Genomic DNA, 251,812 nt, shown 5'->3' on the forward strand with positions numbered 1-251,812 from the left:
CACACAGGACACTAACAGCGATCTCCTGGGTGTTTGACCCATCCATCCACACCACCTTCCTCTATAGGAGGACTTACGTTACCTGACATCCTCCTTTCCTCCCATCTACAGCCACTTGAGGCTGCAGCCTAACAATAAACATAAATATGGATTGTAATGAGCTGCTTGCACAGACGACTTATTGGTCCGTTTTGCTGGTGAGGACGCACCGACAATATATTAAAGTAACACAGGTAAAGCCCATATTTTTCCACCTCAGCGACACTGGAGGCCTCTTGATACAAGGAGCACAAGACATTATTAACCTACAAGAATCCAAAGGTTAATCACTGTATACTCTAATATGTCATTTAAACTAGTGTTGAGAACAGTGAGGCTGATGTGTATGGATTCACGTGATTTTCAATATTTGTGATACTGCAGCAACATAAATATCAACAACACCATAATTTCTAAGGTTTTTTTTGCACATACCACATTAAGACGGTGAATAATATCCATCAGCAATGACAATGTGTCAGCTGAGAATTGAGCGAGTGCCGTTCTCTCTGTATTTAGTGTCATTCTCAGCGAGCTAACACCACATGATTTGTTCAAAAGGATTTCTCACACTTTCATTTGTTGTCATATTTTGTCCCTCATTTCAACACAGCACCCTCTGCAGGTTATCAAATATCATACGACTGCTTGCCAGTATGAAATATCTGCAGTCTAGCTGGGTTTCTATTTGTCTATTTGTTTGAACATTAATCTGTGTATGTTCACACCGGTCCAGCCTCCAATATGTCTAAACTATGTTAAGTGTATATGAGCGGGCGAAGGGTGTGTCTCAATAAGTCATTCATGGTCAAAACAAGTCAGAACCACTCATAACAATCACTTCTTCTCACTCACTCATTGTTGCCTCTGAGCAGACGTCGCCCAGTCAATCTGAACTGGAGTCCATGGGTGAGAACCAACTGGGAGCCCTCCATCGCAGCTGCAGCTATTTGTTGTCTGCGAGACATAGAGGAGAGGTCAGAGGTCAAATAAGTTCACAGGAACTCGGGCCTTTCACATGTTAATGCTTCAGAGCAGCACAAGAAAACACAGAGAGGTGATTGTAACGTCGACGGGCTGTTGTTTGTTTAAATGTGTCACAATCGAACGTTTGATGGACACATCTACTTGACTGGTGGATGTGAGGGACTTTGGGCTGTCAAACGTTCAAAATTGGGGATGTCCTTGAAAATGACATGAAAACATGGACATGAGCAAACATAAATGGGACGGGAGAGGAAATGATGAACCAACTGAACCGAGATGTCACCAGAGGCCACCAGAGCAGCGGCGGAGTCCGAATGTGTTTTTGGACTAAATTATTGATCTGGAAGCTGAATGTGCTGCAGTTTATACAGCCGTGACAAGTAATGTACTGTGGTTATGTACAGTTTTACAGGTACTTGTACTAGATTATTTATATTTTGTGCTACTTCCAGTCCCCTAAAGTTCAGAGATATTCTCCTTTTTACTCCACTACATGTAGTACATTTATCTGGCAGCTGGAGCTGCTAGTTATTTCACAAATGAAAGTTTTACATGTAGACTTATTTTATAAAGTAAGATACTTAACGTGTAAAATAGCAAATATATTTTGCAGATAATACATTTCATCATCTTTCACTGAAGTGAAAAGAACTTGCTGTATTTGTACATTATGGTACTACAACTGCAAGTCCTACTTTTCCTCATATCTTTTATTGTGTTATTGTTGCCTCATAACATTAGTTTTACACTGATTAAGGAGCAATTTATTTCCAATTTCCACTTGACAATGTTGAAAACGCACTAGTCTATATGAAAGAGTGTGAGCATGTGAGCAGTTTCCTCATGTTAGATAAGTGGATTTCGACTAGTGACTGAAGACTGTAGAGCACTCAAGATACAGCGAGGCTGTAATGCTAAGACATCGCAGTGTCCTGCTTTGGGGACCATGTCCTCACAGCATCTGGCCAGGACCCCACCTCGCTCTGCCATCATTTCCTGTCAGATCTTCACTGTCCTCATCATAAACGCTTAAAACGAAACATCTCATCAGAAACCATGAAAATATCACACAAATGGTCCATTTCTTTTTTTCGCCCCCATCGCCATAACCATAATTTATCACCTCAACACTGAAGAGGGGTTTAGAGGTGGAATCTGTGTGTGTGGGGACATTACACACACACACGCACATGCACACACACATGCGCCTTGGATGGTTAAGCATCGGTCAGCGTGGAGGAGCAGCTGTGAGAAGGAGAAACATGGACGACACCAACATTCAACAATAACGCTCAGGAGTTCTGCCCACATGATCCCATCACAGCGATTGGAACAGAGGCTGAATATCGAAAAGGAGGTAATTCCCATGCAGTCATTTTCATTATTTTTGATGGTACAACTTCAGCTCAGAGCGCCCCCAGCTGGAGTTCTCCAGCAGTGCAGGGACTGCGGGTCTGACAGCAGCATCACGACACTGAACTCTTCCTCAAATCACTGATTTTCAGACTGAGGCTGATTTCTTGTCCTATTTTTTAGTTATTTTTTTATAAGGAATTGATTATGATTCTGATGCTTTGCCTGAGAGATTAAAAGAAAAGCCGCAGATCTCAGAAATCAAAATGCAAGGAGTTTAAATGTATTTTTTGACAGCTGACTTGATCTTTGCCTTACTAAGAACCTGTTAAAAATGCATTTAGCAGTATTTTAATAGTAACTACAACAGTAATGATAAGAAATTCTGCTTTATCTTGCTGTCTATTTTCATTATGTATAAAAACAGTGGTTTCCAACGTGCAGTCAGGGTAAATCTGAGGGTTAATGAAACAATTAAAGAGATGAGAAGAAGAAAAACATTTCTGCTTCAAAATGAAGCTTATCTTTCAGATTTTTCTTTTCTTTTTTGTGAAATAACACAGTTTTATCCTTTCATGCCTTTAAAATATTTACATCAAAACATCTAAAAAGCTGAAATGTTCTTCGTCGTCTTGCTTTCAGCTCATAAACGCATCCAAGTCGTCGCTGCGTTTGAACATTGCTCCTCAATGATCGTTTCTGAAGTAAGAAAACTCTTCAGCGAGTCCCACATTTTGTTTCCCATGCAGGCTGTGTCATCCATATTGCCTCTCCATGGGTCCAAATTATAACCCATTTTGTCTCTCTGTTTTCACACGGCTGCCTGTCAATCAGTCCTCCCACCCCCAGTGCAAATTGGTGCAGTGTGAAAACAGCCACTCCCTGTGCCCTGTGGGTCTAATTGGCTCGGATTAAAGAAGCCATTATATCAGTGGAGCTGATCTGAAAGCTGAGCTGCTGACTGAAGGCAGCCCACACTTTTTTATCACGCTGAGAAACTGATACAGCTGCTGCAGCTTCCACACACACTCACTCTTCACACACACAGCACCACCAGCGTGTGTGCGAGTGTGCGAAACTGACGCAATGATCTGTATTTAGACTTACAATGGACTTCACAATAACGTGAGAAAGTTGGTACTGTGAGATGAGCTTTATTCAGCAGAACGAGCCAATAGGAGGGGAGAATGAAATGACCAGTTACCTGGTCACTGCAGACTGCGCTGATTAATCAATTCAGTTGAACGTCTTCACTGTAAGCTGTTATTTTAGTGCATAAGAGGAAGAAAAAGAAGAAGAAAGCTGCAGACAGTTTCAGGTGTCTGAGACATAATTAAAAGCAAGAAATCATAAGTTGGTTTACTTTTGAGCATTTTTATAAAATAAAGGATCTAGAGCCAGACCAATCAATCAGCTAATATTAGCCTATCATAGATATATCACACTGACATGTACGATGGCTGATCAATGACAAGAAACTGCATTACAGAAACGCCAACATTATGTTTAAGGCATTGGAAAAAGACAGTTTCATGTCCCATCCAGTCAATATTCTTTAAAAACAAATGTACTTATCTATCAAAAGCACTTGGTGTGTGTGTGTGTGTGCGTGCGTGTGTGTGTGTGTGTGTGTGTGTGTGTGTGTGTGTGTGTGTGTATGTGTGTTTATGGAACAATAAATATATCAGCTTATATATCATCATTTGATTTTTCTAACTATAAAAAAATCAATATCATCCTTCTATCGGTCAAGCTGTGGCATATGTTGAAAAAATATTAATTAGATACAGCAAATAAAAATATGGAGAAGCAAAAGACGTTTCAAAACACCAACAACAAAGAATTAATGAGGTTTACAATGTAAGTATTACGAGTACTCAGCATATGATGTTAGAAATGAGAACATATGAGAGACTGTGAACACTATATTAGTCTGTTGTCTACATGTTTGTTTTTGTGGAGAAGGTAGTGAACACGTACTGTAGCTTCATTGTTCATAAAGCTCATTTGGACATTTTTCTAAGCAAAGCAGCAGCTTCTCCAGCGACGTTCCTCATAAATTTCTAAACGATTCTGAAAAATGATCAGAACGAGCAGCTGTGCAGTAAAACCTGAGAGGGTCCTGCTGTAACACGTGTCCTCCCTGAAGTTTTGCAGTAAAGTTCACATTTATTACTTTCAAATATTAATAGATCTGCATTTCAAAATATAGATTATTACATCTTGTAAAAATGTAAAAAATGAGTGAGGAAATTGAAGATGAGATCTTTGTGAGCGGAACGAAACTTTAGCTTACGATCTTTATGCTAAAGCTTTGAATTTATCAGGGACTTCTGCTTGAATTCATAAAGCTCAGCTACGCGCACACGCACACACACACACACTCTTTCCTTGAGTATAAGCCTGCATATTGTAGTAGTAAAACCACAGTACGAAGGCGACGTCGCTCAGACCCCAAAAAACACCAAAGGCTCTGCATTTTTCCAAACTGGAAGTGGAGCGAGAGAAGCCACAAAGGTTGTTTGTATCCCAGTGAGCAGTGATGGTGGGGTGAAGGGTTGTGGGTAAAGCTTGCTGCTGAGGTTCCCAGCCAACTTGGCACGCCTTTTCAACCTCTCCTCACCCTTCTGTCTTTTCAATGCGCGGACTAACAGATCTCCTGAAGTCCTGCACTGTTGTCCAATTATCGCTGAGATGTTCATTGGAAAATCTGTTTCCTCCTCTGTTTCCCGTCGTCTCACACCGACTGAAACTGAGCGACACTCACAAATGTGTAAAAATAAAGAGAATTTCACTGAATTGTTTTGGAAAACAGCATTTTGATAAATCTAAAAGTTTTTTTTTAATGTTTCTTTGTCAATGAATAGGGCAACAAGCTACTGAAACCATTACTCAATCAATTAATTAGTTGATCAGGAGAAAATTAATTGGCAATAATTTTGCTAAATTCATAATTTAGAGTATATATCAAGCTAAAAGGTCAAATATTCTATGGTTACAGCTTCTTAAATATGAAACTTGCTGCTGATTTTCTATGTTTTGTATCATTTTTAATTGATATGGATTTTTGACCATTGTTCAAATAAAAAATGATAAATTTTGACTGTTTTCCAACATTTAATGGGAAAAAAAAGTGTCTCACTAATTAGACTAACTGAAAATAAGAACGATCAATAGCTCCACACCTAGACTCAATCAATTGAGAAATATATGCTAAATGCTATAATATAATCTACAAATCTAATAATCTATCAATAATGACAAAATCCATTAGTTGCTGCTTAGCAACACACCTAAAATAATAACAGCCCCCTCCTTTTCTTTCCCTGCACCTCTCTCCCCCCCTTGCAGTTCATACCAGCGGTCATTTTTGGGTGTCAAGGACCCTGCACTTGGGGCTTTGGGAGGTGGGCCCTCAATTAGCGAGCCACGTGTCCTGAGGAAGAAAGAGGAACTCTATGAGGAGTCCTTAACGACTGGCCTCTGTTCACTCTGCTCTGACCCCGTGACCTCGGGGTCACAGGCCACAATACACTCCCATCTGGAGCTGTGTTATCAGTTCTATGACGAAAGGGACGGACAGCCACCCTCTGCATTCAGGCCGAGCTGCTTGGCACTATTGAAGGCCTGAGAACGGCAGTCCAGCTCCTACAGAGACACCTCTCTGAACATCCGCCCAGCCTGTGAATTGGACTTCGCCCTCTGATCAGGTCCGATGATGTGGATCTGTGTTCTTTGAATTGAGCTGGACCAGAAGGACAGCGCACCAGGGGAGCTGCCTGGAGCAACTATAATCCTGTATTTTTGGCCACTGAGCAGCACTAATGTGAATCTGTTTGGAGGTAAATGCCTTGCTCAGTGGCACGTTTGCTGGGAAGGAAAACTGCTTCCCATTTACATTCTTATGAAGCTGCTCCAATATGTTTGTGCATTCTGCATAAAGACAAAACTACTGATGATGAAAGAGTTTGTTCCAGAAGCTTTTGATGATGATGATGATGATGATGCCAAACTTCCTATAAAAGAATTGCAATATTACACTAAACCAGTGGTGGAAAGTAACGAAGTACATTTACATAAGTATTATACGTAAGTACAAATTCAATGAATTTTACTTTTCTGTTATACTTTCTACTCCACTCCCTTTATTTGATAAGTTTAGTTTGCTAATTTGTTGATATATTATGTATTATTTAAAGTGAAAAATATCTAAAAATAAATGATGATGCATTATTTTAAGTTAAGATAATGAGTGGTATTTATAAGATACTTAGCAGTATCATGTAGTAGTCATGTAGTCACATTGATGTACCAGTAATTATAATCCAATAATGAAACACACATTATTCTGAATTGAACTGCATAATGAGTATTTCTACTTTTGACACTTTGAAGTATATTTTTGATGTTAATACTTTTCTACTTTTAGTTGTAACAGTGTATTTCTTCACTGCTACCTCTAAAACACACGAGTACTTCTTCCCCCACTGCACTAAACATGTTGAAGTTTCAGGGTTAATAATGCAGCTGATGTGAATCAGAGGGGGTGTCTTCAAATAACTTGTTTAGTCTGACTTGTCAACCAAAATGGACAATTTGCAATAATGTACAACAGATAACAGCAGTGACTGTTGGCCATTTCTGCTTATTTCTAAAAGATTAAACAAAAATGACTGCTGATTATTTCACTTAAGATGAATTGATTAATCACTGAAGCGCAAGTTGGGCCACAGCTTACTTGAAAGGTTTACATAGGCTACACATGGCAAGAGACATGCATCAAATCCACATTTCTGGTTTGGAATTTAAATCCACATTTCTGGTTTGGAATTAATGTAAATGTAAATGATAGATGACAAAATAACATCGTTCTGCAGCCTAGAGGTAATGTTTTATGGTCATCTGCATGCGGTCATTTAGACAAGTCTGTAACTATTACAGTGCATAGCTGTCTGAAGTCTGTACAGAGGATGCTGTAAGGCTGCTAATCCACAGTTTATCTCTCTGTTTACAAAACACAGAATAAAAGCCCATTCAAGTGCAGCAAGTGAGTGGACATATTTCCTGAAAGGATGATGGTGTGACGTGTACGAAGGTGTTGACCACTTTTATAATAATGTGATTTAATTTAACACATCAACACACGAAGACAGCAGGAAGAACTGAACAGAAACACTGAAATTATTGTTACTAATCAGTCATTCCCGGTAGCAGCTTTGCTTATTTCAGCCTCTCCATTGTTAACCTGCTAACGGTCAAAATATTTCCTATGGGCTCAGCTGTGATATCAAACACTCATTGTTACCGGACATCTTGCCAGCTCCAGCAAATCATGGCTCAACGACGCCACCTGGTGGCTTAATCGCTGTGGCTGCTGATATCACACAGGGCACGCAGAAAGCTGTTAAGTGCTGCTGTTAATCACAACCAAGCCTCTGTTAGATGCTGACCGGCTTGTTTGCGGAATAAAATGATCGATTTGATGTGAGAGAGCGTCGTTTTCCTCCAAAAACAGCCTCAAGCTTTGTACGCTTTAAGCTAGTTCCGTTACCTGCGGCAGGTATGTTAGCTAGCTGACGTTAGCACACACGAACATGTCCGCAGGTTCTGCTCTTCATTACTGAGGACTCCACGGGACTTTTGATAACTTCAGCTGCGACAGACACACTTGTCTAAAACCTGAATTAGTTTACTTACAGCTTCTTCTCGCTTTCTCTCAACTTTTCCTCAATATTCCGCCGGAGTGACGAAACCGTGACGCAACATTTTTGCTGCTTATAGATAGGTGCAGGCGCACACGCGCATAGTCACGTGGGTCACCTGATCTTTAGTTGTGTTTTGGTTAGTGTTGGGAGGCCGTAAATTTATATCGCAGTCAGAAAATCTTTATTAAACGAGGCCTCCACCGCGTCTCCCTCATATTAATCACTTTGTATTAACCTTTACTATTATTTTGTGCAATTAGTAAATGTAAAACAGCTCACTGACATTTGTTTTTCATTGTTTAGAAGAACAAAGTTGTTCATAATCTGTCCTGTCTTTGAATGGGATAAGGAGTTAACACTTTTTCTGTTAACTTATAGACCAAACTTTTACTAAAAGTAAAAGTCTGTGGGTCACCAGCATCCGTTAATGTGAAATGAAGCCCACACACAGTGCTGAGGGTAAAATAAGAGAACAATTTATTCTTGGTTCTGTTCTACAAAACTTTATTACAACATAAAGCTGACGAACAAAACTGCGTCTGCTGGAAATAAAAGGTTTCTTTCAGAAAAATGCGGACAGCAATCACAAGTGTGAAAACTAATATATGTACAGTATTCAATGACTATTTGTTAAGATTGACTTGTGCTTTGGAGTTGTCAGATTCTTTGAAAAAGTTTTTCTATTCCTACATCACACGAACAACAAAAATCTCTGTCGGACACAAAGGTTTTGAAGATATTAGCACCATTTTATAAAAAAGAACCACAAAAAGGACAGTTCTTCACTGTAATTCAGATCTGGAGCTGATAAAGTAATTTAGAGCTCACACATTTACTGTATTTCTTTCTATTGAAAAGGACTAATCAGCTAATCACTAACTTTTTTCACACTCACTACACTAAACTCTTAAAATCTCATGACCAAAGTCCAGTGGAAAATATTGTAAAGGACATCAAAAAATAGGATCAACTCCCTCGAAAGCAAAGACAGCCTGTCTGTGCACTCAGGCTCCTTGGCTGAGGGGAAAACTTTGTGTCTCTATGCATCTGTGGTTCATTTTGACCTGTTTGTTCATTGGTAAAAAGCATTTCATTCTTGCCACCCAGTCAAGTTACAACAGCAGAATGTAAGAGAGGAAGACAAAGAAAGCATGGCTGACTTTTAAAACTTGATGTCCCAGTACTGCGGTGTCTCTTTAGTGGCTTCAAACTCGTCTTCAGCGGCGGCAAAGTTGCTGTTGGTCAGTGATGTCACTTCAGGGTGCTGGGTCGGACCTCCGCCCTCTGAAAGGTCATTCAAAAGCAACGTTCAAGAGTGTAAGAATAACCTCATGAAAAGACCAAAACCAAAAACAAGCTTTTTTATGATCACTGTATCAGTTCATATCTGACAGGAAGAACACTTTACGAGAAGAATTTACTGAATGTTTTTAAGAAATAAAAATTTGTTTACAAGGGTTTTGATAATCTCTTATCTTACCAGGGATGCACAGGATCTGGGGCCTCTCCCACCTGCCTCCAGACAGACACCTGAGCAGAGGACTTAGTCTCTGCTGGAAACCCTGAGCACAGTGATAACGCACAACTGCATTGGTCTCGTATCTCAGTCGAACTTTTCCAAAAATGGAGGTGTTTCGGACCTTGGGTGGTGGACCACAGGAAGCTGTTGGAGGAGTGGAGACATAAATCCACATGAGGGAGTTGAACGCATTAATGAGGAGCTCTAAATGTATACTTCCTGTTACTCACAGGTGCCTTTCTTGCAGGTGTATGCAAGGTGATAGTTGCAGGGTACGTCACTCCAGCGTCCATCGTCATGCCACACCATCACTACACAGTCTTCACCAGATAGAAAATAGCTGTCTGGCTGTCCTCTGTACCAATTCTCATACAGCTGTATTAATGGAGGGAGGAGACGAAGGTGAATAGTTTTGGGTTTTTTTTCCAACTATGAGAATAATAACCATAACATGGAGAATAACCTGTGTCCATATTAATAATATTGTTCTTTCCACATACATCCCTGTTTTTCCTTTGTTTGTTTAATCCATACAAAATAACGACTACCTTTGGGCAGAGCCAGGCTAGCTGTTCCCCCCATTTACAGCCTCTTTGCTATGCTAAGCTAACCAGCTGCTGGCAGTAGCATCATGTTTAACCAGGAGAGTGGTATCAATCATGTTATCTAACTCTCAGCAAGAAAGTAAATAAACCCATTTCCCAAAATGTTTGACTATTCCTTTAACATTAGGTTATTAACAAAAGACTCAGGGATCATATATAATACAAAATAAATAAATTTTTTGGACAGTCTCCTTTTTCCAACAATATTTCTCTAATCTGAAAACCTAAAAGCGCTGTGTGGATTTGTTTTCTATAAACTCATCCACACTCCCTTTGCCTCACCAGCGGGTTTCCATCAGACCAGCGGAAGTCATCCTCAATGGTCTTATCATTCAAACCGGTCCACTGGTATTCTTTGTAGTTGCCTGGTGAGGACAGTAAGCCATTACATTCAGTCTTCATGGGGCAATAAATAAATCACTTTAAACCATGACGGTCTGAACGTACTGTTGATGTAATTCTGCTCCTCAGGGGTCATGATGGACACCAGATGAGCTCCCTGCATGCGACAGTGCTGCTCTGCGACCTCCCAGCTCAGACGCTGGCCGAAGTGTCGGTAGCAGAAACCGTGGAACTTATCCCAACCCGGCTCACATTGCTCCACGTCTGAAAACATCACAGAGGAGCACACAGGACCACCAAGAGTCTTTGGATGTCTCAATAAGTTTTTATGCTGCAGATGTAACTGTGTGAATTCCCTTTATTGAGGCCTACTTCTATGAAACAGCTGCCAGCTTCCCAGCTTGTCTGACAGACAGCAGTTTTGATTTCAAACCAGACGAGAGCTCACCGGTCTGACAGAAGTTTCCTCCATATGTTGGCAAACAGAGACATTTAATCTGCCCGTCTCGGTCAGTGCAGGTGCCTCCATTGAGACAGGGGTCGTCCACACAGGCATCTGAAACAAAACAGAGGGGCCACTTCAGATTATTTTGCTGATGAAACCACATGAGAACACAGGCCTCAGTTTGTGTATGTCATTATTTAAGTATTTCAAGTACAAATGTCAGGATAAAAATGGATTTCCTGCATCAAAATGATTTTTGAAATAGAGATTATTGTTGCAATTGTGCATGTATGCCAGTGAATTATACACATTTACAAAGGTAGATAAAGGTAAAAATTGTGGCACATTACAGAGAATATCTTCAGTTTAAAGGACATGTTGAAGCATCAGGATCCACGTGAGCCAACAGATGGCAGCAGAGGACAAACTTCAGAGTCACATGAGGTCAGACTCCTCAGGTCTGTCTTCTCTGGTGAAACTCTGACACTTCTGAGTTGTTTCCAGACTTTCTTTCATTCTGTCTTGTTGCACTCTTCACTAAAAAATATACTATGTACTTTTCAAATGAAAAATGGCAATTGCATTGTGTGGCTGGGTCATACAGGTTCAAAAAGGCTTACAGGGACAGGTCATCTAAAACACAATATCCAGGTTCCAGTTTGACCTGTAGAAGTTTGGAGCCACACACTGAAGCTAAATGTGCCCAAACATTATAACACACCTTATTGTCATCCGATTTGATATGTCAGGCGTATTTTGGAAGCTGCAAGTACACAATAGTGCATATTGATGTAGACGCTGGCACTCACCCTGTAATTCACACAGGCTACTCCATCACTCAAATAACTCCTGTACATTTGTTTCACACTTGCATCTCTTCTTCCTCCGCTCACACAGGACCATTACTCACAATTTTTTTAACTATGTTGAGGAAAAAACTTTAGAATTTTTCAAGGAGTTCATAAACCATTTCAAGGAGTTATTGTGAGACATCAGTCAGTGAGACAGCTCAACTAATTGTTAATTTCCCATCACACATTTGCAGTAGATTGAAGGCTCTTGTTACTGCAACTTTATGCTGTCAAACTCTTGTATGGATAACACTGTACAAGAGAAATATCTTGTTGCTGCTGGCTGAAGGTCCCCGTCAAAAGGTAGCCCAGCTGTTTAAAGTCCTGAAGAAAAGGAGCAGCTGGAGTTCCAGTTTATTTTCTAAATTTGTAAAATAGGGCAAAATGGAGGCATATGTGTCCAAACTGAAATTAAACATTTTACAAGTGGATTCGGTTTATTTGTTTCCTTTGACACCCCATAAACAAGAAGTATGTGGTGTCTGTCATTATGCTTCACACTCACATACCTCTCTTCTCAGAGATCTCTCTTTTGTCAGAGTGTGTGTATGGAAGGTAATAACTGCTTTGCACAAGTCAAATGAGAATCATATGTGCTAAAAGTACAACCATCATTCAGTTTTGCTAAAAGATAGACAAGTGGGACTAAGTATGAAAAAATTAAGCCTTGTGCTGCGACCAAGGATGGCATCTCTATAATAACCAAGGGTTGTTTTTTTTCCCCTTTTTGTCAAGTTTGTTACAAGGACCTTGGTTCAATTCTCAGCACTTCCTGCAAAAAGTCTGCATGATTTCTTGTGTTTGTGTAGTTTTCTTCAAACAGCACATAACAATAAATTACCAACAGGTGATAAAATGACGGCAGTAATTTGAATTGCTGAGTGAGAGGTGACCTTCCCACTGTCATCTCGCTTTTGTTCTATAAGAAAGCCAAATTAAGGTTCAGTGGAGGTGCTGAAAAACAAATGAAAAGCAAAAGCATCAGCACACTTCAATCTGTGCGATATTCATGTATCGAGGCAAGATTTCAGACACTTAAAAATGGTCTCTGTCTGAAAGCTTGTCTCAATAAATGAATATTTCAGACTGAAGGGTGTCATTGCTTTTCTAATTAGCATAAAACCGATTAAAAATATTGCCTCTGCTGTCCTCTGTTTGTTAATAGACTTTATTTGAAGAAGCTCTGTCAGGTTTCTAGGTACCATATCCTCAATGTCAATGCAAATGGTGAGTGAAGCAGTTGCACAGGCAGCATCAATTTGTTTTGTTTGTTTTGTGATGCAGTGCACTTGAGATCATTTGAACGAATCTGTAAATATGAATGGAGCCACATGCAGGGCCTCCCTGTGCTGTTAAATAAATATAATTAGCCTGTTTTCTTTCTTTAAAATATGAAAGTTGCATCTGCCCACTGTGTTGAAAGGCAGTTCCCTGTTTACAGTGGCAACAACTTTTAATGATGCTCACATTTATGCCAATTCTACAGAAACCATTTTTAAAGTTCTTTGCATAATAGAAGGTTGTGAGTCATAACTTTTCATGTTTTGTTTTTTTTTCTTAACTTTCCTTGGCAGAAATAGGCTTCCATACAAAGCACAGCTCTGCCATTTTTAGCAGTAGGACCTAACCGCTGAGGGAACACAATAAAGACTGAAGGAAAACAAGTGAACAGACTTGTCAACTGACGGTGAGATGAGAAACAAACAAACAAACAAAAATAGATTAGTGATTTTATCAGTCTTACACCTAAAAACACAAAACTGTACACATCTTGGAAGATCATGATCGAACAACAGAACATGATTTGAGTATGAAACATTAATGACCATAAAGGTTATTTAAAAACATACTGCTAAACACTACCACTCACAACAAATCGACACCAAACAATGTTTGTGCTTCTAAACATAATAACACTCTGTGTTTCTGCTACTAGACTGTCTAAAACAGCAATAGAAGTCTAAGAATCTGTGGAAGGAGAACAGTTTTAACACTTCAGATATATAGCATTATTGCTGCTGCACTTGACAGAGAAGTTGCACTCGACGTAATGGTGGTTACATTCCAGATAAGGATCAAGTCCCTTTATCAAGTTACTTTCAGATTACTGCAACAGACACTTAGCAAGAAGAGAGTGGTGGTGAAGAGAAAAATATGCATTTATCTGGTGCAGAGATGTATTATCTGTGAATTAAATCCACTGATCAAGATAGTGAGAAAAGGTTTACCAATGCAATGACCATCACTCTTGCAGAAAATCAACCACTGAAACACTCATTCAGAAACATACCAGTATATTACAGTACTTCACAGAAGTCAATCTTTGGATGGGGAAGAAAACATCATGCACAACAAGACTGGACTGTTGACAAATGTCAAATGGGAGCTGTCCCAGTGTGAGTATCTCGAAGGGGAGGTGGTCACAAGGAGACAAGTGAGGAGCGTTTTAAGGTGAAGCGGGAGGAGTCAGAAGGGTGAGTGGACTGTCTGAGACAAAAAGTGAAACAAACGTGGGAAGTCGTTTGAAAAGGAGGGGAGGTGCTTTACAGAAAATGGAGTAAAGGTAGGTTTGGGCAGAGGACAGACCAGGGATTTTAGTGCATCATTGCGTCGAGTAGCAAGAGGAGGACGGTTAGACTGATGAAAGTGGCTTTAACATTACCTGAAGCTTTCCCTGTACCGCCTACAGCTGCCCTCTCATTGGGCAAGATAAGCAGGGTGGGCGGCTGGGTGAGACTAAACTCAACATCCACCAGACCTTGATCCACTGGTGGTATGAATGCTGTCACCTTCTTGGGCTCAGCTGTTTTGTGGAAAACCTTCGGTGCAGAGGTGGTCGGGCTCCAGTTGCGTCTGAACCAGTGGGTGGTGGTGGTGATGGCGGTGGTAGTTGTCTTCATGGTAGCAGCAGTGGGTTTTGTACTCGAGGAGGAATCTGGAGATGCTGAGGAGGTGATGGTGGAAGTTTTTCTGCTGTACTCTAGATCATTCAGAGACTCTTGGGGTCCAGGTGTGCTGGTTAGCAGAGCCCAGCTAGATGTTTGCAAATCAAGAGGAAAGACAGTAAAGTCCTCCTCAGAGGTTGGGGCAATGTTGGATTCTTCTCCAAGGGTCGGGGCAACATTAGCTTCTTCTCCAAGGGTTGGGGCAACGTTTGCTTCCACTTCAAGGGTTGGGGCAACGTTTGCTTCTTCTACAAGGGTCGGGGCAGCATTAGCTTCTTCTCCAAGGGTTGGGGCGATGCTACCTTGGTCCTCAAGGGTTGGAGCAACATTAGCTTGTTCTTTGAGGGTAAGGGTTGGAGCAATATCAGCTTCATCCTCAGAAGCAAGGGTTGGGGCAACATTAACTTCTTCAAGAGTTGGAGCAATGTTAGCTTCTTCTTCATGAGCAAGGGTGGGGGCAACAGTAACTTCATCTTCCAGTGAAAAGGAAACCTCAGCTTTCTCTTGAAGAGTGGGGGAAACTTTAATTTCTTCTTCAGGAGTTGGGCTAACTGTAACTTCCTCTTCAAGAGTGAGGTTAACTTTATTTTCCTCCTCACTAATTTGGCTAACTTTAACATCCTGTTCAACGGTTGGAGCAACTTCAACGTCTTCTCCAAGGGTTTCAGTAACTGTACCAGCTTCATGTCCACTTGCCTCTTCATACCCAGTGGTTGCAGTGTCCAAATACACTCTGTAACCTGATGTTCGATACCGTGCTGTGGTGGGATCAGTAGGCAACTGAGTGGTGTTCAACCCCTCTGGAGACTCAGTGGTAGCTAAGCTTACTCCAGAAATTAGGTCGTCTTCAGACTTTGTCGGGTACAGCTGTCTTTCTTCACTTTCCATAGTAACTGTGTCTTCAATTTCTAAGCTTGTACTTCCCTCCTGTCTAGAAATGGAAGACTCCCACAACTGTGATGCTGTGGAGAGGATATCCAAGCCCAGTCTGTCAGAGTGCTGTGACACAGATGAGACAGTCAGATCAGGGAGTGCAGTCTGAGACTCAGCAGGAGCACTGCTAGCTGAAGCAGAGGGTGACGGGTGAGTGGAGAAGCTGGAAGTGGAAGACTCTGATTTGGACATGACGCCAACTGCTTCCACATCAGGGTCCCTCTCTAGAAAAGAGCACAAAGTGAAAGTGAAAATATGTCAAATCTGTAGATATGAAGCTACAAACAGCAGCTGGATAGCTAATAACATGTTATATCTGGTTTGTTACATGTGTACGACCATACAGACACGAGAATGGTATCAATCTTCTCATCAACCTCTTGGCAAGAATGAGAATAAGGTTGTTTCTCAAAGTCAATTGACTCAATTGACTTCAGGATATTGATGTTTGTTCTTTTGCAAGGCTTAGACATTCAAATAAGGCTTGACATACCTTGAGAAATATCCCCAGAGCCGTCCAGAGGTGTCCAGAGGGAGGTGAGATCCTTGATGGAAGATTCTGTAGTTTGTGCTGGTTGTGTAACAACTTCTTCTTCTTTTGAGGCCTGAGTGGAGACAGACATCTGCACAGGATCTTCGACTGCTGCCTCCTCCAGCTTCACCTCCCTGAAACTCTCCTCTTGAGTATGATTGCTGTCTGTCTCGCTGTAATTGGCCTGCGATCTCTCAAAATTCAGGTTGGTCTCTTGTGTTTCTTTGGAAACCATTGGCCTCTCAGACGGCTGCATATTCTCTTCTGGATTTGTGTCTGTGATTGTCTGGTTATACGTGTGAGGTTCATATGGTGATTGGGGAAACCCTGTGGTACTTTCATGCTCAGACCAGTGAAAGGTGAGGTTCAAGATGTGGTGGGAATCTGTGTCGTTGTAAACACTGGACAGTAATGATGTGTTTTGTTGGGAATTGTAGATATGTGTGGTGTTGACAGTGCTGTTCATCAGTGTTGCAGGATGCTGGGAGTCATAGCTAATTTCTGTAGGAGTTAAAGTGTAATCCACTGCCTGGAGGAGGTCCACTGTAGGTGTGGTGTTGACGGAAGACTCTCTTGTGTGTGATATAACTGTCGGGTGTGTTTCAACCAGGGTTTCCTCAGTGGAACGGTTGGAGAAAAGAGGAAATGATTCGACCACCCTTTGAGCTTTGAGCTCCACCTGTTCTGCATGTTGGTTCAGTTGCAGCTCTTGGTCTGTTTCCATAAGAATAACAACATCTTGCTCAATGTCCTCAGGCTCTGTGGCCATGTAGTCCATGGGAGAGTCGGTTTGAGTATTTCTATTATCTGCAGAGAACAGATAAGTGATTAAAAATGACACTAAGAAATATAAAAAATCTTTTGCTTTCTTTACTGAAAAGAATTTGTCCACCTCCTTACAATCTACATATATCATTTACATTTATCTGAATGTGCATTTTTTCAAACATCTGTTGAAAATGTGTTTTAATCATGTTGTTAAAGAGCACGGTCAAAGCAAGGATCGATTACTGTATGTATCCTTCTCACCTTTACCATACTCACCTTTGAAGCAATAAACATCATGAAGGCTTGATGGCTCTGGGAAGCCAGTTTGGTTGCTGAAGCGGTAGAGGGTTTTGACGCCTGCCTGAGGCCCTCCGCAGCGCTCTCTAGGGGTTATGATGGGATAGCGGACACTGCCATCTGACAGCCAGCCAGGGCTGCAACGGTCCAGACCTTCACTCCATGCAAAGTACAGCTGTGCTGTTGTAGCCAGCTGTGCTCCTGTTGCTCTGCAGTATGACTGTGCTTCATCAAATGTCAACTGCTGTGGGATGGAGTCATGAAACACCTCTCCTATGACATGAAATATTTTCATTAAGTTTCATGATTTCATTTTACCTTATGTACAGTATCCCTTTAAGTGGATCGTAAAAGTGTTGTGATAATATGTAGATAAAGTCTGAGTGATACATTCATGTGACTGACATCATTGGCTAATTTTAGCTTATTGTGGATATTTCTGTACGTGGCATATACAATTCTAACACAAGATGTCATTTAGAAAGACTATTATGTAGATAGTCCACTAGAGGGCACTGATTTAATTTTTTTAACTGTAAAATGTCCTGTTGCACACATTTCTCATATTTCTACAAAAACTGGATTTAAGGTATCCTTAAGTTTTCAATAAATTATGGCTGATATGTTGCTATTGTATATTTTCACCTCTCAAATGCTGATATGAGAATTTGCCTGAAAAATCTTTTGAGCTTTAAAATAGGCATTATTATTCATACCCTCAGTTTGTTCCACATAACAGTAAACATCAAATAGATCATCTGGATCCATTGTCCCATAGTTTCTCACTCCTGGTTGGCCATCCATGTCTCCATAACAACCTTCACGGGGCACTTGAATTGGGTACCTGCAAGTAAGGAAAACAATAAACTCTCTCTCAAAATGAACTTTGTCAACTTGACTTTAAGTTCTAGTGGAGATTCAAATACACGTGGACCTGAATTTGGGGGAAATGTGGACAAAAGGTTGAAAAACAAACATGGAATGTTTAAAGTATGAAAATGTGTGAGCACCATTCAGTTTTAATTTATGTTGGGTGGTGAGATACCTGACAGACTGGTCTGCCAGCCAGCCTGCGTCACACTGCTCATAGCCGTCATAATAAGCCGCCAGCAGCTGGTCAGGAGTGGCGATTTGGGCCCCAATGGCCTCACAAGCCCTCTGGGCCTGAAGGAAGGAGAATGCATAGCGTCCCAAAGTGTCTCTATAGTGGAATACAACCCCTAAAGACACACAAATGCACATAAACATACACAAATAAACACACATTTATATACAGACCATACAAAAAACACTCCAACAGGAAATACAATAAAGGAAATAATAAATATAACTTCATGTGACATATGGTAATATGTTTTCTATGTGTTTCAGACACTCTTGACATCTTTGGCTGGATACTGCTTTCAAATAGTCCTTTAAATGAGGTCACTTTTACGAAACGCCTCCTCAGTTTGTGTAAGATTTAAATGAACACGTAGACTTTGCCCATTAAATGAATCAGATATTTTGGAAGAAATATTCATGTATTCATCACCTTTGACCTTGAGTTGTACGAGGTCGCTGGCGTCCTCCAGGCCCTGCTGCACCTCGCAGCGATAGTGGCCCGAGTCACTGGAGCGTAAATCTCCCAACCACAGTGACAGATCATCAGGGGAGGATGTGTAGTTGAGCCAGGCAGCGCGGTCTCGATATGCTTCGTTTACCTTCACCCTTTGACCCCGTGCCACCAAGATCTGCGTCTCCACCCCACCGGACACCACAGTCCACTTGACTCGTGGTGCAACAGGGGAGGAAGAGGAGGAGGTGGGTGCGGAGGACAAAGATACCAAGCAGGGGATGGAGATGGAGCTGCCCAGTGGGGCAGAAACCGGTCCTGAGTGGGGGATGCTCACCTGGAGCTGCCGGACGTCATCTGCAGAGAAAAATACAAAAAAAAAAAAAAAAAGGGACACAGAGCGTGAAGAACAGAGTGACTCTGTAAAACTGCTGAGAAGTCAAAATCATGGGCTCACTTCTAAACGCACCTTTGTGTTCTTTGCTTATAACTGAAAGTGAATGAATACTGAAAGTGAGGGATAATGGGAACGTGTTGACGTACCAAATGCAGATGGAGTTTGGGTGGGAAAGGCCAGAGTGAGACGGCAGACTGCAATGAGAAGTGGAAGTATTTGGACATGTCTGGAGATAAAGAGGAAAACAGTAAAAATTAAGATTAGATAACATGTGGCACAAATAAAGATTGATAAAGGAATCCTGAAGTCAACTCAAGGGAAGAAAAGAACATAAAAATAACAAATTATTTCTCTTTACCAATTTCAAGCTTCCAATTTCACACATGTTTAACCTCTAATAGGCAGAGCGATTCGGGTGCTGGAAGTCATGTATTGTGTTGGTTCACCTTGTCAGGAGACATGCTCCGCTGATCCCACCAGAATGATTTACTATAATACACCTGCACACCTTTGTGTTACCTTGGATTAAGAGATAGACTCAAGGTTAGTAATGTTCTATTTTTAAGTCCTTTCTTGTTAGCATTTGATATAATAACCATGTTAGTTTATCATGTAATCATGCTAACAAATGCTAATTATCTCTAAGGGAAACTTGTCAAATTTCATGGAAATCCACTCAATAGTTTTAGATTTTTCACTCGAAACCCCGAATCTTGACCTCATAGTGGTGCTAAAGGAAAGTCAAAGGATCACCAAAGTTATTAAATTCATCCTCTGGGGACCAAAAACATCTGTTAAAAAATAAATAAGTAAATAAAATCATGGCAATCGATCCATAAATAAATGTTGAGATATTAAAGGCTAGACTGAAAAATTAAAATAAAGATTATACCTGCAATGTCCATACTGGGTAAAGACAGAAGCATTAGAATTATAGTAAGAGGTGTTTTATATTTAGTCCCTCTCACTGATATAAATGGGGTGGAAAATGTCATTTATTCTATTAGTATAATTAAAAAGGAATAATGCTCATTGATCAAAAGAAAAAAAGTAGCCAAAATTAGTCTACAGGTCTAATTTTCAGATGTGAAAAAGGGATGCTTAAATTAGAATAAACTGAGACATCATACAAATTAATATCAAAAACACCTTTCAGAATAATGCAATTAAATGCAACAGCACCAGACTAGATGAATATAAGCTTCATAAAGGAAGGGCTTATTGCAGGACTGTTGTATTAGACTTCATTAGTTATTGCACTTCATACACTGGTGACTGAGTATATATATCACACATTTGGAGAAAATCATTGTAATCTGTTAACTTTGTTGGAAAGGTTCTTGGCTGTGTAGACATCATAACTTTGGAGCAGAATTTCTGTGTGAAACACTAAAACACAAGTCTCATAAGTTACTGAAAAACGTAACTCAACACTCGACTATGAAGCATAAAAAAGCAACTTCTCTGGTTTTCAAAGGGAAGCTGGGAGCACAGACTCCTGACCACAAGCCATTCATCACCTCCGGGAGCTAATGACATGGCGTCTCAGCCCAGCAGCATCCTGCCAGCTCTCCGTCACCAGTCTGGCCCTGTTATTAACCCAGCAGGCATGGCAGGACGCTCGCAGTGACCTCACACAACCTCCTGAGACGACCATGATAAAGCTGCAAATGTTCGTTCATTATTAAAGAGCAGCGCTCCGGCTCCAAATTACTTTTCAGGGTTGATAGAGTCAAAGGTGCCTTTAGAATTCAGACATGTGCCACAGTCTTAATGCTGACATTAAAGAGTTTCCTCTCACCTGACTGCATCAATGTTTGGACTTTGATAGACTTTACTAGACCTGAAACAATGAGACTGCAAAATTTTACATATAATCTCACAATGTGAAATGGACTGACTAGTGGCTATACTGTATAAATCCAGGTACAACCCCAAACCAATTCTTCATCCACTGAATGAAGGAGCTGAAATGATTTGTCTGTGAATTAGTTAGCAGAATAGCAGTTAGCAAAATACTGGCAGCAATTTTTATGATCAATTCATCAAAAATGCCGAAAATTCACAGGTTCAAGCTTTTGAAATGTGAATATTTGTAGGGTTTCTTGGTGTTTATGATAATTATGATTATGATACTTATAAAGTAAACTGAATATCTGTGTATTTTTCACTGTTGGGTCAAAACAAGTCATACAAAGATGATAACTTGGGCTTTAGGAAATTGGGAGGAGTATTTTCACTATTTCATGACATGTGCAATCAATTTATCAGCAGACTAACTGATAATATCAATGCAGCCCTGAAGGCAGTGGTGGAGAAAGTATTAAGATAATTTCCTTAACTAAAAGAAGGAAAACAACACTATTAAAGTTGAAACTTTTACTTAAGTAAAATTCTGAGAAACTGTACTAAATTACCGCTATATCATTGGATAATTTTATTCATGCATTAACTTATAAGAAGTACTTCGGTCTTGTAGTATAAGTAGTATATTTTAACTCCTTTATATGTACATTTCTTATAAACTGGTCATGTGTTTCATATGGAAAATCTTAATCTGAAAAGTCACTTGTAGCAACAGCAGTGAAATACATGTAGTGGACTAAAAAAAATACAATATTTCCCTCTGAAATGTAGTTTATTTGTGAAGTAGTATAAATGGAAGCAGCTCAAAATTGTACTTAAGTGCAGTGCTTTCTACTGCTGCCTAGAGGGCAAAAAAAGGGATTTTTACGACAGAGAAACTTTTTACAAATAAGTCCAAAAATGTTTGTCTGTTGCAGATGCCTCTGACACAGCATAACTGTACTGTATGTGTCTATGTGTTTTCCTACATTTATGGGGTCCCAACACAAGAAGCCCTGTCATGTTGTGGGGTCTGACATTTTTGTGGGGACCAAAATGTTTGACCCCATAATGTAAATCATTATATTTGAGAATGACGACTTGGGTCAGGTTTAGATTGAGGAATGAACGTAAATGAAATTAATACAAGTCTATGTAATGTCCCCACAAATGATGGAAACAAATGTGTGTGTGTGCCAGCCTCAATCATGTCTGTCATAATGAAGTTTTAATGAACAGACATAAGATGGCAGTATGTGTCACTTGTGCGCCATTCAGTCGTGTAAACATCCATCCATCCACTATCTGTAACCGCTTCTCCTTTGAAGGGTTGCGGCGGAGCTTGAACCAAACCCAGCTGACACTTGGCGAGAGGCGGGGTCCACCCTGAACAGACGTACATATAGAATACATGCGCTCAAGATGGTACAGAATCTAGTACGCAACGGGATCCAAATAAACATTACAAAGGTCGGAGCCACAGAAGTGAGTTGAACAAGCATTGATAAAGCTGACTGTCCTGCATCTGTATATCAAACACATGCATCGTACGAGTCGCCGCAAACACAGCTCACTAACTTGTGTCAAATTAAATGGGCTTCTTTGACGGCAGAATAATTGTTGTTTGTTTCCTCGCCAGCTGGGTGGACTCCACAGAGCTGGTATCACTATTAGTATTCTTGACAAGAAAACGTCTCACAAAAAGCGAGCAGTGGGCCAGGAGGACAGCTGCACACTGTGCTTTCACTTCATACCGACTCCCTTACAAAAGGCCTCGAGGGAAAATTAAAGGACAGGGCACTGGCACACTTGCTTGCTTTTTCTCTTTCCTTTCTCTTGCTCTCTTTTCAAGGATGGAAAAGGAAGTTTTAAACCACTAAGAATCGTTCTGGAGCAGGCTTTGTACAAAAGGGCCGGCCCCATTAAGACACTGCACACTGTCTAAAATGACAGAACTGTTGTGAGAGTGTGCTTATATATGACTTTGTGCATTCAGATTGATGACAGAGGAGAAAATGCTGCTTACTGCTGATTAGTTTGTGAGTTTTTTAGGTCACATTTCTCTTTGGCCTGACTGCCACCAGGCACTCTGCAGTGCTGTTCTTTAATGAGAGGAACAACAAAGACAAATCAAGCTAAAAATCAATGGTGCCCACTACATTTACAGGTCTAGAAACTGCAGCCAGTGCATTATCTATAAGCAGAACTAATCCAGTCCCCTCTCCCACACTACACAGCTGCAGACTATCATGATGGTCATCAGTGGAGAAAAACTTGAGAAATCAAGGTGAAAACAACATTGCCAACTTTAATTTTGAGTGAAAGAAGTAATCAATTAAATTAGATGCTGAGATCCTTGTCAGTGCTGCACTCACAACTAAAGCTTGCTCACCACATCCTGTGGGTGGCCTCTGCAGTACTCTGCATCAAGGTCAATTCAGGAAAACACTCTATACCAACAAGCTGGAAAATGACTGCTGATCCCAGTTTAGTCAGGTCGAACATGCGGAGACACTGGTTTGACTGATGTAAGCTCTGTGCAGCGCTGAGCTGGAGCTGGCTTTGGCACCAATGAGGCCATGATAAAGCAGTCTTTAGATCACCAAATAATAGTTGTCTCTCCAGGGATGGACGGTTTATGAAGCTTGGTTGCGCCGGCTGTTTGGAAGTTCAAACTCAGCCAAGTTATAAGTGTTCACTAAAGGGAGATTTGCACAAGCAGTAAATGCCAAGTGTGACCACTTGTAGCTAACTGAACTCACTGACAAAGCTAATGCTAGCTTGCTAATATATTACCTTTTACAGTGTATGGTTAAAGTGGTAACAGGATATATATGTCAACACATCTGACACAACACTTTATCAAAATGCTGTTTAATTACGAGAATAACAAAGTGTACCTCAAATTACAAAACGTATTGCGACCGAATGGCCAAATAGCTAACATTAGGTTAGCATAATCAGATATTTCCCACTCTAAACTACATGCATAAAACTGGACTTATCGTATAAACATTTATTACAGTATATTGTTTACGCCCATATAATTGTTATATTTGGAAGTACACACTTCACAATGCTACACAGTTACTTCCTGTTTACACACTTGGTTGCTTTTGATTGGACAGCACTACAGATGTTTCCCAGCAACATATTTACACAATATTTAAGTTTTTACTAATATTTATTAAGTTAGTTGATGCAATTCAGTAAGTTTTGGTTTTAATATTAGCAAGCACTTACAAAGAAAGAGACAAGACAGACTGGGTTTTATGAATACAATGTTCAAAAATGGCTCTACAAACACAGCATCTAAAATTTGGGGTAGTCTTTGCAAGCTTGCAGCCACTAAACAAGTAAAAGTAAGACTATCATTTTTGATTTCAATAAGTATTGATCTTAATTTGTCAAATTACAGCATTTATGTCTTCATTCTATCACTACTTTTTATGTACACCAAAGACCAAATCTCAAAAAAATCATCTTTGCTGATGACACCACACTTTAAATCCCTGGGGCAGATGAAAAAGTCACCCATAAAATATTTGCACTCAACACAGGAGATGTGAAACCCCCAACTGAGTGGAAACTGAAGTCCATTCCCCATATAACTGGGAGTGACTCTTCGCAGGATGCTGCCTTTTAAGGACAACAACCTAAACTTTATCTCAGTAAACTATATTAACTTGCAGACTCCACACTGTGTATCTCAGCACCGGCTGTTGTAAGCTCCAGAGTAAAGTCAGTTGCCCCCGTTTGACCTAGCAGGGACTATTCACTAAACACTACTCCTCTGACTCCCTGCACCATCAAACATAACACCTCCACATATCCCTGGAGTTGCATTTACTCAGAGCATTCCCCCCCACCTCCCAAACTACAGCATGCAGACATCTCGAAAAAACGTACTGTCTGTCTCCCAGCAAGATGGCCACTTTGGAAATGCCACCCACCAGACCATTCACCACACCATGTGCCTGGGAGGGAGTCAAAGGCTGTTTCAAACAAACACCTGATCTCAGACCTGACTCAACAAGTCTCTGGAGCGACCACAGCCCATGCCTGCCAGCCTTTACAGACACTCTTCAAACAGATGAAAAAGGGGCTTAAGGACTTTGCACTAACCAAAGACATATATAGATTTGATCTTATATTACTACATCTTGTGTCAACAGACATTGTTTGCCTTCAACCACAAATAAGGGGGCATATGCCATAGCACTGACAGAATGTATTTTAAGATGTGAATTTGATACCCTGTCTTATTTTATGGGATTTTAATGTGCACAGTGTACTATGTGTTCATAGCTTCACATGCTTTTGGTTCATGAATGTCTGAGGTTTTTTGCACAGATCCTCTTAGATCATCTGTTTGAACATTTTTCTGATACTTTCTAGCCTGATGGTCAGATTGAGTTTTCACATTATTCATTTTGAATATTTGAATAGCTGAAATCATGATGAGGGGAACGGTGCAGAAGTCTAGAAGCAGGCTGGATATGAAGCCATCTTTAGTGCACAGTGCAGCTCATCACAGCTTCAGCCACTCTACCTGCTGCCTCTTGATCACCATGATCTCCTGCATGGCAGTCAAACAGGTTTCCCCACTCTTACCACTATGCAACATGTAGCACACCATCCCAGCCAATTAATAAAATGTCGACTGAACTTAATCACTCTATCCAGTGTCAATATTTGGACTAAGGTTATGACTAAAATGTGGGTCTGATCAGTAGAAATTCCATCTGAGCCCCAAGGAGCAGAAAATAAACAGAAGAGGTAATGTGTGCACTTAAGACAAAAAGCAGCTTCTCATGTGTCCTGCAGGGCAAAAAAGGAACAGCATTTTATCTTCAATTCAGCATCCATGCCTTCATCCCAGAATAAATACCATTTAATTTTCAGAAAGGAAGAAGAATGGCAACTTTATAGTTGCCATTGTTTTTCCATTCAGTTTCATGGAAATCTTCACACTCATCTGTATGGGGGAAAACAAACAAACAAAAAAAAAAAAAAAAACAAACAAAAAAAACATTACAACTCTCCACAGTCATTTAAGAATCATGGTGGAAGAAATCTCTTGAGAAACACATCAACCAGCTGCATGAGGCACAGTGGGTGGGTTCATACTGTGCAAGAAAACCAAAAAGAAAAAGCACAAAGGCTTTTACAAAAAAGTTATACTTAACCAAGTGCGTCAGTTCCTCAAAATGACATTTTCTGGGGAGAAAATGAACTAGTGGCCACAATTTCAGGACCTCCTCTGAGGACAGCAACTACCGTAATGCAATTAACTGGTGAAGAGGGTAATTTTCTTAAATGACTCCATAATTTAACATGACATTATAAATTTAAAAGAACTTAACCAAAAACCGCATCATCTGCGTATCATTAACACCACAGCCCAAAACAGAAAACAAGAACCTACCGGGATCTTCTGAGCAGCATTTCAGCTGATGCAGGATGGCTCGACTTCTTGGCTGTAAAAAAAAAAAGTATTTTCCGTCGGCTCCTCTCAGCTTGCTGCTGCAGTGCGACTGTCCTGTTTGAGGGGAAAGCGGCTCTGGATGCTCTGCGCAGGTATGAGGGAGCTGGGACTGCTGTCCGACCGACTCCGAGGGTCGGAGAGAAAGGAGGGAGTTGAGAGAAAGTGAAGCCAGATATGAAATCCTGAACTGCCCACTTTTTCACCCAACAATCGGGATGGAGATGGCGCATGCCTATCAAGGGGGATTGGGAGGGATGACATCTAAAATAACCGATGCTATAGGCTATGAAGTGAAGCCTGCACTCAGGAGATGACCTATATGATTTTTTTTTAAATCATTATTCCTGCAGGGAAACGACAAATGCATTGAGCGTCATTTGGATAAAACAGGGTGAGTTGAGTCAGCGCAGCAGCAAGGCAGAGCAAGCTGCTGATGCTGCTGCAGGTACTGATATTGCAGCACAGTCACAGGATGAGGGAGCTGACAGCAAGTCCTTCACTACATCTTTCAAGTGGACTATTGGTCTCCTTAAATCACCTTGAGGGACTTCGCATGGATCACCATGGGAGCGCTGAGCAGTTTGCAGCATCCTGCAGAGGAGCAGTGACAGACCACAGCTGCAGCTGCTCAGCACTCCTCAGCTTCAGTCTGAAGGGTGTGTTTGGCACGAGCATTTGATTTGAGACCAATAAAGTCACTGCAGCATGTCACAATTAATCAAGTACTGTACTTAAGTACAAATGGTACTTAAGGTAGTTGTAAACCTCTTTACTCGAGTATTTCTATGTTATGACACTTTAAACTTCACTTCACTACATCTCAGAGGGAAATATTGTATTTTTTTACTCCACTGCATTTGTCTGAAGGCTTTACGTCTCAGTTCTTCATCCTTCTTGTTCAGTGAAAACCACTTATCTCCAAATTTGGTGATTTCAAATTAGATGTTTTCTGATAAAACTGAAGGATCAAGCATTCCTTTATGGGATGAGTAAACTCTTCTTCAGATAAATAAACTTATTTTAAACCCCTCTTGGATTAGCTGGAAAATGCATCATCAGAAAGCTGATTTTTCTGAGCTCATGGAAAGTTTTACTTTGAAAGGATGATTTTCACAGGACAGTAATGCTACAAACATATGAATATCTTACAGAATATGATGCATTTCTTTTGAATAAACTACCCAACAGTATATCTACAGCAGCAACATGCAACATACACATTAATGCAGCAATAATATTATTATATCCAAAAACATCATATACAATAGTGAAACAGAGACAGGGACCATTTTGGTGCATAATAAGGACTTTTACTTTTATTTTGCTGATAATACTTATATGCTTTTATTTAAAAATACTGCTTTCACCACTGCAATGTAGTAATTATTAACTGCAGCTGATCCAGAAAAAGCCATCTGTCCCCAAAAAAAGGTCACAAAGATATTTATTTACCAACATGAAAGCAGCTTCAAAGCAGCATAAAAATAGGAATGCTGCACATTATCTTTTCAGCTGTTGGTAATTGCTAGTTTTGAAGATTGGTGAATGAGCTAACAAGCTCAAAGGGTTTATATAAATGCTGTTGAATTTGTGGTCGTGTCCACAGCCGGATTAACCTCAGAGGCCCTCAGCAAAATGAGCTGTGGCCCCTTTGACCAAACCTCTGCCACCCCAACCTCATTTTTTCTCTGTGCAGTTGCATCCTCTCGTCTTCAAGTAAACAAACTGAACACTACTTAGTAATGTGTACCATGTAAAGGCTCAGAGTTGCTCAAAATGGCTAAAGTTGAAGGCAGGATGAAGAGCCTGGTGTCACAGAGCAGACAAGACTTGATTATTGTTCAACAGGGGGTAATGATGCTTTTAAGCAGTCTCTCCTGGAGGACATTAATGGTGTTGCACTCATTTGTACAAATAAAAAGTGACAGAAGTTGTTAGAAGAACGAAAAAGAGAAATCCTGTTGCTGTCTCACCTCCACACACCTGGCAAAGTGCTGCAGGAGGTGAGCTGTTCAGACACTTTGTTTGAAGCATGCTGACACCTTTACCCTTTTGGTTGGGGCTGTGGAGCAGGTGCCCGCTTCGCCCAGTCAGACAGACTGAATGGAGCTTTGTAGTGGTCGTCCTGCGGCTTGGCAACAGCAGTTGATGCATCACACCTGAGGAATCTGACACCCAGGTAGCAGCAGGACTGTCTGGGAAGGAAATGTCAAAGCTCAGAGAGCAGACAAAGATCAGAGGTGTGACTCGGTCCAGCTTCGTGTTCCAGATTGGACGGACTGTCAGTGTGGCCCAGATTGATTTGAGTGCAGTCAGCAGAAATGCTCGCTTTAAGACGTCATCCCCTCTGCTGTCATCCGTCATCAACAGCAGGAGGGCAGAATGAAAAGCAAGGCCGTCCTTAAAACTGAAATTTCATTGATAGAAGAGGAGAGGCTGTCTTCAGCAGCCTCCATCAGCCTCATGGGTGCTGTTCCACTGCTGCTGCTGGCATCTGACCTTTGACCTAACTGGACAATTGGACAAACAAGACAATATCCGGCTGATGAAAATCTTGTGATAAGATTGAAATGCACCCCATTTCCCAGAAGCCCCAGACCTTTGTGGGTTAAATGTAAACTTAATAGAAGTTTTTGTTTACAGCTCTAATTTTAGGAGAAAATGATTTTAGAAGTGAGTTTTCAGGACAAGCGGCAAACTCCAGGGCTGTGAAATGAAGCTGGTGTGGAAGTGCCAAAAACTGCAGTTCCTTTAATGGCCACTTGAGGCTGGCTGCAAAATCAAATCATCCCATAGTCCCCCACAATAAAATGCCCAACTTTACAGCAGAAATAAACATGTGTACAGCCTGGTACAAAAAAACAGTCCCTGTCATTGACAACTGTGGTGGCTAATGCTAGCAAACTTTAGATGGCTATTTCTGTGTAGAGCACATTTCTGAGTCTCTACATGTGCACAACATTTTAGTTCAGTCAGCTCCTCTATGAAACCTTTCAAGCAACTGATTTTAGAATGATAAGGAAAGGAAAGGCGGCACGGTGGTACAGCAGGTAGTGCTCTTGCCTCACAGCAAGAAGGTCTCTGGTTCGATCCCTGGGTCGAAGGGCCTTTCTGTGTGAAGCTTGCATGTTCTTCCAGTGCATGTGTGGGTTCTCTCCGGGCACTCCGGCTTCCTCCACATGCTCATTAGGTTAATTGGTGACTCTAAAATTGTCCTTAGGTGTGAGTGTGAATGGTTGTTCGTCTGTATATGGCGACCGGTTCAGGGTGTACCCTGCCTCTTGCCCGTTGACTGCTGGGATAGATCTAACCCCCGCAACCCCAAAAAGGGATAGTCGGTTATAGACAATGGATAGATGGATGGAAGGAAAGGAAAGGGAACTCAGTGTGCTGTTAAGCTGTAATTACCTCTTGTGGCCACACTGGCCGCTGCTTTAGCCAAAGTTACATTGCTTCACTTAAGACCAACAAGAAGAAGTCTAAGAAAAAGAAGCTGAAAATTTAAACACGTGCAATTTCACAACAAATAGGAAAACCCCATCTACTGATGAAGATCATGTGATATGACCGAAAGCTCCAGAACAACCGCTGAATGGACCCTGTGGTGAGATTTTTTCGCAGGAGATCAGTATATCACAGAAAACCAGTCAGTGTTATACAGTGACAGTTACTTCACACATGTTCTTCCGTACAATTCTGAAGTAGACTACACAAGTATTTCCATTTAATGTTACTTTATGCTTATACTCCATCACATTTTTGATCATCTGACATAAGACTGGCTTAAGTTACTGGTTACTTTGCAAACGAAGTTTATTCTTCATTTATTTTACACATAAAATATAGAAACACTGTATAAAATATGATGCACTACTACAAATTAAAGGCTGTACTGTATGTAACAGTTCAAATTAGCTCTGCCTTGACTGGAATAAAATGCATCTATTCATCAATGATAATATAATAATACATATTATAATACTGAGAGGGACCTTCTGCATAATACTACAGTGTACTTTTACTTTTGCTACTCTACCCTGATAACACATTTTTACCTGTGAAAGATTCTTAATGCATGACTTTGACTTGCAATGGAGTATTTTTCACCTTATTATATGAATACTTATATTCAAATAAAGGATATAATCACTCTCTCCACCACTGATGTCCTAAACTTCATTTCCATAGTGTTTGCAGTGTTAAAAATGGCACTTTTGAAATGTCTTTCACAACAACTTACAAGAAATACTATGTGCTATGCAGAGTATTTTAGCTTTTTTCTGTGAACCATGTGTCTGCAAATGAAGTGAATTAAGTGAACATAAACCCCATAAATCAAGTCTGGATGAGGGAATTTAAGTTCAAAATGAAAAGTCAGAGCATCGTTCTATCTCTCCCTTTCCAGCTCCAAACCATAACATATTGAGGTCATATACAAGACTCCACTGAGAGCGACTAAATTAGACCAAACATAGTTAAACATGCATGCAAGCCATGCCTCAGACCTGCATACAAGCTAACGTTACATTTTCCAGCAGCCTTCAAACAACCAGCCTGTAATTAGACACTATCATTATATTGTAGCTGAGCTTAGATCATCAAGTGAGTCAAGAGCAACACTCAGATTTAGATTTAAAGTGTCTTCAGATGTTCTGGAGATGTGCGAGTGATCACAAGTCCTTCTGTTTCTGTGAAGGAGATTATAATGTGACTAGCAGGGGTGACTTTCTGAAATGTTTATTTCTTTTACAAACAAAATCTGCGCAGCAAACCTGCAACCAGTCCATCATGTGAAGACAGAGGTAGCACCCAAGTGACCACAAGCACTCATTTAAGGCATATTAAGCTGCTTTTAGGGGATGCGACATACTGTAATTTGACTTTTTAAGTTAGCACGCAATAGCAGCTTTGTTAGAGTCTGACACGTGCAGCCTACAACCCCAGGTGGTATTCATTAGTTTACGTGGCTGAGAAGCAAAATGTGACTCAGCTAAAAAACCGAGCCTGCAGTTTATTTTTATGTATTCCTACTTCTGCTTGAGTCATGTTCAGTGGTTGCATTAAACTGGGTTACCAGAGCTGCTGTCAACTTACCACAGAGCAGAAATTACAAGATGGGCATTCTTAAAACTCATTCTAGCCTGCACGGCTTGGGACGGCCATAAAACGCTGCGTGTGTGAGTGGAAAACAAGACAGACAAATGAAGCAATACAAAGGTTCCACTTGACCAGCATTACACTTCACCTTGCTGTCATCCCAGACTGAAATCCATACAACACTTGTGCAATGACAGGAAAGGCGACCAGCCCTTGAATCATTTTTCCTCCCATAAAAGCAAAACCTCAAAACCCTGTTTCCGCTGACTGGCTACTTTTATTCCCTCTTGGATGCAAAGTGGCAAACCGGTTGAGGAGGGACGAGTCTGGGAAAGCTGCTGTATTCATCCAGTCACCGGCCAAACCAACAACTTGCCATGCTTTCTGCATGATGTTACTGCGCTGACCAGAAATTAGGGTTTAGAGAGCCGCTGTGAAAGTTTGACGCAATTATATTATCTATGACACATCACTTTTTGTGTCACTGCCTGGCAACGGAGTTAGTTGCTTCTACAGCTGGAGCACTGGCAGCAAGTAAACTTAGTCTTTTGGTAAATCAATACTGGTGGTTAACCAGCGAGGAAAAAAAGACTTCATACACTTCACAGGCCGCCTGCCTCTTATATCACAGATGAATGTACTGTACAGAAGACTGAGGTTCCCTTTGACAAAGAGAAGTAAAACTGGATATTTATAGCTACAAAGGGCTATTTAAAGATTATTTTAACAAACTGGGGAGGTGGTAAAAGTGAAAAGCATAATTTAATCAAAGCTATAGTCAGGACAATGCTGTGATGAGTGCAAATATATTTAACATTTTATTTCCCTACATGAACATCTAAGTGTCGTTTCAAAGCTTTCTCCAACCTCCCAGGATATAATTCTGGTAGAAAAACCTGAATCCATTCATTACATATTCATATAAGTCAGATATATTCTGTAATTAGAGAATATTGCTGCTCCACAAGTGGTTAAAATATCCAAACTCCCAGCCTGGTTTCACTCTGACATGTCACAGCAGGAAAAGCTCAGGTGTTAATAAAACTAATGAGGGCTGAATTCCATTTAGTTGCCTCGGATCCAGCATCCTGTTATTGTGCATTGCAGCTTCCTGGGACACTTTGAATAGAATAGATCCATTGTTAATGTTACTTTTCCTACTGTGAGAAGTCTGCTGTGAAAAAAACCCACACCTGACAAATTACTGTACCTGTGGTCACATGATCTCATGAACCCCCACTGTACATTTTTGTGAGTAATAAAGCACAACTTTTTGTAGGCTTTTGGTGCTGACACACACAAAAAACAGATTTTAACCTTGGTGTTCTCCCAGCTGAGCATCTTTCCAGGTCACATTAGGTACACTGTTAGTGTTAAAGGTGTTTAAAGATCCACAAAATGTGTCGACCAGCTGTGGAGGGGGTTTGATTCTTCTTCAACAGCTGCAAAAAAATGTCTCTTTACATTTCAATAGGTCCATTTACACAGCAGACATTTTGACTTGTTGTCACTAACATTAACATCTGATCTCATCTTCCACCGCTTATCCGGGGTCAGGTCGTGGGGGCAACAGCTTCAGCAGGGGACCCAAAACTTCCCTTTTCCGGGCCACATTAACCAGCTCTGACTAGGGGATCCTGAGGTGTACAGTTGCAGCCACTTTCTATCTTTTTTAACTTTTTTTTTTTCCATATTATTCATTGATTCTATCAAATTCTTACCAGTTTCATACTATAACAGATTTCCAAAAGCACATCTTTTTAATATGTCATTGTTCCTTTGAATATTCTTAAATTTAAGCTTCATGCAACCCTCACCATTCACTTTGCGGGACGTATGCAGGAGAACTGCATGACTTTTCCCTTAAAAAGATGTAAAAATGACATTTGCTTTGAATGTCTTTCATATCACGCAGATGAACTTATTTGGTCATAAATTCAAGGGTGAGGTCATTACTTGAAACCTGATGCGAAACCCGTCACACATAAGAAGTCAAGCGAGGTGAGTGAGAACTTTGTTGAAACTATCCAGTGTGTGTAGTCTCCTCCCAAGCCATTACCTTCTCCACACTGTTTCCCAGACACGTTGGAAAGAGAGCCTCATTTGTCTAAAGGCTTTGGAGAGCAGCATGTCTGGGCTTCTGTAAAATAATATGACTATTTTCAGCCTCTAATCCAAACAGGCTGCAACGATTACCATTATTAACCCAGCCAATACCAAGAATCATTTTTCCTATCATGCAGACGTTACAGTGCGTATGAAGCATTCTGCAGCGCTAAATGTCGACTGATTTATTATCTCTGGGACAGATGCTGCTGGCTTCTGTGAACTAGCAGCCGCTGCTGTTCTCTTGTTGGCCCTGATACAAGCTAAGCCAAAACTGTCATCTGAACTGAAGCGCTGCTTTAACTGTTTTTTTTTTAAATGTTTCATTTCTGCTCAGTTAAAAAAAATAATAATGTTTTTGGGCCACTTGCGTGCAGCACAACAGGCGGTTCACACTGGCATGACATTGCTTTGAAAGGTGATATGTTAGCATACAGTTGCCTATTCACACATCCAGCAGACACGGAGCAACATTAACAGTCTTTTGGAGACGTGTTTGTGGCCACTTAATGTTTTTAAGAGCAATAACAATAAATCACAAGAACAAAACAATGAGCTGAAAAGAGGTTTAAAAGCTCAGCTGAGCTGAAGTGAACTGCTGTCAGTTTTTCTCTGGGTGTTTGTCACTACAAGGGAGCCCTTTCACATTACATACAGCCACCTGACCCAATGTTCACATACAAATATGGATAAGAGCAGCTTCAAAGTTTAAATTCAGGAAATGAACATGCCTGTGTGACTCTACAAGAGGCCAAAAGACACTTATTTACACTAAAGAGCTTTCTTAACCTATCTTAACTTGTGGTTTAATAGTATTGCTGTTTGATGATATCAAGTTCCTCTACAGGAAACACAACGTTAACCAACAGCCGTGGTTTACATGTGACATTTATTCATACGTACAAAGAAAGGAACATAATACAAATTGACAGAGAATGACTGAAACTGTAAATATCCAGGACACATTGAAGCAGCAGATCTGCTTCACCTCCTCATGTTTTCACAAAGCCATCGTTTCCTTAATAATGTGTATGTTGCACCAGTATTTTACAGTCCATTAGCCTTACTCACGTCATCCTCACAGCCTCTTTTTAGCATGCCCTTCTGCTCGACTCCAACAAAAACGCGGAGCCTCCTGAGGCCACGTGAAAACCGGATGGCACAATGAGGCCTGAGTGTCTCTGACATCTCTGGTTAGTACCAGTAAGACCTCCTGTGCCTCCTGTTCTCCTGAATACCCATTTTCTCCATGACTTCCTCCTCCAGGGTTTTCAGAGACGGCACATAGGTCTTTCCTAGAGCGTCCTCTGGACTGGTGTCTTTGGGGCCATCTGTGAGGACAGAAATAAAAGCTAAGCTCATGCAAAGCTATATACAACTTCAACAGCGTAAGCACAAAAATGCAGGCACCTGTTCTGAGACTTTTTTTTTTCTGTTAGACAAATTTAACAATGTCGACAATTTTAACAATGACTTTGAAACCAGCAAAGGCTTTGTTGGACAGGGACATATCTCAAGTGTCAACACAAAGGAAAACATTGAACATAAAACAGGAGTAATGTCTTGGGCTGCTTGCATTTGTAAAGGTCTGTGCCCTGCGTGTGTCTTTTAGTTTAGAACAAAATGCTTCTTCTTCTGTAAAACAATCCAACCAAATCACTCTGAAACCTGTTTTGGAATTCAAGTGTGCAAAGGGTGGAAAAATGAAAGATGGCTAGTCTGAACTCCTGCAGCCCCAGACAATTTTTGAACCTTTCCAAAGAGGAAAATTCAACATTAAAGCTGGAGTAAGTAAAGATGGAGAAGCCAGCAGTGAAGAGATGAGCAGCTCTTCTAATAAATACATAAATAAACAACTCTCTTAAATGCAACACTCACATAAATGCAAGCAAAATAGGCGTCATAGGCTGAAGCTCTCACAATATATCTGTCTGGCCTTGTAAAGACTCCAGTTATGCACAATGAGTGCATCATTTCATTCAAGCGCAATGACATGTTTGGATGGGTTTATTACAGGCCTGGAACAGTCAGAGCATTTAAATTATTGATCGGGATGTAAAGAGAATTTCAAATAGTCCAAGAGTGTGCACCATTTTCCCTATTTCAGCACTTTTCATCTCGCCCATCTCTATGAGTGTGGCGTATAAAAAACCTATAAACACGTTTGCCTTCAGATGTGGCCTGACGACAAGTAGTACAAACAAGTTTGTTTCAAGCATAGCCCGGGAGTACAATTAAGCTGCAGGGTTGCTCAGCACTGGTAAAACTTCCCATGTGTCTGCTAGTTTAGAAAGAAACGTGTTTCTTCCCCTATAAAACAATCAAACTGCATCACTCAGACACGCATTTTTAGTATGCAAGTCTGCACAGGATGGAAAGATGAACGACAGCCAGTTTTATGTGCTGAATCTTAGGTGCACATGGAATAAACTGGTTACAGAAAAGAATCCACTTCCAGTGAAAACACACACAGGCGCTCACCTTTCCACTGCTCTGGTACGATGCCATCTCGTCGCTCCACGACAGGTTTTGGGATGATTCGACCCGTCCTGAGAGAAACTCTGACTCTCTCGCCCTCCTCTGTGAATTTCCACTCCACCTCAGTGGGCTTCCTGGAAGATCAATATCAGCATGTCAAATCTGGTCTGTTATGAAACCAAAGATCATTTGTATTTATCTTCAGTAAATAACTGAACTCAATTATCCTTTTTAATATTCTGAAGTTAGCTGGATGTTATTACACAGCATTTATCTTAAAGTTATGGGAAAGGAAAACTGGAGGATCATGAAGCGGGGAAGCACAAGCCACTTGTAGCTCCAGATAACAATAATCTAAGATCATATGGAAAAATGCTCAGGACAAATCTTGACTGCTAACCTGTGGTTCAGCTTCTGTTAATAACCTAAGGAGGGAGTGCACATGCATATTAGCCACAACTTTAATCTTGCACTGTAGCCAGGTGTACCGTACCTGTCTGAGGGATCAATGAGGGTGACATCATGGACCAAAATGGGAGCCTCGCTGGCAACATAGGTCCCAGGGTAATCATCAGTTTTTCCAATGTACCTGTAATGCTAAGGCAGAAAACAATTCAATTGCAACCTGACCCCAGACACTGGCGCCATCTGGTGGAGCTACAAAATTAATACAAGTTACACCGGTACAAAATTAAGACCATGAAAATCTCAAAATAAGAAGATTGGTTAAGCCGTCTCTGTGTGTCTAGTTTAGGTGTATGTTGACACAGCAGCACTCTGTTAGAGAAAACAGGTGTGACATACCAACAACAGCTGAAACTGCGTCTAATCTCAGAGAATATCACTTCCTTACCGTGTTCAGTCCCTCCAGAATAACCCAATTTCTGTGTCTGAAGACTTGGATTACTTTTCCTTGCTTTCCTTTGTCCTTTCCTTTGAGAATCTCAACCTGAGAAACATGACAAAGACAGATACATAACTCGAGTTGTACAAACATGTTCTTTTTTTATGAAAGGGGCATCCTCAAAAGGCTTCACAGGCAAGGATGGAGCGAGGGTCACCACTGCAATTCATTTAAGTTTGAGCAGAACATAAAACTATACAAAAGTTAACAAGTGTGAGCTTGGAAATACACTTATTGTGCCAATTCCTCGAAAATAAACAGTTCCTTTCAGAGATTTGTGTAAGCTGTAGGCAGAAGGCTCACAAAATGTTTGACAGCTGGCTAAAATTGCTGGTAGCTTCCTGGAGCAATACACTAAGGTGTTATACATTATTTTATGCACCTTGTACCTCTGATTTCTTAAATTTGAGACTTGGACTGATGTGAAACTTCACAAAACTTGTTACTGGTTACTGAACTTGAGCTACATGCTATTTGACCACCTAAAGACTTGACTGTAAACTACCTCTAGAAGCAACAACATAAAGTTTTGACCTGTTAACATGTAAGAACAGGGCTGGTACATTCACACAGTGAATAAACTTGGTCTCGGCTATATAAAACATAAGGAGGACATAACCAAATGCTTTGTCATTTTAATGGTCGGCATTCAGAGACCTGAATGACTTTAGTTTAGTTTAGTCCCTCACCGTGTCCCCTTTGAACACAGACCAGTCCCGTGCCGCTATCGGCTCCACGAACACCTTTCTCCTCTTCGTCCCCGGAGGATTCAGCCTCTTGGCAGCCGCCGTCCACGGTCTGTTGGTGCCGTAGCGGTAATTTTTGGGTATAACAACCTTGACTGCCATCGCCAGGAAAGTGGTCAGCCTCATTGTGCTGCAGGGACAAAATGAATCGAGGCTTGTTAATTAGCTTGAAAGGTAACCACTCTCCCTTGACAACAGTACAGTGTCTCAACACAAGCTATGCTAACGTTAGCTTGAGGAGAAGCCATCATTAACGTCACACTGGCTAAACATTATCTTTTCAAACACAGATATATCTTAAATAGCACTCATGTTTATATTGTTAAATTAAAAAGCGGTGTTACTACAACAACAAGAGTTAGTAAAATAACTCTGCAGAAAGATCTTACCCTCTGTTGATGTCAATGTCACATGTAACAGCACCAACACAACACAAGTCTCAGCGGGCAGCGCCTCCTAGTGGAAAGGAGGGTAGGATCTGACTGCACGCATGCGCAATGGAGAAACAATGCATCAGAAGTATCAACTGTGACTTAATGTCATATCCTTTCCTGCATTACAGTATTAATGTAGCTTAATGTATTTTATATAAATACAACAGTCTCATATCAGTTCTTGAAATTGTCAGTAAATTCAAATTTCCTGTCAACAAGACAGCAAAGAAGTTAGGTAGTGAGGTCAATTTCTGAACAATTTCATCATATCTGATATTGTGAAGTCCTTAAAATACCAAAGCATGTATGGCTGGATGCCTTCAAAAGATCAATAAAAAGAGCTGCACTGTGTTTCCTTCTTTCCAAAGCTGGAATAATGTCTTTTAAAACACGAGTGGCCGCCCTGACAGTGCTGAGCTTTGATCTAAACCCTGATTGGTTTATGATTAGAATAGAATTTGCTGACAGGAATGATTTAAGTTTATCATTTACTAGAGATTCTAGTATTTTTACATGCATGATCATTTAGAAATAGGCCTACAGGCTTTATTTCTCTTTTTAAGTAGGCATGACATTTCTGCTGAGAACCACTCGACCTATTCTGTATTTCCTTTAAAAGGTGCATGCTTATTAACTACTGAGTTTAAAGACTTAGAAAAATGGTCAAGATCTAAATCATTTCATTTCATCCCGTTACTTCTAATGTTTCAATCTTTCCTCATAAACTGCATTTTTTTTTCTCATTTCTGCTTGTATAATCTGTGATGAATGACCATGGCCGACTCTGTTGATGAGCATGAGTCACTGTTTGACAGCATTGTTTGATAATGAACATTTTTCTTTTACAGTGCAACAGCAATGTGTCATTTGGAACATTATGAGCACAAAACCCTGAAGATGTCACAGTATATTTTGGATGTGAAAATGCACATATTCATTTTATAGCCAATAGTATTTCTAAATGTCTATGGTTGCTATTTTCCTTAAAGATTTTTGGCTATGAAATTACGGAAAAACCAAAAAGCATCCACACAAGCAAACGCTGTATTTGTTTTCTTTTGAAATAAAATGGAAATACATTTTTATCAATAAAGTTTAAACAAAAAGAGATTTTCACGCTCATATGCAATCTAACTATGACATCCTGTTTGGATTTCAGCTGTTTTTGCTGAGCGTGGAGTGAAACTATTCACAAAACTCAACAGAGGCAGAATCAGTGGGTTATCACAAGCCATGCTGAAGTTACTGTGACAAGGCTGAGCTTATTTATAGCAACCATACACCACAAGAGAAAACCTGCAATCCTACATGTAAGCAGTCATTAATCTCGTGAACCAGATGTACCAGCTGCCACAAGGGAACATTTACAAATCGATGCTTTGAAAAAGCTGTCGTCCAGCAGCTTGTGGATATTACAAAAATGTCAAAGGAACATGGATTTAAAACATTCTGTCTCCATCCAAACAACATATTTAAAGAACTCACACTCAACCAAACCCCATGACAAATTCAAAGCTGTCAGGACATGTTACGTAACACCAAAACTAGTTCAGCTATTGCAGCCTAAAGCTCCGAACTGTGCCGCAAGGCCCTCTTGGGAGCAAATTATATGTGACAAGTGCACACATGTACACACACACACACACACAAAGGTGCCATCATTAGTTTCATACATTTGTAACAGTGAAAAATGAGACATGAAATGATTAATTAGGTCTGGTTGGTTTCAAAAGTAGACTTTCCTGCTTCAAACTTCACTTGAGAGCAAGAGATTATGCACAACAGACCTGGTTAAGGAGGTGCTGAATGACTCAAGAGCATTATTTAAATGGCAGACAAGCTGACAAAGATCAGTTTTAAATTCTTCCAACACTGAGGAAGTGGATAATCAATAAGTGATCAGGGTTTACTGAATATAAACATGACAAAAAACAATTTTTGTGTAATGGACATGTTTATTAAATGGACTGGCAACTACAACAGTAAACTAAGCAGCAGATTAAGATGAGTGACAGCTTCCGAAAGTAACAGAGAAAGCTTCGCCAAGAATTACACTTAAATGCCAAACTACACCCTTGGACTCCAGATTTGAGTGGGCAGCTTTGACCATTTTCTAGTTTGAGATCAGCGGTGTGGTGAAGGTGGGTATCGACACAGCGGCCATCAATATTTTGACTTTTAAAAGGTGAGATTTCTGAGGTTCATTGTTCCATTAGCTGTGGGCTCGTGCCAAACACAGGAAAGAACACAGAAGCGATGACAAGGACACCCAAGTAACATGGCGAGCAGGTCGAGCATGTGTGAAAAGCCGAACCTTGAAAATTACCTTTAGTGGAAAATAACAACACCACATTTTGAACATGTCGAAACAAATGTTGAAATTAAACACATCTTTAAAACATCACAACTTTGTTTCACAGCCAAAATAATAAGACCACTGAAGTAGAACAGACTCATATTCCAGTTAAATGGGTTGGGGGAAAGAAAAAAAAAAAAAGATCAGAAACTGAAGTCTCACAGGTGCTTCACTCTGTAGATTCTTCTCATTTCGCTTTTGTGCTGATCGTATGTTGGCATTAACAATGTCAGCGATACATTTCAGAGCTGAGTCATAAACATAATTGGTACAGCCAATTACTGAATGCAATTCACAATTCCATCTCCAGTATCAAGCAGTGGCAGCATTAATGTGAGCAAATTGAGAACTGATACGATCAAGAAATTGAGAGCTGAGCTGATGGATTTGACAGAGGCTGCCAGATCATGTCTGCAGAAAAGAAGTGGTGACAGATCATTTCTACCCCCCCCCCAAAACACACCACAGCTCCACCTCGACTTGGAAAGTTTCAAGTCCGAGCTTTGACACAACAACATTCAGGAATGTCTTTCTGCTTTCAATAGTGCACAATCATCATGAAAAAAGAGTTACAGAGGGGTTTACAAAGTGACTTGTTTCCATCCTAAAGTCGCTCTTTCCGAATGGGCTTCACACACTCAACCTGGAGAAATTTAAGCACATAATTTGGTCACCTGCAATGAAGCGCACACGACACCAAAGCAACAAAACCTGCGCTGCATAAAAACATCATACAGTGAACTAGACAATGATTAACGGGGCAGGAACTGAAAGTGCAACTCATCATGCATCCGATGCTTTAAGATGAGGCGGAGAAGCTAGGTGAAACAAATTGAAGTAAAACATTGTATTTATGAACTAAAGCTGAGGGCATGGGTGAAAAATTTGTTCTTATTCCTGTACAATATCTAAGTTTTAAAACCATCGGATGAGAGTATTTTTCTTTTTTTTTTTTGTGGTTTAAATGTTCTTTTATTTACTATATATTCAGTGTGGACTCCCTCTACACTGAAAAATGTTTTTGACACCTAGCATTCAGTCTTTATAATTATGTAATTGCACTTAGAAATAAAAAATATATACACACCAAAATCCCATTTATAAATGAGCCTCAAAGTGCTCATTTCAATTGTTTGAAATCAGATTAGCAAACTTTTTGTTTCTAGGATATATGATATCCCAAAAGTGGCAAATGAGGATAGGTTTGTCTCTCGATACAAACACTTAGGTTTTTAAAATTCTCCTATTAATTAAACAGCTGAAATCTGGCATCCTGCAGGTAATCATGTTGACGCTTGAATTCCAGAGAAAAGCATCAAAGGTTCTTGGTTTTTTTCGTCTGTGAGTTGATGTTAAGCGCTGTCTGTCACAGGCTGCAGGCAGAACGGTGGAGAGCAATTAGAAGAATGATCACAGACAATTTCTCTGACATGCAACATAAACATACAACAGTCCTCAAGTATCTATCTGTACCATTAGTGCAGAGTATTTTTGAATGGCCCTCTAAGCCCACATCAAGGCCTTGTAATCTCACCTTATCTGCTGTTAGCTGGCCTCCTGCTGGAGCGTTTTCCTGGGCCTCTGCTTTCGACTCGCTCTGTGAGGAGGGAGCAGTTGCCTTGGGTCCAGCCACATCATTGAGCTTGGCCTCTGCATTCGACTTGTTGCCGTCTACTTTAGAGTCACCTTCCGCCTCTGTATCCTTCGGCCGCTTGGGAGATGCCTTTCAAAAGGTCAGTTTGACATGTGTGAGAGATTGTGCAACAATGAACTGACTGCGAAGCTTTTCATTTGTTTGTCTGTTTGTTTTTTTGGCAGGCTCGATGATTAACTCTCACCTCTGTGGACTCCTCTGCTTTTCGTTTAGTTCCTCCCCGCTCGTTCTTCTCGTCGATGACCAGGGCCCCTTCATCCTCATCACTGCTGCCCTCGGCATCTGCTTTCTCCGAACTACCTGTATCCCCTGCTCCTTCAGACGCGTTGTCCTTCTTCGATGACTGTAGGCACAAATGAAAACAAAGTCTTAAATGTTGTATTAGCAGAACAGGTTTCAATTCAATTCAAAGAAAATGTGTTTACATATCAGGTTGAAAAGTTCATCCAGACAACAGAAAGAATGCACTCAAGTTTTTTGGGCTTGGTGGCTGAACGAGCCAGTTTCTACACATACCCACAATGCATAACTGGTCTAAAATACCACGTGATTAGCTGTGTTGCCTGTGAAAATGCAGTTCAGCAGCAGAAGCTGAACTGAAAACAGGAGGTTTTCTGTAGCTGCCACATCTGGCTTCACTTCATTACAGCTATCGCTTATATCTTAATGTACCCTCTGTCATATACCTCCCCCAGGATTTGACCAAAATCTGTTCTTAACTTGCACAGAGCACAAAAATAGAATAGATTTCTCACAGGACAATAAAACACTATCCTAGAGAGACACACACCTCGTAGCCTTCGTGCGTGACAGTGGGGTTGTTCTCGATCTCCCAGAGTCCCTCAGCGAAACCTTTCCGCTTCTTTGCTTTTCCAAACTTCTCCTTATGTTCATCGTACGGGAACAAATCCTTAGCCGCCAGGAATGCCCTGTGGTGGTCATCATGAGAGATATTTACACATTTCAATGATTTTTCTAAGCTGTGCGCATCCATTGACTCAATCACACCTATTTAAATTGTTACTGGCTGCTGGCTCCCATCAGTACCTGGTATTTCGAAAATGGCAGAAATTAGTTCACTTAAGATGCGTCTTTTAGCATCCTCAACTGCTCCAAACTTCTTCCATTATTATGTAAAAAGATTGTCAATATGAACACATGTTACTCACGTCTCATGCGTTCCAAAAAAGAACACCTGGTACTTGTTTGAGGGGGACTTGACGGCTCCTTCAGGTAACTCGTCAATCTGTAAATTAAGAGGACAGCCTCTTAAGAAAGGATGCTGATGAATATGAAAATCCATGGAGCTCCAACATTGTTTTAATATCTTAATAGCGAAACACACAAACACAGGAGCACAAGATCAAATCAACTGAGGTCACTTCTATTCTGACTGATGTTATGAGCTTAAAAAGATCAGAACAGGAACACATATTGGTAGACATTAAAGTTTAATGTGAATGTTTTCCCAAATATTTTTGGATTATTTGAAGTGTTTTCATTGATTTATCTGTTGATTACCTTTGAATCATACAATTACTTGTTTAGTCCATAAATAATACTTAAAAATAGCCAAACACGGTCTCAAGGTAGCGCTCAGTCCAAAAAACAAAAATATTTCATTCAATATGATAAATTAGAGGACAGCAGCAAATCCTCACGTTTGCAGGGTTTGAATCAGAATATATCTGAGTCACTAATTATCGAACTTTATGACCGTTTTCTGTCAACTGCTTCATGAAATAAATTTTCCAACAGTCGGGGTCTTAACGCTAAATTAAGCTTATAGGACTGAACAGTCATGCAACACAATGCAGCACTCTTCACTGCTAATTGAGAGGTATTTTAAATGTATTGCTCAGCGTGATGAGGCACTGCCAGCTACTGTAAAATTCACTTCAATCTGAACTCCTAATGAGCCCACTGAGGACAGGGGTCACTCCACTTTTTGCTTCATTTCTCATGTTCGCTCGGCCAATATTTAGTTGTGTATAATAAGAGAGCACAGCAGGGCACGGCGGCGCAGGAAAGAGCCATTATGATGGCTGAGCATGGCGTCCCTTTGCCTCTGCCAGACAGGCCTTTTGGCATTCCCAGATAGGGCCACTGTGTCAGGGGGTAGGTGGGGCAGGGCCTGCAGCCTGCTGACATGGGTATGGCTGATAAGACTGAGAAAAAGGAGGGAAGAGGCACAGTTCAATACTGGCTCTGCTTATTTTGTCAGATTCATTGTTTTTCTTACTTAAAGGCACTGTTAATAAAGTTGTTGTATGGGTGGAAGCATTGTGTTTTACCAATCGTCTGTAAGACTGGCTGCTAAATCAGAAGCAGAAACAAACTGTCTCCTTTTCAACTGTACAGGCCAGTTGTGGTGGGAGGTTACGTGTTGTTTTGTTTCCACATTTTTCCATTTTAGTTTTTGGCTCTAGTGCAGCATGAAGAGCCAAGCATTTTAGGTTATTTTTATATCAATCTCTTTTCTTCCTATTTTGTATATGCATAACTGTGAGGCTACGTTTTAGAGGGAAACGTAGCATTAATCTAGTTTGTCTTGAAAGTTCACATTTTCTCTCATGCTGGATGATTAGGAAACACTGACGGCAATGTGGACCGGGTAGACATTACGTTATGGGCTTATAATACTGTTTTTATTAGCCTGGACCGAATTCTAACGTAATGGAAGTAATTAAACCTTACGAGGAGAAACGCCGTTAGCTAGCGTTACTTATTGCAACAAGTGTGGGCGGAGGAGCATGTTTACAAAGCACCAAAGCATATGGCTACACCAGCAGCCATGTGTAGTCTGTAATGCAACAGTTAATAAGAGGGGGGAAAAAAACTTAAAAGTTATTCAGCACGTAACTTAGCTAAGTTACAACGTGGCTTCGTGTCTGTCCTCAGACAGTCCGACATTAGCATTGAGCTAACGTTTGCTAGTAGACAAACGTTAACGTCGTGTATGACATGACCGTCAATTTGTAGCCGACGTTGTTACCCAACTGCTATTTTTAACGGTCACGAAAAGATTTGAGTTAACATTAGCCTAACGGGCCCCTGGGACACGAAAGCGGCACATGACAAGCAGCGTTGGTGGCAAAGAGCAGCTAGTAACAACATTCACATTTAGCTAGCCGAGCAGGGCACTGGGGTGTCTGTCTGCACGATGAATCACCCGAAAGAAATTTACTGTATACAGTTGGCTAGCTGTGTGTGGATGCTGGGCTGGGCAACGTTAGCTAACGCAACCGAGCTAAGCTAACTCATGGTAGCTAACGCTAACTACCGTTAGGCCTCGCAGGTAAACAAGTGATAGGAGCAGGCAGCCAAACGGACTGAAATGAATGCCTGACCCAAGGCTGGGAACAAGAGATTTAACGTCGGGTGCTTACCCTCGCAGGCCAGTGTGGATACCCCTTCATTTTAGCAAATACAAGATCTCCAGGTTTGTATTCTCTTTGCCTGTTGGACCTCGGCATGTTTCTTGCAGAAATGGCTTGCTATGTGAAATATATGTGTAATTACAACACCGGAGTAGTTTTAATATGATGCGGTATCCGGATTGGTCAACACCTGCAGCAAACAAGCCAAGCGTCGGTTTGTCATCCAAATTAACCAGGCGCGGAAAACTGGAGCGAAGACGCGGCGGGCGACTTTTTTTTCCGCGGATTCTGTGGACTGTAATTGCGGCCGATGATAACGACGCCGACCTGGGTTATTTGTCAATAACGTTACGATTGCTAAAACGCTGTAACTAGTTGGTTTTGACGTTATCCCACAAGCCACTGGTTCGTCCCCCGAACTGTTTGGGTTTGAAATTGAAACCCGCTTCCCACTTTGCAGACGCGCCCCCAGTACGGTACCTGAAGCTGCACAGTGGCGCCCCTGTTGACCAAAGCCCCATACTGCAGGTAGACTTCACATGTAAACCCTAACAGCACTAATGTCAGGAAAGCAAGCAATAAATATTATTTACGGAGAAACAGGACAATTATTTGACTGAAATAGAAAGTTAGGGTAACAATACACATTTTAAGGAATTTATCTTTAGTCAGCCACATGGCTGGATTAACCTGTTAGGAGACCCAGTGCGAAGGAGAGCCGCTGGGCCTGTAATAACAGCCCGTTTTATCCTCTCTGTGCATTATGTACAGTTTTTCAATGCTTGAATACTACCAAAACTACAAATTTATCAATATGTGGCATGCAAGCACAAAACTGAAATAATAAAAATATTGAAATACAATTTCACACAAGGACTCTCTTCAAGACATCAAGGTCTCTCAGAGGAGCCCACCTTAAGGCCCATATCATGTCAACTAATATTGTGTTTTAGTGGTGCATATTTCCAAACAACATTTCAGTACAACTAGGATAAGCTTGTAGCTTTTAGTTGTCAACTTGCCCACTTGGTCATTCATGTTTGTTAATTAAGCAAATATGCCCATTAGAGTAAAGACCCAGACTAACTGAAAATATGTATAAAACACAAATTCTCTCAGCGGTCTTATTATCTGTCAGTCACTCCCACACACATCACTCCATTATCAGGTAAGGAGGTAAGGTTGTCATTGCCACACATCTATCTGTCAAAAACAGCTTAACTCCCAAAAAACGTGGAAACCCAAACATTAGACCCATGTGATTGTTGGACACCTCGATCCAAAAGCATGGTCATTAATATTCTGCTTTAACAGCCTCTAACAGACTTTGGGAGAAGATTTGGTGGGACACGGCTGCAGGGATTGTGAGGTGGTCTGAAATGTGTTTAAGGGGTGTTTGAAATCAGGGCTCTGTCCATTTCTTCATGGACCTTGATTTGTACATGGGTGTATTGTCATTTTGAAACCAGCAAAGGCTCTCCTCAAACAAAGTTGCAAGCATGCCTTTTATAAAGTATTCGTTGCTGATGTAGCAGGATGATTTTTCCTTAATTGGAACTGATGCACTAGCCATGGATGTCCTAATCCACTAGGGGGCCGCTAAACAAAAATAAAAAAATAAATAAAAAAATTGTTGGCCCCTTACCAGTAGATACAGTGAACCAGGGGCTTTTTGCCCTATGGTGCCTGGACAAAATGTCTAAGCATGTAATTGTAGAATGTAAACTCGTGTTGTTAAATCCCGCGAATTCAGTGTGACAACGGCTCTAAACTGCAAAGTCTGTCTGAATTAGATTTTTTTTTCTTTTTTTTCCCCCAGATACCGTGGATGTCGATACGCACTCGGTCCGTTAGGGGCGCGAATGCCCTGAAGCCGTTCACCACCCGCTAACGAATAAGCGAAGAAGAAAGAGCTGCGCAGAAAGCTGCGCAGTTGTCGTATCTTCAGTCATGAATGATGGAGGCGAATGTTTTGATGGAGTCTAGGGACTAAAAAAAAAAGCTCCGCTATTGAGTCGTGAAACACAGCTGCTTCATCAATCGACGTTGTGTTGCGTGCAGTAACAGGACGGAGACCAGTTTAATTTGACTAAACGAGGAAGGGTCAATAAGCTAATATCATTTGCTGCGGCGGCCTAGCTAACATTAGCTAGCGGGTGAAGTTGGGACAGTCCTTCATTTAATGAGCTCCCTGCAAGGCCCTCCTTTAACCTGTTTTGTTTTTCACGATAGTACAACTCTACCGGGAATTATTTCATTATCTGTGTGGCTATATTGATCCAAGATTATCCTACCTTTAATTGAAGTAAGCTCGTCGGAAAGCGTGAGTACGGCTTCTTGAGACCTAACCAAGGAGAAGTGGTTATCCATGTCCACGAGTTACTGCAGATTAATAATATTTAATAACATCAGCAAACATGTCTTTAGTAGCCTATGGCAGCAGTGATGACAGTGACTCAGAAGAAACCTCGACCTCTGCCGCAACGGAGAGCCGAGTCAGCGCTGGGGGGCTTTTCTCAGTCCTGCCCGCTCCTAAAAAGTCAGGATCGGCAGGAGGGAACTATGGACCAAGCAAGGAGACAAAAGCGAACTTTTCAGCAGGCAACAGCACGTCAAACGATGACCTAGATCCTCAGGCATCTAAAGGAGGCTTATTTTCTAGTCTGCCTAAGCCGAAGAAGCGAACAGAGCCTGTTAAGATCACTGTGCCACTGGTTGAGAGACGGGATGTGAGTTAGATCAACCGTTTGCTTACACATTTTGTTGCTTCTGTGGTGTATAATCAGGTTATAATACATAATTATCCTCTTCTTGTCCATAGTCAGACTCTGATGATGATGAACCAGCAAAGAAGAAACCACAACCTCAGGTGAGAATCTCAGAGTGTGCGACTGCATTCACAGTAACCTCAATTGCTCTCACCATAGGTCATTTTATTCAAGGCACTCAAACCTGTTTTGAGATAAATTACTGTTAAAACAGGGCTTGCTCAGTGTGGAGACCCTACAGATGAGACCTCATCTCTCCCATAATACAGGAGTAACTCTTCTGTCATGTGTGACCTTTTCCTAATCACATTATGCGATTGTGTGCACGTGATATGAGGTTTATTTGTGACAAACAACACTGCTATTGAACTAGCATCCAGAATGTTTTGCATGTTAACACTTATGGTACCCATGAAAACTTTCCCTGAACTCATACTGGCCCTTTCCATCCATATCTCTTGCCTCTTCCAGGGTGCAGGTTCAGGCCTGTCCTCCCTTCTACCACAACCCAAAAACCTGACAGTGAAGGAGATTGACAGACCCCTGATTCCTCATGCACTCACCAAGCGGCAAGAACCCAAAGGACCCAAGCCTGGGATGCCCGCTCAGGGTCTGCTTGGCTCCAGTGCATCCCCTTCTGCTATCAAGGCTGCAGCAAAGTCAGCCGCCCTGCAGCTGGCCAGACAAATAGCCACAGACGACCAGGATAACGAGGAGGACATAACCCCTCAGAACTACTTTTCTCTGGGCGAGAGCTCCCAGCCTCTCCCCTCAGTCATCCCAAGCTTCGACCCTGAACCAGGAGACAGACCCACAGAGCTTCTTCCTTTTTCACCTGCAGATGAGCCGGGTCAGTCAGATGCCCCTCTCGACTTTGGAGGGAGCCATGAAGGAGCTGGTGCTTGGGGAGGTCAATATCCTCAGTATCAACAGCCTGTGACAGGCCCAGAAGCTTTCCCACCGGTAATCATGACTCACGCAGTGACTTTAGATCTAGATGGCTGTAGATTCAGATTACACTATGTTTAACTTTACCTCCGTGATTACATGAACTGGTATTTTAAGGAATAAGTCGAGGCCAATCCATTTCAAAATGCAGTCCACATGTAAAAGCTGGATTATCTTATTAACATCCCAAGTAAGCTAACTATGTGAACTATGGTAATTTAGGGAAAACCAGATGTCTCCCCACACAAATCAAAAACAATAGACAGGAGATAAAAACTGGTGAAAACTGAACATGAATTTTGGTGACATCCCAAATATTTTCTCCTTGGACAGGGATATTATAATGAGCCATACTACCAGGAACCTAACCCCGGACTGGAAGAGGCTGAGGAGCCTGGCCACTCTGCCATGTTTGATGATGAAGCGGTAAGCAGAGTGCAGCTTCTTCTATCTGTATTGTTTTGCTCTGTAACTCCATACTAAATAAAAAGGTTAATTCCTGACATTTTTGCAGTTGCATCATGCTCATCATCCCACAATTTAAATTCAACATGACCCCCAATTGAAAACGTATGAGTCTATGACCTTAAAGCTGGGTTGAAAACGTTGTTTGAGCTTTTTCTTCCTGTTCGTCAGTTCATGCGGCTGCAGGGGAAACGGAACAGGGGCAAAGAGGAGGTGAAGTTTCTGGAGATCAAAGGGGACGACCAGCTGAGTGGCAACCAGCAGTGGATGACCAAGAACATGACGGAAGAGAAGCAGACCCGTCAGTCCTTCAGCAAGGTGAGCTGACGACATCCCTGTGGGGTCTGGCATTGGAGGAGTTGACAGGGTTGGGTGGAAGGTTGTGATAAGGTATATGTTCAGGATTTTGCTCAGCTTCTGAAAAGCAGAAGGATGTTTTGTGCTTTTTGCTCACTATTGATTGACAATCCGTTGAGACTGAGAACGGCTAAAGCCCTCCAGCCATAACATAGAAATATAATATTTCATTGCCTGATTAAACAGGCTGCCTTTCCTCTCAAACATGAACAGACACAGGAAAGGAAGTGGCTTCTGTAATTTGACTCCTGATGTTTCTACTGCAAAAAAGATGGGCTTGATACTTAAAAGGCTGTCATCAAAATGATTTCCTGCAAGTCAAAAAGCACAAAAAGTCAGAGCTCGTTCTGACATGTGAGTTCTGCATTGCATCACATTTCACTTAATGTAATGCATACTTTTCCATTTCTGCAGAAAAAAGGAGAAGGGCCCACAGGGCAACAGCGACGCAAGCATCAGATAACATATCTCATTCATCAGGTGAGTGACCCCAAAGCACAAATTGTAATTATAATGCTTATACTAAAATTTGGCATCTGCTCGTGTCTCTGAGGGATCTTGGGAGACAACTGTGCAGATGTATGTATATCGGGGCCTTTACAGGACAACACCACCTAATAATTCAGAAATATTCTTGTTTCCAACATGGTTCCTCATCTTTCTGTTCTGTGCAGACATTAAGGTGTTGGTACAAAGTCAGCCTGTGCCAAGGCACAGCTAACATTGATTATCCTAAAGATTAAACAATTTGTTAACCCAGAGTTGTTTGTGTTTTCTTCTGTTATTTCTCTGGATGAACAGGGGCTATCTCCCTTAAAGTCGGTGCAGTCCTTCAAACACTCCTTCATAACGCTTTTGACACCAAAGCAGTGCAGGATTTACGGGGTCGGGATTCAGATTTCAGTCAAAATCACTGATGTTGAAACACAAACAGAAAATACTGTGCAAGACTAATAGAACTAAATTCAAAACTTATCATATCATTGAAGGCGATAGAGAGCAGGATGGAGGCATACCAAGAGTCTGCACTCCCGGTGCGACGTGTCTGGACACGTTCAGTTCCAGGTCGTCTTTGGCCACCATGCTTGTTTGTACAGCACAAACCTCAAACCTTATACCTGTGGTTTGTACAGTAAACTGCAAGAAAAGTTAATGACATGCCCACACAAGGCATTCAAACAAGCTGAAGAAGTACCACCAGATTCCACCAAAGCTGGGACACTGTGTAAAACACAATCAAATCAGAATGTGATAACTCGCAGAAAATTTCTGACATATACTCAAGTGAAAACATCACACAGACAAAATATTGAAAGTTTTAGCTCATAAACCTCTTCCATCCATCCATCCATTTTCTATGCCGCTTATCCCTTTTGGGGTCACAGGGGGGCTGGAGCCTATCCCAGCTTCAACGGGCGAGAGGCGGGGTACACCCTGGACCAGTCGCCAGTCAATCGCGGGGCAAAATTCACACTCACACTCACACCTAGGGGAAATTTAGGGTCACAATTAACCTAATGAGCATGTTTTTGTGGCCCGGAGAGAACCCACACATGCACGGGAAGAGCATGCAAACTTCACACAGAAAGGCCCGACCCGGGAATTGAACCGGCGACCTTCTTGCTGTGAGGCACTCTCACTACTTGCTGCACCACCGTGCAGCCTCATAAACCTCTTTATTTTTGTAAATATATGCTATTTGATACCGCAACACAACATCCTCGAAATTGAATGAAAAGAGAATTGGTTCAAAATACCAAAAAAAAAAACCCACTGCTCTTCAAATCAGTGTTTACTGTTTGGAAAGGTATCATCTGTGTGAGACTTAGTCGTGCTGAAGCTGACATGACTTTCCTCGTCCACAGGCAAAGGAACGCGAGTTGGAGCTGAAGAACAGCTGGGCAGAAAACAAGCTAACCCGCCGGCAGACCCAGGCCAAATATGGTTTCTAAATGTCATACTGTGGACTCTTGGGGGCATGTGGATACCCTGCATCAGAAAGTAGAGTAGAGCTCTCCAGATTTTCCTACACAAAGACAAAACTTGTGTTTGGGAAGAAACTACACATACCTTAATACAGATTTTTCCCTCCTGCCCTCCTTCCTGTGTTTGTGTTGCACTGTTAATATTCAGTAGTTCTTTTGGTCAACAGTTTTATAAGGTGTCACTGTACCAAAAATCCAGTCACAGTAAATATAGGCGCTATACCTACATGAGTGTTCTTAAGGCACCTGCAGCCAGTCAGTGGGAGAGATGATGTCATGTGACCCTGAAGTAGCCATTATACACGTTTTCCTTTTGGATTTGTCTGCTTGCTGTTCATGCATCACACACTGATGTATGACTCCTTTTTTTTTGTTTGTTTGGTTTTTTTTTTGTGATTGACGGACGACGCTGCAGAGCGGGTTTGGTTCTCTGGCAGTCATACAAATGTCAGTAAAATGTTGCCGTTGATGGTGAGAAATGAACTGGAGTCATTTGAAAGCTGTGACACATTTATACGGGGAATCGACAACTTTGTGATAAAAAATAAAGATGTTGGGATACATAGAGTGTGGTATCTGATAATAACTCATTAAATTGAGGGTGTAAAAGTTTTCCTTGTTCGTGTTGCTCTTATTTTACCCCTTATTTTCTCATTTTCTGGGTTTTTTTATGTTCTGGTGTTGAAATTCATAAATTGCCAGAGAACCAAACATGCATTTCAGCTTCAGCTGATTCTTCTTCCGCTGCCATCAGGCCAGAGAAACATGTGATTTCCACAGGAAACCGGAACATTACCTCAGTGTAACCTGGCTGCATCCAGCATGCATCTTACCGATTCAGTTTTCTCCTAAATCCCAATGGTGGGTGATTGGCAGTGAGGAAACACATTAAGGTCTTGAAGATACCCTAAAGAGTGAATGCTTTCATGTCAAGTTGGTGTTTTATTTAAGGTGGTTGAGAGGAAGTTGTAACTATTTCTGCTGCTCCAGTGTTAAAATCCTGTCTTCAAAATGAATCAGGACTATCTGCGTGTGCGGTTTGTTCCCTGCCAGCGTGCCAGAATGCTTAAAATACACTGAAGACTTCTGCTAAAGGAAACTGCGATGAACTGTTGAATGCAGTGAAACTAAATACGGCCAGTCTCTGCAGCTTTGGAGAATATTGCAGCTTTATGCTTTTAAATGGCTGCAAGGATTGACCTTGCGTCAGTCTTTCCCTGCAAAACAGCCTTTTAAATGACTTTACATCGAAGCACTGGCATTTATTCACCCTTTCTTTCCGCCTGTAACAAAGCAACAGGAGGTCTACCCTCCAGTATGTTTTTTAGTTTTCCAAGCAGGAAATGGAGCATTATGTGGACTCATGAGCCACGTTGCTTCCACATGGACTACATTTCATTACACATGGGATTTTGCAGAGAGCTTCATATGTAACCTATAGCTGGGTGTGGTGGCGGCTCTGTAGTCGTCCACCATCACATGCACAACCCCCTCTTTCTCAAAACCTAATCTGATTTTTGGCAGAAACGTACCAGCAGTCCAGAGATATCTATTGTTTCCATACTTCATAGTTATGGTACGCAGTGCCCGCAGAGCTTCAGCCAGCCCAAAGCAAGCAGCTGACAGTCTGAATACATATCCTCACACATATCTTAGTGACAGGAAGATGAGCTTCAGAGCTTCAACAGATTCAATGTTTCTTGTGAGAGTTCCAGCTTGCTTTTCTTCTTGTACCTTGACACCTCTGGGACAGTGCAAGGGGTAACATTTCTTTAAGATGAATCAGACGTTCACATCACTCCTTTGTTAATTAGAAGTCTGTCTCCTGGGACAAAAACAAGCACGTTTCTTTCTGAGTTTTAGGCACTGATGCTCCACATTCAGTGACAAGCACGTCTAACGGCATTGTTTGGTTTTTTTTTGCTTACCCTATACTTTTGTTACACGTGTTTTTCTGTTAAAATTTGTGAATAAATCTTTTCCTTTCTGGCTCCGTACCTTTAAATGCAACTGGGTAGTTTTTGGTTAGGACACCACAGCGATGCTGGTTTGGTTACTAAAGGTCAGTTTATCCAACTAAAATGGAAGGATGCACCCTTGAGCTGAATTGAAATGAACATTTTAATAATCAAGCAGACAACAGCTTCTATGCATGTGTAATGTGTATTATAGGTAAACATCCATTTCAGTTCTGCGGTCATGATTTTGAGTCCTTCAGTCTTTTTTGGGGCTATCACTTGGTGGTGCTGTTGTGTCCTGGCTCCACATCAGCAGGCTCTGAAATACCTGCAGCTGCCTGTTTCTGCATTTGTTTTTTCAACTGCTTCTGACAGCTTGCAGACAGGTCCTCGTATGGCACCACGGACACGGGGACGCGAACTGTGTCGATTCCATTAATCTGGGGGATAAAAAATATGAAGAATAAGAAAGTCTTTGGTAGAATAACAGCCTTAATGTCTGGTTAGTGAGCTCTTTAATTATTTTTGGGTATGGGGGACTGACATGAAGAAGTGCTCTTAGTGGAGACAGATGAGCAAAAGACTCGAAGTAATTCTCTACTGAAAATGTTTGCTATTTCTTACATGTGGCTGCTGGATTTCAAGAATAAAAAAACTTCTTGCAACATGCAGTACACATATGTAACACTTTTCTAGTTTGGAATTAATTACTACAAACTAAAAAACATTTCTTACCGTGACTTCACACCAGTAGTCACCCACGTCCTTTACTGACTCAAACGGAAAACTCAGTGCATGAGGCGGCACAACGACTCCCTGTTGAGAAAACATTTTATTTAAGTCAATAGCTTTTTTACTTTTGTGTTCAGCAGAAGCTCAACTTGCTGTCAAACAGGATGTTTCTCATGGTTTAGAGCAGATAACGTCATGCAGGGGAGCAGAAGAGATGAACTCAGACATACCCTCTTCTGAAACTGTCTGCAGATGACCTCTTTAGTGACCTGGAATCCATCCAATGGCATTTGGTTTATCCTCAACTTGGAGCGTTTAAGGAACTCTATGGTCTGTGGAAAACACAGGAAATCAAAACATCGAAGGCTGTTAGTCTGCTGTTCATCTTTCAATCATTGTGGCTAAACCACATTACTTACAGCAAGTTGAGAAGAAAAATCTGGAATAAACATGTTCAGTTGATGAAAACTTACCATCTGTCCGGTGCGGGTCTGGACTCTTTCATCCAGCTTCCCCTCATGCAAAAGCTGTTGGTGAACAAGGTGAAGATGATCAATAGGTACATCTGATACGTGCGGGGAAACAAATAGCAGTATTGAAATGCAATACACACTCGTAACTCCTCAGCAAACATCTGTTTGTGCTCCGGTGATGGATACACTGCGAGGCCTTGGGGCAGCAGCTTGTTTCTGCCGACAGACTTTTTCACAAACACGGTGTCTCCTCGCCCGCCGAGCTCTGCCCGAACAAACACAACGCAAAGACTTGAATACATCTTATGCTTCCTGTGACACTGCCATAGTCTGAGGTGCGTGTGATCTCTTGAGAGTATTGTCGATGCTCACTGGGTACTGTCTGAGTCAGGATGAGCTCCATCTTCTCCTTGGGAAGCTGTTTTGTGTCTTCAACCAGCTTGTAGATTCTGTGTCTCCGAGGGTGAAGCCTGGGCGGCCTGCCTACTTTAGATAAGGGCACCTGCCACCAGCGCTCCACCACAACTGTGTTCTGTGGAAACATCAAGCATGAATTTTTACGCCTGCTGTCACATCAAATGTTGTTATAGAGGTGAACTGTAGCCTTCATGAAGCTTCATGTAAATTGTGTGGATTTCTTTTCTGGTGAGAATGTCATCAAGGGTGGACAGATATGTTTCTATGATCCAGTTCTTTATATACTTTATACTGACCACCACTGCTTTAGCATACATGCCTTTAATGAAAAAAAAAAAAAAAAACTCATGTTGTAGTTTAACACTAATGCACATACTTCTATACACAAATACCCACACCACACATTTATATATACATATGTGTGCGTTGACCCGGTTGTTTCACCGACACTGACATACTTTGGTATTTGTGTTGGTAAATGCAGAGATACTAACCTGAGCAGGAGTCACGAAGAAGCTCCTGACAGCAGGCAGGCTGAGCATGTCCTGAAGGACACGGCGGCCGGAGCTCCACATGTTCATTCAACACCGAAAAACACCACCGTCAACTATTTTACTCTAAATAACTAAAGAAACTCACTGCAGCCTTGGCTTAGGGACCTCCACCATCTATTTATTACTCTATCACGGTCAGCTAACCACAGTAAGCATATTAGCTAACGGCTAACTGGCGTTTGTCGTGTTGTGTGACGTAAAAGGACCCCAGTAGGTCTAATAGTAGTCCCGAAAAAAGCCTGAATTAAAAGAAAATCTCAAAATCTGTATGCAAACTTTGTCACACGACTAACCTAGTCTGGTTTTGAATTGAATCTGTATTTCAATATTATGTTAATATTACTATTATATTATTTTATATATAATATTATTTTCTTTTTGTTTTCTTCTTCATTTGCACTTTTTCGTTGCCCAAAAATATTAAGGATACAAACGCAACATACAGTATATCATAAGATGGATAGAGAGAGAGTCATGTATACATGATTGATTTGTATTTGGGGACATTATATAGACTTACATTCATTTCCTGGACAGTTACCTTAACCATAACCAAAACCACAACTTGTCTAACTCTAACCTTATCCTAACATTAACCTCAGTCTTCATCCTAAAATTTTATGATTTACACTGTGGGAACCTGCATTTTGTCTCCATAAGGGGACACAAACTAATTTTGTAAACATATTTATGTCCCCACAAGGTATACATGGCACACACACACACACACACACACACACACACACACACACACACACACACACACACACACACACACACACACACACACACAGCTGAGTAGAGTATATAAACACAATACCAATAACAATTTATTCTCCATCTCAATACTGTATCAATATTAGCTGCCACGAGACAATTTATCTTCTCTCGGCTCAGACATGAACTGGTTGATTTCAGCAGGTTCAGTTCAGTGGCAGAAACAGTGCGGTGGCTTGATGTGATGTTTCAGCAGGTCTTTGATTTGACTGAACTGGCCTGTGGAGGATTCATGTTGAATTACGCCGGGCAGAGCTGCCTCGCTGCAGCATCTTGTGTGTTGTAATACAAAACCAACACATCAAAATGTTGCACAAACGTTACTTAAGTCTCCAGTGAAGTAAGGCATCTTTCTTCAAACATTTACAGGAAGATTGCAGGAAAGACAAATCTTGCCGAGAGCTTGTGCGAAGCTGCTGTTTGAATACTTTTACCTGTAGCCGCATACAACTTTTAATGTTGTCACAATACCAGAATCTTAAACTTTGATACTATTGTAGCATAAAATATCAATATTATATTGATATAATATTAATAGTAATGGACATTTTCTTCCCTGTAGTTTCATTGGTTCAGTTGAAAATCTGATTGCAATCTGTTTTTTTTAATATATATATATAGTTTTGGTAATAATACTGGTGAATGTATAATTTAACAGAGATCTTATCATTTTAAAAATGTGGTATAAAGCAAGTATCGATACTTTTGCCAACCTCACCTAATGTGCAACTATAAAAACTACAGAAAATAACGAAAATAAACCTCAGCAACAGGAGCAGAATCACTCAAAATTTTAAGATTTGGAGACATTTGGACAACAAAACAAAAAATGAAATCACACATCACCAGCAGTGGATTCTTCACTTATCGCACCATAGAAATTACTGCGGCTGGGTATCAGTCTGCGTCTTGCATTAACAGTCTTACAGCAGGTCAGCAGACTGAAGCAAAAACCGCAGACGAACATCAGAGTCACAGTGACCCACAGCAGAGTGGTGACGATGAAGGCAAACAGGTAGGCCGTCCGGTGGCAGTAACGAGCTATTCCAGGCGTGTAGTTGGGAGGATATACAGGATAAACCCAGGTCGTGCCTACAGGGGAAGATTTCAGTTCAGTTTAGACTTAAAACACACTTCTGTGTACCAATCAGGATTCTGCAGGATTTGAGTCAGAATCTGATGACAGTTGGTGGATTGTTTGGTCACTGTGCAATCTGATCAAACTGTACCCACACAGGTTTTCAGCGTCAAGCTTTTATAGTCTGTTTGTTTTCTCCCACCTGCAATGAACCAGCCCAAAGTTAAGAGGTGCAGAACGACCGTGCAGGCCAAGCTCAGGGTGGAGATACATCCGCCCTCCCAAATGCTCCTGGTGTAGGTCAGAGACAGAGAGAGGACACTGGACGCTCCCAGCACTATCAGGTAGATGGGGATGTTGGGTTGCAATGGGCAACGGCCCAGATGTGTCACCCCTGTGATGCAGGTGTCCAGAATTGGAAAAATGTCAACATTAAAACCTCAAAAACATACTGCTTTCACAAAATATACCAGTGATCAAACTGAAGAAAACCCACCCACGCCAATGGCTGCGATCATAACCATCCACCAAATAATATTCACCACAACTATGAGACAGGAAGAGGGAGAGGGTCAACGATGGTTATAACAGCAAAACATAAAATAAAGTAGTCACAGCGTGATGGAAGAAAGACTACTCACCAGTTGTTGAAATCACCACGGCACTCTGAGGCCTGGACTCCTCCTGTGGACTCGGGTCCATATCTGCAGTAGGCAAAGTAGTCAGGCAAAGTCTTGTCACACTGACACAAACAGGAAGAGGAGCTGCTGCTGCAGCAGTGCCACACTGTACCTGTCCTGCTCTGAATGGACACACTTTGAAGCCTTTTTCTTCCTCCACTATTCACTAAGTGAGTGTTGAAGCATGCATGAGTTGGCCCTAGTCACCTACTAACAAACTCTCTACTTCGCTAACATCCTTTGCCGTTTTGGCAGGATGTTAAGACATATACGCCAAAGCCTTTCAACAACTGTTTCGCAACACCGTGACTAGGAGGAAATATTCTACAAGCTGCTATCTGATACAAACAATCTGCAAGCAAAGTGTGTTTCAAGCCACAAACCAGTCACATGGTGCTCTTCTATTTCCCTTGCAAACCACACTTTTAGACATTTTATGTTTCGCAATTCATTGGACATCATCAATAGATCTGAAAGGGATTGCATGGTGCAGCACGAGGGCTCAATGGATGCAGTCCAGCACAATGGATGCAGTCCAGCACAGAAAAGACTGTGTGCACGACAGAAGGAAGAGCTGTACTATCAGCTCTCATTAGTGTGGTAGTAAACGCACAGTCTGTGCAGTCATCCCACATTTTGTCAGCTAGTATCTTCTGTAGAGCAGGTGGACGGTAAAAACTGAGTGGAAGCGGAAATATATGACTTTCTACTTTCATGCCGCTACATTTCAGAGGGAAATATTGTACTTTTTAGTCCACTTCATTTATCTTTGACGTGTAAAATCGATGGAGTGCCTGTTTAAAGGATTTGAATAAAATGTAAAAGGTAATAGTAAAACATGCAAATACAATAAAACCAAGGTGAAATCAGCTGTCTGCTTTAGCACAGATGTGGTCTTGAAACAGCAGTGTGACAGCTGAAGTGGGTTTGTGATGCAAAGGTTTACACACTTGTTTCCTACCAGGCAGTTGGCCACCACCTCACACACCAGCGAGCCAGAACAGGATGACGGTGCCAGCACAGCTTCACGCCTCTGCAGCAGCACTGCCACCCTGTGACAATGAAACACGACTGCTTACATCCAGTGACGGATGTCACTTAAGTACATTTACTCAAAGAGCTGAACTTAAGAACAACTTTGAGGTACCGTTACTTGAGTATTTCCACTTTATGCTACTTTATTCTTCACTCCACTACATTTTGGAGGACAAATATTGTACTTTTTACCCCCTGACATTTATTTGATGTCTTTAGCTACCAGTTACTTTGCAGATTCAGATTATTCATATTTTACATAAATCAACTAGTCAATTATGATGTATGATTAAAATGATTAAAATGAGCCCCACTTTTACTAGCTGCAACATTAATGAACACAAAAATCATTATAATCCATATTATACTTTTCTGAAATGGTCCATTCTGCACTTAAACTGTTGGTGCTTTAAATATGTTTTGATGCTAATACTGTCGTCATTTACTTAAGATTTTGAATGTAGGACTACAGTAGTACTTCCTCCCCCACTGCTTACATCCGTACCCACTCAAACATAACTGCTGATAGCGATTCAGAGAACAACAAAACCTGGCACTGACTTCTGCAAAGTCAAGAAATATCTGTATCAGCAGTTGGACTGGTGTTCTTTTACCCGGGTGGAGCAGAACATTATTGTTATTCATTCAGCTTATTTTGGCTTTATGACAGTTTCCAAATGACCTGACGATGATGCGTATTCACAAACAGCAACTGAAACGCACGTGAGCAATTTCCAAAGCAGTTTATTTTCAATTTGCCATTTCTGAGTTATCTTTATGTGACATTTTATTTTGCTGCCAGTTTCTTTGTTGAATGACACAATGAGAAGTTTCATCTGAGGTTCATTACAGTTAAGCAGTTTGGACACACTTCACTATTGAATTCGAGCTCAATTTCTCATTGATTGTACAGTTATTGACCAGTCTACTGTTCCCTCTTTAATGTTTGATCAGCCTCTCTCTCAGTGAAGAAATGACGTGTTTCAAACTTGCCTTTCTAGGCTCTGGGTTAAAGGCCTGACTTCTCTTTCTGCGCTCTCTCAGTTTGAAGTCAATGATCATTTGAATAATAGGAGCACTGGGGAAGTCCATGCAAATGATTCCAAGGCGCTGGTTCAGGTCCGTCTTGGCCTTCAGGTAGTCGTACAGTTGTGCGTTGATGCGCCGAGCGATGGATCTGGGGTTCGCAAACACACCCGCTCCGCTGCTGTAGGTGAGGAAAATCTGGGCCGTGTTTCCTGTAGGTGCAGCCTCCAGGTGGTTGTAGACGCTCTTCCATTTGTCCTCCACATTCAGAAGTGTGGGTACCTGCAGAGAACAGCAAATAACTCAAAAGCATTCATTTCAATTCTGAAAATATTTCATAAGGTATTACATGATGCTTTTATGAATTGCTTTCATGAGTTCCTTTTCTACACTGCCTGCTCAACTCAAGTGGAAAAAGTGCCCCATCAGGTCGTACATGGAGGCTGGAGGATGTGATGGTACACCTCAAACTCAAACAGCTAAAGCACACCACAGCAGGCCTGTTCTGCTTTATTTCTCCTTTTTGCTTTGTGCGTGTTTGTTGATTTTTATTCTGAAATTTGATATTTCTATACCCTCCAGTCATCAGCTATGTCCAGGGAACCATAGCGCATCCCCAAGTCTGGCCCAGAAAACTCCTGCAGGATGATGAGTTTCCCTCTGGCCTCTGCCATGGTTGGCACCAGCCGGCTGTGCCACAGCAGGTCCCAGTGAGCGTAGCGATGGATGTAGTCTACCACAGCGCCGTAGATGTCGCCCGTCTCACTGAACTCCTCTTTCAGACGCATCAGCACTGTTTCACTGGGATACTCTCGGAGGAAGTCAGCCACACCCTCCAGCACGTGGCCGAAGTGCGCCCGCTGATATGACACCCCGTGATGGATGGTGAGGTTCCCCTTGACGTGACGGACACGGATGTCTAGGAAGCGGACGCCGGCTCGCAGCTGGGAGGCCAGGCTCCAGGTCTGGCACTCGGCGTACACACCGCCGTATATGGCCATGGTGTTGTGCGTCCCAGGCATGGTGACCTCAGACAGCGGCTGATCATCGGGGATGCTGGCCATCCAGGACGGGTTGAGGAACTCTGGGTTGGGTGTGTCGTCATAGTCGGGTCTCTGAGTGGCACCGTGACTCAAAGCAATGACTCTAAAACACAAGTGAGATTTGTCAGAAGCATCGTTGGTCAGTGTGTGGTCACAGGAGTCTTATCCTTCAGGATGTGGGAGTTTAAAAGCCTTTTGAGACTGTAACTGCCAATAAAGGTGATATAAATACAGTTTTTTATATTTTACTTTTGTTATGTTCTTACATTTTCTTTTCTTTTTTTAAAAAACAATCTTTATTGATTTTTCATATTTTCTATATGTTTGTAAAGATGGAATGTCCAACTTTAAGCAGTCGCATGGTCAGAATTAACAATAGGATGTCTTGATCATGACTAACTTGAAATAATAATGTGACATAAAATCTAAAATGTGAATGCAAATGTTAATATTGTGCATTATTAATCTGAGGCATGCTTTATTCCCAGGTCATTTTTATCCTTTTGTAACGCTTAGTCTGTGTGTTTTCTTTGAGATATTTTCTATATATATTTTATATGTATCTTTTAATGTAATGTGTGTTTCCTTTTATTTATCATGTTTGAATTTCTTGACTTAAGTGACGAGCTGCTGCGTAAAACTGCCTTTTGGATAAAGAAAGTTGTATTCAACTGAAAACAAAAATGCGAATCCAGACAAATAATAATGGCATCATTATGGTACAGTTTCAGTTTACTCACCCGACTAGTACCATCAGTTTAACCGATATCTTCTGCATTTTCATCATGTCTGATCAGCTCTGACGACAGCGTCTATTATCAGCAGAGGAAAAGCGAGAGCGATAATCAAACACGATTTACATCTGTACTGTTGATGATGTTGGATCACTCAGAAGATGCAAAAGCCAATTCTGCATTTGGATGATATGATTTTCCCTCCTCACTCTGCACCTGTTTGCACTGATTGTATAAATCCTTCAAGTACTTTTAAACATTCCAATAATATGGAGTATTTTCCCAATATTTTCACAAGTTATGGGAACAAAACTGATTAGATAGTAAAACTAAATTTCCTCTCAGCTCTAATCGTCTAACATCCATGGGCATATCACTAAGAAAAAAGAAGAAAAAAACACTTTCTCTTTGTGTAAGTATGTCAACCAATACAGAAACCAAACAAACAGTGGAAACAATTCGATCCTGGTCCGGGCTGAGGTTGACCTCAGCTCACCCCTCCGGGCCATTTCAATGGCAGGCTTAAACCTTTCTAATCCCAAAAGTGAACCAAACCATCCACTGCTGCTGTGTCAAACCTGCTGATGTGCTGTTGTGCTGCTGTCGTCTGCTGCGGCCCATACCTGAAACCAGAAGGTGTTCGTCCTCCGTCGACTCCGGGTGACTGGGGACAGAAAGAGGGACAGAGAGAGAGCCGAGTGGAGGGGTCAGAGGCAAAATGACACAGCCAATGTGTCGACCTGGGATGTTATTGTGGGAAATACCATAGAGGAGCAGCTGAGCTCTACGTTACAGAGCAGGGGTGGGAACAGTGTGTGTGTGTGTGTGTGTGTGTGTGTGTGTGTGTGTGTGTGTGTGTGAGGGGTATTCATCTCGACTCGTCCCTCAGTTATTGTGGATCAGAAAAACATCAAAAATCCCCAAATCTAGTCATGGAGGTGGATCAAAAAATCTTTTGAGTTTGTGAGGTGAGTGTGTTTCTTGAGGATGTTTGCCTTGCTATAATATTGCCACAGCACCAAATCTTATTTTAAACATCCATTAAGTGTTGAACAGGCTAAAATTATTTAAAATACAGAACTTATATCTGGTCAGTAGAATGACTACATAATCACTCAGAAAGTCACAGCAACAGTGCATGAACGTCGATTACAGGTGAACGTTTTCCCACAGAGTCTTTTATCAGTGAGCGAAAGCCCCAAAAATAGGCCCACTGTTGACAATAGAAAAGTAAGAATTTCAAGGACAAGAATGTGTGCAGTTTATGTAAAAAAAATGATTAGAGTGAGGTCTTACACAAATGTATTTACATACAGCAGGAAATTTTATTAGAATTAGTCAAGAATTTAGCATTATTTAAGTTTTTGTTCAGCTCATATTGCCAACAGTTTAATTAAATTATATGAGGTGGACAAAATAACAGGAACACGGAGGATGGGTATATTATATTCTGTCCTCAGAAGAGCTTGTGTCCTCTCTGTGACAATGTTATATTAGTAAGTCTTGACAGACTCTGTTGGCTTGGTCATAAAGAACACACACATGTCACACTTGTTCAGATGTTCACAAAAAAAGCTTGTAACACGACCAAGATGTGGTGCATAAATTCTCTTCATTTGGAAACTGAAGGTGTTTGACATGAAGCTGGTGTGCACAAAGTCATTGTCACAAATATGTCCTGTGCTTTGAGGCTTTTTCACCATCATTCAGCGTGGACATCCTGAATCTGTTGCCTTTCAGACAAAGAACAATAAAGTGAGAAAGGTGTGAAACGAGATCACAGTGATCAGCTTGCACTTCAGACTCTGAGGAAGCCACAGCTGCTGTCCAGACATACATATTGTCGCAAGCTGATCAGTGTGCTCCAGTTTCTCTTCTTTCTCTGGTAAAATCCTGTAAGTACTGATGGCAACGCTGACAACCCTCACAGATCAGATCAGCTGCCTGCCAGACATCTACTGGACTGAAAAAATGAAAAGAGCTCCTCTATTGTATGAGTGACATCATTATGACAAATATGTTTGAAACGAATATTTCTGGACAAGCATCCCACAGAATAATTCATCTCAGCACAACTCGTCCTGTCAGAGGACGCAGGCTGAAGGGGTGTGAGGTCCTCAGCTCTGAGGGGTCAGGGAGAGTGTATCTGGGCTGTGTGTGTGTGTGTATGTGTGTGTGTGTGTGTGTGTGTGTGTGTGTGTGTGTGTGTGTGTGTGTGTGTGTGTATAGCACACGGAAAAGTCTGCAGATGTTGTCCACATTTGTCTCATATCACTACGCGGGACGTCAAATATTACGAAACACACTTGTCCTTGTCCTGTTGAATAATATTTGGTTAGCTGTTAATACAGATTATACACCCAGAGTGCAAAGAATAGAAATTCCTGCAGTTTCACCAACTAATCAGGCCAGGTGAATCCAGGTGAAGGCTGGGAACCAATAGCGCATTCCTTGGCTTTTAAAATGCAATGCAAACATTCAGCATTTTTATAAAATATACTGTGAAGCAAATGGAAAAATGTGTTTCTGTGTGTGCTTAAAGCCAATGTTACATTATAAACCATGCTGTTGTCAGTGCCTGAATCAGCAACACTGTTGATCCATTTGTGCATTAATTCATTTGATGATTTGTTCGTGAAGCCTCTCCTGAAGCTGAAATAAAATGGTATTTTAATTTAAGGAGCTTCATCAGCAGGAAGCTGAGGAGGAGGCAGAGTTAGGGTGCAGGAGTATGAACTGTTGTGCGTCATGGTGTAATTCTTTACACGACCACCAGGAGGCACCAAAGTGACACATTATCAAATCCCCAACTAGTACAAAATCTGCTGAAGTTACACAGAAGCACTTCAAACTACCTTTGTGTATGAAATGTACTCTACAAATTAGCTTACCTTTTCTTGCCAGACTCATAGCCCGCAGAGCTGTTACCAGCGATGATAATGATGGACCAAATCTGGAAGAAGTGGACCAAGAGTGTCGAGGGCATCCAGAAGAAGTCCTGCAGATTTAGTGGAAAGAAAAATAGATGTTCACATTGTCAGCTGTTTTCATTGTCACCAATAAATCATAGCATTTACAGTGCTGCTAGAAATTTTGTGAACCCTTCTGACCTAAAATCTGATCAGATCTTCATTCAAGTTCTAAAACTACATGAACAGGACTCGGTTTAATGAGAATGGTGTGTGTGGCAGAATGGCAAAGAGAAAGCCACCACTCTCCAAGAAGAACATCGCTGCCTGTCTAAAGTTTGCTAAACGCCTCAAGGATGAATCAGGAGGATACTGGAAGAATGAAGCATGTTCTCCTTATTTCATTTCCATTTAGTTTTGGTTGTTGTAATTATTGATATCCATCCATCCATTCTCTTCCGCTTATCTGGGGCCGGGTTGCGGGGGGAGCAGTCTGAGCAGGGACGCCCAGACTTCCCTCTCCCTGGACACTTCCTCCAGCTCTTCCGGGGGGATCCCGAGGCGTTCCCAGGCCAGCCAAGTGACATAGTCACCCCAGCGTGTCCTGGGTCTTCCCCGGGGCCTCCTTCCGGTGGGACATGCCTGGAACACCTCCCTAGGGAGGCGTCCAGGGGGCATCCGATAGAGATGCCCGAGCCACCTCAGCTGACTCCTCTCGATGCGGAGGAGCAGCGACTCTACTCTGAGCTCCGCCTGGGTGACAGAGCTCCTCACCCTATCTCTAAGGCAGCGCCCCGCCACCCTGCGCAGGAAACTCATTTCAGCCGCTTGTATCCGGGACCTTGTTCTTTCGGTCATGACCCAAAGTTCATGACCATAGGTGAGGGTAGGAATGTAGATTGACCAGTAAATTGAGAGCTTCGCCTTTTGGCTCAGCTTCTTCTTCACCACGACAGACTGGTACAGCGACCGCATTACTGCAGCCGCTGCACCGATCCGCCTGTCAATCTCACGTTCCATCCTTCCCTCACTCGTGAACAGGATCCCAAGATACTTAAACTCCTCCACTTGAGGCAGGAACTCTCCCCCAACCTGAAGGGAGCAAGCCACCTTTTTCCGGTCGAGAACCATGGCCTCGGACTTGGAGGTGCTGACTCTCATCCCAGCTGCGAACCACCCCAGCGCATGCTGAAGGCCCTGGCTCGAGGTAGCCAACAAGACAACATCATCCGCGAAAAGCAGAGACGAAATCTGCCGGCCCCCGAACCGAACCCCCTCCGGCCCCTGGCTGTGCCTAGAAATTCTGTCCATAAAAATGATGAACAGAACCAGTGACAAAGGGCAGCCCTGCCGGAGTCCAACATGCACCGGAAACAGGTCCGACTCACTGCCGGCAATGCAGACCAAGCTCCTGCTCCGGTTGTACAGGGACTGTACAGCCCTCAACAGAGGGCCTCCAACCCCATACTCCCGGAGCACCTCCCACAGAATGACGCGAGGGACACGGTCGAATGCCTTCTCCAAGTCCACGAAGCACATGTGGACTGGTTGGGCAAACTCCCATGAACCCTCAAGCACCCTGTATTATTGATATTTTAGTTTCAAAAACTATTTCAATGGGTGGACCAGGGGCAAACTGTAAAACTCTTTGTCTGCTGGGGTAGAAAAGTGCACTCCACTCCATTTACCATTTATGTGATTTATAATTTTAGGTTACTTTGTGTTGCATACCAACAAATGTTGATACGCTTTTATACAATCACTATGAAAACTGTCCTTATGAAAACAAAAGTTTCTCCATTGTGTTTCATTACGAAATAACAGCAAATCCATCTGCTTGTCTTGATACCAACTGACATAAGTGAGAAAATATATCTTTTGTAATTTCATATAAACTGACCCTGACCCTGCTCTGTGTGTCACCGCTAAAAGACTTGAAATAAATGATGGAATATTGCCAACATTGTTGTGTTTAAATGTTGTCTGAAATGCACTTCCAGTAATTCTCAGTGATACTGCAGTGATGAAAGACTGAAAGTGATTGTTTCCTGAAGTGAAGTGAAGTGTTTCCTGGTAATAAAGAGATATGTTGTCTTTCACTTCTGTCTGCTGATAACTTCTGTGGTATCTGGTCAGCCATACTGGTTTGAAAGGTGTGTGGACCTGCACTTAAACCAACACAATGATACACTGTCACTCACTGCCTGTGTTATTGCCTGTGGTTGGAGCTTGCAGCCGCAGTGCATCTGAAAGAGCTCCCCTCATCCAATCAACACAGAGCATGCGTGACTCACTTCCTCGTGTATACTTCCATATTTGGCAGAAAGGGGCCGTCCTTATTTGACTAGGGAGGAAAATGGTGGAAAGGAGAGTCAGACGGCTTCAGTAGACAGAGGGATACCAACAGTTTTATCTCTGGTGAGTAAACATCTGTCGTCCCAGTGCATTGTAATCTGTGATGTGAAGGATGTTTAAACTCTGTGTGATAGCTGAGTCAGCTGGGACTGATAAAATGAAAGTACCAGATGGCTGATTCATGGGTGTGTTTGTGTGGCTGGGAATCAGGAAATGAGAGAAACAGGCCTGAAAACAAACAGTAACACATCCTGAGTTACGGTTAAAGGTGCCAAACAGCCACTGGATGTTATCTGAACTAATAAAGATGGTATATGAAAGGTAACCATTTCTTTATTTCCAGTCTTTCTTGTGTTGCTATGAAGACACACCCACTGTTGTCCCTGAGTTATTTTTCCAGCAGGACAACATTGACAGGATGATTAATGCCAAAACTATGAGAAAGATGTATTACTATTGGGTTTGGGTCTGTAGTCTCAGAAACTGTAGCAGATTTCTGACATGTGATCTGTAATACTGCAGTGCTTTATTAAAAACAGTGTTACAAAATTATTTCCTAAAACACAACACTTGCCTCATTTTCAACTAAATGTTTAGTCTTGTAATGTTGTGGAAGAAGAAAAACAAGTTTCCTCTGAGGCTGCAGCAATTAGTTGATTTAATTGTTTGAGTCACATCTCAGGTGTGAATATTCGCTGTTCTCCTCAGTCTTCTATGATATTAAACCAAATATCTTTGGCTTTCAGACTGTTGGTTGGACAAAAAAATCCTCCTCTGCTCACATGTTGAAGCTCTGCAGACAACATGAGCCCTCATTGCGACCTGTTGCAAGTAATACTAGAGAGTAAGATGACACCTTCTACAATATGGCATATGTGCGGCAGCTGGTGACATGTGTGCTGTAGCACCAGCAACCTGAGAGTTAGCCATGAGCTTAATTTTTAGGGTAATGCAAGAAGAAACAACTTTTGAGACCCTCTTGTGACCAACCCCTTTGTTAAAGCTTTCAGACTGTGGTCAGAATCTGAAGCTAAGAACATGCTGCTTTTTTTATCTTTACAGCCTCCACACTCACTGTGTGAACCATAAAGTGGCAGAAGAAAAGCAGCGGCAATGGCTGACGCAGAAAAGATCAAGAAAACTGCAGCCAAGGTGCTGTGCTGCGTGGAGAAAGTGTCCTCCTTCGCCTCCTCCATCGACCCCATCTTTGGCATAGTCTCCTCCCTGGTTGGGGTGGCTCGCAAGGGCCTGATTAATGAGGAAGGCCATGCTCTAGACAAGGACTTCCAGGCGATCAACACCAAACTGGAAAGCATCTCCGAAAAGAACCATCAGTGCCTCAAAAAAATCCGAATAGACGAGGTGAACGAAACCTACGGGCGGTACGAGGAGTACATCAAGCACCAGTACGCTGCCTTCAACAGCATGGTGGCGCAGGTGAAGAAAGATCCAGACAACACCCAGCGGTACATGGAGACCTTTGAGAAGATTTATGAGAGAGACAAGAGTGACCTGAGCCTGGATGTGTACTACCGTGGTGTGATGGGTACCAATTTGCTGTTTGGAAGAACTCTGCTGAAGGTGTACCTGGACAACTGCGACGGCAACCGTGAGATCATGGAGCGCCACTGTTCACACATCGCCCACCTGTTCCACATGGGCCTCATCGCCCTCATGGCCTACACAGCTGTGACAGAGGACGACGAGGACGAGGTGCGGGATAAATGGGCCAAGAGGGTGGAGGACATCCAGAAGAAGATGCAGGAAGTGCTCAGTCAGTGCAAAGACAACTCGTCCTGAACATGGTCCAGCAGAGAGAGGACGTCCTCTGGGTTTGCTGGCAACACTGGGAACAATCTGTACACTCAGCTGTGGACCAATGAAAAAACACAATTTATATTAGAATATATATGCATATCTATATGTATAAATGAAGCCAAATCCATGTTTTGTGCACTTGAGCTGTGCGTAATATTCTTATTGCAGCATTTTAGTTACAGCATCAACATTATATGTTATTTCTTGGTGTGTTATGTTTCGTTTCAAAGAGACTACTATGTGTTTCAGCTGCTTTGTGTTACAGCACATGTCAATATATGCTGAAGTTTTATACAATCTCTTCAATTAAAATGTTAAAATGTACAAATTATTCATTGAATAAGATGTATGTTTGTGAAATCCATTTCACCCACACTAAAACCAACAATTTAAACATAAAAAAGTCAAGTTGTGCCTATGTGTTGTGTGTCTATAGGGGGCATCGCTATGAATTTAAAATGCATTAATACTTCGCATCCATATAACACACAAATATATATGAACACACACCCCTCCTCTGAATATACCTAAACCTAAATCAAATAATACCTGACAAACAGTGAACTTGAACAAAGAAAAACTTGACATCTACAGACTTGAATCCATTCAAACAAACACACACAAACAGGAAACACAAAGGAAAGAACGCCCTGCAGGTGCAATCACATCTTCTTAATGAGCGACTATATATATGCTGCCTTCGTCCCTTTGTTCTATCTTAGACCACAGACACAACCCATATAAAGAAATATATGAAGAAATGAAAGCTGCACTGCATTATCAACTTCTGCTTCATTCATAAGTCTGAAACACATGCCAGCCTGCCCATGAGATATTAAGACTCAATTAGCTAACAAAATAAAAATTTAAAAATTAACATTCATTACCATCCTCTCAAATGTAAGGATTTTCTGCTGTTTATCACTGTAAACTGAATTGAGATTGAGACTGAAAAAGAACCATATTTATATAGCTCGTCTACCTCAAAAGCATTATTGCGGATAGATTAAGATTGCTACAACTCCCATATCTGTCAGGTACAGTAAACACAGCTAGCAGCCGATTAGCTTAGCTTAGCATAAAGACTGCAAACAGAGGGAAACAGCTAGCCTGGCAGTGACAAAGTCTGCTAATGAATACCTCTCAAGCTAACTAATTAAAATGTTACATGTCATTTGCTAAATCCATACAAAAGTTTAAAAATGACAATTTGTTGTATTATGAGGGAGTTATGTATGAGAGTACCGTTAATTCTTGGCTAGTAACTTCCTGGATTCTCAACTGGTTGCCTAGTAACTGCTCCGAGCCAAGAGAATAAAGTACATGTTAGTATAAAACTCCTCTTAAAACAGCAAATTCTCATTTCCCAACTTTAGTTCGTGTACAGAAAAAAATGTGTTATTAGAATTAATGACTTTCAACCATAATGATCCACCTGTTACAATAAGCACATCGCTCCTCCATTTCTCAGTCTTTGTGCTAAGCTAAGCCAGCCAGCTGCTAGCTTTAGCTGCACTTTGCTGCACTGGAGTGATATGAATTAAGAGGAAAAAGAAAAGACTGTTGCCAAAAATTTGTATTTGATCAAATATACCTACCATGTCCCCCTAATTAGCTATATACTATATTGTAGCAGAATTAATTTTAGAAAACAGCTCTTATTTTAATTTAGTAAGCAGATCCAGGTTAGCAATGCTGATACCTAGTGCAGCTAAAAGTTTTTTATGCTGCTGCAGTGAGTCCCCCTGACCGCCAGGGTCCTCTGTTGTCCAAGTGAAGCTGCTGTAATGAAACGTAACGCGACTCCTCTGTTTGTCTCTACAGACCTGTCTTACACAGTCTCTGCCTCAGACCTGCCCCAAGTTAAAGGCCTGCTAAGTTACTACTTTAGCCTGAATATCTGCCCTGGAAGTTTACCTGGAGGGGTCTCCTGGCTGTGGACCCTTACGTTCAACAAAGCGAAAGTCATCGAGAGCTGAGAAAAGCTGCGTTAGGTTCGTCTGGGGAAAAGTCACGTCGCTTGCGGTAAGTTTCAGCCGCTCAACGAGCGGAAAAGCGGTGATGGGGAGTGTAGCATCCCGGCTACAGCTGCTGATTCAGGTCAAAAAGTTGATCGTGTTTTATTGTGGACGAGAATAAGTCAGTGCTTGATAGATCCAGCAGCACGGGGTGTGGACTAAAACATAGTTTATGATATAGTTTGTGTAATAACTGTTTCAATACAAAAGGGTGTTTGGTTTCCGGGGCGGGACCCCCCTCTGAACTCAACAAGTTGATTTCTCCACTGAGAGCTGTTAATGTCTGACAGTTTTATTCGACAGTATTTTGCTTGTTTTCTGTTCGGCTTTGTTGATTTGTGTAATACACACGCAGCCAACCCATGTCTTTGAACAGTAATGCAAACCTGAAGCCTATGTGTTGCAGATACTTGTTCATAAGGCAGGTTTAAAGATGCTGTAAACAATGTCATGCCTTAACACCACAGTCATAAGAAATAACAGGTGTGATCAAAACGCTTCAGTGTCAAGTGTCATAATTGTGTTTTGCATGAAAATATAAATATAATCTGTCATATTTGTGATGTATTACAAATGTAACTCAAACAGTGTGTGGTCTGGTTCTTAAAAGAAATAAGTTAACAACCCATCTGAGGTGAGATCTCTATGAGAAATTACCTATTTGGCCTGATCTAAACCAGGCAGTACATTACTTACAGATGAATGTGATTACCAGTTATCATCTCAGTTGATAGACAAATATTTCTGTCTATAAAATGTCAAAAAAGAAGAGAAACCCTCCCATTTGAGAGGCTGAAACGAGAGAATGTTAAATGGAATATATATATATATCTCAAAATAGTTTCAGATTTTTCTTTTCTTTTCTTCAGCTTTAACCTTGATGTAAAGAGGCCTTATCTGTGTGTTACCTCCAACATTTCTCTTCTGTTTCAGGGATGCCTCTCCACAGCATTTGGCCTTCGTGTAGAATGTTTTGTCGGGACTGAGAAAAAGTCAGCAGTATGGGCAACGAGGACAGCCTCGAGGACGTGTTTGTCGCTGTCATTCGCCCAAAGACTCAAGTCAGCCTGAGCTCAAAGGAGTACAGAGCCAAAGCCTATGAGGTAAATGAGTCTGACACCGTTTCATGGTTGTATGACTACTGTATGGGTTGGACATTAACTGTCTTTACTATCTGTTTTATTTTTATTATGCTTTAAGGGTGCGTGGTTTTACTCTCATTGTCTTTTTTTCCCAGTCAGTTATATTGATATGCAGTAATATACTGAACCAGCAGATCGCCTGCTGGTCTCAATAACAGCCAAAGACAGTTGACCTCCTGTCACGTCCAGTGTTTAACTGCATGTTTCCTCTGGTTCCTGTAAAGATCCTGTTGATTGAGGTGCCTTTGGAGGGGAAGGAGAAGAAAAGAAAGAAGGTTCTCCTGGCGACGAAGATCCAAGCAGGAGGAGACAAATCCAAATCCATATTGGATTACGTTGACGAAACAATCAGACCCATATCCAATAACCAAGGCTTCATAGGTGAGGGTGGGACATTTGTGATATTCACACTGACGGATATTTCTTATCTTATGAAAGAATGAGTTCAAGACATCTTCTTTGTCCTTCCCTCAAATTTATTTTTGGGTGTTTCTGAGCTCTCAGACTGGGAATCTCTGATCTAAACACAATTTTGGCTTTCAGGAAAGCGTGTGGTGCACATGAAGAAATTCCCCCTTGATGGGGACAATGAAGGGAAAGAGGCCTCGCTTTTTGTTGTGCCAGTCAGTGTTAAAGGTGAGCAACAAAGAATCCATCGTAGCAAAATGATGCTTTAGATATTGTAAAACATAGTTTAAGCTGTACATAAGATATTAATAAATCATTCTGAACAGACAACAGCAAGCCTGTCTACAGCGCGGGGAGCCCGAGCTTCTACTGCTTCCAGGACATCATGCGAGTGTGCAGTGAGACCAGCGTTCACTTCTGCTCCATCACCTCCAAGATGCTTCTGGCCTTAGACAAGTGAGGACTCATTTGAGAACGTGGTCTTCTTGAACGGGGCCTTTGGGGAGCTGTAACTTCGCCTCTTTGACCCCCACAGATGGTTAGCCGAGCAGCACACGGTGCCTCACGCCATCCCCGCACTGTTCAGACCAGCGCCTGTGGAGCGGGTGAAGACCAATGTCAGCAACCCGGCCTACAGCAGCGAGGGCAAACTGAGTGACGAGGGTCTGCACATGGGCTACACTGCTCTGGAGATCAAGAGCAAGATGATGTCCCTGGAGAAGGCAGACATGTGCATCCTCAACCCGCTTTACGGCTCTGATCTGCAGTACACCAACAGGGTGAGTCTGCTTTGACCATCAGTTGATACTTGGAAAAATGGGGAACTGATATATTTGTCTAATCCTCCCTTCATCATTCCTACCCTCCCTGCCCTTTGATGCAGGTGGACAAAGTTATCATCAACCCATACTTTGGGCTCGGAGCGCCCGACTACTCCAAGATCCAGATCCCCAAGAGGGAGAAGTGGCAACACGGTCCAAATTGTGTGACAGAAGACAAGTGAGGGATTATTCTTACACAAACCACCATTGTTATTTATTCTTGAGTCTCATTTCAGTTCTTTAGCATTCCCTTTATGTTTCCTGACACCCCTCTAATCTACTTCTTTTGCTTTCCCACCTATATCATGAAGTCTTAATAAGGAAACGATATTGACAAAATTCTCTGCAGGGATCGCCAGTGGGTGGACGACTTCCCCCTCCACCGCAGCGCCTGTGAGGGAGACACAGAGCTGCTCTCTAAGCTTCTGGACAGCGGTTTCTCAGTCAAGCAGCTGGACAGCGACCACTGGGCTCCCATTCACTATGCCTGCTGGTGAGTCTGACACTCATCTCACATATATACACACATGCTGATGATGAGCTGTGGTTAAGCTCTGTTTGGTTCCATCCAGGCACGGTAAAGTCGAGGCGACCAAGCTGTTACTGGAGAAAGGTAACTGTAATCCGAACTTGCTCAACGGCCAGCTCAGCTCTCCTCTGCACTTTGCAGCCAGAGGCGGCCACGCAGAGATCGTGCAGCTCTTGCTGCAGCACCCTGAGATCGACCGGGTATGAAACCTGATGTTTTAACATGGTATTGGTGTCACTACTGCAGCTGCACACGCTACTTTCCATTCAGAACAATGTAGAAACTTTTACATTTGCAAAAGCGTCAAATTAACAGTGAAGCATTAAAAAAGTTAATATAAAACAATGTTCTATTGCAGAGCTGAAGGAAGAGTTAGAGGACAACGTGTGATCATGAACTATTTTTTTATTTTCTTTGCTAAATTGAATCTAACTGCCCCTTTTGCAGTAATACACATGCCAAAAAAAAGATCAAGAGGCCTTCTGCCAATATTGATGCAGTGTGCATCAATAACGTGTTGATAGCTTCACAAATTAATTTATATTTTCATTGTATTAATCTAAACTCAACTTGTGTAGTGACTTCTTTATTTTAGACAAAGCATTTGTGTATAATGATGCACCGTATCACATTTCACACGACAATCATAGTGGTAGACTATGACCATTAAATATTGATACTGACTTTCCCACCACCAGCACATAGAAGACCAGCAGAAGAGATCCCCTCTGCAAGTGTGTGAGGAGAACAAACAGAACGAATGGGAGGAGACAGTGAAGCTTCTGCAGCAAGCCAGCAGCAAACCTGTGAGTCACACATCACACATTCATCGAATGTATTGCAAACACCACAGGAAATAGTTATGAATTTATTATTTAAATCAGTCTCACATATACAAGAGAATTCATGCTGATCTCATGATGCTTCTATTTTACTTGGCTAATCTTTTCTATTTTTTTAGTTATGACATTGCATATATGTGTTTATATTTTTTATAAGCTTCAGTCTTTTCAATGTTTGTAAAGGAACTGTAAGGAGAGGGGGAGTACAAATACAAAACAATACAAGTGCTGGAGGGGAATGTGAAGAAATGTGACTTTTGATTTTAATTGACATATTTCTGTAGCAGTTAAGTCTGGTGGCCACTAGATGGTGCTATCTGCTCAAGTATAGTCTGATGTCCTGAACATTTTTAAAACTTAACTACTTTTTCGTGTCAAAGGGATTAAGCTGCTTCACTTGGCTTTCTTTATGGTATGTATGTGTGTTCCACAGTATGAGAAGGTGCGCATCTACCGCATGGACGGCTCGTATCGCTCTGTGGAGCTGAAGCACGGCAACAACACGACGGTGCAGCAGATCATGGAGGGCATGCGTCTTTCGCAGGAGACCCAGCAGTACTTTACCATCTGGATCTGCTCCGAGAACCTCCGTGAGTTCACTCATGACACACGTGCTTTCATGTGAATTCCTCCTGTGTCCGTAGAACCAAATGTGACCAAACACTATGACCTGATCCGTCAGAGGAGGGACGTTTTAGCGTCAAAGTAACATCTGCGTTGATTTTGTGTGTCAGACCTGCAGCTGAAGCCGTACCACAAGCCCCTGCAGCACCTGCGGATCTGGACGGAGATTGTGACGGACCTGACGGTGCTGGATCCTCAAAGGGAAACACCTCAGCTCTTCCTCCGCAGGGACGTCCGGCTGCCTCTTGAAATTGAGAAAAAGGTAGCTCACTTTGTCTTGTACAAGAACCTATTTGTTTAGAGCGCACATGTTGGTTAGAAAAGTAAGAGACGGACCGTTTGACGGGAAATGTGAGATGGTGATTGATGTGGCTACCTCAGTCCGCTGCTTACTGTAATGTTTTAGGCAGAGGATCCTCTGGCCATCCTCATTCTGTTCGACGAGGCCCGTCACTGCCTCCTGAAAGGCTTCTTCCCAGCTCCAGACAGCAAGCTCATCACACTGGCCAGCCTCCTCCTGCAGATCATCTACGGCAACTATGAGAGCAAGAAGCATAAGCAAGGGTTCCTCAAGTAAGACGCTGTTTCACATCATATGAACAGCATATGAACATTAAATTCAGTTGAAAGCTTTGTTTTTGCAATTAAAATCTTTAATTCTGCTTCAGTTGGTAGAGGAAGCAAAAAGTCTTATTTCTCTGTGTTTTCCTTGCAACAGCGAGGAAAACCTGAAATCAATTGTGCCGATATCCAAGGTGAAAAGCAAAGCGTACCACTGGACCAACAGGATTCTGCATGAATACAAGGTATGCTCCAAGCTTCAGTCTCTAAATGAAATCCCACAGCCCGCTCCGCTGACAGGCTTTTCTCCCCCCCTCTGACAGGCACTGAGCACCAGCGAGGGGGTCAGTAAAGAGATGCACCACCTGCAGCGACTCTTCCTGCAGAACTGCTGGGACATCCCGACCTACGGAGCGGCCTTCTTCACAGGCCAGGTCTACACCAAGGCCAGCGCCAGCAACCACAAAGTCATCCGCGTCTACGTCGGGGTCAACACAAAGGGGCTACACCTCATGAATATGGAGACCAAGGTACCACCGTCAGTTATTCTGTGTTCTACGCTTCAAGCAACACCAAATGTAAAGCTTTCTGAGTTGAGTTTTCACACCCCAGATCTTGCTCAGTTTATCAATAATACATGTGGGTTTTCCTTCTTTGTGTTTTAGTTGAACCTTTAGTGTGATGTCTGCATGCTCTGTATGATCATCTGTTAAATCTCTGCACTCCCAGGTCCTTCTCATCAGCTTAGAGTATGGCACATTCATGTGGCAGCTTGGACACGCTGACCAGTACTTCCAGATACACAGTGGTGACAATAAAATGAACTTCATTGTGCACACTAAACAGGTAATACTTTGTTTTTAAAATCACTTATTTTTGTCTAGAGTTGAATTATAAAATCCAATCGCTAATAATAACAGTAACCAGTCCAGAGTCCATTTATAAAACTGAACATTTTGATGTCAACGCTTCTCAAGGATGACAACTGGAAATGAGTATTGTCAAGTTAGATTATGAATGCTGTCTCTTTTATGCTCTTTATTGCCTTACAGGCTGGCCTTATTGTGAAGCTTTTGATGAAGCTGAGCGGACAGATGACTCCAAATGATAAAGGCGGAACAGACAAATATGCCTACGGCTGAAAAACTGTTGAAGCTGCCAAAGATCCCTGAGCAGGTTGATCTCACTGACTGCAATAAGAGCGGCGTCGGCCTCGTTTTGTACATTGGGCTCACCGATAGCTTTCACACCTTCACACAGTGCATTTTGACTTGTCATATATTTTGATTACATGTAAATATGTTTATTTAATGTTTTGTTTTATTAAACTGGTTTATGTATGAATGAGGGCATGCTGGTGGTTTGTCTTTCGCACTTTGAGCCACATTATCTTTTGTTGAAGTGAATAAAAAATGTTGTTTTTGAGGGATTGATGTTGGATTCAAACACGGCACTTAATCCTCCCTCTCTGCAGTCGCTCCTCCATGCTTGTCTTGTCCGATGTCTGTCACTCTCTCTGAGCGTGCTCAAAGTCATGACATAATTGTAATTGGCTAATCGGGATCCAATCAGTAACCAGCATTATTGAAATCATTCAATTACAGGATATTTATTGGTTTAGAGACAGAAATATGTCATGTCCATTCCGATGGACGTGGGGTTCGAAGAAGCAAGTGAAGTTTTTTTGGTGACATAGAGCAGGGGTTCCCAAACTAACAGTATCCATGCCATGGCCCCCCAGACAGCATTAGCTTCTGGCTGGGGACCCCCTTTGCAAACCCACCAACAATGCTACAAAATATGTAAAGAAAAATCAACTTTTAGAATGATTTTCTTACTTTTACTCACTATTCAATAATTATTACATTTGTTTAGCATAAGCACATTAACGAACATGTTTTCAACACTGTATTATATTCCCACTAAATAATGAACTTTTCAACAAACTGTTGACAGACAAGAACAGAACAAAAGAAATCAAACCTCTCTCAATTGTGTGTGTGTGTTCACTATTCAATAATTATTACATTTGTTTAGCATAAGAATATTATTAACTAATATTATTAACAGGTTTTGCTTCTTTGTTTTTTTTTCTTAACTTCCCTCCAATTTTCTGAGGCCCACCAGGGGGGCCCCGGCCCCGGCCCCGCCCCGGCCCCGGCTCCCACTGACATAGAGGATGCAGCCATGTAAAAAACTGGTTAATGTCACAAACAGACTGAGTATCTGAGTGTCTTTTAATGGCATTAAGAGTGGCTAATATTTGAGTACTAAACAAAATATAATAGAAATACATTCATTTGTGTTCAGTATACAGTAGAAATTCTGCTTATGTTGTGTGACTCATAACGTTATTAATGAACAAAGTTAAATCATTGTTTTTCCAGGTTTAGCATTATGCAAGTATTTTTTTTTTTTTACTTAAAATGTTTTATACACTTACAACATGTCTTAATTTCAAGCCTAACTTGTGCTTTAGTTGAGATGTATGTCAGATTTTCCACCGTGTTAATAGATAATATTTGGGAGTTCAGTGAGTGACATCTCTCACCATTCGCCTCAAACACACCAGACAGCCTGCTAGCTAACTTTCTTCGGTGTCTTGGTCTTCCGGTATGTTTTGTTATCTTAATGAGACACTATAAAGTAAGTTTTTAACCGCACTCGAAAGGGAAAGCAAAGCATTTAAAGCCAAGTGACACAACTTTGAAATAAACGTCCATTAAAAATCCTTACAATCGATGGCGCTGACCATGTCCTGCTGGAGTGACATCATATAGCAAGACATCGGTTCAGGTACCGCTAGCCAATCACAGCGGCGACTGTTTGACAGACACGCGGTTAACAGCCAATAGAGAGCCTCTGTTGGTCAGGCGGGGGCAAGACCAGCGTTGACAGGTAGAGATGCTGGGGAAATATCACCAACGGTCCTGTAACATGAACAGTAGGTGGACTGCAGCCGTCGGAGCTTTGAATGAGAGTCCACTTATTCACTTATTATTTTAATCATTTATTTTGCCACCACAAAGGTGATTTCTTCCACGCTTTAGTGAGCTCGTGAGACGCTTGTTTTGAGAGGGCAGATCCAGCGGAGGAAGGTAAAATGTCGATGCATCTGTATGAAATGAGCAGCAAACTGCTCGGGGACACTGTTGGGAAAGTGAACGACCACCTGACCTCCGTGGTTCTGGCAGCTTCTGTCATAACTCTCTTTCTGGGATATGTTTCCAAGTCGATGCTCAAGTCGTTGTCAGTTGACAACGATCAGGTGAGTTAGATAAGAGCAAAAAACTGAAAGATGATTGTTAATGCTGACAGTTTGTATTTATCTTTTCTGTTTGCATGTCTGTTTTTGCAGAAATACCCTCCTCACATACCCTCCAGCATCCCCTTCCTAGGTCATGCCATTGCATTTGGGAAAAGTCCCATTGAATTTCTTGAAAATGCTTATGAAAAAGTAAGTGTTACATCCGAACTGAAACTATTAGTCCATTGATCTGCAATTGTTTTCATCAATTTCATCAATTGTTTGAGTAATCTTTTGTCAAAAATGCAAAAAAAATCGCTGGTCCTATGATATTGCACTGAAAACATGTTTGTTTCAGACTGTCAACATGGGCTTTGGGACAGAAAAGGAGAAAATAGGAGAGGAATTTGATTGTTATTTATTTTGTCCTGACCTCCATGTGCTGCTTCAACCCACAGTACGGCCCTGTGTTCAGTTTCACCATGGTGGGGAGCACGTTCACCTACCTGCTGGGCAGCGAAGCGGCCATGCTGATGTTCAACAGCAAGAACGAGGACCTGAACGCAGAGGACGTCTACTCCAGACTGACCACGCCAGTGTTTGGCAAAGGAGTAGCCTATGATGTCCCGAACCCTGTGAGTCCACCTTAACTGTGACATCAAACTTATTAACAGATCCACACGGGCGGTCGGTGTGTATTTCAGTTGTATGAAATCAGCTATGATACAGGCTTTCTTTCATATGTTGCAGATATTTCTGGAGCAAAAGAAGATGCTGAAGACCGGTCTGAACATTGCTCGTTTTAAGGAACACGTGAAAATCATCGAGGCAGAGACCATTGAGTATTTTCAAAGATGGGGAGACAGCGGGGAGAGAAGTAAGATCCTTCACAAATCACTTGATTAAAACATGAATAGTCTGTTCCTCCACTTTGTTTTGGTCACTTAAACCCAAAGTTTTATGGAGTAGGCAAAGCTTGTCATGTCAAACTTGTACAGACTTATATTGAGTCCAAAACTTAAACTTAAATGCATGAACTTTTGACTGGTTTCAGACCTGTTTGAGGCTCTGTCTGAGTTGATCATCCTGACGGCAAGCAGCTGCCTGCACGGAAAGGAGATCCGCAGCATGCTGAATGAGCAAGTGGCCCAGCTGTACGCCGACCTGGACGGAGGATTCAGTCACGCTGCCTGGCTCCTGCCCGGCTGGCTGCCCCTGCCCAGCTTCAGGTACTGCGGGAGGAGCTCACGACACATACGTCTGCCACAGGATGAAGCAGACAGTCCCTTAAGATACAAGTCCAAAAATACTGGAACAGTTTTAACACTTTAACACAAATACAATCTTCTTTTTTTGGTTAGGAAAAGGGACAGAGCTCACAGAGAGATCAAGAACATCTTCTTCAAGGTGATTCAGAAGCGCAGGCAGTCTGGAGAGAAAATGGACGACATCCTGCAGACCCTCATCGATGCCACCTACAAGTGAGCCAGCTCCAAAGTGTCCAAAGATATGATCCAGGAAATGCTTTCGGTTCTGAGCTCATGCTGCTGGATCACGTTTGCTCTGTCGTGTTGAATTGGATCATTATCCAGACTTTGTAAGCAAATGTTTGGAAAGATGCAGGATGGTAGATTTTGTCAGTATGTCTCACATCATGACAGCAAGTTGTACTTAATACTTTATTTAAATCTATAACTAAAGGGAACTGAGTTGTGGACCACTGGACATTTAAATGTAATGAGACATGTAAAGACAGTTTATATCATCAGAACTGGTGAAGTGATCCAGTGATCACAACCCTTCACATTTCTAAAAACCACTTTGTTTCCCCCTCAGAGACGGAAGACCCCTGAACGATAACGAGATCGCGGGGATGCTGATTGGCCTCCTGCTGGCGGGTCAGCACACGTCCTCCACCACCAGCGCCTGGATGGGTTTCTTCCTGGCCAGAGACAAAGCTCTGCAGGAGCGCTGCTACGCCGAGCAGAGGGCTGTGTGTGGAGAAGAGCTGCCTCCGCTCGACTTCGATCAGGTAAGGCCCGGCGCAGCGTAGGCCTGCGATGAAATATGACAGAAACAAGCTGTTTCAACAAAATCACACAGTACTCTACTGTACAAAATGGTATCGTGGCATTTGAAGTGAATTAATAAAGTGAGTCACACAAGCAGCTCTACATCACAGCTCTGCCGTACCACTGAATGATAAGACAACAGGAGGGTGCGCCACCTCCTGGTTGTAGAAATGTATACATATATAAACATTTAAATGTGTGGCATGCCCTAAATCAAGATACCGTTTACAAGCTACAAGCTTTATTGATTTTATCCAGTATATGAAGAAGAAAGAGAGGAGGCAGGTTATAGAGATGCATAACTAACATAAGCCTTTGCTGATAAAAAATGGAAACTACCAGAGCTTAAAGCTTAAAGACAAAACAAATAAATGTTACTAAATGTTACAGATATGCTCCATATATTTCCTGCTGCTGGTGAAGGTTTCTCTGGCTGCTTTTCGATGAGAGAAATCTAACTGCTGTTGTCCCGGTTTCGTCCTCAGCTGAAAGATCTCAGCTTGTTGGAGCGCTGTTTGAAGGAGACCCTGCGTCTCCGCCCGCCCATCATGACCATGATGAGGATGGCTCGCTCTCCTCAGGTAAGAACACCTGCCTGCTCCGCTGCATTTGTTCCTGTTCTGTATCATCAGATGTATTCTGTTTTGATTTTTACATTTCATCATCAAAAAATATATTTGTCAGTATTTTGTAGAGACAGTTTTCTTTCTTCCTTATTCCCCCAGACTGCAGGAGGATACACCATCCCTGTGGGCCACCAGGTCTGCGTCTCCCCGACTGTCAACCATCGTCTGCACGACACCTGGAAGGAGAGGACGGAGTTCAAGCCCGACCGCTACCTCAGTGACAACCCTGCCGCTGGGGAGAAGTTTGCCTATGTGCCATTTGGAGCTGGTAAGAAAAATCTGTAATTTTGTAAATACAGTCTCTTGTATGAAAGAAGTTAAGATTTGTGCTCCCTTTAAAGCCAAGAAAAAAAACTGGAAATATATACAACAAAAGGATTTACAAAATTTTTTTACTAAATCAAAACTGGACCTTTGTTGTCTCTTCAGGCCGCCATCGCTGCATCGGCGAGAACTTTGCCTACGTCCAGATCAAAACCATCTGGTCCACTTTACTGCGCATGTACGACTTCGACCTGGTGGACGGCTACTTCCCCACAATCAACTACACCACAATGATCCACACCCCTCACAACCCCGTCATCAGATACAAGAGGAGAAAACAGTGAGTGCGTGACGGAAAACGCTGCAGGGAGCAAAGACGCGAGGAAAACAGTCAAACATCCCGAGCGTTTGAAGTGAAGCTCGAGCTTCCTGGGACTTTTAGATGAATGCACTTTGCTCTGAATGTCAACATTAATACATGAATCTGTGAGACTTGTTTCCAGACATAATTACACTGACTGACTCGGACTGGAACACAGATGCTGATGTTCACAATGTGAATTCTTTAAAGTCGAAATGGTCAGTAATACAGTGCCTTCATGGCAGGGAAACGAGTGATTCATTCATTCATTTTTTGGGGTCCAACAAAGCATTAATTCAGTGGAAAACCAAGCAGAGGCTGTTGTTTCCACACCGTCACAGTGGATGATCCCATTCATGCTTTTTAATGACCTGCACTAATTATGAACACCTGGACCTCATTGAGGAGCTCCAACTGATCTTTTGTTTGAACGGCACACCTGTGAAATGTCTTCTCATCACAGAAAATATTCTTGTCATCACAGCTTTTTTTTGGTTCATGTTGTCCTTTGTGATGTTGGTTCTTCTGTTGTGCAGAAACTCGTTTCCACTCGTGATTCCTTTTCTGTAAAGACGCTTTGAAAGCTCAGCTCCCACACACTGTCAGCCCTGCCAGATTTATTAAGTAACTATGATTCAGCACAGCAGCCTCCATCACCTGCCTGTAAAAACAGTTGAGCAAAGCAAAATAAACTTTCGACGTGTTCTGCCCTCCAAGTTTTTATGTTTCTTTGCAGAAAAGAAGAGATTTTCATCTTCGAGTAAGCAGGTAAACAAAGAATGACAAATGCACAACTCTTTCAAATAATGTAATCCTCTTTATTTCAGTTTTTGACAAAATACCCAGAAAATTCAAAGCTCCTACACTTTACAAAAATACGTTCTCTACAAATGTCCTCTGTAGTCTGTCTGTCCTAAACAAAACACAGTGTAGTGTAGAATATCCAGTAGCAGCCTCCTTAACAATAAACCCAAACATTCTCTACATAACGCTCCACCCATACAACACAAGCATATAAATTAATCACAAGGTCTTAAATTAGCATTAGACAAATATACATGATTGTAGTTCATCCACAACAACGAGGCAGATTCAAATTACAAACATAGCTGTTTTTCAAGTGCCGGCGACAAAAAGCCTGAATACAACATGTCGTACACTAATAAAAAAATGTGTTTTGGTCCACATGGAAAGATACAGTCCACACCAGACTGATAGAAAACAGCAGAGCGCTCAGCACGAGAAAAGGCAACTGAGTTTCTTCAAGCCAAAGTCAACTTGACGGCATCTATCTTCTCAAGCCAAAGTGCAATTGAGCATATGAAGAAGCACCTGTGCAGAAAATAAGAGTTAATCAGTCTGGAAATGACATTATACAGTTAAAAAACACAGTAACTGGAATACTGGGACACTGATTTTGAAGCAACCCACATCCTGATTAAGTGTAGTCGTAGAGATGTACAATGAGTGTGTAGTACAGAACTGGGACACAGTGTACTGAGTGTGTTACCTGATGTCACACTCCCCAGCCTCCTCTGCAGCGCCTCCAGTCTGGAGATGTAGTCGGTGAGCGCTCGGTCGGGGTCGTAGCTCTGCAGGTGGGAACAGGTGAGCGCTCCATGGTCTCCAGCCATGTGATACCTGCACGACAACAGATGTCAACCTTTCACCAACACAACTGACACAGTAGCTCACTCACTATAACATACATATTTTCTTAGATTTTTACATCAATATATGTGATATCAAGGGAGGATGAGGATTTTTTTAGGATTGAATAGACTAATCCAGGTAGACCACTTGCTAATACACACCTATGGTGTGTGGAGGAGACAGCCGATCTGGGAGATTCACGTCCACTCCGCCCCCTGCTGGAGACTCCTCCTCCTCCACCTCCTCTGTCCCTGTACATGTCCACGCTGCCCGGGTGGAGATAAGGTGAGTCTCTGGCCTCTGTACCTGAGAGAGAAGGAGTAAAACTTTAATGAGCATCGCCACTAAATGCAGCATCCAAAAAACACATGATGTATGTTTTGGTTACCTAAAGTCTGTCCTGCTCCATTCTTGTTGATGCTGAAGGAGGTTGTGGAGCTCATCCCCGTCGCCTTGTGCCATCGCTTGACGAGGAAACGCATTCTGAACAGAGCGTGTGTAGGTTTTAGATTCACAGGATGGCATAAACAGTGCATCTGTCATTAACATAACTGCCCAAAACAACACAGAGCTCCATCTTCTTACCTGGAGAGGGCGATAGAGACTCGGACGGCAGAGCGGAAGCGCATCAGCCCCCGTCGGCGCTGACTGAGGGACTCCAGGCTGGACAACGATGGACGGCCACCCATCCTGGAGAGGAGCGATAGCGTGGCTTCCTCGCACTCCTGGAAGCCGCCCAGCAGTAACAGCAGATACTTCTTCTGGTAGATCAGCGCTTTGCGGAAGCTTTCTGACCTCAAATACTTCCCGTAAATCCTCTGGAGGCAAAAGAAAGGAGTAAAATGAGGAGTCTTGCTAAACAGTAGTTGTTACTACAGTTAACTCTTCAGATATGAATTACAGCGACTTATTGGCTGCTTCCAGCTGACCTTCAGTGCAGCATTGTCAGCCTCGGGTCCAGTGATCTCTCGCAGGGTGTCATTCCTGATCTCCCCCCTGAGTCGGGCCACCTGGGCCTGGGCCAGATGTAACGCTTTCTCCAGACAGACCTTCTCTCTTGTCCAAGCCTCCCGCTCCTGGGAAAGCAGCATACCTGATGAGTCTGCCTTGGATACTCCTCTCGTGCTGCTGAACTGCAGGACGAAGTGAAATAATGGAATTCAGTTGCACTCTTCTGCACGCAAACTGAAAACACATCTCGGTACACAGTAAGGTTGATTGTTTGATTTCCTGTCATGTACTCACACTGTCGCCTGATCCCAGTCCAGCCTGGCGGTAGCGTCGGAGCTCTTCCTCCAGGCGGAGCGTGTGGTTCCTCAGGTCGTTCTTCTCCTCAGTCAGACGGCTGACAAAACCTGTCAGCTCTGCGTTCTGCCTCAGCAGCCGCTCCGTCAGAGACTTGGAGGAGCTGGAGGAGCCTCCTGCCAGCAGGGAGACGCTCTGCAGGAAACAGACAGTCACAGCAGTCACAACCATGTGTGGTTCATGTTAGGAGCTCAACAGACAGCAGACATTCAGAAAAATAAACAAACAGCTTTGGCTTGAATTTAGTCCATATTTTGGCTCTTTATGTCATCCATCCAAGTTAAACCATCAAACCAAACCCTTACTGACCTCGGGGATGGAGGGTAGACCTGGGGACTGCTGCAGCATAGTGATGACCTCATCAACATTGGACTGCACCCAGGATAACTCTTCACTGTCGACCTCTGCCGTCAACCTGTGCACAACAGATAGAAATGACAAGCAATCAGTTAATTCCCAGATGGCTATATTAGACGAGTCCTGCATGTCCTTCATGTGATTCACTGTTAGTATAAAAAGACAGATTACATCGCTGTAATTACCTGCCAGTAGTCTTGTTCGCCATGCCACGGATCTTGGAGGAAACGACGTGGAGTTTGCCCAGGATCTTATCGACCGTGCGCCAAGGACCGTGGTGTGGTCCGCTGGTGCGGGCTGTTGGAGAGACCTCCAGGTGGGGTGACGTGCTGGAGCTTGCTGACTGAACATTTCCACTCTTCTGCTGGAGCACCCAGTCTTTGGTGCGGTCCGTGGACTCGCCAAGCCAGGCAGCCTGCAGTTTAGATAATGACAACACAGCGTTCACGCTTCAAATGAAACTAGATGAAATTAAATAAAAACATGTCTAAAAATCGATAAAAAAGTCAGGATTTTTTAAGAGTGTGTGACTGATTGTTGACACTCACAGTGTGGCCATCGGCCTGTGGGGGTCCGCTCCCCTCCATCCCTCCTCTCTGCTCTCTTAACTGGTTCAACCTCTGTTCCAGTCTCTCCTTCTCTTCCTCCAGCCTCTTACGACTCTCCACCTCTCTCTCCAGCTGCTCCTGGGCCTCAGACATTTGTGCTTCCAGCCTCTCCAGCTGGGCCCGAGCCTCCAGCAGCACCTTCTGGTCCCTTCTCGACCTCTGACTCCCCAAAGTCAGCTCCTCCTCTTTTCGTACCACTTCGAGCTTCTGGGCCTCCACCTGACTGAGGAGATGCACCACCTGTGGAAGAAAAATGATGACAAATCCAGATTTAAGACAAAAATGGTTTTACTGATGAGGACAGACGTTAACATTGATAAATGTTTCCGACCTGTGCATGCTTGTCGTCCAGCTCCCTCTGCAGTCTTTCCAGCAGACCCCCTTCCTCCTCCAGGCTCCTCCTATCCTCCTCAACACGCTGCTCATTGGAGGGACCGCTGTCTGAGGAGGCACCCGTCCGGAGCTCCCTCTCCCTCCCCAGTGCAGTGCTCATCTCCATGGCCTTGGCTCGCTCTGTCTCCAGCTGGACCTGGAGCTCCTGGAGGCGTCTGTGGAGGCTCAGGCGCTCCTGTTCGGCCTGCTGGGAGAACTGGGACGAGGCCCGGCGCTCCTGATCCAGCGTCAGGGTCAGCTGGGCCACGTGGCTCTTCTGCTCCTCCAGACTGAGGTGCAGGTCCTTGGAGGACAATGGAAATACATTTGTTTTTAGATTGGCTGGGGTCATTTTTAACCTCAGTAATTACTGCATTCACCGTCTATCTGGAGCTAATTTGAAGGCCTGTCACAGGTTAGGCTTTTAAATTCAGACTGAAAAACTTAAACTCTTAAAAAAGGCTCTTGCTGTACCTCCAGTTCTTCTCGTTTACTCTCCTCATTTCTCCCCGTTCGACACTTCTCCTTCTCCATGGCCCACTGGAGGTCTCTGCTTCTCTTCCTCTCCTCCGTCAGCTGGTCGGTCAGTGTGTCCACCTCAGCAGCCTTCTGCGATACCTCTGCCCTGTTGACAGAGATGTTATTAATGGGATCAGAGGTAACGGATGTTTCTGGTCATAAAGAGCGTTGTTGGGTTTGTTGAACATCATGTCTCACCTGAGTGTGTCCAGCTCTTTCAGGTGTTTGTGCTGAGCCTTGAGCGTCGTTTCCAGCTCCAGTTTAGTCTGGGACAGTTCACCCTTCATCTCCTCCACCAGCAGCCTGCCAGCCTCTGCTGCGCCATCAGCTCCTTCTCCCTCCCTCTGCTCCCTCACACTACATTCACTGCCCAATGACACAGCAGGCTGGCCACCTAAAGGACAACATGATAAGAATAATAATCATAATAAACACAAGCAAGCAAATATGAAAAAGTCTGAATCATCATCAATCACCATCAGCAGAGTGGGAGAAGGTTTCAAGGGAATTTTTAAATTAGTTCACCTTGATGAATGTGCTCCAGCTGACCACGGAGCTGACGAATCTCGGAGATGAGACTGGATCTGTCGGCAGTGTGGAGCGAACCCAACGCCTCTCTGTGCTGAGCGTCCTGCATCAGGATCACAAACAAAAACGGGTTACAGACCACAACACATGATGATCGAAGGGGAGGAAAGACAAGAGAAGGTTGTTCCTGTCCATCAAAAAGCACGACTTTGAAACTGCATCATATCAACCACTGAGTAGAGTTAGTGGCACGACTTAAAAACATCAAATAATAGTTCACACAGGTTTCAATGCCTTCCATAAATCTTTATGAGAAAAGATAAAAAAGCTTGACTTCAAGTGAAAGGAGACTGAAATTTTTGGAAATTCTATTTTGCTATTTTTGTATTTGTTACCATCCTGCTTGTTTGACATTTAATGCTTTTATTGTGAAGCATTTGAAACTTTTGTTCTGAAAATTGGTATAAATAAATCTTTACGCACTTACTTTTGGAGTTACGATAAGAGGAAACCAACTGCTTTGACATATTTTCTAATAAATACTATAACATTTACAGGATTCAGATCAAACCTTATATAAATTAGCTACAGTACATTTAAAATGGCCTTTACTTTCATCTTATGTGTACTGCTGTGATTGCCAGATTACAGATTCAGCTGTTGTTTCTGACCTGTTCAGCCAGTCTGCGCTCCAGCTGATTGAGGTGGATGATGGCATCACTGGTGTCCAGCAGGTCTAACTGGCTGTAGAGGGCGCTCTTCAGCACGCCGCGCTCCCTCATAAACACCTGCCGCACTGCATCCAGCAGCTCCGCACGCCAGTCCACACTGCCTGACGTCTGCAGCAAGTCAGAGACGCAGATAAAGACATGAGCACAGATACAGTGGAAGACTTGTTGAGCTCTGACAAACTTAATGTTCTGTGATGACTTCCTCTACCTGTGTTTGTCTGAGAGTCTGCATCTGGGTGATGAGGCCTTTGAGAGACTCCACGGTTGCCAGTAAGGCCTCCCTTTCCTTAACCCAGCCTTGGACGGTGAACTGGCTGCCCGGCTCGCCTTCAGAGAGAGGAAGCTCTGACAGAGAGAGCACCTGCATGCCCTCCTGGTGCACCTCACGCAGCAACGTCTAAACACAAACACCACACACACAAATGTTGTTGGGTTTACAGTTGTTCTGCTCCAGTTCGGACACTTACAGTAAGCACATGCAAACACATGAAATGCGTAATTTCTCCATGCACCTCACACAGCTAGAACAGACAATTATTTGAAAATACTGTGTCTTGACTAAAGCTTTTAAGGATGTTAAAATACTGTATTATTGTGTATATCAATATTTTCATCACTGTAATTGTTAAAATCCCAGTTTCAGTGCCATATTATCATGTACTGCTGCTAATAATAAGTGGAGGTTGTACCTTGATCCGGTCAGGCAGTGGGTCATCAGTCTCTCTCCTGGCGCCCTCTGGAGTCGTCCTGAACTCCTGCTGCAAGCTCGGGAGGTCAAAACCAGTCCGCTGGCTGTAGTCTGAGCTGCTGTCTGCAAGAGCACAAACATTTTCTTGAAACAAATCACTGAAAATGGTGAAGAACACCAGTGTATATTAAAGTCTTTTAAGTTTTGGAAAGTGTTATGTGTGGAGGGGAAACACAAGTCCCTCTGAACTCTACTGCCACATCAAGTAAGAGCAGAAACACTGAGCTGCCCGCTCTCTCAGGAAGTACTCAGGTTATTTCTATGAATTGTTTGTTAAGCAAAAACCTGAAAAACTCATGAATGCTGCAAAAATACGTAGGAGTGTGTTGTGCTGTACAAACGTGCTGTATCTTACCACTAGTGTAGCCATCTTTGAACTGGGATGTAGGACGGTCTTGTCTTGATGAAGGGGTCTAGAAGAGATTAAACATGGTTCAGATCCTTCTTTTACTGGATAAATCACAATTATAAAGCAACACAAATAATCATTGTACATCCCTAGCATGTATCAAAGACTGTATACAATTAATATGTACTATGAACCATGTAGGATTAATAAGCAGTATATTACATTGTATAGAATTAGCACATAGTCTGGATTTGTTTCCAGGCCTCACCTCTGTAGAGCGCAGCTTGTCAATGACAGCTTTGAGGGCCTTACACTCGTCCTCCAGAGCCTGCGTGTCCCTTCGAAGGCTCTCGCTCTCCGTAATATGCCGAGCCTCCATGTCCAGGATCTCTGCTGCGTGGAGCTCCTGCATCTGTACAATCTTCTCCTGGAACTCTCCGATCACCTCCTCCATCTCATCTTTGGTTGGAGACTTGCTCTCCAGGCCGAGGTCAGACATTTGGGGAGGGTCGGTCTGCGTGAAGGAGTGCGTAACAGCCATGTGTTGCTGCTCAGAGCTGCTGTTCTGCCGAGCGCTGTGAGATTTGTTGGAGGACTGGCTGGAGGTGCTGGAGTTTTTCCTGGAGAGCGCTGGTTTATCTTTGGCACTGCTTCCCTTGCCAGCTGGTTGTTTGCCTCCTTTCCTTTTAGGCTGGGTGGTGGTGGAAGATGAAGCAGAGGACTGAGGCTGAGGAGACGGAGAGGGAGAAGGGGAGGGAGAAGGAGATGGAGGACCAGAGTCTGCGGCCTTCATCAAGGCTGTCCGCACCTCCTGGAGCTCCTCTTTGAGCTTAGAAATGGAGCGCTCACGGGCGTGGAGTTCATCCTGTAGCTTCTCATTTTGCTGTCTATAGCCGCTGAGTTCTTCTTTGGTGGTATCCACATTCTGTGTCACCTCCTGGAGCTCCTCTTTGAGTTCAGAAATGGAGACTTCACGGGCTTGGAGGTCCCGCTGAAGCTTCTCATTATGCTGCCTGTAGCTGTCGAGTTCCTCTTTGGTGGAAGCCGCGTCGTTTCTGACCTCCTGGAGGAGCTCTGCCATGTTGGCTCTGTCTTCTTCCGCTTTTACCTTGAGGATGATTGGGCAGAAGGTCAAATACTATACAAACAACTACGTATCATGAAAGCAACCTACAATCTTATCAGTTTTAGATAAATATAAATACACTTATACTGTACAGCCTATTAAGTACAAGTTAAAACGACTTACTTCAAGTTCTCTTTTAAGGTGAGCAATGGTCATTTCCCGCTCCTTTAAAAACACAATTGTAGGTGATTAAAATGTGTATAAATGAAAACTTACACCAACATTACTACAATGAAATAAGAGTTGACACAAACAGTTTGACATTTTAGGAAAGATGCTTCTCATTTTTTCTGTCTGAACTAACAAAATCCACCTACCAGCATCTCTAAAGCACATTAATGAACACGTTATATCTTGTTTGCTTATCAATACAGAAAAACAAAGGGAAAAAAGTCAAGTTGTGATTGCAGGTTGAACATGCTGTGTAACTTTGGGAGCCTGTGGGAGGTGCTGGTAGGCAGATTTTGTTAACTTTGGTCGGAGCCAGGTTCTTTATGCTAAGCTAAGCTAACCAGCTGCTGGCTCCAGCTACATATTTACCACACAGACTAGAGAGTTCTACCAGTCTTCTCACCCAACTCTCAGCAAAAAAGCAAATATTAAACATATTTCCCAAAATGTTAAACTATTCCTTTAAAATATCAACAAACTCAAATCTCCTTACACCAAAAGTATCAGTTTCAACGTGTAAAAATGACAACTTTTTGATAGAAAAAGACAAATACCACTGAGCTCAGCGCACAAGGCAGAATATGACTGTAAAGATTTTAAATGTCTGTACCTGCAGCAGCTCCTGTAGCTTCTCCAAGCTCTCCCTGCAGCTGTTCAGCTCCTCTTTGATGGCAGATGCCTCACTTCGAGCCTCGGTTAATTCCTCTTGAAGCTCAGACGCTTTGGTCTCCTCACTGCCTCCAGATGACACCTAAAGTGACAAAGTTTAAATATTAAAGAAGAAGAGACTCAGTTTATAATAATGCAAACTGCGTAGGATGAAAACTGAGTTCCTACCTTTTGAAGCTGGTCCTGTAGCTTCTGCATTGCAACTGTTTTTTCCTGGAAATCAAAGCACATGTCAGTCACTCATCAAACATTGGAGACACTGTCAGAAGAAGTACGAGCACTAAGAGGCAGTCACATACTTGGAGCTCCTCCTGGAGTCTGCTGCAGCTCTCCTTGTAGCTGGCCAGCTGCTCTTTGGTGGCCGAGGCCTCGTCTCTGGCCTCCTGCAACTCCTGAAGAACATCTGTCACACCCGGCTGGTCACCAGCAGCGGAGGCCTGATCAGAAGGTCACAAAGATTCAAAAGATAAATATTGTACACAACTCTTTAAGTGTACAAGTATGACTTATTTTTATGTATGAAGCAGTCAGCAGCCAGTTAGCTTAGCATAAAGACGGGAAACAGCTAGCCAGGTTCTGTTCGAAGGTAACAAAATCTCCCTACCAGCATCTCTAAAATGTGTTACATATAACAATCAAAGTGTAAAAACATCAATTTGTGGTGTGATGGATTATATGCCGGACTAGTGATGACTCCTTCATCACTTATAGGTCGAACTCTTACCCCCACAGCCGGCAGTGTCCTCTGGTGTGTCCTGGTCTTCATCTGACTGAGCAGATCCATGAGCACAGACAGCCTCTTCTCGTACTCCAACACCTCCTCCTCAGAGCTGGACAGCAGCTGCTTCTGGAGCTCCTGGTCTTTCTGCATCCCGCTGAGTCCCACCTCCAGCTCCCGAAGCCTCTGGGTCAGATGGACCACCTTCCCTGTGGGAACCTGCCGCGCTTGACCAATTCCACTGAAGTCCATCTGAGGAATACCAAAGTCGCCAAAGTCATAGACGTGTGCCTCAGCATGTCTCTGCTTGTCCTGGTTTTCTTTGGATCCTTGCGACTGCTGCTGCTGGAAGGCCTCCAGCGTGGCCTGATTGACGAGCATGGCAGCCACTTTCTCCCTCAGACTTGTCTCCAGATCGGACACCTTCTGTTGGAGGCCATCCGCTTTGCTTTGCATTTGCTCCACAAGGAGGCGACAGTGTCTTAACTCGCTGTCCTTTTCATCAACCACGTCCTCAAGCTCCCGGATGCGGCAACCCAACTCTTCCACTCTGGATGTTGCGTTCTGCTCTAAAGCTTGTACCTGGGCCTGCATGACTACAAGGCCTGCAGTTTTCTCTCTGAGAGCTTCTTCAAATTGTGCCTCTGAGGCCTCCAGTTTTTCTGTTTCAGCTAAAGCCTCTGCGCTCTCTTTCAAGCGCAAATATGTCTCCAACAGCTTACTGTGCTCTGTTTTGAGCGTATCGAGCTCTTTGGTGGCCTGGTCCATTCTCTGCTTCATTTCATCGTATTCCTCGTTACTCGGCCCCCATACGGAGCTCTCCGGCTCACCCTTGACGTCCTCGTCTTCCTCTGTAGCCTGCTTCTGCTCAATATTGGCCAGTTCCTGCTGAAGTTTTTCTATGACTGCATTCAGTTGGTCAAGCTCTTCCTCATTATTCCTCTTCAGGCGTTCTTGTTCACTGCGTAGGCACTCCACCTGGGACTCCAGGTCTTTAATCAGCTCATCCCTCTCATCCATTTCCTATAGAGAAATATATAGACATTATTCAACAACAACAATATCAGATTTGGGAAGTTCATAGCTTTCCCGCTATTTGGATAAACCTCTGAGTTCCGGTGGTGCTTCAAAAGATCCTTTGAGCCCAAGATAGTTCAGTTTTCACTGGCATCTGTAATTAACGTTTCTGCAGTTGATCAGATTATAAGAACTCTTTGGAGACTCAGAGGTTTATTAAGCCACCTCAAATGAGCAAACGATGATGTCACAACTGACGATGGTGCTGTGGAGCTACTTACCAAACAAAACAAGCAAAAACAACCCAGCAAAAAAACCAACAACAACAAAAAAATGGAGCCAACAAAAACAAAAGTGTACATGAAACCAGAAACCACACACAGTGATGCACTACCACGGAGCTATGCGTATTCGAAATAGACGTTTGCTCTATTTCGTATATGCATATTGCGTTACCTTGTTATCAGAGGCTGTTTCCATGTGTTGGAGCTTAGTGATCTGTTCATTAAGAAGAACTATTTCCCTGTCCTTCTCCTCCATCACCTTCAAAAGTCAGAGATTATAATGTGATGGCTATTAATAAACACGTCACGCGAAAGGTCCACTCAGAGTCAGTCCTGTGGCGGACTACTGTCAAAGAAGAAATGCGCCGGCAGAGTCTTGCATGGCAGAAAAATGGTCAAAAAAAATGTGCAAACTAAAATTAGCAACATAGAGCAAATATCTTACTTCAAAAAGAGCATTTGAACGAAAGCGTTTGCAGTTTGTGAGCAGAAATATAAAAGCTACGTGGACATAATAGCAGAATAAGCATTACGTAAACATTTCCTACAACTGACAGGAGTAGTTTTTCATTGTGTGAATACAACAGACCTTGTGTTGTATTTTTGCAGTTTAAGTACAAGCTCATCTGGCAACGTCCCACTTATCACATTGGTCAACAGTTTTTAAGTCACCAGCAGCCATCTTTTGCTCTTTATTACAACAGTTTGTCAGCAGAAAACATAGATTAGTTGTACAATAACTGAGAACACAGACGTAAAACAAAATATAATATGTGGCCAGCGTCTGTCTGTCTGCATACTCGTTGGTAAAGATACTGTAAAATGCTCTTGAAGCAGGATGGCTGTTTACCTGGAGCATGCTATCCCTGGTTTCTAGGTATTCCTGCTGGCTGCTGATCTCCTTCCTCTGGATCTCCAGCTGCATGTGAAGCTGCTGCACCTCCTCGCTCTTGTTCTCCAGCTCCTCTCTGAACTGCTCCAGCTGCTCTTCCAGGTTACAGATCTGAGGCGACGGGCAAACACTTCAGATGAGACACCACAACACTGTGTAGAATATGCACCTGACTGATACATTTTTACTTTCCCGCAATTAAACATGCAAACCTTCATATCAAAAGGATACTACAGCATGCACACAGACTTTTATTCCCAGTTGGATCATCAGATTGAAATATTGTCCATTTAAATAAATGTGGGGTTTAGAGTGAGTGTGCATAACTCTTTTCATCCATGCCTTGAAAAACCTGAAAGAACAAACTGAGCGGGACACTACCTCTTTCTCTTTCCGCTCCAGAGCTTCTCTCTCTGTCTGTAACTGAGACTCCAGTGTGGACTGTTTCGCCTCTGTGATGGATGCATGCTGCTTCTTTTGTTCAACCTACAGCACGCACACAAACACACACACACACACACACACACACAGGAGAGAAACTATTCAGCGCAGCAGTTATTTACAACCAGGGCAAACTCTTGTGATCAAGCAAGGATGCAAACTACAAATCCATATTGTGTCCTCTATCGTTTGCAGCTGGAACTCGGTGCCATTCGTCAGCTGAGCAGCAGCACAGCACATATGAGCATTTCCTCCACTGCTCTTTTTGTTCACTCACCACAGCCATCTACGAACACTGGGGGGCAATCTTTACAGTTGCTAGCCATAGCTCACTGTCATCACCAACAGTAAAGTGCCGGGGCTGCCGAGGTAGACCCACCCACACATTGTTCTCCCTCTCTGTGAGTCCCAACCCTCCTCCCGTTCCTCCTCTACCTCATCTACATCCTCTCACACACACCCTCTGCCATGCTGCACAGCTATTGTTCGGACTGCTTTTTTCCCCCTTGCCGTCTCTGACTCTGTCTCCTGCACATCCCTCATCTCTCTCCTACCCCTCGCCCACCCTCCCCTTCCTAACCTTCTCCAGGGACTCAGCGCTGGCCAGCAGGGCCTGCTCCAGCTCGCGGATGCGGCTCTCCAGCTTGTCAATCTCTTCGTCGCGCTCTCCCAACTCACGACGCAGCTGCTCTGAGCTGAGCAGCAGCTCACTGCACCAATCCGCCTTCTCCTTCAGCTGGGAGGTCAGCTGGTCCACCTGGTAGTGAGTGAGTGAGAGAGGAGAAACGAGGGGAGTGAGAGAGAGAGAGAGAGAGAGAGAGAGAGAGAGAGAGAGAGAGAGAAGGAGGGGGGGTTGTTAAATGAGATTCGCTCTCAGACACCACTCGCTACAGCATAGCTGGTATATGTACAGCTAGCTGGGAGGTCAGCTGATCCACCTGAGAAAGGAGGGGGGCGAGAGTGAGAAGAGGTGCAGGGACAGAGGGGAGAGAGAGATTTCATTCAGGGTGACACAAACCACAGAGCAGTACATTAACCAGGAGGACCGCTGGCAGGTAACTGATCCATCTGTGAGACGGGAAAACATCAGCAGATCAATGAGGGGGAGGAAGAGGGGTCCACAGGGGGAGGTTTGTTTGGGATTGACTCAGAACCGGGAGCAAAATTTATATCTAGATGGTGAAATGTTCTCCCCGCTTCATTAAACAAGAAAATGATGTCGCTTCAACGACTTCTCCGGATCTTGTTATTTGAAAAAACACATTTTAAGGATGTTATGTCACAGAAAACAGAGTTTGTATTCACAACAAGAGGACACTGTAGTAAGGCAGATGAAATACACCCCCTCACTGGCAGCCCTTCATTAAATATTAATGTGACTCAAGTGTAGGATGGACTCTTCATGAAAGCACTTCAGCACTGAACGATCTATTTATATTTCTTTAGACTTTACCAGAAAGTCCCTTGTGGTTCATTTATGGATGGAATTACAGTCGACTTTGCAAAGTTTTGTGTTTTTAAGGCAGATGGTATTAGCACCCAGGTGTTCTCAGCGAACAGGATGGCTTTATAAATATCTGGTGTAAAACTACAGTAATCCATTTGGTGACTAAACCTAACCAAATCTAACCAAACTGGAAATGATACGTCATCTCAGTAATGCAAACAGGTTTATCCAATTTCTGGCTTAGCATTCAGTAAAATCTTGGCCTCACACACGAATATAAACATCTTTCCAAGTATGTAAAAAGTGGGTTTGGTATAATTGTATCTAAAGACAATCCTCATTAGGGAGGATTTCATAAAGTTGTACACACCCTAATAACCCCCCACACCCCTCACTTTGATTACTGGGACAATAAAAGGGGAGACAAGAGGACGGAGCAGAGAGAGAAAGGACAAAGTCTGAAGTGAAGACATACTATACAGCAGAGAGGGATCAAACAGGAGAAAGGATGAGAGTGATGGACGGGCCATTAATTGCTACAGGGTTGGGCAGGATTACTAAAATGCACTAAATGCTCTCTGGGGGAGACTTGATTCTACACGTAGCTAGAAGCAATACCTTAAAGGTTACTCCATCCACCTGTAATGGCCACGGGAGAGAGAAGGCATAAAGGATCAGAGGATGGAGAGTTTAAGGGCAAGAGAAGGGAAGAAAAAGCACTTAGTGATAAAAATGTGGCAGGAATCTGTAAAAATCATGGAAATAGTAAAGGTATTAGCCTGTGTGGGACTGATGTATAAACTACATGATATAAGCACAAAGCTAACTACAGTTCAGCATAAATCACAAATTATTCTATTCAAGTCTTCATCTTGTCAAATGATGCTCAGATTGGGCGAGTGAAATGCACTGAGAGCCTGTAAACCAGTGAATTTAACTGTTTACTGTCTTTATCATAAACAAGAAGCCTTCACAATAAACAGGGTGTGATGTTCTGCTGGCAAATGAACTTTGTGGTGTGCATGGATTCGATCGATTGGTTTGAGGACATAATTAGCGCTTCAAATGTGCTGCAACAGGATGACAACAGCGTTGATCAAAACTGCATCTCTCCTTGCCCGAAGGGAACTGGAGTGGACTGGACTGTGAGCGGATGAGGAACGACGGTCAGTGACGAAATCCTTGAGAAGCCAAATGGTAATAACACCACAGACAAAGCCAATAAACAGTATTTATGGTAAAGTGATGGATGAGACTGATGCATAAAAATAAACGTCAGGAGCATTTAAAAAGGCAGGTTACTGTCAAACACTCCTCTGTGTATAATGAAACTAAACTGAGCAAATGTGACCATCAAAATTCAGTCATCAATTCAGAGCAGCACCAATTGTCAGACGTTATACTGAACTGACGTTCAATAGCTGTAGAAATCACAAATTAAAAGGAAGACTAGCAACAGTATCTGTGGAAACTTTAGAGGTGTACCGTCTGCCTGTGAAACAAATATCAAAGCAGCATTCATGAATTATCGTGGCCAATTGGGGGCAGAGGAACAGGGTGTAAACACGACCTGGATCTATGATAAACTAATCAATTAAAGCCTAAAGAGTTGCCTATTTACACATCCAGCAGAAACTGAGCAACATTAGCATTCATTGGAAGTGAAAATATTTGGCTCTTTGGCTGCTAAAATGCTCATTATGTCCACCAGGAGTCGCTATCTTAGTCTGTGGGTTCATCACTACAAGCAGCACCTTTCACATTACACATCGTCTCTTGATCCGTTGTTAAAATAAATATACTGCTTAGAGCAACTTAAAGTGAAATCATGTAAATCTGGCCTGTAAACTCACAGCAGTTAGTGCTGAGCAACTCAAACTGGTCATGATGTGACATGAAGTCGCACCAGATTAACATTAGCAAACCTTATGGAGCCCTCACTCCCACTGTGTTGTGTATTTGATGATCATGCAAATAAAACCCACTATTACAGAGCTTACAAAGGATCACATTAATCCCACTCTCACTCCTCCATCTGCGTAACACTCCCACTGTTTGGTATCATGTTCGAAGCAGCACAGGTAACTCTACCAGCTCTATTGTTCTGCTGTGTGACTCTAAGCTCAGTGTTCATACCCACAACAGTGTTATGTTCAGAAAATAAGCATTAACATCAGGTCCTCTGGCAGAGAACTGAGCTTTCTCCTGTTACCTCTTGGTTTCTTTGCTCAGAGCCAGTCTGCAGCTTCTGTGGGCTCTTCAGCTGTTGTTCCAGCTTCTGGATCTCCTGCTGGAAGAAATCTCTCTCGTGCTCTCGGTCCACAGCTTGTTCCTGAAGGCAGACATAACGACAGGGCAAAGACAGAGAGACATCAATACAGGCTTGGCAAAAACAACCTGAATTCACCTTTTGACAAACGGGTTTGCTTGTCACAGAACTGCCAAATGAGACAGTTTGTTCATAACAAAGGCTGAGAGCCCACTGACCCACTGAGTCTCCACTTAAGTTAGAGCAACTATTTACTGCCACTAAAACATCAGATTTACATACAGATAATATACTTAAATCCATTTGTGGAGTTTTTGATGTCTTGATAATTAATCACAAACTTTTTATTGTTGCACAACTGGAATAACAGAAAAAAACATAGAAAATAGGAACCATTTAACAGCACACTTTGGAAAAATGATAAAGGATTGGCCGCATAATTTAAATACATGTTTGCAAATGTGCTCATTTCACATTTGTATGTGACCGACATCAACAGCAAAGGACAGAAGGAATGTGCCACAACCCACATCTAGACGATCGCATGCCGACTCCAGGCCAAGTGGCCCAATTACGATGATGATGGGAACACAACTCATTAGAATGAGAACCAAAAATGATGGAGACCACCCCCCCCACCAAAATTTCTGTTTCTCACCTAATCATTTGATCTGAATCAAAGTGGTATAAGAATTCGTTCATGATTTAAGGTGGCCCAGACAGAAATAAAAGCATAACACTTTTGTCACAGACATCAAAGGGCATGTACAGACAACATCTTGAATATGAAGTAAACCTGCTAATTTCCCTGCCACTTACGTCGAGGAACCTCCTGTTCTTTTCCAGCTGTTTCTCCAGAGCTTGGACCTGCTGCTGGAGGTCTCCGCTCTCCGTCCTCTGAACGTGCTCCAGCTCGATCACCCTGTTGACCTGCTCCTCCAGCTCCGCCTCCAGCAGCTTCACCTGCTTCAGGAGGTCGGCGTTCTCCTTCTCCGCCTGACGCTGCACCTCCACCTTCTCTTTCATCAGCTTCTCCGTCTCCTCCAGCAGGTCTAGTGAATACAGCGTAGAGAGGAGGAAAGGTTACATATCGCTGCCTGTAAACTAACGGTGGCCAGCTTAACTTAATTATGCATTCAGGTTTGATTTCTGTGACGAACAGGATGCTGAGATGATGTCACTGAAGAGTCTGAAGTCTTTGCCACTAGATTTCATTTTGCTTGTCGCCATGTTTGAGATTTTGCAGTTTCATATGTGTGGTCACTTTTACAGCTTCATCTGGCTAACTTCAGACTCTTCCAACATCTCAGTCAACTTCCCAACATAATGCCCCGTTGCAGAACATGATCCCCCATCATGATGCTTCCTCGCCCATCCACTGCCACCAGTGACCAACCCACACCGGTTTACCCACGATCAAACCCCGCAGGATTAGTGCAAAAGTAACAAGGTGAGAGAGTGCAAATGACAGAACAAACATGTGGACAGCCCACACAGTGCAATATCCATGCCCAATAAGCATTTACAGGCAGGGGAAAGGGACTTCCTGAACGGCCAGTCATCTCACTCAAAGAAATGCTGTAAGCACAGCGTCTATGGATCTAAAACACATACAACAATTACAAAAGATGCTTCAATTCGGGGTGTAGATGACTGACAGTTAGGAAATAATGACTACACATGAGTGTCTGAAGGTAACTTTCATTTCATCATGCTAAAACACCGACTCCAAAGACATTAAAAAATGACGAACCAGGACAAAAATCAGTCAAAATGAAAAGCTGAAGCAAAAGGTTAGTGACTGGACTGAGTGAGTTTGTGAGCCCATAGCAAGCAAGCTCCAAGCTTGGTTGGTGAGTTGCTGGATTAGGGTTAGAGAGAAAGACTGTCACTCAGCTACAGTAAACAATTATAAGAACATAGAGTAGATATGACTGAGCCATGCTCAAGGTGGACACACCTGCTTCAGGTGCTGCAACCATTGCAGCTTCAACTAGGCCTACAGGAGAATAAGAAAGCACAGGAATGTCACATGCTCTTGCTTTTTGTCATGAACAGGAAAACTCGTAGAAAAAGAAGTGAGAGGGATGAAGATAGATAGGCAGTGCTTTCCTGTCGGTTTCACAGTAGAAGGTTAAGGCTGCAGAGAGGATGATGGGAAAGGAGAAGGTGTCTGAAGTAGCCCGTTTGGTTTATACCCTGAAATACACATTACTCACCATTTTATCAGAGAACGTACTCAAAGGGATACCTTTATGATAATACAGGGGTTATAATGCAACATTAACAGATATAGTTATCATGTTTCTGGAGCACTTCTTGGCAAATACCTGCAAATTTATGACTTTTGGCACAAGTGTTTCAGAAATGCAGATAAACCCAGAGTTGCCTCAGTGTTGATAGACTGAATAGACTTTCTAAAAATAAACATTTTAATGAGCCTCAATTCCTGTTGCTGGCAATGCAGCCAATTACGGCTCATACATTTTTGATGTCATTTTCATTGGGCCACAACAAGAAGAAGGAAAGAAATCAATATGAGGCCTGCGCACCTTTAAATCAGAGCTGTCGCCCTTTCCTGAAAAGCCATATGGATGCAGATCTAGGTGTTGCATAGCGTCAATAAAATCTACAACGTGCCGCTGACCGTGACTCTGGGTTAATAATTCACACTAGATTGACCTGTCCAGTGTACTAAACAACCAATCACTTGGAACTTGCGCTGTGATAAAGGAGAACAGAAAACTTCGGACAAAGAGGTGAGATTTCCAACTCATCTTTTCGCTGTGATGTCTTCAATGCACTAAAGTTCACAAACACTTAATGTTCAGACCATGTTGAATAAATTAATTTCCTGAGATTCATGATATGAAAACTTCCAGTCAGGCTCTGAAAAATCTTTCTCTACATATATTTTCCTTCTTCAGGGAGGGAATTCTGGGATACATACGAAGCTCGCGGGGCCCAGCGTGCTCCCTCATGGCGTCCTGTTGCCGTGACAGCAGCTCCCGCTCCTCCTGCATCTGAAGCCTCTCCTGCTCCAGCTCGTGCAGCCGGCTACTTGTCACCTGCACAGAGAAATGACAGTTAGACATGCGTGCTGTCTTTTTTTTGTTTTTTCTTTGAATTCAGTCTCAGGGGACTGTTTGAACACGTGAGTCACTGCTGAACTGCAACACAGGCAGAATTCATGAGTCTACCTTTAAACACTGTCAAGTCATGTGCCATCTCACAAAAAGGTAATTATTCTTCCTCCTGGCTGCAGCTGGAATGCCTCACCTGCAGCTCTTGCTCGAGGCTCAGCTGGAGCTCTTCCTTCTGACGCAACTGCTCCTCCAACGCAGCCCGTTCACCCGTGTAGCCATCGATCAGACCTGAACGTGGACAAAGCAAGAGGAGGACAGTTAGAAAGAAAGCCTTTTGCATTTTTGTCACCCTCCCACTCTGGCAATCATTCAAAAGAAGAATTAAAGAGGAATTACTTTGACTTGAGTCTAGCTTGAGTCTGGCTGCAGTCTCACACACACACACACGCACACACAGGGCAGCCATCCAGATGAACGAGCACTTAACAGCAGGATAGAAAATCCAAGGTTACCGACAACACAGGCGCTGACAAAAACATGTACGCAGAGGCACACAAACAGGCATAGAAACGCAAAGGCCAACACAAGCGGGCATGTTTGACCCATTTTGCTTGACATGAAGTACAAGACTGAGCTGTAAACACAATGAAATGCTCCATCATTACTGTACTGCCCTGTCACAGGTCAGCAAGCATGAAGGACCAGGATGGTATTTAGTTCGTCGTTAGATTTACTGGAGCTGAGACCAGTTACAAGGTAAAGCTTACACGTCTTCTGCCTTGATTCTTGTCTGTAGCTCATATGTAGCTAATGTGTGTTATTTAAGAGAGGCTGGAGGTAAATGTCACCTGTGCTGTCACGAGATAACTATCATTACAGGCATCTGAGCAGGAACCAAAGCTGTGTGTAAAGTTTGCTGAAGGAGGGATCCCTCCACAATACAGATACAAAGCGATCAGATGCACATGATTAGTGACTAAAAAAACACAGTCCACTGACTAAACAGAGCTCTCTATAATCACGTTAACTCTCCAACACAATTATTCCAGATCTTCATGTTGTCCAGCTTAGCCCTTTTCCCTTGTTAAAACATAACAAAAGCAAACATTTCATCCCGTTTTCATGGACAACAGGAGGAGGGACCAACAACTCAGGTGCAAAACTAAAAATATATATGACTCCAGGGCACAGAGGAAACTCTAAAACTGTTCTGTACTGTTTATTTGGAGCCTTACAGTGTGCAGACCTTTCTCTTTGTGCCCTCCATTGACATATAATACACTCTATTAATCAATGATGGAAGATATTCTTTCCAGGTTAAGCAGGTCTCTTGTGTTCATTCAAAACCAGTTTGAAAAGGCCACACCCTGATCTTTAACCCATGTAGATCCTCCAAAAAACAGGAAGAGAATTATCTCTCCTTTATTTAATTCGCCAGAGTAGGTGTCCTCGAGACACAGGCTTAGCAGACATTAAACACTCCCTAAACATTAATGAAGAAAGCATGTCACATAACCACATAGGCTCAGCTGCTCTGCAACTCATTTAGATGAAGTGACAGGTTGACAGTTTGGTATGTAGCATGTATTCTCTATTAAAGCTGCAAGGATTAGTCTGTTGAAAGAAAATGTTAATTGGCAATTGAATCATTAGTCATTTTTCAGGCAAAATTAATAAACATTAATTTGGAAAAAAAAACAGCAGATCGATCAACAATGAACAGAATTATTAGTTGCAGCCCTTCTCTCTATAATGCTGTTCTTTCTTTTATTTTCTACAGCTTGCCACATGGTCTCCCTCTGTGATGGTCTAACCCGTAAAACTATAAAGCTTTTTATGACAGCTAATATTTGCTAGTCTTCAGGAATACAGAAAACAAACACTGTAGCAGGACATTACTCGAGTAAAAGACAATACAAGATTAGAAAAAACTATAAACTCACCATTATTCAGTGCGCACACAAAGCCAGAAACAAAGAAATGGCTGCTGGACCGTACGTTTGCCAAACTGTGACCTAAACTCAGCCCAGTCGACTGGGTTTGCTGTTTGAGAGGGTGGATGTTGTTGCAACAGTTGACCCTCCAGGACCAGCTGTCTCTGACATGGATGGGACGTTGCATGAGCTGCACCCCCAACAAAATCTGTCTGTCAACAGCACTTAAACTGTTGTCAAAAATTATCCACTGACTTCCTGATGAATGGAGGTTAATAGATTTACTTTCCTCTCAGACAAATACCCTCAGCCTCCACACACGAACCCCAACGAATCAGACGTTCAAAGACAAATCAGAGACAGTCTGACAAACACAAATTACCATTTGTCAATTTCTCACCACAGATGGTCTCACTCTCCTTTACTCTCCCTTTCAAACAGCTGATCCCTTCACTCCTTGTAACACCACCCTCCCCCAGACACATGCACACATGTATTTTCACAGCAGTGCCTTATGCTCTGTTTTCTGTAATCACTCTGACATACAGACACACGTCATTACACCACAGTCAGAGTACACAGAGAAAAAGGGAGTGCTTCATTCATTTCTTCCTATAAAGCATTGAAGTGCAAAGAGTGCTTAACATATAAAAACAGACCCACATTTAGATCAAACTAACGTAGATGTCAGATTGTTTATTTCATGCTGATCCTGACTCATAACACAGACGTCATCCAGATAAACTCACCCTCAGCCCGGTGGAGTTCCAGAGCCAGCTGCTCGCGTGCCCGAGCCTCCTCAGACAACCTCTCCTGCAGCTCCTCCTGCTTCTGCAGCAGCTCGTTCATCTCCTGGTTGTGGCGGAAGGACTCCCGCATCAGCTCAGTCTGGGTCAACCGGGCATGTTCAAGCTGAGGGGGGGAAGAGGAGAAAGACGGGTTCACACGAGCAGAAGAGTGAGGAGGGAAGAAAAACATGTAGAAGATGAGACATTAAAAATGAATCGTTTGCTGTAAAGGGGCCAGTTATGATGCCAAAGGTTGGGGGTGGTACTGAGGTATTCAGCTGCAATCTCCACTGTGAACTGTCACATGACATAGGAGAAGGTACAAGAAAGCATACTGATAGTTGATGGGATTATTGCACTACAAATTCCTGCTGTGCACATTAATGATACAGAGTGAGTTAAAATTAAAATTTGAGAAAAGTTCATGCTTTCTAAACATAAATAGTTTGGTCTCATGTAATGCATAACAGTGGACCACAGTTTGCTGGCTTTACCTTCCACTTTAACTTCTACTTTATACACGTTTATACATTACAAAACAATTTACACCTTTTTACCACAGCAGTATATCATTTTTGATCTCCCAGTGTGCGCCATGCATTGGAACAATGAAGCTGTACAGTTGAGAAGACATAGTGGCAAAGTGCTGAAAATATTCCACATAAAATCATTTTGATTTTTTATTTATTTTGTTTTAGGTGGGCCTACCTATAGGTGGGCAAAATAAGTGCTGCTGACCCTGCCTACAGCAGTACATTTGTTAGCCTCGATACTGGGTTGCTTCTCCAAACTGGGGGTATCTCGACCACTACCAGGTAATACACCGGCTATGGATAACTACTTCACACAACCCCTTAAAAACCTGAACTATCCCTTTAATATATGCGGTAGATTTTAGTTAAATATCAGCTGAAAAGCAAATTGATGAATCAAGTTAAACAGTTATTTTCAACTTGGTTAGAAAAGCATTTTGTTGTCACTTTTAAGAATGTACTGCTACTCGTTCAAAAGTCAATAATAAAATGAGGCTGCTTATCTGAACTATGCCGAGTTAATGATATAACATTTGTATTGTGACCCGGTCAGATGACAGAGGCCATATTTTCCTTGTGGCAGCAGCTATGAAATCATCATAATGCAACAACCTTTCAGCAGGTTCACATTATCAAATGCTTACTTTCCACATATTTCCATATCTCCCTGAGCAAAGGTCTTATTGTAACATTATGGGAAGCAGGAAGTGGTAACGTGACACATAGAAGTCATATAATCTTTCACCTACTCTTTCAAAAGCAGCACAGATAGAGTTGCTGAGCTCCTACGTGGAATGACATTTAGCTTAGATCACATCTGCATGTGCAGACCTGAACACAACACAGGCTGTGAAACTGCATCAGTAAAATATCAAACAGCACAGCTCTCCCCATCTGATGTGCAGACTGTTTAAAACCACACAAACCAAATCTCTGCGTATAATTTAAAAACTGTCCAACAGTGTGGGACACCGGGTGTAAACTCACTGTATAAGGAGGAGTGGGCAGGGAGATTCTGGAGATAACCTTAAGAAGGTGACCATTCGTCCTGTGATTGATATGCGAGATCTGGGTCTGCACCACCACAGCATTTTTCTCATTCAAGGTGCTGCAGAGTGGGAAAGGTCGGGGAAGAGGCACACGAGATTCCACCTCGTACACATCCTGGTCCTCCCCTTCCACCCACGTCTTGCTCTGCATGCTGGAGTTCCAGTACGAGCGGTAGGAATCCATGGTTAAGGACGGACGGATGAAAGGAGTTTGTTATGTCAGAGCTGCTTTCCTGGAGGCATCAAAAGAGGTTTCCATTTGCTGCGATCCGTCAGGCTGAGCCGTGCAACCGCGAATGAAGTCCAGAGGGGAATGAGGCGGTGAGCAACGTTGTGGACAGCTCCAAGCAACAGTTTCTATGCGTGCGCCGCACACAGAGGAAGAGTAAACAACATTTGGAGAGGGTGACATTCACGTCATGTCAATCACATTCTGCCCGGTGGAGGTAGAACCAGTTCAAGGTAAATGCTGAGAGAGGAAATCATCCGGCGACGCTGAGGATATCTGTTGTCCTTGCGGAAAGTGTCATCCTCGGCAGCAGGTGGAAGTCGCATCTTGGCCCAGCAGCTTAAAGATCATTCCTGAACACGACCCCGGGAGGCGTGTAAACACAAAGGCACGCATTTCCTCTCTTCACGTCCTCCGTCCAGCCCTCTCTCTCTGCTCACTCTGACCTTCTTTCTTCACAGTAAAACCATATCATGCCGCTCGGTGAAGCTCACACCCCCACGCCTGCTCCGGGCTCGCTTTCTCTTTCTCTCTCTCTTTCTCTCTCTCTCTCTCTCTGGAGACTCATTAACAATACTATGCGGCCGTAGCAACCCTGACCTGTGGGGAAGCCTCCCACGGGCCCCCTTTAATTGTTAGGTTCAAGCGGCAGCCAGCCGACAGTGAAATGACAGCGCTCCGGTCTTAAGTCTTTCACTCTTTGCTTTTTACTTCCTTCTTGGATTGCTGTCATTCCCTCTACCCACATGCTCCCGTGCTCATACCACAATCTTACTCACTGTAGCCGGAGCTCTCTCTTGTCAGGCGAGGTTTACTTACCCCGGGCAGACGACTGTCACTCTCATACACTCATTTCCCCCCTGTCTACCTACGTGCTTTAAAAAAAGGAAAGATTCAATCCCAGACGTCCAGGGCAGTTTTCACCACTCGGCACAAGAGGTTTCTACCTCCACTTCCTACACTGATCGCACACAGCAGGTACTGTTCGGCAAAAAGTGGGAGGGAAGCAGGTGTGGCTTCAATCTTTAGAGCCAGAGGGCCAGGTAGGCTTGCAAATAGATCAGACTCAGTCTCCCCGCACACACAAATAACCCACAGACAACACATGCCCTTCCCACAAAAGTTGTCAAACTGGATCCCCTCCCTATGTGGCCGCACAAAAAGGCAATTAAGGCGTTCTGACACGCTGCCTCTCGGTCCCACCTACAGTCACTGTTTGGCCTGTCAAATGTCAGAGTGACTGCACACGAACTATTTCCATTTCTCACTGAGGCGTCTCACCGCAGGACAAACACATCCCCAAAGCAAATTATTTACAGCAGTCGTTCAATAAAGACACTTAACATTCCTGACCGGCTTGTTACATCAATCTCTGTTCACGACGCTGCTTCACAGGCAAGACATGATGATCCGGCACCGCTCGCACACAAGACTAATGTGGACCAGATCGATAGCAGCAGCAAAATCATTGAACAAACCATTAGAGGCGTGGTTGAAAACAAGGTTATTGTGCTGTTAATTGCGTGTACTTGGTGGAGATGGAAACTGTGTAACCATTAACCTGCTTTGTAAAAACTACAGTGTGTAAATTGGGGTTACGTCTACTGATTGTCTTTAAGTATTTTCTTGATGGATTTATTAAACATTTGTGCCTATAAATGTCAGAAAGTAGTGGAAATGTCTATGCTGACATATGTAATTGCATGTTTTGTCTGTCACAGCAAGCCCTTTTTGAAGCTGGAACCATCAAAATGATTGAAATGCATTTAAACGATTGTTTAAATTGTTGCTGCAGATTTACCGAATTAGCATTTCAGCTAAATTCTTCACGATCATACTGACCCTCTGTTAGTGGGGCAAACCAGAATTTCTTGAGTTTGCGACATTGTGGTATAAAAAGTACTAATATTAAGTCTAAAAATGGCAAACAGAGAAAATCTAAATCATTTTCTATTCTATTATACAAAATAAATGAAGTGAAGAAAGACCACCAGGAGCACGCCTGTGTGCTGTCATCAAAATATGAGTGTAGCCTTTAAAAACCCCAAAGATGTACAAATACGTAACATTCATCCAACATGTACTCTGTGGTGAACAATGCTCGGCCTGAATTGTCTTTTAAGCTATTTTTAGATCGCCAAGATAAAACCCATCTCAGCGTGAGTAACGCATGAGTTTCAGCCAACGGGAAGATGTGCAGTCAGTTACAGTAACACATTCAATGGCCTAGTTCAACGGGCCCCGTCTCTGTGGGCCCACACTGGACGCAGCGGGGGGGTGCGCTGCTTGGAGAGCCCGAGGGGGGGGCGGAGCTGTTCTACCCAACTGGACTACGATTGGCCGATCGACCAGACAAAAGCTCAGTGTAAATACAGCTCGTATCTATAGGCAACCAGTGGGAATGAGGCAGCTCTTTTGTGTGTGAATTCTAGACAGGCCAACTTTGTTGCCGGCCACATTCTGCAGCCTCATCCCCATTATGCCTCCATGGACAGGCGTAGAAACTCACAGAGGGGGTTAACAGTGTCGAGTGTGGGTATTTAAATGTTCTGACAAAGCCCAAATGTGTCACTAGAGCTTTCTGTTCATTGGTCACTTTTGGGCACGAGCACACACAGGACTGTTCATGAAGGGTTCTTCTGATATCTGCAAAGAACTGATGGACATTACAAAAGTATTGGAAAGTGTCAAGAACTGAAATGTGGAATCAAATGTTTGGTCAGAATATTAGGCTGGTTTAGTAATTTAGGCTTTGATTATATTATCATAATTTATGTAAATCAGGACAGCTAAGCTAAGCTAAGATAAGATAACTGGCTGCTGGATTCAGCTTCTTATTTACCGTCCAGATTAAAGGAAGCTGCCGATCTTCTCATCTCTCTCACCAAGAACGTGAAAAAAGTTTCACAAAAATGTTCAACTTCTCCTTTAACGGTGATGCATTAAGCGGTTTGGCATATTTTTGTTAGAAATTAGAAAATCATGTTTATGTTCAGCAAACTAAGGTAATGAAAAACGTATTGTTTTGGTACCAAAACTCAACTTTTGTACGGGCATCAATCTAAAATTTTCCAATGGCCTCCCAGCCGGAATATGAACGATTCAATTCTTTTGTCTCGTACTCAATTATCACTCTAGCCTGAAAACTCAGACTGATTACCATTTTGTTTCACTTCATTCATTCATTGTTAAATTTTGATTTAATTCACTGTATTTTGAATCAATGAACACTGAACATGTGGGTGGCTCATGCCAAATTTATATGACAGCGTGTCGTGTGTGTAACTGTTGCTGCAAAATATAGCAGAATATTTCAGAAAAAGAGCTGTAGTCACTAACAGTTCCCAAAATAAACTGAGTCAGCCAGGCGACGCTCTGAGTATGAGTGGACAGCCGTACATAGGGACCAGTGGTTTGTACCTGGTTGGTGGTGTCGTTGATGGCCATCAACATCTTCTCCAGAGCCGTTTGGAGTCGGCTGCTGATGCCCATCAGATACTCCTCGTTCTCTAGCTGCGTCCCTGCTCCCAGCAACAGGCTTTCCATCATCTGCTGGGACACCTCCAGACCCTCGTCAGCCTCCGTCTCCCCAGACCACAAACTCACATCATCTGCGCCGGTCTCGCTGCCCTGGAGACTTTCTGCAGAGTGACCTGATATGACCAGAGGAACAGAGAGCAGGAACATCACACACAAATCTCAACAGATTTAAAGCTGACTCAGCTCACAATCATGTAAAATGCATCTGAAGCTTGCATAATGAAACAAACTGGGGTGAGGCTCAATGTAGGACCTGTACAGCCTTAACAATGTGAGTCATGTGTAGTTTATGTTCATAACAGAGCAGGATGCAACGCAATGCTCAATATATAACTTACATAATAAGGGTGTAGACTCATACATCATCAGGATCACAAGAGCACATTATGCTGACAGGACTGTGCCTTTAAGCTAGTTTACATAACTTCATCTGCTTTTAATTATTCCACTTTGTAACCTCACATTCACAATCTCACAGGAATATCATGATAGCAGCGGGCAGCAATGTGGGTCAAACTTAACAATGAGTTGTATTTCGAGCAATGAGTTGTATACTGGCAGCATTGCGCAAGTCGGTGGTTATAACATAATTTAATACTTTTCATACGGCATATAAGAAAATCAAACAAAATATCAGATATCAAATTATAGGTCACTTTTTTTTTTTTTTTTTTAAAGTGTGAATTAAACAAGCACAAAAGTGTTGAGCCTTGTCGTCTCTGCGTGAGCTGCACAGTTCTGTACCAGGATGCTAGAAGCAGGCGACGGTAGCGTCTCTATATTTGGTGCTTTCGTGTGTTTTACTGGAATATTGCTGTTGTACGTCATTTGAAAGTTATTTACATAAAAATATGTGATTAGATTAGAGAAGTGCTGCACTTACAAACTGTCATGCAGGGACGTAATTTGATGAGCATCAACCATAATTTGCATGCAAGCATGCGATAATACAGCGTTGACCTCGCATTCACAAGCGACTCAAATTCATGACTGATATCGACTGCGATCTGTAGCATGTGCAGCACAACAGGAAAACAGGCTTTTGAGAAAAAGAGTAAAATGGGTGTTTAATACTGTGGAGGACTCTATTTATAGATGCAATACTCTAAAGCATGTAGAAGAAAATGCTGCAACTAAGCACAAACGGCCTGAATGAAACTGGCACAAAATTGAATTGAATTGAATTATTGTGTTAATACATTTTCAGAGTTTATATTCACTTTTACCAGTGAGGTATGCCACATTGTAAAGATTACAGTCATGGTATTAGGTATTAGGATTGGCTTGTTAACATGAGACTTTGTTGTCTTTGGCTCCCATGGAGTCACCAGCTGCACTTATAATGAACCATTCAGTGGGAAGGCAAATCTGATATTTTTCTGACATCTGAATAACAGGACTAACTGTTCATGCTCTTATTTGCATGTGATCAGGTTGAATTTGCGCGTGACAACGGGACACGTGCATGCATGTACTGTATGTGTGCATGTACACAAAAACTATAATCTGCAGAAGAAGATCCATTTGATTTGTTCATGTAATGCATTATGCAGTCATGGTGATGAATTGCTCCATCGCACAGGACTACATGAGCATCAAGGGAGATTAGCTTAAATTGCAGTCACTGCTGCCAACACCACTCTGAATATGGCGTCAGTATTATGTCTTTCACTGAGCTGCAGGTTGTCTAAAAGGGCAATTAAGAACAGATTTCAAAACTTCAATAAATGTTTTTGTTTTACATAGCTCACAGATGAAAACTGATTCTAAGATCTGATTGGATTTGGGATGCCAGGCTGACGATGGACCCAGATGCTAATGACAGAGCAGCTGCCACGTTTTAAAACAAAGCACTGAATTATGTCTGACGCCTTCTCTTGCTTGCTCGCTAAACGACAAATCTCACCTCCAGCTAACTACCAACATCTGGCCCAACATATTTGGGTGGGTTGGGCTGTGTGATCTGTTGCTCAACCATAGACGCCAGCATTTATGATAAACGATGCCTTAGACTTGAAGTTACTTGCCTGCAGATCTGTGGGGCTCGGTGTGAACTCTCTGCCAGGTAGCTCTCTGTGTGGTGGAGTGGGGAGGCGTAGCCTGCTGCACTCCACTGGAAGCAGACAGACTTTGCATGTGGAGGCCCATCGTTTCCTCCGCTGCTGCCGTAGTCTTCAGGACTTCAACCAGCACTTGACTGAGTTTCTCGTTGGCCTTCCGCAAGACATTTCTGAAAGCAGCAAAAACGGCTATGTTAGCAACTGAAGTGAAGAACAGTTTCTTCTATCTGTAACAGAAAGGCTTGGGACTCTTTGACAGACCACACACTAAAAATTGAGTCCACTTTGGAGTCAATACAAAGCTAAAGTTAAGAATGCTCTCCTTCGCAGAGCACAAACTTGACTGAATTATCATCAGATACTATAAAAAGTTTCAGTCACTACCTTTCAGCGTCCTTATCGGAGGACTCTCCATCATCCTGCGATGATAATTTGCCTCCACGAGCCTGCTCTATTCCCGGCCCCCCCGGATCTTCCTCTTCCTCATCTTCTTCTTGGCCGTCTTCTCTCTTCTTTAAGGCCTGCACAGGCAGGAGAGAGAACACAGACAGCAGCCCCGTCATTGCAGAGTTGGATCAGCAGACTCCTGGAAACTCTGGACAGCCAACGACAGAGCGGCTGTGCATGCGGCCATTAGTAAAAGTGAATTCAAATAAGGCACATGAGTACACAGCGCCCTTGTACGAGCACACAGACACACACAAACACAAAGACGCACTTCTAACTCCCTTGGAGCCGAGAGAAACACTAGTATCTTTGTGCTGCTATGGCAACAGGTGCACCTGAGGCACAGCGACTGGCAGAGGCGATAGCTCCCCCTTCTGGAAGAACAGCAGAGATGCAGTCGCTTCACTGTGAGCAGACTGCAGACGAGTGAGACGGACTCAAAGAAACACGTCTTCAGACTGTCTGATAGTTTTCTGAGTAACAAACAACATTCAGTGCTTGTGAAGCTTTAACATGCTTTTTGAGTCATTTGCAAATGACTTTGTAAACTAAGGTCTTCACACCTCTACTGTTACTGTTGTGTTACTGCTAACAGGCCAAAATCAAATCTGTTCAGATGATGTTAATAAATACACAATCCTGGTTTTCATACCAGCACTTCGCCACCTGACTTACAGTATAAACCTTCCCAGCTCACATGATCGTTAAGACACTATCGCAGGTCACATGACACGTGAACTGTCTGCAGAGGATGTATACTTTGTGTGTGCACACGCAGGCTTTTTACATCACATTTATCAGCCATCACAGTTTATTTTCTATGGTTCAACTCTACAAAGCTCCCTTTCGATGAAATTTCTAGTGGTGTTTTGGCAGAAATCAGATAATTCAGGAGAATTTAGGAGAGAAAAGCATAATGGATCTAAACATCTAAACATGGGAAAAGTACAGAGACATTTTTCCCATCATTAAAACTCATCTCAGCCAATTACAGAAGCTCAAGAACTTTGTTTAACTAAACTATCCTTACTGAATCACTGTGTTGGAGCAACTCATCTCAAGAAAACCGAACCTGACAGCCACTGCTAACACACAGCTAAAGCCTAATCATGCAATAAATGGTCAGTGAAAGCCGAGCAGGCCCTGGCATGAGTTCTTCAAGGCACTGGGAGTGATTTAAAACAAAATCTCAAATCAGCATGAGGCAACCAGTGCATGCAGACGAGAAAATGTGGACGATTGAGAATGTAAAATGTTATTCTTTGACAGCAGAGGGTCAACAAATATGCTTCCTGTAAAATCAGAACTGTTGTGAGAGACACTGTGATACTGGTAGACGTTTATGATTATTAAAAGAGCTGTTTCAGTGCATGTTAGTCCCTGAACTGAGTAATAACAGTTTGCTGTATACAACCCCAAAATAGTTGGTGTAAAACATAAAACCGAATATGATAATTTGCTAATCCACTTTAACACATCCTCAGATGAAAACAGCACAAAGACAATATATTTAATGTCTGACCTCATCAGCTTCATTGTTTTTTGTAAATATCTGCTTATTCTGAATCTGATGCCAGCAACACGTTTGTATACAGGATGTTCCTACACAGGCTTGGAAACACATTTCATGCAAATGACTGCATTCTGTTATTATTTATATTTTACACAACGGTTTTTTTTTTGTATACAAGTAAAACAATTAGGAGGCTGTATCCTATTTCAAGAGGACAGAAAAGTTGAGTATGTACAGTACACATTGTTTCACATGTTTCTCTGCTACTTTTGGGATGGAATGCGCAGCTGTAATAATAAAAATAATAATTATTATCATAGTCATCATCATAATCATCATCATAATATTGATACAACATCCCACTCTACACACAGTGCACTATTGCTGCTGCAGATTAACCAAATACGTTGCTGCATATATTTGGATCCTGGTTCAAACACAAGAAGATAAAACTGCTTCAACCACATTATTATTTGTAGCATTGAGAGAAGATCGCTGTTAGCAGGTCAAGACCAGTGAAAAATAATATCAATATTAGCTTAAGCATACATAATCAATGATGGAGTAATGGATGCACCACCTGCATTGCGACACAGTGCATCTAAACATTAGTGACACAGCAGTAGTGACTTCTCTCAGATGAAATGAATGAAATGTGCAGTGCGGTGAATGCAGAGAGTAAATCAACACAGTGTGTGACAGTTCAGTCTGTGACACCGACCTGTTCTGCTCTGTTCAGCAGCTCCTCTTTCAACTTTCTGATCTCGGCATTCCTCTCCTCCAGCTCCCTCTCCAGTCTCTCCTTCTCCACCTCTTCCAGCCAGGCGCCCGAGGTGAGAGAAGCTGTGGGAGCCCTCTCCTCACGCACCCTCTCCTCCGCCTCGTCTTCGTCCGACTGGGTCTGCATGGAGGTGCACCTCTGGCAGGCACGCTTTTTGATTCGAGCCAGCTCAGTCTGCTGTGCGAACTCCACCGACATCTGAACTATGGCCTGTCAGGAAACACGCATCCAAAGATAATGTGTCTTAAGACTCCATTTGATACGGATACACAAGGATCTAAGAGTGCTGCTGAAGTGTTATTAGCAATTTTACATAGTAACTCTTTTTTCCCCTCATACAGATTTAAAGATAGAGACGAAAATAATATCTAATGATATTTAAGAACTTAAACAGCAAATTTGGGGCATTCACTGATTACTGATTGATCCAGTATCTGTTTCAGCTCAACTGCATCCTTTCATGTCAAACAAACTGAATGGAATTGTCTTCTGTTACGTTTTATTGATACTAACTGGACCCAAGAGTTGCATGAAAATACAAAATACATGACCACCTACCTTTGCAACTTCTTCCTCAACACTCTTCCAGTCTTGTTTCTCTTCCAGCACGACCTGCCCAGCTTCTCCGAGGTTCTGAATGGAGCTTCCAGCGCCGTTAATACCGTTGAGATCCTGCTCCTTCTCTCCTCTCTCTTCCTGACGCTCCTCTCTTTTCCACTCTTGTTCTCTTTCTTCCCTCAGTCTCCTCAACTCCTTGTTGTGCTGCTCTTTGAGCTCGGCTACTTCTTGGACGTACTTGTGGTAGAGAGCTTTCCTCAGCGCCTGCAGCTGTGCTGTCAGGCCTGCAGACCTGGCAGACCAGCGCAGCTCTACACCTCCCTCTGACAATTCCTCCTCGCCCAGGTCCTGTGAAGAGTGAAGGAAGCAGAGAAGAGGGAGAAAGAAAGTTAAAAAATTACAACTAATGTACAAGATAACAGCAGCTGTTGTTAATATGAAGCAGATAACTAAATATGAAGTTACATGTAAAAGTTCCTCAAGACTGTTCCTGAAATAAACATGTGCTCTTTACTGTAGCTACACCCCATCGGCCTTTAACCGTGATTAAATACACTGTTTTGTTCCCTCCACCCTCCTGGGATGATGAAGCGATACAGAGATGTCTTGCATTACATTTCAGCAACATTTTTCCCAGAACACACTACCACTCTTGTCTTGTAATGAATCCCTGTCTGTTTCACAGTAATTCAGCCTCGTCAGTACCAATCGCCACAAGCTAAACGTCTCCAAATCCAAACATACAATGTCTGAAACTGTATCGTGCCCAAATTTGTTTCAGTTTCTTTCCCGTTTTCGCTCTTCACGTGCTCCTGTCAATCTTCCACCCTCCTATCTACCTCTGATCTCTGCACGAGTCGCAACCGCACGAGCTGTGGCAAATTTGAGGCTGGAGGGAGAGACAAACTAAGACGCGAGGGAAGTTGGAGTGACGTGAGTGAGAGGTGGCGTAAATGGAGGGCAGTTCATTCGCGCGAGACAGAATTCTCCTTTCACGCAGCCGCCAACACTAGAGTACGTCCGCTTGGTTCACGAGCAAAGCGATAAAACGGCAGGTTATGTAACATCCGACCCTTTCAATCATTAAGATATAGGACCCTTTCATGATGCTGCTTCTGGAGCAAAGCTGCAGATTTAGGGCACGTTTTAGCCTAAAGGCTGCAACTGCCCCCTCCCACCCACCCGTACTGTCATAGCTTCTTAATGCATGTACACGTTGCGGCTCGTAGTAAGATGTGATGCATGTGACACGGAAGATTTAGATGAGGGCAAAATGTAGCAGCCAAACCTTTTGTAGTTCCTCTCTGTGCTCCTCCATCGCCTCAGAGCTGGACTGTGTAACACTGGACAAGCAGAAAGGGAAAATGCCATGTCAAAATTAAGTGATCTAATTTCTCATTAAAATGATCTACGTGGCAGCCACAAAGACTGTGTGACGATGCTACAGGTAAGTATAAATATATATTCTTAAAATGTACTCAAACGGACACAAAGCAGCTGTTGTTTGTTAAATCATTAACAATGAATGTACATATACGAGACAGCCCAAGTAAAAAAAACTGAAAACTGACCTTACATGTTTTTCAGTTGTAAGCATATTAGGCTATATATTTGTGCCGTCTTCAAGGATAATATTATGGTTACTGAGTCATGAATGTAATGCATTCAGTTTCATAACAAGAACAAGAAATATGAATTAGATGACATAAATTCCAAAAGTATTAAAGACAACACAAACTGCAGGGATTACATGACTAGAGTTACATCTGATTATTACTTTAACTATCCAATTAATTAATCTAATTAATCATTTTGTCTGTAAAATGTTTGAAAACAAGACTTTTCCTTGGCTTCTTTAAATTCATGTTCATTTTTCTGATCACCACTTCAAAAACCTGAAGATATTAAGTTTGCTTTGTGAAAGAAAAGCAGCAAATCCTCATATTTGAGACACTTAAATCAATATTTGAATGTTTGAATGAAGCTCTTGACATAAATTCACTGTCCTTAATAGTTACCTTACTTTGCGCCACTTCATGACTTAACGTTAACTAGACATAAAATACACTATAATGCATCTGGATATACCAAATGCGACTCCACATTTAACTGTATGTCTAATTTTCTTGAACATGGCTGGATTTAGAAAAAAAGGATTTAAGAAGCTCACTGGTGATGAAAACCTCTTCAGTAATTATATTTTCTACATCAAACAGTGGAGGGCAGCAGCACCTCAGTTTTCATAGTTAGTGCCTCAGTGTTAGCCCTGAGGAAGAGCTCACCCAAAGTGATACAGTCTGGCTTCGGAAGAGTGTGTGATGTAAGTTATTATATGTGTATAAAAAAACAGCAGATCTTAGATATGAGAGGCCGTCAAATAGATTATTCAGTAAACACAGTTAACAAAATTAAGTGTAATATTTCTGTTCTGACACAGCATGTACTTGTGAACCGTGGGTGATAAACACGTTCACGCAGGCTCCTGACACACTTTACTATTACAGTGCAATCTTAAGGAACCTCATATAATTCAACATACTGAGCGGCGCACGCTTAAAAGGTCACATTCATCTTGTTTTCTACGCAGCACTTTAGTGCCTCCATGATCACGTCCCTCAGGAAGCCATCTGGAATGGCTAAAAAGGTACGTTTATAGGTTAGTGGGCTAACAAAAGGCACGAATTACGCTTCAAACAACCCAGTGAATATTTCATTAGTGAAGGCCTTATTGTGGACTGAAGTGGGTCAGGTAGCGTCCACAGGATGTGCAGAACGGCTCCTATTAGCAGTTATCTGCACAAGATCATGTATCGCAGCCTGCGGCCCTTCTAACACACGCAGTCCATCAATCAATCTATTAATCAATCTAGCTATTTTAAATGCACATTCTCTCCCAAATTCAGATATTGTTTCCTGTATTTAACATGTATAAATATGTTCTTATCATTATCTATGGAAGGAGAGTTTGCTGCCTAGGTGTGAATACATAAGAATATACTCTTAATGCAGAAGCACTAAGAATCAGCTGTGATCACCTGAAGTGGGTCTGAGTGCCTGAGACCTCCTGCAGTCGCTGCTGCAGCACGAAGAGCTCGGTGAGGTATCGCTCCTCAGTCTCTGTGGCCTGCTGCTGGTAGTGAGCTCGGAGATGCTCCACCTCCTGCCTGTGACTCTCCTCCAGCCGGAGCTGCTTCTCCTGCTCGTCGGCCTTCAGCCTCTGTAACTCCTTGTTGAGGCAGGTGGATGGTACACCATCCTGATCCTCTATGTCTGACAATAAGAGAGGTGAGGTGTGAAGCTTGGTATGCTCATTTGGAAAGCATTTAAGATGGAAATCAGGCTAAATGGTGACCTGAGCTACTCATTCACAGATACAGAGACAGAAAGAAGACAGAGTACTGAACTTTTGCCTGTTTGTCATCTCATTACGGGCCTCTTATTCGTTCAAGAGGATAAGTCCACCTTTACCTTTGCTTGTCGAGGGGCTTAAGCTGCTGGCAGCTTGCACGCGCAGGTCGGAGATCTCCTTCTCACTGCTGCTCTTCAGTTCATCATACGCCATCTGCAGCTCCATCATCTAAGAGACAAACAGATATGTGTGTTATCCTCTCTGTTCCCCAAACACACTTACAGCATGCGCCATTTCTATACCACATACACACTGTGCACAATATGTGCACGATGGTATACAAATACTGCATACAGTACATGCACCAAACACCTGCTGATCAAACTACTACTTTTGAACCTCACTGTCAATTAAACGTAACAAACAGCCAGGAAAATGTGTGTAAAGAGGTTTTTACCTTGTTCCCATCAGCTCGCAGCAGAGCCTGAAGCTGCGACAGTCGCAGGTGTTCCCGCTCAATCGTCTCCTTCACCTGTTGAAGACCTCTGTAGAGCTCTACGAGAGAGAGCGAGTTGTTTGTTAGATTTAGATTCTAATGGAGACGTCGGGTGATTTTATTTGAAAATGTGTAAATGTCATCAAGAGACAAACAATGATGTGACTGAGGTGGAAGGACATTGCTGCTATATGTAAGTAATAGAAATGTATTATATAATGATGCACAGTTAAAGTGGTATGTGAGAGATAGCAATATGATAAATAATGTCAATACTCCCCCTGTGTATATATATTTTTGACTTTACTTATTATTATAATTATTATTATTATATATTTTTTTTCTTGGTTGTTTTATTCATTTGGACGTTGGTGTCTTTTTTCTTGTTGTGTTAATGCATATTATTCAAAAGCACTTTGTCGGTATAAACTTAATCCTGGCCCACATTGCTAGTGTGTACGTATTATACTCCCTTTTATACTCCCTTTAAAACTTGTTTAAAATTGTGATTTAATTTCTTTAAAAGACAAATTACCTCTAGCCTCCAGTACAATGGAGGTGGATTCACTAGTTTCTGGTCTCTCCACTGAAGGGGGCGGCCGCTCCTCTGCATCAACACTCTCCAAAAACTCTTCACCAAACATCTTTTGAAAACACTGCACACATAAGAGATGGAGACAAGGTTACACGTTTTAGAAAATTGCCAACAGACACTATTAACATTCATCCGGGGAGCGATTTCTCTTCAATAATTACCTGAATGATCTCACTGCATTCTTTTGACACTGCTTGTAACATGTTGTGGTATTTGAACGTTTTTGGCTCATCTGGGGGAAAAAAGCAGATGTTTAATATATTTCACGCAGGCCCTGATAAACACACGATGACCAATAAAATACAAAACAAAGCTGGAGAACCCAGCAGGCAGAACCCTGCTCTGTTTGGATCCATCGCGAATGATTAAGCCTCTCTGAGGAGACCTGTGCTTTGCCGCAAACACAGACGCACAGGAAGGCAAATGACTACACATCTACTCACCCTGGTCACCGTGATCTTTCAGATTCTGCAGCTTCAGCTCCAGCGAGTGCGTGCGGGCGTCCGTCTCCTCCTGCAGCAGCTCGAGCTGGGCGGCGTGGATCTGCGACAGGCTGATGCGCTGGGCCTCCATCTGCAGCCTGCACTCACCCTGGAAGACACAGGAAGAAATATGAGGACATTAACACGGCTGGAATAAACAACAGGGAAAGATTTTTCACGTGTGATTTGATTTAATATGTTTGTCTTAATATTCCTGAAAATCTTCAACGGGATGACACTAAATGACGGTGAGAGAAAAAAAATGCTACAAACAGTAGATGCATATCACTAATAATTTATCATAAATCAAATTACGCTGCATGCTACATGCATCTGCTAATCAGACGAGCTAAATGATTAAATAACATGATTCCACCAATCCTATTTTTATCACATCTGTGTTCAGGATGAGAGGTCTGCCATTATCACTCCTGTAACAGAGAACAAAAGGCAAACAGTGAGGCCTCTTTCTCTAATTATGCATTATGCATTAGCGCAAATTTGTTAGGGTTACACCACTATGAAATTGTGATTCTGTTACCTTTGATGTCAGATGTTTTTAAAGTGCACCCTTCATTTTAATTAGGCTGCATTTAAAAGGCTTTGTTATGATACAACCTCCCCATCTGCACCACGCACAGATGTGGTGCAGAGAGTCCTTTCAAACCTGTAACTGCTGAAAACATGCAGACAAGAGACAGTCAGCGGCCAACAAGCAACAGGCCGCTGCTACACACACACACACACACACACACACACACCAGCAACAAAGACAGAATTACGTCTTTGATGACAATTACACAAGTTTGCCAAGAAACATAACCCAGAGAGCAAATTACAAAAAGCCCATTTTACATTTTTTATTCTACAGATCATTTATTGCAAGGACCACTCGAACAAACGGATTTGCTCTCGAGTGGCGTTTATGCAAATTTGTGGCATTCAGAAATGTTCATATAACCTGAATTTCTTTGCTCTTCAAGCTTTTCATACGAGTCACGTAAACAACAGACAGTTTGCCTTTTCCTCAAGCGGCAAAAACATCTCTTTGACTTTTAATGATTTACAGTACAAAGCCCTAATCTGAGTCTGAGTTTAAATTGTACACCGAAAAATGTTTGATGCGGTTTGAGGATATTTAGATTTAATTGGCACATTTTTGCAGTGTTAATTCTACAGTTCAGTAGTTGCTAGTGGGTTGCTCTCACTCCTACATCTGCCTCGCGGCGCTGTCGAGGATCATCGTCCGTTGCGCCGCACAGTCCAACATCAATGACCACTTTGCTTTAGAGAGATGTTCCCTGATGTCCCTCTTTGCTTCTGTCACAGAAGGCAGTGTTGGCAGTTGTTTTAGTCCTCTAACACCGCGACTGACTTCGCTAAATTTGTTTTGTTTTTGTCTGCAGACCTCTGGCTGCAGGACTTCAAGCTACACAGTCTAGATGTTCTTTTTAATCTCAGGTAACATTTTTGTAAGTGAAACCTGCCAAAGAGCAGAGCAGAAGAGGCGGCCTTTGTATAGCGATTTGGAGGTGTTTGTAATTCAAATGATCTAATCTCTCAAGAGAGTTTGGTGAATCAATTTCTTGCAAACTTTACAGACATTTAGGATAAAAAGTACAAACTGCGCTTCAGCTGTGTGAGCACCTATCTATTGACCTTTACGCCACACTGTTTGATGTAGCGTCTACTGACACTGAAAAGCAAAAGCCAGGATGTGAGCTTAAGTGACATTTACATGCTCAGTCGTCTCCCCCTCTTCCTCTGCCCCCTGACGCACGACGGGCTCCGCGCTGTGGCTCGTCCCATGTCTGCTCACCTGAACAAGCAAGCAAACAAAAAGGTTGTACTTTTTTTAAAACTGTCGCACATATTACCCCAGCACAAATGCAGACATTTAAGACACTGATGGACAGAAAGACAATGTGCACCATCACTTCCTGAGGCGGAGCAGAAAGTAACTGAGCAGCAAGTGAAGAAATCATCTTATTATTCAAATGAGCCACTATAATTTACAGCAACAGGATGCCGGATGTCATCGAGTTTGCCTTTATTTCAGTTCTGATTGTGCAAATCTAAAAAGACTTAGACAGAACATCAAACACAGACTCAATAAAATGTCATTTTCCCATGCTAATCAGCACCGGGAGCAAATTCTACAACTACTTTAAAGACATTTTAGGTTTTTGATCAAGTAAAAATGTAATTCTGCACCGTATATTACGTTCCAACCCAGGAGGTGACAAAAACAATGCAAAACACATATGAAATGGCAGACACTGTACACTATCTTTTGCCTGGTGTAATTGAGACACGTCTTGAAGTGACACAGACACAGAAGTGACTGGGGTAAAATGGCTTCTCACCTCAAACCCTTCACTCCCTGCAGGATGGAGAGAAACTAGAATGTACACATTTCTACACAATGTCAGTGATTCATAGCTATCAGAAGACTGTGGGTGATCTTTTCTTTGTTCGCTTGTTTTCAGCCCTTTTCAACACGAAATGCAGTTTGAGGACAAGCAGCATCAAATGAAAGCAGACTATAAATATTGTATCGCGCCCCTTTAAAAGTAGGAATGAGCAGAATATCGATAGAGTCTTGACACTAACACCGTTATGTGCAGGCTTTGCTGCGTCTGCATTTTCTCTTTTACATTATTCTTCCCACAATAATCCCACTTACTGTTGTCGCTGATCAGCCTGCACTCGGCACGAACTTAAAAACATATGGCTATCTTTGAACACAACAGTCAGACTGTGCTGTTTCGACGCTACCTTTGGGAGCAAGCCTGCAGACACTCAGGCAATTTGCCATCATGACCGTTAGTCACAAGAGAGAAAGCAAGTCAGTGCTGAAATGCCTCAGTCATATTCGGTTCAGTGTTAGAGCTCGATCTATGCAATCCACACATCCTTAATGAAGCTAATGACAATATCAGACATCACAGCATTAATTGTGAACGTGACACGTTTGAGACATGCAATTACAACTCCGCTTTCTTTTGACGTGCACAGTGTTTTTGAAAAGCCCTTTAATCACTCAATCGAACATGTAATTTAATCGGACTTAAAAAGGCAGCAGAGAAAAAAGGCAGCAGGGTTCGTGATACTAGAGAGTGGTGCAGTAGATGCATGTGAGTGCTTACCTGTTTGTTGATGTTGTCCCTGCCTCCGTCTCCCTGGTACCCGTCGGTGGAGTCCTCCTTACCGGCCCTCTCTTGTGAACATGACATAACCTGGCTCTCCATCTGAGGCTGCATCTCCGGCTCTGCAGCACTTGTAGCTCTCTCTTCCTCCACCGCTGCCTCCTCGTCCTCCTCCCTTTGTCGTTCCTCTCTGCAGTCTGAAAGAGTGCCCAGTTTGCGCTCCTGCTTGGACCTCTGTCGCCTCTTGCGCCTGTTTGACCCTGAGGCTGTGGACTTCTGCGGGGAGGATCGTCCCTCAACAGGTCCCTCCCCCGAGCACTGGGCTGCTGTTGCTGCTGCTGCTGCTGCTGCTGCTGGAGACGGAGTCTGTGAAAGCCTCTGGAGTTCCAGGGTTTGCCGGATGCTGTCTCTCTCTGATTCAGCTGTCTGTAAGAGAGACTGAAGAGTCTTTATCTCCTCTTGCAAAGACTGAATCTGAAGGTGATGATCCTCAAAAGAACAAACTGGTTCAACAGCTGGCTCTTCTTGTTCGAGCTTTCTCCGGGCATCCTGCCCTCTCGCCTGCTCTCTCATAATCTCTTGCTTCTTTTCCAGTTCTTTCCCAAGGCTTTCATTTTGAGAGATGACCTTTGCTTTTTCTTGTCTCACGTTCATCAGCTCTTCTTCCAGCTGCCCCACTTTGCCCTCCGCGAGCATCAGTTGCTCTGTAACTTCGGAAAGCCTCCCAGCCAGGCTTTCCTTCTCACTCAGCGTAACATTCAGTTTCTCCATTAGCTCAGTAGTATCTTTTTCGATCACAGCTTTTTCTGACCTGTCTGTATTTGTGTCCTCCATTTTGATATTTGCGCTGCTCTCCTCCAGCTCCCGAATCTGCGACTGAAGGCTGGCAATTTTTGCCTCAAACTCAAGTGTCTCCTTCAGCGTCCTCTCCTCTAACTGTGTCTTTGCCTCGATGAGACACGTGTACTCCTCCTTCAGCTCCTGATAGTTCACCTCAAAATTCTTTTCAGCAAAAGAAAAAGTAGTCCTCTGCTTTTCAATTTCCTCACTGAGCCCAGCTACTTGTTGCTGTGTTTGATTGTTCGCTGCCGTGAGTGTCTCAATTTTCATAATATGTGAGTCCAGCTCTTCTTTCAAAGTGTTATTAGACTCTCTCAGTGTCTCCTTTTCCAGTTCCTGCTCTTTCCATTTGTTCTCCCAACATTGTTCTCTCTCTTTTGACTGGTTTTCAAGCACCTCTGTCTTTTTCAGCAATGTCTGAATTGTGTTTTCCATTTGAGCTCGTTCTTCTCCTCCCTTTCTCAGTTCCTCCAGCTCTACCTGAAGCTCTTGCAGCTGCAGGATGAGCTCATCTGCTTTGGAGCTGTGCAAGGCGAGCTTTAGATCTTCTTTTAGTCCAAGAATTTGGTGCAAAAGCTCATCTCGCTCCGTGGCAAAGCTCGCCTTCTCCCTTTGTAACAAATGCAGTTTTTCCTCGTAACCGACCCGCAGCTCATCCAGCGCTCTCTCGTGTTTGACAGCGGCTTCATTGAGCAGGTTTTCAGTGTTCAGGAAGCTCTCCCTTTGCAACTCTTCCCTCAGACTGGTGAGCTCCTCCTCGTGGCTGAACAGAAGCTGAGTCCTCAGTCGTTCCAGCTCAGCTTCCTGTGACTCCGCCATGCGGTCAAGCACAGCATCTTTCTCCCTCTCCAGCATCTCCAACTTGATCTTGTAGTTGGTTATTTCTGACTCGTGCTTTGCTTCTGCCTCTTCTGTAGCTTCTTGAGTGGCAGCCAGCTCGCTCTTCAGATTGTCAGTGGTCTCCTGGAGGCGCTGCAGTTCACCCTGTTGGCTTTCCTGAGAGATAAGACTGTGGGAGACCTGCTCCACTTTTTCTTTAGCAGAACGGAGATCCTGGAGAAGATCCTCAACCTTGGCCTGCAGGTTGAATTTCTCTTGGGTGACTTGGCTAAGCTCATGTCTGACCTGATCGTGCATTGCTTGGGATTGCTCTAATGTCTCTTGAAGCTCCCTAATCTTTGCATTGAGGGTGTCCACCTCCCCAGTGCTAAGAGCGACGCTTTGAGACAGCTGTTGTGCTTTTAGAAGCTCGAGCTCAGCGCGATGTTGCTCCGTCATTTGCTCCACTCTCGCTGCATGCTGTAAATTCAGCTCCTGCTTCATCTGGACTATTTGCTGGCCATACATCTCATCCAGCTCTGCCCTCAGGAGGTCGAGCTTCCTCACGCTCTCTTCCTGCATCTTTTGGACGGTGTCGCTCTCAGACAAGCTGCCCTGGTGGTAACGCTTCTGCAGGTCCTCGACTGTGCCCATGAGCTGCATGATTTCACTGGATGACATTCGCTCTTTCTGTCTAGAGTTTGCAAGTTCACCCTTACAGCTTTCTAACTCCGTTCGCTCTTTCTCTAATTCTAATTTACAACTCTCCATTTCGGTTCTACAACTTTCTAAGTCAGACTTCATGCTTTCCAACTCATCCACGCATCTTTCAAGCTCTGATTCTTTCGCGGCCAATCGCTGCTGGAGGTCACCCTGGCGTTTTTCAGAGGACTCCAGCTCATCCTCGAGCTGCGTAAGAGAGCAGTCACGTTCAGAAATGACTCTCTCTTGCTCTGCTATAATCAGGTCTTTTTCATCCGACTGGTGTATAATGTTCTTATCTGTAGTCCGTCCCACATGGACAAGCTCCTCTCTGAGCAGGGTCAATGACAGCTCATGCTCTGTGATTATTGCAGTTTGCTCTGAAATTAACTGATTTTTCTCTTTCAGTGTTTGTGCAAAAGAGTCCTCCGCCATTCTTAGCTCTGTCAGCGACTGCTTCTGACTCGAAATAACTTTTTCTTGTTCAGTAATTCTCAGGTCCTTCTCGCTTATCCTTTGTGTAAGCGATTCTTCTGATCTTCTCCCTGACTACAATGAAAAACCAATTATTAGCGATGCGGCGGCAACCTTAAGAACATACTTTCTGCACTTTGTCCATTCAACAGAATATGTCTCCCAGATATCTGCAGGATCACACGAGGTAACTTCTTACCATCTCCGCCTCGCTGAACTTGTGCTGGAGCTGGTTGATGAGCTCCAGCTGCTCACTGCTCCGCTCCTGGTACTTTTTGGCCTCGACGTTCATCTCCTCCAGCTGTTGTTGGTACTGCATGAGCTGCTGCCTGGCCTGCAGAAGATCAGCTGCTGTGCTGCTGTGGCTGGTGTTCCTCAGCGTCTCGCCCGCCTGCAGCTGGGATTGTTTTCAAACACAAATTCATGTGTAATGGAAAACATGGACAGCAGGCAGCAGAACAAAATTTGAATATTTTGTGTTGGACAGAATAACCAATATAACCAGTATTTTAGACATAAAAACTTTGAGAGTTCCCACCTGCTGGAACTGAATTTGCAGTTTTTGGCTTTGCTCCGTCAGTTCCAGGAATTCTTTCATGATCTCGTCTTTCTCTTTGCGAGCCTGCTGAAGGTTAGCTGTGAGCTGGGTGATGATGCCATCTCGCTGCTTCAGAGCAGCCTCAAAGTCCTGCAGCTAGAAAAGTAAAATGCATATATCCAACAGTGAGACAGAGCAGAGAAAAGAGAGCAGGAAGACAGAGCTTAAAAACAGCCCAGGAGGGAATGTGCTGACAGTTAAGGCTTTAGAGGATGAGGAATAAACAAGTTCCCAGCTTTAACATCTCGAAATCTTCACCTCAAACTAGTTCAATAAGTGTTAATAGTCATTTTAGAGCTGCAAGTCTGTTTGCAGAATGTCAAATGACTTGTAGATGCATTCATGTGCAAACATGTCACAAATTCCAGGTGAAAATCTGACAGCTGTTAACAATGACAAAGGCGGGTGAAGTAAACCTAAAAATAATACTAATTAAACCACTTTAAAGGAATGTCAAATGGTAAAATATTGTGGTAAAACTCAGACAGCATGACCTATACTTAAGTAATAAAACATTTACCTGCTGTACTCCCTCTGTGCCAAAGGCAGCCCTGATTTCTTCAAGCTCTCGACTCAGCTCCTCCACTGCCTGCGTCTTGGCAGCCAGTGCGTCCTCCATATCCTGCACCGTACCTCCCTTTGTCACCTGTTGCAGAGGCTCCACCTCCTCCTGAACAGGAATATAAGCATTTGTATGGCAGTTACAGGGTTTCAGTAAAAACCATGAAGACGAGGTTCCATGAATGAGTGAAGTATTTAGTCACCACCCAAGAGCGACAGAAGTTAGTAACAAGAGCCCGGAGCCACATGAAGGAAAGCGTAGTAAAGAAATTAATGTTATCAAATGGATACTCCTCTCGCCCTCCGACTGCTGCTGCCAACAACCCACAGCAGTTTAGGCAAAGTGTGTCTGTTAGTTCTGCAAGTGGCAGATAAAAGGTCCTGCAAGGTAATTAAATTCAGCTGAATACCTGAACATTTCCAATACTCTTAGACAGGAGACATTGCAGGCCTGGCAGAGTTGGACAAAAACTGCTGCAGCACTTTCAAAACTTATTTCTCCTTTGCCAGTTTTCTTGAATTTTACTGACAATGAATTAAATCTGATTACTGGAGCTTCTCAAAGTAATTGGGGAGGAAACAAAATGATGCCTGAAAGATAATTAAGAACATAATCTTAAGTGGCAAAAGAAAAGTACACATACTTGGACTGCGACCTCAGTAGAAGTAAAACTTTGTCCTAAATTGAACATTGTTCAAATATTGCTGAAATTCTGTCATTCCTGAAAAAGTATCTGACCTCAATCTATCTGCAGAATTAAAAAAATCAGAGAGGGGACAGACATGCTCTCATATCACTGTTATTATGTTACAGCACCAGGTAATGCTATTATACTTTCTGACACATTCAGTGCTGTTGAAAGGTGATGATTTGGGGAATAATTGCGAGGTTTCATTCCACACAAAGGAACAAAGACTATTTCATGATTTTTTAAGTAAAATTTGACCCACGATAAGTTAAGGTAGCACTGATAAATGCCTTTCTTAACATGTCACTGACACTCATACTGTAATCGACATGTCACTTTAACCATTTGTGTTCTCCATTTATCACAACTGCACTGATCAGCACCTCCCTGGTATCTGTCTCCTCTGTTTGAAAATCACCCCAGTGAATCTGAAGAGAGCAGCTCTTTGTGTAACCCCCCCTCGTCCTCTCTCCTCCGAGCTCTCCACTGTCCTCTCCCTTCTTGTCCACCATTCAGCCTCTCTCAACAGCTTTCAGAGATAATTTACGCCTCTAAAATGTCAAAAAGCCCCTTTTCGATCCTAAACTCCTCGTTCATTGGTGCTTTCAGACCTGGCATTCAGAACATTTTTTTTTTGCTCCCCCACAGACCAGTAAGGCCAGCATAAAACAGGCTTGGTTAGTGGGTTACAGGAAATCTTGCAGATGACTCAAGTACAAGCAAATAGAGCGTTAGGTCCAGCAGCCAGCGGGTTTGCTAGCAGAGCCAAAAGAACTGCTTGATCGGATTACTGTACCCAGACAAAATCCTTCGAAGACATCATTAGGCTCTCTGTCAGCTCATCGTGGCATCCATTGACCTGTTAATTCACAACGCTGTGAGTGAAACATTAAGATTTGGGAATCCTGCGTTTCAGGAGGCATCATTGGGGAGATTTGCAAAGCTAATATCTGGTCGGATTAATTTTCTTGAAAAATGTTGTTAAATGTTGCTGTTAGTCTGGACTGAAATCCCATTTAAATCAACCTCTTACTGTTTTTTCTGAATTCAGTTTATAATTTCAAACAGGCTCGCTTTGATCTGTTCATGACATTTTATCAAGTTTCAATTTCACCCTAACAGCAGAAAGTCAGCAGAAAGTCAGCAAGTCAAGTCAGCTTATTTGACCGGCTCACAATATAATAATAATAATAATAATAATAATAATTGTGGTTGATGAGAATATATGGCAGCAGCATGTTTGCTATGGTACAAATCAACTGAATCTTCCCAGCGTGGGATCAATAAAGTCTTATCTTATCTCATATGAAGCATCCTTAATATACAAAATCCACCTCAAAGTGCATTCAGGACACAATTTGAGAACAGAAAAAGAATAAAACAAAGACTTTCACCTATTTTCCTGCAAATTAGTGGCTAGGTTTGCAGTTGGCTTTCATTGATTGATCCACTAAAGACAGATTTTACCTGCATGTGATACTGTTATCACTTGTCTGACTCAGCAGATGTGCTGGCTGACTACACTGATCTGCCTCCTTCAGCTCTTCTTTCGGTCAACCTGGCTAAAAGGCTAAACTGAAATGATGAAAACCTTTCACAAAAAGTGGAATTGTGCAGAGTAATTACTTAGCTTCAAGCAAAATCTTGCTAAATAAATCCATAAAGACATCCTCATACCTATATGAAGTAAGCCACAGGTGTGACCATAAGTTCCCAATGACATAACTGCACCAGCAGCCCGACTCGGCGAGGCTTCAATGTGCAAACTGCACCAGTGTAAACTTAACATTTTGAAAAAGACTTGGAGTAAATTGAAAGGAAAAAGGAAGCTCGTGTCATGAGATGATGATACACATTTTCAGAAAGGTCACCTCACCTCTGAGGAACAATCTTCAGCAGTCGTGGACACTTCGCTCTCTGGCTGCAAGAGAGAAGATTAAAACAGCTCCATCAATTCTGCATTTTATCACAAGGCAAATAAAGCAAGTTAAGCGCACGGTGAGACAGCCACAACATCACGTTAATCGCAAATTAACGCTTCCTATAAACTACAACTGAACACAATCTAAGTCACGTGAACAGCTAAATGGGTGCAGATGCAGTCAAATCTGTGTGACCTTTTATTGTGAGATGAATCATTACAGTCAACACAGTTTCACGAGTCTTCTGATCTTTAATCCAATTCAAAACGAACATAATGAAGCGTTCAATCAGAACGACAGCGCCTGTCTTATGTCCTACTTCAGCAGGCACTCAGTATTCAAATATGGGCCTAACCTACTTCTGCCACACAGCTTCTTCCTCACTCCCACAGAGTAATGACGGCCATTATTGAAATCTATTCTCAGGTTAATTCCTGGGTCACAAATTGAAACTGTGCGGGGTTCAGAACTAGGGCTGCGCGATACGCCGATACATATCGAGTGATCGTTCATATCGTTTATTTCATCGTGTTACGGTCCAATTTTTCATCATTTGGATGACGCTTTGCACTCTTCCACACGGCACAGACGCAGGCAGGACCGGCCTGTGGTCATTTCATATAGACTATTTATTAATTATATCTTGATATGTATCATCACCTGGATCGTCAGGATGTGAAATGGTCAACATGCACAAAGACGAACACTGGCTACGTGGCTTATCACATGTAAACATTTTACTTAATGAGTGAGCTTAATGCAACGTTTCCTTGCGACTGCTGATGTCCAAGAGGCATCACTGAGTCCACACGACTGTATCTGCCAATCACAATCTGTTCCACATGCCAGTGAAAGACCTGAGAACTTTGACGCTGTTGTGTTTCCACAGCAACCCCTTCCTGCTCACAGACAGCAGCATCACTCCGAGATCTCTGAAGAGACCCAAACCCCACGACCGGTGAGTCTGAGGAAGGAGCACGAAACGCTGTGGAGAACAACACACCGAGGGGCAGAAGAAGCCATTCCACTTCACACAGTTAAATCATTCACACATATGATGCGCTGTGTGGCTCAGTGTCTGAACATTCACGACTGTCATTGGTGAGGGATACGTAACAGCTCCATCCATGCAGCACAAAAACACAGCATGTCCCACAGAGAGGACGTGAGCGGCTCCCAAGGTGAGGGAAAAAAAAAAGCCTGCCATGCGACGAAACGTTCGCGCATTCAATCAACCTCAAGCTCTGCTAAAGAGCGGTGCAAGGCCACAGGAAGCGGTCGCACAGACCGACGGATCTCAACCCGCGTTCAAGGCGATTGTTTGTTTCCATGGCAACCGGTAGTTTTTGTGGGCATGTGCCGCATCAGATGGATGTGCAGCGGGTTCAGGGAAAGAGCAGCTGCACAGCGCCGATGAAAGAGACTGACGGGGCTCGAATGACGAGACAAAAAAATGCGAACGAGCCCTCAGGTATTTTTGAAACTGTTTCAGATTGACTGCAGTGTAAAGTGTGTGAACAGTTATTGAGACGAGTGAACGTTCAGTCTCCAACTTTTCCATCTATCTAAAATTAGAGGAACGCATTGCAGGTTTGAAGTTCATGTAAAGCTCATAAAGCAAACATTGATTATCCGATCAAAGGATTTCCTGAGCAATAAAAACCATGAAATAGACTCAACATTGAAAGACAGGAGGCAGTGCTCGCATGCGCTGCAGGAGTATTTGTGAATACGAGATGAATTTGTTGAACGCATCAGTATTGAAGTGCATCTTCCCTGTGTGTCGATGTTTCAAATAGCATGCTTGATGAAAGTATCTGTCGGCGATGTATTATGCAAAGGAAGAACTAAGTTCAACTAAATCGCCCGCTCGACCCAAACCTATCAAAAGTTTGTGAATTTTTTATATCAGCGCCAAAGAATGTGAGTTTACGCTCTGCCAAATACAAATGACCATCAAAGCAGCATCAACATGTAAAACCCCTGCTGGCGTCTTGTCTCGCATGAGAATTAAAGGGTAGTCTTTTTCCTCTTCTCATCCAGCTCTGTGTTATTGCGGTGTGGGTAGTTCATGCAAATGACGACTCTAAACTTCCCTCCATGTTGCCTGCACCCTCAGCTCTCCTCTCACTCGCCGGCAAAAGTCCGCCGGTTGTTGCGTTTTTGTATGCATTGCTTATTTCTCGCCTCCAGTGTTTTCAGCAACACATTTTAGTTTACTGTTCAGCTGTAATACGAGACAGTTTGACATCAGACCACCACTGCTGGAGACCGGACGAGCTCAGCCCAACTATCACCCACCAGGGTGGGTTGTGGTCCAGTGTGGTGCAATGTATTATAGTTGTTGTATGTTTTCTACCTTCTAAACAAAAGTGAATACCACAGCCCCTTTTCTCTGTTTTCTCTGGTCATGTAGCAACAACTTCAAAAATGTTTGCCTTTTTCTTCCACATAGACACACCAGTTTTACGAAATGACCACCTTTGCAGCTGTAAAATGCCCCTCAATTCAAAGCAAAGTGTTCACATCACAGAACGAACATGAAGTTTGTCTTAACTTTTATTCGAGTTTCCTGCCGATCTTTTCCAGCATTATAGCATGAAGAGTTTGCAGACGCCTCCATGCAAACTGTCTCGAGATGCAGGCTTTAAGGGCATTTTGAAACGCCCAATCAAAGACATATTTTTCTATATTTCTACATGGAAATCTTTCTGCAAAGTGTAAAGGTCTCAGTGGCTGGATGAAGTTTTCTAATTGTGGTTAAACTGTGTGACTACATAATGTCACACAAATAAAATTATAATTCATCTCCACCAGGACTCTTTTCATTTAACAAACACTGACTTTTAAAATTCTGAAGGAAATGAACTAACGAACACATTTCCATTTATTCTTTCCTGCTGAAAATCCGACATCCCCGCTCTGTGCTCGCAGTGGGACTGGTTGCCATGACAGCTACTTCGGGCTCATTAAGCTCCGGGAGACAACAGAAACAAAACTCGGTGAGTTGTGAGAGGACTGCGATCATTTTCACACAGATATATGACTATGATTACACCTCTTATAAGCACATGTCACTAATAAAAACCTAAAGCCATAAAACGAACCAGCAGCAGCACCAGCAGCATTAGAGACGCAGGGAAAACTTCTCAGATCTAAAAAGGCATCTAACATGTCCAAAATAACCCTGAAAGGCAACAATTGCTGACAGATTCATGAATAAACATTATATATTTAGTGTAATCTCGTGTCTCTTATGAATCAGTGAAAGAAACGCACTGAACGCTGTTTCAAAGCACTGCAGCAGACTCACCTCTGGAGAACGACTGTGGAGATGTGAAAGAATGTATTTTCAGGTGCGTCCAAACATTTAGATTTAGTCATTTTTAATGCAGAAATGTTAAATATTATACCTTTAAATCTAATAATATAATGAATAATATCACAAAAGCAATGGACAGGTTCAAAGCAGTCCTGAATTTTGATTGGAGACCGAATCGATTCTTCACATCAACACCCAGAAATCCTTCCTGAAAGGCACTGATCCATTTTGAAGTTCAGATTCAGCTACAAAATGTACTTTTATTTTTAATTTGTGAATCAATTTTAGAGCTGAAAGCATCAGTCAATTACTGAATTATTCGATGATCAGAAAATTAATCTGCAACTATTTTGCTTATCAATTTATTGTGTAAGTAACCAACCAAAAATTCACTGGTTTCAGCCTCTTAAATGTGAATATTTGTTGGTTTTCTTTGTCTTTTTTGATAGTAAACTGAATATCTCTAGATTTTGGACTATTGGACAAGCAGTTTGAGTATCTCAGTTTGGGCTTAATGAAATTTTAAGGCATTTTCTCAGTATTTTCTGACCTTCTGACTAGCAATGAAGTGATTAATACAGAAAATAATCAGATCAAATGATAATGAAAATAGCTGTCCTACTTAAAAGTCAAATTTGGCAAGTTTTAGTGCAACAGATGCATAATATGAATCTGAATATATTTGCACGCTTTCTTTTGGATTAAAATGAATGAATCGATATTCTGCATGTGGAAATGCTTCATCACTGCTGATAGTAATAAACTGTTTAAGTAGCAGGTTTCAGCGTCTACCTCTATGGTGTAAGTCTGGTCATGCTTGACAGTCTCTCCGCTCCGCAGCGTCCTGGCGAAGGTAAACTCTGTGGTGGGTGGGTCTTTATTCCCTTCTTGGGATCCATCTCGTCCTCCACCTGAGCCCTCCTCTTCTCCCACAGACTGATCCGGCTCGACCTCCACCCTTCCCTGCGAATCCCCCTCCGAGTCCTCGGGTGACTTCTTTTTCTTCTTCTTCTTCTGTTTCTTCTGGGAGTCCGCGTGAGCTTTTCTCTGGCGGTACTCAGCCAACTGGCGAGGGAAGAAGGAAACAGGCAGCATTAACGATGGCAGTTAAATTCAAAAACACATTCGCAAACTAAATCCAAATCAGCGTCCTGTAGCGCGTTATTCTAATCTACATTTTTGATCGAGGCCTCCATTCAGATCTTTGTTTGTCTGACCCAAAAGCTCAGATCTGAGGGCAACAACCACCTGCTTTAGCCAAATTCACAACTTCATTAGTCTACAAAGCAGAGTTTTTATCTCTAAGAAAGGTAGAAAAACAAAAGATATGAAACCTACTCTGAGCCGACACAGTTTGGTGAAACTCAAACGGAACATTTTGTGCTCCAAAAAGGCGTTTTCCCCGGTCCGAGTGAGTCCTCCCTCCCTGGGTCCATATGACCCGACACATGCCTCTTGCTCTGCCAAGTCCTAATCCCGACTAAAAGGATTAGATTTTTAAACTATGTCAATGATCTGTCTGAACGGCCGCTCGTGTTATCTTAAATGTTACCCTTTGCTTCAACAACAACAGCGTTCTGATTGGCCAGTCTCAATCACATTCATAAACTGTCTCTCTGAAGAGAAACTAAAACTTTAACTAGCAAAATCCAAATGAAACGCATTACATTATATAGACAACACATAGTGATTATTTGGACAGCTTTTGGAATTGTGATGAGTCTAGATTTTGAGGGAATGGTCATTTTTCTATTTTATATTCACTGAAAAAAATGTAAAAATGATGATGATGATGTGAGTTTTGCTGCGGTCTGCACCAAACAGCCATGTTCCCTTACGTCTGAAGCCCCACAATGCTCCATTTAAAGCAGTAATTGTTAAGCCCTGGCTGAAGTCACACTCGTAGTACAAGTACATCTAATTCCCAAGTACTCGCACACTAACTCTCATTCTTTTAAAAAACATTTTTATACCAGAAACAGAAGCAGCAGAAGTACTTAACATGAATCATCATCAGGGAAATTATATTAATTACACAGCCTGGACAGTCGGTACCACTGGTATGCATTATGTATGAGCGAGCAGTGGCAGCAAATAGACGGCAGGGCAGACAGCCGGGCTACAGGTGTCACACCACAGCTGCTGCATGGACTGCCATAGACACAGACAGACTGTTACCAAGGATACCATGCTAATGCCTGCTCACCTGTCCTGGAAATGGCCATGAAACCCATGACAGAAATCCTCAGTCTAAATACACATTAACATACAGGCTTAGCACTGATGTTTGGCAAAGATGCTGGTGTGGAAATGGGTTTTTTTTTGTGCTTCTTCAGGGGCCACATGGTTCATACTTGATGAGACATGAGCAGGTAAACTGTCTGCTACATTTTCAGTGTGAGAAGTCGGTATGAATAAAAGCCTGTACTGCATCATGTGTCATGTTTTATTCAAGGTCAAGAGTAAACTTTCATGTTTCAACTCTTTCTGGATAAAATAACCAAATGAGAATGTGTGTTTTTGTTATCTACTGATTAAACACCTGACAAGAGAGGAGGCTTCAGTAAGAAATGACAAACACGTCAGAATCTGACATTTGAGAAGCGACAACGAGCTAACATTGGGCATTTTGTCTTCAAAAATTGCCCCACTCCTGTAGCAGCAATGCCTGAATAAAATGAAGCACTTTCCATCAGGTCTGGTTTGGCGATGCTGCGCAAAAGGTTAGAGGCCGACACGACAGAGCTATGAGTGGGCGTTGTGGTCGCCTCCCCCACCTACAACACACAGCGTAAAAGCTCAAAGGGCTTCTGATCTGTGCCTCTGCACATCCACACACACACACACCCCACCCCATGTCCAAAAATACACCCGTCTATCTGAGTTTCCTCCACAAGAGCTGCATCCATTAAACACCAGAGCGCGCAGAGCGAAGGTATGAATGAACGGCGCTCTTACAGGATGGAGAATCTGGTGACTGCAATTACAGAAAGGCTGTGGAAACAAACAGAACCTTTAATTCTGAGTCAATCAGAAACACTCTGGCAGCAGTGTGCGATACGCAGGGCGACTGCCAGCAGGAATCACCCCGAGTTTTGGAAAAGTCTTGAGTACCCCGGTCGTTCGTTGAGCTGCTTATCATCGCAGGCTGCCCTATTTGGCCGGGCTGAGCAGAGCATTGGCTGAGCATATGGAGAGCTGGAGCCTGCGTAACTGTATCACCATCTGGGAAAACAGAGACTACGTAGGTGTATCACCATCTGCTGTCTGAAAACATTTACGCAGGCATATTTTTTACACAGCCTTTTTTTTTTTAAATCCATGTCCAATAGTAGCTGACTAACAGCATCAACAACAGCTTCATCCAGTAAACTGTGTTTGATTTTTCCCAGCTGGTGAGATCCATTAAACTGCAATTACAATCTGGCCTTGCTGGAAAACGTGGAGCTGCACAGACATGGTTTTTTTGACAGGATGGAGCCAGGACGCTTTTGTTTATTTACTTACTTCATTTACTTATGTAACTGTGTGAAAACACAAAGCTGGATAAGTTTCAGTTAGAGGACATCACACAAACAGCTTGTTGTAGTGGGGTTTGATGATAGCACAGTTCATCTCATGAGATGATGTGACTTTGTCTCCCATAAGAGATTTTGATATAATGATTATTGAAGTGGGCGTATTCGCCATTGTGGGCTAAACTCAGACTTGATGAGCCGGATTGAAATTGTTGTTGTTTTTTGTCAGGCATTTAAACTTTCATTACCCTCTGATTATGTCATCCATGAACGGTCCATCAGTAGATTTTGTAGAACATAAATCAAACTGAAATATAATACCAATAACACAACTAGAAATGACCAAAAAGAATATTTTATCCATGTTTCCCTCTGTTTCCTCAGCCTTTCGCTAGAGGTCACCCCTGTAGATTGGCATTATGGCAATGTTTGCACCTCCAACTACAAAAATCAACACTTGACTTAAAATACTTGCAAAATGTCTCATTAAATGCGTAACAAAGTGGTTTTCTGTAGTTTCTTTGATGCCCGTGAGACACACTGCTAAAAATACTGAAGCAATACTGAATAAGGGGAAGCTTGCAGCCTCAAACGTCATGTGTCAATGAGACTGCCAGCAACATCGTGTTAGTCAACTCAAAGCTACTCGAGGGCACAAGTCCTGTGCTTTACACGCACGTTCAAGTTAGCAATCAGCAGCCCTGGCAACAAAACAAATGCAACTGAAGCGTCCCCAACTATCGCAGCAGGTGGAGCTTCCAGTGCAAAGCAGAGTCGCTTCATGGTTTTATTCTGATTCTCAGCACGTGTATATTGCCAGCGAACAGTGAAATTTGCTTCAGTTTAATCTGCAAACCAGCAAATCACCCTTGTTCGTCTCTCAAGCAATCCTCATTTTTCACGACCTTACATGCCTTTGCCTCGACAAATCAAAGCCGCGATTGAAGTCAAGCATCCTTAAAACCTCTACTGAGACTGAGGTGCTCATGCAACATCCTCCTCCTAATCACAGCTGCCACAGCCTCCCTGTGGGAGGAAACAACGGAGAGCAAACAACATGGAAATGTCTTTGGAAAGGGTTGTTATTTGAATGAGAAATGAGACGGAAAAACTCAGCTAAATACACAAGAGAGGACAAAATGCACAAAACCAATGCATTCCTCCAGACTCATAGAAGATCAACGACATCAGACTCTCTCTCTGATACCTGCTGGAAAGTTTAAAACTTGTCTCACATAGGTCTCTAACAGCACTGCATGGGCCTTACATGTTTCCATATTTAACTTATCCACTTCCATGCTCACGACCTTCAACAATATGCTGCACTTGCTGAAATACAGGGCATGTAGGTGCAACATCCTCGCTTTGAACGTGGCCTATAGCACGACTGATGCATGCCCTCACCCTTTTCCTCTCTGAAGTTTAATGTGCTGGACTCTCCACAGTCCTTGCACATCGAAAGTAGCATCTTGGGGGAGACAATCAGGACATAACAGGTTCAAAATGTTACTTGGCGCAAAAAATAGACTGGCATAAAAATGAAGCTGCAAAAGGCAGTCTGGTGTGTGCACATCCCAAGCGTTAAATCTTATGCAAACTATTGGCGCTAATAGCTTGTGATGAATGATCTATTTTGGATATGGATGCTAGTTCCTGTCCTAAAACAGTTTCTCTCATATTGCCAGTGAAACTCAAACAGACTCTTGCATGACATGTTATCTAAACATTAGTTGTCAGTTTTGATGTGCAACAGCAGCGTCAAATTATATCTACACTTTCCTGCTTCTACCATTGTTCTGCAAGAGGCTGACAGTCACGCTGTCGCCTCATGTTGTAAACATCAAAAGAGGATAAAGGGCTCCCTCCTGTCATGACAAAAGTTTGTAGAAATGCACAGAAAGATGGTTCAGTCATCATCCAGGTTGTAGCTAATTAAACCTGGACAGCTGTTAGACTATCACATTCAATTAGTCACCTGGCAATCCCTTCTCAAGCAGTACAGACATAACAAGAGCTTCAAAGGTATTCAGTGTTACATATTTAAAGATGTGGATGATAAAGACTGCAGCGTAAAAGTTATACTATGCAGTGTCAATTAAGTAAACCAATACACAGGATGAGCCATGGTGGTCAATGTCTTTCTTCACATAGAGCTGTGCAGGGCACATCCATGATTAGTCATCTAAAGGATTAACCATTCAGGCCTAAGCTAAGTAGATCAACTTGTACCTTTGCTGTCCTCAAAACCTCCAATGCTACCTGACAGTGACACTGACCTTTAGGCTATCTGAACCTGAAAACCCACCTGCAGCTTTCTGTGGATGCACTGTTGAAAGTCGCTGCACTTAGTTTGGAAAATGGTCTCTCTGATTTGAGCTAAATATATCTTAACTGCTATAAAAAGGCTCTAATATATGGCAATTTTGTTTGTAGATCATGACAACAAAGCAAAATTTCAGCACCACAATTACCTGTCAAAAGCTAAAAACAGCTATAAACAGGATCACAAGAGAAGAACAGCAAATCTGCGCCACTGTGCATCAGACATTCACTGTCCTGATGCCTCACTTTGCAGAATGACACCACGCTTTGCTCGGGCACAAAGTAAACACATCAACTCGTCAGTCAGCCCCATCAATCATAATGGAAGAAGCTGTTAAAGTTACTTAGATTGAATCAGTGACCAGTAGGTACATTGGAGAAGCAGACAGACAGATCAGCACACCATCCTCTATGAGAGATGTGTGCATCCCTTGGGCCAAATGAAAAACCACTGCAGTGTCCTCCCCCTGAGCCACAATAATTCTGAAAATGCTGAGATGGCAAATGGGCCGGTACATGTCATCCCCTGATGTTTCATTAAAGATTAATGCTCAACATAATGTGTGTGATGGACTAATAGACAGCAGGACTGATCTGCAGACAGAAAGATAAAGTACAAGAGAAAATGGAGCGTAAAAGAAGCCAACATCTCAACCTTTACTAACGTAACACTTCAGATAAAACATCTCTCTTCTACGATTCAGTTGCACAAGGCCACACAGGTAATTTACACGTGTTCTTATTGTGATTGGCACTATAAGGTGGCTTTACAGAGGCCTTGTTGAAGCATCTGCAGAGTCTGGGTTTCACTGGTAGTGAAAAAGTAATGATGACAGAATTTTAAGTCACAGACCTGCACCTGTAAAAGGAGTCCCATCGGAGTCTGTGAGTTTCTTTGCCCCAACACAAAATCTTTACACCATCTTGAGCTCGTCGTTGCCGTTTTCTGTGATTTTCAGCAGCAGAGAAATATTAAACTCAAAGCCTCGTCTTCCGTGTAACTGGAGAACAGCGTGCACCGCCTTGCACGAGCAACTCCATCATGCCGGTAATGCACTTGTCAATATGCTCCATTTTGCCAAGGAGAAAAGTGAGAGCAACACTACATCTGCAGCTAACGGCTCGGAAGAAAAGCCCGGCAACAATGGCCCAAAATTTACGCTTGCTCATTGTCTGGTGTGACTCAACAGTCACTTGCTTGGGATGGACGTCACATCACGCAGGCTATACAATAGACGATGAGCAGTTTCGCTTCACTCAGACATCAATATAGATGAATCACCCCGTCACTGTCACTGGGCTTCTGTGTAGTGACAGTTTCACACTGCTTCTGAACTATGGCCAAAATAAGCACAAGGTAGGCCAGACAGACACAGACTAATTAGCTATTTTCTGTGTAAATAGTCAAAAAAATGTCTTAGAGTTTGGAGTTTGAGAGAGCCGGCGGGTCATATCATCATCTAAACACTGCCCGTGGCTTTCTGATTGACTTCGACACATATCACCTTGGACTCAATCTGAGCTTACAAGATTCAGTCTGGAGGCTGTGAGGCTATTAGGACAAACAATAATGTCCTGGATATCCATGCTAACCATTATCAGTGTGCTATTCAGTGAAATATCTTGTGAAGTTTCTCCCCTTCATGTGAGAACATGGTGACATGGTGCAGCACAGAGGGGCCTTTTATATACCAAAATGCCAAAGCCAAAACCACAGAGATGGTCTTTCTCATGGCCTCTCCCACTGTGCGAACCTAAAAGCCAGAGCACCAGCTCCAGTATGAAACACAGTATATTAGGTGTTCCTCTGCAACGTCAGGACATGAAGTGTCTGGAGTGCAGTGCCGTTTCAAGTCTGCCTGAGAGAACTCATTCTTTACTCAACAACAACCCAGCGGGACAAAAACTGCAATTTTAAGAGTAATGAACAGTTATATGGTGAGAAATTATGTGTGACTACTGCTGATGAACAGCTATTTGTGACGTTTACGGCTGCAACTAACAATCACTTTCACTGTCGGTTAATCCGTCGATCATTTTCTCAATTAACCAATTTGTTGGTTTGTCCAGAAAATGCCAGAAATGATGAAAAATGGCGAAAAAAATCACTTTTTCCCAAAGCTCAAAAATGTTTTGTTTTGTCCACAATCTAAAATCATTCAGTTTACTACCAGAGAAGGCTAAAGAAAAAAGGAAATTTTCACAGTTGAAAAGCTGAAATAAGAGAATTTGATCACAAAAAATGACTCGAAACAATGAATTGATTATCAAAACAGTTGGCAACTGATTTAATAGTTCCCAACTACTCAATTAATCAACTGATTGTTGCTGCTCTACTGACTTTTGTGAGATGAGGCCATCAAGATTAAACACTAAATTCATGACACTGATTTCAAACCTTTCTTTTCTTTAATTCCTCTCTCTCTCTCTCGCCCTCCTCAGGGTGTGTTATCATCACACTGTACATTATCTACTTCATGCACAAAGTGGAGGTCAGCCAGTCACACTGAGTAGCATCAACTGATAATATGTAGTGTTGTTAAAATTTCCTTGCAGGCGCGTTATTGAAAGAATTCATACTGAAGATGTTTGGGTGGACAAACATTAATAACAAAGCTGGTGCAAGGTTATACAACGCCTCACCCGTCAAAACTGTTCAGACAGAGCAATAAACTAAAATAAACTAAATTAATGAAAATGACATGCATCAATCCAGTGCAACATTTTCCTTTGTGACAACATTGCTTTACAGCAGCTGCTGGCTGGTTGGTGGTGGTGGTGGGGGGGGGGGGGCTGTCCTGACCTAAATGCTGGTGGTGCTGCTGCTGCTTGATAAAGTCAATGTAGCACAAGTGTGGCATGTGGGGCAGTGTTTGCTCTCGCTCGTGGGGATATGTCCTGTAAATCCTGTTACACCAGCCTGTCAGCCTCACTTCAGGTGGCGTTTATAAGCCTTTGGTAACGATGCGACGGGTTGACTTTAGGGTAGATTAGGTTAACATTGCGTGCACACTCCAACACGCTACTTGGCGAAAAATAGGATGAAACAGTGGAGTAACGCTTGACATGCAGCATGACAAAGGAGTATGTGGCTAGCAGTAGTTATGCTAACACCCCGGCAAACCACCCCCCGGCTGTCAGAGCAGGGCGCATGTTTCCTGGGTCTGACAGCTGAGAGGGGGATACGGAGGGAGGGGGCGACCAAAAAACAGCTGACAGACCCAGCAGTGAGAAAACAAGTTGTCGACAGCATTAAGTTAATACTTTACAACAGTGATAGCATTGTTAGTGAGTTATGCTAACGTCAAAAACTGAGAATCCTACCTTTGCTTTGCCGGCCTCCAGCTTCTTTTGCCTCTCCTCGTCTTCCATCACCGCGGTCCCTGTGGCTAAAACAAGAGGAAAACTGCTTCATGCGAGATATGAGAGAGAAAAATCTAAAAACTAACGGTTAAATATCACCAGTGCGGCCTCTAATTCACTGCAGCTCACTTCAAATTGCATTTACTAGGTGCTGTCTCCTTGTAGACAGTCCGCCGCCATGTTTTCCACGTAAACATGAGACCCAACTATGATGACGTCGTGTAGGTGCCTTCACAGCCACGCCCCCTCGCATTCCACTCGTGTTGCCTTCATGAACTGTCAGAAATGTCGGCATTACTGTTTCAATGTTCATGTTCATCCAGTGTTAAGATCCACAACTACAACAATTATAAAAAAATAAATTAAAGTTAATTTGAACAGCTTTCTATACTTCAGCGTAGTTTAATCTGTAACAATTCAGAATATTTCAGAAGATCATCATATATTTTGAAAGCAAAATCTAATCTTATAAAGTGAGTACTAACTACTGCTGACAAATAAATGTAGTGGAGTGAAAAGTACATTGTTTCTCACTGGAGTAGAAGTATAGTGGCATCAGATGGAAGTACTGTACATGTATCTAAACATTTTATCTAAGTACAGTACATTAATAAATGCACATTACATTCTGCCACTGTAGCCTGATAAACAAACAATTGTCCACCATCTAGACCGTCTTAAACAAACCACTTGGTTCTGTTATTTCACCGTACTCATACCAATCCTTTCAGATCTTAATGCACTGCAGTCTCTAATAATAAAAGCAACATATCTGATTATTTTCATAATATCATTGATAAATTTCACTGCCTTGTATGCACTCTGAATTCCACTTAAAACGTCTGCTCTGTTTCTATGGTAACAGGAGGAAAGGTTGCCAGAGCCGTCCCAGCTGAGAGGTTTCTTTTTTAACACCAAATATTTTCATTTCAAAGCAGTAATTTTTTCCTCTAACAAAGCCTTCAGCCATCACATTTTACACCACCGCACTTGATTGGTCTGTTCCGGGCACATTTCAAACAGCAGTGGCTCACACTCCTTTGAAAGGGAAACATTTGAGCTTCCTTGGCTGAATGGGACAGCAGGTAACAAGAGCGACTGGCGTCAGTTTCTAGGACAGATGGAGGCGATAAAAGACAGGATGGCCAATATTTAGCGTGCAGGCTCCATGAGGAATAAATCTTTAGTCCACAAATAGTTTTTTTTATTTCATTAGAACAGGTCATTATGAGCTGAATGCTTGTCCTGTATCTGTCCTGCAGACATGTTCAGGATATAGCTTACAGAAGTGATAATCTATCCTGATAGTCAGACTGAATTGCCATTTGGAGTCATTTTGTTCACAAATTCATTCTTCTAGATGAATATCTGAACAAGCTGGAGATGTGGGCAGCGATTCAGTGGTCATGAAACAGTGATAACCACCAAGGTCGTTGCAGAATTTTAGAAATGCAGTTGATTTTGGCTATTTTCTGCCTCCTTTGTTGGATTCCTGTATAGTTTATATTGTTCATTTCATGTAAAGCTCAACACTGCACAAATAAATCAATTATTATACAATTAGAAGTAGTTACTATGTCATTGAGTTCAAATTCATCCATCATAACCCCCCCCTTTTTTCCCATAAAAACAAACAAATGAAAAATCACGAGTCTAAAAGATGTACAGCTTGTGTAATGTACTGTTTGTGTGTTTGTAGGATGTAAACTCAACCTCAGGCTGTTGAAAAAGGAAAACCTCCAAATTCACAGAAACAACATCATTCCTGTGCTCAGTTTAAGATATAACCCTGATTGGAACTAAAGGAAGGTTAATATAAAAACGCCTTTCAATTAAAGTTCACCTGTAACGCCACAGTTCTTTCACTGTCGACATGATTTGTATAAAATGACTTTTTATAGAAAGTGTGCAGATTCACTTAGGTTATTTAAGTGTGAGAGTTTCTCCTGCCTCTAGAAACATTGAAAACATACCAGCAGCAGCAGCAGCAGCAGCAGAGGGAGAGGACGTTCTGTGTCTTCGGCTGACGGGAGCTGAACAGCTTATAGTCTGGCAGATTTTGAATTCCACCCATCTTCTTTTGGACATTCTTACTAATTTGATCCCACCTGTGAGCACCCGCTGTCTGTGCGTCTACAGGAACCACAGAGCGTTGAAAGTTTCACCAGCTTCTAAATTATTGATTCACTGAAGGGGTACAGTGTCAGCAGTTACCCAAGCAACTTCCCCAAGTCGACCACAGTAAATGGATCAGGACAGAATTCCATTTAATATTAAAAACATAACAGTAGACATATTCATGCATGAAGAAAGACACAAATTCACTGAGCATTTCCAAGAGGTTCAGAGGGAGCAAGAAAAATGGGCACTCTGAAACTAAAATGTAATGGCAAAAATGAACAGAAAGAGAGATAATTATAGGTATAAGTAATGATTATTAAAAGAAAAAAAAATTTGATGCTTTTTCTGAGAGCACAGCTTACAGGTAGGAGAGATTTATCAGCGCACTTAAATAAATCCAATGCATTTTAAAACAACAGCCTGTAAATCCTACCTTCACTGAGATAAATGGGGAGCACAAAATGATAGACACACTTGTAAATACTCTACATATGAACACTTATCTAAAACAGTTTCACCAAAAAGGTAAAGATTAAAGAACAGATAAATCCAATATTGGTATGATATGATAGCACACTGCAGGGCTGTTGTATTGGGCCATTTAACTTTAGCTACGGTGTACCATGAAGGCACCATCGAGTGCAAAAGATGCAGCATACTGTATATGAATTGACGGAGCAAATGCAGCCACAGCCTTCTTTCTTGTGTCTCTCACTTTTTTCCTCTCATCCTTTGTCTTCCACTAAAAATGATTGAAACCGCCAGAAACATAAACATGACAGTTGCTCCATATTGCTTCATTATGCAAATACAGGCAAAAGGGCTTTGGACAAGCGTGAGTAAAGAGGAGCTGTGCGTGGTAATGCAAATAAACTGTGTCCTGTTGAAGACAGAGAAAAACTAAAACTGAAACTCTATCATGCAGGAAGCTGTTTTCACTACGACGCCACAGTCACTTCAGTCTTAGAGCAGCCGGGGTGAACGTTCATTTGCATAATGAAGATGTCACTGTGCTCCATTAAAATATTCATGAGTGGTGAGGCTCATCAGTAAAGAGGCACAATGGGTCAGTAGGTTTTCAGTGCTAAGCTGTGAGCCACACCACATGGCAAACGCTCTCTTGTACAGCACGGGCATACAAGAACATCAGCTGTATGTTTGACATGAATTAAGTATTAATGCCTGAAACACACGTCTATATATATATACCTATGAATGGACCCATTGCACTCTTTGTAAGAGACTGGATACTTGAATTTGAATTAATTCACATTGTACATTCTGAGCAAAATAGTGATGCAATTAACACAACAGTCTTTCTGGGGAGGTTTTATGACCTTAGAAGGAGTTCAAATAGCCTCAGATTGAATTTTGAAGGCTAATTCTGGAATCTTTTAGCCAAAAACAAATTATGGGCAAATATCACTAAATTAAATCAAATTTTAATGTGGGTATTCAGTATAATTTCATCAGAACTACAGTACATCCTGGCAGCATGGAGAGGGTCTTGAACCATTTATACCATCAATTATGGAGATAAAATGTACAGAAAATACAACTCCAGAATTAACTGAAATTTAAATTGAGGGGGAAATAATCACAACAATAACATATGTAATGGTTAGACAAAAAATGGGCTGGGAGAAATTTGGCCAAATTACCTCAATATATTGAAATTCCTGCTTACAGTTGGTTGGTAATTTTTGTGTGTTTACTTAATGGGAACTATAACATTAATTTGACCTGTGTAAAAAGTGCCCTATTAATCTAAACACCATCTTTCACTTTTGATTAAATCCTTAATTCATGGTCACTCTATTATCTTGTGCGATTATCCTCTGGTAGGTAGAAATTTTAAAATGCAAAACCTTTGCTTCCATCCAGTGGTTGAAAAAGAACAGGGACTCTATTGTAACTCCGAAACACTAGATGGCGCTCATTAGTAAGATTCGTCAATATCGAGGGGTTAGATAAATCTCGCGAGAGTTCTTCGAGGTTCACATTTCCGCTTTGATTTACACAGAGCGGTCTCAAATATCCAACTCATTAGCAAGTAGGTGGTCAACCGAGAGAAACCATATGTGTGGGGTATGCTTTTTTTTTTTTTTAATTTAATTCTACATGAAGACTTGTGGCACTGACACACTGATAATGAACTGTACGCGCTAAAAGCTCTAATAGTTTCATGTGGGACGAATAACATTCCCCAGCGAATGAAAATTGCAAGTAGTGATATGAGGTGAAACTCAGCGAGAGAGTTGACGTTCATGTCAGTCGTCCTGTGTATGATGAATAACTCTTAGTATGAAGTTAAACGCCTGTTTTCGACGGGTCCCGTGTCAGTTTTAACGTTACCTGTTTCTCACGTGGTTTACGTGCTCTTCAGCATTTCGCTTGACAACTGTCAAATGATGCTTCTTTATCTCTTAAACTATGAAGCACTTTTTACTCCATACATTCGCTATGTGAGTGTGTGAGTAAGTAAAATATAATGCATTTGGTAATATTTAACATAAGCTCCAACTCGACCACTTTCAACATTTACCTGCTGCAGACATGTTAGCTTATCAATAATAATAACTACATACAAGTACATGAAAAAGTACTTCTTTTTTTTTCATTTCACTTATGGGATTTATATAGTGTTGTATTGCTACCTTTAAGGATCTATAAAGGTAAAGCATCTGAGTGCATATTCCTCCGCTATTACAGACTGGTGCACTGTTTATGACTAAGGCTAACTCTCAAAAATCTTGTTTCTTTGACTAGATTTCTCTGTTCTTATTGAGCTAAATATGCCATGTTTGTTTTTCTTTTAGGCCCAATGACACTGACACAGAGTGCTACCGTGTAGCCTTCCTTATGAAGAATGGCAGCAGTATCTGGAGTGAGGGCTCTCTTGCGGCGATCAATAAATCAAGTACCCTTAACATCAACCTGCCTTCCCAAATGGGTTTGCAGTTCTGTTACTAAAGATAATCAGCCAAAGCTGCCAGTGAACTCGGAGAATGAATCTCTGCTCGAGAACCTGAATCTCATGGGCGTAGACGTGAAGATGGCGCGCCAGCGTCAGCCCGGGGTGCTTCGTAAAGTCTTCACTAATGAGCAAGGTCTTGCTCAGTTTCTGGAAAACAAGGGTGCCAGCCGCCAAGTAATCGCCAGCATCATATCCCGTTATCCCCGTGCTATCACCCGTTCAGTTGAACACTTGGATCAGCGTTGGGAGCTGTGGAGGAACATCTTCCAAACTGATGCAGAAATAGTGACCATCCTAAGTCGCTCACCTGAATCTTTCTTCCGTTCCAGTGATAATGGGAACCTGAAGAAGAACATCGCTTTTCTGGCCTCACTTGGACTGACCACCAAAGACCTCCATCGGCTGTTGACGACAGCGCCGCGCACTTTCTCCAACAGTTTCGAGCTCAACAGGCAGATGGTGGAGTTTCTGGAGGACGTCTGTGCTGAACTCGGCGGGAAGAATCCAGAGCAGTTTCCTAAAACTGTCATATCCAGAAACGCTTACATTCTCATCCGAAGCACAAAAAGAGTCAAGACAAACATTGAGATTCTGAGAGCTTCTCTTAAACTGAGTGATTCAGAGCTGCTTGCTTTCCTTCATGGCCCGGGGGCAAAAATTCTGGACCTTTCCAGTGAATATATGAAGAATAATTTTGGCAGTCTCCAGCAGAAGTTGAATTTATTTGGCTGTCAGAGAGCTGACCTAAAAAAGTTGATCATTAGCTATCCAATGGTTCTGTATGTTGGGCCAAACACGCTGAGCTCCAAACTAGACTGTCTTCTAAAAGGAGGAATAACAATGAAGCAGATACTGGAAAAGCCTAAGGTTTTAGACTACAGCACAGACAACATTACACGGCGACTAGAGGAGCTGAAGAGAGTGGGATATGACCTCCAGAAGAATGGCATCAATGTGCTGGACTCCAGCCAAAAGCGGTTTGATGCCAAGATAGAAAAACTTGCTGCCCCACCAGATGACTGAATGTCTGTATTATTATGATGTTACCTAATGTTTGATTCTGCTTGTACTGGAATGCTAACAATAATTTTATTATCCACCCATTTGCTGAATATGTTTCTTGATTAATCACATGAGGTCCCTTAAAAATTGTGAACAGTCACATTTTCCTATACCCCTGGCCTTAAAATTGCTTGCTTTGTCCAGCGGATGATCCAAAAACTGAAAGATATCTAAAATTTACTGTCACATAAGGCAACAGAACCAGCAATTCCTCACAACAGGCTGAAACTAGGACATTTTCGACATCTTGAGTCTTGAAATAAAAGTCTAATAAAGAAGTAATTACTGATGAGGGTTTTTTTTTTTTTTTTTAAGCAATATCGAAGATGGATTTTGGTGCCATTCCAAAGCTGAAACATGTTCTGTTCAATAAGCAGGGTTAATCTGGTTCCGTTGACCACAGAGCTCCATTAAATATATTTAATAGTTTTAATGTGAAGATCGTGGGAGACTCGCTGTATCCGGAACCAATATGTGTCTGCGAGTACACCACGGACCTTACTTTACTGCTGCACGGCCGTTTCCTCACGCTGTTGGGATTGTTGCTGTTCGTGTAATGGTATGAGACAGAACTATAGTCTAAGTTAACCGTTACCGTTTAGTTTTTACATGTGAAGACATTTTTAATCGCTATTAATTAGCGTTAAATGCGTCAGCAAGCCAGTAGCTGTTAGTGTCACCAGCCGTTACGTTAGCTGTTAGCTTGTTAGCAGGATTAGGAGTACTTAGTTGATTTCAGTAAAGTATGCAGCACTAACTGCGCTTTGGCAACCTCAACAACAACAGGTAAGTAACTCAGCCAATTTATAGTCAGTATAATCAGAGGCAACTTATTTGGAAGTTAAAGTCAACGTACGTTAAATAACGTTAAAGTACTGTAACGCAGTACTGATTTTCTTTTTGTGTGTAAAAGATGATCAGGACAAGAAAGTTGTCGGTGCCTCCTTTATTAAGTGGCAGTTAGCTGATTCAAAGTGGCCGGCTGTTGTATTGACATGTTTCAGAAAAGGATTGGGGTGAGCCTGTGAAGCTGTGATGGAAAAAGCGGCGGATGTAGCTGTGAAAGGTGAAGCTCTCATCAAACCAGAGTAAGTAACGAGCCAGCTGCTGAACACGTGACAAGTGTTGGTGCGTTTTGGTGGCAGAATCTAGATTCAGACAGATGATGTGTCTGAAAAGGTCAAACCTCCAGCAGCACTCCCAGTATGCAGAGCAACTTTATTGTCACACCAAAGCCTTTGGACTTTTTCCCGTCATGCATTTTGTAAGCAGGTGAAGTTGTGGCAGAAGTCTCTTCTCTACATCACTTATTGTCTATCAGCTCCCTGTTCGCCATGCCAGTCCATTGTGGTGTTCTGTCTCTGCAAACAACACACCAGACTCACATCTCGCAACCTGAATAGAGTAATCCAGCAGAGAAGCATGGACCCCTGCTGTCATAGCATTTCACACCACATGCTGCTTTTTGTGATGGAGCCAACAAAACTACACTGTCAGCAAATAGTTTAGCAGCTAGAGTGAATGCACTTGACTTCTGAAAAGAGTATGGACTTAGCTCTTGCTCCAATTTTGCGAGAAGTGGCTTGTCTGTATCAATAGTCCCAACTGCCATTTCACACAGTGGCTGTTACACACTGTCTTCAGTTAGTATTTTGTATGTCTGCTTGTTCCACCAGCAAGCCGACAGGATGGATTTTAATCTCTATTTTCTTGTTGTGTTTGCAGATTCCTTACAACCAAAGTAAAATTTCACGAGTTTGTAGACTCTGAGTGGCAGGGCCCGAAGGGAGAGAAGGCAAGTGAAAATGAGAAAGTTGAGGAGACGTCTGTTGAGGAACCCGACACTAAAAAGCTCAAGCTGGAGCCTGAGGAGAGCAATAAAGCAGGAAAACCAGACGGTAAAAGAAAACGGGGACAGAATAAGTCAAGGCCTCACGTAAAGCCTTTCACCTATGATGAGAAACGACTGTGCCTCTCAGTCATGCGGGTATGCAAATGCAACCAACCGTCCACAAATGTCACATGCACTGCTTTTTGATCGCTATGTCAGCTGATTGTTATTGCCCTGACTTTTCCCATATATGCAGGACAATAGGGAATGCCCCTTTGGAGACAAATGTCACTTTCATCACGACGTCGCAGAGTACTTGGCGACTAAGCCTGCTGACATCGGAGATAGCTGCTACCTCTATGACACATTTGGAAAGTGTACCTATGGCCTCTCCTGCCGCTTCGCCAAGGCGCACACGACACCTGACTTCAAAACCATGGAGAACGCCGAGCTAATTAAGGCCTACGAGGGCAGGAGTGTGTTGAAAAACACCCTGAGCAAAGACCTCCAGAACCGTCTGAGGAAGCATTCAGTGGCCTTCACAAAGTCAGCAGAATACCTCAAAACACTTTCAAACAACAAAGACAAAAGAGAACAGCAGGGGAATGGTAAGACCACTGAAGAGGTTTTTGAAAGCAAGGCGCTCGTACATGATCTAACAGCAGTGCACATTTTCTTCGGGAGTATTGTTAGCATTCTGCGGGTGTCTCCACTCCTTCTTAAGCTGTCAGTCGTAGTCTTATAATGAGTCCTTTAAGTGGTTTGAAATAATACCGACACTGACAGAAGTGCAGTAATCAATAGTGAAAAGAAGTGTCTCTGAAGTGAGGCGCAGATTGGAGCTTTCATTTAATCACTTCACCCAGGTGTAGTTAGATGGAGATTTGGTGGTATAACTCAGTCTTTTGATGTACCCAGGTGATGCTCGTGTAGCTGAATTACCTGCAGATCCAACAGAAGGGGAGCAGCTCGTGTCTACTGAAGCAGAAACACAGGTACAGCCACAGGCCAGCCCAGATAAACAGCCTCCAGTCAAGACTGTTGGCCCTCTGACTGATGTCGATGTCATCAAGTTGCGCCCATGTGAAAAGAAACAGGTACGTCTCAGACAACCATCTGTCCTCCAAAATTCTATATTTTTCAAAAGTAGTTTGGTTTAAATAAAACAAGGAATATCATGTAATCTATTTTCTCACTAAATAAATGTGCAGCTGAATAAAAGCCAACTGATACTGATGAATATTTAAGAGGGTATTTGCACAAATTCAGTCTCTTTCTTTGTCGTTTAAGGTGGACTTTCAAGACAAACTCTACCTTGCTCCTCTAACAACTGTGAGTACAACTAGACTGAATTGAATGCTGAACTTTGATGTGTTATTAATGTAGTTCTGTATGTTTAAGTGATGCCAAACAAGTTTATATAAAATGTCATGTCATATCATGTACCAAGTTGTATCAAGTGTTTAGTTTACCTTACCTCCCTCTCTTTCCTCAGTGTGGAAATCTGCCTTTCCGTCGTGTGTGCAAGCGCTTCGGAGCAGACATCACCTGTGGGGAGATGGCCATGTGCACCAACCTGCTGCAGGGGCAGCAGTCAGAGTGGGCCCTCCTGAAAAGGCACGAAAGTGAAGATGTTTTTGGCGTCCAGGTGATGTCCTCATAGAGCGCTGAGACTCTTCAGACCTCCTCAGAGTAGTTGAATGACTCTGTTTGTGTTGCTGTTACAAACATGGCTTGTGTCTCCAGGTGGAGGGCTGCTTCCCGGACACCATGACGAGGTGCGCCGAGCTCATCAACAACAACATCGACGTTGACTTTGTGGACATCAACTCTGGATGTCCCATTGACCTTGTCTACAAAAAGGCAAACCCTCTCTGTGGTTAAATTAGGACCCACTTTAAGCTTAAAATCAGCACTCTCTCTTATGTTTACTCTTGGTGACGAGCTGCACGGTGGCGCAAGCAGGTAGTGCGCGTGCCTTCGATTCCCGGGTCGGGCCTTTCTGTGTGAAGTTTGCATGCATGGGTTCTCCCCGGGTACTCCGGCTTCCTCCCACAGACCAAAAACATGCTCATTAGGTTAATTGGTGACTCTAAATTGCCCCTAGGTGTGAGTGTGAATGCTTGTGTGTATGTGCCCTGCGATCGGCTGGCGACCGGTCCAGGGTGTACCCCGCCTCTCGCCTGTTGACAGGGCGTTGAGATAGGCTCCGGCCCCCCCGCGACCCCGAAAGGGATAAGCGGCGTAGAAAATGGATGGATGGATCTCTTTGGTGACGTCACAGACAATAAAACCATGTTCTCCTGTGGTTCTTGACACAGAATCAATAAATAAGATGGATACGTGTGAAGGTCAATAAGGGAGGCCAGTTAAGTCTTTGTGTTTTATGATCGAGTGTATAAAGCACTGATACACCAATATGACACTCTGACAGATGGTGTTTGTTTGCATTGACTCTTCAGGGTGGAGGCTGCGGCTTGATGACGCGCACCAGAAAGTTTGAACAGATCATCAAGGGAATGAACTATGTAAGTGTGGATCTTCTTACCTTATGTAAAGCATTATATTATTTTCCAGTGAAGGCAGTCTTATAGGCTGTTTTAGATGAGTTTTTTGGCTGTTAGGGGGAAATTCAACAAGTATCCTTTGGCTTAGATTACATGTACAGTGAGTGTTCAAGGCTGAATGAAAGCACGACTTTTTCCTCCTGAAGGTTCTTGACGTTCCTTTGACTGTCAAGATCCGCACGGGTGTTCAGGAGAAGAGCAACGTAGCGCACAAGCTCATCCCAGAGATGAAGAAATGGGGCGTCTCAATGGTCACAGTAAGTCTTGTAGAAGAAGAGACTTTAAAAAATGTGAAAAGAGATAAAAAGAGAGAAAAGGCTTTTTGTATTTATTACTAGTCATAACACATATCTATGAAATATGAAAACAAAGGGAGTCAAATTTAAGATTTTCCAGGTTAAGAGCATTACACAAGAAGTCTTGGCTATGTAAAGCAGGGATTTTTGTTCCCAGTTTGCATTTTGTTTTGCTCTTAAATCCATGTCCTTGTCATATGATGATGTTTCATCTATGAGATTTATCTTTTTCCACGTGTTGTTTTCATCAGTCACGCGTGATCTGTTCCCCTCTCTTTTTGTCGGTGTCATCAAATGAAATGTGGCGTCAGCATGAAAGCGTAATGACACATCACTGACGCTGTTGTTTTCTTACAGTTGCATGGCCGATCCAGAGAGCAGCGCTACACTAAGTTAGCTGACTGGGACTATATCAAAACCTGCTCCAAGCTGGCCAGTCCCGTCCCACTTTTTGGTATGTGGATTTGTGGAGATTGCGGCTGCATATAGTGCAGAACAGGTCGCAGTGATACACAAATTATCCAAGACTAACCTCCTCTAATGTGGAAAAAACTCGATTTATACAATTTTGAACAATCATTTACAGCTGGTGATGAGATGAACTAAGGTGACCTGTGTTTATTCCACCAGGGAATGGAGACATTCTGTCCTATGAAGACGCCATGAAAGCCAGAGACACTGGAGTTTCTGGTATTATGATCGCAAGGTTGGTGCCACATTAGTGTTTACACACTGTGTAGTTAAGATAGAAACACTGAACAACCAACTGAATGTCAAGTTACCACATGGTTTACTCTGCAAATTTCTTTTGTGGTAAAGAATTAAATATTATTTTCATTTGTCAGTAAGCTTTATTTTGTAAACACCTTTCTTCTATGCTTCATTTGTTGTAATAAGTTGTGGCTCTGTTCAGCTACTGTAACCACGTTTCAGGCATGAATTTACCCTTTTGTAAGTACTACTCACTGTAAATTTCTTTAAAACTTGTACAGAAGTTTGGAAATTGTCAGACCTGTTAAGACTTTATGTGAATCTTCTGTGGTGCGTAATCAGCAGTTCATTTCTTGTACTTTCTTGCTTTTGCCACAGTCAAGGGGATAGTGCATCCACACAGTCCCAACCACAGCAATTACTCCAGCATTTTATGAGATGTGCTTGAATCATAATAGAATGAAATATTAAAACTTGCTTGTTTGACTTTAGTTATGGTTGGCTCTCCTCAGAGGCGCTCTCATTAAGCCCTGGATCTTCACTGAAATAAAGGAGAGCAGGCACTGGGACATCTCGTCCAGTGAGCGACTGGACATCCTCAGGGATTTCACCAACTTTGGTCTGGAGCACTGGGGCTCCGACACTCGAGGTGTGGAGAAGACCCGCACCTTCATGCTGGAGTGGCTCTCCTTCATGTGCAGGTAGGCAACAACATGAACGTTAATATATTGTATTTTTACTATGAACAAAACCGGCCCAAAGATTGAAACAGTATCTCTCTGGAAAAGAGAAATAAATCATTCATTTGGAGCCTAACAGTGTGCAGACCTTTCTTCTTTGTGCCAGCAGTCTTTTTTTGGACTCACATGCATATTTTTTCCTGGATGTGCGCACACCTGGTCCCTCTTCTACTATGAACGAGCCATATTCATTACCGTTTGTCATGTGATACAGAAACGGTTATACAGTAATTTAACAGGAGGCCCACAGTTAGTCATGGAGCTTGAGCATGTGGGGACATTTGATGCCTTTAAAATGTGTTTGATAGTAATAAAGTCAGCAAATATGAAAGATGAATTAAGTGACTACATAATATGTAGTGGCTCCAAATGACTGCAAGATGTACCTTTAATGTAAAATTATCTTAAATCCTGGATTTACAGAATATAAACCTGGTGCCTGAATTTGAATATATGGTGAAACTTTGTCCGTTCTTGTGGTAGAAAAGTAGACATAGCTAACAGCATTGTTTCATTTGCTCTGACATCTGTGGAAACACTGTCAGGGAAGATGGGACGCTCTTCTGTCATAGCTGCACTGAGTGAATTAGGCCATTTTCTCCCCAAAACAAAGAGAAGATCAATGATTATCTTTCACTTTTCCACTCCATCTTTGTCTGTCAGATATATTCCAGTGGGTCTGTTGGAGCGAGTGCCTCAGAAGATCAACGAGCGACCTCCGTACTACATGGGCAGAAACTACCTGGAGTCACTGATGGCCAGTCAGCACGTCGGGGACTGGATCAGGATCAGGTGAGCAGAAAACACCATCATTCAAACTGAAGCTACACCGAAACGAACTGTTAAATTGATATATTTACTCACTATAATCTCTTACTTCGTCCCCTCTCCAGTGAAATGCTACTTGGACCTGTACCGAAGAACTTCAACTTTTTGCCCAAACATAAAGCGAACGCCTACAAGTAAATTTCTCAAAGTTGTTTTTTTGTTTTGTTTTTAATTGGCTCTGGAGAGTAAGATTCAAGACAGGAAATCTATTGCATTTAAAACGATTAAGATTATTAAACAGTTTATTTGACCTGCGGTGCAGTAGGAGAATACATGGCTGTTTGTGTACTTGAAATATATGCAATAAATTCTTTTGCCACAGTAAGAAAATTTCTGTGTCTTTTTGTGTTTTTCTACTGGTTAAAGAGAAAAGTGTGATTTCTGATTTATCATTATGGAATAACTTTATAACTGACATAAAAATCCACTGATGCTCTGTGAAGTATCTACAAATGCTGTTTAGTTGAGTTTAGCTTTTCTTTTTGAAATTGGTATAAAAAAACATCCCAGACTTCAGTTTATGATGTAGAACTGTGAGATGAACCCTATCTGTATGAAGCTTGTAATATGGTTTTAACTACATTTGGAGATGGAGAATAGATGATGGCATATTGTATTTAATCTGTTTTAGTGTTTCTGTTAGCCTCATACTGCACATGAGGCTAAAAGCAGCGCCTGAAGGGAAACCCAGTGTTGAATAAAATGTGTAAACATGGTCAAAATTGCCATATTTTGATAAGAATGAAAATTTGTTACGTGTGTGTGTGTGTGTGTGTGTGTGTGTGTGTGTGTGTGTGTCAAAAAATGTATTTGCACAATATGTAATTTTGCTCAATTCCTCTATTTAAAAATCGCTGTAGTCTTAGAAACATGAAATAGGGCTTCTCTCCTTTTACCTTTCAGCCAATAGGCGGTTTTTATTCACCCACGCGTGACTGTAATTGAGCAGCAGGCGCTAATTAGCAGCTACCAGGTGCGACCAATTAACCGCAAACAGGAGCAGGGCCGCGGGCCGCGTCTTTATCCCGTGTTAAGCAGCTGCAGGAAGGCTGTCGCTTAGATCCATGGCTGGGGTCAGGGTTGAGCTGCTGCTGGTGGTCCTGAGTGGGACTCTACTGCTGGGTTCAGTCCGGGGATGGGAGCGCATCAACGAAACCCAGCTTCTTCATTTCTACGAGACAGGACTGTGGGAAGACTCACAAGACATCACAGAGCCAGGTAAACGACTACCACGCGACACAGCACTCACGTAATGAAAGTAGGTGTGCTGGAAATGTCACACACACACAGGCACACACACACACACATGTTACTGTGGCGAGAAAACCGCTGGACCACATGAATGAGTTTGGGCATTGATCTTAAATTCCTCTGTTAATGAGAGATGAATTCATAACACTTGTAGAGTTTGTATGGAGTTTAAATGTGCAACTTTGGGCATTTTTAAGCTTTTAAGGTGTTTTAAAAGATGCTCAAAATAAGTTCAAAAGCCAAACCAGAGGGCATTTCCTGTTGAAAAGATGTAAAAAGCTGCAATAACTGTGAAATTTATTTATTTTTAACCAGTATTTGATAGGATTTGCAATACTGGCTTAAACTGAGAAATTTGATTGTGACAATTTGGGGTGAATGTCGAGTAAAACTTGTACAATAAAATATTCAGTTTATTCAGACTCAGCATGATAGAAACATTGAACACGTGACCCTTTACACTGAACTTGTTTAAGAAAATTTGACGGAAAATTCAAATGTGATTGAAATACTTCAAGTCAATGTTTTGGGCTTCATTGTATGAGTACATAAATCCAAGGTAAGGACATGACTTAAGCTTGTTTGTACTACAGTCACCTGTAACCACTCTCCCCTCCAGATGACAGCAGTGAGTATGATTATGGTGAAGATCCGCTTCCTGAGGATGTAGCTCCTGAAGTTGAGGGTGCCTCCACCATTGATGACTTCGACCCTTTTACTGATGACAGATTTGACGTGGTAGACTCTAATCCAAGACACATGGCCAGCAGTACTGATGGTGGGTTCCAGGTGGAATATGTAGATGCCCCTCCGAGGAGCTGGACCAGCGGTACAGATGGTGGCTCACAGATGGAATTTGTAGATTTGTCTCCAAAGACCTGGACCGGTCAGAGTTCCACTGAGCTAGACGTGGTTTGCAGTGAAGCTGGCTTTGAAGTCACTCTGCCGATGGGTCCGTTAAGTGAAATGAAGGTTTTGGGTATGAACTTGGACTTTCCAGCTTTTTTTTTTTTTTTTTTAAATCCAGTCTTAATTTTATTTAACGCATCTTGTAAGTTGATGCTTTTATTTCCCTCTGCAGGCTCAAAGGACCTGCTGTCTGTCATGGACCCCCCAGTGTCTTGCAGTTATAAAGTGAACTTGGTCAAGAACACTTTAACTGTACCGTTCACTACGTGCAATGTGAAACATGTAGCTTCCTGTGACGTAAGTACACTGCCACTATAAAGCACTTATATTTATCAGTGTAGTTTAGCTTATCTGGAACTCAGTTTCTACCTTTCCCAAATGCTGTATTTCTGAATTGTTACAGGCTGACACCTACAGCCTGCAGTTGTTGTATGTCGATGAGTTTGGAAAAATGCGAATCGCTACTGCGTCTTGTGAAGGAATGCGTGACCCTGGCCTGCTCGCTCGCTCCAGTGGCCAACCCTCACCAAAGTGCAGCAATCCAACCCATACATTAACGACAACAACCCCATCAAAGGCACAAAGTGAGCGCAAGCTGTATGCAGTAAATGAGTTAAATGTCACTTTCAGGGTTTTTTTTGTTTTGATAAGCAGATGATTTTAATGTCATTTCAGATTGTGCTGTAACTGCGGGGGAGAAGGTGACTTGTGGCCAGACAGGAATATCTTCCTCAGACTGTGAGAAGATGGGATGCTGTGTAGATTCTTCTACATCTTCCTGCTACTACCCACTGGATGGTAAGGCTTATGTTTAAGGAGGTGTAATATATAAAATCAACATGTTCTCTACAGAAAATGTCTGTATTTTAAGAGTTTGTGTTCTAACTTTTTTTTTTTTTTTTTTTTTTTTTTTTTTAAATCTCCCTTCACTTTAGAGTGCACTGGAGATCAGAACTTTGTGTTCACCATTCGCTCCAACTCTGCATCCATCCCTGTGGACCCCACCAAAGTTGTTATTCCTGGGAGTCCAAACTGTAAACCGGTCATTGTTAATGACAAAGTTGCCATCTTTAAATTCAAAGTTACAGAATGTGGTGCTCGTGCCTATGTAAGTTGTTTCCTTGGACTGTTTTTACAGTGCACTTTTAACAAGCGTTTGAGCTGACATGGCTCTTGGCCTGACTGAGTGATGTCTGGCTGTGGTTGAATTGAATGCTTCACGACTTCATTATCACCTTGTTTCCAAAACTGGATTAAGGATAGTGGCTTGAAAGCTCTCGGTTGACTTTGATTGTTCCTGGTCAACCAAAAACTTAATGTTGCAGCTCTTAAATAGCAGCCATTTTCAACTTTCAGATGCATGGACTGGTTTCATTGTATGTTATTATGGCCATTGATGATGTGACAAATCAGCCCAAGCAGTTTAGTCTAAAAGATGAATTTTTCATGGATTTCAAGAGATTTTAAGCATGCTGTCAGTCATGGACTGTTCCTATAGAAGTAAATCATGCATGATGTGGAAGACCTGAAGCCAACAACTGAGCAAAGTTTGACATTTCTTGACAGGATGTCGGAGACACAAAGGTCTACTTGGCTGAAGTGCAGACTATTGTTCAAGCTCTGAACCTCAAGTATGGCGTAATTACAAGAAGTGATCCCCTCAGGTGTGTGGGTTATACAGGTCTATACACTCCCATTTGTTTATCAGAGGAGCCTTGTGGTGGTTCTAGTAATGGATAATCTGGTCCTGTGGTGCTACATTTATGTGCAGATCAGTAACCTTTTTAGCTTAGTTAACCCATGTCTTTTGTAGGTTCATGGTTGAATGCCGCTACAGTAAAACTGGTGATGCTCTGCAGTCACTGGCCAGTGTTGGCTACATGGTCAAGACCCCATCTTCCACCTTGCCATCACAGGTTGTCTCCAACGGCTTATACGCTGTTCAACTGAGAATTGCTAAAGGTCGGGTATTTATACATTGTTTCCCAAACCAAATGAGAGCGTGTGCAGTAGCTCTCACATTGTAACATTTGCTCCTTGTCTGTCTAATCCCAACAGATCAGACGTATTCAAGCTACTGGCCCACTTACCATCAGCCCTTGCACCAGCTCCTTGGCAGTCCAGTGTATCTGGAGCTGCGCCTAAAGTCTCCAAAACCAGATGCAGTGATTCTTGTCAACTACTGTATAGCTTACCCTCGCTCTGCAAAGAACGCCCTGGTGCTTGTTTATGAAGGGTAAGCGAGAGCTGAACTCACTTCATGTGTCTTAAAACATATATCCTTACCTTATATCCCCTTATACATATGTTTTTTGTGTAGGTGTGCCAACCCTCACGATCAACAGGTGTCCATCCTTCAAGTGAGTGACCTTCCCAAAAATCGCTACCAGAGGCGCTTCGTGGTCAAGGCCTTCCAGTTTATGGATCAGAGAACAAACAAATACCTTGATGAAGAAGTGAGTATTCAGGGAGTCATTCTGGCCTAAATGGTCAAAGCTGAGCTGTGCTGTATATGACAGGTGTCAACTGAAAGGAACGGTGACAGTAATGTGGTGGTTATAAATGCAAATGAGAATCCCAAACTAAGAATCTTTACTACAGCTTGCCTACATTTCAAGTGTGGAATTCTAAAGTCATTTCTCAAATTAAATCACCATAACAGAATATTTGCTGCAGCAACTTGTCACTAAAAGGACGTATGTTTTTGTTCCCTTTTGCTTTTGTAGATCTACTTCATGTGCTCCACAGAAGTCTGCAGGCCGGCGGAAAAGACATGTGAAGAACGGTGCTTTGATGGAAAGGTGAGTTTGTAAACCTTGCAAATGTGTCCACCTGGAACCCACCGTCATCAAAAAGTCATCATGTTTCTTTTGTTTCTAGGCACCATAAGGATTTGCAGCTCAAGACTTGAGAGGGCAACAATAAATTAAGAAATAAAACATTTTATAATACAGTAACAGGTCTTGGTGGTTTCTGTTAAAATGAAGATGGAAAACACTACTTTAATGTAATACAATTCAACACCACAAACATACTCCCATGTAATGCAGTTGATTTAATACTTCAAACATAAACTGAGCATTATAACCTTCTTGAGGATAAGAATCATCGCAAGGCTGTGGATTACACTGCATTGGTTTAAGCAAGGTGTACCTGATAAACTGAGTACTGTATATACAGTACAATATACACAACCAGCTTGGAAATGTAGTTGATTCTACATCCCCCCCGCAAAACAAAAACAAAACAAAAACAACTTCTTCATGGCCATCTATCCATTACATTTAACAAGTTCAGAGGTTTTAGTCCTATGGACAGCCAAATATGGCAGAAACTGAATATTCATACCTTTTTTATTATTGTACAACCACCTGGAAAAATGTCACCTTTTTTAGAATGAGCTCTGGAGTGGGTCCTCTTTCATGAAGTCTGCCATGTAAATTGACTATAGATGCTTTTTGCATTTTCAGTGAGTTTCACAGCCACCACACGTACTCCAATAGCTTGGGAGGAGAAGGATATTCAGATGGTTGCAATGTGCAACCTCACCGCGAGATGCCACTAACCCCTACACACTAGATGTTTAGGTGGAAACTTTAACCTAATGGTGGCGCCAGACTAAAGGTCAAGTTGTCACAAAACTGCAATGCATCCTACTGGGACTGTGACTGCAAAGATCAAATTTCATAGTGATCCCAACAGCAGTGTCTAAGCAGCTATTTACAAAAGGGCTTCAAAGGGCTAAACTGTAAAAGCGGTCAGGGTTGTACTGTTCACTATATCATATGATCATTGATATGATTATTTTTACCTTTCCTCGCTCAGATTTGTTGTCCTTGCTTTTTGAACTGTATGTAACAATGTATGTGCACACATGCTTGGCCAATACCACTGATTCTTTACACCATCTGTCACAAACTCCCTCTTTTATAATCCTAGTATTTCTGTTTTAGTTTGCTTGTTATGGCTTACTATTAACATTGTGCTACCATATCATCTTATGAACCATTTGTAAAGCACTTAGACTTGCACTAATGTGTAGGAAAGGTGCTTCACAAATATAGTTTATTTTTTGCTACTGTAATCAATCATAATCAGTCAGTTTCAAAAGCCCTGATGATAAATTAGATTATTTACATTGTGTAGTTTAGGCTACATCAGGGCACTTCTCTTTTGTAAATATACTGAGATTTTTCTCCTCTGCATACTGTTTCTGGACCATAGAGACAACCATGACGAAGCATCTGCTACTGACCCACAATTCTTTGCGCCAGGAACACAACAAGCGAAGATCATAGACATAATATACGTAGACACCTCATTGACTGACGCTTCCTATTGGAACTGACGTTTAGCGCGGCCGCCATCTTGGATGGGTCTCCCATGCGCCCCCAGTGCATTTATTTCTATGGAGGAAGGTGTATGTCCAGCTACAATAATCATAACTTTTTACCCAATTTTCACACGGTTTGGTTTGTTACAAATGGCAGAGATGTAGTTATAATACAGGATGCTGTCACACATTAAAACACATGCTTGATGCTAAAATACTTTGTTAAAAAGCAGAATACAGACATATGGTATGGCATATGAATAAATGTATAAATTAATTAATTTTATATTTTAATAAAGAAACATTTTGCTTGTTCATTTGAATTTATTTCTCTCTCTCTCTCTCTCTCTCTCTCTCTCTCTCTCTCTCTCTCTCTCTCTCTCTCTCTCTCTCTCTCTCTCTCTCTCTCACGCAGACACACAAAATCATGAACCTTCTGTACACACCAATAACACAAGAATTTCTTCATTTTTGTTTTTGCACGCTGAGTATTTTTAATGTAAAGTTAGGCACATGCACGCGTGCGCGCACACACACACACACACACACACACACACACACACACAAAAACCAGACATCTCACATAACCTGTTGACATGTGTATTAAACTTTGAGTAAGTTTTTTTACTCAGTTGTGTTGGAATAAAACTGTTGAAACGAGGAAGGTTTTTTTTCTTTTTGGCCAACTCATCATGTGTGTCAGCCCACAGTCCACTGCTGCTTTCAAACACACACACATACACAAACACACACACCTTCTGGCCTGACGTCTAAATTTAAACAACTGTTCACAGGTTTAGGATGACAAAGATTCCACAATAGCCTGGACTGAAACTGCTGATGTTTGTGATATACTCTGATTTTAACACATATACATACATACATACATACAAAGCTCCCATATATACCTGCTCAGGTTTTTTTTTTTTGGAATATACTATGATAGTACGTGACACACCGAAGAGTCAAATACAAGAGACGAACACTGATTTCATTCTACCCACGTGTTCAACCCCGATTCCAAAAAAAGGAAAAACAGAACACAATCATTCGCAAATGATCTGTGTTTACTGACATCAGTAGCACAAAGATCCCATGTAGTAATCTCCTTCATACAATCATGTGTTCACAAAGTGCTGAACCTTGCTCCATCCTTACTTGTGAACGACTGAGCCTTTCCAGGACACCCCTTTCATACCCAGCCATGACACTCTCACCTGTTACCAATGAACCTGTTTACCTGTGGGGTGTTCCAAACAGGTGTTTTTGGAGCATTCCACAACTTTCCCAGTCTTTAGTTGCTCCTGTCCCAACTTGTTGAAATGTGTTGTCGCATCAAATTCGGATTCAAGCATATATTTACTAAAATCAATGAAGCTGAAAAGGTCAAAGCACAAAACTATTCAGCAGGATGACTTAATCGTCGTTACAGAGTCAGCTAAAGATGTCATTTGACATTCATAATCCCAAAGCATTGCATAACATGACGCGGCATATTTTAGCAGATCCATTCCATTTTCAAGTTTGGTCATGTCATTTCTTTTCAGCATCTGAGCCAATTAGTCTCGGAGTCTTTCAGGAACTGACATTTGCTTCTTATATCTCAGATTTCCCTCCAGCTCTTTGGAAATGTATATATTTTAAAAATAAACGTTTTCTCTTAACAATATTTATTTATTAACTGTTAATCCATTAGTGTGATTTGTTCTTTAAATGGCCATTTATATTGGCTGATACTGCTGTATATTAAATAAATGATCTTTCATCCGACTTTAAAAACTCAACAAACATCCGAAACAATCAATCAAACCACAATAGTCTAATAGTAATTATCTCCACTGACGCTGTGCAGCCAAGGATGTGCCTCTTCCCACTCACGTCTGTACTTTTGCAAGCGTTTTCGCTGTTGAGGACGTGCTGGAGTATCGGGTGTAGTGGACATTTTTAAAAGGTGCGGGTGTTGTGAGCAGCGCCGGTGTGTGATGTCTGTCTCTAGGCAACCGTGACAGCAACACACGCAGGCAGCGAGGCACAGACACACGACCGGGGTCCTGCGTAGATCCCCTCACGACAATTTTGCTGGCCTTAGTATTTCCTGTGTTTTATTTTGTTCATTCTTGTTAGATTTAGTGTTGATGTGTGTGTGTGTGTGTGTGTGTGTGTGTGTGTGTGTGTGTGTGTGTGTGTGTGTGTGTGTGTGTGTGTGTGTGTGTGACAGACATGTGTATTGGACATTTGTGAAAATACGGAACAAATCGCGTCCCAACATTTAATTGTCAATTAAAGGACGATTCCGTATTTTACGGGACGGGTGGCAACCCTACCTATAATTTACCTTCAACAGCCAATCATGTGGACAGATTGCTGCCCCATACAAAATAAAACAAATATAGAACAGAAATATGTCAGCTAAGACGCGACATTAATGATCCGTTAATGTCAAGAAGCACCCAACAAGCCATAGCTTCGACGAGCCATTGACGAACGCAGTTCAATTCGCCTGATCTAATAAGCAATTGATGAAGCACTGAAAAAACACTTTAAAAACCTTCTAATGGTCAATTCTTTGAGCCGAATTACTCAGCAGAGCATACTGATTACTTTCCCAGATCGAAACGCGCGGACCGACGCAGATTTTGGAGAAAAAGCGAGATAACTTTAAATTTGTGGATTTTTGACTGGGGTTCGGCGAGCCCCGCAGCGTCCCGTTAGAGTCCTCACTTCGGGACGAAAGCGACTGCCACACTGTCAAAAACAGTTATATTTCTCCATAGATTTTACAAAAAGATCATAAACTATCACTGAGTTTTAGGCATGTTATTCAAATGTGTACTTTTTCCATAATGAGTCTTACCTGGCCACAGTTTCATGCAAACGATGTCCTCGTGCGCCTGAGGTGAACGGCAGAGTCCCGTGATCTTGCTGGGCAGGTGGAGGTCTGCTATCCTGCACGTTCACATACAACCAGATTGACTGTCCGTGTGCATGTGTGAAAGAAGATTCACCGGCTGGTATCGAGGAACACTTTTAAGTCAAATTTCAGGTTTCTGCGTGAGCTCAGAGCGGGACACAGTGGAACTACACTGTTAAAAGGGATTTGGGCTTTTAGTCAGAAGGACTATTGCTGTCAAGCTGAGAGAACTCTGGTGGGCATTTCAACCAACACGCATGCGCCCGCAATGTGACGTCACGCGCAGTGTTGAACTTTAAATCGAGCCACCGCCATCTTTTTACCTCGGAGCCGAGCCGTCCAGTAAGTACATTTAAAAATATTTTAGCTTAGTTAGTTCATCTGTTGGTAATGTGCATGGGTCGTCTAATGTCTCTCCATTTCAAATGATCCGTCAAGATATTAAACCTGTGATGAATATTTCATGTTCGTTCTTTTTCGGAAATACTTTAGCATGTAGCGCTAGCTAGCTAGCGCCGCCAGAGTGAAACAGCAAGTTAATGTAGGGTTGAGCCTCATATTCGACTGTAACAAGTATTCGGCACCGACAGTGTACTCTTATAGGAGTGAAACAGTGCGAGACTTGTCTTTATTATTACGGAAAAATGTGTCAACTGTGGGAATATTATACCTGGATCAACCCGCTAATATACGTGACGTTGCGACTTGTACAAGAGGCTTTGCTCGCACTCAAACAACCTGGCACAGGATTGACAAGGCAGCGAAATAACAGAGCAACTTATGTTCCACCAGGAAGAGGAGTGGAAAAACACTGACCACCGCCGTAGTGTATGGATTTATTTTATGTAGAGTTAGATGCTGTATAAACACGTAGTTATAGGTGATTGTTTTCAGGTGTGCCGTTACACTCTGTATCCATGGCAACGCGTAGCAGTGGGGGTGAACGGCCACGCAGCCCATCGGCTGCGTGTGGGTTTTTTGGCCAGTGGAAAAGGAGCCCTATGCCGTTTGAAAGCGGGTCGACCGAGTTTAAATTAAAAAAAAAAAAAAAAAAAAAGTGTCAGCCCGGTAACTATGAGCCGCTTCCCCAATGAAATAAGCGGGTTGATGCGGGTTTTTTAATGCTAGTCGACCCGCTAGAGATCGGCATATAGCTCCTTCCTTATTGACCAAAAAAAACCCAGGTCTAATCTCCATCTGGCAGCTGCCACCATAGACATAATATACGTAGACGCCTCATTGACTGACGCTTCCTATTCGCTCCGTGCACAATATGGCGACCGTTGACCTTCGAACTTGAGTGTGCGGGGCAGTACTTCCGGGCAATACTTCCGGTGCGCGTCCGACAGCAAGAGACAACTGCAACCGAGAACCAGAGATAAGCAGAGAGAAAGTTTTTCACAATGAGTGTCTTTAGAATTAAGGAGAGGCGATGTGCATTTCAGAGGGTGAGAACCTCGGCACTTCATTGGCCTGGAAAAGTAAGCTTTAAAATTCCAGGTCATTCCAGTGTCTTACACTACCCTGTTAAGCTTGCAACTGGGGCTGGGAAGCTAAATACAATACAATACAATACAATACAATACAATACAATACAATACAATAAAATAAAATAAAGTAAAATAAAATAAAATAAAAAAAATAGGGGCATAGTTGCTCTCTTTATGTTGACTTTGGTTGGCTCTGGTGCTAGCGGAGACCCACCCAATATGGTGGCGATGCTGGATTATGCTCCAGCACGTAATGAGGCGTATACGTATATTATGTCTATGGCTGCCACCGCTGTGCGTTGCCATGGATACAAAATGTAACAGTACACACATCACTCATGAGAAGCTCTTTTTTTCTCGCTATCTTGTCAGTGCTGTGCAATGTAGCTTCTGTTTTTACAATGTAATCACTTACCATTCAGATGAGTGACATAGCCAAGTGTGTCCACTTTATAATAAAGTTGTGTTTATTTCATGTTAGGATACATTCAAATCTGGAAGCTTTAAATTGTGAACTGTGCAATTTTTCAGAGATCTGTGGCGATGCACAGTATTTTGCACATCTAAAAATACACATACACAATAAGGAAACTGAACTTAGTGTGTTTTGTGCTGATAATGGTTGTATATCTTTCTTTCTTTCTTTCTTTCTTTCTTTCTTTCTTTCTTTCTTTCTTTCTTTCTTTCTTCTGTACAGGGTTACTTCACTTCAGTGTAGGCTGTGCTGTTTGGGGCAACTGCCCCTCAATGAAGTGGTCCTGCAAGTGTTTCTCCTCACCGAACCAACGCACACTAATTGCCCATTTTATGTCCACCTTGTTTTCATTTTCTGACTTATTTCTATTGCTCTGTTTGGAGGAACACTAATCCATGTGATGTTATAGAGAAATTGTCAAGAGAGTGGACATTTCAGTAATGTTTGAATGTTTTCATTTTCAACATTTTGAGCAAGTTTCTCAGATACATTTTTTTGTTTGTTTTTATGAATCTTTGCAATTTGGGGGGGAGAGGAGGATGACAGCCAAGCTGTCCTCCATGACAGACAATGATTCCCACCCACTCCAACACACACTCACTGCACTGAGGAGCTCCATCAGTGATAGGATGCTACATCCAAAGTGTGTGAAGGAGCGGTATCGCAGGTCATTCCTCCCTGCAGCTGTCAGACTACACAACAAGAACTGCTGAAAGTAATTTTTGATAATTTATCTGTAAATCATCTGTAAATTACCTGTGCAATAATCTGGGCAAAAACCGGTGCAATAATCTGTGCATTTATCTGTAAATCATTTGTAAATGATCTGTACAATAATCTGGGCAATAGCTGGTGCAATAATCTGTGCAATTCATCCTGTACCTAACAGTCCGCAAATACAATTTATAATTTGATAATGCTTATTTTTATATAATGCTTATTCTTATTACTCTTTTGTATATACTTGCTGTTTTTTACCTAATTCTACCTTTTTAGTGGTGCTGCTGTACATTGGAATTTCCCCTTGCGGGACAAATAAAGGTATATTGAATTGAATTTACTGCAGCAACTCTGAACATGCACTCAGAAAGGACTCTGTTGAACTCGGAGAGTTATTGTTTTTCCCCAAAGGATGGGTGCGCTTCTTTTTATGTATTATATTATTATTATTATTTATGTGTGGGACAGTGTAATTTCAGTTTGTGAGCAAAAGTGTGTTAGAGGGTGTAAGGGCTATTTTTTTTAATATGTCCCAAGGAAGGTCTTTTTTGATGTCTCGACATCCATTGACACTTATTTTGAAGCAAGGCTGGTTGAAGTTGGACTTGTTGGGGGTTAAATAAAGGTCCTTATTGAATTGTCTGTTCAGCTATTTTTTCTTGGGTTAATATTTAGTTTGTCTAATTCTCATGGAGATTCTTTGAAGATATTATTTTGCTTAAAATTTTGAAATCTCGCAATTTCTGTAAACTCAAGTAACGAGAAAAAATAATAATGTTGCCCTAACTTGATAAAATAAGTTCAACCAACATCTTTTTTAGTTCTCTTAAGTAATGTTTTCCAGTCCACATTACTTGATACAGAAAGTTGAGTCAACAAATCGCAAGTTGTATCAATTATGTATTCCATGTTGAGCCAACTTGATTCACAGTTGTAGGAACTTGATAAAATAAATTCAACCATCATCTCTTAAAGTTATCTCATATAATATTTTTAAGTTCAACTTACTTGATACAGGAAGTTGAGTCAACAGACTGTATGTTGCATGAACTCATGTTTTGAAGTGTAAAAAACTTGACACTATAAGTTGACTCAAATTAATTCAGTCAAAGCAACAAGATGACTTGACATAGTTCAGTCGGCTCACCTAATCTTTTTTTTTTTTTTTTTTTTTTTTTACAGTGCATGCTTCCCGTGAGATTATTTTCTCCGCATTTATCCCATCCTCGGTCTGTCGATCCTCCGCGGCAGACCAGGAGCGGTGGGCTGCCAGCTGCCAGCCGCCGACGCCGGCGCCCGGGGACCAGTTCTCCTTCGGTGCTTCGGTTCTCCTTCCTTTGGTGATCTTCTTGCATGTTTTTAGTTTGAGTTATTTAAGGAGGAAACCTTATGTTCATGCAAACTTCACACAGAACATGCAAACTCCACACAGAAAGGCCCCCTTTTTTCCTCGAGCAGCAGGCACCGAAGGCGTGCTGGAGGACACGCCACCAGCGCCCACAGCGGGATTCCGGGGGCCTTCTAGCTGTGAGGCGATAAGTGTGACCACTTGTGCAACCGTGCTACCCTACAAATAAGTTTCTGACATTATTATGGAAAGAATCCATACAGAGATACTTCTTTGTTGATGAGTAAGATCTGTTTTGCTTAAGCAGAAACAGCTGTTGTTGCGCTGTCGCCAAAGCCACCAGACTCCATTCAAAAAAACAGTAATTTTAGCATTTTTAAAAAAACTTCTTCAAATGCATCAAAAACAAAATAAAACTCGACAAAAACCTTCTTGGATCACCTTTTTAATGTTTCGGCAACAATTACTAACTCTGGATTGGTTGAAATAAACTTTCAATTCACGGAATGGGAGAGGAGCGAGAGAGCTGGCTGACGTCAGAGAAGCAGCGGGGGAAACAGCACATTAGAGGTAAGATCGGCCCTAAAAAATCCAGCCCGACCCGACCCAGGCCCACGGGTGTTAAAGCCCGACCCGGCCCGAGCCCGATCAATTAACTTGATTTGCAGGCCCGAGCCCGAAACAAACCCGAAATTTTATATCGCAAGTTTTCTTAATGTTAAAATAATACATATTTTTATGATCATTATAAATGCTTTTACACAATATAATAACGCTGGAAAAGTTTGTTAAAGATATTTCTGTGTGTGATATTGTGCTCACATGGACGCGCCTCTCTGACAAGGAGAGGAACAGCAGCAGGAGCAGGTCTCTGGGCTTCATTGTAGATCACAAGGAAGGGCATCTGAGATACACAGGGTAAAGCCTCCAGAGCGCAGCAGGTTCACTATAGTCTTCGTTACCAAAGGCGGAAACAAACAGACTTTAAAAATCCTCCGCTGGAGACTGCGCGCACGGATGAATCCATTCATACATGTTTCTGGACCAGCTGCTGTTTGCAGAAGTCCTGCTGAGGTAGGTGGTCCAGGGCGGTCATCTCGGTGTAAAGTGCGTATTGTGCGGGAGTTCAGTCTCGGGTCTCGTCCTCTTGAACATCTGGCATTGAGCGCTGCGTAAAGCGCGCGCGTGTCCCGAGCCGTGTATTTGGTTATTACAGACTTCAAATAAATATATATTTATTAAAAAAAATTAGCGAGAGAGAAGCCCGGCCCGACCCGACCCAAAGTTAATAATTGACATTTTGGGCCCGACCCGACCCGAATTTCGGGCTCGGGCTCGGGCTCGGGCTCGGGCTCGGGCTCGGGCTCGGGCTCGGGCTTAAGATCTTACCTCTACAGCACATTGAGTCGGAATGTTTAATATTTTGTGTGTTTACCTTTTGTCATGCTTCACTCATGTTTAGAACAATCCTGCAGAAAATGGGATTGACAAAATATGATTGACAGGTGCTGATTTTTTGTTTTGTTTTGTTTTTTTCTGTTTGATTACGTTATGTGTTAGATTCAAATTGTTAATTAAAAATATTGTGTTCTAAATTAAAATCTTATAACCTCGTTACATTATCTATTCCATTTCTTATTTACAGTATAGGTAAACTTTTGAACTACAGATATAAGTCTGCACGGTGGCGCAGCAGGTAGTGCGCGTGCCTCACAGCAAGAAGGTCGCAGGCTCGATTCCCGGGTCGGGCCTTTCTGTGTGAAGTTTGCATGTTCTTCCCATGCATGCGGGCACTCCGGCTTGCTCCCACAGACCAAAAACATGCTCATTAGGTTAATTGGTGACTCTAAAATTGCCCCTACAGTAGGTGTGAGTGTGAATGGTGTGTGTATATGCTGGCGACCGGTCCAGGGTGTAACCCGCCTCTCGCCCGTTGACAGCTGAGATAGGCTCTGCTCCCCCGCGACCCCGAAAGGGATAAGCGCCATAGAAAATGCTTGGATGGATTTACAGATATTTACAAAGATACAATATGAATATTTCTATTTACAAGTAGGCATTCTTAAAATGTCCAACTATTTACAAAAGATCAGCAGAAATGACTATTTACAGAGATTTGCAGATTTACAGAGAACATGTATACAGTTGAGGCTGAGCAGGAGTCCCTGGTGGTGCTTCAAGATTACTGAAGCAAACAGTTTCCTGTTCCGATAACAGTGACCATCAGGACCGCTTGGAGGCTTGATCCTCACATGGCAGCCATCGATTGCTCCAGCAGCTTTTCGAAAAGCTCTGTGTCTTGCCAGCTTTGCAAACCCCTGAGTTACTGCCGCCAGGTCTTCTGTGGTCTTGGGGAGGTAGATGACCCTGTGGCGAATGGCCACCACCTCCTCAGTGACTCAATGGATGATGCGGTGAACAGTGGAGCGAGCGAGGCATCCCAAACATCCTTGCCACCACAACTGGAGGATGTCCCACTCGCCAGCCAGAAGAGACAGACCAAAGTCTCTATTGTGGCACCCCATCCGTGTCGCCTTTCCTGGTGGAGAAGCTCCAGCAGCACCGTCAGGGACTCTCTGCTCAGCCTAAAATCTCGTCTGGTGTCATGATCGTTAAAAAATAATGGCAGAACAGGAACACTGATGTTTATGCAGCAGTACATCACCCTTGCCTGGATGGAGAAGGGAGGGTAAGAACAGGAGGATTAAACAAGAGCAACTGAATTTTAGTTGATACAACAACTCTAGTGAATGTTGAAGCTTAGACCAATAATGCTTCATTTCTCCATCTATTACACTTTGGCTCCTCAATATGGTTCTGATGTTTAATAACACAACATTTTAATCGGCTATTGAATTAAGTCAGGGTTATTTACAGGGTTCGTACACATCTAATTATTCAATTCAAGCACTTTTCAGATCTTGAAAACATAGCATTAAAATGACAGCATCCAGCAGTATCAAGACTCATGGTTAAATGACATATATGTCAGTCCATAGTTTATATGGCAAGCGTTTGTCACTAAACGGTATCGTTTATTAACGGGTAATGTATGAACATTAATATGGGTTAAAATAGCCGGTTAATGTTACCTCCCGACGGCGCTCTTCCAGCCGGGGATAAACGAGCCGTCGGTGTCTCAAAACCTCTGGTCCCATTGTCCAGGACCCCGGTCGTGTGTCTGTGCCTCGCTGCCTGCGTGTGTTGCTGTCACGGTTGCCTAGAGACAGACATCACACACCGGCGCTGCTCACAACACCCGCGCCTTTTAAAAATGTCCACTACACCCGATACTCCACCACGTCCTCAACAGCCAAAACGCTTGCAAAAGTACAGACGTGAGTGGGAAGAGGCACATCCTTGGCTGCACAGCGTCAGTGGAGATAATTACTATTAGACTATTGTGGTTTGATTGATTGTTTAGGATGTTTGTTGAGTTTTTAAAGTCGGATGAAAGATCATTTATTTAATATACAGCAGTATCAGCCAATATAAATGGCCATTTAAAGAACAAATCACACTAATGGATTAACAGTTAATAGATAAATATTGTTAAGAGAAAACGTTTATTTGTTTAGCTGAATAGTTTTGTGCTTTGACCTCTTCAGCTTCATCGATTTTAGTAAATATATGCTTGAATCCGAATTTGATGCGACAACACATTTCAACAAGTTGGGACAGGAGCAACTAAAGACTGGGAAAGTTGTGGAATGCTCCAAAAACACCTGTTTGGAACACCCCACAGGTAAACAGGTTCATTGGTAACAGGTGAGAGTGTCATGGCTGGGTATGAAAGGGGCGTCCTGGAAAGGCTCAGTCGTTCACAAGCAAGGATGGAGCAAGGTTCAGCACTTTGTGAACACATGATTGTATGAAGGAGATTACTACATGGGATCTTTGTGCTACTGATGTCAGTAAACACAGATCATTTGCAAATGATTGCGTTCTGTTTTTCCTTTTTTTGGAATCGGGGTTGAACACGTGGGTAGAATGAAGTCAGTGTTCGTCTCTTGTATTTGACTCTTCGGTGTGTCACGTACTATCACAGCTGTTTGTTTCTGCAGCCCAGTGGCGTAGATGACGTAGGGTTGGTGGGTTTTGTAAACCCATGCGCCCTCTTGTGGGTTTTTTGTTTTGTTTTGTTTTGTTTTGTTTTGTTTTGTTTTTGTTTTTTTTTTAAATGTAATGTCGCCGACCCTCGCAGCTGCAGGTAGCTCGGAGTGTAACGTCAGACTGGGTCACTGCATTGTGTTGCATTTAAGGGGGGATACGAGAGCCCCCTCCCAATTTGAACTGATCCATGCGTCTATTGATTGTGATTGCCTCAGCCGCTCAGACAGCGACCGTTATTTTTCTGGAAAAAAAAAGAAAGAAAGAAAAACAAAAAGCAAGGTCGAGGCAAAGATGCGTAAAAGAAAGAATCCACAGGAAAAAGAGATGTGTGGTGCAGATAAGCGGAGGGCAAAAAAGAAGAAGTTAACTGAGGATGCGGCCAAATGCACAAAGCTGACAGATCTCTTCTGTCGTGGCGGGAGCAGCCAGGCCAGTGACGACACGGGTCCGAGCAGCAGCACGGCCACAGCAGGTGAACAAGCACTGTCTGCTGTAACACTGCGCTATCATGACCTCAGACTTGAGACTAGGGTTGTCACAAGAACCGACACTACCGGTAATCTGAACGTGACCGAACCTGGATCCGCTCCAGCTGCTTGGTGTGGCCACAGCCACAGGTGAAGCCCATAAGCATGACGCGCCGTGTGTCTTTCTCCGGTCAGTTGTCATGGGAACAAGACGCTCTGACGGTGGTGCGCATTTAGACCATAATACATCCATGGTTTGGAGCAGAGGCAAACAAACGTGTGTGAATATATAAAACGGAGCTGAAGAATGAAACAATAAGTTGCAGTTCAAGTTAAGCTCATTGCAAATGACCTGCACCGGGCCTATCCGAACCTGTAAAAATTATATAGGATCTATCTGTTCCACTAAGCAGTGCACAGGCAGAGCTTTCAGGCACTTTCAGTCGCCTTAAACTAATTAAATCATACCTGCGCTCAACGATGAGTGAGTCTCGTCTCTCAAACCTGGCATTACTTTTCACTGACAGAGACCTTACTGAGAGGGCTAACTTGCAGCTGCAGCTTTTATGATAACCAACGTTTACTGAAGTTATTCTTAGATTTCTATGCCTGGTGGTGCAATGGCACCTTGAGTTGTTTATTGGAGCCAAGTTTTATTTTGTGTATTGTATTGGGAAAGTGTTGATATGCCCATCACGGGAGTGTAATGGCACCTTAAGTTATTTTATTGTAATTTTATTTTGTGTATTGATTTGTATCGGGATTGTGTTGGGAACATGTTATTTATGTGTTGTTATTTATGTTATGGTGGTCATGTAAGTCATGTATTTATTTATTATTTTGCCTGTTTGTATAGGGTCTGGGGAAAGGGTGGGAATGGATAGCAATAAAACAAGGCAGCTATTTCAATTCTAATCACTGTCATGGTGTATTCCTGGCTTACTTATTCCTTACTTTTTTGGCTTTTTTCTGTCCTCTATTTGCGTGTGCAATGTCAGGCGCCTTTGACCTCAAAACCCATGTGGAATACAGCCTAGCTATGCCACTGGTCAAAGCTGATGGGGATATTTTTCTGAGATATACTGACATGCACCATATATCAAGTTTTTGACCAGATGATGGCACTAAATAAAAAGGGCTAATAAAAGTTATTACAAATCATCTTATGGCGCCAGACAAAAAACTAGGGGATCATCAAAATCAGGAGTAGGGCTGTCAATTAATATCCTAAATACTAATTCATATTCAAATTGTTGAAAAATCCATACATTCGAATATGTAAATGAATACTGGATTGTGGGGGAAAAAAGCAGCATTGTTTTGGTGCCTGCTGAAAGAACTTCATGATGGACAGGAGCCACAAAATCTATTTATTTATTTATTTATTTATTTATTTATTTATTTATTTATTTATTTATTTATTTATACCAAGAACCAAGTCCGACATGTTTAGGTCTACGTAGTAGTGTCAGTCTGAGTGTAAAAATATGAAACATTCCGACTCAACGTGCTGTTTCCCCCGCTGCTTCTCTGACGTCAGCCAGCTCTCTCGCTCCTCTCCCATTCCATGAATTGAAAGTTTATTTCAACCAATCCAGAGTTAGTAATTGTAGCCGAAACATTAAAAAGGTGATCCAAGAAGGTTTTTGTCGAGTTTTATTTTGTTTTTGATGCATTTGAAGAAGTTTTTTAAAAAATGCTAAAATTACTGTTTTTTTGAATGGAGTCTGGTGGCTTTGGCGACAGCGCAACAACAGCTGTTTCTGCTTAAGCAAAACAGATCTTACTCATCAACAAAGAAGTATCTCTGTATGGATTCTTTCCATAATAATGTCAGACACTTATTTGTAGGGTAGCACGGTTGCACAAGTGGTCACACTTGTCGCCTCACAGCTAGAAGGCCCCCGGAATCCCGCTGTGGGCGCTGGTGGCGTGTCCTCCAGCACGCCTTCGGTGCCTGCTGCTCGAGGAAAAAAGGGGGCCTTTCTGTGAGGAGTTTGCATGTTCTGTGCGGAGTTTGCACGAACCTAAGGTTTTCCTCCTTAAATAACTCAAACTAAAAACATGCAAGAAGATCACCAAAGGAAGGAGAACCGAAGCACCGAAGGAGAACTGGTCCCCGGGCGCCGGCGTCGGCTGGCGGCTGGCGGCTGGAATACATAATTGATACAACTTGCGATTTGTTGACTCAACTTTCTGTATCAAGTAATGTGGACTGGAAAACATTACTTAAGAGAACTAAAAAAGATGTTGGTTGAACTTATTTTATCAAGTTAGGGCAACATTATTATTTTTTCTCATGCTTTATTGCCAAGTTACTTGAGTTTACAGAAATTGCTAGATTTCGAAATTTTAAGCAAAATAATATCTACAAAGAATCTCCATGAGAATTAGACAAACTAAATATTAACCCAAGAAAAAATAGCTGAACAGACAATTCAATAAGGACCTTTATTTAACCCCCAACAAGTCCAACTTCAACCAGCCTTGCTTCAAAATAAGTGTCAATGGATGTCAAGACATCAAAAAAGACCTTCCTTGGGACTTATTAAAAAAATAGCCCTTACACCCTTTTACACACTTTTGCTTGGGACTGCTCACAAACTGAAATTACACTGTCCCACACATAAATAATAATAATAATAATAATAATAATAATAATAATAATCCATCCATCCATCCATTATCTTCCGCTTATCCGGGGCCGGGTTGCGGGGGGAGCAGTCTGAGCAGGGACGCCCAGACTTCCCTCTCCCCGGACACTTCCTCCAACTCTTCCGGGGGGATCCCGAGGCGTTCCCAGGCCAGCCGAGTGACGTAGTCACCCCAGCGTGTCCTGGGTCTTCCCCGGGGCCTCCTCCCGGTGGGACATGCCTGGAACACCTCCCTAGGGAGGCGTCCAGGGGGCATCCGATAGAGATGCCCGAGCCACCTCAGCTGACTCCTCTCGATGCGGAGGAGCAGCGACTCTACTCTGAGCTCCTCCCGGGTGACAGAGCTCCTCACCCTATCTCTAAGGGAGCGCTCCGCCACCCTGCGGAGGAAACTCATTTCAGCCGCTTGTATCCGGGACCTCGTTCTTTCGGTCATGACCCAAAGTTCATGACCATAGGTGAGGGTAGGAACGTAGATTGACCGGTAAATCGAGAGCTTCGCCTTTCGGCTCAGCTCCTTCTTTACCACGACAGACCGATACAGCGACCGCATTACTGCAGCCGCTGCACCGATCCGCCTGTCAATCTCACGTTCCATCCTTCCCTCACTCGTGAACAGGATCCCAAGATACTTAAACTCCTCCACTTGAGGCAGGAACTCTCCTCCAACCTGAAGGGAGCAAGCCACCTTTTTCCGGTCGAGAACCATGGCCTCGGACTTGGAGGTGCTAACTCTCATCCCAGCTGCTTCACACTCGGCTGCGAACCGCCCCAGCGCATGCTGAAGGTCCTGGCTCGAGGAAGCCAACAAGACAACATCATCCGCGAAAAGCAGAGATGAAATCTGCCGGCCCCCGAACCGAACCCCCTCCGGCCCCTGGCTGCGCCTAGAAATCCTGTCCATAAAAATGATGAACAGAACCGGTGACATAGGGCAGCCCTGCCGGAGTCCAACATGCACTGGGAACAGGTCCGACTTACTGCCGGCAATGCGGACCAAGCTCCTGCTCCGGTTGTACAGGGACTGTACAGCCCTCAACAGAGGGCCTCCAACCCCATACTCCCGGAGCACCTCCCACAGAATGACGCGAGGGACACGGTCGAATGCCTTCTCCAAGTCCACGAAGCACATGTGGACTGTTTGGGCAAACTCCCATGAACCCTCAAGCACCCTGCGGAGGGTATAGAGCTGGTCCAGTGTTCCACGGCCAGGACGAAAACCGCATTGTTCCTCTTGAATCCGGGGTTCGACTATCGGCCGGATTCTCCTCTCCAGTACCCTGGAATAGACTTTACCAGGGAGGCTGAGGAGTGTGATCCCCCGATAGTTGGAACACACCCTCCGGTCCCCCTTTTTAAAAAGAGGGACCACCACCCCAGTCTGCCAGTCCAGAGGCACTGTCCCCGTCTGCCACGCGATGCTGCAGAGGCGTGTCAACCAAGACAGTCCTACAACATCCAGAGACTTGAGGTACTCAGGGCGGATCTCATCCACCCCCGGCGCTTTGCCACCGAGGAGCTTGCGAACTGCCTCAGTGACTTCAGCCCCGGTGATGAATGAATCGACCTCCAAGTCCCCAGTCTCTGCTTCCTCTACGGAAGACATGACAGAGGGATTGAGGAGATCCTTGAAGTATTCCTTCCACCGCCCGACAATATCCCCAGTCGAGGTCAACAGCTCCCCACCTCCACTGTAAACAGTGTTGACAGAAAGCTGCTTCCCCCTCCTGAGGCGCCGAACGGTTTGCCAGAATTTCCTCGAGGCCAACCGGTAGTCCTCCTCCATGGCCTCCCCGAACTCCTCCCAGACCCGAGTTTTTGCTTCTACAACCGCCCGAGCTGCCGCACGCTTGGTCTGCCGGTACCCATCAGCTGCCTCAGGAGTCCTATGAGCCAACCAGGCCCGATAGGACTCCTTCTTCAGCTTGACGGCATCCCTTACTTCCGGTGTCCACCACCGGGTTCGGGGGTTGCCGCCACGACAGGCACCGCCGACTTTACGGCCACAGCTATGGACGGCTGCATCAACAATGGAAGTGGAGAACATGGTCCATTCGGACTCAATGTCTCCAACCTCCCTCGGGATCTGGTTGAAGCTCTCCCGGAGGTGGGAGTTGAAAACTTCCCTGACAGCGGGTTCCGCCAGACGTTCCCAACAGACCCTCACGGTACGTTTGGGTCTGCCAAGTCTGTCCCGCTTCTTCCCCTGCCAGCGAATCCAACTCACCACCAGGTGGTGATCAGTTGACAGCTCAGCCCCTCTCTTTACCCGAGTGTCCAAGACATACCGCCGAAGGTCAGATGATACGACTACAAAGTCGATCATTGACCTCCGGCCTAGGGTGTCCTGGTGCCACGTGCACTGATGGACACCCTTATGCTCGAACATGGTGTTCGTTATGGACAAACTGTGACTAGCACAGAAATCCAATAACAGAACACCACTCGGGTTCAGATCGGGGAGGCCGTTCCTCCCAATCACTCCCCTCCAGGTGTCACTGTCGCTGCCCACGTGAGCATTGAAGTCTCCCAGCAGAACAATGGAGTCCCCGGTTGGAGCACTTTCCAGTACCCCTCCCAGGGACTCCAAGAAGGCCGGGTACTCTACGCTACTGTTCGGCCCGTAGGCCGAAACAATAGTGAGAGACCTATCCCCAACCCGAAGGCGCAGGGAAGCGACCCTCTCGCTCAGCGGGGAGAACTCCAACACATGGCGGCTGAGCTGGGGGGCTATAAGCAAGCCCACACCAGCTCGCCGCCTCTCACCGCGGGCAACTCCAGAGTAGAAGAGAGTCCAGCCTCTCTCAAGGAGTTGGGTTCCCGAGCCCAGACTGTGCGTGGAGGTGAGCCCGACTATCTCTAGCCGGTACCGCTCAACCTCCCGCACTAGCTCAGGCTCTTTCCCCCACAGTGAGGTGACATTCCATGTCCCCATAGCCAGAGTCGTTGTCCAGGATTTGGGTCGTCGGGGCCCCCGCCCACGACTGCTACCCATTCCACATAGCACCGGCCCCTTCTGATCCTTCCTGCGGGTGGTGGGCCTACGGGAAGGCGGGCCCACGTCGCTCCTTCGGGCTGTGCCCGGCCGGGTCCCGTGGGCAAAGACCCGGCCACCAGGCGCTCGCCTGCGAGCCCCAACCCCAGGCCTGGCTCCAGGGCGGGGCCCCGGTGACGCCAATCCGGGCGACGTACGCTTCCTTGCTTTAATTTCTTTCATAAGGGGCTTCTTGAACTGCTCTTAGTCTGACCCGTCACCTAGAACCTGTTTGCCTTGGGAGACCCTACCAGGGGCATTAAGCCCCGGACAACATAGCCTCTAGGATCATTCGGGTACTCAAACTCCTCCACCACGATAAGGTGGCAGTTCAAGGAGGAGAATAATAATAATAATAATAATAATAATAATAATAATAATAATACATAAAAAGAAGAGCACCCATCCTTTGGGGAAAAACAATAACTCTCTGAGTTCAACAGAGTCCTTTCTGAGTGAATGTTCAGAGTTGCTGCAGTAAATTCAATTCAATTCAATTCAATTCAATTCAATTCAATTCAATTCAATTCAATTCAATTCAATTCAATTCAATTCAATTCAATTCAATTCAATATACCTTTATTTGTCCCGCAAGGGGAAATTCCAATGTACAGCAGCACCAGTAAAAGATAGAATTAGGTAAAAAACAGCAAGTATATACAAAAGAGTAATAAAAATAAGCATTATATAAAAATAAGCATTATCAAATTGTAAATTGTATTTGCGGACTGTTAGGTACAGGATGAATTGCCCAGATTATTGCACCAGCTATTGCCCAGATTATTGTACAGATCATTTACAAATGATTTACAGATAAATGCACAGATTATTGCACCAGCTATTGCCCAGATTATTGCACAGGTAATTTACAGATGATTTACAGATAAATTATCAAAAAATTACTTTCAGCAGTTCTTGTTGTGTAGTCTGACAGCTGCAGGAAGGAATGACCTGCGATACCGCTCCTTCACACACTTTGGATGTAGCATCCTATCACTGATGGAGCTCCTCAGTGCAGTGAGTGTGTGTTGGAGTGGGTGGGAATCATTGTCTGTCATGGAGGACAGCTTGGCTGTCATCCTCCTCTCCCCCCCCAAATTGCAAAGATTCATAAAAACAAACAAAAAAATGTATCTGAGAAACTTGCTCAAAATGTTGAAAATGAAAACATTCAAACATTACTGAAATGTCCACTCTCTTGACAATTTCTCTATAACATCACATGGATTAGTGTTCCTCCAAACAGAGCAATAGAAATAAGTCAGAAAATGAAAACAAGGTGGACATAAAATGGGCAATTAGTGTGCGTTGGTTCGGTGAGGAGAAACACTTGCAGGACCACCTCATTGAGGGGCAGTTGCCCCAAACAGCACAGCCTACACTGAAGTGAAGTAACCCTGTACAGAAAAAAGAAAGAAAGAAAGAAAGAAAGAAAGAAAGAAAGAAAGAAAGAAAGAAAGAAAGAAAGAAAGATATACGACCATTATCAGCACAAAACACACTAAGTTCAGTTTCCTTATTGTGTATGTGTATTTTTAGATGTGCAAAATACTGTGCATCGCCACAGATCTCTGAAAAATTGTACAGTTCACAATTTAAAGCTTCCAGATTTTAATGTATCCTAACATGAAATAAACACGACTTTATTATAAAGTGGACACACTTGGCTATGTCACTCATCTGAATGGTGATTACATTGTAAAAACAGAAGCCACATGGCACAGCACTGACAAGACAGCGAGAAAAGAGAGCTTCTCATGAGTGATGTGTGTACCGTTACATTTTGTATCCATCGCAACGCACAGCGGTGGCAGCCATAGACATAATATACGTAGACGCCTCATTACATGCTGGAGCATAATCCAGCATTGCCGCCATATTGGGTGGGTCTCCGCTAGCACCAGAGCCAACCAAAGTCAACGTAAAGAGAGCAACTATGCCCCTATTTTGTTTATTTTATTTTATTTTATTTAGCTTCCCAGCCCCAGTTGCAAGCTTAACAGGGTAGTGTAAGACGCTGGAATGACCTGGAATTTTAAAGCTTACTTTTTCAGGCCTTAAAAAAAAATTAAAGAAGGAAAAAAATGTACTGACCAGGTATATATGGGAGCTTTGTATGTATGTATGTATGTATATGTGTTAAAATCAGTGTACATCAGCAGTTTCAGTTCAGGCTATTGTGGAATCTTTGTCATCCTAAAGCTAAATTTAGACATGTCAGGCCAGAAGGTGTGTGTGTTTGTGTACGTGTGTGTGTTTGAAAGCAGCAGTGGACTGTGGGCTGACACATGATGTGTTGGCTAAAATGAAAAAACCTTGCTTGTTTTGACAGTTTGTTTTGGTGAAGTTTTATTCCAACACAACTGAGTAAAAAAACTTACTCAAAGTTTAATACGCATGTCAACAGGTTTTGTGAGATGTCTGGTTTGTGTGTGTGTGTGTGTGTGTGTGTGTGTGTGTGTGTGTGTACGCGTGCATGTGCCTAACTTTACATTAAATATACTCAGCGCACAAAAACAGAAATGAAGAAATTCTTGTGTTATTGTTGTGTACAGAAGGGTCATGATTTTGTGTGTGTGTGAGTGAGTGAGAGAGAGAAATAAATTCAAATGAACAATCAAACTGTTTCTTTATTAAAATATAAAATTAATTAATTTATACATTTAATCATATGCCATACCATATGTCTGTATTCTGCTCTTTAACAAAGTATTTCAGCATCAAGCATGTGTTTTAATGTGTGACAGCGTATAACTACATCTCTGCCATTTGTAAAAAACCAAACCGTGTGAAAATCGGGTAAAAAGTTATGATTATTGCAGTTGGACATGCACTTTCCTCCGTAGAAATAAATGCAATGGGGGCGCATGGGAGACCCATCCAAGATGGCGGCCGCGCTGAACGTCAGTGCCAATAGGAAGCGTCTGTCAATGAGGTGTCTACGTACATTATGTCTATGGGATTTAAAGTTCAACACTGCGCGTGACGTCACATTGCGGGCGCATGCGTCTTAGTTGAAATGGCCACCACGTATTTTCTGAAGTTAACTGAATGGATTATCATGGGTTTTTAATGAGTTTCCGCGCTTTTTTCAAGTTGAAGTTGTTTGAACTCTTCTTACTTTGTTGTAATGGGCAGAGTTCTCTCAGCTTGACAGCAATAGTCCTTCTGACTAAAAGCCCAAATCCCTTTTAACAGTGTAGTTCCACTGTGTCCCGCTCTGAGCTCACGCAGAAACCTGAAATTTGACCTAAAAGTGTTCCTCGATACCGGTCGGTGAATCTTCTTTCACACATGCACACGGACAGTCAATCTGGTTGTATGTGAACGTGCAGGATAGCAGACCTCCACCTGCCCAGCAAGATCACGGGACTCTGCCGTTCACCTCAAGCGCACGAGGACATCGTTTGCATGAAACTGTGGCCAGGTAAGACTCATTATGGAAAAAGTACACATTTGATTAACATGCCTAAAACTCAGTGATAGTTTATGATCTTTTTGGAAAATCTATGGAGAAATATAACTGTTTTTGACAGTGTAGCAGTCGCTTTCGTCCCGAAGTGAGGACTCTAACGGGACGCTGCGGGACTCGCCGAACCCCAGTCAAAAATCCACAAATTTAAAGTTATCTCGCTTTTTCTCCAAAATCTGCGTCGGTCCGCGCATTTCGATCTGGGAAAGTAATCAGTAGGCTCTGCTGAGTAATTCGGCTTAAAGAATTGACCATGAGAAGGTTTTTAAAGTGTTTTTTCAGTGCTTCATCAATTGCTTATTAGATCAGGCGAATTGAACTGCGTTCGTCAATGGCTCGTCGAAGCTATGGCTTGTTGGGTGCTTACTGACATTAACGGATCATTAATGTCGCATCTTAGCTGACATATTTCTGTTCTATATTTGTTTTATTTTGTATGGGGCAGCAATCTGTCCACATGATTGGCTGTTGAAGGTAAATTATAGGTAGGGTTGCCACCCGTCCCGTAAAATACGGAATCGTCCTTTAATTGACAATTAAATGTTGCGTCCCGTATTGAAATAATACGGGACGCGATTTGTTCCGTATTTTCACAAATGTCCAATACACATGTCTGTCACACACACACACACACACACACACACACACACACACACACACACACACACACACACACACACACACACACACACACACACACACACACACACACATCAACACTAAATCTAACAATATGTGGTGGGTGGCATAGAGTAGGAAAGGGGGAGGTGTGCCAATTAGTCACGTCAGCGATATAGGGCTACCTGCAGGAGGAACACAGGTGGCAGCAGGTGTTCAGGCCGGTGGAGTGTGGCTGGTGCACACCTCATTCCACGCCGGTATGCAGGGAAAGCGGGCGTGCAGGAATAAGTGACCTGTTTCAATCCCTGCTGGGTTAAAGGCGGCTGGTAGTTGATGTCGAAATAGATCGACGTACCAGGGCATCAGTGGTTTTTGTTAGTTTTATTTTCTTTTTGGGTTTTTTTTGTTCTGTCTAGTCCGCCTCGGCAAGTGTGCCGGTGGCGGGCAAAAGAGCTGGGTATACCCCCTGCGGCGGACTAGTTCTTTATTTTTCGTTTGTTTGTCTGATTTTCTTTGTTCGGCTCGTTTCCCCCACTCAAACACTTATCCTTAATGTGTCGATCCTGGTCGGGTGGTCACGGCAGGCTTACGGTGTGTTTACCCTTCTGTAGTGTAACTGTTTCTGCATGTGTGTAAATCTTCGATTTAAGATTGGGATTGGAGTGTATTTACTTCGTGTACAAGCCTTGTTAACAAGGTGAAAAGGTGTGTTTTCACATATTCCAGCCCCTGCCCGGGTTAGTCTGACTGGGGATTAACCGCAAGAAGATTAAGTGTGACAATGTCTTATCGAACATAATTGTAAAGCCGAGTTTACTGGTAATAAATACTTTTCTATACCTCATGGCTGATCATTTCTGGTGCTACTGACCTACAGTGGGTGTAACAAATAATAAACAAACTAAAACACAGGAAATACTAAGGCCAGCAAAATTGTCGTGAGGGGATCCACGCAGGACCCCGGTGTGCGTCTGTGGCTGCATATGGCGAACCCGGAAGTGCCAAAAGCTGCAGTTCCTCGAATGGCCACTCGAGGCTGGCTTCAAAAGCGAGTTAATCCAGACCACAATCAAGCAGCCGCTTTGTCCTCGCCGGTGTTTTTGAAGCCTCCTCTACGCTTTCTTTGCGTTTTGCGTAGAAGACATACACAAACCGTTGCAACTTGTCAACTACGCGTCAACGTCATTAGAAAACACAGGAAGTGTTTGTCAGGTGCGAGGAGTCACATGCGGACGTCAGCTGCACGGTGATAAACTCAAAGTGAGTAACTTATAACTGAACAGGTAGCTGGTTGTAATGGTCTTTTATGCGTGTCACAAATAAGCAGAGCAAACACTAAGTCAGGAAAACGCTAGCTCTCATGCGGAGTAACGTTAAGTGACTCAGCTGTGGCTAATTTTTGGACATAGTCCGGTAAGTTAGCAGCTGCTCTGCTTTCACAGATAGCCAGGTCAACTGTTAGAGATCTGGACCTCAGGGCTGTTGCGTAGTTGCAGGAAAACCAAGACGGTCTAGTTTCACTTTGAAAGCAAGGTCAGCAAGATAATGAAAATTCAGATTTTAGCTATATTGTTGGTTAAAAATTGTGTCTATATATAAATAACTATTATTATACTATTGCACAAGAGCATAATTCTTTCTCAGTTGTATATATTCATCTAAGTGTACAGTATTTTCCTAATGAGACCTTCAAGTAAACACTTCAGAGCTCATTTTTGCTGCTCATGTCGGACTAAGATTTGTTTAAAATCCCTTTCACACATACAATGACTTTTTCACTTTGCGCAGATCTTATACCTCTTATATCTGAGTCATACATCAAAGTAATTGTCAATACACTGAATTCATGCTGGCACAAACATTTGTGGCTTAAGTTTTTACCTGATGCTACAATGGTTCATACATACAGCTGATAGAGAAGGCAGTGACCTCTCTCATACATCATTTATGATGTAAATTTCTACTTTTACACAAAGTAATGGAGTAGTCAGCTGTGACTGCAATGTTGCAAAACCACCATTTCCTGATGTGAAACATGCTCCTCTGGCACTCAGACAGTGGACAGGCACAAATACAGCAGCCGTCAGCAGGATTGCAGGAGGGTGGGGTTTTTGTCCTCTCATAAGACAGACAGGGACATGAGCTAGACTCTCACTCCACTCTGCCTGTTGAACCCTCAGCTCCTGTCGCTGGCAAAGATGGCCCATCTCACAGAGCTTTTCAAGTATGTGGACGAACACCAGGATCTGTATGTGCAGGTAAGCTCGTTCTGGGTGAAGTTTTGACATATTAGCTCAATGTAAGGGAGGACTTCTTGCTATTGTCTGCCTTCACTGATCTTGAATAGTAAGCAGCAGTGTAACTCATTCACTCTGAGTTAGTGTTTGTGCCAAATGTCATAAATGGTAAGCCGCCAGACCGCATAAAATCAAAACACTTTCAATGATCAGAATCAGAAGATATGTTAACTGTAGCTGATATACAACTTAATGTGCCCTACTTTGCTAAGACATATTCACTCTGACTCCACTTTAAGACTTCTCAATCTTACGCATGCGATCACATTTTCTCATACCACAGTCAAACTTACATGAGTTTATCTTGTTCCCTAGCGCCTTGCAGACTGGGTGGAAGTCCAGAGTGTGTCTGCTTGGCCAGAGAAGCGCGGAGAGATCAAGAGGATGATGGAGATGGCAGCCAAGGACATTGAGAGGCTGGGGGGAACAGTGGAGATGGTGGACATTGGCAAACAGAAGGTCAGAGTGTGTAAGAGTGTTGTGCTGTTTAAGTTTGGACTGTCCATTTGTGTCTCTCATCATTAGTAATGAGTAGATATTTCAAAGCTTTCCACTGTTTTGGTACATATGGTTCTGTTAATGGTTTTTATATAAACAAAATGTTTTTGTTTGTGCAGCTTCCCTCTGGAGAGGAGATCCCCCTGCCGCCTATTGTCCTGGGTCGTCTGGGGTCAGACCCGGGCAAGAAGACTGTGTGTATCTACGGCCACCTTGATGTCCAGCCAGCCAGTATAGATGATGGCTGGGACACAGAGCCTTTCACTCTGGTGGAAAAAGATGGTGAGAGCAGAACTATTTTGGTCTCTGTTTGGTAGAAAATCACCCTGAAGCTGTTTCAATGTGGTCCAGAAAGCTCTTCTGGAAGGAACTTTCTGAAGTAGACTGGGATCCGTTTTTAGGCATGTAAGCGGAGGTGTGATGTGGTTAAATTCAAGTTTTCTGTTCCCAGTCTTTGATGTAAAGGTTACACCACTTTCTTTTTTGGCTTGGCAAACATATTGTATCAAATCTCAGTGAAACACAGTAAGTGACCAACATGTCTCAGCAGATAAGGCAGAAACAAAGAGGACAGTTAAAGGAATGTAATTAAGCTAAGCCATGACCAAGCTACAGTATATAATGAAACTGGTAATATAATATCAGACCCATTTAATAAAAAGGCTGCACATGTCATTCACACCTCAGTATCACATAACAACATCATCAAACTGAGCAGTGAAGTTGTTTTCATCATCTTTACTTGAATGTGACGTCATGTTTAAATGCTCTTTGAGCTTTTATCAGCTTTGCACTTGCTACATGTTTCCAAAGTCCAGCCCAGTTACCTCATGCTTTAGGGTCAAGCCATATTCTTAATAACATCTTATCTGCAAACCTCACAGGTCAAGCTTAACAAGTACTGTTGCTTGAACAAGAATCAGCAGTACATTCAGCTTTACAGAAGGCAAAAAGGTTCGATTGAAGCATGTTGTTTAGTAAATGTATCGTATGAAGTTGTTGCCACTCATCTTTAAAATCTACACTGTAATGCAAATGCTGCACAGTAATGGCTTAAAACTCTGAGGATGTATTTGTTGTGCATTAAACAACACAGATAAGCTCTACTGTATGTGAACTCCTCTAAAACCTGTTAAACCTGTGTTATGTATCAGCTCTAATTAACCTGGTCAGCTTCCTCATCTGTTGTTGGACTTGACAGATAAAGCTGTGAAGATTAGGTTTGTAATCTCTTATTCTGATTGATTGATTGTCAGACATTGAGCCAATTTGGGCCTCTTTCCTTTTTTTATTTGTTGGATTTTTTTGTGACACAAATACCAATACCCAAATGGTCTTTTGTGTAATCTGGTGATAGTCAGCTGACAGAAAGAACCACATCCACTTCCCCCCGTCTCATTCCTGCCTGCTCAGCTCTGTTCTTGCTTCCTTTGTCAATATCCAGTTGTTTAGTCACTAAAGAGTCTGACCTCATGTGCTGACAGACACCACAGGTCTTTACTTTCACTTTTCATTATATGGAAGAGTTCTTTCACTTTGCTCACACTACTAGGTAGTCAGTCAGGTGAATAAATGGAAAACTCTGTTTTCTCTTTGCAGGTAAGCTCTTTGGAAGAGGTTCTACTGATGACAAGGGTCCCGTGTTAGCCTGGTTTAACTGCATTGAAGCTTACCAGAAGATCCAGCAGGTAAAGTTCCCGCCACAGTTTTGTTAACTTGCTAACTTGTAGCTTACAGTGTTGCTGTACATCCTGCTTCAAGTGATCCAACCCCCTCGTTAGTCCAGCAGCAGCTCCTTTGGTGTCGGGGTCGTTGACTTTGCTGCCCATCCACACAAAGCAGGCATTGTTGAGCCTTTTAGCTGAGACAAACAGCTTCTCTAAATTATCCAAAAGCTAAGTATAAATTATCAGTGATGTATGACCAGACAATTTTTGAAACGGTCTCAGATTCTTCACAGGAGTAAACAAAAGCAGGCTCCTCAATTCTAGATGACCATGGATTTTATCAGCTGAAATGATGATTTTATAAGCATCGCTAGCAAATGTAAGCTGATGTTTGAACTCCATGAGTCCGTTTAGAAGTTTGTCTCCAGCTGATGTTTCCATGGGACACATTTTAAAACAACAACCCTCTAAAAGGATCTGAAATATGGACTTAATGGCTTAAAACTTCCAAATTCCAACTGGCACATAAGACAAACAAGAAAAACCCAGCTGATGAATATACAGTATTGGTCATTACCGACACAGTGTCAAATATCAAGGTGCCCTTAATCTGGACTAGATAGAAAAGAAAGTATGAAAATGTTGAAACCTTTTCACAGTCAGTGTTCTTTGAACATCACAAGATATGTAACAATGTTGTAACATTTGGTAAAAATGTGTCTAAAGGATTTGAATATTTTGATAAATACCTGCAAAAAAACAACAAAATAAGAACTAAAGATATAGGACATGTCGATATCACACAGTGATTTGAGGGACTTATTTTCTAAAATGATTCTGCATCACTCTGAGAAATGAGTTATCTCTGTGTTAAAGTACAGAGCTGATTTAGTAATCGCTTGTCGATCACTTTGGAGCCATCAGCAAGAGAAGAGGTCAAAGGTTTGTAATCTGAAAACTGCAGCTGTGCTGTGCATCTTATCCAGCTGGCACTTAATGATTAAACAAAGTCACATCACCTGCTCCTTGTTTTGAATCAGTTCTCAGTGTCCCTGGGACAGTGATGGAAAATTGAAACGCTTTGAGGGAAAAAGTGGCAATGGCTGCTATGCTCAGTCAGCCTTCTATCCTCCAGATCTTTTGTGATGATATGTATGAGTGTTTTTTCTTATTATTATATCTCTTCATGTTGCAGGAGCTTCCCATCAACATCAAATTCTGCTTCGAGGGGATGGAGGAGTCTGGATCTGAGGGTCTGGATGAACTGGTGTTTGCTCGAAAAGACACTTTCTTAAAAGACGTGGACTATGTCTGCATCTCTGACAACTATTGGCTGGGCAAGACCAAACCCTGCATCACCTACGGTCTGAGAGGAATCTGCTACTTCTTCATAGAGGTGGAGTTTGATTGTAGTGCCGTTTAAATGTATAGTTAGACCTATTGTGGTGTTGTGTTTCTGTATAACATGACTGTCCTCCAGTATTTTGTGAATTTGTGTTTTGATGCCCCACATTTAAATGATTATTTTTAAATTTAAAGGTGGAGTGTGGCTGCAAAGATCTCCACTCAGGGGTGTTTGGAGGCTCTGTTCATGAAGCCATGACCGACCTGATTGCACTCATGGGCAAGTGAAGCTGATATTTGAATTTGAACTCATTGGAGTGCAAGTTTAGAGGAAACCAATGGTATTAAAGTTTGTATTTCTATGACGTGCACTTTGTTCATTTTTGGGAGTCTTGTTTGTCGCTTCCTCAACAGGCTCCCTGGTTGACAAAAGAGGGAAGATTCTGATTCCAGGGATGTATGACAGCGTGGCCCCTCTGACAGAAGAGGAGACAAAGCTGTATGACAAAATTGAATTTGACTTGGATGAATACTGCAAAGACGTTGGAGTTGGAAAGCTACTGCATGACTCCAAGGCAAGGCATCCTGTTCACATCAGAGTTATAAGTAGCAATGAGCTGTACCACTCTGGAGTAATCATAATTTAAGCTGTACTGGTCTTCCTGTAGGAGCAAATCCTCATGCACCGCTGGAGGTATCCGTCTCTTTCTCTTCACGGCATTGAGGGAGCGTTCTCTGAAGCAGGGGCCAAGACTGTGATCCCCCGCAAGGTCATCGGCAAGTTCTCCATCCGCCTCGTCCCTGACATGGACCCCAAAGTTGTGGAGAAGCAGGTGAACCCTGAATATCTCAAAACTAATTCTATTATCTCTGACTACAACACTGTAAATATTATAGTTTGTAAAAATGAGTCTCAGCCAGTGAAATTTAAACTTAATAACTGTCATTTGCTTGAGTGCCTTAGTGGCAGGGCAAGACAAATGGTATCAGTGAGTTCTATAAATTAATCTCGCCACTACTACGAGTACTAATAATCCTTAAAATTGTGTTTAGAATAATCAGAATGGTTTGTGTTTATGTAGCCCTTGTCAAAAAGCAGTTTCTTACCAAGGCAGAAAACAAGGAATAGCAATGTATAAAAAGTTGGGAGGCTGATTGAAAATTGATACAGAGTATACAAGCAGCAGTATTATAATTGTTTAAATACAAAACCAAAATTATATACCACAATTGCCTGAACTGCGGGCCTGTCAGAAGTCATCGGGACCACTTTCATTCTGTTCCAGCATGTTTAATAACCTCTGAAGCTGCTGCTCAATCAGAGCTGCCATTGACCTCCAAATGTCTCAGTGTAGAAATATCCCCCAAACTTGCTGCTTTGATTCACTCCTATTTTCTTTAACATCTTCAAGGTTGTGGATTACCTGCAGAAGAAGTTTGCTGAATTGGGAAGCCCAAACAAACTGAAATTGAACTTGGGCCACGGAGCCAAGGCCTGGGTCTCTGACTTCAACCACCCACATTACATGGCTGGTCGAAAGGCCATGAAGACAGGTACGGAGGCTGAGTGATGCAAGACTGAGAGAAACGCATATGATTAAAGGATCGGGTCATCCAAAACACATACTTCTACTTAACACTTGTTTTCCTAGGATGGCAAAGGAATGATACCCCCTGCTCTGCCTCTGACTGGCTTACCCTGACATTCTTACCCTAACCCCAATCAATTAGGAATCCTCATACCTAAATCTAACCATCCAGCCACAGAAGGCAATGAGTAGGAAGTGGAAACTAGTTCCCATTCCCTTCATTTGATAGTAGCTAAAGAGACATTTATAGATGATAATACATTTTGTTGCATTTGTTATTCATGCTGTCGAGTTTTTTTATTTTGACCCCCTTCACTTCCTGTTTTCTCCTCCTTGCTGCACCACAGTCTTTGGTGTGGAGCCTGACCTGACCCGTGAGGGTGGGAGCATCCCCGTCACCCTGACCTTCCAGGAGGCCACAGGACGTAACGTCATGCTGCTCCCTGTTGGATCCTCTGATGATGGAGCTCACTCCCAGAATGAAAAGATCAACAGGTGTGTCCTAGTGCACAGCTTCATGTTCTTTATGTCCAAATTACTTCTCACCAATTAAGCCGTCACTGTTTCATCTTTCCATTTTCAGAACCAACTACATTCAGGGGATCAAGATGCTCGGTGCATACTTCCACGAGGTCTCCCAGCTGGAATGAAATGATGTCTCATTGTGAAAAATGTAAAATATATACTTCCTCACTATCAGAGCCATAGCAGTCTGAATTACCCTCCACTGTTAACACTTTTTGTACACAGTGCCTCCTGATAATAAAAGTGTTGTTCTTTGTTACCATGTGTTTTCCTGTTTCATTAATGCCTCGATATGTTTTGCTGTTGCTTTAATGCACTGCATCAATTATCCACTTGAAATAATAACACTATATTTCTAAAATAATGTTAGCAGTTTATTTTCTTTTCGTCTGCCTGTTACATCTAGTGAAGAGTGATCCAGCAGGTGTTAAATGTGTGTCTCAGTGACAGTAGGCTGACGTCTCACATAAAACCACCAGTACAACCAGTCCCGTGGAAAACGAATAGATGCATGGTGTAAATAATGCATGCAGTGATTGATGTAATGGTTGATTTTAACTGTTGATATGTTTGCTCAGATCCTTTAGTAAAAATACCCATAAAACCATGTAAAAATACTGAGTTACAAGTACAATCTTCCATTCACAATCTTAGTCAAATGAAAGCACAAAAACATCACCAGAAAAATGTATCCAAAGTAAAAGTATTCTGTCTGCAATAAAACATCCTGTCTCACTGATTTATTATTATGTATTGTATTTCATTATTATATCAACACTGATACATCAGTATGTAGGAGCTTATTTTGCAAACAGTTTAGTCCAGTGGTTTCCAGGTTGTAAATGATAAATTTATTGACACGACTAGGGCCCTCAGCCTATGTGAAAAAAGCATAGCAATATATTGGAATTGAGGTATAAAGTAGGATGAATTGAAATACTAAAGGACAAGTACAGCACCTCAGTGAATGAACTAAATTACTTTCCTCCCCTGCATGTATATTTTTTAAATCACGTGGCATTAATTCTGGGAGGACATAGCTGCTTCATCATATTCAAACTGTGGAAAGTGGGAATGGACAGCAAAGTTTGGGGCATTTCCGGTGTCACTGTCCCTTTAAAAAGGAGGCGGACTCCGTGTGGAGCCTGGAGGAAGAAGTGCCTGACAGACTCAAGCATCTTGTAAACCTAAATAAATGCATTACTAATGCAGTACATTCACAACTATGCACAGACTACTGTTTTTGTATCTACTATCTTAATGTTACCGTTGGTCATGAAGTGTTTCGCCTCGTGGCGTGTAAAAACAGAAAGCTATGTTTTGTGAGACTGGGGGATGCACGAAGGAACCTGGCAACACAAGCTGTCATTTCCGGCGCGGGAAAATCGTAAACACATACATACACAGCGGAAGAGAGCCCTTTGATTCAGTTCTCTACTAAGATAGTTATGCACTACACCTGTAGGTTAAGTTGTTGTAACTTTTAGTAGAGAATAAGCAGCAGGAAGAAGTAATTTACGGTCACTCAAAACCATAAAGTTATCGCTGAAAAATGCTAACAATAACGTTGCGTTTATAACATCAGCTAGCTAACGTTAGCTGTCGTGTTGCTGTAACGTTAGTTTTCGCCTGGCAGACGTTATGCTCTAAAGTGTGTATTTAAGACAAAGCTAAATAGCTTTGTGTAAATCTGTCGGCTAAGGAGTGTCGACCCTGTTATTAGGGTTACCATGGATCGTTACAACGAGGTGAAACTCCTGCTGAAAAAATGGGAGCAGGGGTTTGTCAACCAGCACCAGAAGAAACCAAACAAGGTAATTTAAACGCTAACGTTAAAATATGAGAGTTAGCAAGCAGCAAAAGAATGACAGCTCGCTGCTCTGATTAACTATAAGAACATGTATGCATGTGCAGTGATGATGTGCATTTTCTCATAAAAGTTGAATATTATAATGCTGTTTAATTTCTAGGAGGACATTGATCAGGCTCCAGAGGAGACCAGGAGTGAGTACGAGATGAACAGAAGTATAAATAGCTCGTCCATCTTTAGCATTACTAATCTGTTAGGAGCATATCACATTGTGTGTCTTTATTCCAGGGCTGTACAAAGAATATAGAAGTTTGAAACAAGCCAAAGAAAACGGTGGAGGTGATACTGCAGGCGGACGTGCTGAACAGCCCAAATCCACAGCTGAGGCCAACAAGGCCCAGAAGGTACACAAGAAAGGGTGTTTATGACTGTAGGTGTCTCTGTGCATGTTAGTGTGTATTAATGCAACTGTGTGCAAGCATAAACAAGTTAGACAGCTATCTGTTTGCTATCATTGTCAGATGATTTTTTTCTGCCACAAATGCGGCACTGAATGAGTCTCCAGTATTTGTCCCCTGTGTCTTTCTCCACCTGTTGTTGATCGATGCAGGAGTCAGACTGTTGGGGTAAACATCTGAACCGCAGTGCACTTCCTGTGTCTTCTCCCACACTGACACCCCAGGACAGAGACAGTCTGAAGGCCTCTGCTCAGTACTACGGCCTAAAGCTTAAAAACAACCTGGCTACACTCAGTAAGGTGAGGCACTTCACATCATGGTAAGAGAGTACACTTAAAGACTTGGGCGTCCTTTTTGTTCAAGGATAAAGTGGCAGACTGATCACAATAATTTGTCTGGTTTTAGTATCAATGCTGAGTTTTCTCTTTGTAATTCCAGGAGAGACCTGTCTCATTAAGGAAATCAGTCCTTCCCGGTCGGGTGCCTCTAAACTCTTTGAAAGATGGACAGACTGGACAGACAAACAGCCCCATCTCTGCCACTGCCAAGACCTCTTCCACTGAACCTGAGTCCATCCTTTTCTCACCAAGGTAATAACATGGAAGAAAGTGTTGTTGTGTGTAGGTTGCTTGTGTATGTTATCAGTGCATTATTTATTGATAGATGTTAATCAGAATTTGCAGAATATTGCATTACACTTGGGGTTGGCCCCAACAATTGTGTTGTCATTTTCAGTTATTCTAGATATTTTCTTGATTTAATTGCTAAGTCTGATATTCAGAGTCCAAGGTGACGTCTTCAAATGTCTCATTTTCCAAAACCCAAAGATGTCCAGTTAGCAATGATACAGAACAGAGAACTGACATTAGATAATTTGTGGTATTCTTCTTCATAAATGACTGAAACATTTAATTAATTATCATTGATAGTCATTGATTATTTCTCTGTTGATTGATTAGTGAGTTCTGCTTTATCATAGCATTTGCAATATAGAACACAGACACACATTTTTTAAGCAACTTTTTTCAATACTTTGTTTTGATTTGCTTTATAGTAACTTTGAACTAATTGTACAATGTGCACTTTTTACATTTTAAACATCTTGTTTACAGAAGATTTAAGCCTTCCCTGGAGTCCTTAACTTCCTCAGCACTCAAACCAGTGCAGCCTGAAGAACCATTTGAACCCTTTGAATCTGTCAGAGAGTCCTCTGAAGACCCTGCAAGTGCTGCCAGCAGTTGTAGTAGTAGTAGTAGTAGTAGTAGTAGTAGTAGTAGTAGTAATATTAGTAGTAAGAGTAATACTAGTAAAATTATGAGATCACAAAATCCAAATGCCTCTTCTCTAGCTCCCTCTTCAGCCAGATCTTCTGCCCTGTTGTCATCGTTATCTTCTGCAGATAGTCTAGGAGTTTCAAGAGGAGATTTAGGAGCCACCGCAAAGTTGAATGAAAGTATAGGAACTTCAGCAGACAAAACAGAAAATGATGAAACTTTAGGAGCTCAAAATAAGATTATTGGTTCTGCAGATGCTGGATCTTCAATTGGCTCGAGAGGAAGCCCACAGGTTCTTGGAGGTGTCAGAGGAGAAATGGGAGGTAGAGGCACTGGAGGAAGGCCATCTCCTGCCAGCAGACTGTGTTTTGTTGATAGGAAGTGGCTAGAGAGGTGTCAGGTGTTTGGAGAGATGGGGGCTGATGTGAAGCCTGGAGCAGGCAACCAGGAGATAGATCTGGAGAAAATGGGGAGAGAAAGGGGAAGAGAAATGGAGGGTAAAATACAAGCAGATGAAAGAGTTGGGAAAGAAGAAATAGAAGCAGTGGGAGCAAGAAAAGAGGCCATAGACTTGGTGAGAGATGAAGGGCTAAAGAGCATTACTGGTGACAGAATAGTTAGTGATAGTGGACGGAAACCCGCTCAACAACGCGCTGGAAAAAGGAGAGGAGGAGGAGGGGAAGACATGGCAAACAAGGCAGGGGGTGAGGAGATGGAAGGAGGACTGACACCACCTCCAGCGCTAGAAGATGACAATGAAGCTAGTCACAAATCCAAAGGTACAAAAAAGAAGGGGAGGAAAAGGCAGAGAGAGGAAGAGAACATGGGGGGAGAGGCGACAGAGGAGGGAGGAGTGAAGAAGAGGCGTAGGAATGCCAAAAAGAAAGAGGAGAGCTCTGACGTAAACCCCAGCTCAGCTCAAGAAGGAGGGAAGAAAAGGAGAGCCAAGAAAAAGGGAGATGAAGATGGAGAGCCGGAAGACAAGAAGGAAACAAAGGGGCCAAAAAAGGTCAGTTAGTTTATATTCATCACAGTATACAGTGTTTCCTTTTTTGTGCAAATTAGTTCAATACAATATTGTTCCTGTCAAGGTTCCTCAGGAGAACTTGTTAGGAGAAATAGAGGAGGAATATGGAAACAAGAGATTACACCACAATCAGCCTGTCAGAGCCAGGTACAGTGAGCTCACACGTGTGCCCGGACTATAAACTGGCATTGAAACATCCCTGTTTGTATTCTGTGTAAAACAATTCTTTATTTGTACAGGAGCACGAAGGGCGCAGAGGGTAACTTCGTGAAGATAAATCTGAAGAAGAAATCTCATGTGAAAGGATACGCACTCAGAGGTGTCGGTCTGCGCAAACAGGTGAGTTCTGTGTGCATGTGTGTTTGTGAGTGCTGCGCTGACGTCTGTACGACTGATCCCTAATGTTTAGAGAAGTTGTCTTAAAAAATTGCAGAAAAAATTAAAAACACATTTGTAATTTCTTCTGGAATCTAATTAATTATTGCTAATTGAAAATAAGACTAAATATTCGAAACCTGTTGACAGTACGCTTGTGAAGAATTGAGGTAATTGTTTGTCTTTTATCTGAAATCTAAACTATGGATCAGGTGACACGTGACTATTAGACATTACAAAATGTGTTCCTAGTATCATATGTAGATCTCCTGCGTGTGTTTTTAGTTGTATATGCAGAAGTTCCAGCTCAAAGGCGAGCGTTTTGGTGGAGGTGGTGGATTCTTTGGCCGAGGAAGGAGAGGTGGATTCAGAGGGGGGTTCAGAGGGGGGTTCAGTCGCCAAGGTGACACCTGCTACAAGTGTGGAGGGACCGGACACTGGGCCATGGAATGCAAAGGACCAGGTAATACACAACACACAGCTTTTTATGACAAAAAACAGAAAAAATCCCTGTGACCACGTTGAAGTGAAGCCTGTTTTCCTGAACACATCAGGACCTCACTCTAAATGATAGATTCAGCTCGGTGGAGCATGCTTTACACGTCACCTCTGAATTGTTTGTAATGATAAACAGCAAATACCTCTGAACTCTGCTTTGCAGCCCCTCCCCCTCCTGTTTCTGAGGACCCGCCTGCTGAAGAGGAGCCGTTTGAGCTGCCCACCCTGGAGGAGGTTGCTCGGGCAACAGGAACGCTGCAATCTCAGCCAATAAGTACGCCTGTTGAACTTCCTGTTTGCTTAGAGCATGCTCCTTTCTACCTCGATTAGCCAGCTGTAGCAGAGCAGTTCTAAGTATTGGAGTTTTTTTCTCTGATATATATATAAAATGATGCATGTTTAGATTTTGATGTGTTTGTGTGTTTCAGCAGCATCTCCCAGTAACAACGAGGAGCAGCCACTCCAAGAAAAGGAGGTGGACAGTGAGCGCAAAGACGAGGTGTTGCTGAATGTGATCCGTCCTGACTATGAGCGTCCTGCTCCTCCACCGCCAATGGAACCACTTTATGATCTCAACGATGATGGGAAAGTCCAGGGTAAACACTGATGTGTTCCTTGCAGTGAAAACCCTGTATAATTAACTACAGTATAAAAAAAGACTTACATACTGGTACATTTTTCAAAGGTTTATGTTTTGTTTCTGGGAATATGTGTCTGTTTAGCAACACCTGCTGAGGTATACGCTGCTCTGAGAGACCTTGGCTATCAGTCATTCAGACCAGGACAAGAGGAAGCCATCATGAGGATCCTGTCAGGTATGCACAGTACACACATATAAGAACACATACACACATCTACACAACTAGAAACTCTGTACTCATGTTTGCCTGATTGTCTCTCACCTTTGCTTTAGGTCTGTCCACCCTTGTGGTGTTGTCCACAGGGATGGGTAAATCGTTATGCTATCAGCTCCCAGCCTACCTGTATGCACAGCGATCAAAATGCATCACTTTGGTCATTTCACCTCTAGTCTCACTCATGGATGACCAGGTAATAACCCTCTCTCATACATGCTAATCATAGTTGAAGGGTGCAGAGCAAATGTATCAGTGATTCAGTTACATTTGTTGTGAATGTCTCATTTGTGTGTGTGTGTGTGTGTGTGTGTGTGTGTGTGTGTGTGTGTGTGTGTGTGTGTGCGTGTGTGCGTGTGTGTGTGTGTGTGTGTGTGTGTAGCTGTCTGGCCTGCCAGCCAGTCTGAAGGCAGCCTGCATCCACTCCAACATGACGATGAAACAGAGAGAAGCTGCGATAGAAAAGGTAACAGATGCAGTTTCAGCTGTAAAGCGCAGCAAGACTTCAGAGTCAGATGAATTGCTGAAGTTGTAAACTGTATAGAGGTATTTTCATAGCACAGTAATGCAGTTTAAACCAAAGAGAATTCTTGAAACTTGAACTAAACCTATCATGTGTTCAGTCATGTTTTCCACTCAGTGCGTAATCTCTGTTTTTTCAGGTGAAGTCAGGCCAGGTGTGTGTGTTGCTCCTCTCTCCAGAGGCTCTGGTTGGTGGAAGTGGTTCAGGTTCAGGGTGTCTGCCCTCTGCTCAGGAGCTCCCTCCTGTGGCCTTCGCCTGTATAGACGAAGCTCACTGTGTCTCAGAGTGGTCACACAACTTTAGACCCTGCTACCTAAGACTCTGTAAGGTGGGTCAATGATGGTGTGTGTGTGGATTCCTTTACTGTCCATTTTGGACCCCGGTGCTCCCTTTGAGGGGAAAATACCATCAGAAACAGAAAGTGACGTATGTGTATTTGTAGGTACTAAGGGAGCGTTTGGGCGTGCAGTGCTTGCTGGGACTCACAGCTACAGCCACACTGTCCACTGCTCTGGACATCGCACAACATCTGGACATCACTGATCAAGACGGCATCGCAGTCCGATCTGCAGCAGTGCCTCCTAACCTGCATCTGTCTGTGTCCTTGGATAGAGAAAAGGATCAGGTGTGACGAGTCACGTGTTTCTGTGTGTCTCTGGCCCACATGAGAAACATCTGACATCCTCTTACTTTCCTGTCTCTGTCTCTTCTGTCTTTATCATTATTAGGCTCTAGTATCCTTGTTGAAAGGCGATCGTTTTGGTTGTCTGGACTCCATCATTGTCTACTGCACCAGAAGAGAGGAGACGGTTCGCGTGGCGGCGCTGCTCAGAACCTGCCTGCAGGGGGTGCTGGTGAAGGAAAACAAACAAACCAACAGCAGCAGTCAGACACAAAACAACCCTGCAGCACAGAGAAAGAAAGATCTGGGTAAGGCTGGAATAGTTCATATTATTTTTGATTGATTAAAAACTTGTTTATTGCTAAAGTGGAGAGCTAGAAACATGAGGCAAAGGGGTGAAACACGTCATGGAAAGCTGTTGTTACATCTCTCAAAACACATTTACTACATTTACTCTCTCTTTGTCTCATTGTCTTACTGCTTTCTTGCAACCTCGTGTTTCTACATTTAGCGAGGAAGAAGATCCGTAAACCTCTGAAATGGCAGGCGGAGACGTACCACGCTGGCTTGTCGGCGTCAGAGCGTCGTCGTGTCCAGAACAATTTCATGTGCGGCGAGCTCAGAATCGTGGTGGCCACTGTGGCGTTTGGCATGGGCCTCGACAAGTCTGACGTCCGTGGTATTATCCACTACAACATGCCCAAGGTGGGTAGTGGTCTGATTTTAACCAAAACAAAATATCAAGGGTTCATCTTCATCAGCATGTCCTGTTTTTCCAGAGCTTTGAGAGCTACGTTCAGGAGATTGGGAGGGCAGGAAGAGACGGAGAACCAGCGCACTGTCACCTCTTTCTGGACCCTGAGGTAAGACTCTGTTTATTTTGTGTTTCTGGGCTGGTGGTCTGAAATGCTGGATTTAATTATTTTGCAGTTTCAGTTATGTAAAGCATGCAAGGTAAAACTTTGTCAAGCAGTAAATACAAATATATTGACTTTTAGTCATTATGTTATGTTACCTGTATTTCACAAAGGTTCTCATCTACATCTTCCTGTGTGCCTCTCTTGTCATCTTTTCTTGGTACTGTCACAGACACAGCGTATTTTAAGTTTGAATTAATTTGTGTGTATGTAGGGTGAGGACCTCCATGAGCTCCGCCGTCACATCTATGCAGACACAGTGGATTACTACACAGTTAAGAAGCTGGTGCAGAAAGTTTTCCCTCCGTGCAAATGTAAACAGATACACCAGAAACAACTGGAACTTGTAAAGGTAATTGTGTGTATGTGTGCGTGCGTACGTGCGTGGTCTAAATGTTATTTCACCAAACAGCTTCAAGACCATTGTACTAAAACTAAAATTGAAAGCTGTGTGTCTGTGTGTGTGTGTGTGAAGGACATTGAAGACTCAGAGCTGCTGGAAATGATGGATGTGTGTGACCAGGAGAGCAGCCTGAACCCCGTCACTCAGCAGGATGTAGAACATGCAGCACCGTCTCCTGCACAGGTGTTTTTGCTTTACTCTTTCACACAATAAAAGACAGTTCACACTGAAACAAATAAGAACACTGAAAAACTGAAGTTCATAAACAAGTAATGGCTTTAGATTATTTTAGCAAGGACATGAGTTATCTGTATCGGAAACCAAAATTTTGGGCAGAATGAGTTTCTTGATGTGACCTGTGTGATGTTTTCACTATGAGGAGACGTCACATCCGGATGCAGCGGAGCGACCCCTTCAGGTAGACCGAGAGGAAGCAGAGGAAGAGGACACGCAGAGGAACGAGGAACACGAGGAAGCTGACGGTTCAAAGAAGCACGAGGATGTAGAGGTGAAGGGAACCGGTGATTGGCTGAAGGACCAGGAAGAGGAGGGCAGTGATTGGCCCAGAGAACGAGTATGCCACACGCACGAGAGAGCGATTCCCATCCAGGAAACTGTGGAGGCTCTGGACATCACAGAGGAAGGTAAGTGGAAACACACACAAAGGCACGTGTATGAATAAATCCATCAAAATGTGAATATGTGAATGAAACAGCAGAAGAAACCAAACTGAAACAAACTGTTGAAGATCAGGCTGCTCTTTCTTTGTTTGTGTTTGCTTATTTCAGGTGTGGAGACGCTGCTCTGCTATCTGGAGCTGCATCCTCAGCGCTTTGTTGAACTTCTCCACCCCACGCTGTCTGTCTGTAAAGTCAGCTGCTACGATGGACCACGACAGCTCCAGAAACTCACTAAAATGTACGAGATGTCTTTCATTCTGAAAAAGTGCCCGGTGTTAGAGGACATGCTGTTCAGATCTGATCAGATTTATCTCGTTTCACTTCGTTTTTTCCACAGTTGCCCTCCGGTTGCTGTGGTGTTAGCCAGAAGGCGGATGGCAGGCGAGCGAGTAGAAAAGTGTGATCAACTGGAGTTTGATGTTGTCGAGGTTGCGGACACTATGGGGTGGCAGCTTTCTCTTGTGAAGAGGGGACTCAGACAGCTGCAGTGGAGCACTGGTAGAGGTATGTGTATGAACTAATGATAGTGCTGTGAGCTGAATGCGAGTTTGGGTTTGTTTGGAGTGGAGAACACTGTTTCTGTTGTCTTTCTCCTTTTTCCCTCAATGTTGCTTCAATCATCTTGTCCTCCCCCTGGAGTAGATTTGGTTTGTAGACACAAAAGCAAAACACACAGCATGAAAAATAAGCTAGCATCCCTCGTGGAGTCTTACTCGAACTCAAACTATACAATATAAACTGACACTGGAACAAGACTCTCGACAATTAACCAAAAGCGTCTGTATTTCAGCTGGCGGACGGAGTGGCGTCCACGTTGAGTTCTCAGCCATATCCTTCTACTTCCGTTCCTACGGCGACCTCAGCGATGAGGAGATGGACAGAGTTTGTCGGTTCCTCCACGATCGAGTGCAGAACCAAGAGGGCACGCAGCTCTACCAGCTGACCGCCTGCTTCAAGGCCTTCAAAAGGTACACGCAGACGTAGTACAGCTGAATTTTGTTACACACTTAATCTTTTCGAATCATAAAACCGTCAAATGTGTCTTTTCAAAGCCTTGAAATGTCTTTTCAGATTGCTTAAAGATAGGTTGTTACGCTCCGACCTCAGAGCCTCTGATTTCTCATTGAATTATTTGCCTGTGTTGTTGTCAGACAGTTGCGACCGACCACATCCACAAATCCAGAAGTAAATCCCACTAAAATCTGAATTTGTAATTGACTTTTTTCAAACCCAATCACTTTATTTTATAGTGAATTAATGCTGGAGATTATTTGTGAATTCAGGTTTGCCAATAGGTATCACTTTAGATTTTTTAAAAGCTTGTAGTGACAATGGAGAGTTCTGCAAAATGCCTGAAACACAGTTGATCTGCATTTAAAGACTCACTATTTCTGGCTGTTTTTGTCTGTCAGTGTTGCGTTCCACAGCGTGTCGTCCTGCGTCGATGATTTGGATGAGAGTCGCAGCCTCCACCTGAAAAGTCTTCTCTCTGAGTACTTCGACAAGAGGCGAGACCGAAGCCTCGCACTCGCACCTGTGGACCTGGAAGAGCTTGACAAATATAAGGTAAAACACACAGGATGGTCACTGGGAGTTTTAGGTGAATTTGAGTCTCAAATGCTCTGGATATTGCAGCTACTCATGTGTTTTTGTCTGTCCGTAGTTGTTGGACTGGGAGAGTCAGATCAGAGCGGACATCAGAAGTTTCCTCAGTAACCGCAGTGATGAGAAGTTCTCTGGACGAGCTGTTGCCAGAATCTTCCACGGCATCGGTGAGCGCACACGAACACACGAATCTGATGATGCTCTGACAAAATACACATGTACAGCAGTGGAGGAAGTATTCGGATCCTTTACTCAAATAGTTGGCAATTCATTTTCTGTCAGTGCTTCAATCGACTAATCGTTTCAGCTGTACTTACACATTTTCATGTATTTTACATGCAGAAATATTAGTTTGGAAAGTAAGTTGAGACTAAAGCTTTCAAATAATTGTATTTAAGAAGTATTATAAAGGAGCATGAAAAGACAATATTCAGATGTGCCTCAAATTTGTAGTTAAGTTCATTACTTGAGTAAATGCACTTAATTACTTTCCACTACTGAGTGTTAGTTTTGAATCCAACGCAGCAGCCTATTCTTTTAAGAACCTAAACAGTATTTTTACTTTCTCTCACAAACTTAGTTTCTGCTTTGCGTCGTATATGAAGGTGATCACAGAGGTCACTGCAAGGTTACTGCAAGCAGCATGTAAACCATGTAGATTCAAATTTCTAATGAAGGAAGTCCCTCTAACAGCTTCAAAGCCAAACAGCAGGTTATCCAGTGAAAATCTAACCTCTAGAGGGCGATGTAGGATCAGTGAGCTCGGCAGTGTTCTGCCTTACGAGGCTGGGCTCAGATAGTAGAATATTACAAATCCTTACCAAGTTTTAAAATCATATTTTCAGTATGAAGTAAATCTTATTACTTTAAAACAGGAACTTCTGAAACACAAACAATCACCTGCTGTCCTCAAGCTGCTCCAACTCTCCTCTGCTGATATGGCTGAGATATTGTCTATTTGTGGTAATGATTTCTTGGTGGTAATGATTTCTTGAGCAGGTTTTGTATTTCAGGTGTCCTTTTCTTTTAACTCCTAATTTGTCTCAGGCCAGTAAACAGTGCCTGAAATGTCACAGGTGTGGACTTTAACCTGGTGGCCCCAGCGAGCCTGCCAGCAGTTTGTGGTTTAATCTGTAGAAGAAATGAGAAGATCTTCTGCGCTGAGCAGAACATTTAATATTTAATGCATAAACTGTCGCCCTGAACCAGACTTCTCCTCCATTCAGCAGAGGAAGGTGAGGAGTCTCTGTCTTGATAAAGAACGGTGGACTGTGTAAACACAGGGGACAACAATGGAAATAAATCAAGGACTTATTGTTATATCCCAGATAAACTTCAATTATCTGAGTCCAGTTATCATTGTGGATGAACATGTGTGCGTCACTGAAGGACCTGTCAATCTCTGCTTCAGGGAGTCCTTGTTATCCTGCTCAGACCTACGGCAGGGACCGACGCTACTGGAGGAAGTACATCCAGTTTGATTTCAACCAGCTCATCAGACTGGCCACTCAGGAGATCATTCGCTTCAAGTGACCGAGCGAACGTGAGCGTACATACACAGGTGTGCACACAGGCCCCATTCACAGACTCACTCACACTCCGGAGGTCTGGGTTTGTTGAGTTATTGAATCTGTGACGTCTTCTACAATGTAAAGTTTTACACGTATCCGTAGTGTACATATATGTTTCTGTTTGTAGATTGTAATTAAATAAAAACTTTCTATTTTTCTAGCTTCGTCCTACAGTGAGAGATTTATTTGAAATATCTTTCCAGAGAAACTAATCTCTGATTTGTGTCACATAGATGAAAAAAACGTGTCTTCTTTTAGTGCATTTGTTGACTCAAACACTCAGTCCTGACTCAGATAGAGCTGATATGAGGAAGTAAAAACAAAGTGGCCCCGCTGTAGTGTCACTGTTTGAAACTCAATAAGAAAGCAAATATTGACTTGCATCGACTGGAGCAGTGAGAGAAAAATCTGTTATGATAAGTCACTTTCTGAAGTCCATCCATCCATTTTCTATACCGTCTATCCCTTTTTTGGGGGGGCTGTCAGCGGGCGAGAGGCGGTGTACACCCTGAACCGGTCGCCAGTCGATCGCAGGGCAACACACAAGACAAACAACCATTCACACTCACACCTAGGGGCAATTTTAGAGTCACCAATTCACCTAATGAGCATGTTTTTGGTCTGTGGGAGGAAGCCGGAGTACCTGGAGAGATCCCACACATGCACAGGAAGGGAAGAACATGCAAACTTCACACAGAAAGGCCCCGCCCGGGGATCGAACCGGCACGCGCTCTACCTGCTGTGCCAGCGTGCTGCCCCACTTTCTGAAGTCACCTGTGGGAATTTCCTCAATTTACTCTCACCTTCTTCAAACATTTACTCAACTTAAGCATGTTGAACTTTGTGAATGCCTTAACATTTAGGAGGACATTTAGGGTTTAATAGTGTTGTGCAACTGTGATTGTTTTTTTTCCTACAGATAAATTAAGATTTATTCTGCAACTGCACACATATTTCTTCCTGTGGATTCCCTAGATTTTGGTGTTTAGCTTCAGAACAGTCACTCTCTCTCTCTCTCTCTCTCTCTCTCTCTCTCTCTCTCTCTCTCTCTCTCTCTCTCTCTCTCTCTCTCTCTCTCTCTCTCTCCCACTGCGTTTCAGCAGTGGACTCTGGCGTCTACATATCTGCTGGCTCTGACAGCGTGTCATAAAATGTGAAGAAATCTGCCAAATGAGAAATCATATGCTGGGGAGCCACTTCCAAACTCTGACAGCGGACTGAGCTGCGGAGATGAAAATAGACCATAACTCCAAATGTTCATGGTCATCTTTCCACCATCCATTAATCTCAGTGGCTGTGTTACTCAAACTAGACTGCTGTGCCTTTTAGCTGTGGGCTGCTTCTCTCAGTGGTCAGCATTAGTGTGCCGATATTCGCTTCCAGGTGATAACACACCTACGGTCGCTCTGTAGGGGAATCTGGGAAAGAAAACTGGGCCATGAAGTCAGCCTTTTCTGGGAAAGGTTAGGTAAAGGTCAGTGATAATGTTAATCAACAGCCACTCCTGGGGAACCTTTACTATTGAACCAGACCGTCATTGTGGCAGCTGCAGAGCAGATTGAGGAAAAAAGAATGTGAAAATGGGTTTGGTGGAGCAGAGCTGATCTTTCCTGTTAACTCATCACAATGGGCCCTTTTCACAGCGGATATTTTGGCTTGTCACAGAGAGAAAAGCACAGGCATCACTAATAACATTAACAATGGCTCTGTTCTGTTCGAGTGTCCCGATACGCCGTGACCGTGAACCATGACACCTGAAACTGAAGCAGCTCAGTGACAGACAGCCGTTATTAATGTTATGTATTTAGATCTGTGCTTTTCCTGCTGAACTATGTCAAATTCTTCTCTGTGAAACACACCTATGAGCAACTTTACAGTGGTCACATGTACACTCAGAGCAAGAATAGCCAAGAAAGAATCACCTTTTTCTGTTTAAAAGCATAAATCATTTTGAATAAGTTGGTAAGCTATTCAGGGACTGTGAGGCGTGTCGTGTGCATGTTGGCACGCTAAGATTAGCTAATTAGCATTGAAGGCGCCATTAGTTTTGGTCATAACCCAAGACCTTGGACAAACTTTGACCAGGTGGTTGCGCAAGAGGACTACTCACTGAAATCAGCAGGGTTCATCCTCTGGGGACGAAGCATATCTCATATATGTGATATCTCATATCTGTCCGATAGTTGGTGAGACATTTCAGATTGGATTGACTAATGACACCAGCATGACTAAGAAAAAAGGGTGTATGGAGACATTAAACTGTCTTTTGTCAGATGTATACAGTGATGGAAGTGTTAACCCACAGTTCAGCCATTTCATTGACAGTGAGCTTCAAGACCACCTTCATTCAGGTGCTGACGTCTAAACTGAAGATATGATCAGGATCAGGATCAGGTCATAAGCTGCCGCCTTGTTCCCGTCTCTACGTGCTGTTACTCAGCTGACCGCTCTAACACTGTCACGGTGACCGTGACGTCTACTGCTCGTCATCTGGCCTTGATTAAAGGTATCCACTAAAACACTCCTCATATTTACTTTAACACGTCTCCAGAATGATCTGCCTTTACATAACAGTGACTGCTCCTTCTTTCAGTCCTCTTCTTTCCGTATCGCTGCACATTGCCTGATAAACTTCTTTTATGAAGCTGAAAAAAATCCATCTCCCAGAGTTACAAGAGTTCCCTGTGTCTATCATCACTTTGTCTATAAAATCTGCTGGTGTCTATCATTGCTACTGTAAAAGATGTATTGTGCTGTGTACTGTATGAGAAGCTCAAAGGTCCATTTTTGGAGGTAATTATCATGCGTTTTATTGGGAGAGTCGGTTGCATGAGTCGTGGGGCTCGTAAAACCTCTGAAAACCGACTGTAGGAGTACAGAATTCAGAGTTTCTTCTGCTGAAAGGCTGACTTCAGGGAATTCCGCTTTTCCTCTGTCAGCAGCTACACAGGCTGCAATCTGCAATTTATTTTTACAGCATATGTTTAAAGGATGAGTCCGCAACCTCACTGTTGTCATTAAATGGGCCATTTCGTCTGAGACAAAGTTTGACACCAGTCATGCTTGTGATTACACATGCAGCATACTATATATGTACATGTCATGTCTCCATCTTTGGGCAGTGAGTTGTCAGCGGACTCTGTCCCTAATGGGGTTCACATAACACATAACATAAATGGAGGAGATTAGATGAGAGAGATAAAGTTTCCAGTGCGCTTCTGGCTTCATTCAACAGGTGTGATCTGTGCAAACAAAAGTGCAAAAAAGTGCACTTTTAGCAGCTGCTTTCATCCAAACTGACTGATTTTAATACAAAGGCTCACAGTAGACAACTAGACAACAGTTTTTTTGTAAGCAGCCGTAAACAGGTCTATATTTTCAGTTTTCTGTTTGAGAATCACAAAATGTAATAAAAGAAATAAAATGTATGAGTAAACTTGATATGAATGAGCCCTCACGCTAAAAGATACTGAGTATTTATATGGTCAAATAATGCTAATTTTCCCTTATATAACAGCTGGAAATGCTGTGCACAAGTTTGTAAAGTGTTTAAAATTTTACATGGAGTGTAACATTACAATCCAGTATCTCTGCCACGTTGAGGAGGAGAGAGACGCAGGACATTACCAGCATGAAGATGATGGAAGAATGGTCTTCTCCGTGGGTCGAGACATGTAGCACTCCACGGTGAAGGGACAAGGAGCCGGGAGCAGACGATTCTGGGCACATTTTTTTTACTATGAACTCAATCTTTATTGTGTTTTCTATGACAAATTTATTTGTGTATGTTACTCATCAACAGACGATTAGAAAAAGCACAAAAAAGAAATAACAAAGCTTCATGACATGTAAAACATGTAAATCAAAAGGAAATTCAAGGGGAAACAGTTATGAATTTTTGAGTAATTTTCACAAAATGCAAAACTAATCTGAGCTTTTGCTGCTAGAAGAAACACGTCACAGTGCACTTAAAGAGCCCAACATTGATTTACACGTCAGATCAGTGTTAAATAACTTAAATAACAAAGTCGGCTGAGTGATGATGATGATGATTTGTGAGAGAGAGGAAATGAGTGCAAAGGTAAGATATATTTTTTAACAGAACATTATTGACATTTTTTAAAATTTTCAAAACACTGAGTCGCATCTCTTAAACATCCACTGCAGCGTTCCTGTAATAATTCTTAGAAAAGTTATTATATTCAGCCTTTACTGAGATCATCAGACAAGTGTTCTGTTCAGCTCTCCTGCTTGTAGTTCGTGGTGTTAGTATAATTGTACTCCTACCACTGTGAGTGAACCTAATGAGATTGAGCAACCTGCTGTCTTCACGGTTAACAGGGAGGCCACAGGTGAACAACATGGTTCAATCACCACATCTAAGTTTGAGGCATTTGAGCGGCACAGACATTTTCACTTGCGTGACTGGATTGAAATCCACATCTGACAGTTTATCATTTCGTGAGTGGGAGCAAAGATCATTTTGCTACCCTTTTCCCTCTGTCGCCGGGGGTCTCATTGCGGACGTTTATGAGCAGCGCCCGTAAACCTCCAGTCATAGATTAAACCAGAAGCACAATGAACCCTCTGAACTGACAGATGTGACTGTTTTAGAAGCTGATTTTCTCTTCATAAAGCGACAGCAGCAGCAGAATAACCCACCCGGTCAGAAGGCCGACATTCTGCAGCAGGAATATCATCCAGGGCCTCTTGTTGTTGATGTGCACCATGGTGGGGAGCTAGAGGGAGAAAAACACATCTTATCAGTTGGTACTCGAGCCTGTTTTGATGCCAGTGACTGTGAGCTGTGTGGTCCTGTAAGCGCCAACACTCACCATGTCGGCCAGCCCCACATACAGGAAGAGTCCTGCAGTAATGGCAGCTATCCACTGTTTGGTCGCCAGGTCCGTGGCTACAGACAGAGCGATGTACATGCCCACGAACGAGGTCATGGCGCTGCCGACGTTCAAAAGCAACGCCTTGCGGACAGACAGGCCGCAGTGGAGCAAAATGGCAAAATCACCTGGAGAGACACGAGAGCAACAGGATGGTGTTAAGAGTGAAAAACGATCGAACTGGACACTGCCTGCCTCTGTGTGTGTGTGTGTTTTTACCCAGTTCATGCGGTATTTCATGGCAGAGCACAGCCAGTGACGTAGCCAGACCAGACTTCCAGGACAGGGAGAAAGCTGCGCCCATCGCTAAGCCGTCTGCAAAGTTGTGGATCCCGTCACCGATAGTTATCATGTAAGGCAGCAGACGCTGTTCTGAGCGGGCGGACACGGTGATTGTTAGTGGTGAGGCAGCCGCAGTAATTGACAGCATGCTCGTTGTTGCGTTGGAAACACTCACCTCTGCTGCGCTCTTTCAGCACTGGGGGTGTTTTGTCGCTGTCTTCCTGGTCAACCTGAAATGTGCAGGTGACATGAAGCCTTTTGATTATTTGTGCGGTGCAGAGAGACCCCAGTCTGTTAGATCCCCTTTACATAAAGCAGTGATTGGATCAACAATCTTTCACAGTCTGTTTCTCACCAGGTCTGCTGTCGATACCGACTGTGACATGTCTCTCTGCTTCCTCTCCTGTTGATACATCTCTAAAACCCTCCCATGGTCGCAGTGGTGAGGCTCTGATTCTTCCTGAAGACAGACGAAAATAATTAAGACTTCACCTGAAGGCTAACGGCAAAGGAAATGTCTTGAGAAAAAGAAAGATTTGAGGAAGTAAAGAATAGGATTGAAAGACTGTGAAATTCACCTGGATGAAGAACAAAATAATTTAGAATTCAGAGTGAAAATAAAATCATGTCAGTCAGTTTTTTTGGAAGGACAAAATTTTGAACACAGCTACACAAATTGGAAAACCAGATAAAAGTAAATTCAGAAACTGGTATAAGACTTTTTTTTTTTTAATTTAACACGTTTTTCATGACTTTTCCTTGTCAGCTTCATTTGCGTAAACCTTCTTTGTGTCCATACTTATATTCTCAATCGGCTTTATCTGTGTTGGTGCCGTATTTTGCCTCTTACCCCATGATGATGTTGATGATTGTTTTTATATGTGATCAGAGAAAAGACCGTTTCCATCAGATAAAAGAAGTAGATCCCGCCGATCACGACCAACATCTTGTAAAGGTAGTCTGGAGTCTCTTCGTGGTCATGTGAATGCCCGTGGCTGCTGGGTCCGTGCACGTGTAAACCCAGAAACTGGACACACAGAGAGAGGAAGTCAAAATGAGCACGTGCCCTGATGGCCTCCTGCTTGTGAGGAATGCTAAATAGCAGCAGTGTCTTCAAACCAGAGCTACAATTTAATTGAATGCTGGAACGTTTCAGCTCCCTTGTAATGTTAAAATCACTCACCATTGGTAGCAGGTGCAGCAATGCATCTCCAGTCAGTGAACCTACAGCCATGCTGATGCAGAACTGGATACAAGACTGGAACACACTGCTGCAGGAGCTACACAGCAGCACCGTGACGCCAAGCATGGATGCCAGAGTTATCACCACATTGGCAATGGTTGCATAGAGGTATCCTACAGACAGAGAAGAGAAAAGGTTTGGGTGGAGGTCAGTTATGGACATGTTGAGTGTTAAGACTCAAAAACCACCAGTGCACGCAGGTAGTCAGAGAAAGCAAGATGCAAAACTCAGCGTCTGTTTTTGAGACAAAATACACATGCATGGTTATAAAAACCCTGTTTTTCCACAAACAGGGTTTTTCCTGTTATTTGTATTTTCCACGTTGTAATTATCACCATATTCAAGTCAAATCAATGTAAAGTCTTTCTTAATGCAATCTGGTCATTCTGTGATGATAATAGTGAACTAAAAGAGCATCAGCATCACCTGCGTCACCTGTTCTGTCAGCAACGGGTGAAGGCAAGGCCTCCGTCAGTCTTTCAGAACCACACAGACAAACTTACTCTCGCTCTGGGTGAGCCCGTCCGGCGTCACCGGTGCTGTGATGTCTGTGCAGGCTCCACTCAGGATCTGCTGGACGAGCGCAGGGCTGAGCTGAGCCAAGCCGGACTGACCCAGGCCAGAGGAGGCCGAGCCGTTGTCTGTCAGACCGTAGATCTGGACCAGCTCTTCAGCAGAGAAACAGAGCTGGGACAAAGTAAAGTGAAACACAAATTGGTCATCAGTTAAGACTGAGGTGCATGTTTTCTGGCATGTGCACACTTTTTCCACAAAGATGAACGAAAATAAGGAATTTTGCACATTTAACAGGCAGTGAAACACAGTTATTTGTATTTATTAAAGTTATGTACTTCTGTGATTTACATATTGTACACACACTATCACGGTTTTCCCCCCTGTGTGTTGGTACCTCATCCCAGGTGGTGTTTCCTTCATGCCCCTCGTGGCGTTCATGGCTGCTCCTCTTCATCTGTCTTAAAGCACTGTGATTGTGATCAGTGTGCTCATCTGCGTGGCTGCTGTGATCGTGATTGTGATCGTGGTCGTGCTCCTCTGCGTCATGTCCGATGTTCAGACTCTTCATGAGAACCTCCAAATCTATAGAACCCAAATACAAACTTCACTTGAGCAAAACGACACCAGGAGTTTTTAAAGCTCATATCTTTGAATGTATCTGCATCCATGTTTTTCTGCAGGACATTTACCCCCGATAGTGAAGTTCTCCGACCCCAGATAGTCCAGGATGTAGTCCAGGAAGAAGCTCTCCTCAGGCAGCGAACGGCTAACGAAGCAGCGACCCTGCAGGGCGTGATACAGCACGCGGCCCAAGACTGCACCCACTTCCTGTCTTTGGTCTGGTGATGATGCGTTTACCTCCTTCATGATGTCACTGGGTGTTACACAGCTCTGGTTGCCATGGTGATGAAGAGAGCGAGGACAAAGGAGGTACAAAAAAAGTGAGTTTTACTCAGTGGCTCAACTCAGAGCTGAAATGATCAGTCCTTTAATTCATTATTTGACAGAAAAATAACTGATAAGCATTTTGATAATTGATTATGTTTAAGTCATTCACTGACAAACACTAACTCTGGAGAGCACCTTTAGCTTTTTACATCACCTGAAGGTCACTGCAGGTTCTCCTACATGCTTGGAAAATCAGGGGTGAGGGTATTCAGTTGGATGCAATCTGTAACCTCACCACTCGATGCCACTAAATCCTTCACACTGGGTTTTTAAGTTTTTATGTGAGCTTCAGGTTTTTAAAATTTTGGACGTTTTTTAGACTTATAACAAATTATCATTGGCGTTTCTTTTACTGTTTTTTTGTTTCTGCAGATTAATTGCTAGTAAAAATAGCTGTTGCAGGCTCAACGCATGATTATAAGAAATAACTGAGCTCTCTCCCTCAGTGCTGTTTCAGTTCGGGTGCCTCTTTTCTTGGGAAGAACAGAAAGCAGCACAGAGGCAAAAAACGTCATTTAACAGCTAATTTACATTTATTGAACTCTTTTTTTGTCTGATTTCTGAAATCACATTTTATGCTGCGCAGCACAGAAGTACCAAACACTGGAAGAGAGTGCTTTCGTTCAGGATGACGGTTGCTACGTTGATGTGGCTGAGTGCAGGGCAAAGCCCACTAAGTGCACTGCTGGCATCACGCGGGTACGATAAGATATGTTGAGTGATAAAGATTGCCATGAACACAGTGAATGAATAAACTGTGTCAGAGAGCAAAGAAGACCATAAACTGACTCATTGGTTACCAAAAAAATTAATTCTCATGCCCATTTTCTGTACAGCATTAAGCATTGTAATCTAATTCACATGGTCCCAACCTTTTTGGAAAACATGATTTCAGTAAGTTCTGGCGAGGTAAAACTTGTCTCCTTGTTTAATCATCATAGTCTGCTGCAGTCCTGGTCTTACCTCACTGTTTAAGGCCTCATAATGGTGCTGAAGCTCCTGAAACAGCACCTTTAATCCGTCACCGCCTATGTGCTCGTGTTCATGGCTGTGGTGCGGCTCGCTCTCTTCATGCTCATGGTGCACCTCATGTGTGATTTTATGCAGGAAGTATTCGGTCTCCTCTCTCCATCTCCCCTGCCTTGTGGCGTTGCAGACCAGGCCGGGAGATGAAAGGTACAGGACGCATCCGGCAGCGAGAGCGGGGAACTGAGACACGCTGATGGTCAGGTTTTCTGCTTTTCCAGTTTCATCCTCTGCGTGGACGGAGTGATTGCTGATGAGCTGGTGGACGGCGTCTGTTAGATCACACTGAGCATGCAGGCAGCAAAGCAAGAGAGAGAGAGAGAAGGACGTACATACAGATCAGTGTCAGTAAAAACTGCTAAATCAGTGATTTTCAGGAAACAACAGTGAGCATCATTCACTTCTATAAAACAGCAGCTGCTACTGAGGTTTTAGATGAATTACATCAAAATTCAGCATAATTTTTCAATTCAACCAAAGACACGGTCAGACTAAATTAGATAGAAACATACGCACATTGCAACAACACTAACCTGCTGTATGATTATTAAGTATATCAGCTGCTTTTATTTCTTTTTATTAGGAACAGCTTCATCTGATAACATGAGGGAAGGAAAGTATGTTCAACATAAATGAAAGAAAGTGCCATAAAATGCTGATAATGATTGATCCGGACCCAGAAACTCTGGCATGAGGAAAAGGGAGGATAACCTAAAATGACGCCCCAGAGTCGCTCTTCTTTAGGCTAACTTCTCGCTGTATTTGCCATTCGGATTTAGTTCTATTTGTCCAGCCTTTCACACATGTGTTTGTGAGGTTTCTGCCTCCACCCTCAATACAATAAAAGATGACTGGAATTTGATATGTCGTGACCACTTTCCATAGGAACTACTTTTATCTGAAGAAATAGTCCCTCTGGAGACTTTTAAGTTAAACTCCATTCAGTCACATTATAAACTCCATTCAGTCACATCCAACTATCTGCCCTAAAAGCAGCTGAGGTAAGTGAGAAAACCCATTTAGGAACTCTGAACTCTGAACTGACCCTTTAAACTCTGAGCTCAGCAAAGTCACAGTGAGAGAAGTCTCATTGACATTTTGCGTGACATTATAGATGTCCACTGTATTAGACTTTATTATTTTATTAAACCTCTTGTTTAAATTACCTGTTGTAAATTTATAAGTGTGGGTGGGTTATACTGCTGCACTTCAGGCGATATCACTTCTTTATTAGCTGCATTAAGCATGTTATCCCAGCTATTTCCTGCAGTAAAGCCATCGTTTTTCATCCCTTTATTTTCTGTCCATCACTGCTGGCCACAGTGGAGCTGTTTCATGGCAGATGCTTATCAGTCATGCACCGTCCTTTTGTGCCCATTACAGCTGACGTGCTGGACATTCAGGCGCCTCACTCACTGATTAAGTGAGTTTGCCTGCAAACAGTGCCCCTCATAAGAAAAATCTAATATTAGATTAATAATTAATTAATAAAGAGTAATAATCTTTAAATGAAAATATCAAACACCTCAAGTCATGTTAAAAATGCCAAAATAGGACTTGTCTTTATAAGAGAGCCCCCTTTGTCAAATAAATTGGCCTGATTAAGTGACTGAAAGCTTGACTGTAATAAAATAGTTGCATTGAAACAGTGTGTGTGGAGCTGTGGTCCCTCCGTAGACTGAACGGAAATGAATAACTGAATAAAAGAGAGGAAAAAATCAAAATCACCAGCAGGTTAAGTCCAGATACGACCTGAGACTGAATTCACTTTGAAGCCTAAATTAACTAAACAGCAAACTTAATAAAAATGCTCCTTCAAATAACATGTAGTTTAAATTTATATCAATATATATTATAACAGTATTCAGTAACTAGTTATTGTCTTGACTTCGCAGAATAACTTCTCATTATTGCGTCTGTGTAGCGACACAAAAGTGTGGAATCACTTGCTGCAAAAGCTTGATTCGGTTCAGGCTGAGAGGCTGACTCTTTCGTGCTTTTTGGTTGTAGAAAGTCCTTTTTTAATATTTTTTATTATTATAATTATCATATATTATGTCTTAGTTATTTTGTATGAAGGGTGCAAGAAAAGTAATGTTTTGTACATGGAGAACAGAAAGCTGTGCAACCAGACAAACAATGGAAAAAAGCAGAGACAAAAAGACGTCTCAAAGTTAAATAATCTAAGAAACAAGCTTTTCTGGATTGGAAAACAAACTCACCCTCAAGGTATGTGGGGAAAAATGGTTACAACAATTTTCTCTCCTGTAATGTGACACTGTCAAATGGCTAAATGGAGGTTTTAATCAATAAATGATTTTTGGCTTTTAGGGCCAAAACTATTTCAAATGTAAATAGTACATTTAGTGTCTGAATTACACTGCTTTTAAACAGCCATTATTGAAGGAAGGAAGGGAGACATCAATCTAACAGGTGATTTTTAACTTTTGATTGGTTGTGTACTATATATACTTACCTACCTTTTCACATACTTGTATGTAAATAATAGTTCTGTTTAGTTTGACTCATCCTCGCTCCATCTTGTTCTTGTTTTTTTCTCTCTCATTGATTTAACCTTTTATTTAACCAGGAACTCCCTCCAGATTTTTTTTTTTTAAATCTCTGTTTTGTTTTGTTTTTTTAAATTCAGATTAAAAAAAATAAATTATTGTAGGGTCCAAACAATTTGAAATAAAAATAATACATTTAAATAATTTTATCTATGTTAAAATATCCATTTCTGAAGGACAGAAGAAAATCATCAATACAACAGGTGATTCCAATTTTGTACTTTTGTCTATTTTATAGCAAACATTCTGCTTCAATTCAAGAGGACATCACAGGGTCACAATATTTCAGAAATGGTGACCTCAGAGGAAAAAACACTTAACTAAAAAACACAATTCAGGTGCGCGCAGAAAATCAGAAACAACTTTATCACTTGCAACAAAAGATACATTTATAGATAATTAAAGATAAGATTGTAGCTAAATTCTTCCCTTTTTTTTTCTTTACGAACTTTCAGGATTCAAGATTCCTTTATTGATCCCCGAGGGGAAATTGTTTTTGTAGCAGTGCTCCATACAAGATAGAATTATAGAATTAGAATGAAATTAGAATATATATATATATATATATATATATATTAGGGCTGCCAGTTTAACGCGTTAATTAGATTAATTAATTACGCTGCAAATTAACGCGCTATAAAAATTAACGCAATTAATCATGAGTGGCAAGTGAATGCGCAAGCATTTTAAATTTGGCCCTTTGAGTGACCCGTAGGCTGCAGTGGCAGGTCGCATCCTACCTGCGCCACTAGTCAAAAGCAGGGTGACAACAGACATGGATGCGACACCGGAGAGCGAGGCAAGCCTACTTGGACCTTTGAACGGCAAGTTTATTTATAAAAAGAACAAAGACAGGACTATTAACAAGAATGCAGTGATTTGTACCTTGTGTAAAAAAGAATTTTCCTATCACCGTAGCAGCTCCAGCCTGAATTATCATTTAATTCAAAAGCTAAACATGTAGTTGCTGCTAGTGCCGCTAGTGCCGCTAGTGCTACCGTGAGATCACTCTGCCAACCCACACTTGCTGAGTTAGGAAAATGAATGAGCAAAGCCACGACAGAAAAACTGACAAACTCAATCGCAAAGTGGGTTGCTGCTGATTGCAGGCCGATTTCAATCGTGGAAGACGAGGGCCTAAAAGAGGCGTTTCAGATAGCGTCATCTGACTCTAATTTCCAGCTACCGTCGAGAACTACAGTGATGAAAAGAATTCACCAGCTGTAATGTGAATGTCAGTGAATTGTAATGTCCTAGAATTCAAATTCTTTATTTGGGGACCTTTAGCAGATATGAGATTAAAATGCGATTAATTAGATTAATTAATTACAAATCCTGTAATTAATTAGATTGATTAAAAAAAAAAATAAATCAATATATATATATATATAAGCAATATAAAAATGTATTTATTTATTTATACTAAGAATATATATATTACAAATATGCAACACTATAAAATATACAACAATAAAACATATATATATACTGAACATTGGGTGTGCAAAATTGAAATTAGATGTGCAAAATTTTAATTGGAAGAATATATATCAAAATTACTATATGTACTGAACACTGGATGTGCAAAATTGAAATTGGAAAATATATATCAGAACAGACTTTAAACAGTGGCTGACCCGGTGTCAGGCCACCAGGTGAACTTTCCCCAGGACCAGAGGGGTTATATTGCTTTTTGCTGGTTTTCTGTCCATTGGCACTGGGCAGAATTAACCCTGTATTGTGCCGCTGCTTCCCACCCTCAATTTAAACCCAGCTGCCTTTATTTTTTAGTGTGCTGCATGCAGGCAAAATTCATATGAAAAATGTAATCCTTTAGTGATTTTTCTAGTGAATTAAGGTGAGCGTACAGCCTGTTAATAGCTTTTGGACCTCGACCTTTCCGCTCCGCACCTGCAGTTAGACACCTAGCTCTCTGCGCGGGCTGCGGAGCTCAGCCTAATAAAACTTACCTTTTCACACGGCACTTCGCCGCACTGCACACGTTTCTCCAGTGTATTAAAGAGGAAGCGCAGAGACTCCCCGGTCAGACGCTGTTGGCCCGGAGACACGACGCTGACCACCGCCATGTACGCTTCCTCCACGGCGGGAGAAGCCGAAACAGAATCGAACAAACCCGAACCGGTGAGAATCAGCAGCGTGAAGAAAAACATCTCGAAACTTTCTGTGAAAACTACGTTTAAATACTAAGAATGGATTAATTTCAAAGGGAAAAATAAACAGGCAGATGGAGGCTGGGACACCCTCGAGGTATTTCTACAGACACAGGACTATTCAGAGCTCAGCTCAACGCTTTTATCTGTTTAAAACCACTGCAGTTTCACTGGACCTGGACTCTGGATTGTGATTGGCTGAGAGGTGGCTCGCGCTGTCGTATACCTGTCCGTCAAACCCATTGTTACCTATACAGGGCAGAGAAGGTCTGTAGCTACAACACACCTTCATGCTGGCAGAAAGACAAGGGTTTGTATTGTATAGTATTACACTAGACATGCATAAAACAGCAAAGAAAACACACACACACACACACACACACACACTCACACACACACACACACACACACACACACACACACACACAAACAAAACCAAAACAAAAAAAAAAACAGCTTACCTGCGTCGTTAGATAAAAATCTTTTATCAGCCGTTTCATCGAGGTTGAAGGTTATCTTGCACGCAGGATTTTATCTTGAAGGCCATATACTTCACTCTTGCACACATTTATTACAGAGAGGTGTTTTGGGAGCTCCTGCCAGATGAATGAAAATGTTCCATTTGTCAATCTCCACAGTGGTTCAGGTGTGCAACAGGTGTGCCTGTAAAGTAATGTAAATATCCAGGTTTCAGGAGCTTAGGTGAGCACTTTTGGTTTTGAGAAACCATATGCTGGCTGGAGTACTCCAATAGAAGCCAGGATCCTCCACCATGTAAACACTGTTAACAACTTAACAAGAAGAAAAGAACTTAAAAAAAACTAAAAGAGGTTAAAGAGTTTGTAGGCTATTCATTCATCAATGAGTGAGACAAGGTTTAACCTTTAAGGCAAAGTGGTGAACAATGCCCATTTTCACAGTGGGTTTCTGTCACAGTCCAGCATCTTCTGACTTTGTTCCTGTTGGACATTTTGTTTGTATATGTCCACTACATCATCACAACAGAGCCTGACAATCTGTCCAGGACTGAGAGTAAACCACAAAAACACTGACTCACAGCATCCTGGCTGACATGTACACATCCACCAAGAAGAAATTAAGATAAACACTCTAAATGTGGTTTCACAGCTTGATTAAAATGCCTGAAGTCTACATCAGAGTGTGAACGCTGCTGTTGATGTGTTTCCTCTTATCATACTGAATTACAGATCTGAGTTGTCTTGAGGACAACAAGTCATTGAATGACACCTGCTACACACAAGGAAATAGAAAACACATTCAGTCTGTACCTTTATGGCTTCTTTAGTGATTTGCCATCCCTGACTTCATCAAACATGCTTGAAAAGTAACTTGTACTTTAATGAGTCTGTTTTTTTTATAAGTAGTAGTGTTGTTTTGTTTTTACTTGCATATGTATATGCATATGTTTGGTGGCACGGTGGAGCAGTGGTAATACTGTCACCTCACAGCTAGAAGGTCCCAGGCTCGATTCCTGCCTGGGGCGCTGTGTCTTCCACCATGCCCTCGGTGCCTGCTGCCCTTTAGAAAAGGGGCCTTTCTGTGTGGAGTTTGCATGTTCTCCCTCCCCTACCTGGGGTAAGAAGATCACCACCTGGGCGGCACAGTGGAAGGTAGTGCGTGTGCCTCACAGCAAGAAGGTTGCTGGTTCAATCCCTGGATGGGGCCTTTCTGTGTGAAGTTTGCATGTTCTTCCTGTGCATGCGTGGGCTCTCCCCGGGTACTCCGGCTTCCTCCCACAGACCAAAAACATGCTCATTAGGTGGATTGGTGACTCTAAATTGCGAGTGTGAGCGTGAAAGGTTGTCTGTCTTAGCATGTTGCCCTGCAATCGGCTGGCGACCGGCTCAGGCTGTACCCCGCCTCTTGCCCGTTGAAGCTGGGATAGGCTCCAGCCCCCCCACAACCCCGAAAGGGTTAGGCTGTATAGAAAATGGATGGATGGATGGAAGATCACCACCTGACCGAATGGTGACAAAAAAGGAAGTGGGTGCCGCTGTCGGCTGGCAGCCCACCGCTCCTGGTCTGCCACGGAGGAAGGACTTACCAGGATGGGTCAAATGCGGAGGAACAATTTCACCAAAAGCATGGCATGTGCATGTTGTGTGGCGATTGATAAAGTATATCTTATCTTATCTTATCTTATCTTATCTTATCTTATCTTATCTTATCTTATCTTATCTTATCTTATCTTATCTATGGAGCAGAACATCGGATCACATACCTATCGCTGCAGTATTAAATGTTGAGAATATCCCTCTACTGTCCAGTGATGATAATTCTGCTTGTTCAAGTAAATTGGACTGGTCAAAGCTGAATAGTGAAGATATGGCTAAATATTTGAGAGCAACTGAGAGTCTCTTAAATAATATTGCATTGCCTAAAGAGGCCCTAATGTGCTCAGATATGAACTGTGGCAATGCACAACATGCTGAGAAAATCTGTGCCATGTATGAGGACATTTTGAAGAGTCTCACTGCAGCCAGTGAACCCTTATATGGGAGCAAATGCAAGACACCCAACATTAAACCTGGCTGGAATGACTTTGTGGCTGTACACCATGCTGAGGCAAGGAGGGCCTTTAGACTCTGGTCAGAGACAGGTCGGCCTAGACAGGGAGAATTGTGTGATATCAAAAAATGCACAAATGCTAGATTTAAGTATGCCCTCCGTTTTATTAAGAAAAATGAAAGTACAATGAGGGCAGACTCACTTGCCAGAAAGCTGAAGAATAACAACATTGCTGACTTCTGGAAAGAGATTAATGTTATGAATAATAACAAAACTCCTTTACCATCTGCCATTGAAGGTGTCAGTGGCCCAGAAAAAATAGCCGAACTATGGCGTGAGCATTACTGTAACCTTTTCAATTGTGTCAAAAGCAGCACAGTTAATATCAATTATGTACACACTGGTCTCTCTGCAGATACAATAGTAAGGGCAACAGATGTCCATGAGGCCGTCGACAAACTGGAAAACAACAAAGCCTGTGGCATGGACTGCATTACTGCAGAACATTTAAAATATGCCAGCTACAAGCTCTGCCCTCTGCTATCCATGTGCTTTACTGCATGTCTTGTTCATGGGGTCCTGCCCAACTCTATTATGTCAGTGCTGTTAATGCCTGTGCTTAAAGACAAGGCTGGTAAGCTCAGTAGTCTTGATAACAATCGCCCTATTGCTTTAGCCAGCATCTTGTCCAAAGTACTAGAGAGAATATTGCTAACAAAGCTAGAAATGTATGTTCTTACCTATGACAACCAGTTTGGGTTTAAAAGAAAACATGGGACTGACTTCTGTATCTATGCTCTTAAAGAGATTGTTTGCAAGCATGAAGCACTTCTTCACAAGCACTTCTTAAAGAGAAGTACACAAGCATGAATTCATCTGTGTTTTTGTGCTTTATTGATGCATCAAAGGCATTTGATCGCATTAATCATGAAAAATTATTTTCAAAACTGCTACATAGAGGTGTTCCTAAACTCTTGGTGCGAATTTTAGTGTTTTGGTATGCCCATCAAATGTTTCAAGTTAAACGGGCTAATGTGATATCTGCCCCCTTCAGTGTTAGTAACGGGGTGCGGCAAGGAGGTATTTTGTCTCCTCTTTTATTTAATGTTTATATGGACGACCTATCGAAACAACTGAACAAGTTAAAAACTGGGTGTCTGGTGGGGAACATCACTGTTAATCATCTAATGTATGCGGATGACTTGGTCCTGCTCTGTCCTTATAGTGCTGGAATGCAGCAGTTGTTAAAAGTGTGCTCTCAGGATGGCATTGATCATGTCATTAAGTACAACACCAAGAAAGGCCATATGCTGATTGTCAGAAGTGTTGGGGATAAGAAATCAACCTTCCCCACCTTTTATTTGGCTGATAGCCCAATTAATGTGTGTGAGGAAATCAAATATTTAGGACATATCTTGACTGGTGACTGGACAGATGACAAAGACCTGCATCGACAGCGCCGTAAGATCTATTCCCAAGCTAACATGCTTTTAAGGAAATTCTATATGTGTTCTGACTCTGTGAAATGTTCCCTCTTCAGATCCTACATCACGCCTCTCTACACTGCGCAACTCTGGTCCAACTATAAGAAACAAAGCATGCAAAGGCTTAAGGTGGCATACAATGATGCAATGAGGCTGCTGCTTGGTGTCCCTAGGTGGCATAGTGCCAGCCAGGTATTCGTGTCTAACAGAGTGCCAACTAGTGAGGCACTTCTAAGAAAGCTAATGTATAATTTCATTTGTCGTTTGGACAAATCTGACAATCAAATGATTGAGGCCCTAGTCAGTCCTGTGAAAAGTTGCTATAGATTCACCTCCAGACTAAGACGGCATTGGGGTAAGAGCCTTATGTTTTATAAATCTTAATGATTGTGTGTGCATGTGCGTGTGTGTGTGTTGATTCCTTTCTCATTGTAATGTTGTTATATGCATTGTCTTTTTTACTGTACTGTGGATATGGACTCATGTCTGCAATAAAGTTAATAATTATCTTATCTTATCTTATCTTATCTTATCTTATCTTATCTTATCTTATCTTACAAATTCATAGAGAAGTGATAGTAAAAAGCTGAGCTGTGCTGACCAAATGCATGATTTCAGCATGACTCTACCAGCTGATGCCAGACAGAACAAAAAATAACAAAATGTCATGATACTTTTTATATTTTTCTATCATAATGTTTTGTTGACTGTACTTTAGTCTGTTTCAACATATCTGCTTCAACATATCTGCCACATGCGACATATACATGACCTCAACAGAATGTCACTTTGGATGCAGCACTTTAACTTAGAGAAGCTTTACGTACAGCAGCTTTTTTCATATACATGTTCTGGAGTGACAACAATAACCTGAGTATTACACTGAGTGTGTGTGTGTGCGTGTGTGTGCGTGTGTGCGTGTCCGTGTGTGTCACTGTATTAACCAGCAGATGGTGCAGCTGCTCTGTGTAATCACACACAATAATGCACCTGAGCTGCAGTCCTGTGAAACCTCCATAAATAACACAAAAATACAAGATAATGCAGATTTTTAAAGTGATGTCTCAACTTGTATTTAAATGCATCCTTTTATTATTTATTATCCATTTTGAGGGTATTTACGTATGTTCTAGCACATTGGTGATATAATACAATTATACTGAAAGTGTGTGTTTGTACTTCAGTACACTTCAGTTTATAAAAAGTTACACTCAATATTACTCAAATGGTACTTGAGGACACTTTATTATACTTGAAGGTGACAAAAATAGCACAAAGTGTACTTGATACATTTTTCAAAAAGTATAATTTAAGTATAATATTTTGTCACCTGGGTGCTCTGAATGACCCACCGGTCCATCTCTGTCTCCACAAATGTAGGACATGTCCACATATACATATATTCATCAGTATGTTATTGGTTCAAAGGTTTTGACTTTTTCTGAAGTCTGAAACATGAACTGAAATCGTGTCAACAGTCACTCGCTGTCAGGCTCAGAAACCACTGAAGGAAGGATATTGAGTTGATTGGCTGCACATCACGTCACACACATGATCAGACAGCAGCACACACACACACAAGCCTGCTTATGGCATGGGACCCTGGACATCTGCCCCGCACACACACACACACACGCACACACACACACACACACACACACACACACACACACACACACACACACACACACACGCATGTTGACCCCCACTCTGTTAATCTTTGAGACAAAACACACACCGTCCAGTGACCTGTTTTTACACCCCCCATTGTCATGTCACTCTTTGTTATGCTGTCTGTCACCAAAACCTGTAGATGTTCTCAACACACACATTCATCAAGTCCAACACTGTGTCACCCCGTCACACACACACACACACACACACACACACACACACACACACACACACACACACACACACACACACACACACACGTACACAAAATCTCTGTTAGGTCACTGTATATCCTTCAAGTACATTATTAAAACAATATGAACTGATATTTGTTCCATTTTTTTGTGATGACCTACTTCCACAAGGACGTTTGATAAACATATTCTGCTCCTTTTTCCTTTTTTAATTTTGATTTTTATACACAACAGAAAACAAACAATAATAACCAAAACAAAGAACAAAACTTGAACAACTTAACAAATACCAAAAACAAAGAAAATCACACTAAAGCTCAAACTTTTAAGTCCTCATATCAACAAACATATATATCACCAGAATTAACAGTGTAATTACAAGTTAAGCAGATATTTAAAAAGGAAATAACAAATCCTGATCCACATGTACAAGCCCGATTCCAAAAACGGTACCACGCTGTGTAAAACATAAATAAGTCTGACTGTGATAATTTGCTATGACACACACTCAACTGAAAAAAACAGCACAAAGACAATACATTTAATGTTTGACCTCATCAGCTTCATTGATTTTTGTAAATATATGATTATTCTGAATTTGATGCAGCAACACATTTCAAACAAGTTGGGACGGGAGCAAGCGAAAAATGAAGCCAACATGGATGTGCCAAATCTGCAGTTCCTCAAACAGCCACTTGAGGCTGGCTCCAAAAGGGAGTCAATCCCCATAGACCCCTATATAAAACATCAGCGCTGTATAAACTTGGCATTTAATGCCAAGTCCATGTTTTATACAGTCTATGTACCAAAGACTGGGAAAGTGGAACGCTCCAAAAAACAGCTGTATGGATCATTCCACAGGTAAACAGGTTGATTTATAACAGGTGATAGCATCATGATTGGGTACGAAAGGGGCATCCTGGAAAGGCTCAGTCGTATCTTATACAAAGTTCTCATGTAATGAAGTTCACACCTCTTACAGCTATTGGCTATGATGAATTTTTCCCATCACTCAAGAGGTTTGCAACACATCCGTTCAAAATAAAGTACCTGAAGGACAAAGCCAGTGTGCTATGGTGATCACATGATTTCCTGCCATGTCTCTAATAAAGCACGCACAACATGCTTAAAAAATATCAAAAAGAACTTTTTAAATTGATTGATATCCAACAAATTCAGCCCACTAGCTTTAAAAATAAACCCCAAATAAAAAGACAATAATATAACTGTTTGTTTCTATAATGTCACCCCTCACCTCCCTCCAATAGACAGAAACAACATGAAAGCAGCAGAAAAGACGAACTGATGACTTTGATTCTTTTTCTTTTCTTTTTTAATTACTTCTCTGACACAGAGAAGTAACAAAATGCTATTAAAGAGGATTCACATTCTTCCAGCACGTTCTTCACTTTCACTTTGCGGTGATGAGGCAAACGTGACGGTGACGAGCATCTTGAACAACGTATTTCATGTCATGGTAATCACTTCTCTGTCTCTGTCTCTGTCTCTGTCTCACTGTCTGTCTCCCCCTCTCTCCCCCACTGTCTCATACACTCGCTGCCTGGCCTCAGCCCTACTTTCTTTCATGAGGCTGATGTTTCCATTACAGAAATAAAAGCATGACGGCTAATCCAGTTATATGTTCCCTGGACGACACACACACCCACACATGCACACACACTCGAATACACGTCATGCTTGCACACACACACACACACACACACACACACACACACACACACACACACACACACACACACACACACACACGCACACGCTTAAACCTGCTGAAACAAAAGAAGACATGTACAAGCACATGTTGCAAGTGGACAAACACAGACTCACATATAGACACACAAACAACTGCGGACACAAAACGCACACACACACACACACACACACACACACACACACACACACACACACACACACACACACACAGGGGGCATGTGATTGAAGCAAGACCTCCTGCTGCGAAAAAGTCAAACAGAGCTTTCTGGAGCTCTGGAAATAAATACCAAACATTGGTAATCCACACACATACAAACACAAACGCACGGACACACATGCGCTGATAATCTCCCAAGACAATTTCCCACAGAGCTGCACATGCTTCCTATGAAGTGAACAGATAGCGAGAAATGAGGGAAAAGAAAGAAGGATGTAAGATCCTCTCCTCCACCCCACTTCTCTCTTTTCACTTCATAAAGATCATCATTTAGAGTTTGTTTAGTCATTTAGATGTAGGATTTAGAGGTAGGAGGTGGAATAAAAGTCACCGTGTGGATGGATTCAATCCCATCATGACTACATAATCTCTGTCCTGACATGCTGAGCAGCAGGGCGGCCACTTCTCCCTTTTTATTTTTTTAGGCACTTCAGTGATTTAATATTGCGCCTCCATAAACTTGGGAGACTCTCAATTCTGTCCTGACCTGTCTTTAAGACTGCACATATCAGCTTGTAGCACAGGCTTTCCAAATTTGAAGACCTGTTCTTAAAGATGTGTAGCCTCCGAGTCAAAGTGAAGATTATTTATGCAATGTCACTTGAAATATTTTCCTCAGACTTGACAAATCTCCTCCAGAGAGAACGCATTATACTGACATGAAAAGTGCTCCTCATGACGAGTAAATTGACGTAGAAAATTAGTTTTCCTTTGCCATAAAAACCTCAATATTAGAACAACAAAAGTGAGATTTAACAGACGTGGAAATACTCACACGTTTCGAGCAGAGATGTACATTTTTCTGACTGGTGAACTTCCGATCTCAACTTTTAGTGTCGCCAAGGACAAATTGGAGGTACTTGTACTTCACTTGAATATTCCCATTGTACGCAACCTTATACTTCTTCTCCACTTCATTTGTCTGACAGCTTTAGTTACTTTTCAGATTACAGTTTTTCACACCCTTCCTGTCCAGTGAAATATCTCCAAATTCAGTGATGCTGAATTCAAATGTTTCCGATAAACTGGATGATTAAGTGTTCCTTTATGGGTTGAGAAAATTATCCTACCTCTTGAGCTAAATAAACTATTTAAAAACCCTCTTGGATTAGCGGCAAAATGCGTCATCACAAAGTTGAAAACAGGCTGTTTTTCTGAGCTCATAAAACTTTTTAGAGACGTGTGTAATTTGGGGGTTTTAGGACCCAATCGCAGTATCACCAGATCATGGGTATAACTTGCAGCAATTTTAATTTCAGGCTTGGCAGAGCCTGTTAAGTAACAATGTAGTTCAAAGTCTCTTAAAATGTTTGGTGAACCAAACATCTAATAGTCGCAGGCAGGCAATGATCCAGGAAGTGCGTAACATCAAATTTCAGGCTACGTTTACACTTAGGGAAAACGCATATGTTTTCATGCGGTTTGGCCACTCGTTTACACGCAAACAGAGTTTTTTCACGGAAAATGATCATTTTTAAAAACTCCAGCCAAAGTGGAGATTTCTGAAAATGTCGGTTTTGTGTTGGCGTGTAAACTGGGTTAAACAGCGTTTTAGGTTCCAAAACGTCACAACATGCAACTGAAAATACTTAACGTCATGTGAGCGACCTATGTTTACACTTGCGCCGATTGGTTTGGGATAGTTATTTATCCGGGTCCATGTAAACGACAACATTTTTGAAAACGATGTTGTGTGCACGATGTTATTTTTGAAAACTGAAGAGCCAAAAAATCTGTTTTCCAAAATACCCTGCTACGTGTAAACATAGACTACGTGTTTGGTGCAGCACATGCCAAACAGTCGCAGGTGAACAGACTGATTAGGAATGAATCTCAGGTGTGTGATCAGGTGAGTGGGCAGGTGGGCGTGGCTGGCAGAGCAGTGAGAGTGGAAAAGAACGGACTGAGCAGATGAGGGAAATGGCAGCAGGTAAGAGACTCAACATACTGTGACATATGTGGTTCTCAGAGGACAGCAGCGCTACAAACCTATGATGATCTGATGCATTGCTGTAGATTAAACTACCCAACAGTATATAAAGGAGTTAAAATTGGCTGAACTGTAAACATATAAAGCAGTAAAATGCAACATAGACATGAATAAAACTGTAATATGAGTCCAAAATCATCATATATAACATTTTTCACTGTGCATTGTCAGCTTGGAGCTTTTTGATTTTTGTGTTAGCAGAGATTGACGTGTGACGGAGCAAGTGGTCGAGGTTGAATTTGCCTCACATAGCAATCAGAGAGGAGGTGAGGTGGGACAGTGAGGGATGAGAGAGTTATTGAGGTGTTTCTGTCCAGAAGAACAATGAAGATGGAGGGAGGGGAGGATGAGAGAGGAAGTAAAAACTGAGATTTAGAGAAAGAGTTGGAGAGCAGGAATGTCCTACATGCATGAACACTCAGGTCGTTCCAGATAATTATACTACCTATGGCGTTTTCTCTCTCCTCCATACATTTATTAATTCACTGTATTAACCCTCTCTTGCCTTCCACGAGATAATAACATCTCTCTCTCTCTCACACACGATCCATTCATGTGCTGTACATATATATGAGGATTAATTGGTATTTCGGTGTTCTTTAGCGATCATTGATTAAGTTAATTATGTCCTTAATGAGGACACTATTTCTTCCTATATCTAATTAAAGGGTAGTTACACCACTTAATTGTCAGTGTCCTGAAAATGTCCGGACAAGTTGGAAACTGCCGTCCTGTGGGATGTGAATGTTTGAGTGTGTCCTGACTTTCTCAGTGTCAGACACACAGTGCTCCAAGTGGGCCGCTAACTCACCGCTATGCAGCACCAGCACCTCTACATTCTGCTCTTTGGTGCACCGTGACTTCTTCTTACGCCTGTTTCTCACAGGCTGCCCTCTCCGGATCAGGTTCTCTGGGCGATTCATAATGGCCCTAAAATAAACTGCGTTACCAGGGGGCACTACGTGACGCTCAGCTGTCCCCGTTCTTGCCTGCCTGCTTTTCTTTGTCGGTGCTTAAGGTGCTTCGTTTGTGTGCCACACTAAAAGTAAAGAGAAGAGAAAGTACGGAAGGAATTCGCCGGGAATACAAGGGCATCCTGGACTGCACCGCACCATACACCCAGTCAGCTATTTTTTACTCTAATAATTGAAATAGTTGTCCCGTTTATTATATAAATTTAAGTTGTCAACATCAGCAATACCTCCCAGTATCTATTACTCACTGTAGAAATTCAGAATGTAATAGGCATTATGCTGATACAGCTGATCTGCACACACACACACACACACACACACACACACACACACACACACACACACACACACACACACACACACACACACAGTGATGAACTCCAACCACTCTGAACACACACAGACTTGACCCTATGATACACAGACCAGAACATAAACATACAAATAAAACATACAGTATTAAAATCAGTAAAATTAACTGTGCAAGCTCACATAAAGCAATGCATGTCAGAGATGTCATAACATTAAAACCTGTCCAGTGCAATCATGAATAGCCACCATCGGCTTTATATAAAAGATTCATCATTAGCCGACTCATTGCGAGCATTTAACAGTTTGATGTCTGGAGAGATAATTTACCAGCCTGTTAAAACTGGCCTTTTGTCCTCTAAATGGTCCTCCTGAGGAGAGACATTCAAACTCTCCATGCAGAGGATGGAGAGGACACTTTGAAACTGCTTCTTGTGGAAAATGTGAGGCAGATCAATCAGTTTAGCAGCTCTGATCTTACTGGCAACATGACTTTTAAAATATTTATTTATTATAACGGCATAAAATGACTGAATCTGCAGCTGCCCTTGGTGTTAAGGAGCTTTGTAGTATTTCAGCTCATTTAGGTTCACTCTCACTGCTCTCATAGTGTTGCTAGCTGGTGAACATAAAGGAACATTTAACAGCTGAAGAGCAAGATATTTCCCTCTGGAGTTGGTAGAGACCAAAAGCGGAGGTAAAAGAAAGTGAATGTTGAGCTTCCACAACTTCCACAAATCAATGACAACGCTGCTCTGTAACTTCTGGATGTGCAGATAAGCAACCATAACAAGTTTGCCATGTTTGTGTTTACAACTTGTTTCCGCAAAATATGTGATTGCAGGTCTAAAATGTGCATGTCAATGGGAATTTATCGAGAATTAGACACATATAATAATATAGTTTAGTCTGCTTTAATTGAGAAAAAAGTTTGATGCAGCAGTTTGTGCTTCTGCATCATTTGTCCAAAACCTGCAGCTGCAGATATCATAAATTATAAATGTTCACTGCTCACTTTAAATGAGCTCTAACTTGTGCGTTTCAATCCGTGGATGAGGTGAGTAACTTTGCACAGTCGGAGCGTGATTAGCATAATACATGTAGTTTGTGGAAATCTACATGTATTTGGGATTTTTTTGGAAGCTCTTTTCATTCGGGGTTTCTTCTTTGCCCTCTGAGTGAATACTTCAGTGCGTACTTGCGAGTAGATGGTTTCTTAATTCATGGTAAGAAGGCTTTTTTTCTGAGAATCCTCTAAAAGGCACCCATGCGCTCGCACACACACACACACACATTCACACACACACACGCATTGGTCAAATGTTAATGATTTATTAATTCATGGGTTTAAATCTTACGGTGCTGAAATTTCTCAACCTTGCAGATGGACGGAATACTGATTGAGAGAGAGAGAGAGAGAATAAAAGAGGTGGAGGATGGGAAGAAGAGGACAAATGGTAATGAGTGAGCGAGAGAGAGGGAATTAAAAAAAATCAGAACTTAAAAATAATAACCATGTCATGGCCTGATTGGTTTGGTTTTCCCATATTTAACTCAGTGGACTGGGAAATGAGAGGAAGACAGGGAGGAATGGAGGCAGATTGAAAGAAAAAGTGAAACAAAAGGCAGCGAATGAATGAAGTGAAAGAGGGACAGAAAATGAAGCAAAGGGGGGGATGGGAAGAAAGAAACTGAAGAAAATGAATAGAAAGCTAATGTGGTCAACATTGCTATAGATGCTTTGCATTGAGTTTGGCTGGAAAATGTCAGAATGTGTGCAGTGAATATTTTTATTTTCGCAAAAAGTCACTGTAGAATGACACATAGAGCAACAAGTAAATGATTTTCTTCACTGTGACAATTTAAAATACAGGCACAAAAGGTGATTTATAACAACCAGAACAAAAGTGTGTTTCTCACGTCTCAAAACAACAGGAAAATAATACAAATAAATAATGAAATAATGCTCTCTCCAGACGGGGGCATTATAGGGATATTTAAAGAAGCGGGCTAATTTTCCTTTTCACTATTACAAGACGAGCACTTGGATAATGTCAGTGTATAATATTATATATTACATAATATTTTGTATCAATAACTAATAGAAAAATAAAGACGATTTCCGTGCAAACATTTCAAATTGATGCCAGTGGCTGAGACAAAAATTCAGCTGGATTTTTTGGCTCGCTGCTGGAAAGGTCCCTGGCATTTTCTTTGTAGAGGCACAAGTCATCGGTGGCCTTTCTAATCTTCTGATCAGCCTGTGGTGGGATCATGTCCTCTATCGGCCAATCCACAGCTCAAACAGCATCTTCAGTGATAGCATTTCCTCAGGTGCTGAGAAGCAGTCAAGCTTCTTCCTCAGTTTTGCCACAGAGCTAACGACTGACACCTCGGCAAATCTATGGGAAAAAAAGCCTTCGGTTTTGCTTCCTAGCAGGCTGTTCTGTTTGATTTATGTCCAGTTTAAGTTCTTCCATTATTACTTTAACAATCTCAAACGCTGCCTTGTGTAAATGCTGGGAGTTCTGCAAAGCCTCATAGTTGTTGATGAAGCTGAAGTTGTGCACCAGTTTCTCCTGGATCTTTGTGAGAGCGCCTTCACGCCCAAGACCACCAGGCCCTGAATGGTTTGGCTATGGTCATTCCAACAGATTTGAAGAATCCTGGCTTCGGGTGCTCTGTCATAACCCCAATTATCCATCTCATAATCGCTTGCAGAGTGTGACAGGCTGATGGGTGAGTTGAGCCGGCGTGCCATGGCTCCACACCGCCTCAGCTCAGCCGTCGGAGAGCGACGAGGACTCCACCACGCCGTCTGAGTCCTGAGCATGTTATCTGTGAGTCACTGGCAAGAACAGGTCAGGATTTCTTGACAAATTTCACATCAAGGTGGCAACCAAGGAGTTCTGACCTTTCGAGAAAAGGACGTCCAGCCTATGATCCGTCCCACTAGTGACGCCAGTAATAAGCAGAAGGTCCCGTCTAGCTTGTCTTAAACATCTGGGTAGGCTGAGGTGTGAGCACTGCAGAGGCACGGAGAAAAAACCCTCTAACACAAAGAAATGGAAGCTCTGGTTTGCCTCATTACACCAGTCTTTAGCCTGACCTCAGACAAGAAGTAATGAGCAGCAGGACAGCCAGTCATTAGCCTAAACAGCTGCAATGGCAAAGGAAAGTCACATTGCTTTGGGACGGCAACGTTTAAACCTATGAGAAAATGTTGAGCCCCCGCCAGAAAAGTGATTCACAATTATACCTCAGACTCCTCTGAATATAACATAACACTGGCTGCATTCCCAAATATAATTATTCTCCTCAATTGATATTACTCCATAGGTCGGTAACAAATTTTAAGGTTTTATTGCGATAAACTTCACGGGGTTATAATATAATCTCATCTATTATTCACACCGAAATGATTTCTCTTCTTCTAAGCACCGAGGCTAAAACTGATTCAGAAAGCTCCAGGTCCATAAAGAAAATACTTAAGAGTAGAAAAAGTGGACCATGAACTTTGATTTCATGCTTTTGGTGCATGTATATAAGTGCAGTACGTGTGTGTGTGTGTGGGGGTCTGAACTCTGATTTCACGCCTCCAGCAGGCTCTGAAGCTTACAATTATCTGCAAAGAGAGAGCAGGAAGAAAGAGGACTTAATGTGTGTTCAGGATTATAAAACTCACAACACCCAGAGGAGAGTTTCGGTCCTGATTGAATGTTTATTGACATAAAGCCTGTGTCACTGCTGACAGCACTGGGAGGTTTAGACCCTTTACTGAGTGAAATCTTCATAGTATAAAACAGCTCTCTTGGCAGTTTTAATAGTTGACAGAAGAAAAAAACACAGCATGGGAATATTTGTTTTAAATGTGTTTAAACTTTGAGGTCTAAAGTTCTGTGAATTAAGGGACCTGACTTGTCTTGAAAGAGATCTCGGGTCCACCGTAATCTGGCACGCCTCCAGGTTTAGTGTGGATTCAAGACACAAATTTGAGTATAGGGACTATTTTCACTGGTGGATTAATGCACATTTGATGGTCTTATGATTATTATCTGTTGAGGTTTGTGGGATTAACTCCTGTAAAAGAAGAGTTATGCATCTTGTACCTTATCTGACCAGACAGACATAAATGTGATGCACTTTGTGGGATCGCTGCGCTCAAATCAAGCGCACCTCCTGTTATTTTTCTCATTTTTATAAACTCTTCAGTGCTTCGGTTTGCTGTCCGACACGGGTCTGTTTGCTCTCTCCCTCCTGACGGCGTCTCTGTCTGTAAACTCAATAAAGTTTACTCTGATTGTTTTCAGCCTCTCTGCCGGCAGAAATGTGCTGACTCCCGTCCCTCTTTGATGGACAGAGATATTACACACATCTGACTTTTAGGGCAAATCCTGCAGCTGTAGCAGTTTACCAGCTCACAGCATATGACTCCTCAGTTCAGGCAGAGCCAATGTGTTATGAACTGGACTGAAACATCTGCATCCACATGTCTCCAAACATGAAGCATTTGCATATTTACACCTGATACAAAACACAAAGGCAGTCCCTTCATGCTGCTACTGTTTAGCTTTTATTGTCTTTCCATTTGACTTTAATTCTGGGTATTCAGCTGGTCCTCCGCTCCTCCTTGTTTCTCCCGATCATTACCAAATCTGGAGACTAAACAGCTGAAACCAGATTTCTGTGTTTGTCCACAAGCTGAATTACTGTAACTGTGTGATCTGTAATCAGCAACTGGCCGGCCTGCTCTCACTTTCCCTCTGATGGCTGCTGTGTCGTCTGTCCATTTAGAAATCAAATAAAAGTCAAATTACGCACTATTGAACACACTTCACACACAAAACAACGAGAAAAGATGAATATCCAAACAGAAAACAATCTCTTGCATAAACCACATTGGCCAGTTTTTTAGACATCGTGAAATCCAAACAGAGACTCTGAACCCAAACAAACTGGTTTTGTTGATTTTTGCTGCAGTTACAAAAAGTCTCTTCCTCGTGAGCTGAAAGTCATTTTCTTCACATCCACAGGTGAGTGTTAGATGTCTGATTTTTAAGTAATATTTTGTTGGTTATTGGAAGGAAGTTCATCATAGTTAGTTTGACGTGGAGCGTGGAAACGTGTTATTCCTTTTTGCTTCCGCAGAGTTCGTTAATTCCCGGCCTTTTATCCCGCAGTGACACCATTGTGAGTTTCTCTTTTTGTTTTGATTTTCAGACGTGACAGTGCTTCCAGCCACGATGAGGAGCTGTGTGGTGTTTTGCCTGGCTGTCAGCTTTGCCATGTTTGGCTTTGGTGAGGAAAAAAAGGGGTTGAAGAGGGAATCAGTTTCACTCCTTTCTTTCTTTCTTTTTTTCTGTTGCGCCTGAAAAGCGCAGCCAAGTGGGGCTAAGTCAGAGAGATTATATGTTTCATAAAGAGGAAACACGTGAGCCTGAGGGAACATTTTGGCAGATCAGTGTGTGTGCAGTTTACATGTTCTGCTGTTGTGTCATCTGCTTTCAGTTCACACTTTGCAGAGTCACTGATAAATATTCATTCATATTTTCTGAGATGTTTCAGGACAGGCTGTTTGCTCTGTGCACAGGTGTGTCGTAGCTTTTGAGTTCGGTTTATTGACAAGATTCTCTTATATTTCCGAAATACAACATGGTGTATCAGGACAAAACAGGTTTGCTCCTTTACAGTAACACAGTTCTCAGTTGTTTTTTTTTTATTTATTTCAGCACAGGGAAATCCATGTGCAGACATTTTGGCGATGCATTCTTCAATGTGCAATAGTCATTCAGCTTCATGGTCGAATCCATTTAGCCTTTCATTTCCCACATTTAACACCACAATACGATCAACCAAAGCAAAAACATGCATATACTCACAAAACTATTGATTATACAAGCAACAAGCATCTCCATTGCCTCCAATGACTTTGAGAAACATTAGAAAATACAAGTATTAAATATATTAACAAAGAATTGATGAAGGGGAAAAAGCAAGGACATGAAAAATAAAGTCACATCATAAAAGACAACATCGTTCAAGATGGAAATATCAATAAGCTGATAAATGAAACATCCAAAAGTAGATATCCACATTGATTTAGTGAATATTGTGTGGCAGCTGCTAAGTTAATAGAAATTTGGGGAAATACATTTAAAGGCTTTCTTGTAGAGAGAGAGAGAGAGAGAGAGAGAGAGAGAGAGAGAGAGAGAGAGAGAGAGAGAGAGAGAGAGAGAGAGAGAGAGTTAGATGAGATCAATATCAGTGTCATGTCCGCTGGTAAACATGAAGCCGCAGCCAGAAGCTGGTTAGCTTAACTTAGTTAAAGACCAGAAACAGGAGGCAACAGCTCGCTCAGTTCAAATGGAACACAATCCACTTACCAGCACCCCTAAAACCCAGTTATTAACACATTAAACCGCATCTTGTTGGTTTCGTCAGCACAAAAACTGCATTAGAAAAACAAGATGTGGTTTTATGAGGGTTAGGAAGTGACTGTGATTTGCCAAGACAAAAATATTGTTGTTTTGCACTTTAGTTTTTGTACAGATTAAACAAAATCAGGACGTGTAAATTTGTGAGCTTTAGAGGTGCTGTTAGGGAGTCTGTTTCTCACTCCACTATACCTCTCGCCAAAAGAACGAATACAGACATTCAGTATTTCCCACAATGTCTGACTTTTCTTTGAAATGTGGGAAGATTTGACTTTTAATTAAAGCTTGATCTCAGACATCTTTGAGAGAAGCAGTGAAGCAAACACACCGGTGATGCCCTGAATGAAGTGAAATGTGCTTTGCTTCTCCAGGTCGCTCTCTGCAGTGTTACTCCTGCCCTGATGGCTCCTCCGGCAGCTGCGAAGTCCAGCAGGAGTGTAACCAGGGCGAAGACAGCTGCCTCAAACTCACCAGCGGTGGTAAGCGTTGTGAAGGAAACCAACAAGCCATTAAAATCTGACCTTTTTAGGACATAAAACTGTGTAACTGAAACACGGTGCAGGGCGGGGTGGAAACAACAGGGTCAGTAATGGGGAGAACAGAGCCGTAGGTATGGCATTGACAGGAATAATTATGTTCGCCAACACTGATGTGTGCTGAAGCAGAAAATAAAAATGCACCTTTTTCTATTGAGCAAAAGTAATGAGAGCTTTAAATAGACTGTAATTAACTGCACTCTACTGCCATTTAAAGATGCCAATGTAGATTAAAGCAGCAGTGCAGGACTTTTACACATAAGTGTTCACACAGTGCTGGTTACGTCCGTCACTGCCGGGTAAATCTGTGGAGGTTTTAAATCTGTGCTGACATTCCCGTGCTGGTACACTGATAGTGATGCACTTAACTTCAGGCAACAATGCTTGGTTTGCTAGAGCTGAAGTGGGGAGTAAGCGTAGCAGCGGACAAGCATGGCATCATAAGCACATTGACAGCATTTGTGTAATTACTGTCAGTACCAGCAGGGGGAGACAAACATCCTGCAGGTTTGTTATTAATGATTTCTACAAAGTGATGTTAGATGATGCACTTGAACGCTCAAAAATAGCTAATGATTAGACACAAAACAAAGTCTGAGCATTAGCATTTAGGCTTCCAAAGTTGTAAAAGTGGTGTGCGTGAGGATGATTTTGTTGAACAAACAGTGTAAGTATGCTAAACTTTTGTTTGCAAAAGAGCTAATTTTCTGCAAAAATCCACAATGCAGTGGAAAAATCCCAGTGGCTTTTTGTTGAGGGAGCGAGGGCATTGCTAACTTCTGGGTTGACCTACAAAATATATCATCACTGCAGGGCTTTGTAGAAATGTTCACTGGACTAATGCTGTGACTCTCACACTGTCTCCCCTCAGACACGACCTACACTCGCTGTGTGAGGTATGCAGACTGTGACTTTATGACTCTGGCTGTCAGATATTCCCTCCCTGACTTCACCTTCTCCTGCTGTCAGTCAAAACTCTGCAATCACCAAGAAAAAAGTGTATTTCAGAAGTTTAAGGAATTCTTCGGTTAAAAGATGAAAAAAAAGTCTCAAATCCTGATTTCAGTGCTTTGATTGTTCCCTGTAACACTCATTGTCAAACCACTGCTGAAAACAATAACAATAAAGTCTTGATAAGCATACATGCGCTCACCTGAAACACTTCAGCCAGTTTAGAAGGTCAAGTCTCCTGTTAAGCTCTGACGCTGAGGTCAACAGAGCAACAGACGCCAGCCACACATAGAGGACGAACCTGAAGGCTTTACTGGTCCACTCATGCTGGTGGAGTCTGAGCATCCACACTGCAAAAATATTCATCTCATCCATCTATTGGTGTCATTTATCTTGATTCTGGTGTTTTGTGTCATTTTAAGATGCTGATGTTTACAACACATGCCACATTTCACCCATTCTCTCTCTCTCTCTCTCTCTCTCTCTCTCTCTTTCTCTCTCTCTCTCTCTCTCTCTCTCTCTCTCTCTCTCTCTCTCTCTCGCACACACACACGCACACACACACACACACACACACACACACACACACACACACGCACGCACACACACACACAGATACTGCAGAGCAATTTAAGTTTCAGTATCTTGCTCAAGAAAATTTGACATTCGGACTGCAGGGGCCAGGGATCGAACAACCAACCCTCTGATTTGTGGATGACCCTCTTCACCTCCTGAGCCACAGTCAATAAGCCACTCTGTCCATTTAGATTCACATTTATTGACTAAAAACACAAATTGCACACAAAATATACATTATGATCATAACAGAAAAGCAGCGTAAACTCCTCAAAATGTGGTCGAACATCCCCAAGAACACTCACTCTGGCTCATCTGATTAATAACAAACTGACTTTATGGTTTAGAAATCGTTTACTTTAGAAAAAACTTTTGTTTGGTTGACTATTAGGATCATATTGTTCGGCTCACATTATAACTCTCTTCTTTGTCTGGGATCCATTCACTCGAGCTCAAATTACCGCCTCAGACTTGTTTCTTTGTCAGCCCAACCACAACAACAGAACTTAAACCAGAAGGTCAGCCTTTGATGGTGACCCCCAGAACAAACCCTTGAAACACGTTCAGCTCATTAGGTTCGCCATTACGGTTTTCTTTCACACGTTGAGTTAGAGAGCGGCCCGAGCCCGCACATGAGTACAGAGCAGAGTCCAAGCCATCCTGCAAACCCGTGGCTGATGTCCCTTTCTATTTACTAATTATTATTCCAATAATAATAATAATAATAATAAATCCTAATACATGCTATTTTCTGCAAAGTAAGCCAAATGTTCTTATTACAGGTTTTAACAGCTTTAAGGCTGCTGTGAGCTAAAACAATATCGGATCACATTCACTCTTATGCATCTGCAACATTTATAACGAGTGATTCAATCCAAATACTGCTGCACCCTTAAAATTCAGAGTCAAGTGAGAAAAAGTAGTTGCGATGATGAAATATATCACCTTTCATTCATATTAGACAGTAAAGAGTGAGAAAGATGGAGGAGTAAAGGAAAACAGCCACTGCAGACAGATGTGTCAGCACCATGATGCTGTTTGTGGCTCAGTGGGCTGAAGCGCACATCGTGTCCACTCAGTGCCATGTGTGATGACTGGATTCAAACCTATGATTTCAAAAGCTCTCAGTAAGAGCCTTAAACCTGCTGAGGCACAACAACAGCTTAAAAACAGTCTGAGGAAGAACATCAAAGTCCACCGATGTCTGCTGCTGCCCTTGAATAATAATTAAGATCGCGTTGAGTTTCTAAACAAGCTGCTGTATTCCCCTACAGCCGATTATAGAATAATGTGCATGCGTGTGTGTGTGTGTGTGTGTGTATGTGTATGTGTGTTGCCAGGCCTGTTTCTGCAGCAGTGAGTAAATGTCTTAATTTGTTGACTTTAATTAAAAGAAGGACAACATCTGTTACCTGAAACAATGTGTGTGTGTGTGTGTGTGTGTGTGTGTGTGTGTGTGTGTGTGTGTGTGTGTGTGTGTGTGTGTGTGTGTGTGTGTGCACGCACGTTCGTGTGCGTTTGTGATATTTTATCCTCAAGATGTCCTCACAAGCCTCAAAATAAGATTGAGGGAGGACATTTCTTCTGGACAAAAAAATGATGTTTGAAGTAATAAAGTTGAAATTTAAAGGGAATCACCAGACAGTACTGTCTTTGGTGATGCTATTTTATGCTGTGTGTGTGTGTGTGTGTGTGTCCATACTGTATATATATGTGTGTGTGTGCATGCTACAACCCTGTCCAGGTGGCAAGATAATTAAAAACATTTCTCACACTTGATTTTACACCGAAAACTCAGTGCAAACATCTGGCTGAACAAGGGAGGAGAAGATCAGGTGTGTGTGTGTGTGTGTGTGTGTGTGTGTGTGTGTGTGTGTGTGTGTGTGTGACTCAGAACAGGAGACTAAAATGGGCTGTGTTGAGTGGAATCTTTTGTTTATGCAATAAGAATATGTGTAACAAAGATGATATGTATAAAAAGTATGGTGGCCCTGACACTCCAAGAAAGACATGTGCTGCATAAATAATGAAAAAAAAAACATGATGAAATTGAATAAAAGACAAGAAAAAAAGGAAGAAACTGCAAAGTTGCAAAATACTGTAAAAGAAGTTTCCAGAGGACACCAAAAAAAAAAAAAAAAACCCATCCATGTGACCTGTTGTCAATCTTTATGAATGAAGTTAGTGTTATTGGTACTGTGTTAGCATGTACACTAAATACACTATATAATGTGCAAAAGTATAGTCAAAAAATTCAACTTCAATGTGTTTTTATAAATCTAAATTGTTTGATTTGTATTTTATTCCTCGTTTAAGGAGAGATTGATCCATGGCAGCAGGAAAGCCTTCACATCATGTTTGGGTTACATGAGTAGACACCAGTACAGGCTTTGGAATCGGCACTGAAAAATAGTTAAATAAATGAGAATAAGAAATGAGAGACCCCGTCCACAATGCAAAGAAGAAAAGCTGTCACAAGATTTTGTGCTCTGCTGATTCGCTTTAGATTTTTAAACAGGTTCAGGAAAGGTCCCAGGAAGAAGTCTGTACTCAATGTAATCTATTCAGCGTGGACTCACAGGACTTAATCACATCTAACCAGCCTTTCAAATCTAGATCTTAAGCTGTTTTCCAGTGGCTCAGAATAATTCTGGAGGCTGTAATCATCCCCACCATAACAACAGAAAATGCTTGTGTCGCCACATTCTGTCCAGGCAGTCAACCATTTTGCACTATTCTACTTCCCACATCTCTCTGCCATAACAGTTTCACACTCGATGCTTCATTTTGTTGCATGTGTTGTCAAACTGGTGAATTTGCTTGTGTTTTATTGCTTTGCGGCCTTTGTTTTCTAAATGCTGCACATTTAGTTTAAACAAATGAGTTGTTCACATTTTCTCCCTCTTGTAACATTTGCAGATTTATTTTTAAAATTTAAAATCGTGCATTGTTTACTTTCATGTTTACTTGTTACCACCGTGCAAGCATGTGCATCCTCTTGCATGTGTACAGTGAACACTGGATCCACTCGCGCTAACATTGCTCCATAGCGCTACTAGTGGTCAAAAACTCCACAAGGTACCTTTAAACTGTTATGTGGTGAAGAATTTTGGCATATTTCAGAAACAAACAGCAGTTTCCAATTGTTGGTTAGTCACAGGTACATGTGTCTGTCTTTAAAGCTTCCTGCTTCAGAGTCGAGTGCAATTCACAGACAAACCGTGACACAGAAAAGAACAAAACAGCAGCTGACAGGTTATAAAGGCCTGGAATAATGTACAGAGCTGGGTCTGAATCCTACAGCAGCACATGTGAGTTTTTTTTTATCAGCTGCTTTTTGAAAGGTAGAAGCCTGTTTTTAATTAACAGCAGATGGTTTTTGGGTGTTGAGACAAGAAGAAGCCTCAGCGAATGATTGAAATTTAACGTTCTTAGCGCTCTTGTTCCGAATGCGCGACGCCTCAGGAGCTTTCTGTTTCTCCCCACACCTCTGCGCTCTCCCTCTCCCCTCGCTGTTCTTGAGTTTCAACATAAACATCAGACTGTTTTTTTAGATATCAAACACGGCTAATTTTCGGTATCATGAGATTGTTAGTTTGTCTGTGTGCACTGGCTTGAGAAAAAGAAATGGCAGTGCTGAATGTTTTTGTCATTAATGCAACCAATTAAGCTTGATTATATGGCAGCCCTACCATTTTGTGTGTGTGTGCTTATTTATCTCATATACTGTCTAAATGTTTTTTGTGTGTACGTTCATATTCAGTATGTCATAATGGTTTTTTCTATTTTCAGTTTTTTTCCTAGTATGTCATTCATCTAATTGACAACTCATTTATAAGGAACACAAAACAGCTCCAGATTTAAAGGGAATAAATGCTAAATAAATGCTTTTTGCTTCCTAATCAGTAACATGACAAATTGCATTGTTAGCAGGCTTAGGAGGAGGAGGTAGAGCGGTGGTCCACTTATCAGAAGGATGTTGGTTCGAACCCTGGCCTCGGCAGTCTCCATAAGCATCCTTATAGGTAAGATACTGAACCCCAAATTGCTCCTGATGCTGCGTCGTCGTTGTGTGAGTGTGTGCAACTGGCTAACACTCGAATGTACAAGTGTGGTGAATGGGTGAATGCAGACTTTGAGTGGTTGAAAAGCACTATACAAATACAGTCACTTTTTCACCATGATGAGATTAGCAGTCTCGTGATGGTACTGTGAACATCCAGCTGGAAGCAGGACGTGATTATCTTAGCTTAGCATAAAGACTGGTACCAATGGGAAACAACCTACAACCATATTGTTACAAAGCAGGCGTTCATACACTGGTAGAGGTACTGATGAGACAAGAGTGATCTACCAGGAATGTACGCTAGCATGTATTCGACTGGCCACTGCAAAGCCTTACGTTGCAACCAGAATCCGCTTTTTTGCAGACAACAGTGCGCTCTGCATTAGCACCCCTGATGCATTAGCGGAGTCTCCCATTCAAAAGAATGAGCGGGCAGAGCTAAAGCTGACTTTGATGCTCACTAACAACAAATTAAACCTCTTCTTGTTTGAGCCGAACAAAACAGGAACATAAAAATGACAAACTGAATGAGGTGTTACATGTTAACTCATGCAGTGTTTATGCTAAGCTAAGCTAACCGCCTCCTAGCTCTCGCTTTATTCTCATGTGCAGCTTCATCAAGATAAGCAGCATGAACGCACACTCTTTTGCAGTATGTACTACTACCACTTGTTATTAGACTACACAGCGTGGCTGCCTGGTGTCATCAGGCTGGTAATAAAACACAGCTACAGGTTCACTACCTGTGCGGATCTTTAATTAGCTCCACGGTTCCTCTCAGTAGTCTCGTACGACTTGTTTGTAACTGTGTCGTTCTGGTAATCAAGGCAGCAACTGGTTTTATTTTCTCTCTCTCACCGTTGCACAGCAGACTATTGCCATGGAAACCAGACCTGTGGAGGGTTTTGTATAATTTTTCTATATTTTTTTTTATATATAATCTCCTCTAATCCTGGACCAATTAGTTTCAGACCAGGACAGAGAGGAGGAATGTCTCTCTCTCTCTCTTCTTCCCTTGATGATTTTCTTTTTGTCTCTCTTGAAATCTCTCTCTCGCTCGCTCTCTCTGTCCATCTAAATCTGTTTCTCCGACTTGTTTGCTGCACACATGCACACTCGTACAGCACATCATCCCACATTCATTAAGCTTACTATTAATCCAATTAGTTGTAAGAAATTTGTTGATTTTGCTTCATCCGTTCTCTCCCCGCATCCCTTTTTAGCCCTGTCTTGGTTTCTCTGGAAAAGCCCGCTTCTTCTTCTTCTTCTTCTTCTTCTTCTTCTTCCTCTTCTGCTACTACTGCTAATAATAAATATTTAACAGTTAAAAAAAACTACAGCAATTAATCTGTGTGTGTGGCTTTCACCCTCCCCAGCAGATCGAGTTGCTTGGATTTTTGAGAACCATTTTTCTTTTTCTTTCCATTCATTCGTCTCTGTCTCCCGCTTTCTTGCTCTCTTGGGGGCCTTCAGGCATGTGTGTGTGTCAGAGATCCCATGGGGTGCGTGTCTCCTGGGTATCTGCAACATGCACACACTGGGAGGACTCAACGCACACGCACACAGACACTCACTGTCTCAGTCGGGGGTACAGGCTCAGATCTGGAGGAGAGAGAAGCGCAGCGGGAGTACAAGGGGAAAAGATTATACCTTTGGGGCTGACACACAAATTCAGACTCACACACTGAACTCACAAACAGACAAACGCACACTAACACAACAAACCTTGAACTTTGAACAGTGAGGTGAAATTCATGCTCTGTGCATCGCAGTCAAGTCAAGTAAAACTGAAAAGTTTCATACATTTGCATTAAGTTCAAACTGACTCAAGGTTCACGCAACAGTCATTTGATATAAGTCAATTATGAGTCTCAGCAGGCTACTTTTCCTTCAAAACCCTCTGCTCTTCATGAGAGGACAGTGGTGGAAGGAGTATTTAGATCTTTTACTTCAGTAAAAACAGCAATAACACACTGCACAAATACTCTATTACAGGTAAAAGCCCTGCAAAAAGTACTCATTAGGCAGCAGACTATCCCCTGTCACTATTAATGTAGTAGTTAGCCACCATAGTATTTGGGAGTTCAACCAATAGCAATATATAATTTTAGAAACTCACAATAGGAGTACATTTTTAATTTGTAGTAACTAAAGCTGTCAGATAAATAAATCTGACCAAAAACTACAATATTTCACACTGAAATACAGTGTAATAGAAGAAGGAAGTAGCTTGAAATGGAAATACTTAATTAAGATACATCAAAGTTGTTCTTAAGTCCAGTACTTGAGTAAAAGTACTCCTACCACTGTAGGATAGTAATCACACAGGAGGAGTCATATCAGTTATATAAGTCATTTTAGGAGAGAAACGGGTGCAGTTGGAGCTGTCAACTCTTGGACATGAAACTTTCACCACCACCCACAATTGAGCAGCTCCTCCATTTCCTTTGTGCAATGCATTGTGGGAAGAAGAGTGTCCATCAAGATTTGCTTTGTATTAGTCTGCACGCTGTGTAGTGTGAGTATACTTTATTAAAAATTATTTAAACTGCTACAATATCAATCGAAAATGAGCAAAATATTACCCTACAGTGTTGGTGAATATAATATTCTGGTACACAATTACACAGAGTTTGTAAAATGTAAGGATTAACATATATGAGCAGTGTTGGCCGTGCATGAATCTAAGTTTCGGTGTCGAGGGACGCTGAAAAAAGTTGAACATGTGACTTTACAGCAGGAAAAATACTGAATGAATCAGCAGCTCAGCCCACATCCCTCCTCTATTAGCCTCACACTGAGTGCTTCTTTTCAATCACTGCAACACTCAGTGCGGGTGTCCCTCACATATACGTCTGCAGGCGGTTGAAATAACTCCCTGCCACGTTCTAGACGGTGAGCTTCATCTGGCTGGCAAATAACGTTTGCTTGCTAAGAAAATTGCATGTAATTTTTTATTCCATTTTAGTTGTTTTGGGTAACAGCAGGTTCATCAGCTTCATACGAATGTCAGCTTCACAGAATATAAATTCACTCATTCTTCTCTCTCTCACTCTTTGTCTGTCTCTCACACACAATTTCCTCTTTGTCTTGGTTGTATGTAATGACCACTCAAGCATGGAGGACCAAAAGAGCTGAGGTCAAGGGTGAAAAGGGGCAGAGGCGTGCAGCGTGTGTGTGTGTGTGTGTGTGTGTGTGTGTGTGTGGATAGATGACTTTCACTCACTGAGACCAGCTCTTCACAGAGATATGACAGCGTTATCGGGACTGAACTCAGATCAGCTCTCGTGTCGAATTGTCGCAGGAGTCGAACCAGATGAACCGTGAGACGGCATGTCGTGTTTGTTGGTGAAACTGCAGCCAGATGCTGTCAGCACATGATCCCACTCACTGCCATTAAACCTCGGGAAAAACAGGGATGCAGAGAAAGATGCTGGATGGCCTTCAAAGAAAATATCATCAACATAAATGGTCTAAAAGGATCTTTAAAGCAACCACAGCCATGTATGACATATCGTAAGATTTGTGTAAGTTGGAAGTACAACACACCTCTGAAATGACCAATAACCTTCCAAAATGCAGGAATTGGTCATGATTTTAAATTACTCACTGCAGTGTAAAGTGTGAAACAAACTTTAGAGTTACACAAGCTGCCGTTAGCTGTTGTAGAATGGATCAAACTTTTCAATCTGTGCATGTTAAGAGTCAAAATAACATTACAACAAGAAAGTTATTATAAAAATCCATAAATAATACCTTTAAATGCAGTGAAAGCTGCTGACAGTGTGCTGTTAAATGCCCTTTACAAGGGAAAAACAAAACGTGACTTAAATATGGTGATAAGAAAAAAGTTTTTGCTTCACACACTGTCATGCAAGCAGGTTTAGTATTCGTTGTTATTTTCATTTTGTTGTTTATTTATTGGATCAAAGGTAAAAATGTCTTTAAAACTTTGACACAAGAATGAAATGAGGCAGCTGTGAGTCCGGATTTCCTCTTTAAATATAACTCTTTTTAAGTTGTACGTGACAACAAAGGAAAAGACAGAGAGGTGACGTGCTAGAGTGGCACACACACACACACACACACACACACACACACACACACACCCACGCTCCCACCCGACTCCGGTCCCCATATGGACCCTCTCCTGAGAGAAAAAGCTATCAGGGAGGCGTGTATGTGTGTTTTTATGACGTGAGTGTGTGTGTGAGCCGAAGAGAGGCCAGTGCACCAGTCTGGAAATAGGGGACACATTAATCTTATTTGTCATAACCTGTCCCTTGAGACGCTCGGACCCCCCTGTCCCCTTCCCCACACACACACACACACGCACACACACACACACTGACCCCCTCCTGTGTGCTATCGGTATCTGCGACGGACAGAGAGAGTGAGGCTAATTACATGTGAGAGTTAAGACGGTGGAAACAAGACAAAGGCCGTACTGCTGCTGCTGTGCTGCTGCTGTGTGTGTGTGTGTGTGTGTGTGTGTGTGTGTGTGTGTGTGTGTGTGTGTGTGTGTGTGTGTGTGTGTGTGTGTGCGTGTGTGTGTGTGTGTGTGTGTGTGTGTGCGTGGCCTTTGTTTGGGTTATAATATAATTCACTTTGTGTCCTTTGCTGTTACTATATCTCAGTAACACAAATTACTCTTACCTCTCATTAGTTCATGTTGGTGTCCAAACTTTGTGTGTCCATCTCATTATGTGTGTGTGTGTGTGTGTGTGTGTGTGTGTGTGTGTGTGTGTGTGTGTGTGTGGGCAGGACAAAGGGACATTATGCAGGACTCTCACTCGTTTTTCACTCTGTTTTGTCATGGTGCCGTTGGCTAAAATGACCCAGCAGTGAAACCTGCAACACCCTCCAGAAAAACAAGGAAATATTGTCAGAATCAGGCAGAAAAAGCATTTTATTTAGGGAGAAGCTCGAACCTGTTTGTGTCTATAAAATCAAATTCAGAAGCATCATTAATGCATCAACAATGAGAAAACTCTAGGTATTATATCCGTACCTTTTTACAGTTTTGTTCAGAATATCATTTTATTAACCTTTAAAACATTTATGCCTGATGCTCTAAAGACATTCTTTATATCATATTTCCTGTTACTTGTTAGCTATTTTTAATAGTTACACTTTTGTGTTAAGCTGTTTTTCATTTAAATGTTTTGATTATCAAATAAAGATCAAGTTTAGCCTTAAAATGTTAGATAATGCTAACATGCTAACCACAGGTGTTACCATGTCAACCAGGACTGAAATGGCAAAGGGGAACGGAATTTTAATGAAATTTGCAACAGTATTGTTACTTTAGCCGTTCTCTGTGGAACCAAACGCGGCTCTCCAACAGTATGGCCTCAATTTTGTTAGCGCTTTCATTTTTCTGCGCGTGACAGATCAACCCAGTGGCTTACTGTGTACAAGCAGTCAGTCACAACTAAAAAACTGATTACACACCACAAGAGCCAGACATGAAAACAGTCAATAATATGAGACAAATGTGCAAGCCCAGAGGAAAGTGAGACAGCTGAAGAAACAGTGACAGCTCCGACTGAGTCAGCGCTGAACAAACGCTGGTGACGACTGTGTCGACCAGAATTTTTGTTTGCAGCATGAAAACACTTTTACACCTAGTTTTTAACCAGCAGAGGGATGAAGCTTAAAACTGCAGAACCTGGACTGTTTCTGGGAAGACAAGTCCCCGTTTTTGTTTTGTTTTACACATCTAAAGTTCCATTCATGTCCATTATACTGAAGCAGCAGAGGAAATCCCAATGCACAGGCACAGTTATTGTTGTTATTTGGTTGGAGTGACTTTTTAATACAGGTCAGCCTGTATTATACGCCTTTACTGGATTTATTCTTAGACTTGGTGGGATTTGATTATTGATAACCTAGATATTTAATTCATGACTTTATTGCATCATCCTTGATATTTGTCAGTATGTAATACTACATGTCTGTGTTTTCATAATGTCAACTAAACTACATTAAAAAAACATCTCATCCTGCTTTAATTTGTTCAGGGTTTGAGAGATCTACCTCTGAGATTTCTGCCTTCACTTCAGCAGAGGAGGTGGATTAAATTTCATTTGCCGCTCACAGCTTTGAAAACGCAAACATTTAAATTTACATTTAAAAATTCAACAGCAACATCTTTTTTCCCCCATAAAACGTGTCCTTGCTGCTCTGCATAATCCGCAAAACAAGCTGTGAACATTTTTCAGTGGGACTAATTTGTTGGTCTACAGTGGTGGTAAATGTTTAGTGCTGCGAGGCCCACCAACAAAATTCCATTCACCTCCATTGTGTTTTAGCAGTAGCAGACAACGAAGAAACCTGGACAAATTAAAGCCAAGCTGGTAGTTTTAATTTTGGTGATCCAGCTCCTGTAACCCCAGCTGCTGGAGATGCACCATGTGCAGCACGGCACCAACATCTCACTGAGTAAAGTCTAAAATTGTCCAAAAAGTCAAAAGAAAAAGCAGAGCCATCACCTCATGACATCTGTCTTTCACTTAATTCCTCTTCCCTCTCTCTGCGTTGCTCTCTGTCTCCTCGTCTCACCCCGTCTCTCGTCTCTCTCCCTTCTCTATTGCTCACCTCCCGTTTTTTCCGCCCCCCTCAGGCCAAACTGCAGCTATCAGATTTCTCTCTGCTTGGCTCTTTTCAATTAGACTTGCTCACTTCCCCGAGCCCTCTGTGTGTGTTTGTGTGTATGTGAATCTGTGTGTGTTTCAGTATGCAGTGTGTGTGTATCTGTGCGCGACACCTTAGGAAAAGGCACCATGGTGAATTCTATTAAGAAGCCGCTCATTTTCCAACACTCGAAACGCAGCCAGTGTCCGCCCACTCCTCGTCTCCTCATCTCTTCTCTCTTCTTTTTTTTCCCTCTTCTCTTCTCTTCTCTTCTCTTCTCTTCTCTTCTCTTCTCTTCTCTTCTCTTCTCTTCTCTTCTCTTCTCTTCTCTGACTCACTCTATTAGAGAAGATGAGAGCATCACTGGTGACAGCTGATTGTATTGTTGGTGATATCATCGCATGTGCACATAAGGACGCAGACCATCTTTCTTTGCCCTTCAAATGCTCATGCTTACAGAAAAGATTTAGACTAAAAAGAACAAATTCATTTGTGTTTTTCCCCAAAGTTTTGAGAGTTAATGTGATGTATTATACATCCAACAAACAGGCATTATAAGCACGTCAACTTGGATGAAAGGGAGGAAAACTGGAGAGGTGTCTTTGTGTTAATGATGCCAAATGTGGTGGTTCAGACAATCTTAATTTTATTCCACTGTTGTGATTTTACGTTTCTAATATTTGCAGAAGAAACTTTTTCTGCATTCTAGCAATAAGGTATTATGAGATTTTATTACAGGTATACAAACTAACTGGATATTTTTACTTGCTGTAAATTATGAGCACAAAATCTTCCTCAGGTAGAAGTATTATTACTTGGCTTATGTAAATGGAAAGTTGCAGTGACTCTGTTTTAATCCACTTACCTTGAGCTCTGCTAGCACATGGATGAACATGAGCATGCATGTGATGCGGCGCACATTTCTGCCAACTGAGGAGGGTGGTAATGCGAAAGTGTGGAGCAGGCAGAAGATGAAACCGAACAAGACGAACTGGTGAAATATCTAAAATGGGGGGGATTAACGACTGAAAACATCTCGTCAGTTTCTGGCAAGGTTTGCTGTCATCAGGCAATCATGCCTCAAATTTTTGTTTAGTTTTAAGTGACAAGTTGTTACTATGGCATGAGAGAAGGACAACACATCCTCATGCCTAAACGACAGAATAAGTTGACTGTCACTGACTCCCAAAATGACATATGTCACCCTTTGAGAGTAACATACCAGCAAGAAGCCACGACCTGACATTCATCCTCATGTTGTTGATGTTGTGACATGGTTGTAGTTTGCTCTGATTTAATGGTGAAAACTTCTTGGTTAGGTTTAGGAAAAGATCGTGGGTTAAAATGAGTAGTTGATGCTGCATATGTAACGTAACTGAAGTGCATTGTGTAACTTAAAATGGGTCAGCATTGACTTCACCGGGACACGAACAGCAGTCTCCTGGATGAAGGTCCTGTGTTTATGTGACCCATCCATCCATTATTTTAACCCAAACCACGATGTTTCCTGACCTCACCGGTCAAAATTGGTCACTTGACGTGGTGGTAAATTTAACAGAAAGACAATCCAAAGGGGATTGACATCCTCCCTCAACTTCAGTTCAGAAACATGACAATGCACCAGCTAATGTCAGGGAGGAACAAGACTGCTAGCAAGTGCAAACATGGAACAAAACAATGCAAAATTCAAAGTATTTCTTTCCAGTTTCCCTATGAGGAGGAAAAAGCTTTGTTTGTCAGGCCTCAAGATGCAGGCAGTGGGTTATGGTGAGAATGTAAGCAGTGGATAACACACAGCACGTGTAACTTCAGAAATCCTATGTAGGTCTGTCTCTTGTTGTCAAAACAAGAATAGCTGCCAGCAGGATGGGCAGAGAAAACTAACATCTGGCACTGAATTAACTAAATAACTCTCTTAAATGAGGCTGACTGGAGTGAAGGCAGCTTGGCATAGATGTCTCCAAGACTTGGGAACCAGGACCTGGAACGACAAGGTAGTTCACATAAAAGCTCCACACGGCAGCTGTACGCTGCTATAACTCACGCATGCACTCAAACATGAGGACAAAAAAGCCTTTTTAATTACTGTACAGCGGTTACCTTTCACTGCAGACTTTATCAAGTGAGGCTTCTCGTCAGTTGCAGCCAGTCCTGCAGCCCAACAATAATCTGTCTTTTGGACGTACAAAATGGTGCAGGTGGAGGAAGCTCATACATCTCCGGTCTGTGTTTCCTGGTGAGCCATCCATCATCGGCATGAGTAAGATGGCCGCCCCCCTGTGCACCATGGGACGGGTAAGGAAGTCAAACTTGGAGGTCAGCGTCTTCACACACACTTATCCTTTATGTACAGTTAACAGTTCATACACACATACCAGGTTTTTTTGCCTTCTTCGCTGGCATCATCTTAAATGTTTGGAGCAACACAATATCACTGTTGATGATGTTCAGACTGTATGACACCAGAGCCAATTTATTGCAGACAAGATGCGGTGTGTGTGTGTGTATGTGTGCATGAGTGTGTGTGTGTGTGTGTGTGTGTGTGTGTGTGTGTTTGTGTGTGTGTGTGTCGTCTGTAAGACAGCCTGGGGGTTAATTAGAGAATAGTAAACAGAACACATGTGGCAGCTTAATATCCCCTCTGCCTTACAGCTTATTTCACACCCCACCCGCTCTGTTGCTCTCTCCCTGTTGTGTGTGTACGTGTGTGTGTGTGTTTAGCTGTATGGTCGGGGTCATGGGCGTTCCCCCGCCACATATCCCAGAGGCTCTACCCCCGCCTCTACACCCAGCCACCCAGCCACCCACACGCAGCCGGTGCAGGTGTGTGTGTGGTTCGGAGGTAATTTAAACCAGATGAGGTGGTGTCTTTCAGCCTGTGGCCCCGTCACTTCATCAATATCGAAGCGATGGAGGGACGGAGGAATGAGGGGATGGATGGATGAGCGGAGGAGAAGAAAGGGGCAAAGCATTGTCTTACAAAAAAGGGCGATGAGAGGAAGACAAAGGACGAGGGAATCTATCTCTCGATCTATTTAAACATGAAGTTCAGTCACACCAATGTTTCCTTGCTGCCATGAC

General features: G+C 42.4%; 17 protein-coding genes across 20 annotated transcripts; 9 read left to right on the forward strand and 8 right to left on the reverse strand.

Moving 5' to 3' along the window:
- Positions 1–8,537: 8,537 nt before the first annotated feature.
- LOC139345704 (brevican core protein-like) lies at positions 8,538–26,693 on the reverse strand. The gene is made up of 14 exons (XM_070984490.1): positions 26,547–26,693; positions 19,420–19,499; positions 18,856–19,233; positions 18,367–18,541; positions 18,038–18,165; positions 17,301–17,594; positions 16,218–17,063; positions 14,509–15,948; positions 10,999–11,106; positions 10,656–10,814; positions 10,491–10,573; positions 9,834–9,978; positions 9,565–9,747; positions 8,538–9,368 (listed from the first exon to the last, which is right to left on the reverse strand). Exons 1-14 carry the CDS (start codon positions 26,564–26,566, stop codon positions 9,247–9,249), a joined length of 4,161 nt encoding a protein of 1,386 aa, XP_070840591.1. The 5' UTR covers positions 26,567–26,693; the 3' UTR covers positions 8,538–9,246.
- Positions 26,694–34,680: 7,987 nt separating this feature from the next.
- On the reverse strand, positions 34,681–38,384 carry mrpl24 (mitochondrial ribosomal protein L24). The gene is made up of 6 exons (XM_070984807.1): positions 38,327–38,384; positions 37,881–38,067; positions 37,141–37,236; positions 36,781–36,884; positions 36,291–36,421; positions 34,681–35,140 (listed from the first exon to the last, which is right to left on the reverse strand). The coding sequence occupies exons 2-6, from the start codon at positions 38,061–38,063 to the stop codon at positions 35,004–35,006; spliced, it is 651 nt and encodes a 216-aa protein (XP_070840908.1). The 5' UTR covers positions 38,064–38,067; positions 38,327–38,384; the 3' UTR covers positions 34,681–35,003.
- A 1,922-nt stretch (positions 38,385–40,306) lies between these two features.
- On the reverse strand, positions 40,307–46,243 carry LOC139345703 (hepatoma-derived growth factor-like). The gene is made up of 6 exons (XM_070984489.1): positions 45,771–46,243; positions 43,551–43,627; positions 43,172–43,310; positions 42,566–42,724; positions 42,262–42,450; positions 40,307–42,100 (listed from the first exon to the last, which is right to left on the reverse strand). Exons 1-6 carry the CDS (start codon positions 45,855–45,857, stop codon positions 42,080–42,082), a joined length of 672 nt encoding a protein of 223 aa, XP_070840590.1. The 5' UTR covers positions 45,858–46,243; the 3' UTR covers positions 40,307–42,079.
- A 1,337-nt stretch (positions 46,244–47,580) lies between these two features.
- On the forward strand, positions 47,581–53,292 carry prcc (proline rich mitotic checkpoint control factor). The gene is made up of 7 exons (XM_070984487.1): positions 47,581–48,490; positions 48,583–48,630; positions 49,001–49,492; positions 49,811–49,903; positions 50,114–50,260; positions 50,714–50,779; positions 52,165–53,292. The coding sequence occupies exons 1-7, from the start codon at positions 48,179–48,181 to the stop codon at positions 52,249–52,251; spliced, it is 1,245 nt and encodes a 414-aa protein (XP_070840588.1). The 5' UTR covers positions 47,581–48,178; the 3' UTR covers positions 52,252–53,292.
- A 987-nt stretch (positions 53,293–54,279) lies between these two features.
- On the reverse strand, positions 54,280–56,611 carry mrpl9 (mitochondrial ribosomal protein L9). The gene is made up of 7 exons (XM_070984488.1): positions 56,359–56,611; positions 55,820–55,979; positions 55,588–55,712; positions 55,448–55,501; positions 55,205–55,306; positions 54,978–55,058; positions 54,280–54,682 (listed from the first exon to the last, which is right to left on the reverse strand). The coding sequence occupies exons 1-7, from the start codon at positions 56,443–56,445 to the stop codon at positions 54,518–54,520; spliced, it is 774 nt and encodes a 257-aa protein (XP_070840589.1). The 5' UTR covers positions 56,446–56,611; the 3' UTR covers positions 54,280–54,517.
- A 1,294-nt stretch (positions 56,612–57,905) lies between these two features.
- On the reverse strand, positions 57,906–59,175 carry LOC139346295 (transmembrane protein 272-like). Its single transcript, XM_070985303.1, has 5 exons — positions 59,066–59,175; positions 58,915–58,977; positions 58,770–58,820; positions 58,476–58,667; positions 57,906–58,287 (listed from the first exon to the last, which is right to left on the reverse strand). Exons 2-5 carry the CDS (start codon positions 58,973–58,975, stop codon positions 58,031–58,033), a joined length of 561 nt encoding a protein of 186 aa, XP_070841404.1. The 5' UTR covers positions 58,976–58,977; positions 59,066–59,175; the 3' UTR covers positions 57,906–58,030.
- Positions 59,176–60,766: 1,591 nt separating this feature from the next.
- LOC139346166 (1-phosphatidylinositol phosphodiesterase) lies at positions 60,767–63,519 on the reverse strand. The gene is made up of 4 exons (XM_070985112.1): positions 63,415–63,519; positions 62,798–62,869; positions 61,590–62,160; positions 60,767–61,296 (listed from the first exon to the last, which is right to left on the reverse strand). Exons 2-4 carry the CDS (start codon positions 62,842–62,844, stop codon positions 60,928–60,930), a joined length of 987 nt encoding a protein of 328 aa, XP_070841213.1. The 5' UTR covers positions 62,845–62,869; positions 63,415–63,519; the 3' UTR covers positions 60,767–60,927.
- A 4,515-nt stretch (positions 63,520–68,034) lies between these two features.
- rpz2 (rapunzel 2) lies at positions 68,035–70,725 on the forward strand. Its single transcript, XM_070984864.1, has 2 exons — positions 68,035–68,118; positions 69,118–70,725. Exon 2 carries the CDS (start codon positions 69,169–69,171, stop codon positions 69,853–69,855), a length of 687 nt encoding a protein of 228 aa, XP_070840965.1. The 5' UTR covers positions 68,035–68,118; positions 69,118–69,168; the 3' UTR covers positions 69,856–70,725.
- Positions 70,726–71,645: 920 nt separating this feature from the next.
- On the forward strand, positions 71,646–78,250 carry krit1 (KRIT1 ankyrin repeat containing). Its single transcript, XM_070985430.1, has 17 exons — positions 71,646–71,898; positions 72,825–72,994; positions 73,258–73,414; positions 73,577–73,669; positions 73,768–73,897; positions 73,977–74,220; positions 74,325–74,440; positions 74,612–74,755; positions 74,835–74,991; positions 75,490–75,597; positions 76,067–76,223; positions 76,368–76,519; positions 76,664–76,830; positions 76,976–77,063; positions 77,142–77,348; positions 77,548–77,664; positions 77,871–78,250. The coding sequence occupies exons 2-17, from the start codon at positions 72,893–72,895 to the stop codon at positions 77,958–77,960; spliced, it is 2,229 nt and encodes a 742-aa protein (XP_070841531.1). The 5' UTR covers positions 71,646–71,898; positions 72,825–72,892; the 3' UTR covers positions 77,961–78,250.
- A 1,479-nt stretch (positions 78,251–79,729) lies between these two features.
- cyp51 (cytochrome P450, family 51) lies at positions 79,730–84,102 on the forward strand. The gene is made up of 10 exons (XM_070984477.1): positions 79,730–80,086; positions 80,177–80,275; positions 80,524–80,700; positions 80,816–80,942; positions 81,120–81,294; positions 81,427–81,546; positions 81,902–82,097; positions 82,623–82,718; positions 82,863–83,031; positions 83,193–84,102. The coding sequence occupies exons 1-10, from the start codon at positions 79,922–79,924 to the stop codon at positions 83,369–83,371; spliced, it is 1,503 nt and encodes a 500-aa protein (XP_070840578.1). The 5' UTR covers positions 79,730–79,921; the 3' UTR covers positions 83,372–84,102.
- An 83-nt stretch (positions 84,103–84,185) lies between these two features.
- Positions 84,186–143,494, reverse strand: akap9 (A kinase (PRKA) anchor protein 9). Of its 2 annotated transcripts, XM_070984129.1 has the most exons (56): positions 143,441–143,481; positions 143,273–143,337; positions 134,901–135,173; positions 130,741–130,785; positions 129,661–129,723; positions 128,135–128,284; positions 127,555–127,710; positions 127,216–127,413; positions 124,182–127,091; positions 122,771–122,851; positions 120,994–121,141; positions 120,712–120,782; positions 120,491–120,611; positions 119,917–120,014; positions 119,579–119,687; positions 119,146–119,380; positions 117,399–117,453; positions 116,111–116,458; positions 115,493–115,762; positions 113,196–113,332; positions 112,779–112,981; positions 110,632–110,864; positions 105,362–105,524; positions 102,872–102,966; positions 102,543–102,660; positions 101,553–101,591; positions 100,412–100,644; positions 99,536–99,655; positions 96,457–96,633; positions 95,817–95,921; positions 95,394–95,546; positions 94,716–94,802; positions 93,249–94,265; positions 92,824–92,961; positions 92,693–92,737; positions 92,466–92,606; positions 91,808–91,849; positions 90,827–91,666; positions 90,565–90,622; positions 90,151–90,272; positions 89,670–89,858; positions 89,402–89,569; positions 88,728–88,833; positions 88,401–88,596; positions 88,158–88,308; positions 87,643–87,987; positions 87,252–87,551; positions 86,889–87,118; positions 86,656–86,761; positions 86,287–86,481; positions 85,971–86,174; positions 85,627–85,859; positions 85,430–85,524; positions 85,203–85,347; positions 84,899–85,029; positions 84,186–84,720 (listed from the first exon to the last, which is right to left on the reverse strand). In XM_070984129.1, the coding sequence occupies exons 2-56, from the start codon at positions 143,318–143,320 to the stop codon at positions 84,677–84,679; spliced, it is 12,483 nt and encodes a 4,160-aa protein (XP_070840230.1). In that variant the 5' UTR covers positions 143,321–143,337; positions 143,441–143,481; the 3' UTR covers positions 84,186–84,676. The 2 variants fall into 2 exon arrangements, with proteins under 2 accessions (XP_070840230.1, XP_070840229.1); XM_070984128.1 differs by having other exon boundaries at positions 143,273–143,494.
- Positions 143,495–147,444: 3,950 nt separating this feature from the next.
- LOC139346301 (transcription termination factor 1, mitochondrial) lies at positions 147,445–199,092 on the forward strand. 2 transcript variants are annotated; one of them, XR_011603242.1, is made up of 3 exons: positions 147,451–147,520; positions 148,252–149,567; positions 199,082–199,092. XR_011603242.1 is itself a non-coding variant. In XM_070985310.1 (2 exons), the coding sequence occupies exon 2, from the start codon at positions 148,302–148,304 to the stop codon at positions 149,430–149,432; it is 1,131 nt and encodes a 376-aa protein (XP_070841411.1). In that variant the 5' UTR covers positions 147,445–147,520; positions 148,252–148,301; the 3' UTR covers positions 149,433–149,750. The 2 variants fall into 2 exon arrangements, 1 of the variants encoding a protein (XP_070841411.1); XM_070985310.1 differs by lacking the exon at positions 199,082–199,092 and having other exon boundaries at positions 147,445–147,520; positions 148,252–149,750.
- On the forward strand, positions 149,972–156,767 carry dus3l (dihydrouridine synthase 3-like (S. cerevisiae)). Its single transcript, XM_070985440.1, has 15 exons — positions 149,972–150,257; positions 150,476–150,559; positions 151,197–151,458; positions 151,559–151,910; positions 152,221–152,399; positions 152,593–152,634; positions 152,798–152,950; positions 153,049–153,165; positions 153,765–153,830; positions 154,016–154,126; positions 154,523–154,619; positions 154,796–154,871; positions 155,389–155,577; positions 156,280–156,408; positions 156,510–156,767. The coding sequence occupies exons 2-15, from the start codon at positions 150,507–150,509 to the stop codon at positions 156,580–156,582; spliced, it is 1,899 nt and encodes a 632-aa protein (XP_070841541.1). The 5' UTR covers positions 149,972–150,257; positions 150,476–150,506; the 3' UTR covers positions 156,583–156,767.
- LOC139346112 (zona pellucida sperm-binding protein 4-like) lies at positions 157,509–161,493 on the forward strand. Its single transcript, XM_070985015.1, has 12 exons — positions 157,509–157,662; positions 158,315–158,674; positions 158,777–158,886; positions 159,008–159,188; positions 159,280–159,402; positions 159,540–159,712; positions 160,171–160,268; positions 160,418–160,566; positions 160,663–160,840; positions 160,925–161,060; positions 161,331–161,405; positions 161,485–161,493. The coding sequence occupies exons 1-12, from the start codon at positions 157,509–157,511 to the stop codon at positions 161,491–161,493; spliced, it is 1,746 nt and encodes a 581-aa protein (XP_070841116.1).
- Positions 185,253–192,910, forward strand: cndp2 (carnosine dipeptidase 2). The gene is made up of 12 exons (XM_070985265.1): positions 185,253–185,502; positions 186,423–186,500; positions 186,855–186,998; positions 187,157–187,319; positions 188,637–188,725; positions 189,900–190,100; positions 190,244–190,328; positions 190,463–190,623; positions 190,717–190,881; positions 191,461–191,602; positions 191,985–192,132; positions 192,221–192,910. Exons 2-12 carry the CDS (start codon positions 186,441–186,443, stop codon positions 192,285–192,287), a joined length of 1,425 nt encoding a protein of 474 aa, XP_070841366.1. The 5' UTR covers positions 185,253–185,502; positions 186,423–186,440; the 3' UTR covers positions 192,288–192,910.
- On the forward strand, positions 193,893–212,482 carry recql4 (RecQ helicase-like 4). The gene is made up of 29 exons (XM_070985307.1): positions 193,893–193,976; positions 194,133–194,166; positions 194,261–194,376; positions 194,583–194,729; positions 194,869–195,020; positions 195,543–196,713; positions 196,796–196,878; positions 196,971–197,070; positions 197,392–197,569; positions 197,768–197,878; positions 198,033–198,200; positions 198,327–198,419; positions 198,518–198,654; positions 198,841–198,924; positions 199,121–199,309; positions 199,424–199,606; positions 199,710–199,911; positions 200,115–200,308; positions 200,383–200,466; positions 200,735–200,872; positions 200,996–201,106; positions 201,303–201,567; positions 201,712–201,841; positions 201,941–202,101; positions 202,394–202,571; positions 203,016–203,169; positions 203,267–203,375; positions 204,620–204,769; positions 212,396–212,482. The coding sequence occupies exons 1-28, from the start codon at positions 193,893–193,895 to the stop codon at positions 204,739–204,741; spliced, it is 4,878 nt and encodes a 1,625-aa protein (XP_070841408.1). The 3' UTR covers positions 204,742–204,769; positions 212,396–212,482.
- slc39a4 (solute carrier family 39 member 4) lies at positions 208,504–218,430 on the reverse strand. 2 transcript variants are annotated; one of them, XM_070985309.1, is made up of 12 exons: positions 218,230–218,430; positions 213,627–213,974; positions 212,405–212,606; positions 212,110–212,297; positions 211,703–211,886; positions 211,140–211,312; positions 210,807–210,983; positions 210,313–210,416; positions 210,132–210,193; positions 209,894–210,046; positions 209,615–209,802; positions 208,504–209,518 (listed from the first exon to the last, which is right to left on the reverse strand). In XM_070985309.1, exons 1-12 carry the CDS (start codon positions 218,428–218,430, stop codon positions 209,390–209,392), a joined length of 2,109 nt encoding a protein of 702 aa, XP_070841410.1. In that variant the 3' UTR covers positions 208,504–209,389. The 2 variants fall into 2 exon arrangements, with proteins under 2 accessions (XP_070841410.1, XP_070841409.1); XM_070985308.1 differs by having other exon boundaries at positions 210,132–210,186; positions 210,312–210,416.
- Between the last annotated feature and the right edge of the window lie 33,382 nt (positions 218,431–251,812).

This window comes from Chaetodon trifascialis, chromosome 17 (genome assembly GCF_039877785.1).
Source record: "Chaetodon trifascialis isolate fChaTrf1 chromosome 17, fChaTrf1.hap1, whole genome shotgun sequence".
NCBI lineage: Eukaryota > Metazoa > Chordata > Actinopteri > Chaetodontiformes > Chaetodontidae > Chaetodon > Chaetodon trifascialis.

Coding starts and splice junctions, on each gene's coding strand:
- LOC139345704 (XM_070984490.1), bottom strand. CDS start 26,566: ATGCTGCTCAGAAGATCCCG. Junction 17,595..18,037: donor TTATGTGGAACAAACTGAGG/GTATGAATAATA, acceptor TTCATGTCATAG/GAGAGGTGTTTCATGACTCC. Junction 9,979..10,490: donor GGTCTGATGGAAACCCGCTG/GTGAGGCAAAGG, acceptor CCATTAATACAG/CTGTATGAGAATTGGTACAG.
- mrpl24 (XM_070984807.1), bottom strand. CDS start 38,063: ATGAGGCTGACCACTTTCCTGGCGATGGCAGTCAAGGTTGTTATACCC. Junction 37,237..37,880: donor CTGTGTTCAAAGGGGACACG/GTGAGGGACTAA, acceptor CATGTTTCTCAG/GTTGAGATTCTCAAAGGAAA. Junction 36,885..37,140: donor TTCTGGAGGGACTGAACACG/GTAAGGAAGTGA, acceptor TTTCTGCCTTAG/CATTACAGGTACATTGGAAA.
- LOC139345703 (XM_070984489.1), bottom strand. CDS start 45,857: ATGCCGAGGTCCAACAGGCAAAGAGAATACAAACCTGGAGATCTTGTA. Junction 42,725..43,171: donor TCACGCACGAAGGCTACGAG/GTGTGTGTCTCT, acceptor TTGTGCCTACAG/TCATCGAAGAAGGACAACGC. Junction 42,451..42,565: donor AAGCAGAGGAGTCCACAGAG/GTGAGAGTTAAT, acceptor ACCTTTTGAAAG/GCATCTCCCAAGCGGCCGAA.
- prcc (XM_070984487.1), top strand. CDS start 48,179: ATGTCTTTAGTAGCCTATGGCAGCAGTGATGACAGTGACTCAGAAGAA. Junction 48,491..48,582: donor CACTGGTTGAGAGACGGGAT/GTGAGTTAGATC, acceptor TCTTGTCCATAG/TCAGACTCTGATGATGATGA. Junction 50,261..50,713: donor CCCGTCAGTCCTTCAGCAAG/GTGAGCTGACGA, acceptor CCATTTCTGCAG/AAAAAAGGAGAAGGGCCCAC.
- mrpl9 (XM_070984488.1), bottom strand. CDS start 56,445: ATGAACATGTGGAGCTCCGGCCGCCGTGTCCTTCAGGACATGCTCAGC. Junction 55,713..55,819: donor CCTGACTCAGACAGTACCCA/GTGAGCATCGAC, acceptor TTGTTCGGGCAG/AGCTCGGCGGGCGAGGAGAC. Junction 55,502..55,587: donor TGTTTGCTGAGGAGTTACGA/GTGTGTATTGCA, acceptor GTTCACCAACAG/CTTTTGCATGAGGGGAAGCT.
- LOC139346295 (XM_070985303.1), bottom strand. CDS start 58,975: ATGGACCCGAGTCCACAGGAGGAGTCCAGGCCTCAGAGTGCCGTGGTG. Junction 58,821..58,914: donor CGTGGTGATTTCAACAACTG/GTGAGTAGTCTT, acceptor CCTGTCTCATAG/TTGTGGTGAATATTATTTGG. Junction 58,668..58,769: donor GATCGCAGCCATTGGCGTGG/GTGGGTTTTCTT, acceptor CCTGCATCACAG/GGGTGACACATCTGGGCCGT.
- LOC139346166 (XM_070985112.1), bottom strand. CDS start 62,844: ATGATGAAAATGCAGAAGATATCGGTTAAACTGATGGTACTAGTCGG. Junction 62,161..62,797: donor AAACTGATGGTACTAGTCGG/GTGAGTAAACTG, acceptor CTTGTGTTTTAG/AGTCATTGCTTTGAGTCACG. Junction 61,297..61,589: donor ACATAGCTGATGACTGGAGG/GTATAGAAATAT, acceptor TGTTCTCTGCAG/GTACCCACACTTCTGAATGT.
- rpz2 (XM_070984864.1), top strand. CDS start 69,169: ATGGCTGACGCAGAAAAGATCAAGAAAACTGCAGCCAAGGTGCTGTGC.
- krit1 (XM_070985430.1), top strand. CDS start 72,893: ATGGGCAACGAGGACAGCCTCGAGGACGTGTTTGTCGCTGTCATTCGC. Junction 72,995..73,257: donor ACAGAGCCAAAGCCTATGAG/GTAAATGAGTCT, acceptor GTTCCTGTAAAG/ATCCTGTTGATTGAGGTGCC. Junction 73,415..73,576: donor CAATAACCAAGGCTTCATAG/GTGAGGGTGGGA, acceptor TTTGGCTTTCAG/GAAAGCGTGTGGTGCACATG.
- cyp51 (XM_070984477.1), top strand. CDS start 79,922: ATGTCGATGCATCTGTATGAAATGAGCAGCAAACTGCTCGGGGACACT. Junction 80,701..80,815: donor CCTATGATGTCCCGAACCCT/GTGAGTCCACCT, acceptor CATATGTTGCAG/ATATTTCTGGAGCAAAAGAA. Junction 83,032..83,192: donor CTATGTGCCATTTGGAGCTG/GTAAGAAAAATC, acceptor TTGTCTCTTCAG/GCCGCCATCGCTGCATCGGC.
- akap9 (XM_070984128.1), bottom strand. CDS start 143,320: ATGGAAGACGAGGAGAGGCAAAAGAAGCTGGAGGCCGGCAAAGCAAAG. Junction 89,570..89,669: donor AGACTCTCAGACAAACACAG/GTAGAGGAAGTC, acceptor GACTTGCTGCAG/ACGTCAGGCAGTGTGGACTG. Junction 86,762..86,888: donor GCGAACAAGACTACTGGCAG/GTAATTACAGCG, acceptor TGTTGTGCACAG/GTTGACGGCAGAGGTCGACA.
- LOC139346301 (XM_070985310.1), top strand. CDS start 148,302: ATGGCAGCAGTATCTGGAGTGAGGGCTCTCTTGCGGCGATCAATAAAT.
- dus3l (XM_070985440.1), top strand. CDS start 150,507: ATGGAAAAAGCGGCGGATGTAGCTGTGAAAGGTGAAGCTCTCATCAAA. Junction 153,831..154,015: donor TCATCAAGGGAATGAACTAT/GTAAGTGTGGAT, acceptor TTCCTCCTGAAG/GTTCTTGACGTTCCTTTGAC. Junction 155,578..156,279: donor TGGCTCTCCTTCATGTGCAG/GTAGGCAACAAC, acceptor TTTGTCTGTCAG/ATATATTCCAGTGGGTCTGT.
- LOC139346112 (XM_070985015.1), top strand. CDS start 157,509: ATGGCTGGGGTCAGGGTTGAGCTGCTGCTGGTGGTCCTGAGTGGGACT. Junction 159,713..160,170: donor AATGTGGTGCTCGTGCCTAT/GTAAGTTGTTTC, acceptor ATTTCTTGACAG/GATGTCGGAGACACAAAGGT. Junction 160,269..160,417: donor ACAAGAAGTGATCCCCTCAG/GTGTGTGGGTTA, acceptor TGTCTTTTGTAG/GTTCATGGTTGAATGCCGCT.
- cndp2 (XM_070985265.1), top strand. CDS start 186,441: ATGGCCCATCTCACAGAGCTTTTCAAGTATGTGGACGAACACCAGGAT. Junction 186,999..187,156: donor TGGACATTGGCAAACAGAAG/GTCAGAGTGTGT, acceptor TTGTTTGTGCAG/CTTCCCTCTGGAGAGGAGAT. Junction 190,329..190,462: donor CGACCTGATTGCACTCATGG/GCAAGTGAAGCT, acceptor CTTCCTCAACAG/GCTCCCTGGTTGACAAAAGA.
- recql4 (XM_070985307.1), top strand. CDS start 193,893: ATGGATCGTTACAACGAGGTGAAACTCCTGCTGAAAAAATGGGAGCAG. Junction 195,021..195,542: donor TCCATCCTTTTCTCACCAAG/GTAATAACATGG, acceptor TCTTGTTTACAG/AAGATTTAAGCCTTCCCTGG. Junction 200,467..200,734: donor ACCTCTTTCTGGACCCTGAG/GTAAGACTCTGT, acceptor GTGTGTATGTAG/GGTGAGGACCTCCATGAGCT.
- slc39a4 (XM_070985309.1), bottom strand. CDS start 218,430: ATGTTTTTCTTCACGCTGCTGATTCTCACCGGTTCGGGTTTGTTCGAT. Junction 213,975..218,229: donor GCGAAGTGCCGTGTGAAAAG/GTAAGTTTTATT, acceptor CTGCATGCTCAG/TGTGATCTAACAGACGCCGT. Junction 210,417..210,806: donor ATCATCAACATCATCATGGG/GTAAGAGGCAAA, acceptor GTCTGTCTTCAG/GAAGAATCAGAGCCTCACCA.